The 288,358-nt window shown below is 40.7% G+C and overlaps 1 protein-coding gene across 14 annotated transcripts; it reads left to right on the top strand.

The window, feature by feature from the left end:
• The first annotated feature begins 55,789 nt into the window (after positions 1-55,789).
• Positions 55,790-279,861, top strand: TNS3 (tensin 3). 14 transcript variants are annotated; one of them, XM_054193535.1, is made up of 34 exons: positions 86,137-86,326; positions 104,349-104,393; positions 116,103-116,214; positions 116,448-116,495; positions 129,793-129,830; positions 143,075-143,113; positions 153,829-153,870; positions 164,235-164,287; positions 165,128-165,299; positions 170,845-170,895; positions 172,184-172,306; positions 173,823-173,887; positions 176,829-176,912; positions 179,694-179,806; positions 180,868-180,928; positions 181,065-181,140; positions 183,255-183,384; positions 184,366-184,431; positions 186,876-186,980; positions 210,147-211,406; positions 225,127-225,305; positions 225,657-225,774; positions 225,869-225,952; positions 252,045-252,216; positions 254,572-255,215; positions 255,854-255,940; positions 258,517-258,648; positions 261,092-261,187; positions 263,581-263,658; positions 265,305-265,382; positions 269,991-270,159; positions 271,109-271,177; positions 271,313-271,339; positions 272,330-279,420. In XM_054193535.1, exons 4-34 carry the CDS (start codon positions 116,468-116,470, stop codon positions 272,472-272,474), a joined length of 4,584 nt encoding a protein of 1,527 aa, XP_054049510.1. In that variant the 5' UTR covers positions 86,137-86,326; positions 104,349-104,393; positions 116,103-116,214; positions 116,448-116,467; the 3' UTR covers positions 272,475-279,420. The 14 variants fall into 14 exon arrangements, with proteins under 14 accessions (XP_054049505.1, XP_054049507.1, XP_054049510.1 ...); XM_054193530.1 differs by lacking the exons at positions 86,137-86,326; positions 104,349-104,393 and adding an exon at positions 55,790-55,924; XM_054193533.1 differs by lacking the exon at positions 104,349-104,393.
• Positions 279,862-288,358: the final 8,497 nt, after the last annotated feature.

Raw genomic sequence — 288,358 nt, 5'->3', positions numbered from 1 at the left:
TAAAGTAATGTATATAAAATCCAGATAAAATCTTATGACAGTAATCTCTGTGTGAGGTATGCAATAGAGACAACGGATATTTCTGCGACAGTGACAAGCAAAGACTTTTTTTTTTTAATTAAACAACACACCCCAATATCCCGAATGTCATCACAACGCAGGAATTAAAATATAAATTGTATCAGACAGGTATCTTCCCCTTTTCAAAATATTTGCATTAACACGTTCACAGATGGGGCCTGTGTAGAGACATTTTCACACCTTGACTAACTGCGACTGCTCATCTTAATCGTTTTCCTGCAACACATGAAAAGAGCGGTGACTGCAAAACCCAATCCACCACCCCTTATTGGTTAATTTAATACTCTAGGCTGGTCTTCTTCCTCTTTTGTTCTTTCGGCAGCATGCAGGAGAGAGGCTAATAGCAATGTCTCAACTTCTCAGATGGCAACAATCTTCCACTGCTGTCTGGTTTCCACATCTGGGAAACAAATCCCAAGGGTACTGTAGTCTTGGCAGTGCTATAATTTTACATGACCTTTCATGCCATGATATCATAATTATTTAAGCTATTACTTGCCTGTTATAATCCTGAAGGTTGATCCTGTGTTCCTGCCGTGATAATTAAATCCCCCTGTCCTGGTTTGGGGTAGAACAGAGCCAACTTGCTGTTCAGTGAGAGAGGCTCTTGCTTACACTTGTTTCTGTGGCAAGCAGGGTCAGCTGGGTTGGTCATTTACCCTGTGGAGGGGTCACAGCTATGGACAGTTCAGGTAGCCCAAACTGACCAATAGGATATTCCATCCGACCTGCCATGATCAGTATTAGAAGCTGAGGGACCAAAGAGGTCAGGTTGGCTCCTTTCCAGGGGCTTTTTCCCCCCAAGGGCTTTTCTTCTTTGGATCTCCTGTAGTGGGCTTTTTCTTGATGGACTGCTGCTTCAATGGCTCTCTTTCTTCAATGACTGACATCTGAGGAGGACATCATCAGCTCATCTGCCTTCTGATCCCGGTCAGTGTGTTCCAGTTCCCATTTGTCACGGAGTCCAGTATGGACCTTTTACAGTGCCTGCTAGTGACGCCTTCCTAGGAACTTGATCTGGTTTTGTATATATTTTTTAATATTTTATCTATTTGATTATATCACTTTTTATTATTAATATTTCATTAAAGTAGCTTAGTTTTTTCTAAACTCATAACTCTTCTTCCTCTCCTTGGAGCAAGAGGTGGGGGAGAGCATCTGTTGTCTTGTCCTTGGCCACCACCTTTTTAGGGCTGCAAGGAAAACTGACATTTAAACTGTGATGCTTGCAGCCAAAAAGTTAGATTTGCCTTGTATTTGGAAATGCCCAATGCGCACAGGGGCATGTGAATATAACTGAGACGTTCGGAGACGCTGCTGCACTGTGCAGAATGTCTGGAGGCCTTACCTGGAAAGCATTTGTCTCAAAGCATATGTATTTTCAGAGGCGGTTGAGAAATGCGTTAGATCACAATGCATGAACACCTTGTCTTTCTCATGAAGTATTTGTCTTGACAACAGTGATGCTGTCAAATTTGGCAAACAGTATGGGTGACTTTTTAAAATAAGACTTTGTTACATTGTTTCATTTGTTCCCGGGTACTATTGTTTTTCAGTCAGTCCTACCTTGGAGCAAACAGGTCTGACATCAGCAGAGGGGTTTGGATAGAAAATCAAAGCAGGAGGTCTTCGGGGATACTCGCTCAAGTACAAGCATTCCTATTACTGCGATGCAAAGTCCCTGTTTGACATAATCTGACATTTATTATTGCCACTGTGCAATGGCAGAGCTATGGCAGGCCTAGAGGGCGGCTGAACTGAAACAGAGCAAGTGCTTTTACATTAATACCTGTGGAGGTAAAATTAATAGGCAATAGAGAGTATGTAACAGAACAGTTTTCCCTGAAAAGCTTCGGGGGTTAATGCAAGCACTGCTGGGTTGGCAGTGGATTGTCCCTGGAATAACATCCTTCCCTTTTCACTGAGTGTTTGCTCTAAAAACCCAAACCTTTCTGTTTGCTCTGTGCCTCCAGAAAGGGCTTGCAAATCGCAGTGTTGAGTAGAAGTGACAAAGCAGGATGTTTTCTTTGGGAGAAGGTACACAGCATATCATCACTATTCAACTTTCAAAACACAGATGACAAACTCTGGAAGTTGTCGTCATCATCTGTCCTGGCTCACCATCAGCAGAAGAAAAGCCAGGCAGACGTGACCCTGACCAGATACCCTGGGTGACTGGTGTGGCAGTGAGGTGGCAGGCTTCTCCAGAGCTCCAAGGAGGCTCTAAAGGCAAGTGCAAAGAGCAAGCTGATTCCTACTCAGAAACTTCCCCTCCTTTTAAAATAGAATATTTTGTAATATACAGTAACTTTGTTTTATTCTATTGTATCTCGCACTTTTCTGCATTGCAGCTTCATTCCATTCAATATTACTGACATTGCTGAAATAATTCCAGGTCAATAGGTAAAACCAGGTGCGATTCTGGACCCACAGGTTTAAAAAAGCAAGCTTTGCTTTGAAACAGCTCTAAAGAATAATCTAATTTTTTTACACTGCCGGCTACATGGCATATTTGCAGTTAGCAGCAAAAACATATTATGTGTGTTTTTACCCCTGTGTAGCACATAACCATGGTGGTTGCGGCAAAGCTTGCTGAAGCCTCTTCCATGGCACCCACCAATGATGCAACTATTGTATTTCATTCACAAGGTCAAAGCCTTGCCTAATTTAGATGGGGGCAATTCTATTGAGAAACTCAAACATAAATAAGGGAAATGCTGATCCTTCAGAACTTCTATTCCAAAAGCGTTGCACCACCTTACTTAAGGGGGACAACAAGGCTGACAGTCAAAACAGGTCCTTTTTTTGATGTTTGAGTACGAATCAAGAATCATGAGGAAAAAAAACGTGGAATGCCAACCTACTGCTGGAGCAAAGCTGGCTCCTAAATTGCCTTGGAACAATGACATATACACAATAGAAAGTGTGTTCCACCTACTCCTTTGAAATGTCACAATATCACAACAAAGTGTAACATAAGGGTTGATTTTTGAGACAGATCCAGAATGTAAATTCACTAGTCCTTTTTTTTTTTCATCAGTATTACTGTATGCATTTATCTATTGTAACTGCCACAGTAGACAGTGGAATCCATGCCTGGGTGGTGCAAATAGTAAATCATTTAACCACCTTCTTTTCCTTTCCACATCCTTTACGTAGGATACACGTTTACATATTTGGAGGTGCTAGGCCATGAGTTTAAAAGTATTCTTGTTTGATCCTTTCCATTAACAGATGGAAATGAACATTAATAGAAAATGGTGGCTTATCTAAAGAACACTGGAGTAGAATTATTCACATATTTTACAATATCTGGAATTTAGGATTGGGTGATCTCAGTGGATGCATATTGATACGTTTAGTAGTTTGGCAGATCAGTCTGGGGAAAAGAGACAGGAACATAGCTATTTATCTCCCTGTTGAGATGACCAAAGACAAAAATCTGCAAAACAAAGGCTCGAATTTGAATTCCAGGTCACATACTAACTCCTACGGAATAGCAAAATTAGTCACCTCTCCAGAATTAATCTAAGAGGTACCATGGGTACGGCATGCCAGGAAACATCTCTTATTGAGAAATTTGAATATAGTTTAAGTACTCAATTTTAAAAATATGAATATCAGCCCTCTGTCGCGAGGAGGACGATTATGAAGACATCCTTAAATCTTCTTGCATTTGTACTGGAAAAAAAAATAGCAAGGACTGTGATTAACCTCTTAGAGACTCCACGTTCTGAACCTTTAAAAATACCCCCATAGTTCAGCTGTCTCCACAGTTGTTTGCTTCTTACTTTTTTGGGTTTTTTTGCTTTTTTTTCTGAAATGCTTTTTTTCCCATGGAGGTGGACTGGGGACACAGCAGACAAAAATCTATATTCCTGCTTGCTCCAGCTTGAGTGCAGGGCAGAACCAAAGTAACTTGAGAAGCTGTCAGGGCTGCTCATAGCAGACAGCAGCAGGAGGGAAAAAAGGCTCCGCTTCTGAGGTCTGTTAATTATTAAAGTGCTTGCTAACGGACTAAGCTCCTTCACTGACTGTTGCTATGAGCCACTTGCATAAGCTGTGTTGGTTAGCCTCTGCTGGAAGCGTGTAGAAATTCAATAAGCTTGGATAGAAAATGACCGCCTAAATGCAGAATAATAGTTATTTAGGCCAGCTTCTGTCACATTTCACAGAAGTGACACGATTTTGATGTTAAGGTCCCTGTGCTTTGGTGAACTTGTCACATCTGATGAACTGAAGGCACCCAGGAAGCCTGTCGGTTTCATCAGTTTCAACAGAGGATCTTGCCTTAGTTTAGCGTTTTCAGAATTTGCAAGGGGGCAGGAGGGGGAAGCAGATGACCCAACGGTAGAGAACTTAAGATTTTGAAGTCCAAACTCCGAAACTTCAAATTTCCTCTTTTCATGAGCTACACATTTAACCAGCTATTATTATCATTAAAATAAAACTAGTACAAATACAACTGGAACGTGCATTAGCACGCTAAACTTTATTTGTATTATGAAAGTGATGTAAGAGTCCAGTTATGGACTTGGGCCCCCTGAAATACGTGTGTAGCTGCTGCAGTTTCCCTCCAGTTAATAATGCAGCCAAGAATAATATTTTGTTCTATGAAAGACTTGCTGTGAGAGTTGTTTCTGAAGTGTAATGAAGATTATATTCCAGGTACTAGTAACTATTTGCTTCCAGGTGAGGACATCATACTGTAGATAACCCCATGAAAAAGGGGGCAAAACCAGTCTTGTAATGACTCAGCTACAACAGCCAGTTTGTTTTTCTATTAATGAAAAACATTTTTTTTCACCTTAATTGTATCAACCTGTTCAAGAAAATAACAAACATTTCTTAAAACTATCTGCATCTCATTCCGATAGGGAGCTATTCCTGCAAACCAGCCTGGATTATAACACTATCAAGAGTAAGGATTTTTCTACCTGTAAACTCTTTACCTCTTTCTTTAAGGACTATTTAACATTTTAATGTTGTAATTACCCTCTTCCAAATATAGAAATACCTAGTAATTAATACAAACTATGTGCTTGGAAGATACATAGTGCATCAGTAGGACTCACAAGCTTGGAATCAAGTATATGTGGAAGTATTTCACAGGCTGAGCAAAACAGATCAATTTTTTTGTTTGTTTGGTTTGGGGTTTTTTGTTTTTGTTTTTTTTTGTTTTGTTTTTTTGTTTGGTTTTTTTTTTTTTGCAATATGACAGGACTCTTGAAATAATCTATTTTATTTTGCAGTAGCTTTTCTTTGAAACATGTTTGACATTGCCAGGCAAAGGGAAGAGGGAAACACTAGGTCAGAGCTTAGTCATTACTCCTCTGAGTGTCAGCATGGATCAGAGGAGGCTCCCTGAAGCAAGGACTGGCTCTGATGTGTTTATACAGCGCCTCAAACAAAGGAGCTCTGCTCTCTGGCAGAGGCCCCAAAGAGCCACTTTAGTACAACCAGTAGTAAGTTACCATGGTGTGGTATTTCCATTCTAAAGATAAGAAACATTTCAAATGGCGTGGAGGTTTAACCGAGCGGAACACTGCTCCACAGCTGATTTGCTGGAGGAGAGTAGTGAGTTAGGCTAAATGGTGTGGGAAGTTTCAGAGCTGACTTGCTTTTTGGTGCTACATGGAGCAAAGCAGTGCTGGTGTCAGCGTACCACAGACATATCTGTGTAACTCTGTTTTCCAAATAGCTCGTTGCTAAAGAATCATACTGCATGCATGTATTTATTTTTAGGGGTGAATACTTTTCTAATTTCTTCTACCATTTTCCCTCCACGGTTTTCTTGGCTTCTTTGGTTTTATTTGGCGGCCGGTCCCACAACACTGACCACTCTTGAAACAGTTTGGGAACTTCATGGCACTATGTGACAACATGCATGTCTCTCTTCCCCCTTTAAAATCTCTTTATTTTCTAATGTGTGTTTGTTAATGGAAGGGTCTGGTTTCACATTAAAAAAGACTACAGCTTAATATTCTGCTCCTGCCTGATCTGCCCCTAGAGATGCTCCTGAGCGTTTGGGTGGCTGTGGGAACAGACCAGTGGGCTGATAGAACAGTTACGGGGCTAGCAGAGAAACAGGAAAGCAGAAGAAGCGTTAGAAAGTAGCAGTCGACAGCACAAGAGGTCTGCCGCAGGCTGGCTGTGGGGCAAGTCTCTAAAGCTGGAGATGTGAAGCTGTCCCCAAGACATATTCTCCTTATGACAGGCTGCATAGCAGACATGCATTCCAGACGTGATGGGAAGTGCGCCTCCTCCTTGCTGTTTTCGATGGACGTCTCATGAGCACTCAATCAAGTACTCTCTCTGTGAGAATACTTCATTGTCATGATGCCAGGGAAGTGCAATCTGTGTTTCAAAGCGCAAGTCGCTTTCGCAGGAACCAAGACGAGAGAAGCAAGGAAGGGAACGGAGGGGAAACTTAGTTAATTTCAACCATGCGTTTCCCGACACATGTGTTTTCAATTCACATCAGCATCCCAACATTTGCCCCTTTATTTGAAAGTGCTGCCTTTACATGTAGTCACAGAGGAAAAGAATAGGGGATGCTAAAGAAGGGATTTTATCTTACAAAAATATATTAGCAATGAAATAAAGTAATATTAGGGCTATGTGGTAGTACTGGATCTGCTACAAAACAGAAAGCTGTTACATTGCTAAGGGAGAGCAAGTGAAGTACCTTTACACTATGCTCTGCCTATTACAGGAGCGTAATTCATCTAGGTAGATGAACTCCTGTGTGTAATAGTGATTCCCTTGCTTCCTCTTAATTTTTAATTTATAAAGAGAAAAACGTAAATGTGTCCCATTCACAAACTAATCCTCTCAGCACTAGGGTGCTCCTCATGCTAGACCTGGGCCAAGCCAACCCAGCCCTGTTTTGCCTTTGCCAGTGAAGACAAGGAAAGCTCTTATCACACAGAGATACAGACCAATCTTTGAGCGTTTGCAACCACTAAAATATTTTCTTAAATCACAGCAAATTATTTTTATTCCTAGACAAGTATTGGTACAGTGCTAAAGTGTATTTTCTGTGTCCTAAGAAAAAAAATAATTCTGGCTCAGTAGCAACATTTTTACAATATGCTTTTTCATGGATTCAGCAGTATTCATACTGACTCACAGTGGATGATTGCGTGTAATTCTTTATTTTAATTCCATAATTTTGTAAGTCAAAACATTGGTGTAAAATTGAGCTTGCCAAGCTCTTTCCTGGCAGAAATGCAGATAGTTTAAATACAGTCATTTATCATGGTATAATGATTATAGACAAAATGTTATAGTTATAACCCAGCGAGAGTTATATAACTGCTTTACAGAAATCTGTTTAAATGATGGGGCATTAAAAGGAAGTTTGCAGTCAGCCAAAAGCATCCTGTATCTATTCAAATGGCAGCTGTATCTTTTCTAGCAGCTGCCTTTTTTTTTTTTTTTTTCCCCTTCTCTTGTGAGACCAGGCAGATGTGTGTGGGCAGGGGCCCCAGAATCATTGAGGCTATCTCCTCATCCCTAGCGAGGATCTCTGCAGGCAGCCTTTCCAGAAACTTATCAAAATGATAAAGAATCTGGAAAGATAAATAAGACGGTAACTTTTTAGCTTTGTTTGTTTTATTTTTAAGGCGGAATAAAATGGAATATGCCACTGCTTGGCGATGTTAACAATAGGAGACAAATAACATCTGTATCAATAAAAAAAAGCTGTTATGAACTTATGCATATATGGCAGGGGATGTTTCATCTACTAGAGAATGTAGATTAAATGTACTGCATGTTCACATTTTTGTGTGTGTGATTTTTCCAAACTGCATTCAGGAAAGATAGCAGATCATAGCGTCATAAATACCATGAATACTGGAACAGACTTCCTGGAGAGGCTGTCAGTGCCCCATGCCTGTCAGTGTTTAAGAGGTTTTTGGAAAATTCTCTTAATAACATGCTTTAACTTTTGGCCAACCCCGGAGTGGTCAGGCAGTTGGACTAGATGATCATTATAGGTCCCTTCCAACTGGAATATTCTCCTCTTCTTTAAACTGAAGGACATGGGGGGGTGGGGTCGAGGGTGGCAATGCTCATGCCAACTGGGGAATAAGCCAGGCCAAACACAGCAGTGATAAATGGTCCTTAGCTGACTCCCAAGATGAGATTCAGAAGGCCAAACACCTCAAGGGTGTGAATGGCTTTGGTGGATCCTCTTCCTCCCCTCCAGGGATACCCACATGCTCAACTGCCTCTCTGAAATGCCCGTACACCAACACATGCAGCATGGGGAATAAACAAGAACCAGAGATCCGTGTGCAGTTGCAGGGCCATGATCTCATTGCAATTACAGAGACATGGTGGGATAGCTTGCATGACTGGAATGTTGTCATGGATGGATACGTGCTTTTTAAGTAAGACAGGGCAGCAGGGCATGGTGGTGGAGTTGCTCTCTATATAAGAGAGCAACTGGAGTGTATTGAGCTCTGTCTAGGGTTGGATGAAGAACGTGTTGAGAGCTTATGGGTAAGAATTAAGGGGCAGGCTAATATGGGAGACATTAATGGGTGTTTACTACAAACCACCGGACCAGGAAGAGGAAGTTGATGAGGCCTTCTACAAACAGTTGGAAATAGTCTCACAGTCACAGGCTCCGGTTCTCATGGGGGACTTCAACTACCCTGACATTTGCTAGAAAGACAAACAGCCAGGCACACACAGTCCCCAAGATTTCTGCAGAGCATTGATGAGAAATTCTTAACACTGGTGGTGGAGGAACCAACGAGGTGAAGTGCTTTGCTGGACCTTGTGCTGACAAACAAAGAAGGTTTGGTTGGGGATGTGAAGGTCGGGGGTAGCCTTGGCTGCAGTGACCATGAGATAGTGGAGTTCAGGGTCCTGCATGGAAGACGCAGGGCAAAAAGTAGAGTTTCAACCGGAACTTCAGGAGAGCTGACTTTGGCCTCCTCAAAGACCTACTTCAAGCAATCCTATGGGATTTGGGCTCTAGAAAGAAGGAGGGTGCAAGGGAGCTGGTTAATATTAAAGTACCACTTTCGCCAACCTCAAGATTGGTGCATCCCTAGGAGCAAGCAATCAGGCAAAGGAGGCAGGAAACCTGCATGAATGAGCAGGGAGCTTCTGGAAAAACTCAGATGAAAGAAGGAAGTCTACAGAATGTAGAAAAAAGGACCGGCCACTTGGGAGAAGTATAGGAGTATGTAGAAGTCAGACCTACATATGAGAAGTCAGAGTGTGCAGAGATGCTATGAGGAAAGCTAAGGCCGCCTTGGAATTAAACCTGGCAAGGGATGTCAAGCTCAACAGGAAGGGCTTCTTCAAGCACATCATCAGTAAAAGGAAGACTAGGGAAAATGTGGGCCCGCTGCTGAAGGAGGTAGGTGCCCTGGTGACAGGGGATGCAGAGAAGGCAAAGTTACTGAATACCTTCTTTGCTTCAGTCTTTACTGCTAAGGCTGACCCTCAGGAACCGCAGACCCTGGAGGTAGGAGAAAGTGCCTGGAGTAAGGACGACTCTCCCTCAATCAAGGAGGATTGGGTTAGAGATCATTTAAGCAAACTTGACACCCACAAATCTGTGGGTCCTGATGGGATGCACCTGCGGGTGCTGAGAGGGATGACAGATGTTATTGTGAAGCTACTCTCCATTATCTTTGAAAGGTCATGGAGAACAGTAGAGATGCTTGAGGGCTAGAGGAAAGCTAATGTCATGCCAGTCTTCAAAAAGGGCAAGAAGGAGGATCTGGGAAAGTACAGGCCGGTCTGCTGACCTCCATCCCTGGAAAGGTGATTGAACAGCTCATCCTGGACATCATCTCTAAGCACGTAGAAGAAAAAAAGGTCATTGGGAGTGGTCAGCATGGGTTCACCAAGGGGAAATCATGATTGACCAATCTGACAGCTTTCTACAATGGAATGACTAGCTACGTGGATGAGGGGAGAGCAGTGGGCACTGTCTACCTTAACTTCAGCAGGGCTTTTGACACTGCTTCCCATAATATCCTCATAGATAAGCTTAGGAAATGTGGATTAGATGAGTGGAGAGTGAGATTGAGAACTGGCTGAATGGCAGAGCTCAGAGGGTTGTGATCAGTGGCACAGAGTCCAGTTGGAGGCCTGTAACTAGTGGTGTTCCCCAGGGTTCAGTACTGGGTCCAGTCTTGTTCAATCTATTCATCAACGACCTGGATGAGAGGAGAGAGTGCACCCTCAGCAAGTTTGCTGATGATACAAAACTGGGAGGAGTTGCTGACACACCAGAAGGCTGCGCTGCCATTCAGTGACACCTGGACAGGCTGGAGAGTTGGGCGGAGAGGAACCTTATGAAATTCAAAAAGGACAAGGTCCTGCACCTAGGGAAGAATAACCCCATGTACTTATGAAATTCAAAAAGGGCAAGTGTAGGGTCCTGCACGTAGGGAGGAATAACCCCATGTACCAGTACAGGTTAGGGGCTGACCTGCTGCAAAGCAGCTCTTCAGAGAGAGACCTGAGAGTCCTGGTGGACAACAAGTTGACCATGAGGCAGCAATGTGCCTTTATGGCCAAGAAAGCCAATGATCTCCTGGGGTGCATTAAAAAGAGCATGGCCAGCAGGTCGAGGGACATTGTCCTCCGCCTCTACTCTGCCGTTCCCAGTTCAAGGACAGGGAACTACTGGAGAGGGTACAGCAAAGGGCTACGAAGATGATTAGGGGATTAGAACACCTCTCTTTTGAAGAAAGACTGAGAGACCTGGGCTATCAGATTAGTCAGACATGATTTCCCCTTGGTGAATCCATGTTGAGTATTTCTGATAGCTTTTGTTTCCTCCACATGCCTTGAGATGACACCCAGAACAAGCTGTTCCATCATCTTTCCAGGGATGGAGGTGAGGCTGACCAGCCTGTAGTTCCCTGGGTCCTCCTTCTTGCCCTTTTTGAAGACTGGAGTGACATTGGCTTTCCTCCAGTCCTCAGGCACCTCGCCTGTTCTCCAGGACCTTTCAAAGATGACGGAGAGCGGCCCAGCAATGACTTCTGCCAGCTCCCTCAGCACTCTCGGGTGCATCCCATCGGGACCCGTGGACTTGTGAATATCTAATTGACCACTCACTTGATCCTCCTCAACCAAGGGGAAGTCTTCCTCCATCCAGACTTTCCCTGTTACTTTCTCCAAAGTCTGGGATTCCTGAGGGCTGGGCTGAGCAGTAAAGACCAAAGCAAAGAAGGCATTCAGTAACTCTGCCTTCTCCGCATCCTCCATTGCCATGGCTCCTGTCTCATTCAACAGCGGGCCCACATTTTCTCTAGTTTTCCTTTTGCCTCCAATAGACTTGAAAAAGCCCTTCCTGTTGAGCTTGACATCCATAGCCAGGTTTAATTCCAAGGAGACCTTGGCTTTCCTCATTTCATCCCTGCACGTTCTGGTGGCATTCTTGTAATCTTCCCAAGTTGTCAGTCCCTTTTTCCACTTACTGTAAACTTCCTTCTTCCACTTGAACTTTTCAGAAGCTCCCTGATCAACTATGCAGCTCTCCTGCATCCCTTGCCCGATTTCTTGCTCTTAGGAATGCACCGATCCTGAGCTTGGAGAAAATGGTGTTTGAATACCAACCAGCTCTCTTGAGACCCCCGTCCTTCCAAAGCTCCAGCCCATGGGATCTCCCCAAGCAGTTTCTTGAAGAGGTCAAAGTTAGCCCTCATGAAGTCCAAGGTTGCGATTTTACTTCTTGTTGTTATGTGAATTCCTGACTCCTTTTTTAACCAATAAAATTAACTATGAAAAACAATCTTCTAGCACACGCTTGGTGATTAGTTTGCAAAGCTGATGCAATGAGTGCAGAAAGCAGTCAGACTATGCCTATTCAGTTAAAGAATCTCAACATTTTGATGCAAGCTCAGGATGATGAGACAGGCCCTTGCATGTTTCCAGACGCGGATCTGATGGATCAGCAGGCAGAGTGAAGGTAGAGATGGATTCCCTTGCCATGAGTACCCCCGGTCCAGAGAGCTTTTAGGAAAAAGACAATCTTTAAGGAGGAAGGATTTCGAACGACATGGAGTTTATAAGCTAAACCTGTGTTTTGAATTATGCTTGGGTTTGTCTAATTTGGAGAGAAGGGTGACCTCATTGCTCTCTACAGCTTCCTGAGGAGGGGAAGTGGAGAGCGAGGTGCTGATCTCTTTCGCTGGGATCCAGTGCCAGGATATGTGGGAATGGCTCAAAGCTGTGACCATCAGGGCAGGTTTGGACATGACACGAGGAAACATTTCTTTACTGCAAGGGTGGTCAAATCCTGGAACAGGCTTCCTGGAGAGGTGGTCAATGCTTCATGCCTGTCAGTGTTTAACAGGCATTTGGCAATGCTCTTAATAACATGCTTTAAGTTTTGGTCAGCCCTGAAGTTGTCAGGCAGCTGGAGTAAATGATCGTTGAAGCTCGCTTCCAGCTGAACTATTCTATTCTAGTCTACTCTGCTCTATTCAACACGTACAGCAAAGGCAGATCTACCCTGCTTTGGTTTGACTTATCAAACCTAACTCCAGTTCTCAGGTAGGGTATCATTCTTCATATCTGTTCTCTGCCCCATGCTAGATTCATCACAGTGTTTAGGAATTACTGCCAACCTGAAAACGTTGGTTTTGACAAATGAAATTGAACAGCTTGCCAGGAATAGTTTAAGGTTCCTCTCTCTTCTCAATTCATGTTACAAAAATGCTTGGGAAAACTGCATTCTAATGATTTCTAACCCAGACTCCTTCGGGTGTTAACTGGTGTTCTGAAGCTGAAAACACCAACATAGCACATTCACGATATCCACAAGCTCTCAACCCGCCCCCACCTAACATTGTTTACCCACATATTTAAACAAACACACACATGCAAATAAAATGCATCACCAACACAAACTTTATTGAACTATATGAAGAGCCAGGCAATACAAAATTATAACTGAATAATGTGTAGGAGTATTCATACATAGGCTCAGAGGGGGAAGATTTATAAAAAAAACAGTGAGTCTTTCTGAAGACCTTTTTTTTTTTTTTTTAATTCTTTGGTCTCTACTAATTCTCATTAATGCAGATGTATCTTCTTAAATGACTTGTTTTTCTCCTATGTTCTTTTCTGTAATTGTTCCCTTAAAGACGACCTCGGAAAGCAGCTTCAGCCATTTTGTAAGGGCTTGTTTTTCATTCTTCTTTTCTCTGTAGTAGCTGCTATTTCTCAAAAGGAGGCAGTTTTTACAGTTCCTCATGTAAGATTACTGCTCTACATGTATTTTGATTTTTTTGGCACACAGCCTGGCCACTTCAAAACCATCCTCCTGAGCTGTTTCTCTCCCTGTTGTTCCCGGGGTTTTGAACTTACCATTCTCATGAGATTCTAATTGTAGGGAGACTAAGTTGGGGTTTTTTTGTAGCGTATTTACCCTATGTTCTGCATTTTCTGATCATTGCAGGAAAGGACAGGACATCTTGCAGTTCGAAAGATTCGCTCTATGCAGGCGAAATGCATGTGATTGTTTCTTCTTGCAATTTATACCTACTATAATTGCAGCAGCTGACAGTTTATGTGTCCAGCACCACATGTCTTTATGTGTCTTTAGCGAGCATCTCGCATGCTTCAGTGGAGAAAATACCACAGTGATAGTCTGTCTCCGGCACACAGGCACTAAAAGTCTTCCACCTCAAAACTTCCTGGGGAAAGTGGGAGGCCAAGTTTCTCTCTCCCGTCATAAATCCAAATTACTTAAGATTAGAGCAGGAAATAAAAAAGCCCTTGATCCTTCCACTGTCTGCCAGAAAATAGAAAAGATGGTGTGCTTTCCTTCTGAAGTACCTCTTAAAGTAGTATCAATATATTTTGTGCATTTTATCTCTTCTTTAAATGCCATTCATACAGAGAAGCAATCTGGATTCCCATTTCCTCTTTAGCGCTTTAAAAGTCTTCACGGGTTTTTAAAGTTTAATAGTTTCAGCACAAGAACTAATATAAAAATAATTTGCTTCTAGCCTGTTATGCAATATAAATCCAAAATATGGATTTAGGGGTACTGCAGCTTTGCCACACTACATACTTTCGGGAAAAGGTCTCAAATGTAGCTCCACTGAAATTAAATTTTTCTATTGTTTTCTAGGGAGGATAGATTTTTTTTTTACATACCATAATACATTCTCATTTTCTTTTCTAACAATGCATAAAGAAGCCAGAGTGCATAAATTCTCTAAAAATGCCCTAAACTCTCTGGCAGCACTAGTGTGGTCAACATTCCTTCACAGAGCAAGTTTCTCATCCTAAGCACTTCATTCTATATTTTGCTGTAACAGGAATTTTAAATAATGAGCAGAGACAAAAAAATGCACAGTATGTTTAATTTAGAAGGACAAAATTTTAAAATAACATTTTTTTTTAAAGCTGTGCCATGCTTTTCTTTTATCTGTAACTTTCTGTCCAATTAAAAATGCAAGGTTATTTTTCTCTGACTCTGCTTTTACATATTTTGCCCAATCTTTTCTTTGTAAGAGAAGCCATTTTTATCTTAAGCAGATTCAGAATTAGGGTCTGAAATTAAAAATACAAGAAGTACAGATGCATACAATTTCTAATCTAAGTATTTGTGCCTTGTAAATAATGCCAAGTATGCTCTTTTCAGGAACAGAGTGCACACTGAGGCAAACTATTCGTTCTTAGATCGTATGGTATGTTATTCACATTTGTTTTACTATGCTTCCTGAGCAAGGAACATACCGTTCGGTGTAAAGGCATCACAGGAAAACAAGGACACGTTTGCACCAGGTGACCATATTCATAAAGGTATTTAGGTACCTCTTGGGATTTAAACTAAATAAACTGGGCAGCAAATTCCAACATCTATTCACCTTAGTGCTTTAGACTTGCTGAGCTCGAATTCTGACAGTCTGAGATGCAGCATCTAACTTCCCAAACCTGAGGATTCCTCCGAAGCGCACCCATGGGAACAAGCTCACAGTTCAGCTCTTTGCATTTTCTCTGGTTAGAGCAAATCTATTTAATATCAGTAATCAGCTAGAGCATGAATAATGCTGATTACATGGGTAGCCTCCGACTGACCTCCCTTGTCTGTGACTGCTCTGAATGGAGTCAGTTGATGTCAGCCCAACAAATACCACCTTCAGGTTGCCTGGCGTTAATTTAGAGAACGACGCCACAGCGTTTCACTAATCCATCAAATTTATATGCTCAGGCACCACAAGATCAGAGAATAGGACTCTGAGTTTTGTCATTAAGGCTGCTTGGGAGCCAGATCCTGTGAGGTGGGGTAAGCAATGCATGCTAAGAGCAACTTGGTAAATGTATGCGTGCCTGTCTGTGGCCCTTTTTATAATTGGCAGAGAAGCGCATGCTATGGCACGTATGTAATTGCTTGAGCTGCAAACTTCTCTATGCATTTGGAAACCTCTGAAACTCTTCCGTCCAAGGCACCAATATAATGGTACCACTTTAAAATAAAGGGGAAACGTGTTTAGCTTACTAGTTCGTGTGTGAAAAATACACAAACTATCGCTTGTTTTTTACAAATGAAGTCTCCATAACCTCTTAAGCTTGAACTGGACTTCAAAGTGGTCATTTCTACATAACAGCCTGAGGCAAGAGCTCCTCGGGGAAGTTCTGACATCTGTTCAAACCCCAAGTAGTGGTAAATGGCGATCACATTAGCTATTTGTGTCACCGTTTATAGTAGTCTTCATGGTGCAGTCTCTCACGGTCTGCGAGGCTTTTCACGGTATGTGCTATGATTCCTGTACTCTGAAAACGGCCATGGCATTTATACAGTTCTTCATACGCAGTGGCATAGCCATAATGGAAGCTAGGTGAGCTCTGTTAAGTTCACAGTAAGTTCAAGGATTTTCTGCGAGGCAATGAATAACTGCCAGTCAGAATGCTGCAACCTACACTCCTTCAGAAATGTGAAAGGTAGGAAAAGGTAAAGGAAAAAGTTTCACTGCTGCCATGCTAGCCTCTTTTGAGACGGGACTTTAATGTGATGTTTATGCCGCTCTTGTCTACGCATGCACGCCGTGCATCCTTTAGTGCTTTTCTGTGCTGACAAATGAAGCACTTCTGTGTGCCATGTCGCGTGTACTTGAAACCCATAGAGCAGATGGTGACAATGAAAACCATAAAAATTTGGCAAACCTGTATCGTTTTAAAATTCCCAGTCTGGAAAGCAAGCAGAGACAGTCATTCCCATTTTTTTCTACTATTTTTCAGAAAACAATGAGTACCTATAGGCTTCTTGAAATGTCCTATCACCAGTGGGAAGGTAAACCTTAAATTTTAAGCCCTCCTGCCTCATCTAAATAAACCCACAGAATAACATGGGGTGCTCAGGAGCTCAGGTGGACCCATGGATGGGGGCAAGCCGAAAGCACCTGGCAGGGCAGCTATGGCAAAGGCACATGTGGCATTTCTCTCCACAAGTGGATGCTCGGCGACACATTGGAAATGCATGGTGACATCTGAAATGCCTCAGGGAGCCCCTGGGGTCAGGGAGCCGGCCAGTCCCCGGGCAGGGTAGATTAGGCCAGGGGGATTTGGGAGGGGGCTGACAGCCCTTGGTTAGTTAGCAGAAAGTGAGACCACTGCCTGGCACCACCCAGAACGGACTAGGAGGTTTCACTGGAAGGGTGGGCTTTCCTCAAGCCTCCAGTGTCCCCCACCGCGTGTGAGGTCCCCCCTTAGTTTTCTTTCTTGCGGGAAGAGCAGCAGCAAGCTTCTGCTGGAGCGCTCTCTGCCTTTACTGGAACACAGCCTGAAACAGGTACAGGGGAGAGTGTCCACCATAATTTTGTGCACAGGGCCCTGCCCATCTCTTCCCTTTTGGCAGCAAACGTGACAGCTTGATAATGAAGGTCCAGCCATGTGTTTGTGTTGCACTGTACTTCCCACAAATTCGCATCTCAGCATTTTAAATCATGTTCAATGATCCCCCTTCTCTCCTTGTATATCTCGCACGGTCTGCTCTCAAATGTCTCAAGGGAGTGTTGTAGGGCTGCTGCTGTCTGTAACAACAGAGTAGATGCTGAATGAAAGATTTAACTCAGTGTTTTTCTTCTGCCTGCAGAAGTGTGGGGAGAGAAAAGAGGTTGTGCAGAATAAGAAAGGGGTTCTCGTTTGCTTTCAGCTATTCCCTGTTTTCTCCAAAGGCGATGTGACTTGCCAGTGGGATTTTATTGAGAGAATAATGTTGGAGCAGCCCTTTAAATTAAGATGCTCACCGCAACGGCTGCACTCCAGGCTGTTTTTTGATTTTGCACTAGCCAATAAGCACTATAGTATACCTCGTCTTAGTAACAGTGCTGCTAATTTTATCTCTAGCTGAAGATCTGTGTTCAAGAATGGGGAGAAATTGTGGATCACTTTCTTCTGTAATTTAGAGTACCAGGCTTTACAACTTTTCTTGAAGTTTATTCTTGCTTCAGTTTTACTAGTTCAGGATATTAGCAAGCTAATACTGAAGGAAATGCCTGCAACTGGAGTTACATTACTGGAATACCTTCTGTAGGCATATGAGTGTGTGTATAATATGTATAGTATTTTATAGTATAATATATATAGTACTATAGTACTATATAATATATATAGTATTTATAGAATTTTTTAACGGTAGCTATATTTACGTCTCTTTATGATGATATTTACATGGGCGCATACGCAGTATGTTGTCTTAAACTATTACAGCAGTTTCTGTACAGCTTGCCTCATATTCCATCTGTCGGTCATCCTGTCACAAAATTGTTGTTACACTGCAGGTTTTCTGGGTGTATTTTGGGTATTTTTCTTTGGTCTAAAACCTAAAAGTTATATAAAAACTTATTCTGTACTACATAGATTCTATTTTTCTCTCTCTTTTTTTCTCCTTTCTAAGAGTAAGCATCATTCACACATTTAACAATACAGGATGCTTAGACATTACTATGGTTAAAAACAGCCAGTAACATTTGAAAGATATGTGTCTTGTAGGAATACATAGCTGTACATATAAAGTATGAATATATATGAAATATTCTGATTTTTAGGAACAAATCTTTATATAATGCAATACTTTGTACAGTTTCTGCTCTCCAAGCCTGCCAACTCCACTACTGTTATAATCAATATTATTTGTTATAAGGAAATGACTCATTACAACAAAATACAGAATCCTGTTTGATCTATATATTTTTTATTTTTTTTAAGAATACCTATTTCTGAATTAGAAATTCCCCATAAACATCCATGCCTGCAAGTAAAGCTTTGATTTTGTGCAGCTATTGTTATGATTATTGCTCAACTGAACCACGTGTTGCGATCTCAAAAGGAAAGCTCCTGGCATGAGTGGATTTATATAAGCTATTGAATACTCCACTCAGAAAGCGCACCCTATCCTTAACTGGATGACCCATAACCTAAACCTGTCTCTGCCTGTTCTCACTTTGGGTGGTGATGAGACAACAGGTTTCCATGAGCTGCACCAGCTACACTATGCAACTCCAGGGAATGCTTTGGAGCACCGTACCTGGGACAGTCATTCACAAATTTCTCAACTTCCTTTTTCTGATCTCAAAGATCACAAACATAATGTAAGAGGGCTCTCATGGGCTGTAAGGGTAAAATGCAGGTACATGCCAGATTTGTGAAACGAGCTCTTTGGAAACATTCTACAAAATAACGTACCATCTGAAAAATGCGTTCTGTGAATTAGGAGAGGCATGGCTTTAAGAAAAATCATGGTGTATTTAAAAAAAAAAAAAAAGCTGCATGTTTGGAGCTATCAAAACTTCAAAACTTCAAAAAGTCACTTCGTGTTTTGACTAATATGATTTATGAATGTTTCTTCAATCTTTTTTCTTTGTGCCATTTTAGTTCATAATATAATAGGATCTTTATCCAAGACAGTGATTCCTCTTCTGCACTACTAATTAAAATGAACCCACACTAATGAAAAAAGGAAGTGAAAGCTGTGGAATTAGAGGTGGCTCATGATACATCAACTTAGATTTATTCTAAAAATAAGCATCAGATACCCATGTTCCAGAAAGTGCGCCATATACCTTAAATGAAGCATAGAGCTCTTTGTCAATGAGGTGGAAAAGGTGTGAGCTAAAAGTGTGTATTTAAAGCTCCCAGGACAGCAAGTGGAAAGCAAATCTATTTGTATCTCAACTCAAAAAGCCTATGTTAACAGCAACTCTTTTCTCTCCTGTCTTCTCCAGCTCATACCTTTAAAGATCAGTGGAGTTTGGCCCTTGACCTGAGCAGGATTTCATTCTTGATGCTACTGTGGAAAATAAAGCTGTCCATTCATTTGAGTTTTCTGAGAAATTTTGCTGCTAATACCATATCTGCGAAACATTTTGAAGGTCTAAACAGTGAATTTCACTGTCCACAAGTTTTATTCGAAGGTTTTTCTTCTAAGATCTTCTCACTTGCTATAAATTAAAACAAAACAAAACAAAAAAGATATTAGAAAGAAATTTTACCATTTGGAAAAAAAAAAGTAGCAATGAAAAATTAAATTTCCAGATTGAGATATTTTTATGGACTATATGAAGAATTCTCCTAGGTCTGTTATATCTATTCACTCTTGTGCACACTCTGATAAGCCTAGTTAACACTGGTGTTTGAGATTTGTGAAAATAATCTTCTTTTTTTGCCTTTAAAGTAATCCAGACGTGGTTTATAGCCAATCTCATTCTACTATTGAAATGCATAGGATTCTTCTAGGATACTTACCATGTTGATGTTAAAAGTTAATTAAACACAGTAACAGAAGCTTTTATTTCCTTATCCTTCAGAAAAATAAGCTGTACGTTTCCACCTATTGCTGGGGTGTACCTTGGGGCAAAACTTTAGTGTTTGCAATTACTTGGTTACAATGCAATATCGCTAGCAAAGAGACAGGGCTTAACTAGTACAGATGACCATTCATTGTTACTTGTCTCATTAATCAAATGAACAGTCCTACCAAAGCTAGTTTGTCATGTGAGGTTTGAGGCAAGTTTTTTGTTATATATTATGTGAATGACATAATTTTTAATAATAAAAGGAGCATAAAAAATGGCCCATGGCACCCAAAATACCAAACAATGATTTGTAATAGAGAAGATAGGAAAAAAATCCACATTTTTTTTTGTTGTAGTGAACTGTGCACATCTGTTGTCATTATTTTACAAAGTGACGGTGGATTTCCTGAATCAATATTTTTTTAAAACACAACGACACTAAGCCTTTTGCATGCCATTGTGAAAACATGTTCTGTGATGCTTCACTATTTAATTTAATAAAAGTTAAATTATCTTCCTGCCTTTCTGAGTGCTACTTCATCACAGCACCTTTGAAATAGGTAGGAGAAACCGGTACAATGAAAGATGCTTTCGGGAGCATGATGCCACATGAGCCAAAAAAAATGCAGATTCAAAGGCACATGGGTTGCGTCTCCTCAGAGAAGCTGTGACATTTCTCGGGACCCTTCCCTGAATGTCTGGCTGTTCCCAGTTGACGGCTGGCAAGGCGTTATGGCCACATTCTTGATGAAATATCTATTTAGAAATGGCACCTCCTGACTTCCTTGGTCAAGGCTCTTCATGCCAATAACAACATTTTGTGGCAACTTCTTGACTCCTTTAGTACTAGTTGACCTGTGCACTTAAGAAAGCAGGAGCTGGAGTCCACTATATTCTTTGATACCCTCACTACAATTGCTGTGGCTAGTTACACATGCGTAAATCCAGTGACGGCAACCAAAATGCAGTCTTGCTTTAATGGGACATATTCTGAGAAAGAAAACTCGTTTTACTCAGTGATACATGAGAATGAATGAACACAAATTTTGCTTTCAGCTTCAGGATGAATTTACGAGGCTTGGCACTGATAAAGACAGTTCTTCAGTTACAAGCTATGCACATCCAGATTTTATCAACCTCCATTACAGTCACAAAACATGAAATCCCACAGCATTTTTACTTACTTTTTGAAGCTCAGCTCCACTTTTAAGAAGGAGTCTCAAATTGCAGCATGCGCCATACTGTCTCTGATGTAGCCTCCTGAGGCCTCTGTGCCCTTTTATTTCAGGAAACTAGCATTTTGCGTTGATGCAGCTGTTATCACCTGGGTGGTTTATTTATCCATTGTCTCAGCTTCCACTTGTTTTGGGGACAAAAGAGGTGTTCTTCACATAACTTATATGTAATACTGTACATGTACTTACATGTAATATACTATTATAAATGCATATATTGGATCTGGTGCTTAGATTGCAGGTACCTATGTAGCTGCTTCCTGTTGGGTTTTGTGCTAAGGTTGATGTAGTATCTGAAATTTAACAAGCTTGGTATGAAGCAGGCTAATGGGGATAATTCTTACCTCGCTGTGATGCCTTATTAAAGCCATGAAGAGAGGTCAGCGGGAGGTATGACTTATTTCAAACAAGCCATTCATAAACTGGTCCTTAAGAGTGCAGGTTTTCAAGATGCAATTAAGGAGATTTTAATTCTGGGTTCCTCTCAAGGGCAAACTTCCCTCTTTGCGAACGTGCCTCAGAATAGTGTCTTTATGCAAATCTTAAATGCAACTTGATTAAGGAACTGGCTTTGCATGGCTTCCGCAACAGAACTTGAATTTTCCTGTTTAATTACAGCTGCTCACCCATTAATAAAAATAACGTGATTATGAACAATAAAGTCATTGTCAGAAGTTCAAAAAGGACAAATCTGCTACTAGCAAAACAGCTGATACTGTCAGACACATAATATTCCAGATGGAAGCCCTGTTCTCTCTTAATATTGTGGTGTAAATACAAATAGTAATCCTTTCTTATCATTGTGCCTTTTGTTCTCTAAAATTTTTCCAATCTCCTTCAATTCACAGAACTTGAGTTACCCAGAGAACTCAAGTTTTTCAAGACCCCCCCCTTTTGACTGTGTTGATCCCATCATGTTGATACCATGATTGCTAGTGATTCTCTTAAACTCCTGGTGGGATTTATGTGACCTTTTGCTAACTCTTTGAAGAAAAGTGTGTTTGTGTTCTACAGGACGGTAGGAAAAGCCTTGAGTAACTTGCAAAAAAACAACCTTTCTCATGTAGTGCTAAAGAAAGTGATGATAAGCCAGTGATTTGATATCTTGTGTTTTCCTTGTTTGTTTTTTTTTTCCAAAATTTAAGACGGGTAGTACCGCTTCCCCATATTGACTACCCCTGTTTTCAAAAACAGATTAATGCTCAATCTGTTTCAGAGTTTCCTTCTTCTGTTGTGTCTTGTGTTTGTCTCAGGTGAGTGGATGCCTGAGGGGCCGTACAGCAGAGCTCGTATGAGTAGCACAAGTGCTAGGGGACTGCATGCTCACAAATCTCCAAGCCCCGGTAGCTGGCCTTCCCTGCCTGTACCGGGTTACTTAAGACTCCTACCAGTGCTGACATTTCACGAATCTTCTGCTTTAGGGATGGAACGATTGCAGAAATGAAATTCCCGGACTATGCATGGCATTACCAAGAAAAGGAGCTACCTCCTGCACTTCCTCACCTGCCCTGGCAGCCCAACTCTATTCCCCATGCCTCTGATGTTACCTACAAATTCCTCTCTCTCTGTCTTTTTCCAAAATTACTGGCATCGGCCTCTGTTGTTTTTTTTTTTTTGCTTTTTTCCTTTCCCAGAAGCTTTATACTATACTCCAGGCTTCTGTGTGTAATTGTAAATGAGAGGGGTTACTGTCAGTCTATAATCTCAGTTCTGTACTGTTAGTGCACAATTCATACTCTCCAGTTAAGACATCATTGATTTAAATATTTTCCCATACATTTAATACTAACAAATCATGGTTGTGTGGCTGATGTCCGTTAAAAATGTCCATAAATTCTCGTCTGATTAATATTTTTCAACAATAGTACAATGAGAGTTCAGTAAAATCTTGGTTCTCAGTCACATCAGTTATACATTTTTCTGTGTCTTTATTTTTTGGGATGTTACCGAATCCAGCACAACAAAAGCAAAATATAAATTAAGCCTGGTAATTTTCATTACATTCCTTTTCCAGGCGGATTATGAGAGGTTTTGGAAGACATTAATCCAGAATATGTGGACAAAGCCTACAGAATATAATAGTGATAGAACCAGTACACTTTTATAAACCTAAGGATAAAGTCTGTGTCTTTTGTGTTGGGATTTTTTTGAACCAGCCCCTTGAATTTGAGAGCAGGGATCAAATTTTTTTAACAAATTCTACACATGCTAAACAAAAATCTATTAAAAGACATCACTTTGTATTAAATTCTGAAATTTTTACAGAAAAGAAAATGAGGTACCAGTTATCATGAGATTTATAACAGCAACAAAGGGAAAAAATGAAGTAAAAGTCTTGAGAAAGGTTTCTGTGGAAGGCAGAAAAATATTTTTATGCTGAGTTAATATCTAGGTAACCCTTTTTATTTGCTTATGGAACGAAACCCCAGTAATCATTCATTGTTTGGTGGCTGCTTAATCAAATGTGATGCTGACACGATTTCTTTTCAACGTGACTGGTGGAAAATGTTTGCAACACAGCAGAAATCAACATCTGTCATCCATCTTATCCCATACCTGTCCTTTCAGTAATGTGCTTGCTTGTGCCACTTACTGTGTTGGGCTTTTTTAATCTCCTTCGACTGTACATTGCAAAGAGAAATGTCTGGTTTTCACTTTGTGGATATACAGTGAGTAGCTTAATGGTTCCCTGGCAAATTTAAGATGCTATTGCAATAATAAGCAATAATACTGTTTTGAAATTATTTTTTTTCCTTTTTTTTTTTTTTCTTCACATCTTCTCTTCTTTCAGATATATCCGGTATCTTTAATCCTTTTTAAGTTTCATGGTGCACACAGTGTGCAAAGATACAATATGGTAGGCATTACTATGTTGGGCCACATATGAAGAGATACAAGTGTACATAGAAATCTCTCTGTGTAACCTTTTGCTTACGAGATGGAATACTGTCAGTTCTAAATGCTCTTTTATTGGCTTTATAAATGTGTGTATTTTATTTTGCTTTCTTCCCTGACTTCGGCAAGCAGCAGTCTGGCTAATTTCTATTTAATGTGTTTAAATCTGCTTTGATATCTTATTAGGGTTTCCACCATACATGGGAACAAGTGGGAAGTGGAAGCCACTGTGTGATACCATTTCCAACCTTATGTTCAGAAAGGCTGGGGCTAGATCAAGATGCAGGTGTCAATTACCTCTCTAAGCGCAGGCTAAGATGGAAAGATGCAGCAGGAGGAGGAGGAGGGGTAGGGTAAAGGATAATTCAGTACCCCTGGGGAGATCTCTCAAGGCATCAGGTCCCAACAGAGAAGGAACTGTCTGCAACCCAGCCCCCTGGGCACCTGAACGTACAGTACCTTGCCATTCCCTCAGTCTGGCTTTCTCCTTGGCTTTAAATGCAGAGGCCAGAGAGGTAAAGCAAATGCTTTGCATGGAAACTTTTGGCTACTTCAGGGCATGAAAAGGAGACTCTCAATGAGCCTCCAGCTCTCCCTGCAATATATTGCATTTACTGGATGAAGCTCTACTGAAGCTGCATTTACTGGATGAGAGGGGAGTTCTGTAACAGCGACACGTGGCCGTGCGCATTTAAATATCTGTGTCTTTCTGGGGGATTTTTGCATAAGAATGAATATTTGTTTATTCTGTTGTCTCATCTGAAGCCTTTCCATGGTAAAGTTTAACCATGTTCATGGTGATAGCAGGCCAAAAGGAAAGCATTTGCTTGGTAAGCTGCTAGGAAACACTTCTAGAAGTGCTGTTCTTCATAAGCAATCGAGTCATAATTACTGAGAATGTGTTTCTGTCTTGCCTGAGAAATCAATCTCCGCAGACAAGTGGTATTCACAATGAGCTGAAATTCAAATCCCCTATTTCTCACAATCACCCTAGAGGTGGGTCTGGGGTGCAATGTGACACTGGAGCACCCATTTCACAGTTTTCCAAATGTAGCTCTAGATGCCGAAGTTGAAGTATTCCCTCTGCTCACATCCTTCCACAGCCCAGACTTGATTTCCTCCATGCCCTTTCTCTCATAGAGAACGTCTGTGGTATGGAGGATACTCTTTAGTCAGGTGCCTCACACATTAAAGTCATGATCTTCAGTGAATAGAAAAGAAAATGTGGTAATAAATTGATTACTCTAAAAATAAATCAAGAAAAACTAAACCATGTTAAGCTTGTGCTGTTGATGTTTGGCTTAAATGCCAGTCCTCTTTAGAAAGACGTGATAATTCTCAAGAATTTGGTTTCCATACTTAGTTCAATGTAACGCACTTGAAATAAATTTTAAATGAAAAAGCACAGAATTAATTTCCAAAGACACCTAGGCCTCATTATTCCTTATGCCTTGCACTGCCCAGTATAAATGACCACTGGAGATCCAGGAAAATGGTGAATCAATCCTATTATGCCCTGCAGTAGTTATAACTACTAGTAAATGCTATAAGATGAATGAAGCAACTTGCCTCAAGAAAGACGGGATGAATGCAAAGTGTTTAATACTTTACTTTTGGTATGTATGTACATTTTTAATACTTCCTACTTTTAGTCTCATACAATAATCAGGCCTAGGATGGGACCATGAAGAATGGGCGGGCAGTGGAGGTGTTCCTTCCCCGCTGCCAAGCTGGGGTGTCTTAGGCTGCAGGAGTGCCAGAATATGACAGACTTAGATGCAGCGTTCTTAAGCAGTGTTAGTCTTTGACATTTATAGTTAGCAAAACGCCAAAAGAAGTGTCAACATGACAGCCATGCAGGCCAATGGCCCTGTGCCTGCCTCTGTCACCCTGGTTCACAGTACAGCAAGAGGGTAACACTCTGTGCGCTCTCCTCACTGCAGGTATCTCCATGCTATTATTGTCCTTGGGCTTTGCTGAGAAGGTGCTTGAGGTTGTGGGTTGTTATCTGGTATGGAAGAGAGAACATCATGGGGTCATTGTGTAGTATTGATCATTGCTTTCTCAGAATGGAGACAATCAAGGATTAATCATTAATTTTATTTTTTTTTCTAATTAAATTAGCAATTAGAGTTTAGACCATAGTTACTACCTTTCTATTTACCTATGTCTCCTATTTGATCTAGTCATGCTAAAGGACTACTTTTTCATTTCTCAAATTTAACTGTCCTTGAGCCAGCCTAAGCGAACACTTTGCCCAGGAATTAAAAAGCAATGTCTGTATTATAATTCAGGGTTTTGATTTCAGTGCAGGACAATTAAAGCGAAATTGGACTGGAAAGAGGAGTCAGGAGAGCAGAAATGTATTTTATCATTAGAAAGAGCATTCCAAAAATAATTCCTTGTGTGCTTCCTCCACTGCAAGGCTCTTTCCTTCCAAATTTAGTTATATGTTAAAATTTCCAAAGCTAAGGGGGAAATGGTGGAAGAAATGCATTTCCCAACACTTAAATAGTACCTCTGAGTACAGGTAGCGCAAAGGAATGTTCTCCCACAAAAATTACACCATATTTATCTTTTTTTCATTACCTTCCTTCTCAGCACAGACAAGTATTTAAATCCTTGCCACAGGCTTTAGTTTGCATGGCCAAAGATACACAGGGAAAAATAACAGCAAGAGACTTTTTATAACTTGTAGAAAAACACATGCTTGTTTGCATGACCAAACATTGCACGGAATAGTTTATTTGCTAAGGTGGCCCTAAACAATGTCAGTATAGATGGCAATTGAATAAGAACACTTCAATGCATGGCAACACTTGATCAATAAATGTGTGCAGTGACATTGGGAGAACACCAGCTTTTCAGCTGGCTGCCTCTATAAAGAGGTATAGTTTATGCATTGGAGGTCCTCAAAGGTCACGTGTAATGGCCCAAAGACACAAATGAGAACCTCAGCTAATAAAGAAACTGTTTAGTTAAGGCAGAGGTCCAGTTTTCAGGGTTGAAAAATGCTTCTGGTTTCGTTTACCATGAAAGGAATTTGGAGAGGACAGGGAAGGGCAGTTGATGATGGATAACGATACAGATACACAGAGGAGAAGGCAAAAAATGTTTACATTGTAATAGGAGAATGGATTAAAAGAACAAGTTGTTGTTTTACCTCTGCCTGTTCCAATGTAAGAGGAAGATATAGGTTTTATTAAAGGAGTACTGATCTAATTTTCCTTGCTTAGTAATCAAGTTCAGGAAAATATTGCTGAATATTGCTTCGAGCATGAATATTGGATGAAAAACGAGGAGGACTTGCAGTTGTACAGTCCGGTTAGTCTCTGACTGAGCATCTCACTTTAGATGGAAATTTTGCCGTAGAAGTCTCTGTGGCCACAATTACTTATATAACTGCCCCTCTGAAGCTGTGCAACATTACACGTAACATTTCTGATTTTAGTAATTTGTCGACTGGATGCTTTTACTGCTTATTATCACATAAAAGAAATATAGAAGTTAAATGGAATGCTTATATATAAAAAAAATTCCTCCCTCAATCACTATGTATAACACCTGGGAGGAGAGAAGAGAGAACTTTGTGCTCATTGACTTCCTTTTCAGGGATTCTTTTATATTGAGCTTAAACAAACCGAACAGTTATGCAACCTGAAAAGTATTACATTTCAGGAAGTCTGGAATTCTTGAAGTGTTACCCAGCCATGAGGCACTGCAAAGCTATCTAAACGCTTCTCATGGGTCTCCTTTTATGGAGATCAGGCAGCACAGGCAGAAGTTAAAAAAAACCTCAACAAAAAGCAAACCTCTCCAAAATCAACTCCTTTCCTCCCCCCAGAAAAACTCCAAAAAACCCCAGAAGAGGTATAACAACATGAAGCAGCATTTGATAAATCGGGGACTTTGAAGTAATCAAGCATATTCTTTAAAGCCCTGCAGGCCTATACTCGTGAGCTTCAGACTTTTTTAAACATTTGATTATATGAGGAAGGGATACATGCACATAGACTTAATATAGATACTGCAAATACAGTGAAGGAGTATCAGTATATAATCAGTATGTATATCAGTATCTAATTCAGCTTGTATTAGAAGACTTTATAAAAAATATAGTTCTAGAAAGGATAATAGAAATTGAATCCTAATGCACTAGAGGGAGGAAAACACATTTAAAAAAATCTGATTCCTAAGCTGAATAAACTGAATGTCATTTTTGCTTTGTTGCACACCATGTGAGCAGCATCTTTCGCTCAGATTGAACACATCCGTTCAGACTGCCAAGATCTGTTGTAGAGTCATCTTTCTCAGCTATTTTGAAGCAGGACGCCCCCCTTCCCTACACATGCACACACACATTTGTACATCTGCTGCCTTCCAAGGAAAAACTGCTTCTGCCTCCACATATCAGCCAGGATACGGTATTTTGCACGCGTATCTGTAAGGAAATTGAAAGATCTTCTTGCTTTTCTTTTCTTAACAGGTTCGTCACAGCTCCAGATAGTCAGGACTACAAAACCGTGTTGTTTTTTCCCAGATATCTCTTTCTGAGTGCGTTTGAAAAGTCTTTTAGGGGACTGTGCAAGCCAGGCGCAGAGCAGTGTTAAGGCAATTCGATGAAATTCAATGACATCTCAGTTTAAATAACTCTTTGTAGAGCAAGCACAGAATCAGCTGCCTTAAGGATCTGTACAAGTTCCCTTCAAGGAAGGACTGCCTCATCCAGAACTGTGTATAAACTCAGGAAAAAGAGGACATAGTGGCTATAGCTGCAGGGGTCTCAGCTTTCTCAGTTTTCTTTCCATGATTTAAATATCTACTGAAACAGGTACCTTACAGGGCCTTACATGGGCCTTACAGGAATACATGGCTAAAAGAAGACACAGATTTCCCTGGAATTTAGAATGGTGGTATATATGTAAGGTAATATTTTTAAAGTCTGTTGTTCTAAGCCTTATTACTGTGAGACCTTGTAACTGTTCAGCAACAAGGCTAGAGAAAATACCACAGCTTTAAACAGAGGTGATGGAAGAAAATCAATTTACTGCTATTAGCAAAGCTTCCTAGCCATGAGCAAATATATCACTTCTCTCTCTGTTTTGATTTGGATACAGCAAGATACAAAATCGACTAAGAAATGAGCATTCACAAAGCAGTCAAAGGTTTGGAAACTAAGGTGAAAACAAAGGATTTTACAAAACAAAATAATCAGGTCACCTTTAAACAATCATTGCAGAATTAAGAAAAGATAGTGATTAAGGGGTTCATGAGTCTTAACCATTCTGATTAGTGTAGCTAGTTAGTGTTTCAAGTACTTCCACAATCCTGGAAAGTAAATAAGGCATCAGGTTGGCTCAGACTTGCATTTATCACACTGTCAATTTATTTATTGACAGTGCCAATGAAGGTATTCTCGTTCGTTTCAGTGGCCAGTCTGGCCCAAATCATGACACCCAGTGCACATAATGTCCATGTGCGTGTAAATAGCTGTATTTGGAAAGACGGGACTACAAATAGAGAGTGCCCAGTCTCCTGCTCTTCTCAAATCTTGCTTTTACTAATGGCCCCGTATCTCACTATGCATCCTTGCCCTTTCCAAGTCCGGCATGTTTGATTAATCTTGCCATTCATTAGTTACTACCATTTTACCTCACAGAATAGGATAATCCCCATCATAATTAGCTGCTCCAATGCCTTTCCCTAAATGATCCCCTCGCTGAGTTTTATCATCATTAATTGGTAAAATACTTTGGATCTTCCTCAGAAGAAAAGAAAATGGATGCATGGAGTCTCAGTCTGTCAGCAGAAGGCCAGCCGGGTCAGTCTTCTGCTCTGCGTGATAGGGCATTTTTCCTGTGAGCCTGACACTCAGTGTGAAGAGAAGGCTTTGGACATATTTGCCCTGGCTGTTTTTGCAGATCCTGTTTGCTCGGTAACATCAAGGTTAAGAAAATACAGATATTAAAACAAGTTCTGTCAAAGAAAAATTAATTTCTTTTTCTAGAATACTTGGAATGCAATTATCTTATTTGTAGCTTCTGTAATTATAGTAAAGGAGCCCTTCACTGGTATAAACAAGGCAAAATTACCACAACTTGACTATCCAATAAGTAAAATAGTTAAGAGGCTGGGAGCGTGGTACTTTCGCAGGCAGGGGGATATCAGAAGCGTTAATTTTGCTGCCGCCAATACTGCCAAGCTGTATTTGGAAACAAAGGGGTCCAGGGCCAGCTCTGGCTGAGCAGCAAAGCTTCTTGACAGTGTTGGAGGTGGTATGACACCGCTCACGAAAACCCTAGGGACAGCACAGTCATTTCTATGTATCCCAGAGCCAGGTTTCTGTTCAGTTGTTGCTTGTCCGCAATTGACCTTTTTCTCTACTGTATGTCAACCTTTAATCTTTTCTTGTTTCTTATTTGGTTAAATACCACTTTCGTTCTACAAAGTGTTGTCGTCAAAATGGCAGATATAATTCTTCATCTAATAAACCAACTTTTTCCCCCTTAGCCTTCACCTTGGTCCCTAATATTTTCTCTGCGCTCTTCCCTGCCTGTTCTCATTTCTGTTGCTTGCTGTAGGCTTTTACTATTCAGTCATGCTTCAGCCCTTGTATTTGGCACAGTTCTGTGTTTCTTTACTGCTGAACATCTTCACAGTTCTCTTGCAGAAAATGTCATCCAAATAAATAAAATTTGCTCCTATGAGAAACTTCATTTTCATCTGTACGAACTCCCTTTTCTTCTTGTACCCAGCTATAGTGTCTTTAGGATCAGGAGCATGTGAGAGATGGCTTTATGTACAATTAGTATATGCAACTGGGCCTTGCCAAGCTATACCTGGTGTTTCTGCTTAGGCTAGTCTGCTCTAAGAGATGATTCATCATGGTGTGAGTGATTACCTGAGCAGACACAGATGAGGCTTAGGTTGTCATGAAGATGCTGTCTGTCTTTTCTGGCAGGCTGCGAGCCACCGCCAATATCAGACCCACTGAGAAGGAGGATCCCATGCAAACGGGAACTGCAAAATCTGTTTGCCAAACGGTAGGCTTCTCAATAAAGAGTGGCTGGCATTAGCAAAAAAGCTCTTCTTTTCTTCTACCAGTGAGAGGCCACTGATAATTTGTCATTTGGCAAAACTAATAACTGATAATAAGGGATATCAAGATTTGAGGCAAACTGAGTGAAGATTAAAGAAGCATCCTGGGGAGGACACATGAGTTTTTGCCCTATTATTATATTAAGAGGATCCTTACGGACATCAGTTCACCTATAAAGCATAATGCTAAACAACATTTCTATGTAAGTTCCTTCACTGCACTTGATCAAGCGAAAAAACTCTCTTTTGTAGCATTGGTTTCCCTGGAAACCATGGCACGCTGTCTTTCCCCGAAGGATCTGTAAATCTGGCTCTTATGTTATACATTGACGAACTGCTCAGTACAACTGGGTTACGTGGAAAATACTTTGGATTCATTGTTCAACAGTGGACCTCTGATCTATTTTATCTTTAGAATAAAATGAAAATTATTTCCTATGAAATGCAAATCCAAGAAGCCAAGAACTCTCTCTAACCATGAAGTTTCTTTTTTCTTTTTCCTGTTTTCTTTACATTCCTGCTCACCAAGGCTTTAAGGTCAGGAATAATAACTATACTGTTACCAGGGCAGTAAAATTGTATCACCGCTGTGTATTCCCTTTGAGATGGCGCTCTCTGTTTGAGCGATGTCCTGTGATTCAGTCTGGCTCTCTGTGTGTCAGTTAAACCATCAGTCTGCAGCATGATCCTAACATGTTCTAAAACTTATGATAGGAATCCAAACCAAAGAATAAGCACATGTAAGCCTCTCCAAGGTTACATACTGCCGAAAATGCTTCCGGTATGAGAGATTAAATATGAGATGCATATTCTTTATGCATCCTATATGCATATGAGAAAAGCTTTTCTTTTTAGCTTTTCCTATATAGGATTATTAAAATGCTAAACAATTTCATGAACGAACATTCAGCTGCTCTAAGAAGCAACTTGACTTGGTGTAGGATGCTGAAAAACTTGTTTCTGAGGAGCAAGAGCTCACATACAGGCAGCATCATCCTGGAGCATGTGTCTTTTGTCTCCAAATACACCTTCCAGAGTCATGGGGGGAAAGTGTACCAGCCATTCCGGCTATGATTCAAGCCCACATGATGATAACATGCTGTTGTACACCTCTTGATCAACAGGCCCAATATATCTCTCAGTGAAAGAGGAATAAACATAAAGGCATGTATATTTTATGGAAGATTTGACATAAGATACCATCAGATAGTGCAATCCTATTATATTAATATTTAACAGGAGTAAAATCCTGGCTCTGCTGAAGTCAACTGGGGGCTTTGTCGTTGACTTCAGTGGAGTCATGACTTAATCCTCATGAACGTTGTCCTGTCAAATCATTGCACTGGGTTAAATTTATCCAGTGCAGAAAGTCAGTACTAGATGTAGACACAAGCCCGATTTTTAAAAGAACTATGAAACTGGGTTTTGTGCTCTTTTCAAAACTCCTTTTGAAGAGAACACTAGTTCTTATAAAGACCAGATACAGATCAGACACCTGGTCAGAGGTTTCTGGAGGAAATACCACTAAACGCCCTGAAAGAAGTAAATTATTTCCTAACTTAAAATGCATGAAAAAAAATATGTTAGCATCTGAAGGAAATTAAGAAGTCTTTTAAAAACAACTTGCCCAAATAAATTAATAGAAGGAGTTTATTTGTGGGAAAAAACACCAAACCACAAACCCAAAAATACAATTTATAAGACATTTGAAGAGGCAGTAAAAGCTTTTTTTTTCTCTCAATATATCCATATTTTTCTATCTTTCCATCGTGTTAGCACTTAATGAAAATGTCATTAACATATATTCTTTATCAAAAATTATACTACAAGTCTTGACAAAGCTGATTTTTTTAAATTCAATTTGAAAAAAATTCTTTCAAAGAGAAGAGAAGCCTTTTCCCTCTTCTGAAAGTTTTAAATACAGGGTTTTCCTGATGGAAAAATAAATATTTTTCTGATGAAGCATGAGTTCTTTTGTCTGCCATAGGCCTAAACCTGAGGAAAAGCTTCCTAGCTGAAACAAGGGCAGTTATTCTGGTGCCTGCCATAAAAATGTTCAGAGTTATGGGAAAGGAATGGAAATCCAAGCCATGCTGTTGTATGCCAGTTTATGGCTTAACTGGAGCATATGTAATAGGAACAGCTGAAGTCTTGGGAGAAAAGATTCTTCAATGGTTAAGAATGAGCCTGCGGTTCAAGCTCTGGGAATTACGTGCTGTGGGTTTGTACCCTGGCTCTGCCAGAGACTTTCTGTGTGTTCTTGGAGAAGGTTCTCATCCACATTGGGCTTTAGATCACCTTCTGTGAAATGGGAAAAATGACTATTCTTCTCTGCATCCTTTCCTCTGTTTAATCTAATTATTTTTGAATGCATGCACATAATTTACTTCGTGCACACCCACATTTACATTCGCAATTCACGTTCACAATCCTACTTGCTTCATTCCTTCTCTAATTTAAAGAGTAGTCTGTGGAGAAACTATGGTACTTTCTGTCTATTGACAGAGTCACAGACATGACTAAAGACTTCATATCTTAATTTTTTTCTCCTTAACAGATCCATTTTGATGAAACATGCATGAAGAGATCTGGTTGTATCCCATTATATTTCACTCCTGTTGGTTTTGGTTTAATGCATACATGTCATAACCTCTTTATGAGAGCTTTTACTTATCATTTAAGGTGATAACTATTCACATAGTTCTGTACTTTGCCCAGGTGGAAGATTGCGCTTGGCAGCCTTACAGATGATAAAGGCAGAAGTAAAGGAGGAGCTCTTTTCTGTGCTCTTGGAGAGCATTTCTGAGCAGGTTTAGTGAGAAACAGTCATCATTCCTACTTGCTGCCAGGGAGAACTAGGGGCTCTTTTCTGAGCTTCCTTTTGGCATTTGAAACATGCCTCTTATCTCTTACCCAGGTCATCTTCATATGTTTGGCATTAAAATAATTTTCAATCTGCTGGAAAGGCACTACCTGGTGGGCTGGCAGGTCATTTCAAGTGCTTACTTAGTTGCAACCCTAGGCAGGGTCTTTGAGTGAGTCAGTTTTAAACAAAGGCCTTGCCAGCATGTGGAATTCCAAACAGTGTAACTGCCCTTCCGGGTGCACGGCTAGATTTTCCGAAACCAAGCCAGCATCTACAACTAACATATGACAGGGGTATTTGCTGACAATGAGCATTAAAGGTCCAGCCCCAGCCATATGTACTTTGCTTAGTGCATACCTTTAAGGTTTTGCTTTGAAGCCCTAACACGCTTCAACTTTTTCTCTCGTATACATGTAAGATGACTGGGAAGTAAATATATATTTTGGGTATCAATGCTTTGACTTTTCAGGGTGCTCTTAAATATTTCCTATTCTGTTCGCCTAAAGTATTTACAGACAGCTTTTGGACAGATCATTACAAGTCTAGTCTGTCAAAAGAGTGGCTTATCTGCAAAGACAGAGAGAAGGGGGGTAGAAGTTTTTGAGAGGGCAGTAGTAGCAGGTTATATTGGTGGTATTTAAAAACAAAAGAAAAAAAATCCTAATGCCTGCCTCTTTTCAACATCTCTCAAGCCCAAAGAAAAGCTGATGAAAAGGTAAAATTTCACTTGAATAAAATCCCAGATTCAATCAGGATTGTGCCTTTCAGTGGTTTCAACAGCAGTCTCATTTAATTTTTCTGTTACGATGTTTCAACGTCAAGGAGTTTTTGCTACGTATTTATTTTTAGAATAACTGAATAATACTAATTCTCATGACACATTAGTAATATTTGGATTCAAACAGAGTGGAATTTTCACAACTTTAAAAACAGGGAAAATATTCATTTGTTTTAATGTGCAAGTGGTACCATAGCATACGCTTCTTTAACATGCATATGGAAGGCAACAGCTCTCCAGAAGAGACCTGCCACATTTCATATGATGCATAAACTGCATACAGTATAGGATGAGGCATTGCACCTTGCCCTGCTTTATGAAACATTTTTAATGGTGAGTTCCTTTCACAGAATCACAGAATCTTAGTGGTTGGAAGGGACCTTTGAGATCATCGAGTCCAACCACATTAAAAAAAAAAAAAAAGCACCCACCAACTAAACTCCACACCCACAACCCCACACACAACACCCCACCACCAACCAATAATCTTGGGCACTAGAGCATGCCCTGAAGAGCCATGTCTACACGTTTCTTAAATACCTCTAGGGATGGTGACTCCACCACCTCCCTGGGCAGGCTGTTCCAGTGCCTGACCACTCTTTCAGTAAAGTAATTCTTCCTAATATCTAATCTAAATCTCCCTTGCCGCAACTTCAGACCATTTCCTCTGGTCCTGTTGTTATTCCCTTGGGAGAAGAGGCCAACCCCTGCCTCTCTACAGTTTCCTTTCAGGTAGTTGTAGAGGGCAATGAGGTCTCCCCTCAGCCTCCTCTTCTCCAAACTAAACATGCCCAGTTCCCTCAGCCTCTCCTCATAGGACTTGTTCTCCAGACCCCTCACCAGCTTGGTGGCTCTCCTCTGGACATGCTCCAGCACTTCAATGTCTTTCCTGTAGTGAGGGGCCCAGAACTGAACACAGTACTCGAGGTGAGGCCTCACCAGTGCCAAGTACAGAGGCACGATCACTTCCCTGCTCCTGCTGGCCACACTATTCCTGATACAAGCCAGGATGCTATTGGCCTTCTTGGCCACCTGGGCACACTGCTGGCTCATGTTAAGCCGGCTGTCCACTAACACTCCCACGTCCTTTTCTGCTGGGCAGCTTTCCAGCCACTCAGCCCCAAGCCTGTAGCGTTGCTCGGGGTTGTTGTGACCAAAATGCAGGACCCGGCACTTGGCCTTATTAAACCTCATACAGTTGGCCTTGGCCCATTGATCCAACCTGTCTAGATCCCTCTGTAAAGCCTTCCGACCCTCAGGCAGATCAACACTCCCACCTAGTTTGGTGTCATCTGCAAACTTACTGAGGGTGCATTCAATCCCCTTGTCTAGATCATCAATAAAGATATTGAACAAGACTGGCCCCAAAACTGAGCCCTGGGGGACACCACTGGTGACCGGCCACCAAGAGGATTTCACCCCATTAATCACAACTCTCTGGGCACGGCCACCCAGCCAGTTTTTAACCCAGTGAAGAGTACACTTGTCTATGCCATGATTGTCCAGTTTCTCCAGGAGAATGCCGTGGGGGACGGTGTCGAAGGCCTTACCAAAGTCCAGATAGACAACATCCACAGCCTTCCCCGCATCGAGAAAGCAGGTCACATGGTCATAGAAAGAGATCAAGTTGGTCAGGCAGGACCTCCCTTTCCTAAACCCATGCTGGCTGGCCCTGATCCCTTGGCTGCCCTGCACTTGCCGTGAGAGCTCACTCAGGACGATTCTCTCCATGATCTTTCCTGGTATCGAGGTCAGGCTGTAGTTTCCGGGATCCTCCTTCCGGCCCTTCTTGTAGATGGGCGTCACATTGGCCACCCTCCAGTCATCCGGCACCTCTCCTGTTGACCAGGATTGTTGACAGATAATGGAGAGAGGCTTGGTGAGCTCTCCTGCCAGCTCCCTGAGAACCTTTGGGTGAATCCCATCCGGCACCATAGACTTATGCGTATCCAGGTGCATAAGTAAATCATTAACTACTTCCTCCTGGATTACAGGGGAGTTGTTCTGTTCTCCATTCTTATCTTCCAGCCCCAGAAGCTGAACACCCTGGGGGTAGCTGGTCTGACTATTAAAGACAGAGGCAAAGAAGGCATTAAGTATCTCAGCCTTCTCCTTGTCCTTGGTTGCAAGGTTTCCCCCCGCATCCAGTAAGGGATGGACATTCTCTGTCACTCTCTTTTTGTTGATGTATTTATAGAAACTTTTTTTGTTGTCCCTTATATTAATTGCCAGGTTGAGTTCCAGCTGGGCTTTTGCCTTCCTGATTTTTTCTCTGTATGACCTAACACGATCTCTGTACTCCTCCTGAGTTGCCTGTCCCCTCTTCCAAAGGTGGTAAACCTTCCTTTTTTCCTTAAGTCCCATCAAGAGCTCTTTGTTCATCCAGGACGGCCATTTTCCCCGCCCTTTAATTGTGCGCCTCATGGGGACAGCCTGCTCCTGGGCCTTTAGGATTTCCCTCTTCAAGAGCGTCCAGCCTTCCTGGGCTCCTTTGTCTCTCAGGACTACCTCCCACGGGACTCTCCCTTTGTCCTTCTTAGTCATGAGTTACACAGAAGAGGCCAAGGGATTCATCTGAACCTACCTCTTTGACATCTTAAGCTGTTCTGCTGAGCATTCAGCCATCTCTTTAGTCTACAAGTCTGACTGTCTCCAGTGGAATTTATAAAAAGCTGTAGCATTGGTCAAAAGATTTATTTTTTTCCGTTCCTTTCACTCTAAGTAGGCAAACATGAACTCTAGCAGTGGTGCCTTGTATGGCACTCAAACCTCTCTCCAAGTGAGTATTTATCACTGATGACTAATAAGAAATGCATCTGATTGATAGCCTCAAATAACCATTATACATTATAAGGATGATCTTACTGAATGACCTGTCAGGAACCTGTATAATGCAAATAGATAGAAAAATATATTAATTGTGCAAGGATGCCAAATGGCAAGAACAGGCTGCTCAACAATAAAAGCAAGCTGAAAAACCTTTGGAAAAAGTTGCAGATTGTGATTTCGATTGAAGCAAATTTGCTGAAATCTGTATATCTATACACTATATCAAAGGCTTTTCTTAAATGCCTAGTCTGTACAAAAGCGAGCCTGCTGAATGGCTAAAATACGTGTGAAAGCTGCTGAAGTCCCTTTAAAGATCTTAGCACTATTTCTGCTTTACTGTCTTGCCTTTGGTGCTTTTAAAGATTCTCTCCCTTTCTTGATCACTGTGCCTGCATATTTGCTAAATGCGAAGTAAAGCAGCTTAGAACATAGAGAAACCAAGCGTTGATTCTGCTAAGGGGATTATTCCAAACCCCTTCTCCACTGACAGATGGTTCCATCTTTTTGCTGAGTCGTGCGCTGTCTCCTTTGTCTGGAAAGTGGAAAGTTCAATAGTGATAATTCAAAAAAGGTATTTTAAGACACATGAAAGTTATGCTGCCTCATGGGACCTCTGAAAAGTGCTGGGGAAGCAGGCCTGCCTGCTGGTTTGACAAGGCCCTACATGTTATATCACAATGTGTCTTAATACAGAGGGTCACAGTCTCAACTAGATCTTTAGGAGCTTGTGAAGACCCAGCTGTTACATGCCTTGTACTCCTGTTGTGGCTGGCTGTAGCCAGGATAACTGCTAAGACATTTTTTCTGACTTTCTGTGTACTCATTTTCCTCCGAGCAGTAACTTGGAAAGAGAGAAGACTGGTTTTAACTGGCATTGAAAGGAGAAAATAAAAACAGATGAAATGCTTGAAGCAAACCAGCCCATTTATAAATTTCAATGCTTTCAACTCTTTGTAATCTATAGACACAGATTCTTAAAAATTAATAGCTTATTTTTGTAACAGATGAGTGGTCAAATGTATTCATTGTTCACATAGCTCTGCTGTTGTGGAAATCAGTAGTAAAAACTCCCATTGACTTCATCTGGACCAGAGGTAGAGCAGTAATAAATGCTTGTGGAAAAATTGCCTTGAAACTATTAATAATGAAAAATAGATGAAAGGAGAGAAATTTGAGTACGTATTTTTTATTATAAGAAGTTTATTAGCCTTGCTGCACCAGCAACTAGACAAAATAAGAAAAAAAAAATAGTTGACTGGTTTAAAGAGATATGTATTTGTGATCTTGACTTCTCAGTTGGCTTTGTAGTATACTTTTCCAAACACAAAATCTCAGTGCAGAATTTTGAACAAGACTGGCATGTTGGCTATGACCTTCGGTCTTACAAAAATCCAAGCAGTAAAATTGCCTGGATAAGAGTGAACATACTGCTGAATTCTTGCAGCTCATAGGAGATTCTTACCGGACGCCAGTGCCCAGGCCAAGAGAGGACTGAAGCAGTGGGCAGCTGAAGCACAATCCTCTGTGCCAACACATCATGGTAAAGTAACGCAGTTTTAACACTGAAACACCATGAAATAAAACAGTTGCTACGAAGCGATATTTCACTTTATGCCAAATCAGTCTAAAGCAAAATACTTTATTCCAAGCTACATAGCACTGGATAAAATCAGCAAAGCTAAAATACCCTTTTTCTATGGGGAAATAATCTGGTAGAAAAATTCTGACCTGCCCTCTCTCTTGTATCAGTATTCCTACCCTATATAAAGCCTGTTCTTAATATGTTAGGATACTGAGAACTCAGGAAAAATTTGTAACCACTTGGGAGGAGCCTTTGAAATGTTTTAAAACTCATCCCTGTGCTTTGAAGAAGTTAAAGAAATTCTGTTTGCATCAGACCTCTTGTCCAGCAGCAGTTGCGTTAGACCAGGTCAGCCCCCCTCCAGTTCTAGTTTCCCAGCCATGCACGAGGTGACTCTGACAATCCTCAAGGCAGTTGAGGACACATGGCCACCGAGGCATATTTTCTTCCAGTATGAGACTCCCTGGTTTACCCTGTTTTTCCATAGGCCATTGTTTGTTAACTAAACACAGGAAGCAAGATGTGAAAGCTTAGATTCATCTGACTCCATACAGGTTGGCTAAGTCTTAACCTCTATGTGACATGTTTTTACAAGTTGCTGAAAAAGTTCCTTTTTTACAGTGCAAGAAAAATAAAAATAAGGTAAATATGATGAAATATGTAACTGGAAGCAGACTTTGTTTCTAATTAACATGCAAGAAGGGGAAGCAGGAGATTACGAATTCTGATCAAATTTCTGCTTTATCAGTGGCATTAGTAGAAGTAATCAAATGGGAAAATTGAGCAAGATTTGGAGCACGATCCTGTTTTCAGTGCAGTCACTGGTGGCTTTATCACCCGTTTCTTTGGATAAGATTCCTGGCCCTTAGAGCTTTCAGTTTTGTTGTATAGCAGCTTAGACCTGCTTTTAATCATTTAATTATCCTTTTCTGAATTAGCTTTAATGTTCTTCCTATTTGTACTAAAGAAATTTATTTGTACTAAAGAAATTACAACTATTCTTTCAAGTGCTTAAGTGGTGTCTGGATGGGTGGTCTTATTCTTCTTAAAAGACAAAAGCATTGAAAAAAAAATCAAGTTCTGACATTAATTAGCTATTTATGCCTTCTTATTAAATGTCAGATTGTCATTTAGTGTAACCTATATAGCTTAAAAAACTTTAATTTGGGTTATAAAGTAGACCCTGATTATATGGGACTTACCTTATCCTCCGCAAAATTATTTCTTTCTGCAGACAACTGGATGGAAGACTTTTTAGCTGTAATTTCTAGGCATTTTTTCAGTACTTTCCTATTTGTTTAAGTAAAAGAAGCCAAATAATTCTAGGCAGAAAACTAAATTACTGAAAAGATCATGGCTTACTGCATAGGCCTCCAGTAAGCAAGGAGATACTCTGCTTCAAAAGGCTATAATTAGTAACTAATTAGAGAAATTCAACAAATAAACAGTTTAACATAAATACAAACTTTTGACGTCCAGAATACTGAACACGAAAATGTAAGGGTGAGATTCTGCTGCCATCAATGGCAATCCAGAGTGCACTAAAACCAGTGGAAATTGTTCAGCTTCACAGTTGCGCAGAATCAGTATTATACCCAAAGACCCCATCGCAAATACATAAACTAGACTACTTTGTAATGGTATCTATTAACTTTTTTTTTCTTAGATATTAAGAACACTTAAAGGTTGCAGTGAAAGAACACTGTGCTATGCAATTTATTCATACCTTGTGTTTATACTGCAATAAGGAAATGACAGACCTTTCCTATAAACATGAGGTTCTAAATATATATACACATACAAATACTAAAAATCTTTAAACTAGATTTTAATTTGGTACTTAAATTAAGCAGATGCCTTTGTTCAGCAAAGCAGAATGTGGAAAAGCTTCAGAATAGTGTACTATAACCTGCAGAAACTGCCCACTTTGTGAAATGGCATGTGGAAAAGAGGGCTACAGTCCAGCTCCACAGTGGGGCTTAAGGACTGATATGGGACTGTGACAGCTTCTTGTGACAGCTTCTAGGAAGCAATTCACCTGCCTAAACACAGATGTTCAGTGCAGGTTAAGATACACACTCCCCCCATACACCCAAAACCAAAAGCAGACATTTCATTTGAAAATGAGGTATGGACGTGCCCCTCACCCCTTCTCTCCTTCAGGTAAGAAGAGAAGGATTAGCTCACACCTCCGAGGTGTGGAGGAGCAGTTCAGTTTCCTCAGGGGGGCACAGTAATTCTGGGACCCACAGAATCCGTAGCTGATTGGAGACTCCGGTGCAGATGTATCTTGTGCTGATTTTCTAGGAGTCTTTGCAAGGGCAAAGTTTAACACTTTTTTAACGTGCTTTTTAACACTAATTCTTAAGACTGACATCGAGGCATAACATAAGGTTCTATTTACATCCTTCTCATATAAGTATTTGCATATATTTCCTGTTACAAAGCTATCTTGATCGATCTGGTTCATCTCGTAATTGCCCCTGACCAGTTATGTCAGGCATGGGTGAAAATAAAACTGTATCTTACAGTCCTTTGGTTACTTGACTGGCTCCCAGGCTTGGAGCTTGTTCTGAAGATTTCAGGAGCAATCTGTTTGTTCTTCGCATAAGAAACTCTAGGATGCATTGCCTGGCAGCCTTCATTGCCCAGGACAAGGCCATACCACCTTCTACGTGTTTACATAGGACTGAGGTATACAACTGCAATATGGTGGTTGAAGCAAAGCACTGCCTTTTGACTGAACTGGAATAACTGACTTCACGTGCTTTTTGATCAATGGCAAATGCAAAGCAAACACATTAACCTAAGTCTCAGTGTCTAGAGGGCTAAAAGCTCAGACACAGGTGCAGCATTAATCTGGGATATAATATTAATAAAGATTGAAAACCCAAAGCATTTACTAAAAGCAAGAAACAGGGGCTGATTCATAAAAGTAATGAAGGTAACAAAAACATCTCTATTTTTTTAGGCGTATTTTCACCCGGTAAAAACCTGGCTGGATGGCTGGGTCCAAAGAGTTGCGGTGAATGGAGTTAAATCCAGTTGGTGGCTGACCACAAGTGGTGTTCCCCAGGACTCAATATTGTGGCCAGTTCTGTTTAATATCAATGATCTGGACGAGGGGACAGAGTGTGCCCTCAGTAAGTTTGCAGATGACACCAAGTAGGGTGGGACTGGTGATCTGCTGGAGGGATCTGGACAGGCTGGATTGATGGGCTGAGGCCAATTGTATGCGCCTAGTAGTCTCCTCATCAAAGAGGACTCAATGGGAATCTCTTACCCCCATTCCACCCACCCACCCTCCCCCCCCCCCAAGAAAAAAAAGCACCCAAACAAAACTTCCAGATGTATAAAAGTATGTTCTTTCAACATGACGGGGTCGGGTTTGCTGTGCCAAATTTTGACATGGTCTTTTATTCTAAATGCTCTTCAAATAATATTTTGCAACAATTTTGGATGTATTTATTCAAGTATAGAAAAAAAATATGAATGGATAAATACAGTGGTTAATTAAGTTAGGTATGATAGTGGGAAAATGCACAGTTTCTTATGCAGTCATTTTAATTGAACTTTAATTTACTAACTAAATCCATCTTAAATAATCACGAAAATAAAACAAAAGTTTGCTGCTGTAACCATGCCTTTTTATCCCATCCTTTACCCCACGCCTCCTCTCTTTGTCAATTTGTATTGCAATCTTGTGAGGGCTAGCTACTTTGTAGGGTTTGTCCAGTGCCTAGCACTAGCAGCCTTCATGCTGACTTACTACTCGCACATCATTTTAATGAACAGAATTAATTATGTGTGGTTGTGAGAAAAGCGTCTCCTGAGCAAATTTTGCTATATTTAGATGTATTCTCATTCTATTTAGGTACTTATATATGCTTTGCATTATCTATAACTTAACAATAATAAAGGTATGAATTCCACCTTCATGTTCTTTAATGGTGTTAACCTGATAACATGACTTTTGCGGGCATGAGAGTAGGATTGTACAAATTGAGTCTCTTCCAGCATAATCTATGCTACCAAAAGCATAGCATGTTTTATCAGCTTCTGGTATTTCTTGTGGGAAAATTATGAAAGCATAAATTCCACTTTCACCTTCAGGAGAAAAATGTGCATAACAAGAATCAAAGTAAGCTGTCTTTGGTTGATGCTAAATGCAGCTCTGCATAGTTGGTATGCTAAATCAATGCTCAGGGAGGGATTCTGGATATTGCCTTTTATAAGCCATATAACCTGTGGGAACTTTGTTTCTTTGCTTCTTACCACATAGAAGAAGGAAGCCTCTCAAAGCCATTCCCTATGACCACAACCCCTTGACTTCCATTCAAGCCATAGGATGCTGTATTTTTCCATCTTTAACTTCTATATGTTAAAGTAGGGGAATTATGTCTTCTTCCCCCCTCCCTATTTTGTTCTGTCTAAATTCCAGACCTAATCCCATCTTGAACTGCAGGGGATGCCCAGAAGGATGTTCGGCTCTACCATTCAGAAGGCAATGTGTCAGAGGTTAGTGATCTTGTTCTTCCTGCCAGAGAATCCCATGGATTTTTCATTTAGGATAGAAAAGGTTGATCATAGAATCACAGAATTTGTTGGGTTGGAAGAGATCTTTAATGCTTATATAGTCGAACCCCCTGGCAGTAAGCAGGGACATCTTTAACTAGATCAGATTGCTCAGAGCCTCATCAAGCCTGGCCTTGAATGTCTCCAGGGATGGGGCCTCCACCACCTCTTTGGGCAACCTCTTCCAGTGTCTCACCACCCTCATTGTAAAGAACTTCTTCCTAATGTCTAATCTAAACCTACCCTGCTCTAGTTTAAAACCATTGCCCCTCGTCCTGTTGCTACATGCCCTTGCAAACAGCCCCTCCCCAGCTTTCTTGTAGGCCCCCTTCAGGTACTGGAAGGCCACTATAGGGTCCCCCCAGAGCCTTCTCTTCTCCAGGCTGAACAGCCCTAACTCTCTCAGCCTGTCCTCGTAGGAGAGGTGCTCCAGCCCTCTGATCATCCTCTGGACCCACTCCAACAGGTCCATGTCCCTCTTGTGCTGAGGGATCCAGAGCTGGATACAGTACTCCAGGTGGAGTCTCAGGAGAGCAGAGTAGAGGGGCAGAATCACCTCTCTCAATCTGCTGGCCACGGTTCTTTTGATGCAACCCAGAATGCGATTTGCCTTCTGGGCTGTGAGTGCACATTGTTGGCTCATGTCCAGCTTTTCATCCACCAGTACCCGCAAGTCCTTTTCCACAGGGCTGCTCTCTATCACGTCATCCCCCAGCCGGTATTGATAATGAGGATTGTCCCAATCCAAGTGCAGGACCTTGCACTTGGCCTTGTTGAACTTCATGAGGTTTGCATGGGCCCACCTCTCTAGCTTGTCCAGGTCACTTAGAAAAAATAATATCTACATGTGAGGAGAAAGGCAAGAACAGACATTGCTTTGAGTACTTAAACTCTCACTACTTCTTTTGCTAAGGAGATTAAAAATTGTTTACAGTTTCTTGCAAATTAAGAACAGCTGCTTGTAAGCATAAGGGTCTGTCTGGTCCTGACCTTCCCTCTACAAGTTATTTAAAAGGCAACAATGAATTTTTGCATAGTTTGATGAACATTTGTCTTCTACTGTCTGTTATAGTACATACTCTACTTGCTTCCTTTGAGAATTGACCTTGCAAAGCATTTATACAGATGAACGCAAATATGTCATTTATTATTAAACTTTCTACGGTCAAGACTCAGGCCTTTGGAATATCTGTGCATTTGTGTACTAAAAGGGCAAAAGTGACAGCTTTAGTTTTGCCTGAAGAATGCAACAAAATACCACTGGTTCTTTCATTGGGCTCCAAGATATTCTTGCAAAAGTGCATCATTCCTTTGTGAATTTTTATAATCTCATATATTTTTTCCTCTCTGAAATCATTGCCACATTTACCACATGAATCTTTCATAACTTGTTTTTGCTCATTCTGGTTCTAGGAGCAAGGAGGGGAATCTCTCTGGTGGTACTGCGTGTGTGTGGTCTGGGGCACGTAGCTGTATATCTTAGCTGTTTGTGAAGAAAAAAATGTCTTCAAGTAAATTTTGTTGATGATAGTATTGCAACATAGATCTGGTATGGCCATGCATCTGCAAAATGAGATTCTTCTTGTGACCTACTGGAAATTGCATTCCAACAGAAGACCAGATGGCGTGGTCATTTTTATAAACCAGAAGGTCCCACGTCTTGTGTAGGTGTATCTTGAGTATTGGCAGATGGGTTTCTAAGCCTCTGCTGTCTGCTTTTTATCTTTTCCACTGGAATGAATTTAACCTCAGCCAAAGACACAGCAGGAGAGGGCTTATTATTATGTGTATTATGGTACGGGCAACAGCTAAAATTGCTATCACCTGGGCTCCAATAAAACCTTTATTATTGCACAGATATGGTGGTGGCTTTACGCAGGTGGCCACAGATCCCCCCCTTGCTTCTCCAGCACACACAAGACATAACTAAGAACAAAGCGTAAAGGAAGGAAAGAGAACATCACACAGGTTATTTTCTCTTCCTTTGGGCTGTACTCTTCCTGTGCTCTTCGGTTGCATGTACCATTCTTCCTCTGGGGTGCTGTATCATCCTTTACATAGTTGCCCACAAATGACTAATGTATTGTTCAGTCCTACTATATTTACATACCTTCTGTACCGACGTACCAAAAATCTCTTTTCTGATTCTAAAACTGCCAAGAGAGAAGGGCACAGTGAATGTTAAAGGCTATTTAGACTAGCTTGTAAGAGAGGTACTGAGATGAAAAAATCATCAGTAATTTATTACTTTTCCAGTGGGGAAAAATCCAGGTGTTGGCATGCTCTTATAAGTGCATATTTTGTCTACAGGACATCCACCTTCTGCTTTTTGGTTTAGTGCTTTGGGGTAAGGGTTAAGTGGAACGCTCAGCCAAACACCACCACAAACAATCCTACATAGTGAATGTTGCCCCGTCCATCTTATGATGACTTAACTAATGTTCAGTTAGTCTGAACATTACATCTGCATGTCTCATGCTTGTATTTTATGGAGAACAATACTCTGTCCTTTTATGTCCAGACCTGAAGTTGGAGAACTGGATTATGCTATACTTACAAAGACAAGGATAATTATGTGGGGAGGGAAATACTCCGTATATCTCATCTTCCTAGTACTCCCTAAAAGAGCATTTTATGCAACCTGCAATAGGAGATGATGTGAGAGAGATGGAACTCCTCTCTGTAGGTCAGCCTGTGCCTCCAAGCAGGAATACGTGGGTCCTGCTTCTGGCAGTTGTTGATCTGATGTGTTTCTAAAGACTTCCAGTAGCCTCCCTTTCCCTGACAATCTAGTCCAGTCCAAGGCATCAGTAGAAAATTTGTCCTAATGACTGACATCAATTTATACTGCTGCTGCTTAAATGCATTTCTTCACTGTTGTCATTATCCTCCTCCTTTGTCATTAGATGTAAATGTGCTTAAAAATGCATGTGCCCCCCATAAACTGTAAACTGCACACACAGAAAATAGCATAAGCTACATTTTTTCAGTCACTGAAGGCATGTAACCGTGTGAACTAGATTCCTCTTTACACTGCTGAACCGTACACTAGCTAGCATCCTCTTCTGTCTGATGTGTTCACAGAAGCTTTAGTTCGTAAGTATATATACTAATGTTTACATACACTAATGGTAGGAAGACTGAGGTCTTAAGGAAAAAGAAACTAGCAAAAAATCAAGCCTTTGAACCTCCTTCCCCTCATCCCCTCTTCACCTCTCTTGGGACACACAGTTTTAAAAACTACTTTCAGATCCATAAGGATGCAGGTCTGTGGATATGCAAGAATAACGAATTCCTGTTTTTACAGAGTATTTTTTTCATTTGGAATTTTCAAAGTGTTGATGAAACACCAATTAATTCAACTTAACTGTATTTACTGCGTTGTTAGGCAAACTGTACAAAATAGGAAATAAGACTAGACAGCTTAAACACAAAATTGGGGATGATTAAAACTAGACATCTTAACAAGTGGTCCAATTTTCATAAGGACTAAGCTCTCCTTAGTGGTACAAGTTTTACAAGTATCTACTCATGGCCACTAATAAAACTGAATTGGCCAAGCCTTGAAGCAAAATACTTAAATACTTTTTTCTCATCTTTCACAATTAATCTTTTTGTGTACTATAATTGTTTTACTACCTTCCAAACACATTTTCAGAAGACAGTGTAAGAAGAGATGCAGCAAGGATATTTTCTGCAGACTTAGTGGCTTTATTAACGTCTTTAATTCTTTTTACTTTGTTTAAATACAGGCGTGCAGGAAAAGCATAGTCTGTATTAACCATTGGAATGAATATGTGTCTTAGGTGGTTGACCCCAATCTATCTTTGATGACAGCTGAACAAAGAAATACAAACTCACTTCCATATGTTGCTTTGCTATTTGCACTCAACCAGATATCTAAACATTCTGAGAATCTGGTCATTCAGCATTGCAGGGAAACTTCAATGAGTTTTGGGGAGAACAAGGGATGCAGGATGTGACCCCTAATGTGAAGCTTGCCAGAATAAAATTAGAATAATTAAGGAATTTATACGGACACTTGCAACTAACTCTACTTCTCGGATCACAGTGGCATTCAACAAAATTAGTCTTTATGTCTTAGATCATCTGGGGGAAAAACCTAGATCTTTCAAAATCTTATTTCTTTGGTTTAGATCTAGACACAGCCTGGCTGCAAAACTTTAGTTTCCCCTATAATCAATGATTTATAATCAGGCTTTTTACTCTTAAAATTTTAAGATGATAAAATATTCTGTATGAAGTTAGAAGGTAAAACTTGGACAAAGTCCTGCTGTGTGAGGACAATTGGTTACATTTTAAATTAAATGTTTGATAGAAGTAGGTAATTTTCTTTGGAATTTTGATTTGGGAACTACAGTTCTGACTTTTTTTAGTCCAGCATTTTAACTTTTTATTTTTGGAGAGACTTTTCACTTTCATTGACTTTACCGTTAGGGATCAAAGACTGAAGCCAAAGGACAGTATTTGTTTCTGATGAAGAAAACATACTTTGAGACCCATCCCCAAGATTTATATTAAAAAGTGGTGCTTTTTTTTTCATGGAAATTTTTGAACATGGTAGGGTTAGTAATTTGGAATTCAGACAAATTTATAAATTACGGATAGCCTGCATGAGATAGAAATCCCATTCTTCACATCGCCTGATTCATATACATTTAGCATGTGCAAAAAGCCTAAACATTTTTCTCTTTGACATTGTCCAAATAGAGGAAATAATCACTTAACTTTTATCAAATGGAAATATGAATATGTCCTAGAAATTGCAATGGGATAGTTGGGCATAAAGTAACTAAAGAAATGTTGGCATTGCTGCTCTAGTAGTGCTAAGTGAACACCCCAGGCCGCAGTTACACAGTCAGATCAGTTCTGAGATTTTTGAAGCATTAAGGTTTTGGGGGGGGGTGAGGATGGGGGGCTTGTTTGTATGCCTTTGAAGCATATCCCCATGTGTTTTCCTCATTTTTTTGCGAAACTTGTTTTCTACCATATTAGCCGCACTAGGAATTTATTAAAGTCGAAGAAGCTAAAAGACATAGACTGCCTTCAGCTTGGTGCATCCAACCTTAACCTAGCCTGCTATAGTCTCTCTTGATGCCCTTGTGTCAACCGACTTTGAGTTTTTTGTGTCTGCAATGAGAGTCTTTTGACCTTGCATTTGGCAGGTAAGAGATCTGGGAGAATTCAGGAGCATAGAGTTATAGGAACAGACAATACAGCTGCATTGGTTTGCGTAAGTTGAAGGTTCTTAGATGCAAAACTACAAAGATGGGAAGAGACAAGGGTAAAATTGGAGGGGGCAGAAGTTTTGTCCCTTGAGCCAGCACATGTACATTCACATAAAAACTGGTTAGTTTGCACAGGTAGAATGTTGTGTGGTTCCAGGCTCCAGAACCAGCTGACCGAGGTGATGAGTGTGCACCCTTTGGTCTGGCATGGATCAGGCTCTCTTTCCTCCATCTCTCTTTCCGGGGAAGTAAAAGACAGAGGTGAAGATTTGGCATCAAGCTCAGATTCTCTTGAAGATGGCAAAGTGTGGAGAGGACAACACTCTTCCTGCCCTCTTTAGTTGTCACTCTTGAGAGGGGATTGGTGGCAAGAAAGAGTAACAGAGACAAACTTGCTACTATAGTCCAAGGTGACTGAAAGGAGAGGAATAGTGACTTTCAGAGGCCGCAGCCTTCACAGTTAATCAGACTCCATTGTTTGTGGCTTTTCTGCCTTCCACATCAAGGAGCCTGCCTCACAGCTTTGCAAGACACAGGAATACACACACAAATTAAATTACCAGAATTGCTCACACTGGAACCTACTTAGAACAGCATTACGCACATGTGTAAGTGCGTGCAGTTTGTGGCCTGCAGTATAATGGACATACTTTATCCGTTGAAAGCTACTTTTGTTTTACTTTGAAATCTCACTTTTCTCTCCTTCCTCCTCCTGTATATTTATTCTCTTACATTCTTAAGACTTAATTAGTCGTGCGGCTCTGGACCCGTGTGCCTTATCATCTGTTCGACAACCCTTGGGAGACCTTAAAAGCTAAATACCTTTGAGTAGAACTAAATATTTTTTCTTTAAAAATAACAGCATAAGCATATCAAACACAGCTTTTCTTTTTTCCTTCAGTGTAAGCAAGCAAATGTCTTTGGAAACGGTGTTTTTGATCATATGGTCAGAAGAAAGGGTGGTTTTGATGATACGTTTAGGAGTGGGGGAGACATCCTTGCAAGGGGAAAGCTTATTGGATGCTTTGAGGGAGTAGCTTGCATAAACTGTCCCCAGTCTTGCAGAGACGCTCTTTGCATGTATTGCTTTGGTGGTTCGTTTTATTGTCTGAAGGCAGCCTGCAGAGCCGAGTTTGGCTGCGAGTAACAAAAGCCTGGCAGCGAGCGAGCCCAAGTCACCTGCCTGCTCCTGGAATGCCAAAGGCACCAAAAAGCTAGGGCAGAGGGGCTGGGGAGCCATTCAAGAGCTTGGACAGCAGGCAAAAGAAAACATTACTGCAGCTGAAGACCATTTCCTGGTATTTCACTGCTGGTTTTTAGCAAGTGGAGGTGGGAGGGGGGAAGGGTCTGGAAAATATTAAATTGGCCCCAGAGGGCATTTGAAAAAAAAATCTGGAATTTTGCAGACATTAACTGTCTGTTGAACGGTTGTGTGTTTTGCTTGGAAATCCAGCACAGTTATGTAACATGTTTGGGCTTTTTAAACTTTCCTTTCTTTTAAAGGTACCACCAGAGCTTTTGGCTAATATTTTCATCATTGTAACAAAGTAAGTTTTAAGCATGTGTTCCTACTTTTCATGAATAGCTAAGCCGATATAAGACAAACACAAAACCTGAACAATTCTTACTCAGATCTGCGTTTATGCAGAGGTTTGCCTTTTTCTTTCTGCTGTGTGAGTCCCACTGTAAAGGGGCTTTTGACTAAAGACAATATTCTTAACTTACTCGATTTCAGGGTGAGGCTTTATTTGGGGTGGGAGACTTAAGGACGTAACTATACAGGGAGCAGTTTAAATGCTTTAGCATAACCCCCTTTTCTTTCTAATCTTTCCAGGCACATATAGTGGGATTATAAAACAGACGTCTTTTCATTATGCTTCCCAGACATAGTGAAGTTGTTAAGTCTGCCACATCTGTCTCTCCTTTCTCGACCTCCCACATTTTTGGCTTGGGGTGAAAAAGCAGTGTTTCCCCCACAGTCAGATGGCAGAGAAGGAAAGGGGTGTTTCTGCAGCTGAATAGCAGAGCACGAGGAATGGTATCTTTTCTGAAGGCTTTTAACACTGGCCCCTTTGAGAGGAAAATTCTTTTGGTTAGGGTTTTATTTTTGGGGTAGCAAAAGGAGAGGTTAATGGAGGTTGTGGATAGAGATAAGAGAATGGCCGGAGTGTTTCTTTTTGACATGTGAAGTTTGTTCAATTCTTTCTCCAAAATAATCCATAGGAATTAGTTTATTTGCATATGCTGGTCTCAGGTTGTGACCCGGGGTAGTTACAGGCCTTGGATAAGTGGGTCATGGAGATTCAGTTCTTAGTTCTTGATGGGAACTATGTTCACACAGTTTTTTTCTAAACGAAGCTTTGAACAGTTTTTAAAAGTATCTCAATAATAATGTTACTTATTAGAGAAACAGAGGAATTAGAGGAATTTTGACAACATAAAGAAGCTATGCTTGTCTTGGGCAACTTTCCATTTCTGTTTCTAATGTACAATTCACCTATATGTGTGTCAAGATGAGATTCAGGCTTATTTGATTCCACCTCCCTCATATTCCTGCTGTATTCACATATGGAACCTGATCAGAATAGCCAGGGTACCAGCTCCACCATGGCAAAACTCTTTGCTGCTATTGGCATAAAGTCATGCTGGTACCAGAGACAACCAGTATAATGTAAAGTAACTTTTGTTGAGATAAATCCACAGGCTCTGATGGGAAGCACCTACAAGTGCTGAGGGAGCTGGGAGATATCATTGCAAGGCCACTGTCAATAATCTTTGCTCAATCATGGTGGCTGGGAGAAGTGCCCAAAGACTGGAGGAAAGAAAATATCACTCCTGTCTTGAAGACAGGCAAGAAGGAGGAGCCAGGGAACTACAAGCTGGTCAGTCTCACCTTGATCCCTAGGAAGGTGATGGAGCAGCTCATCCTGGAATCCGTTTCCAGACACATGAAGGACAAGAAACTCCTCAGGAGCAGTCAGCATGGCTTCACCACGGGGCAGTCATGCTTGACCACCCTGATAACCTTCTGCAATGAACTGATGCACCTAGTAGATAAAGGGAGAGCAGTGGCTAGCGTCTAGTGGGCCTTCAGTAAGACCTCTGACACCGTCTCCTGTAACAGCCTAATAGCCCCTTAAGCTGCTGCTGTAGGGGCTGGCTAAGCGGTGAAGTGGATTGAAAACTGGCTGAATGGCTGGGCCCTGAGGGTCCAGTTGGAGGCTGGTAAGTAGCAGCGTACCCCAGGAGTCAATACTGGGTCCAATCCTGTTTAACATCTTTGTTAGTGATCTGCATGGTGGGGCAGAGTGTATGCTCAGTGAGTTTGCCGATGTCACAAAGCTGGGAGGATTGGCTGATATAGGCCAGGGGAGCGTGCTGCCACCCAGCGTGAGCTTGACAGGCTGGAGAAGTGGGCTGACAGAAACCTCATGAAGTTCATCAAGGAGAAATGCAAAGTCCTGCACCTAGTGAGGAACAACCCCACACACCAGTATGTACTGGGTGCCACCCAGATGGAAAACAGCTTGGGAGAAAAGGACCTGGGGATCCTGGTGGACACCAAGTTGAAAACGTGCCAGCAATGTGCGCTTGCAGCAGAGGAGGCCACCAGTATCCTGGGCTGCATTAGGCAAAGTATTGCCAGCGGGCCAAGTGAGGTGATCCTTGCCCTCTACCCAGAACTGGTGAGGCTACACCTGGAGCACTGTGTCCAGTTCTGGGCTCCCCAATACAAGAGAGACATGGACACACTGAGGAGAGTCTAGTGTAGAGCCATGATGATGACTAAGGGACTGGAGCATCTCTCCATTTGAGGAAAGGCTGAGAGAGTTGAGACTGTTCAGTCTGGAAAAGAGAAAGCTCAGAGGGATCTCAGCAAGGTGTATAAATACCTGAAGAGAGGGTACAAAGAGGATGGAACCAGGCTCTTTTCCATGGTGCCCAGTGACAGGACCAGAGGCAATGGGCACAAACTGAAACACAGGAAGTTCCCTCTGAAAATCATGGAACACTTTTTTACTGTGAAGGTGACTGAGCACTGATACAGGTTGTCCAGAGAGGTGATGGAGTCTCTGACCTTGGAGATATTCAAAAGCTGTCTGGATGTGGTCCTGGGCAACTGGTGCTAGGTGACCCTGATTGATAAGGAGTTTGGACGAGATGACCTCCAGAGGTTCTTCCAACCTCAACCAATCTGTGATTCTGTGGTAAGTTAGTATTCAATGTTTATTATACTGAGTCTGGAATTTGCTCTGGAAATATTAATCTTGATAAACCTAATTTTCCCTCAACACTGCATGCTCATGTTCCTTCTCAGGAAAAAAACAGTGTTTTGGAAAAATTATTAACAGCACTGCTGCTCTTGCACAGTTAACAGACTCGGGGCTTGTGACTGACAGCAGTGCATCACCCTGTCATTCCACTGGTGTCAGAGGGTCTAGGTACTGCTCTGCATAGCTGAGTTACCATTTCACCTCCTCCAGAAGAGAGTATTTAGTTTCGTCAGTCTTTAGAACTGGACACTACCTCTAAACTCCTTACCGAAAACCAGTACTGTCTGTGCAGTCTTTGAAAAACGTGAAGTGTTACAGAAGAGCACATTCCCTCTTATTTTTGCTTGGCTTTTTAGATCGTGTCATTAAAGCACTATGCATTAAATGCCATGTATTATTGCTCTCACAAAACACTGTTGATTGAGCTGTGTTCAAAACTGGCATAGATTGATCTATCCTATTTAATACTTATTTTTTGTCAGGACGAGAAGAACGAGCTGGCTGCCATCTTTGTTCTAAAAACATTATTTTTTTTTTGTCCAGATAATCTGAATAATAAGAAACAGCCTGTTAACACATACTGCTAAGGCTAATGGGAGTCTTTTGGCAGTCATAACTAGCAGGAATAACAAAACTGTTCGACTGTTCAGTACAGAGGGAAGCTAAGTATTTGAAGAACAGAAGGCTGAGAATTGCACAACCCTGACAATATGTGCAAAATTTCAGAGCTGCTCCTGTGCCCACTGCAACAATGCTAAAACTTTACCAAGCTTTTGAAAGAATTTCAAATAACTTCTGTGCAATTCATTTTTTTCTCTGTAGATATTCCAACACAGATGCAGGGTCATGAAATTAATATAATTTTTGTGCTGCTCAGTAAAAAAAAAAAAATTGGCACCAAAAGGAAAATGTTCCTCTTGCTGACTAATCCCTCTCCCACCGAGTAACTGGCTATAATTTCATTAAAGACTCCAGTGCATTTCCTGGAGAGTTAATGGCAGACTCGATGCTAATACGCCTAGCTTTGCCTCAGGCTGTGGTCATTGTTTTCTAGGAAGTGCTCTATGTCTTAGACACAGTTAATTTGAAATCACTACATATCTCTGCGTTTTTTGTTATTTCTTTCCCCACACTCCTAGGCCCTCCCCAGCCTCCCTCTGGTTTTGCTGGGGAGAAGGCTGAAATCCATCTTGAAGCCAAGTGCCTGGCATAACGGGGGCAAAGCACACAATTAGAACATCCAAATGGTACAAACAAATAATAACAGTGTTAAAACCAATTTAATTGCTTTTCCTTTTTACCTGTATAAAAGACACATTGTTTTGTCCTAAATCATAATGTGCCAGATGTTGTCACAACACAGATGTTCAGAAATGATTTCCCATCTCTTCTGTTCCTTGAAGAAAAACAAAACTGATCGACCCAGTTCCTCCAAATCTATTTCAAGATGCCACTGGTAGAACACTGAAGTTCAAATACTTGGAAATAGGTAATGAACTCTCTTTGCTGTTCAGTTACAGATATCTTTTACAGCATGACAGTCAAGTAATTGTGTCTTGAACTTCTCAGGACACATCGGAGGCAGGGAAGCACTGATTTATACCGTGTCTTTTTTTGCAGAGGAGGAAATTTGGAAACCCAAAGAGAAGACAGCTGAAATTTTTTGCCTATGATCCCTTAATTATAGTAGCAAGAGTTATCCAGTGTTACACCCTTAGGTCCTGGCGGGATTCTCAGCACTTGGGTAAAGCAGCTAAAGCTGGAGATCTGATAATTAAAACATGAAAAATTACGAACGTTTCTGCAAACTTAAATTGCACAGGATAGCAAACGTCTTTGGCAAAGAGGTAAACACATCCCCTGTCTCTAAGCTTACAGTACCATGCTTCCATCACACCGTCACCCTTCCTGCCCCTTAGCAGTATGCATCCTTTTGCAGGTAGGGAAAATAAGTTCTGTTAAAAACTAAAGGGAATTATTTAATGTACACAGGCACGCAGATTACACAATGAAGCAGGACATTCCTGTAGGTTCTCCCCTTCTGAAATTATTTTCCAAGTCATTCTTGGTGTCAACTTTAAATATCCATTTTTCTTTCTCAAGTTACTTGGGTACTATCATCAGCTTGCTTTAGTGACGGTTTGCTGGAAAGCTCACTTCTGCACAAAAGCAGCACACCCTCGGAAGCAGACTGTTTTGCGAGTTATTAGTTTCGATGTTATTGTATCCATACCACTCAGTGATCCAAAAACCCTCCCACCAGGACAAGGGAAGGCTAAGTTTCCCCAGCTGCAGACAAGAGTTTGCGGCACCGGCTCTCTGATTTGTCGTCCTGGCCCCGGAGGGGGCACGGTGTGGTCAGCTCGGGAGCCCAGTAACAAAAGGGGAAGCGCAGAGGGAAGGCGCTCGCAGGGCGGCCGACAGCCAGAGGAGCTCACACCGGCCAGGGAAGCCCGGCACCGGCCGCACCGGGGCGGGGGGGAGGGGGGGCGGGTCATGGCCGCCGGCGGCGAGTGAGGAGCGGGCAGAGTCCTGGGGCTGCGCTGGAGGCAAAGAGCGGCCGGGCGTGCCCCATGGGCGGCCGGGCGAGTCTGGCGTGCCGCGGGAGGGAGCTGCGTCCCCTGCCCCGTCGCCGCTGGGCGCGAGAAGAGGCTGAGACGATGATTCAGGTACGAGGGACGTGCTCCCCAGCCCCGGCGCGGAAGGGGCGGCGGGGCGGGTTTCGGCGCTGCCGGCCCGCGGCCACCCCCGCCCGGCTCGGCGCCGCCGCCGAAGGGCGGGCCGCGGGGAGGCGCCTGCGTCCGGCGCCGAGAGCATCGCTTCGCCTCGCCTCGCCCCGCCGGGCTCGGCCGCTGGGCGCCGGCGGCAACTCCGCATCGCCTGGGGCGGCGGGGGCCGGGTGGGGGGGGCGGAGGGTGTGCGTGGCAGCGGCCGCGCCCGCCTTTCTCCGCGGCAGCGAGGAAAGCAAAGGCGCGGGTACGCGAGGCGGCGTCTCGGCGCCCTCCGTAACTCCTTGCCAGGGGCTTCCTAGCGCTCCGCTGGCCTCCAGTGCGTAGGCGGCAGCTCTCCCGCTGCGCCGGCTCGGTCAGGGGGGACTGAGCCCACGGAACTCGGTCAGCAGCGCGCTGCTGCCCTGCGACACCGGCAGCAGCTGGCACACGCCACGGTATGCGTTCGCCTTCCTGCTCCTGTAAATATTCTCTTGTTACTTTTGAATATGCACCTGACTCGCATTTTGGGGCAGCTACGGAACAGAAATGTCCAAAAATGAGGGCGGGTTGATAATCCTGAAGCACACATAGGAACTTTTCACGGGTGTGAAAGTTTGATCGACTTTAAATAATTCTGGTTTTAAACCCATTTGATCTCAGTGATGGGTTCCCTTTGCCTTTATGACTGCACAAAAACAGAGAAACTTCCAAAATAGCAGCCTCTCGGCACAACTGCAAATAGGAAGTACCAGAAACCTCTCTAGAGCATTAGCCGAGAGGCTCAGAGCTACGCAGCTCATTCAAGCATCTGGTTTGTTAAGCAAACCTCTGGACCTTTGCAGTTTCATGCGCTTCCTTCGGGGTTACCTCTGACAGCTTTATTCAACAACAGCTTTTAATTAATTTTTAGCATATGTTTAAATGTTTTTGCTGACTCGGTTTGGCATACTATAGCAGTCTTAGCAGTTGCCCTCTCCTATTGCATGCTCAAGTGAGCAGCCTCTTTCATTTCAAATCTGTTCTGAAAGCATACGGTTTCTGTTGAAACCTTTTAGGATTGGTTTCCCAGAAATTAATGAATAATATACCACACAAGTGGTAACTGTGGGTATATGCACTAAATAATCCTTACTGGTTTCAAGCTCCCTTTGACTATCTCATGTGCACTCTGTCTGTGAAACCATCGCCATCGCTTTTGTGTGTCTAACATTTCAAACCAAGTGGTTTCAAATAACCATTTTATTATAAAAAGCTGCCAAGAGAATATCTGAGTCTATGTTTTCCTGCCAAAATTACTTTCCTCTGAGATGTAAGATGTCCAGCATTCAGTTGTAGACAAGTGACTCATTTAAAAGGCTGAAATTTTTGCCTTCTCTCAGAATTAGAAGGAGCTTTATTCCATTTAAAAGCATATACAATGATCTCCAGTGATCTCTTTAAACGGAAAGAAAAATTATTGTAACAAATTGTTTTTTTTCAGAGATTGATAAATATTAATTTTCTAGTAACTCTTAGCTCCAGCACCATGATTCCAATTTTAGAATCTCAATGGAGCATGCTTTACTAGAGGGAAGATTACGACTTGGTCATTGCACAGTGACTCAGTCGGCACCAGGACCCCAATTTTGCTGGATGCTCTTGAAACACATTAAGAAAATGTTCCCCACTATATGACTTTGGGAGCAAAAGCCATGCCTTGTTCTCATTTGCATGCTAGAACTTATATAGCTAGGCTTTAGTTAGGGAAGGGTAACCCTATTGCTTAGAAACAGTGTCACACTGGTGTGGTACCTGTTCATTATGACACTTCTGCCTCACTACACTTAGGTTCCTGTTTTAATTTGTGGCTGCCTGGGGCTGCTAATTGAGAGGCTGGTGCCCAGAGGGCTCTCCAGCTAATTAATGATATTAATACTGCTTAAGAGTAACTCCTTTTAAGCTAGAGTTTACTTTTAAGTTTGTTCTTAATTCTTCCTTTCCTTGTTAAGATATCTTGAAGGGTCAAGTGAACCTGAGCGTTGAACCCAGGAGCAAAAGAACAAGTTAATGATGTTAAACTCCTCTTTCTGTAACTCTTAAAAGGACAGGCAGAGGATAATACCAAGCAACGAGCAATAATGACAAGAAGGACATGGACCTGTTGGAACGGGTTCAAGCGGAGGGCCACAAAGATGATCTGAGGGCTGGAGCACCTCTGCTATGAGGACAGGCTGAGAGAGTTGGGGTTGTTCAGCCTGGAGAAGAGAAGGCTCCAGGGAGACCTTATAGAGGTCTTCCAGTACCTGAAGGGGGCCTACAGGAAAGATGGAGAGGGACTCTTCATCAGGGAGTGTAATGATAGGACACAGGGTAACAGTTTCAAGCTGAAAGAGGGTAGATTTAGATTAGATATCAGGAAAAAGTTCTTTCCTGTGAGGGTGGTGAGGCACTGGAACAGGTTGCCCAGGGAAGTTGTGGATGCCCCATCCCTGGAAGTGTTCAAGGCCAGGCTGGATGAGGCTTTGAGCAGCCTGGTCTAGTGGGAAGTTTCCCTGCCCATGGCAGGGGGGTTGGAACTAGATGGTCTTTAAGGTCCCTTCCAACCCGAACCATTCTGTGAATCTCTGATTCTGTAAAGAAATCTGGTAGTTGCCTTAGCACCAGTCTGCAGGGACTGCTGGGGCTAACTTCACCATCCTCATACCAAGTTCCATGAAATTGATGGTCTACATTTTTCTCTTATTATATATTAGTACAAATCAAGAGTTTCTTCTCTGAAACCACTTGGATTTCATCAGTTTTAAATTAGTATGAGTGATAGGGGAAGCTGGACTGGTAATTCTCAAAATATTGGTTATAAAATGAGTTCAAATGATGGCGTAGGCTCCAATTTGTGCTGCTGTTATGGAACAGAAAATGTGGGCAGGATTTATTAACATCAGTGGCTTTATTTTACATCTGGAACATGAAAAAGGAGGCAACAAGCAACAGCTTAAAATATAAGCTTTCTATATTGCTGAATTGCTATTGATCTTTTTCTTCCAGCAGGAAGATATATAATTATACAATAGGCCATCTGAATTTATACCACTGGGTGGTTCAAATAATTGTAATATTAGACATCCTGCCTCAGAATGTGGCAAAAGGTCTTAACACGAAGTTGAGGGGAAAATAGCATAAATTTGACTCTAGGAAGGTATTTTAAAGAGTGAGGGGGTTTGTTTGGTTTGTATTTTCAAGGGGAAGAATAGTTTTTTCTCGTGTGAATACACTAGACAAGTATGTTTGTCTTGGAATCAATGGAATCAAGCTAACTGAAAAATCGTCACTGATGCAACAGGTCTGCAATTATGGGTTTTGGTTAGGCGTTGTCCTAGGGTGGTTTATCAGTTTTCTGTGGGGGGCTGCTGTGACAGTGACTATTGAATTCCCCATTCAGTTTGGACTGGAGTCAGGCAATGCACACACCAGCCCTGGCTCAGTTTCTGTAGGCAATCCTTCCTGAGCAGATCCCAGTGTTACCTGGAAACTCATTGTCTTAATCTTTACTTTTTAACCATGTATTTAAATTTCTTTTTCTTTGTGTATAATACTGTAAAGGAGGTCAGAGTCCCTGAACAATCTTTAGTGAGTGAGGTCAGATTTCTTACAGGAGCATTTCTTGGGATGGTTTTTTTTTCCTTGGAAATCGAGTGTGGGAGATAGGAACCTGTTTGCATATAGTCTCTGATAATTTCAGTTCAAGGACTGGTGTATTCACAGCTCATAACATTTTATGATAAAAAAACACCTGTGGTTTGCATTGCTGATATTCTCTTGAAAAAGACAAACGGTATATGAGTCCTGCTGTCTTATATCAGCAAGCAAAAACGCAATAGGGAAAACCAAAGTGCAAAGGTAAATAAAATAACTTTTTTCAGAGTTGCTCAGCAAATACATAAAAAACTTCAGGTTTCCTGATCCTCAGTGTAATGCTTTTCCACTGAAGCATATTACTTTTTAAGCAATGAGTTGTCACTTGTGCAAAGCCATCAAAAAGGTCAGTCCAAATGCATCTCTGTACTGTCTTTCTCTGTACAGCAGGCTTCCATGTTATATCGTAGTCTCTCTGACTCTGGGTTAAAACGTGCAAATGTGAGGATGTTACTCTACATCAGAGAGTAGTCACCAATATTACACAGTCCATAATCCCCCTGTAGGAATACTCGGGCTTCTGCTACTAATGACCTATTTGTACAGATGGAAAAAATAGGAAAAAAAGTAATTTTTCCAGGAAGAAAGTTTTTAAAGGGTTTTTGGATTGAATACGAAGCAAATAGCAGCATTGACCCCAAAAGCCCACAAGTTTAGAAGTCTTTATCATCGTTTCCTTGTATGGTGTTATGCAACAGAAAAGTCAGAATAAAAACAAGAATCCTTCCTGAAGTGCAAGTTGTCTATCATATTTTTAATGACCAAAGTAAGGAAAAAGCTTTTCAAAAACCTCAAGCAAGTTTAGCTGCTGTATCACTTAGATTTCCAAGTGGTCTCAGAAAGGTGAAGTACACTGAGACATAATGGCTGTTACTGGAAAGAATTACATCTGCACTTCAGTATCGTGCCTTCTGTCTGACAACTGTGATACATCCTGTGGAAAATGGGCTGGATAGCTTTCAGTTATTTTAATCCGGTTTTATAGCAGTTTTCAGCAAGAGGGAAGTAAAGATTTTTTCAGAAAAATAAATGCAGCTTCAAAACTTAACAAAAATACAATTTCTTAGAGGAACTGATAAGCCAAGGATTTAAACAACTTTTTCCTTCCTGAAGAATATTGAGTGAATAGTAGGGAAGACAAAGTTCCCCAAACAGCTCAGTTACTGCCCTCAAGTGATGTCCCGTAAGATGAGCAACTTTCCCATGAAACTTATAATAGAAAACAATTTTTTTTAGAGTTTGTGGTTTACTTTGAGCATTGCTGTTGCTTTATAATTTCAGAATTGTTTCTTACCATAGACTATGAATGTTAAATTGTATTATTGTAAAAGAAGATTAGTTGTTGGTTCTGTTTGGTTTTTTGTTGTGGTTTTGTGTTTTGTTTTGTTTTTTTTATCTGAATAGGGAAGTTTCCTGGATCTTGGGCAGCCTTGGTTATCCAGAAAACTGATAGACTAAAAGTCTCAGAGAACAATGAGGGCGAAATGCATTGATTGAATACAAGTAGGAACAATCTGCTTCAAATCTAGCTGGTTAAAAGCAAGGAGGTTACATAGTTTCAGTCACCCCACCATTTCATAAAGCTGTTTCTTTGCACAGATGGTTCAGATCACAATTCCGTCACTGACACACATTGTTTAATCATCCAAACCAATGATTAAATTATCATAATTGTTATTCAAAACATGTGAGTCCTTTTATGATACGCGCAATGAGAATCATGCTCCTTTTTCCTATTTGTCCTTCATGCCAGCTGGTCCTTCCTCCTGACCTCAGGGCTGATGCAGATCCCATGGCCCTTCAATGTCAGAGGGAGCTCCTGCTGATTTTAATAAATGCTTGAGTAGCACTGGTGCCTGAGCAGTCCTGGCCTCTCTCCTGAAAAAGTAAAATGTTAGCAGCATTTTCCTTCCTCCTCCACTCTGCTCTACTCATGTAAGAGGTTGAGGAATCATCATGAGTCTGCCGTGGTTGAATGTGTACTTAGCTCCGGTATCAGGGTTCTTCGTTCAACAAAGCACTTGAACATTACGCAATTTTTAAAGCCTTTTCCTATACAATAGAATCCTTACAGGCTTATGTGATCTTGACGTGTCTAGAAATTGAAAAAGGATTTTAAAGATGACATATATTTACAGAATTAAAGCTTAGGAACTTTTAATCCCCTAGTGACTATGTATGGAGCTGGTCACGGTAAATTTCCCCCTCTTCCCCAAACATAACAACCATTATCATTATGCCCTCTTGTATTTTCCTCTGAAGAGATAACTACTTGATATTTCCTTTTGCTTTCTTGCATCCTCTCAGATACTCTTACAAAAACAGCTTTCTTGCCCACTGCCCTCTTTTTTTCTCCTAATGTGAGTGCATAGGTCACAGGATGCTTGGGTGTGAAACTGTATCTGTGATGTATCCTGGTACAGATTTTCACTTGACTAACCCTGATATGTCATAATTTAACATGCTTAGTTGTTTATGTATAACACAGGCCCTGGTTTAAATATCTGCAGTTGCTGAATGGGTGTCTGATTCTATGGCTCTTACAGCAACAAAACTTCCAATGCTGAACCCAGCTCTTTGTGGATTTCTTCCAGCGTTATAAGAGAGGTTTAAGAATCCTAATTCAGTCTCTGAAAGCTGAAAGTTACTGCTTAAAAACTCCAGGCAAATGAAGATACCTCTTACCCAGGAAATAATTTATACAGGATACAGTGCCCTGGCAGTTAAAATACAAATGCCCTGCAGAAAATGAAACTTAGACTTCAGGGGGCTTTTTCATCTTTAGCATGGGTGGTAGTTAACAGTATTCTTCATGTTAACCTTCTTACGTATGCGCTGGGTTGGGGAGGTATATATGGGAGGGACCAAGAGAGGAAAAGGAGATTTAAGTTAGAAGCCAGCTGACAGTTTGCAAGAAACTCTGTAAGCTCATATCCTGTACTCCTGCTTTATTTACGTGAATTCCCACTACCTAGGTTTGACCATTAGAAAAGAGGCTATGGTACACAGTACGTGACAAGACTGAGTCCCAGTGACTGGATGTTGCAGCTACCTTCATGTTGTGAATTCATTTTACATGACCTGCAGCTTTCTGTAATTGATCACTTCTGGGAAAAACCTTTCCCCTCCACATGACGAAAAAAAACTAAACCTCAAATGTGCAGTGACTGTCCCTTAAAAAAAAGATGAAGAGAAAACAGCAGTGCACTAACTTTTTTTTTTTCCTTTTCTCCTTCCAGCCTGCTCTGTTTTTAATACATAAAGAGCTAAAATAAGCGTGTTTAGATTTTCCAGCTAGACGTGATTTTGCCACGCTAACTCAATTTAACACAGTGGGAATGTAAAAGGTAAGCATGTGCCCAGTGCTGAATGTGTGTTAGGTGTTTCTCACTGCGTGCGAGGGGTTGAGATTATTTTTGACTTAGTTTGTGCCCTCTGTAGTTCCTTGCAAGATGGTGGGGAGAGGAGTTTGTGCTTCGTAACAACTGAAGGCATTATGAGGTGCTGTTTGGCAGCTCACCCATTTAGGACTTGAATAACGTTTTTGTCCTTAGAAAAAAAGCATTAAAATAGTCCAGGATTTCTTGCAGTTGTCCAGCATTCTATGCAGTCTTGGCCCTACTATTTCACCAATTTCTGAGTCCGAAATTATTATTCTGTTTAACTGGTAGCTCATTTTTCTTGTGGAATCACTATGGGGTGTTTTTATGAAACTCTTGTTTTCTTGTTCAATGACCTGCCAGTTGTAAGATCAAATGGGAAAGAAAATTTGACCTAGATGGCACAGTGCAAATTTTATCACCATAGAAGCACAGCAAGAATCAGTATGAGAATCACCTCAAATGTATATGTACACCTTTATGCTTTATGTCTGAAACAATTATTTCATTTAAGTTCTGTGTGAAATCTGTTCAGATGATCACTGAAAATACCTCTATGTTCAAAATTAGTAGCACGCGCAAAATAAAACTTGTATGTAAAGTCCCAGAGGTTCTTTTTCAAATTAAGCAGATGTCACTTATAAGAAGTATGGGAATTTTTAGGTTACTACTTTGATTGCAATTTTGCAGATTTTTCCATTGTCTCTGTCACAACACAGCACTTTTTCATTGTGGCTGTAATGAAATAAATGGAATGGTGAAAAGACACTTAACCAAAAAAACTTGGTAGCACAGTCTGTAACAGATCTTCTTTAACAGATCTGTGCTTTAACCATCAGTCAATACAGCTTTCTCCAATAATGGGTTCCTGGGTATTTATTTTTAGAAAATCTTTGCAATTAAAGCCAAATACCACTGCTTTGTGGGTCCTCCCTTTTGGATTAAGGGCATAAATAGCTGTTTCAGCTATCATAAATAGCAGAGATGTGAAATGTTTTAGAGAGTCAACTGCCACTATTGTTTATCAGAGCTGTTCCAGGTCTGGGGAGAAAAAAATTGAATGAAGCCAGAGCTAACTGATGTGAATAGGTGCTCTCATTCGTTTCTGGCCTGTTTCGTTTTATAACACATACATAAAACTACAGGAAGAAGTCTTCAGGCTGATAGGGTAAAGTGAAGTTTATCTCAAAGTCTTTGAGGTTCCTACTTATAATCAGCCATCCAGTACATTTTCTTGTAAGGACTCATCAAACCTCAAGAGCTTGCGAAGGCCAGGATGACCACTTCAGATCACGATGGTCGGGTGGTGGTTCAGTCTGGAATTTCTGAATTGGCTTTTGAAAACAGAATTCATTCCAAAATCCCATGTGATGACCAGCTTTGAGGATGCCTTGCTCCCTGACAATGCTGATGTTAATCCACAGATTTGTCATGCCGCTGCACTTGGTTTATAGATCTTCCCACTGGCCCTGGTCCATCTGGTCATGGAAGTTACTCCCTCTCTGGGGATGGGCCAACCCCTGTTCTATCTTAGTTGTTTCTGGCTTCCAACCTCAGACATCTGGTAATATAAGGAGAGATGATAATACAAGAGTCATCTTGAGGTGATTTACTATTGTCTAAAACCCTTTTGGACGCTGTGGACTTTACGAAAAGTTGGTTTTGTCCCAGATCCCCTTTGAAGTCACCAAAGCTACGACTTCTCTGTCACTTCTTGGACACTTAAGTTATAATGATAATCCTAATTGCACCTTTACTCCCTGGGTATGAATATGAGCAGTTTCTACAGCGTAAGTTTAGGTTTTAAAAAAACCTAATACATATATTTTTACAGAACATAGCACATAATCTGCATGTTTACATGTGAGAGTACATATGTGAACATATTCACGTGCTCACACTGGTTGTTATTCATATCTCAAGTTACTTGTGAACCCCAGAATGTATTTGACCACATGGCTAAACTGGTAATGTATTAATTTTAAGTGATGCAACATAAAGCAATAAATCATGATGATGATGGGTCTAGGGCACAACGCAGAGCTGTTCCTCTCCTTAGGTCATGATTTTTAACAGTTGAGTTATGCCTTTATATACGCTGCCTTACACATGGTGTGAAGTCAGCCATTTTTTCAGGAGCTGTGACACATAGATCAAGACATATCTTTTTGGTTCCGGTACAGATTTCAGGACGGAGGAACCAGGTTGGTTATATTTTGACTGTGGGACTTGCAAAAGCTGTATTAAACTGCTGTTTAATAAACTTGCAAGAGCTCTATTAAATTTCCTGCTCTCACAACTAGCTGGCCGTGGTCCTTTCTTACCTTCTGCCCTGAGAAGACTGTCATCCACAAACCTTCCCAGCTCTGACTTACCCCCAGTGCATCTAACACTGTGGAGGCATTAACCGTCCATTACTCGTCTGGCTGGAAGGTGGAGCACAGCTGATGGAATATAGGCTGTTGCTTTTGGATAACCACTGTTACCAATACTTGCCACAATGTTTGGCCGTGCCACCAGGGCACCAGGGAGAGGGCTGTGTGTGACATTCAGGGAGAAAACATGTGGAGAGAACCGGGACAATATGTGGAAATACTACATATTCTTCTCTTTCTGTTTATTGATGGAGAGCTGCCAGGGATGAATCAGAGCTTGATGTCATAAGCCACTTCTTATTTATCAAAAACAGTTGTAAGAGGGGCAGATGTGCTGTTCAGCATCTTGTTTCTGTTGCTCCTTGTTCTCTGTCATCCAGCTATAGAACACTAACGAAGAGCCTACTCCTAATGCTTTTTTTGTCAGTTATCCAAGCAATCAGAGCCAACAGATGCTTTTTTTAAAGTAATAGACTCTCAGAAACTAATGCAAGTTTGGGACTTGAAAGAGCAAAAGGTTTTCATTATGTTTTTAAAGCAAATGTCAAATATAAACTCTTTTTCATGTCCATATAAGCCCAAAGGGCATGGAACGCCTGCTTCCTGCCAAATCTGGTATTAACTATGGCTATCACTTAGAGGGAAATTAAAACCATTTGGGTCTTTGTCCATGAAGGCTCCCCATGTGATTTATGAAGGCTCTCTGTAGATTTATTGCAACTTCGGTCCACGGGTTTTCAGTGCATGTATTCAGGATGGTGCTTCAGCGACGGGCCGATCACGTGGACTTGAATGCAGTTGTCCAAGGGCCTCATTTAAGTATATGCACAGTGGCACCGGGACCTAGCTGTGGGTGTGTGCCCACACGCATGGTGCGAGAGAGGGATGATACAGGAGATGAGTGAGTTCAACCTGGGGATTTTGACCTGGATTTCATACAGCTGTAATTTTGCTGAGCAGTTAATCAAAGGGTTGTATTTTTATCCTGTCTTTAAGGTATTTGGAACAGTTTTTTCCTTGCCTTTGTGCTTAAGCAGGGGAAAATGCTGCTTTGTGCCTGAGTGTGTTTGATGGGCACCGTAAGAAGAACTATATTCACGTGAAAATAATGATTGTGAGTATAGCACTTCACTCAGCTCTTCCAGCGCCATGGCACCAGTGGCAGTGCTAACCTGAGGAGGGCTGAAGTCATGCAGAAGGAAGTCTGGTGGCCAATCTTTTGCCCCGAGCTCCTGTGGTTGTAACTTGCTTAAGTAGGAGAAAGCTGAGGTTCGCAGTTACTCTTGACACAAAAGCGTGTCTTCTGTTAGCTGCTTACAAGATAATTGATCCATAGCATTTCCCTGAGTCAGTCCTAACTTATCCTGTTGACTTCTGGGTAGTTTTAGTTGCATCAAGTATGTCCCCACCTGGGAAAAGAAGAGAATCTGTTGGCTGAAAGTGAACAAAACCTGCTGGATTTTAGGCTTTGTGGTGTTTAAAACCAGGGATCTGAAGGCAAAAGCTGTAGCGTTCTTCACTGTGGAACCATGCCAGAACACTACGGGGATAGCTTTTCTCTCCTCACCCTTCATTTGGAAGGAATTCCTATTTAGGAACGTGTTTACACACGTAGCATGAAGACTTTCATGATGTGAGGGTCTGTACAAAAGGAACAGTGACAGAACCCTCAAAAATAGTGATGGGGCAGCATCTGTGTCACCAAACCATGACACTGCTGTTTTCCCCACAGAAAAAGGAGTGTGTTTTTAATGTAGCAGCTGGGATCAATGAATGCACTGAACATCCATAAAAGGAGAAGTGGAAGAATACTGTTTTGAAAGCAAAAAGATGTTTTCCTCATTCATCTTATTTCTCACTTGCAGTCCATCTTGAAAGGCCATTGATGCTAAATATTCATTATAAAATGTAGAATTAATTGACCAGAACCAAGTGCTTGGTTTCGTTGTGGATGGCCCCATCTTTAGAGGCAGAGGCTCTTCTAGAAGGGTGGAAGCTGAGCCTTAGGCAGCTCTGACTGAGACAGCAATGCTTGCGTATTCTTAGGTTTTGCAGCTCTGTTGAAGTTGTCAGTGTTAACAGCATTGGAATGTCGTTCAAAAACTTAGCAAACCTGAACTGGTTTCAGTAATGTTGGAGGGCATTAGATGGAAAAATGAATTGCATGGAACTCACCAGAGAACAGTATTTTCAGCTTAAATTGCTTTAAACTCCTTTTAATCCAATTTAGAGCAAGTTAGTTGCAGAGGACTGGCTCACAAGCGTTGAAAATATAATCTTAACCTTTTGCTGAAACATGGTGAGAATGAGAAAATAGGATGAAAATGATTAACCTTGCCACAGGATTGTGCACAACATACTTTAAAGTGGTAGCTGTTATGAAATACACTGTGGATTTAATAATTTCCTTGTAAATATTCATATTCTCCCTGTCGCTTCCACATGCCGTATGAATTTTCATTAAGAAATTTATGTATTATACTTTGTCACAAAAAATAAAAGCAAGGAATAAATAAATAGCAAGAATCCTTCTATACTGCAGTTGCATTTCAGTGCTATCTTCGGTGTTTTGATCAATTATCAGCATAACTTTTTAAAGCTAAAGATGCGCTTAGTTAAATTATTGCCTTCAACACTTTTGTATCTTGGATGTGACTGCAAACTAAAACCTGGCTTATACTTATAAAACGCGGACAGGGCAAATATGAAAAGTGCATTTTCAGTCGATGTTTCCTGAGAAGAAAGATTTGAGTTGGGAGTTTATGGTATGAAGCTGGGATCCTGACTTGAGTAAGCATCGATTCACAGGGATTTGACACAGATGAATGGACTGCTGGCTGCTGGATTCTTGAAAATTCTTTGAACCTCCATTTTTGGCTAATGGTGGGGGGAGAATCACATTTTGCCCTTCCTGTAATAAGTCAGAAAAAAATTGCCACAAGGCATTCCTCCTCTAAAATCCTGTTGGCAGTTTGGGCCATTATACGGAAACTGCGAGCCAGGATTAGAAAGGAAACCTTGCCAAGAAATCCTGAAAATAGAAAGCTGAAAAACATTACTGGTGCTGGAAGACTTACAATTCTAATTACTTTCATATTGTGGCCTTAAACTCTATGAAGATCAGAGTGCATTGAGAGCATTCTTCTGAAATACTTGCTGATTTTTAAAAAACTTGCAAGCTGGACATTGAGCTATGGATCATATTCTCCGAAATGCGAAGAAATCTGACTGCCTCAGTATATAAGGTAAAATTAAGAAAGCCTATTACAGAGGCAGTTTCCCACCCCTGCTCCACCCCTTATACTGTCCTTTTAGCTGAGGGGATAATTGGATTCTGGAATGCAGAGGAATTTATAGTTAAACCTCACTTGATCCAAATATTAATACTGTTTTCTTATTTGAAGGGGATAATTTTGCTGTAAGCTACATCTTAAAAAGAAAACACAATCATGCTGAAAAAAATATTTAATAAATAAATATTTCTAATACTTTTAAAAGGCTGTGTATTTTCACCCTCCACATGACTTTTGCTTGCTCTGTGTAAGCTATTTTTCATGTATGCTCTTGTAGACTAAATATTGATCTAATAGAGTGTAGGGATTATAACCTGTTTTGTTTTTCTTTTAAATAACACGTGAAAATGTTTAACTGGGACATAGCATTGTGAGCTGTGCGATACCTGTGAGCCTAGTTCTCACAGTTGAATCTAATAGAGTGTAGCGTTGCTAGAGCCAGAACATCAACCCCAGATCTTTCATTAGGAAAGGCCTCTCTGTAACTGGTCCTTACCCTTCTGATTGTTGCCACTGTTACTGATCTGGATATCCCTGAATAGCTGTGGTATCCTTTTGCAACGTGCGTTGCTGGTGGTGAAAGTTTTCCAGTGCTGGGAGGGAGGTGTGGCTTGAGAACATTGTGCTTTCCTTATAAAACTAGGAGTTGCGGTGGTAGCAGCAGCCGCCAGTGATTCTGCCCGGCATGGGTCCAGCACTGGGACAGAGTGTGAAGCCCCACAAACAAACAGGGCCACATGGGGCCATTTGGAATTACCGTGCATACCTGCACCTGGGACACTCTTGTAAATGCCATGGCCTCTCGCTATGTGATACAGAATTGATATTTTTAATTTCTTTTCATCCCTTGCCCCCCCCTCAAATTCCAGATAGATGTAGCAGGGTGGGTGGTGGGTTGAGAGACAGTTCAATGGCCATCCATCTAGTTATAATAGAAAGCATCAGCTGAACACAGCAAATGAAGTCTGGCTCCTGGAGAAGTGGATGAAGGCAAATGAATCCTAAGAAGAGTTCAACAACATGTTTTCTAACACTTCAGCTCGTGATTAATCTATCATAATTAGGACTAATTACCAAAAGAAGAAAAGGGAACATCAGAGTTACGCTGGTATAGGGCCACTGAAGTGAAACGTTCCCCAGTGTTTGTATGTGATGTGGTCTGCTCTAACCAAACCCTGTGGCAGTGGTAGGTCAAGGGAAATAGCCGTGGAAACAAATATGAAAGTCTTCCGGATGCTTTAATTAGGTCTAATACCTGGCCATGACAGTTTTGTCAGAGAAAAACAAAGGAAAATGAGTCCCATTGCCGCTGCCTTCCTCCTGTTCAGCCTTTCTCTTCTCTCCACCCCCAGCAATGCACACGGTGTTTGCTATGGGTTTGCTTGTTGTGATGTACAAATGAGTTGCTATGGGAAGTCAGAAGATATCCCTCTGAAACTGATTCTGGAGATCCTGAGAAACGTTTCACTGAAACTGTGACCATTTACCCAAAAGTTGGCTGTTCCTGTTTTAAGAATTTAATTTGCATTGGGGGGGGGGGGGGGGAAGGACCCTGAACTACAATATATTCACAAATTAGAAGGAATAAACAGATTCTGTTCTGTTTCTAATTAATTTCTATTTTTTATTGTACCTTCTTTTTTTCTTTTGCTTTAAAAATACATCCTGCTCCAGCAGACTTGAATTTTCAATGAAAAAAAATATTTAATCATTTCCTTCCTTTTCAGCTGTTGTAACTGTACTCTGTGAGTTACTACAGGAAGGGTATCTTATTCCTGACTTCCTGATCTGCCTGCAAGCTGATATCCGGTGCCCTCCTGAAACATGCAGTTTTGATTGCTCGTCCACCCAGCCATGCCGGATTTATGTAAACAAGGTTTATACATCTAAAGATGCCAGAGAAGCAGACGTTTTATGTTTACTCGGGATCTTTTTGCATCAGGAATTAGAGAACAAACAACACATCCAAAGCCACATGCCTTCTTTAATTGCACCTATATTAGATTTGATGAAGGATCACCGTTTTGTCAAGCAAGAGATTTTACTGATTAAATTACTGGCTGGTGGCTGTGCAAGCAGGCTCAGTCCTAAGTCTCTTTTTGGCTCTCAACAGAAGGAGAAACTGATCTATAACAGATACTACTGTTCCTTTTGCTTTCTTCCTACCCCATCTGTGTAACAAAGCTGCTGCCTGATCGCTCTCTTGACCTTAAGCGTTCTATGACTGGGAGAGCGGAATAAAAAGAGAGGGTAGAGTAGCAGGGACTCTGAAGTAGGAGTGCATGGATTTGTATGTGGAGATTCAAAAAGGAAGGGAGATAGTAAAGGAGATCTTGAACAGGAAGGATGAGATGTTGAATATGAAAGCAAGATCTGCAAAGAAAAGTAGAGAAGTGAAACAGAAAAATAGCTGAGGAAATCAGAGATGGGGTGGGGAAGATACCAGGAGAGGGAGCAAAAGATGAGAAACCGAGACGAGATAACTTACCAGAAGCTGTATAAATTTCTGTAATGTGTATGTATTGGCTTACATTAATATTTATCTAAAAGAATCTAGGCTTCCTACTTAAGTATCCCAGAAGATGATTTATTCAACCCATGTTAAGATTAGCTACTGCTGTTTGCTGACTACAGAGGGAGCCGAGACAGTTTAAACTTGAAGGCCAGCTTTTAGCTGGCAAAAGTTTGGTAAAATGATTTCTGCTTAGTGTATTACAGTTGGATATTTTTGTTTTAAAAATTGTAAAAGATGTGGCTTTCTTAGAGAGAAGAGATGTTGGCATTCTTGTAGGATCAGAATGGAACTGTAGGTCGGCAGCCTTACTGGTGGGAAGGAAAAATTGTTTAGGTCAAAACAATCTAGCTTGACGCTTACACTTTCTTTTCACCTGCGTGTGAAGAATATAACAATGTTTGGTTTGTGTGTGTGCTTTGCATATCAACTCTAATTGCTTTTCGGAGATCTTGCCAAATTGTGAGGGTGTAAATATAGGAAAGGTCTCTGAGCATGAAAAAAAAATAATAATTGTGATTACATATGAAACTTAATTCTGTTAATAAGCTGTCCCAGTCTCCACACTTGCAATTATGATCTCCCAAAACTCTAATTCCCATGACTGAGAATAGAAACCTTAGTTACTCTTACTCAGGGATCTTAATATGTTTCTTTGTCATCTGACTTCTAATTATTTATCTAGCAGCACTGAAAACTATGGGCTTATCTTCCAGTTGAGAAGGGAAATCATTGCTTTGAATTCAGTTGCGCTAACCTGGGATGCTTATGGAAAAAAACATTGCTAGTTGTTTTTCAGGGGAGAAATGAAGAATTTTTCACACGCACGTTTGCTTCTGCCATGTTTAAATGTGTGTCTTCTAGTGTAGGTGTTTCTCAGTCCCTGTTGTTTCGAAGTAAAGTATTAGGAACTTTTCTTTTCAATTCCCTGAAAAAGTCTTGAGCCTCTGAGTAGGGACCCACCAGAAAATGTCTTCTTGCTAAAATGCCGCAAGTAGTCTTAAGCACTCACAAGGTTTAGGTTCAACTGACTCCATTTGTGTACCTTCTTACTTGGAAAGCCAGAAGTATATGATGATGTTTGCCTTGGCTGTGCTGACACAAAAAAAGCAATGTGGTCACTGTGTATGTGAAAAATTAAAACACCAAAAAAGTAGGATATAGAATATTTCCATGGGAAATGAAAGGATTAAGTAGGCAAACAAAATTTTACATAGGACAGAAGAATATTTACTGGAATATATGGTCTCAGGATTAAATGTTTCGTACTCCTCTCTACATCTCTGAAGACTGAACTGCACAAATGAAAATAGCACATTACAGCCTGGCAGCCATCCTGACACAGATTATCTGAAAACCTTTTCCTGTATGATTCCAGGCCTGCGTTTGATGATTTTTATTATGAAGCCTGTAAAAAGTGAAATGCATGAATGTTTGCTGGATCCTCCATATAGCAGCTTTGCATAACCAGTTCTCTGGCCAGTTGTGCAGCACGCTCTCGTAGCCCTTGTCCTGTTTGCCGCGTTCATGCTGCCAGCACCCTCATCCTGACTGAAGCTGCGGTGGTGGTTTTTGTTGCTCAGAACAGCATCACCTTGTTGTATGAGCATCTATCAGGTGCCAGCTCTCTGACCTGATCCTGGGGGGAGTTATGGTTTGAGAAACCCATAACAATTTATTGTTATTTAGACAATTATTCTATCACCCGATGATCCCTCCCCACCCGTGAAGGATAATAGGGGAAAACAAAGAAACACGAGGGTTGAAATATAAATAGATTTAATAGGATAAGACTAAATAATTAACAGTAATACTAAAGAATCCAGTATTGATCCTGATACTAATATAGAGTAGACAAGGGTTTTACTCAACCACTTATATCATCAGGAAGCTGTGTGCTCCCAGCATTGGACAGCAGATGTTGGACACTGCCAGCGCTATGGCTTCAGGAGGACGGGAAGGGCTCAGGGGTCTGGCACCAGGGCAAGAAGTTCTCTGGACCGCTGCCATCAAGGGAGAGAGAGAACTACACAGCAAAGTTTCTAATTTATATTGAATGTGATGTTCATGGTATGAAATAATTGTGTTGGCCAGCTTGGGCCAAGTGCCCAGGTCTCTCTCCTCCTCACCCTGCACCTGGCAAGGCTCGAAGACACTGAGATCTTGAACGCCACGTAGCCTAGCTGGCTATAAAGTAAATATTTTCATGAATTTGGACACCGGAGTCTTCTAAAAGTGCAGTTTCCCCAAGCATGAGAAGAGAAATTAGTCCTGTGTTTTAGTCCTGTGTTGCTCAACCCAGGACAGGAGTAAAAACACTTATATATAGAAGAGAGCAGATGGTTTTTGCAGGGTTAGCGTATCAGCTATCATCTGCTGTTGCGGCAGAGGTGGAAAGAGGAGAGGCTCTGAAAAGCCCAGCCGGCAGCATCCTGCCCGGCCGGCCAGCCTGCGCTGCCGCCACGGGAGGGCGCTGCGCTCATCCCGCGCCACGGGCAATTACCGGGCACGGCCTCATTGCTGGGAAAGACGTTTGAAGTTTCAGGAGGAAGCGCCTCTTCATTTATTTATTTATTTATTTATTTATTTTAAACATCAAAACCGTAGCTCCTCCTCATTCTAGGACTAATTAAAGGGGCTCTCTTTTTAGTTGTAGGCCAGTATCTACGTGTTTATATGGTTTCATAGTGGTTACCATCAACAGCTTGTGACTTGATCTCCTTTCGCTATTACTCTGTCCTTTTCAATCTCCTTAATTAACCATCGCTGCCTCTTGTTTCCCTGTATATGCTTTTACTTTCCTTTTTATCCTTATTTTTCAGGGTGACTGTGTATTGTTTTATTTATCCTGTACCAACCACCTATATTTAAGATAATGGTTATGTAAATCAGGAAATGGCAGTATTAAGGATGCCCATGCAAAGAACCCAAAGGATAGCAAAACCAAAACCCAAACTCACTACCAAGAACAAATGCAAATATCTTAGGCCTATAAATAGCTCTTGATGTCTCGAAGTCAATCTCCTGAGTGGACTCTCTGATGAGCAAGGATGTGCTCACATGATGGTGTTCTTTTGATGGAGGCATGATTATAGTTTGCATCCTCCAGCTAACTACTGTTTTCAAGAAATCTGAAGGAACCATCCAGGATTGAAGTTGCTGAGTTTAAAAACTACTAGAGAAGACGCTAAAGACAGAGATCTAAAGCAAGGTGATTTTTTTGTACTCAGAAGAAATAGTTATGAAACCAAGCTAAAAATAGAAGAAAAAAAGACAAATGCATTGTGCAAGGCCACCACAGCCTGCTTTCTTGCACTTAGACATTTAGGATCTGCTACTTCTGACACTACAGCTTGCTGTGAACTTTCAGCTTGTCATAAGCATTAAACAAGCACATGTTTTATAATAAGCTGGAAGGCTTCTGGGAATAAATGAACTGCTCCAGCAAAAGCTGAGTCAGAAAAATATGGCAAACTTGCATGAGGATGCTCTGTAATAGGCATGTTTAAAAACCTCAGGCAGTTCTACTGCCACTGAGAGGTACTTTTTAAGAGGAGTAAATATAAATACAACACAGTTACATCCTCTTTCATGATAATTAAACCTTTATTGCTGTTAAACATTTTTTATAAAGGATATGCAGGTTACAGGCAAAAATGCTATTGGAATCTTTATCTCCTTGTAAAACTTCAAGTAATTTTGCTTTGATTTTAACTGCTCTAAGCTGATTATTAGAGACAGTAAAAGATTCACCTTTGGAGGCAGCTGACATTTGACCCATCTATCCATCAGTGAGAAGAAAGCTGTTGACTGGCAAGCCTGAGACAGGAGTTGAAAACTCTCTCATCAAAATACTCACTACAGTCTCAGAAATTAGGATGATTTGTTATACATCTGAATGGCCTCACTGGAAGAGAAGGGCCAGAGTCACTCCAATTAATCTTTTCAAGGACATTCTTTTCTCAAGTGTTAGCCATAATTATCTGCATTTCCACTGTACTAAGAAAGTGAACACTTTGACACAATACACTGTTGGTTGTGTCCTTCACATTACAGTCACTGGTATAGTTCCAATGTTTTCCCAGTTTCCCATGTAATCAACTGAGACACACCTAGTCAGGGGCACGGTGTATTCCAGATGTCAGTGGGTAAATCTGTATTGCAAGTATGGTTTTTTTTTATTGCTAGTTGCTACTTCTTTCTTTATTTTGTTATTTATGTCTCCAGGTTTTCTTGGTGAGAAAGATTATTTGTGTGAATAGAATAAGAAAAGTGAATGATGTTTTACCTTTCTGTGTCATTTTAAATTCTTTTCCTTCCTCTCAGTCTTTATTCACGGTGATTTTTTTTTGTCCTATAGCACAGTGAAGGACATTGGTCTTGAATATGTCTTTCCTTGGTGACTGAAATTAAAAGGAACGTGGGGTGTGTCAGGCTATATAGCATGAGCTGAATGGAAGCAGGTGCTTTAAGACATGCAGTGGTGTATCTTAAGATACACAAGTTGTACACATTTCATAGCTGCCTATGGAGCTGCAGAAGAAGGTGTCACAAACTCTCTGTGGAACACCCAGACCCCGCTGGCAGTGTTACAGCTGTCTGTCTGCAGCACTGTAGATGCTGAAGTCCAAAGAGAGGTGGCATAAATACTTCAGCACCAAAATGTGCGCAAATTACTTAAACCATTGTAAAGACCATTGTTCAGGGAAGTTTCTACTCTGTTAGCTAGTTTGTTTCTTTTCCTAGATTCTTTCCTCTAAACACTGGCAAAAAGGTTTGTAAAGTATTATTTATCTAAAAAACACACCAGACTAAACAGGAGTTAGCCTTATTGCTAAAAATCGAGGTTAATCGACGTTTAATATGAATTTAAATAAATCTGAAGTAAATATGAAATCTGATAATCTGGAGAGAGTGCTAAAAACTGAATGAAGATCAAAAAGAAGAGAAGAGCGAGATGAAGAGAAGAAAATTACAAACTTAGCAAGGGGGGGATGATTTAAAATGACTGTGCAGATACAGGCATTTATGCAAATACAAAGGCTTGAGCTAAGTAAAAGGGCAGATGTAAAACAAAAATAAATAGATAGAAACTAATGTAGTTCTGCTTTATGTACTGCCCAGAGTTTATGTGCAAATACTCTAGTGGCAGAAAGGCTCTGAGGAATACTGGCCTTGCAGGGCAGGAGGAAGCTAGGAGTGGATTCCGGGTAAGATGAACTGTGCCGCTCAACTAAAGGATGGGCACATTCGTAATTGGCAAAAAGTTGGACACCAGCAGAAGTAAATCAGGCACCATATACATCAGCTCTAAAAGCAACTACATACATGGCGATCAAAGCTAATAATACATCAAAGATAATAAAAACATGACATAAAGAAAGGAACCATAGTCAATACAGAAGAAATAAGAACCAGTATTGATTCCAAGGAGTACTCATGGTGGAAAAGATAAAAAGCATAACAGGGAATTCCACTAGAAATGAAAGAGTCACTGTTGGGTAAACCTTATTTCAAACCATAGCACTCTTCAAAATTGATCAATTAGTCACTCCAGACTAGTTATTTACATGATTCCCTGATGTCTCTATCCATATCAAGGATGTTCTGGAAAAGGGACAAAAACTCCTATCTCCAAAATTTTGGGAAGTATTTTAATCCTAAAATTAATACATAGAGAAGTTCCTCTTTGTATGGAGAAAGGCAATGGCTGACAGGATGGGGCTTACAAGACCTGGCATGGGTTAATATTATGCTAGAAAAAAATGTATGCAGTTGTAAAGTCAGTCTACTTCACTGTATATCACTTTGAGTGAAAACTCACTGGAAAATGGCATGATGCTTTGGATGTAAGAATAAAGACATGGATTTCATTCTACCTCAAGTCACTGGTATTGTGATTAACTGTAAGCAAATGCTGTGATCTGATCAGTGCTGTTCTGTGATCTATGCAAAATAACCTTAATACAGCTCTTACTGAACAAGTGTCTGGTTTGAGTGGTTATTGAAAACACAAACTGAAATGGTGCTTATTTATTATTTTTGGCATTTCAGCTATTTCATCAAAATGGTCACATGAGGCTGAATGGGCTGAGACTCTGATGTAACCCCTCTATTGAGTAACCTCTGCTGCTGGAAGTATCTGGGCAGAACAGTAGTAGGGTACTTGCACTTACACTGGTGACTAAACCTGGCCCTGGGATCTAAACCAAGGAAAAGACAGTAGCCTTCCCCTGGACAAGGGCATTCCCATTCTTCACTTGAGTTTAGTTTCAGATATATCATTACCAAATGTTGAACATGGAATCCCCTCTGCACTCCTATACATTACAGAGCAGTAGTTAGTAGAATTCCTCAGGGCACAAGAGTTAAGGCTGCATGGTGTGCACACTTGAGGTTTCTGTGGCCACATTTGCAAACAATAAATGTTGTGTTTTTATCTTGTTTCCCTTGGGGAACATTTTTTGTGTAATCTGCTTAAATAGTACAAGGATTATAAGTGTGTGTCTGTGTGTATAAATATATACCCACAATTTATCCCCAGGCAGAAATGTGAATAAATTGTTAAAGGTCAACAGTTGCCGTGTTGCTGAGCCAGTAGTAAGAGGCTGTCTTCTGATGAACCACAGAATTATGCTTTCTTAGCTATGTTCACTCAGATAAGTTATCTGAATGTGACTGAAAAGTCCTCCTGAAGTTTGTTAAGGTGCTAACTAACATCTTAAGACATGTTTGCTGCTCATATTGTAATTTAATCCTAGCATGCATCATGGTGGCCTGATAACTTGGCTTCAGATGTTCTGTGAAGTTATAAACACAACACTGTGATCTCAAAACACAGCTTTTGGTGTGTTTCAAGTTATTTCAGTTTTGTACCTTTTTATGGGGGCTGTTTAAAATAGAACCCTAGAAGCCCACCAACCTGCCTTTTCTAGACCCTCTCTCCTCCACTAAACACATTAAGCATTGCGGCGGTGAGCATTAAAAGGGAAGGGGAAAAGCCTTGGAAAGAGCAGTTACAAAAATCTGAGTCATGCATTTACGCTACCACTGTACATTTGTCTGCTATGGCAGTAGGCATAGGAATGATCCAAAATAGCCATACGCTTGATGAAGTTTAAGAGAGAAATTCCCTTATCGCACAAGAAATTTCAGTGTGAGATAACGTCCCTTATTTTAGGCTTAGTTCTATTCTTCCTACTGTACATAGCTCATTTCAGTGGTGCTGTTTTTGAAATAAAGCGAGATCAGGAAGATCCGGTGGTCTGTAAATTTGACATGCGTCAGCTATTCTGCATGAATTTTGCTGACATAGGCAAACAAGTAGATATGCCTTGTCATAGCAACTTTCTGTAGTTCTAGGCAACGTCTTGTCCTGCCAGCTTTGAGAAAATGGATGTGCTTGGCTGTACTATTCATCACGAGTCTTGCAATAGTTTGGTGTTTTTATAAGGTTTGTGTTCTGAAGGTAAGTAAATAATACATTAATCTCAGTTTTCTTTATTATGAGGAGAGTTCCTGGTTCTGGATAAAAGCTTGAAAATGTGAACTCTCCTGGCTTACAAAACAGACGGCAAAGAAAAGGAAGTAAAATGAAGGTTATTATAGATGAAAGGGGAGTTAGTCTCAGAATTTTGACTTGCTCTACATTGTAAAGTTGGACTGGCACAGCCATGTCAACTGGGAGTCCTTTTAGGGAAAATCTCCTTTTCTAAACTCATGGAGCACTGCTGACAAAGCCTCAGTAGAGATGGAGTCCTCCTTGCAGAAGACTAATTCTCTGTGTGTGGATCATGTTGTTTGAATAGGTGGCTGTAGTGGCAGAAGAGACCCTTTAGGCCAGCACAAACTAAGTCTGTGCTAGGAAGCTGTGCGGGCCAAAACTGTGGGGTAGCACCAACTAGTGGTTCCCAAGCTCTGCCCAAGAAGTTAAGAGGTTTCCCAGGTGCCTGAACAGACCTAGAAACAGCTCATGACAGTGCTTCCTGCCACTTACTATAAGTAACATCTTTGTCTCTACTTGTGTAAGAGTGGCATAATCTAACAGGTAGGCAGAAGGCAACTTTTCAGAAACTATTATTGGGAATGCTGAACTGTAAAAGGGTGGGTATTTTGTCTTCATTGAGTACAATGAGACACTATGAGTACCAAAGATGTAGTGAAATTGTTAAAACATTCTCCATCCCTACGAGAGGTTTCAATGAGAGAATTTTTTGTTTTCTATCCTAAATGTTTCTTGTCTGGTACTACGCTGAGATTTGGTATGCACAAGTAGCTAATGTGATCCCTCCCCTGTGTTTTATAATTGCTGCTGTGGTAAAACTTTTCCTCCTTCTCATTCCACTCTCATAGTTTTGGTTTGTCTTGCAGAGTTGAATGGAAGTCCTGGAAAGATACAACAGGCCTCTTGTGTGTCTTGTTCACACAGAGTAATGCTGTTCCTCTGTTCTATTTCGTTATAGCTAATTGGAGATATTTTCATAATTCATTGGGACTACAGTTACGTTACTGCAACTCTCCTGAAGTCATTGGACCACAGCAGACTTGAAACTGGTCTCTTCCCCTCTCGCCCTATCATTCAAAGAGGGGAGGAAACGAATATTTTGATTTATAAACTGTGGAGCATGGAGGGGAAAGGATACAGGAGTTTGAAACAGGATTTGGTGCCTGGACCCTGGAGGCAGACCTATGTCAACTCATAGGAAGATATTTTATTAAAAATTTGGTCTTGTTACATCTCCCTTTCATAATGTACATTTACAGGTTAGGTTCCACTCTTTGGGGCTTCTTCTTTGAATCATGTCATTGTCAGTTAGAAAGAAGACATCATATTCCCTGAGGAGAGCAACTACCAGCACTATAACCTAAGTAAATGATAGATGAGCCATTCAAATCTTAATGCTTTTGTGCAGCTGACATTATCATGAAAGCTGAGGAAACTTCCTTAAACTGGCGATGGTATGTAGGGCTGAAAAAGGAGAAAGGCAATAGTGGAGTGACTGGACAGAGATTTAGGCTCCCTGGGGCACAGGACACTGGTTTTATGTGTTACAGAAACATAGCATACTATGCTTAAGAAGGGATAATTATAAGGAAGCCCTTGGTTAAATAAATTTCCTGTTTACAGTATTTAAAGAGTGTGGCTCTATCTACCCTTTTCTAAAGAATCTTATTTTTAAATTAATGACTAACCCCCCAATTCTCTGGCTCCATATTCTAGAAAAAAGTGGTGGCTAACCTGCAGTCCATGAAAGGTCTAAATGGACATGTAAACTCGTGGCTACTCGTCTACAAGGCATTATATGGCTTCACTGATAATTGGTAACTGATACTACTGGATTGTAACTGGGAGGTAGGATGCTATGCACAGGCTTGGAGAAAGCTTGCTTTCTTGTTTGGTTTAAGGAAATCCACCCATCTCCACTAATTAGTGCATATACATAGTAATGCTGTTCGTAGGCACACAACACATACAGCAGATTCTGTCTCAGAGCTATTATCTCAAAAATAAAAAGTCCTCTACGCATTGTTCTGAGTTGGGCCCTGTTTCATTGCGTGATGAAGGGACGTGGGGGTGGAGGAGTATATAATTTTGAAGCTCCCATGCCACCAAAAAAACCCATGGCAGTCGCCAGTGCTTAGGTTACACAAGGAGCGATGCACTGAGGTTTGATAAGGTGTGTTACAACATCATGCTCTTGGTTCTGTTTTCTTGAATTTTGCCAGTTGCAGCAATTTTGTGTATGCTCTACACAAAATTTCCAGTCACGTTGCATTGAGTATATGGTACATGGCATTTGATTCATCCTTGCTTTCCCATCACAAGAGCTGAAGAATTATGCAGCTGATCCCTGTGTGTGGAACTTTTGACCAAGGCCTATGAAAGGAACTGATAAAGTTCTGAGAATAAAAAGCAGCAACTGTTTTATTTTTCATTTAGTTCTCTTTCCTACCACTTTTCTCTGTACCAAGTAACACTTGACTTCCCTCACTCAGTACCACCAGACTTGTGTTGAAACCATCTTCTGGAGTTGGCAGTTTTTTCTGGACTATAGTAGTGCTAGTATATGTTATACAAAGCATCCATTATACAATGCATTGGAGGCTTTTCTGCAGCCTTCACAATTTCATTTTTAAACTTGCCAATTGCAGTGTTTCTCCCTAGTTTCTTCTTAATACTTTTTTGTTCTTTCAAGAAAAACAAAATGGAGGAACAGTTCTAGGAAGCTGGAGAATAGCAAAATGCTTATCGGATAATGTTAAGTGACAAGCACCTTTTTATTATATCACAGGGCATTAAGTACTGGATGACATGAATATTTACACATACAAATGCTCATTGTATCATAGTATAAATGAGCCTACCTTAAAACTGCGTAGTCCTACTTTTTATGGTTATTTTCAGCATGCCTATACTATCCTGTAGTGGGCGATGTAGACATGCCGTTACTTCTGCCTTGCAAGCTGATAACCTGCAAAAATGCAATCATTTATTAGGAAAATGTGCTAAATTAGTACAAGGACAAAATGTTGCAAATACTGTGCAAGACTCCTGTTCTTGTCCCTTCTTCATAAAGAATCAGAGTACCAAATGAGAATCAGATTAATGATAGATTTTTCTGCAGCATACTGTGGGTATGGACTGAAGTTATTCATACAGTTTAGAGAGATTTTGTATTTCTCTTTTGGTTTTGTACCAATTGAATGTTTCAGAAGGTTAACGTATCTGCAACACAACCACTGGTGTGTTTGATCCGTCAGCAGATTCAAGATGAGCTTGTTCCGTACCAGTAAGTCAGTGATGGAAAATAGGTTGTGTGGGTTGATTCCTGGAACGTAGAACATGGGGTAAGTATGGTCAGTTGGTGTGGTAGCTTGAAAATATATGAAATTGTGGCTTAGTGCCCAAAGTTGACATATGCAGGGGGCAGTTCTGTAAACAGTGCCTGAATTATATGATTATTACGTGTACAGCACTGCAGCTATAAGGATTAGTTTTACTGAAAATGAAAGAAAACAAAACCTAGTTACCAGAGAGTTCTGCTTTTTTCTTGTTGCAAATAAAAATGTAAGCACTTTTTTTTTTTCTTTTTGGCACTGGCTCCTTATGGAAATAATTTTAAGATCTGAAGTTCAGGCTAAGTTTGAAATTGTTTTTCACTATCTTTTGTTAAGATTAAGCTATCATCTGAGTAAGATAGTTTCCTAGCAATTTTCTCCAAAACAGAGCAGTAGGTTCCGGGAATTGCCTAACTTGCAGATACATAGAGAAGTGCTTCTGAAAGAATACTTGGTAAACTGCGTATGTGGGAAACTAATGCACAGTTTGGCAGTACTCTAAGGTACTGATTATAATTTATTTTTGTATTAGCAGAGTAATCCATGAACCGTTTTCTTTTGTCCTGAGGGCAATGATCGTTTTGCTTTAGATCAGATTTAAGAAAATCAGGGCCGAGCAATTGAATATTCTCTTCTATTACCATCTGTAGGTTTTTTACATTGTTTTTTTTCTATAAAGTACTTCACTTATTTTACAACTCTTTCATTAAAAATACTCTAGCAGAAAAGTAAAACTTTATTGGCTGTCTTTCTTATCCTGGGAAGAGGCCTTACCAGTGAAAGATAAAACCATATCGCAACAAAATAAGCCTTGCATGAAGAACAGTGAGCCTGTAGTACAGGCTGGGATTTGGTGGTTGTTGTTGATGCCAGAATACAGAGCTGCTGGGCAGACACTGTAAATTCTTATGCTACTGTTTATGTTACATAGCTTTAAGTAGTTCCAAAGAAAGTATTATTTTGTGATCTCCGACACTGCAGATAGATTACAAATTTGTATTAAGTGGCTTGCATTGAAAGAGTGCACCAAGTTTCAGGAGCCTTCCTCAAGGAAAACTTGGTATCTCTCAAGTACTCTTGACACAAATGTCATGTGTATCTATATGCCTTATGAATGGTTATACACGTAGCATACACCATCGCTACATATATTTTATGCAGATGAAATAATACTGTTTTGGTTTGGATTTGCATTATTTAAGCAAAATAGCAACAGGTAGATAGTACTGAAAACCATTTTTCTGTGTCCTGATTTCTGCATAACTCGCTCTCAAATTTCTTGGTTGCTGACAGGTGTGGATGGTTAGTTTCAGCTCAGTGACGATCAAATAAGCAGTCCCTCTTCATTTTGATTAAAAAGCTTTATTTGTTTACCTGATACTTTACTCAAATTTGGGTGCTTCTCTAGAAACCAGTAAGAATAAAGCACCACGCAAAATCAGGGGCAAGTGACCCCTAGCGTGTAAAAGGTATGAGTCACTACCATCACTCCCCTTACTCCAATCTTTGGTATTTTTAAAAGTGTTTGTGGTGTCATTAAAGTAGAAAGCAAGACTACTTTGATTAGCAGGTTAGCTTAGCAACTCTTTTCACACAGCAGATTCCTTGATTCAGCAAGTGTGTATCTGAGATGAATGTTTAACTTGACCATTAAGTACACCTCTAGGCAGGTTCAAATACACTTAAAGCTCTTTAAAACACAGGCACAGATTTTCTTTCTCCCTTCCTATTCTTCCCCATTCCTACGAAAAGTGAGGAGGGGAGGAATTCGGCATACAGAGGTGATAATTAGGGATGTAAACATATAAGAAGATATTGTTTGTCAAAGCTACGTGTTATAAAATTTAAAGAATGTGCAGTTAAGCTAACACTGTGGCAGAAACCCTGCCTGCTGAACTTCCTGATGTTGAGTCTTCACATTGTATTGCCGGTGGTATGCAAAAATAAATACTTTTTTCCTTTGTCTAGTATCATTTATGTGTAAAAATACATGCATCTGCGAGTGGATACCTGCATATATATGAAGTATTGCGAAAGCGCAAGCTGAAAATCATGTGTTAGAGCGCTAAATAACACGATAGTTTAAATTTTTAAAAATATAATAATTTCTGCCTTCTTTCCTTGGGGTTCAAGTTTTGAAACTTTTGTTTAAAAGCTAGAAGCTAATTGTAATTCTTTTTTGTTTTGTTAATGAAATTTTCAGGTAATCACGTGACACATGTCACGGGGCTTTAAGAAAAACACCAAATGTTGTGAGGCTTTGAAGGTGCTGATTGTGTGCACCTGTGCACGGATGATTAAGAGCTTGATCCTGTTCCCAAAGTCTCTTGGCTTGATTTAGGGACACATTAAGTATTATTTAAATGTGAGCCATACAGTGGGATTATGCAGATGGTATTGATCCAGGAGGAAGTTTAAGAGAAGTTGTGCCTCAGAGAACAGAGGGATGCACGTGTCTTAAAAGGTTTGTAACACATGTGCTCTTTCTCTGCTTGGCACAAAGGGAGAGAAGAGATTTAAGAAGTGATGATGAGTAAAGGATTTTGATTATGTCTGGCTTCTAAATATGCTGGAGCTTTCCTAGCGATACAATATAGTCTTGTCTAATTGAGACACTAAGCATGTCTGGGATCTACTTTGTCATCTGTTCACTCAGTGTTATATTGCTCTCTCTCTATCTGTATTTGAATGTCTTTTGCCTTCCATGTGGCTGGCTGTCTGCCTATTCTCATAATATGAAGCATTGCAAATAACAGCCTTAGATTTGAATTTTGAAGCCCAGCTCTGGGATCTCTACAGATCTCTGTTTCTTGGGGCTCTTTCCTCCTGAATGCAAAGGATTTACAAATATTAACCAATGTGTTGCCTGAATCAGCCAGGGGGAAATGCCTAGTGCTAGAATGGGCTGGCTGTAAATCTTGCCTGTAAGAGTAATAGCTATTCCTGCTTAGGATTCGCCTTCCACGAGCTTGTTTCTGGATCAAGCTACAAAGAGGTCACACCGTTATGGACATTTACATGGGGCTCCAGTCATAAGAGGGATGTTCAAATCCTTTCCTTTGTCTCCAGTGATATGCATCTACCTCTCAGATGAGGCCCCAGTGTGATCTGGGTTAAGTTTCTCAATCCTATTAATTTAATTCCACTTTGCTTCAGTGATTATTTGATTTTTGTTTTTTTTTTTGATGCAAAGAATGAGCTTCAGGTTATGCCTCGTTCAGCTAAGTTTCAGGGTAACTTTGGGGATGAAATCCTTCACCATAGGAAGGACATGAACTCTCATTTCTTGCATCTGGGGTGTGACCTGTGCTTTCTGAAATGCTGAGCAAAAGGACAGCGGTACCTCTGTTTCCTCACTGCCCTGCTCTTTGGCTGTTTTTGATGTCATGCCTTACCCCATTCTGCAAGCGGCAGCTGCTGTGACCCAGCAGGTACAGAGGACAGTGCCTGGCTGATGGATCCTACAGGAACTCCAGGTGCGGGGCTGCCCTTTCTTGAGCAACCTCAAGGGAGAGGTAATTCTTGGTGTGTAAACAGCATAAATGTCAGCGCGGTAAAGAACTGTACTTGCACAAACACGTGTGTGCAGCGAATCTGCAGCCTTAGGCAGTGGCCGAGCTGTAATTCTGGGGATCATCCTGGCTCCTCAGATGCTGCGCCGTGAAACTTGGGCTGGTGCAGGCCCCGCTGCACCAAACTGCTTACCGTGGCCGCTTGGCACGTGGCTGCCCAGGGCTGTTAGGCTCACTCCTCTGCCGGCAGCCATGGCTGGCCGTCCCGGCGAGAGGTAAGTGTTCGCGTTCCAAGAGTTGCGGTTCCCAGCCGTGCGCTTAAGTTGAAAGCCGCAGGGGCACAGGCCGGGAGAGCCCAGTCTTGCAGGGCCCTACGGCGTGGCGGCGCTTCCGTCGTTCCAGAGACCCCTCCACCCCCAAGCGACAAGCCTCCTAGGCTGGGGGGGGGGGGGGGGGCGCAGGCCTGTCCCGCGGCCACGGGGGGGATCGCGACAGGTCGGGGGTGTCCGTGGCGGGGTGTCGCTGCCGCAGGGTTGAGCACAGGGGCCCGGGGCCTGGCGGGGCTGCCCCGCGCGCCCCCCCCCCCCGGCCGGGAGCTGTGCTACGCGCCTCTTCCCCGCCTCCTCTTCAGCCTTGATCGAGGCGCTGGAGGTTTCTCCCCGGCGGGAGGGACCGTAGGAAATAAAAACAAGTGTTTGCGGCGCTGGGGGAGGGGGAATCGCTGCTCCCGCTCTCCAGCCGCGCCGCCCTGCCCTGCCGCGGAGCCGGGGAAGCGAGGTAAACTTGGGCGGCCGTCGGGAACCACGGGAGGGGGAGCGCGCGCGGGGCCGGTGCGGGGCTTTGTTCCTGGTGGGGCGGAGGAGGTCCGGCGGCGCGGGGGGAGCCCTCGGCGGGCCGCGGCGCCTTCGCGGTGGGGGGCTGAGGAGAGGAGGCGGCTGTGGGGCCAGCCGCTGGCGGGCGGAGGGGCCGTGCGTTCGCCCTCGGGGCCCGTTAGGGTGGGTGGCGGGGGGGCGTTGTTCCCGGCGGCGGGCCGGAGCGCCCCCCTATGCCTGGCTGTCTGCCCCCGGCGGTGCAGGCCAGGCGGGGGCCGGGCCAGCAGGCGAGGGGAACAGGGGAAGCCGTGCGCTGAGGTTCAAGGGTTCGTCTCTACGGGGAGTGCAAAGGTGGCGGAGTGCCGCCACGGGGAGGGCGGGATGGCGGCGGTGGGCCGGGGGGCCGCGCCGTCCGCAGGCAGGGTCCGGCCGAGGGGCCAGGAAGGCGCTCTCGTATCTGGGTAGCTAGGCTGGGTCTCTTCATGCCGAGCAGCTTAGCGGCAGGCAGGCGTTTCACTCCTGGAAAGTTACTTAAACCTGCGCGTTTATCAAGCAGGGGGAACCCTCGGTGTGGGGCTGAGGCGACTCCGGCAGCGCGGAGCCGCCCCCACGCTCGGCTTCTCGCGTCGCCGGCTGCTGCCAGTCCTTGTGGGGGCTGCCCTCAGCCGCTGCCCCGCTTCTGTTTGGTGTCTGTGGTAAACGGTGGTGTCTTTCGTACGCACGTAAATACCTCCTGACGCTCAACTTCTAGCCGATGGCAGTGGCTTGCCATCACTGGCTAAAACTGCCGGCCGTCTTACGAGAAAGAGCAAAATCTCTAGTTGCTTACTGGTGCTTTTCTTGCATAAATTATCCGTATGAAGAATCGAGGTTCAGGATGTTTTTGTGTCTTCTGATAACTGTCTAGGGCATATACAGCTTTTGGCATTGGCACTGAGCAGGAGCGCAGGCCGGATGGCTCAGGCTGCAGCGCTGTGATCCTCCAAGTTGGAATGGTCTCCTGGGCAGTAAGGAGTTGTGCCTCAACGAAGTGTGTCGTTTCCAAGCCTAGGATTAGGTGATAATTACGGTATTTTGTGTAATTTGAAATGCCCTTTTTTTTGGGATGTTGTTTACATGTTGAACGGTGTATTTTTTGCATGTGTGTTGAGGAGTGCCTGGTGATAGTCATTACATTTGTAACAGCAGTGTTTACACTTTACTAGGTATGAAACAGTGGCAAGAGCCACAAGGGCTGTAACTGTACAAATGAGACTTTGGGTCTATTTTATGTGATGTTTGATAGGAGACTTCTGGATACCGTTCAACACCATGACTGATTACAGATGTCTTCAGCTGGCTAATTTTTAAAAGAAACTGCTGCAGTTAGTTAGTTAAGTTCATAGAAGGCCAAGTGGGGCTTTTGCTGAAACTAATGAGGTTCTTGATGACTTTGAAGCTGTGAAATAGAACCTCTGAAGTACTGGAAGTAGTAGCTTTTTCATCCTATGTAGCCAAAAGGGTGCTTTTGTTTGTTGTAATTAAATTGATTACTTCTAATAACTAATGTTTATTGGAAGGCTTAATGAGTTATTTAATTTGTTGGAAGTACAGGTGCTCATGAATCAGTGCTGCATTGTCAAGAGTTTTTCATGAGTTAAATTAAAACAATCCATTTCATTTCAGTGTAGATGTGTATGTACCACGGGGAATGGTTATTTAGAGAAGGCAGTGGCCACAAGTGGTTTAATCAAGTGTTCCTTGCAATCTGTGACTTAATCCAGATTACTTTTCTGCAGTTCACACTTCGTTTTACTGAACAACTGTGATATTTTAGGATACCGTTACCATTGTTGTTACCTTCTTTGGCCTGCTCATGTTTTCTGGTCATGCAGAAAATATTTATAGCTGGAACACAGAAAAAGATCCCTGTTGTGTGTTCTTTCTCTGGCCCTGCTGCTTGCAGGGTGGCATGTGAGTCCATCCCTCAGGCTTATCTCTCTCTTTGACCATAAGATCTACGGCTGGCAGAAGATGTGATATCACTGAGATAGTGATATAATAATGCAGAAGATTAGAAGAATACAGCAATTTCTTTTGCATCTGACAAAGGTGATAGAGAGTTTCTTCATCACTTTTGTGTCTGAATTTCCTTCTCTCAAAACGACAGAGAATGAGGTGGTATTTTGGAGAGATCTGTGAGGCTTATTTGAATAAAACATGATTAGTATAATTACTTGTGTGTCTCCTAAACATGTTTTAACAAAAACAAAGATGGTAACTGACATAGAAAGCAGTGCTAAAATTGCAGAACAAGTGTAACGAAGGAAAACCAAATGTGGTCAGACATTTGCAATACAAGGAAATTGATATAGAAGTCACTAAACATACTAAAAGAAGCGTAGTGGTTGGTTAGGCACTTAATTTTAGGGCTTAGAGTTCTGTTTCATTCCTAGTGAGAATTTCTAGTGTACTTTTTCTGTCTGCCAGTTGAAGAATCAAACTGTTAACTCACATGCCAGAAGAATCTCTTGATCATTACTGAGTACCTATTGAGAATGCACAATGCCTACCATACTAATGAAGGCTGAATGTACCTTGTCCATCAGCTTCACGAAACTTGTCAGAAATTTATAGTGGGGTTGGGTTTTTTTGGGGGGTAGAGGAAAAAAAAAAGTACTAAACCAGCTTGCACACTACTGCTTGTCATTGCGTTCTTGTGATATGAAAAATCCTGTGTATTTCTATAAGTAAAACTTTGCCATACTTTCGCCCTTTTAAGTGCAACCTAAAATATTGCATGGCGCCAGTGCAGCCAAGTCCGCACCGGGGAAGGGCTTCGCGGCAAAAAGGGCCGGCAGGGGGCTCCTTTGGGGGCTTTTTGAAGCTGGGAAAAGCGGCTAGCCTGTGCTGGCAACCGGCAGCTTGTGGGTGGGCTGCTGAGGGGCCGGCGGCAGACCTAAGCAAGGCATACTCGCTGGCGCCAACCGCCCCCCTCGAAAAAAAGCCTTTCAGAAGCGCAGCGGCCAGGTCGCTGGACACTGAGGGAGGAAGCAGCGAGTGGGCGTCACCCAGGGCATCACCTGGGAGCACCACGACAAGGGCAGGCTCCCTGGGTGGGCGAACGGACCCGGCAAATGCAGTGCGACACGACACGAGTCAGGGCAAACAGCACGTGGGTGTCAGCCGGGTGTGGGGAAGGGCACGCAGGAAGGAACTGAAGCTCTGCCAGCTCGGCTGGTGAGTCCTCTTGGTGGTCATCACCCTCTTGGAAGGAGCTTAGCTATGGTCTCCACCTGGCAGAAGGTCATGTTTTCAACCCCAGCCACAATGGATGTGGGAACCCAGACAGAGCTGCCACAGAAACATACAGCCGTCCAGGTCACAGGCTGCAAGGGAGTGCCGGAGCCTTTCACTGGTAACGGGTGGCAGCTGTGAGAAGTGCTGTGGCGTTGTGAACAGGTGAACGATCTGCTCGGCCTAGTGGCAGAGCTGCGGAGAGGAAGCTGAATGGTTAAGGTGCATTAGGGAGGCTGAACATGAAATAGACTGGTGGAGATAGTCTTCTGCTTCTCTTGAAACAGAAATGGGGGCACCTATCAGAAACTAACCAGGATCAAGGGGTCCTGCCCCTGTCAGGCAGAAGCCTAAATGAAAAGAGTGAATGGAGGTAAGTTCATGGTTGGGGCAACAGGTGAACTCCCTGAGATGCTGAGAATAACAAGAAGGGCTTCTACAGGTATGTCAACCAGAAAAGGAAGGTTAAAGAAAGTGTACCCCCTCCACGATGAGCAAGAATGGCAAACTGCTAACAACAGACAAGGAGAAGGCTGAGGTTCTCAACAACTTTTTTGCCTCGATCTTCACTGCCAGCCTCTCTCCTCACGCCTCCTGAGTTGAAGGACTGCAAGTCGGGGTCCTGGAGGACAAAGTCCCTCCCACTGTAAGTGAAGACAAGGTTCGTGACCACCCGAGGAATGTGAATATACACAAGTCCATGGGACCCGATGAGATGCGCCCCAGAGTCCTGAGGGAATTGGCTGATGTAGTTGCCAAGCCACTCTCCATGATATTTCAAAAGGCATGGCAGACAGGTGAAGTCCCTGGCGACTGGAAAAAGGGAAACATCGCACCCATTTTTAAAAAGGGTAGAAAGGAGGACCCTGGGAACTACTGCCCTGTCAGCCTCACCTCTGTGCCTGGGAAGACCATGGAACAGATCCTCCTAGAAGCTATGCTAAGGCACATGGAGGACAGGGAGGTGACTTGAGGCAGCCAGCATGGCTTTACTAAGGACAAGTCCTGCCTGACCAACCTAGTGGCTTTCTACAATGGAGTGACTGCATCAGCAGACAAGGGGAGAGCTACGGATGTCACCTATCTGGACTTCTGCAAGGCCTTTGACACGGTCCCCCACAACATCCTTCTCTCTAAGTTGGAGAGATACAGATTCGATCAGTGGACTGTTTGGTGGATAAGGAACTGGCTGGATGGTCACATCTAGATGGTATAGTCAATGGCTCAATGTCCAGATGGAGAAGGGTGACAAGTGGTGTCCCTCAGGGACCCATACTGGGACCAGTGCTGTTAAACATCTTCATCAATGACATAGACAGTGGGATCAAGTGCACCCTCAGCAAGTTTGCAGATGACACCAAGCTGAGTGGTGTGGTCGACATGCCAGAGGGATGGGATGTCATCCAGAGGAACCTGGACGAGCTAGAGAGGTGGGCCCATGCAAACCTCATGAAGGTCAACAAGGCCAAGTGCAAGGTCCTGCACTTGGGTCAGGACAATCCTCATTATCAATACAGGCTGGGGGATGATGTGATAGAGAGCAGCCCTGTGGAAAAGGACGTGGGGGTACTGGTGGATGAAAAGCTGGATGTGAGCCAACAACGTGCACTCACAGCCCAGAAGGCAAATCGCATCCTGGGTTGCATCAAAAGAACTGTGGCCAGCAGGTTGAGGGAGGTGATTCTGCCCCTCTACTCTGCTCTCCTGAGACCCCACCTGGAGTACTGTATCCAGCTCTGGATCACTCAGCACAAGAGGGACGTGGACCTGTTGGAGTGGGTCCAGAGGAGGGCCACGAGGATGATCCGAGGGCTGGAGCACCTCTCCTATGAGGACAGGCTGAGAAGAGTTGGGGTTGTTCAGCCTGGAGAAGAGAAGCCTCTGGGGAGACCTTATAGTGGCCTTGCAGTACCTGAAGGGGGCCTACAAGAAAGCTGGGGAGGGGCTGTTTGCAAGGGCATGTAGCGACAGGACGAGGGGCAATGGTTTTAAACTAGAGCAGGGTAGGTTTAGGTTAGACATTAGGTGGAAGTTCTTTACAATGAGGGTGGTGAGACACTGGAAGAGGTTGCCCAGAGAGATGTCGGAGGCCCCATCCCTGGAGACATTCAAGGCCAGGCTTGATGAGGCTCTGAGCAACCTGGTGTCCCTGCTTACTGCAGGGGGGTTGGACTAGATGCCCTTTAAATGTCCCTTCCAACCCAACAAATTCTGTGATTCCCCTGAGTGATTCTATTCTATGATTCTATGACTCCCCCCTGATACTGAGTCATTGAGTAAAGTTGGGAAGATAACAGTGGAAACGTTTATTCAGATGCTAAGGTACTTACTCACTTACATATCTCATGTTGATGGTTTAAGAATTAAAATTAATTGCTTAAGTGAAATAGCACTACGGAGCAATTCCTTTTGTTTATTATTCAGAAATATTAGGCCTTTTTATCACTGCCATTGATTGATAGGCTAAGACTGACCAGCAACAAGGAAGTGAAGCCTAGAAAAGAACCACCTTTGCAGGTGAGGTTAAACGCAGCTCATGTGCCTTCCACACAGAGGACTCAAATACAGGACTGAAAGTAACCAGGAGTTACCACATCTTAACAACTACACGCCTGAGCTGTTGCTGAAGAACCTTCTCTTGGAAAATCCCTCTTGATGGAGACTCTCCAACCATGAAAGAAGATGTGTGTGATAGGAGAGGTGGGGGGGCAGGAGTAAGTTAGCGCTTCAGGCTTTTTTTGTTGTTCTTGGGTGGTTTTTTGATGGTGTGGGTTTTTTGGTTTTGTTTTTTTTTTTGCCTTAGTACCTTTGTGGCTGGAAGGCTAGAAGCAAGCCAGGTGACTGTACAGCCTCTCTGATAGTCAGTTAATTGTTTCTTATACTGTAGGCCTATAATAAGGATTTGCATGTAAGTATTTACAGGTGTTTAGCAGCAAATTATTTTAGTGAGAGGTAGAAGATAAGGTTGGGGGAAGCACGCATCCTGGAAATGTCAACGCTATTAAAGTTTTGTCAGGCCAATGTCCCCAAAGTGAGGCCTTGCTGTTTGATGATGAAGGAAAACTGAGTTTCAGAAAAACAGTGTGGAAGATGGTATTTTGCAGCTGGGGATAGAGCAATCTGCTACCCTGCTTCTTGCAACACCCCTAGCACTCTGACAGGAACGTACTTCATTGTATTGCTTTTGGCTTTTAAAATTAATCCTTTAGTGCAGTGCTTGGAATGGCAGAATAAACATAATAAGCTACATCTGATAAATGAGAGAGTGAGGGGGTTTTCTTGCTGTCTTTATGGCAGTGTGTGAGAGTCTGCACTGATAATGGTAATGCACTTCATGCATGTAAGTGCCCCCCGCTCCCTTTTTTCCCCACTTGATTTGGTAGTCTCCTGTATTAATATACTTCACCATGTAATTGTGCTTTTAAAGTTGCCTTTTTTTTTTTGCATAGTTTAAGAATATAACTGGACTTGCACACTCAGGATTTCTTAAATTCAGGAAGGGTGTGTAGCTGTTCTGTGCTTCATGTGTTAAAGGCAGAATTTCCATAGCCTGCAGGGTCTGTTGTAGTGATCTGCCAGTGATAGGAAATTAACATTGCCTTGCTTCACAGGGACTAGGTGTTCACCTTTCTTTCTTTTTTCTTTTTTTTTTTTTTCCTGCCCATGCTACTATCTAATTACCCTGCGGGTACAGACCTGTGTGATAACAGAATTGAGATAATTAATTGCTTGAGGCATAAAGTGACAGGTTGATTTGCAGTAATCTGATGGACAGGTGTGGTGATACAGCCTGCTTCCAGTGCACCTCCATTGGAAAAGACCTGAGGAAATTAAGCAGCCTCAGAGACAGAGGAAGGGAAGCTGCTGTTATGTCTTTGTAGCTCCTTAAGCTATATAGACACTCTCTTAGCTTTGGGGATGCATTTAGGAATGCATATATTTAATTTTGGGGAATGAGAAAGAGAATGGTGGTGTATAGAGAGCGCTCTATTAGGTTTACATGTTCAGGAGGCACTTCTGGAGGTTAGCTTTTTTATTTATCTATCATTCTTGCATTGACTTACTGAATGACAAAAGTGGTGCTGATACCTTTTAAGCCTAAACCACAGAAATTAACAAAAAAAAAATGTAGAGTTGAGGTCATCTTTTTTCTTCACAGTTTGTTGAAAGCTGTATGCCTGTGGACGGAGTGAAAAAGTAAGTGATCATGAATTCAACCTGCAGACTTAAGTTTTTACTTGCAATTAAAATGCTGTTCTTGAAGGAGGTAATTTTAGTTGGGTAAACTGTGTAATCCTGCAATGCAAATGAATTTGTAGTTCTTCCTTGCGTTGAAAAAAATCATTAGACCATATATAAAACTTCAAACATGCCATCCTGCCCTCTTGTCCCTTGCCTACCATTCTCAATCTGTATATTTGGTAAGCTCTTTCCCACTGATCAATAGAAGGAGTGTATTTATAGCTGTCTTTTTAGTTAAATGGGTTGGCTTCCTTTTCCCATAGGTCTTTCTATACTTGCCCTTTTTCTGCAGCTAGTACTACTAAAATTCATTTGAGAAGGTAAGGTGAAAAAAGAAGCCACTAGGGTGTAATTCAGTGAGGGCTGTTTATATTTGTATAATATTGTCTTGTTGGATATGAGGGTCTCTGCAGAAATACTTCCTCTAGCAGTGTTTGTGGTTGTGTTTTTTTTTTTTTGCATAAATAAAAACCTAAATAAAAAAAAACCTAAGCATGTTGCACCTTCTGTCTTTCGCAGACAAAAACTTCAGGTTTTTGCAAGGCTTCTTGGTTGCCAAATTCGGACACTTTTGTGTCCTGATCACCCATGTTCATCCCCATTAATACATTTTGAGGCTTTTTTCTGCTGTCATGTTTCTGTTTTAGTGGTTCAGCAGGTGGCTGCAGTTGAAAGTAGCCCAGGGGACACTTCCATCTGGCTTGCCACCTTTTCTGTGGAGGGGATGAGGAGGGCCCAGACAGCTGTGTGGTACGTTCTGCACCTCCTTCCAGCCTGCTGGTCAGTGTCAGGTTGCCGATACTGCTTCTTGTCCTTGCAGAAGTGTCTGTCTCCTCTTCCTTCTCTCCTCTGGTAGCTACAATGTCAGTAGCTAAGTCCTCTGTGCTGGCTAGCATAAATCCTCCTGTTTCAGGGCAGCAGCTGGATTTGTAGTGGCCAGTGGAGATGAGTTGATGCTGTCAAGTTGGTAGTTGTGGGGGTGGGGGCAATTGAGGGCATCCCACTGGGAAGGAGGGAGAGGGGAAAAGTTGGTTTTCAGATCTGAGGCTGGGCTATTGTAGTAAATAATCCAGTATTCATGGAGCCAAGACAGATACTGTAGCACCGTGTTTGGGGTGCTTATCTGCAATGTGGAAGCAAAGGAGGGCAGGAACTTCAGCCTGAGCCTTCCACGTCACAGGAGAGCGTACTGGCTTAGAGGTCCTATGGTCTTCCCTCTTTGTATGCTGTGAATGCAGACTCTCCCCTTCCCACTTTGGTACTTTAATATGAACTACCAGGAGAGACTGAGAGGTGTTCTGGCCAGGCACAGCTCGAGCATTCCTGGCTGTTGGATACCAACCACAAGCTAATGGATTACTCAATTAGAGGTTTCTTCTGAAGATGGGGTGGTTTGTAACATGTAGCTCTATCAGTGTTAGGCTCTGTACCACATCATGGGCACCCTTTTGCCCTTCCTGGGGCTAGTGAAGAGGGAGACATGATCTGTGTTGTGCAGCCTTACATGATTTTTCCCCAAGTAATAAAGGAATTAGTCGTGGAAACACAACTTGTGTGCATCCAGGGTTTTATTTTTTCTAGCTTTAATGATTAATAGGCGACAGTGGCTTGTTACAAGATACTTTCCTGGAAGTTAGTGTCCTGAAAATAGTAACTATGAGAGCAAAGAATATCTCTGTGGGTATTGTGTGCTTGTGTGTCTGGGAACAGGTTATTTCCTGAACATATGTGTTAGGTTTTGTTTACTTGGTCTGTCTGAGCCTTTCCATAGTGTTTGCAATCCAAATTTAACAAATTGTTGGTGTTGTACTTTTGCCAGGTTATGGCTAATTTGCCTTTTTAAAATTATATTTATACATGAAGAAATTTCAGCTGCCTGAATTTCAGTAACAAACTGTTCCCTTTGGGTTTGATGAAGCAGTTATTGTCTGATTTCTAGTTCATAAACAAACAGCCTGTTGCTATGGTCAAGAAGTGAGAGCCTGGAACCTGACTAGTTCTGTGGTTAAAATCATTGCTGTTGATTTTAGTATGTAATCAATTTAATTTGTGTTTGAAAAAACTCTGAAAACACTTCCTTATGAACACAAGGTATCTCACTTATTTTTAGTAAGCCTTTCCTAAAGTGTGCTGTCTTTTTTTTTTTGCAGTCATTCACTTATTCTTGCAGCTGTCAGCAACTCTCATCCTTCAGAATTATTTTTATTTTCAGTTGAGACAGATTTGATTTGGAAGATGAAAAGTCAAGTACAATTTATAATCTATTATTGCAGCTTTTGGGAAACCTGGCATTGCCAGTGACAGTTTCGATAGGTTAGGGATTTAAGATCAAACTCTGGGGAGGGTGTACATTTTTAGTAGTAGGCTGGATTTTAAGTGATAAATTTTTAGATTAGTAGATTTCAGTCAAAACTCTGGGCTTGTTATTAGTCTGTTTCTTAAATTTCCTCTCTGCTTTCTCCTGTCTAGTCCAAATACTGAATTTTTTTAAGCATCTAAAAAACCTACTATTCTGTTTAAGCTGCTCTTGCTCTTTGGCTATGGTTTGAAAGCAAAATTGTGGTTTTTAACTACCAGCAATAGACCTGTTTTAGAAATGCATCTTCAGTCTGTAAGTAAAATATAATAAGTAAATATTGGCAAGTCTCATAGACTTTCTTTAGAAGTTACTACTCTGGAAAGAAGTGACTGACAATAATTCTGTAGTCGTTTTCAAGAGTTCCATGTTTTGTGCTTTTTGTAATCTTGCAGGTGTTCCATTTCAGCAGATACTGAGCAGTGACCTCGCTGCAGCTTGAATCCAGCTGTCCTGCATTATTTGGAGAGCTCTTCATGTTCTGCAGTATTTTTATGGGTGCCAATATTCCTTTACTTGTCTTGCTTTTTTCTGTCTTATATGCTGTGGTTACTTAAAATATTTTGGAGCTATCCTGTCACTCCTTTGTCTGCTGTACAAAAGCATACTTAAGTGTGTAGTCTTGAGTGTTAAGATTTGTCTGTCTATATTAAATTACGTATGTGTTTCAAGATGCTTAATGATGGGGCGGGGGAAGAAATAGGTTTAAGTCTGGCTGGAAACTCAGTTTTCTTCTGTAGAGTTCTTGCTTTTGAGGCTTAAAAATTTTGCATTTTCTGTTCAATATTGTGCTTTTACTTCTGTGCTGCTTCATGACATTTGGTTCATTTGTGATTTTTCCCCCCCCACCCCTTGGTAAACTCGGACTTGTCTCCAAGTAGTGGCTTTCCTGAAGCACAAGTTTTTTATTGTTAGCATTGATGAAGTGCATCATGGGATTTGTAGTTCTCTTTAAAGAAACTAATCTAGAGGACTCATGCCAGAAGCCAGCTAGAACTCCAGCCCCCAGGAAGCACAAGAGTAGCTTTTGCTGTGAGTATTCTTTTGTCAAATACCTGCTTTCTCTGCTTTGCAAAGGTATTTTGAAGAAAAGAGTAATTTTTTAAAATGCAGTTTTTGACTTTTTATTTCTGTGTAGCTGAAACACTTTAGCTGTTTCCTGTGTGTATGCATGTTGTTACTCTCAGTTTTATTTTGAAATGGATGCCTATTCTGTCCTGACGAGATAATAGCCATTCTTTTTGCATTTTAGGGGCATAAAGTGTGTCAACAAGGAGACCTTTCCTGAAAGCTAGAGACTAGGTTGTGAGGCAGACCAGATTTGATTATGGCCTGCAGGAGATAGTGTGCTAGTCCCCAGGAAACAACATTTGGGAGCTAATTGGGAAAGAGTGGCTGTGTTCAGCTGTGACATCTGGAATCTGCAAGTACAGAACAGTACTTCTGGGGAAAACCTGATTGATAGTCCAGTTTAAGATAATAGTATCAAAATAGTCAGTGATCGTGTGCCTAAAGAAACGTGTTTCCATGTTGCCAGAAGGAACTGATAAATAATCAAAGTATCTTTAAGAATTGTTTTTTTAATGGTTTGGGCTCTTTTGAGGAGGGGAAAGCACTGTGTCATCCCTAGTTGGGGATTTACTTTACATATTTTTTGGACATACACACATACATTACATCCTGGAACAATTTCTTTCTCCTTCAAGTCTTTCAAGGAAATGGATGCTTCTTTTACAGTTTGTTTCTAGAGGGAACGTTGCCTGCATTAACGTTTTTGGGTCGTTCAGTTTACTTGCTTTGGCTTACCCATGTGGGTGCTGTTACAGTTATATGTAGTTATTCCCTAATGAAGACCTGTAAAGCTGAGAAGGGAAAAACATTTCAAAATAGAGTAGGAGTGTTCAAGCAGGCAGAATTTTTCCCTTTGTTGTACTTGAAGTGGTGAGGGAAATGAAGCATGTGTGCAGAGCAAATAAAGGTTTTCCTATGAGTCATTAACTATCTTTTGACAGCTCTCAGAAGAGTGGTGAGCTTGCTCCATTTATTTCTTAATGACATGAAATTGTGCACCAGTTTTATTTATTTACCATGACCATGAAATTTCCTGTATGTGCTAATAGATTTGGGAGTTTCAGTTCAAGTAACTCTGACTTACTGTATTCAGAACTGAAGTTCTGCACTTTCTGAAAGAAAAGTGTTACGCTCACGCGAAGATTGAGTGCAACTTCAGTGTTGTATGGCTGATATAATGAAGTATTTCAGGTGTAGCTGGATACATTAGTTAAGGAAGAAATTTAATTATTTGGAGAAGTGTGAACTCACCTGAGTGAGGTTACAAGAATACAAACTGAGGATTTCACAGATTTAGGGATGTTGCCTAGAGGCACAGGCAATTTCCTAGGTATTGTAATTATTGCTGAGCAGAATTCAGCAAGAGAAAAGGTATTCAGGAGAGACACGGTCAGTGGGAAAGGAGAATAATGAAAATACTCCTGCTTAAAAGTGGTATGAAAAGGCCTGGAGAAAAAAGGAAAGAGCATTTCTGGGGTGGTATTTTTGACCTGCATAGGTCTTTGAATATAGAGTTCCTGGGAAATGCCATAGTTGTGATCACTTTGGGGCCACAGAGCCTACGTATGCTGTTATGCCTTTGTGTTGATCAAGATTAGGAACTGGCAGACCTGAGTTATGTGTTGTTTTACCCAGACTGTTCTGTACTTCAGGAGTAAAAATATCATTTCTTGATTGTGTTTTGGCTCTTTTGGTTATTTGTCTTTTGCTAAGAATCAAGATTTTATTTTTAGGGTGATGTATTTGTAATGAAAAAAATGGGGGGGGGTAATGACAGATGAACTTTACACATACCAACTTCAGCAAGATACTCTGAAGAATAATACATTACTTGGCTATAAGATGTATACCAGGTGGTGAAGTACTTCAAGATGCCTTTTGTATTTCTCTTCATTATTTGTAGCTGAATAATTTTTTTAAGGTGTGCTGTATTCTCTTAGTTACCTGTGTTGTAGCAACGAGATTATTGATTAATCCTGAATAGCTGTATACAAATTTGTTTCCCAACCAAATGACCGAAACTTTCTAAAGGGAAAGAGAAATATGCTAGCTCACTAAAGAAAAACCCAAAGCTTTTCTTTTATGAATTCTGGTATTCATATACGCAGCAGTGCTCCCAAAAATGTGATGTAATTTTAGAAACCAGTCCTCTGAGTACCTCCTCCTTTATTGCTAGTTTACTTTTACAGGTGTAGTGAAACTGGATTGCTGCTGACATTTCAAGTATGTTCATGCACAAATATATTTACCTTCCTTCCTCTCTGTTACATTATATGTTGCTGTGGTATCTGGGCAGTTTGTGATCCTTCTCAAAGTTACTTAGCTGCATGTCATCCCAATCTTAAAAAAAAAAAAAAAAAAAAAGGTATCTAAATTTTAGAGATGGTGCACAGCTGCATGGAAAAACTAAACCATTTGTCCATGTTTCCCAGAGGTCTGTGGTGAGGCAGGGAGCTTTTGACACTTCCAAGATCCAGTTGGTGGGTTGGTACCTGAAATGGTTTGTGTCTTATCTCTCTTTTTATCTAATTTTGTGTATAGCCTCTCTGCAAAAGAGGTGGTGGCAAACTTGTGAGCAGTAATGAAATGAGAGAACTTCAAAGCCCAGGGATGGATTTAACAGGTGGAATTTGAAAGTTAAGCCCCTGTTCCCAGTGCGTCATTTCCTTCCTATTAATGGTGCCTAGCACAGCTCACGTTGTTTCATAAGTTGTTGGAACAACTGATGTTGCTTGTCAGTGAGCCATGTCACTCTGTACGTGGCAGTTTCCCAAATTACCCACTCTTCAGTATAGTGGCGCTGATGGATGTAACATGCGTGATAGCAGGATAGATTTGCTTGTAAACTCCCAGTAGCTTTGTGGCCCAATAGCCAACTCCCATTGCCTCCTTAATCTGGCCAGTATTCTGAGGTGGCAAGAACTCGATGAATTAATGTTACTCTTGTAGCTCTTACTAACGCCATCAGCTACTAGATTTCCTGTTTCTAACACTTTTTATGAAAAATGGGAATTTTGATGCTTCTGTAGGAATAAAACTGGGCTATTTATGTTAACTCTCACTTCTTTAGTTGAACTTTTTTTAACTTCTTTAGGCTTTTTTGGGGAGAATGTAGCTTTTTTTTTTTGTCCATAGTTTAGCAGAACAAGAATCTTTTTTCAGGCCCTCTCCCAATCATGATAGTTTTCAGCTTGCTGAAGAGACGAGTGTAGAAGAGTTTGACATCACAGATGCCGTTTTGACATCTAACTAAGATACTGTGTAAAATACAGTTGAGCAATGGCAGATCAAATGTGAATAACATCTTGGAAATACTAAAAAAACTATCCATCATAATGTGTATATTTGCTTTTCCCAGTATCTTTAGCTTCTCACACTAACTTTTTCCTGTTTATAAAGCAAATTTGCTTCAAAGAATCTGTATAGATGATAAAAACTACTTTTGCTGTTTTAGCATTTGGAAGAGAGTCATATTTCTGTGTGATGCAGGTGCCATTTCCATCCTGAACCTTCAGTGAATATTTTTGATGAAGAATAGTATCACGTTTGATAGACAATGGGGATAAAATTGTCTCTTGGCTATCTGCATGTGCACGTCTGGGGATGAAGGGGGAAGGGTGAAGAACATCTTTCAAAGAGAAAAAGAAGGGTGTGTGTATTCTGGGGAGTATCATATTAATCTAAAAGAGCTAGATACATTCTTTAAGCTTGACTTCTTGCTCTGGGAGGGAGTGGGGGGACGTAGTGTTGGGGGTGGGGGGAAGGTGGTGAACATTCCTGGAGGGGATTAATTTTGAGGTGACTCAAACAGACACTTTGATCCTTTCCATCTGCAGGTTGGCTTGTTTTAGCTTGTTAATATATGGATAGCAAATTCCCTCCTTCCTTTTATGTTTGGAAAATTGCTCATAGCCCACACATGGCTCTGTAATTGGGGAGAGATTGTTCATTCTTGCCTGCAGGAAAACATTTCTCTGTCTGCTGAGCTGGAGCTACAAACTAGATAGAGGGGATGCAAGAAAAATGCAGATGCGTAGAAGGGCTACACAACTCTTATTTAAGCTATGATTTTTGAAGAAATGACCACTAATCCATCTGCGTTTGCATGCCGAACACCATGTATTCTGCAGGATGAGGGAAGTAGAATTGCTCAGTAGTGCTCTTATGCCTCCCTGTATAGTGATGCGGTTGTCTGTAGGACATGGATACTACATAGAAACCTCAGTGAGTTTAGGGAAGTCTTCTTTATTGATAATCTGCAGTAGTTAAACTCTCTCATGAACATCATCAGGTTTTTGTGTTTCTTTCAATTTCAGACATCTTAAATACAAGAGGGAATTATTATATGTATCGAAGTGACCTAAAAGTAGACAAGGGTTTGGTGATATCAAATATTATGCTCTGTTTCTCAACCATGCTTCTTAAAGATTGTTGAACTTGTGTTCTGTTGAAGTTGTATACTCAACTTGCTCTTTTAAGTCAAGATTTTCTAAAAGTATCAGGATTTTATTCACACTGATTTTCTCAGTATTCTGCTTGGGTGCTTATCCTGCAGGTCAGATAGCAGGTTACAGTGTGATTTTATATCCTACCTCTTCCCCCACCCCAGAAGGTGCTTTGGAAATCTTTGTGTGCGTGCATGTGTCATTTCTCTCTGTGAGGGTATATCGTGGCACAAGTGACAATCTTATTTCTTGTTCAAGATACAAAATAGCAGCACATAACAACCAGAGTCCTGGCATAAGCTTATAGTATTTATTTACTGGAATTTTTCCCTGCATTGTTTATACATCTACATTTAAAGATTTTAGGGGCTTGCTTCGGCTTAAGAGTATTGCAGTTCGTTCTTTGGTTATTTTAAGGTTTCACAGAATTTTGTTCATAAACGTGATTGACCGAGGGGCCTGGTTGTGTTCCAGGATGAATAATTGCAGTCTACCCTCAGTTTTGATTAGATGCAACACTATTCCCTTATCTCTCTGCTTTTGCAGTTGGTGGCTCAGTTTGGCTGCTTTGGGGTCCTAAGGAAAGAATACAAGGAGTCTTCTCACCCACCTCACAGAGGCCTTTTTAAAAGAAACTCTGGGGGTGATTTAATCCCCCTAAACTCAAAGTAATTTTTTGTCATGCGCTGGTGGCTGGGCCTCTGCTAGCAGGAGTTTTTGTATTTGAGGTTGAATTTGAGTAAACCAAGTAAAGCATGTTTGGGGTTTTGTGTTTTGGGTTGGTTTTTTTTAAGGTCTGAGAGGTCTTGCATTTTACCTTCATAGGTGATATGTTTGTGTGTTTAAAAAAAAAAAAAAATAATCTACAAATCCCATCATTTTACAGGAGCATTAAGTGGTTCCTAATAATTGAATTCCTTTCTTAACAAATGTCTCTTGAACACAAGAAGCCAATGACTAAAGCAAGTTGAGTGAGTGAAAGAAAATTAACTGTGTAATAGCTGCAGAAATTAGTTTTTTGAGAACTGTGTTAGATATCGAGACTTATTACACAAGGATCTTTGAAGGTCCTTAGAAGATGATTGCATGTTGCTGTCTCTGTGGAAATATTTGCTTCTAGATTTAGATAGATCAGCCAACAATGAAGGGGAAGTCATAGCATAAGGTCGTGGTGTAAGCAAGCACTGCTGTAGGTTACAAGGTACTCATTATAAGAAGGTACTACAACAAGCTCATGTTGTCTGTAATACTTGGAAAATCTGGGTGCCATAAGTAATAGCATGAGTTGGACAACTGTAAATGTAAATCTAAATTCCAGGTAGTCTGATTCTGCTAGAAATTTTCACTTCAATGACCTTGCAGGATCACCTTTCCTGCTTGGGAACTGGGGTCGCTGGAACACTGAGTTGCACGAATCAAATCTCAGTTCAGGGAGCCTTATGTTTGGGGAATACCTCGCATAAACCAAGAAGTCTATAAGTAGTCCTCTCCCTTTTCACGGGGGACGCTCCTGTTAACCACATTCAGTCGCAGGAGACAGTTAAACACAGCCATACTCCAAAGAGGCTGAGTAATTGAAAGATCTTAAATTTTGTGCAAAATGTCACTTTGACAAGACATTTCATTTAGTCTGAAGGCATCTGTCTGTACATGCAGCACATGCAACCAATAAGAGCAAAAAGGGCATCTACATGTTGTTGTACAGGTATTATACAATCGATATCTTGTGTGTGTGTGCATGTTTTGCATATAAAAGATTCATTTGTCATGCTTAAGTTTAGAGAGTACGGTAGTTCAGGTTACTAAATCCCAGGGTTTGGTTTGTCTTAACTTTAAAGGATTTTATTACTTGTTCTAAGAAAAAAATACTAAGCTCCACCCTTTATTGCTTGCAAACTGATTTTTTTTTTTTTTTTTTTTTTTTGTTTAAAAAGATCTGCACTGGTATTGATGTCTTACTACCTGTTCTGTCAGCAGTGGATTTTGATTTTGATTTTCACGGTTCACGTTGTTATCATGTGTAAACACAACATGCTGGGGGCTGCATGGGGAAGGGTTGGAGTCTCATGAATGCGTGGTGGTAGAATAATTGAACAGTTTCTAGAAAGTGAAAAGATGGAAAATTAATCGCAGCGAGGGGAGCGTGACAACTACAGTCAGTATACTAGTAAGCTGTGAATTGAACTTAACCTGAACTGAAAACTGGTTTGAACAGTTATCTGGCATTTTGCTTTCCTTTATGCATTTCCACTCCCTGTTAAACTCAGTGTAGAGCTAGACTGGAAAAACTTTAGTCCTAGTGGGATCCAAAACAGGACTGAAGTGAAATGTTGCCTTGATCCTCTGGTAATAATGCTGGGAAGCCTTTTCAGGTGCTTTGGGAAACATTTTTGTAGCTTGCTTAAGTGTTGTTTGATGTACAGAGGAGAAATGTATATACTTAGAGCACACCCATGTGGCCGTGTAGGGGTTAAAAGCTATTTAAAATTTATTTTAATGGGGGGAAAAAGGTTTCTAATTGTAGTGAAGTATTTTTGGAATTTGCCCTGTCAGTTAGTAACATTTCACTAATTAAAGCAACCCTTTGTTTAAACCAGGCTGACAACAGTTCATCTGGAGAGTTGGCTGGTGGACAAACCGAGGTATGTTCATTCCTCAGCAATTCCACCCATTTTGTATGCTGATGTTTCCGAAGTAATGCTTTTAACTTTTAAGAAAGTAATCGCATCTGTGAATTCCTTGTGGTTTCTCTGCTGCTGAGGGTTGCAGCCTATAAACAATTTTATTGCCTTAAGCCTTGTGTGTAATGAAAATTAGCAAATAAAACAAGCACACAGGCACTAGACTCTTTATGGCTGTAGGCATCAGGTTTGTTTGAATGGCAAAATTAAGGGATTATAAATTTTTTCTGAAAGAATGTTAGTAAGAGGCAGTTCTTTCTTTCTCTTGTTCCGTTTTTCTTGTGTATGCTCTTGCTCAGGAGAACAGTGTATGTTCTGGCTGTGGTTTGGCCAATAAGGTTTTATGTGTTTGTGGAAAAGTGTGTTTTCCTTCGGAAATTGTACATTTGCTGTAAAGGAGAGGGAAAGGGCTACATTGATCTATAGTATCAGGTTGAATAACAAAAACAGACTGAAAACTTTACAGATTTTCCTGCCCTGAACTGCATTATGTGAAAAAAGCCACATAATACTAAAAAGCCTACATACAAATCTTGAATAGCTAACTGTATGCTTGCGGATTGTCTTTGCCTGGTGCTGTGGTATCACTGGTTGCTCATTGTTGCTTGGTTTTGTCAAATGGCTTGTTGCTTGGTTTTGTCAAATGGCTTGCTGCTTGTAAAGAAGCCTACTTAGCCAGATTAAAGATCCTGAAAGAGTAAAACTTCTGATTGTCCTGGCATTTTGAGTGAAATCTGTCGAGTGATGTGTAGCTGCTGACTAATACTTTTGGGCTAGACTGAGACTTGGTAGCTTTCTTTTGAAAGATTACCTCTTCTTGTTTAATAGACGTTCAGAGGTACACCTCAAGTCTTGAAAAAACAGTATTTCTGTTTTCTCTTCATGACACCTACAAAAATATGAACCTGTAGATTTTCCTTGTCAGCAGATATGCAAACATACGTGTCCAGGCAGTGAAGATACTTCAGAGGTTTTATTTGATTTCAGTAGCGATATCGATACACTACATGCTGCGCAACGAAAAACGTAGTGGAACAATTGGATATCAGAACCAGGATGAGCCTTTGAAATGAGTGTTCTCTAGTGTCACTTGTATTTTGTTGTACATTCCTATGAAATTATTTCAGGTTTTGCCAAGTACAACATGGGACTGTTCCTTTTGTAAATTTCTGTGATCTAGAAAATGGCTTTGTTTGAAGAATCTGTTTTCTTTTTTTCTGTGTGGCAGAGGGAGCATAACTGTTGTGATAACGAATTAGATCCTCTGAAAGTGCAAGAAAAGAAATCTAAGCTACAGTAGAATAAAAATTACGAATGCTTTGAAGGAAACTGTCATCATTCTGAGAGAAAGGGGAGAGAATGGAGTGCTCTTCCAGTACACTAATATGAAAGTACCCTTGGTGCAACAGTCAAGAAAATGGAAACTGAAGAATCCTGATGAAGTGATACTGATGAGATTGGGGAGTATTCGGTAAGAGCAGTGAGGGTTTGTGGAGTTTTCTAGTCATTAGAGGAAGAATTCAGGGTTTAAAGTGGATTCTTTGGGCCCTTAAAAAGAATCATGAAAGTCAAGTTTAACATACGTTTTAGTGAGTTTTTCTTTACTCGCTGTGATAAAAGATCCTGATTTGAGTGCCAGTGAAATATCTAGGATAGTTATGTGGAAATTTAAAGCGACTAGTTGAGCTACAAGGAAGGAGCAGGTCAATTGAGTTAAGTAACAGTTGTGTTTTATGTAATTGTTTTTCTCAACGTAATAGTTTAAATATTTGTCCTTGGGTGAGGGAGCAAGTTAATCAGCTACAGAGCAGGCGCTGTATAATAACTTCATAAACGTCTATTGTGTTTGATATCCATTTCCACAAGCCCTTTCGTTCTTGTAGCTGAATGCGATCCTTGTGCTTAAGCTATTTTACATTATCCCGATTGATTCGCATGGCAGAGGAGAGGAACTGAAGTTCCAAGCCTCAGGCCAGTAGCAGCAAATCTTTTCCTGGCTGGGTGGGAGCACACAGGGCTCACAGTTAGTAGCAGCCTGCGCTAGTCAGTGACCACAATTGATGTCATTTGTCAAGGTGGCTGTTTTCTTGTATTCCTACTAGAGGTTAATGTTTGAATGAGAATAGCTAATCGGAAAGGTAGAGACCATTTGGATCGGCAGGCAAGGGTGTTATCCTATTGCCACGCTGTAACTGAAGCAACTTTGAAAATGGTTACAATAATAAGGTGGAGGTAAAGGTAACTTAATTCAAATTTTTCTTAGGTATGAAAATTTGCTGTTCAGCAGAAGTAGGTATAATTGTAATGATTAGCTTGCTACAGACACGTTGTTTTACTGTAACATGGTATGCTTTGCTATTGAATTTTTCTTATTCTCAGAGATCAGCATGTACATGTGAACTGAACATTATATAATTTACTGTGAGTTCCTCTTTCAAATAAAGGCAAAGCGTGAATCTGACATGGCGAGTGCTTTCTCTTTCTGTATGGCAAAATGTGACAGCATTTTGTGCTAGGAATGTCTGCCAGAGCCTGAAGAGCCTGTTTTCCATAGTACTGATTTTGGTACCAGAGTGGGAAGAATGGTTAGAGTTGGAAGCAGTGTGAAGATCAGAAGAGGAGCCTTATTTTGCTGTTTGCCACAGCAAGCAGTGTACCTCTTGTCATCAGCCTAACTCTGATTTCTCCTTAGCGTTTTAAAAATAGTTGTGCATAATGAAAGTGTTGTTGCAGTATGAATGATAGTTTTAACCAGGAAGTTTAGACACTGTTGCTTGGGGTGGTTTTTTTGCTTATTGTGTGCGGTTCATGTTCTTCAGGAAAAATACAAACTTACTTAGTACTAGCCTTTGCTCTCCCTCAGTTTCCTCTGATTTGCCTGTTAGGGCTTAGGTGAGCGCAGACTTTGCACAATATAATCTGTGGTTAGTAGCATTAAGGGAATATGATTGAGACTTTTTGATTTAGTATACTGTTATTGCATGATGAACGCTTAGAGGGATGTGTTCAGAGTGTTTGGTACAACTAATCTTGTAATACAGAGGAAAATAAATAGAGAAGGAGTGCAAAATCTACAGTTGCAAGTAGAGTGTTTTTCATCAGCTTGTGTTCCCATAGGCTCATCTGACAAGACCACACAGAAACACCGGGGAAAAATACAAAATAAATGGCTAACCACAAGTTGTCTGCTGTCTGATTAAGTAATGAAATTACATCCTGGAGCAGGATTGTTGAGTAAACATTTCTGTTTTTTTGGAGTGGCACTTAACATTATCCTATAAAAAATTTTTGTAGAAATCTGTGTAATACTAGTTTGGTTCTGTTTCCTGAAAAAGGTTTGTTATAACTTGATGGTAAAAAAAATGGCAAAGCTTCAGTAAAATAGCAGCAAAATAGTGAAACTAGATGTTACGAAAGAAATGAAGTTCTACCCAAAAATGCACAGTGAAGATTTTCATATTCCACATTGGGTTCTCCCCCACTTCTTAAATTCCTGAATACAAAATTTTGTAAGCCAAATTTTTTGGATCCTCAGGTTTAATAAAGTGCAGAAAATGTGCCTATTTTAAGTTGTTATATGGAAGATACTGTTTTAGGTTACTCATTGGAACAGTCTTGACTATATGAAGTAAGATAACCTCATAAAACGAGGAAATAGTTAAGGACATAATTCCACACATGCAGAGTGCTGTTTTCTAGATGAATTACTATCATTAGTGCAGATGGTAATCTGGATGGGATTGCAAGTTAAGATGGTGCTGTTTACGTACTGAACCAGGAGTGTTTGTAATACCATTGCTTCTAGCCTAGGAGAATAAATTGAAGTATGTACTTTGGGTGGGGAGCATAGGTGTTGAGTGAAGATGTATTGGCCACAGATGCTGGTCTGCACTCTGTTCCCTGCTCAGTGTAACTCTAGCTTTCAAAGTATAGTGGCCAGTTAGACTTCATGCAGTCATTAATACTGTCTGTATCAGTAAGCCCACAGTGTTGTTAGCCTGGGTTGAAATAAAGTAGTTAAATAAGGATGCGTGTGGGGAGAGGAGGAAACTGAGCTGAGGTTGCCATTTTCCCATCCTATTGTGAATGACCTTTCATGAGATTTTACTGCAGACTTGAAAGCGTGTTATTTTTTTACTTCTTGAAGATGTAACATAGTGATGTTACAGAAGGCAGATCCTGATCGACAGTCATGGCTTCAGCTGGGATGGAGTTAACTTTCTTGCTGGCAGTTGTGTGGGGCTATGTTTTGGGTTCAGGATGAGAGCGGTGTTGATAGCACGCTGATGTTTTTGGTTGTTGCTAAGCAGTCAAGGCCTTTTCTGCTCCTCGTACCGTGCCACCAGTGAGTAGACTGGGAGTGCACAAAAAGTTGGGTGGAGACGCAGCCGGGACAGCTGACTCCAGCTGCCCAAAGGGCTATTCCATACTATATGACATATAAAAAGAAGAGGAAGGGGAGGGTGTTCGGAGGGATGGGTGTTTGTCTTCCCAAGTAATCGATATGCATGATGGAGCCCTGCGGAAAGGTGATAGCTGAACACCTGCCTGCTGATGGGAAGTAGTGAATGAATTCCTTTTTTTGCTTTGCTTGCATGCATAGCTTTTGCTCTATCTATTAAACTGTCTTTATCTCAACCCATGAGGTTTTTTTTCTCACTTTTACTCTTCTGATTCTCTCCTCCATCCCAGCTGGGGGCAGTGAGAGAGCAGCTGCGTGGTCCTAGCTGCTGGCTGGAGTTAAACCATGACACCGTGATATATGCGCTTTCAGCTGCTAAATGCACGTTTATGAAGTGTGCAACTATCAACTTGCTTACTTCTGTGTATTTCTAGCCTGGATGTTGGCTTTCTCTGGAGGATGGGGGGGAACAAAAGATATATCTGCGAGGTAGCAGTGCTGACAACAGAATACCTGCATGAACTCAGTGCCACAGTGATTATGTATTAGTGTGGCACACCTGCCTCAAAGCAGGATTGTGAGGGTCAGAGGGAAAGCTCAAGCTGTGTAGTAAAATATTCTATGTGAAACTGCTAACATTTTTCACTGCGTTAATATTAATAATATTTCTTCCATTTCTCAGTGACTGATTTAATGACATGCATCTTCATCCCTCTCAGCTGTTTTTCCTGGTCAGTGTTCTGGCACACTGCTGCTGCTGTCTGTCCTTGTTCTAGCCTGGGTCTGACCTCTTCTTTCACTTCTGCTCTCCCTTTCTCCACTTGCTTTGGAGATTTTTGGTAACTTTCATGGTTGTTTCTTTGGTGCGTGTGTTTGGTGGGGGTTTTTTGTGTATGTGTGTTGTGGTGGGTGTTTTTGTGTGGTGTCTTTTTTTTTTTTTTTGATTACGAGACATAACTCTTGGGGTAGCTCTTTGGTATTTGGCCTTGTACGTAGCTGCGTCATGTCATAGGAGGATTAGGTTGTACGTTGCTGCAGTGGTTTGTGCATTTGCTGCTTTTGTAAACAGGTTCATTAGGGACTATCAAGACAGAGGGAGGAAATCTGCATAGAACCATGTACTTTGCTTGATGTTTTTGTGTACCTGCAAGAATTCATCTGCAGTGGGAAGAGATTTGATGAGAGATTCTAGGTGAAGATGATTTCAAAAAGAAATAAAATTTAACTGTCAGCATTTCAAAGGTAGATACCTGATGTCTCTGAATTTTTACTTTGTTATGCCCTTCAACTTTTTTTCTGTGAGCTGAAGATAAACCAGGTATATTCAGAAATAGCCTTTTTTCACCCTGTTATTTAAAGACGTGAATTCTAATCTTCAGATGTCTAGCTCTGAACGTGTGGGAGTTCCAATCTTCGTGTAATAAAAGCAGTGTTGTAGTCTCAGAGATGTCAAGGCAGTTCATTTAACAAAAAAAAAAAAAAGAAAAAAAAAGCCATTGACAAACACTGAGCTTTCATGATGCACATAGCCCTTTGCTGCTTTCAGGCATTTTCCTTTGTACAGTATTTTCCCACACAGAACAAAGTGTTGGTTTGCCAATGAGATGAGGATGAAAAAGACAAGTTTCCCAGTGTCTGGAGTAATGATTGTCTTAATGGACTTTCCATCTGTCTCCTAATTGCTTTTAGACCAATACAGATTCATGTGCAGTGGAGAAATGAAGGTGTTGAAAAAAAAAAAATAATAATAATAATGCAAAGAACTGATGAAATGGAAAAATGTGAGATCTGCTGCTATTTTACATTACGAATCAGGAGTTAGCACAAGCTCCCCTGTTTGTCCCTGCTGGGAGGAGAGGGGATGAATCACTGCTCTTTACAGGCCACTGATTCCTAGGGATATTGGGACGAAGGAGAGCAGTGAGGATTTGGCCAGAGAAAGGCAGCCTTCTTGCCTTTCTCCAGAAGGTGTGCTGCTGTCCCTGCATCCTGCTGGAAGGAGTGTTGAGCCTGCTGATGGGCGTGCATTCGGACCCCCTTGGGCACTGTTTTTCTTCAGTGACTGTCACCCACCTCCAGGCAGACCCGGACCTATTGTTTCCTGAACTGAAATCTCAGCCAGATTATAAGGGGAAGGACTTGAAACTGTCTGGCAAAACAACAAATATGACAAAGTTCCTGTCTGTTATTTAAAGTTTGAGGTGGCCAACCTCAAACTGTAAAGTGGGGAGAGAGATTTATCTGACGATAAGGTTTTTTGTTCCAATGCTCTACTCTGATGTTACCTCTGCATCCTGTGGAAACCATCTTTCAAAGAAAGCTGATATTGCTGTGTCTCAGATAGGGCTGAAAGGATGTGAATTGCCTGGCATTCCCCTCAGCTAGCTGTGCTGTTTTTTCCTTAGTCATGTGACTTATTTTTGGAGCAATCCTACAGAAATAGATATATGGCTTAATTTTGGAAGGGATTTTTTAGCTGGGGCTTAGACTTTTCATGAAGATTGCTTTCAGTCATCCCTTGTATGAACTTTCTTTTGGACATTCCCTGTGGGCATTTCCCTAGTCCATAAAAGGTGGTGAAATACCTATTCTGCTAATACGCTGCTACCCTCTCCCTCCCATATATTTAAAATAATAGTCAAAACCATTATAACAGCCAGTGGATTTAAAGCTATCTTGGATAGTAGAAGAATGCACAAAGAGAGCCCCAGGAAATTGCAGTATTGTATTTAGAGAGAGGATAGGGAAGAGGGATTATATGTGCATGAACGTGGACGGGAAGTGAACAAAACATCTTTACTTTATATGATTTTGCTGCTGTGCTAAGAGGGTTTCTATGGCCCATGTATAATTCAGCAGGACTAGAGTCTGACATAGAGAAAGTTTATGGGGCCTTTGCACGTGTGTTTATAACTTTCTCTTCTCTGGAATATCTGACATGGATTGTTGCACGTTTCGAAGGTAGAGAAATAATGTACCAACAGGTTTTGGCTTTTTTTCCCCTCCAGATAGGGTAACATCTGGAATTAACTATTTTATTTAAAAAGTCTTAATTATTTTTGTTGAGACTTGTATTTCCTCGTAATTTAGTCACTGCCTGGATGACTTCGTAGAAGCAATAAATAATTGACTAAGTTTGATATTTTTTTTTTAACTGGGCATTTAAGTATGTGAATATAGTTATACACTTTTCTTGAAGATTATATGAACAGGTTTAATTTTACAATATTTGCTTGATTCTTTGATAAAAGATCTAAGCCCTGTGACTGTCTTTTTAAAGAAGAACCATTATCACAATTGCAGTTCACATGTTGGAAACATGGAGTTGAAATAAAAAAAAATGTTGCTTGGTTCTGTTGTTTGTTGAATAATTAACTGTTATGATGTAATATGGTATTTTGGAATAGCATTGTGAATACTTCTTCGGTAGGTGTAATGAACCAGTGTTAAGTCTCTGCCAAGGAGACTTAACTGCTGTTTCAGTGTTGCCAAAAACCAGGTTGCGTATCTTGAGTGCTTTAGTCTGGCTTAATTGAAATCTGGTTGGTTTTTTTTGTGTAAACTGCTTTTCTCTTCTCAAAACGTTATGTGTTGCAAAGGTCTTTGGCAGAGTTGCTGTGAATTTTTTATCTGATGATGAGTGGCATGTTGATACATAATGAAAGTGCTCAGTGATGAAGTAGTATTTGAAATTCATCATAGATGAAGATGCCTATGTAAATCTTTACACAGTCTGCTGTGTCACATTGATGTGAGTCCGGGATAAAGTTTCAGCTTCATTAGATTTCTGTGTGCCTTAGAAAGCAGAGCATGGCCAAAAATATTTCCTTGTGTGGTAAACGAAAGAGAGTTTCATAATGCTAGCAACTGCGACCAGACATAATTACAGCCTCTTCCTCGGGCAAAAAAATCAGTCTGTAACCTGTGGTTCTGCATTGTTTTCTTCCAGTTTTTGTTCCTAACAATTACATGCAGTTTAGATTCCAGTTTTGAGCCTCATGAAAGTAGCATTGCTTGTTGCCTGCCATGGTTGCTTTCCTATTTTTTTTCTGGGTTTTTTTTATTTTTCCTTGGCATCTTCCTTAGTGGAGGACCACAAGAGCTGTACCAGGTGACAACAAAGAAACCTTGGTCTGGGCTCCTCTAGGTTTCACAGTAGATTATGCAGGGTTCTTGTATAAATGGATATGAGTACTGAATCTACTAAACAAACTGTTTAACTGAATTACTTTGGAGAGCCCACAGTGGAATGTACTTAAAATGAACAACAAGGAACAAAAATTGCACATTTTTTAAAATTCAGATGCAAAGGCTGCATTGCAGAATATTTTAAAAATTCCACGGAGGAAAATTACTTTATTTTATGTTTACATTACAAATGAAATGGAAGGTTTGACTCCTTCATTAATTAATGTCAAGACGTACTTACACTAAACTCCAGTGAGTTCTTGGGACAGTTATCTTGCTTTGGAACAGTGCAAGTGTCAAAGCTTGCAGAGAATTGTTTGGGAGGTAGGAAATAAGGAGAAGCAGGCCTAGATACAGAATAAGTTTTCTGTGAAGTTTATCCATGAATTTCTTCAAAACTACAAGCTCCGTGATACTTTACTTTTCAGAGACAGTCACAGATGCGTCCAATAAACTTTACCCAGAAGTAGAACTCCACAGGGAAGAGGAGTGGATAAAATCTAAAATGAGAATTCTGTGTTCTGCCTATGTATCTACAAAGCCGAGAAACCACAGCAACTGATGAAGATGATGGCATTGCTGATTTTTTTTTTTTTATTTTTTTTTTACACAGAAGAGGCTGTGGAGATTAGGGACTCTCAGCTATTTGGGCACGATGCCCGAACCCATTGTGGTGTAGAACCTCCTCACATCAGATTGGTGAATTACCTGGCTGTAATGATGTTTTCCCTCCCTCCTGGACCTCTGTCTCTTCCAAAACATCTCCCATACTTTCAAATGCAAAAAACCCAATCATGACAGAGTTTTTTTTTTTTGAAAGTAATAAATTTGATTCATTTGCCATCAAGTATGATCCTACATAACATTGGAGTTCAGCTGTATTTTTTCTTTTTGCTTTATTTTTAATATGAATCATAATTCTGACAACATCTTTCAATTTAACCTGAAGTAACATGATGCAAATGTCAGCAGTGGGGGATACAGGGGAATCTGTGACTTCAGCTTCTACAGTGAGGGATCAAAGTGTCTAATGAAGCACTGTAGTTACTTGAGAAATAAATGTGGACTGTGTTTCCTTCCCTGCTCCAACCTTTCAAGGACGTGGGCTATTCTACTATTCCTCTCACTAATTTCTCCCGATTAATACACTATACTGGTGGAAAGATTTTCTTGAGAGTCCAGTGTGAGTTTCGTTCCTTCAGTTTAAGTAATTTCTACCACGGTGTTTATGGAAGTGTGTTAATTATCTTGGCTTTACGCTGCGGGTAAGACGAACAATGTTTCCTGAAGCTGTTCTAAGATCAGCCTGCCCGTGCATCCCCACTGGTGAGCATAGCCTCAGGGCAGCCAGGGCTGCTCAGGGTGGTCAGTCGCTGCCCTTCGTGTTCCTTGGGGCTCCTCTGGAGTTTTGAGTAGGCTCATGTAGAAGCAGTACTTGGAAGGTGACATCAACTTTTCATGACCGTTCTTGTGCATGCAAAGCATCTGTGTTGTAGGTGTTTTTGGGGACAGTAAGCATTTTGCCTGGAGCCGCATAGTGAATTGCTCAAAGCCACAAAGAAATCCCGTGTTACCTTATTGCCATAGGCTTGTGCTTTGCACCACGCTGGGAAGCCGTCTCATCAGAGGTATGGGCGGAAGCCTGGTGCTGCGGTGGCCTGGCCTGACTGTGTGTGGAAGCACAGCTTTCTGCCTCTGGACAGCTAAAGCTCTGCACAGGTGTTGAAGCGTTGAATGCAAGCCAGTTTGCAGTACTGAGTTTAAGGGGACAGTGAGGTGAAAACGTGAAATGACAGTGAGGAACATGAAGAATCATTTGGGGATTTCCATGGTCTGGCGAATATGGTCTTTGTTTTTGAATAGGTAACTGATATTTCCAAAAAAGTCTGCCAATAAAACTGAAGGTTGTTTTACCCTTCCAAAGGAGATGCTGACTCTGTCATAGGCTTGTGGTACCTGCTGTGTTTGTTACTCAAATGTTTCCTAAGTTATAGAAGCCATATAGTATCCATCACATATATGGTATTGACTTTTGCAGTTCTGTCCCCAATTAGAAATTTCAAGATTGCATTATATTTTAACATGATATTTCAGTTACTGTGGAAAAAAACGTTACACTGTGGAAAAAACGTTAACCTGGGGTACTGACGCAGGTGTCGTGGTTCAGCCTCCGACGGCAACAAAGAACCACCTGCTGCTCACACACACACACACACACACACACACACCCACACCCACCCACCCACCCACCCACCCCCGGGAAGAATGGGAAGAAAAAAGGCAAAACTCGTGGGTTGAGACAAAGGCAGTTTAGCAGCACAGCAAAGGGCAGAAGAAAACACCACCAACGCCACTGGCAGAGGAAGGTACAAACACGGTGAGGTACCACCGCTCACCGGCCGCAGCCGGGACGCCCCCGCCCGCTCCCAGCGGCGACTTCCCGCCCCCTCCCCCGGCAGCTCCCGGCTCCAGACTGGGCATGGCTCGCACCGCATGGGATACCTTTGCCCCTGCCGGAGCCTGGGGAGCATTAACCCTGTCCCCGCCGGAACCAGGAAAGAAGCAAAAGTGATTTTGAAGTTAGTAATCTGTGCCAAAGTCAGTTTGCATGGATGCTTTTAATTTATTAAATGAAAAGCCCAAGCTGCCTTCTGCACCAGATGAGTTAAACTGGCTACTGAGAGCATTACTTAAGTTATTTTTAACCAGTTTAAGCTGAACCAACACAAGCTTTTATGTAGGTAAGACCTTAGATCAGGAGGTTGTTGATTCGTATCATAGAGATTATTCTCTAGTTCCTCTTAAAAGATAAGTGATGGAGTGGATTCTGAAGTCATGATATAAAATGTCTTGCAGTGTCTGAGAGGTTCCTCGCGCTGTTGCTTCCCACACTTAAGAGTGGAAAACTCGTGTTATTGAATAAGAGTGAGGATGAGGGAGTGAGCAAGAGCACTTTGACTTACTGCTGTTATACTGTTGACACGCTACTGTTACGTTTAATTTAAAATTACCTATATTTCACTTAAAAGGAATGGCTCAAAAGCTGAGGGAAGGTCTGATGTTATTCCCCTTATTTCCAGACTCAAGAAACAGCTTCAAGGTCTCACACCTTCAAATGCAAGTCTTTTAAGAAATCCAAAATTTGTGGAATCTGCAAACAAGTAATTGATAGCCAAGGCATTTCCTGCAGAGGTGAGTGATGTGCTGTTTACTTTCTTGCTGCGTAAAGGAAATAAATTTTATATTAATGTTAAAGTTTCAAGGAATCCGTGTTTCTGGAATTCCCCCTGGACTAAGTATAAATGTTACCTCGGTTTATTTCGTTCCTTTGTGCAATAATTTTCCCTGCTCTTGTTGGGGAGTGGGGTGCTGTAATAGGTAATTGGACTTGTGTAACGATGTGCTTTTATTACTGTGCTATTCAGGCAGGTTCCAGAATAAGGCAATGTCTGTGGAGGCTCTCCGAGGAGCATGTGAGTGATGTGTGCACAGTAGGTGAAAGATGTCTCTGGAATGCAGCCTCTAAATGAGGGAGTCTGTGGCCCTTACTCACTGAGGCATGAAGGTTTTCTCTGCATTAATTTGCAAAAAATCACAAGAGCAGCCATTTCTTTATTTACTTTAACTTTTCCAGTTGCACTATGCTCTATCTAATCCTTAATCCTTCAGTCTAATCACTCACAGAAACAATAGAGATCATCCTCCTGAATGCACAGATTACAGCGACTGAGCTGCCTCTCGACATTGCCGCCTACTCTTTGCTGCTCTTTTCCCTCACTCTTTTCCCTTGCTGTGTAGAATTGAGAGTACTTACCTCTTCTCCATGGGATACCTGTGGTGGAATTAAATCTTGGGAAAGCTCAATAGGTTTTGGTTTGTTTTTTTTTTGCAAGTTGCCCAGGCATAAGGGTTTCAGTCCCCTGTACTGGTTTAGCCTGGTTAATGTTCAACTCCTGTTATTCATGTTAATAAAACAGTCTCTTTACTTGCCGCATGCGTGGTTTACTTCCAAGTAAGAGAATGCTATTTTCTCTTCATCTGAAGTGTAGTTGCTGGTTTTCACTTAGAGGTGTTTGCACCACTTCCCAGTTCTAGATGGATCTCTTTCTCCCTCCTCTTCCCTCTGATATTCTTCAGACACCTTTGGAACCCACTGAAGGTTTAAGAGGGAGGTGAGAGGTTTGGATGTGGAAGGAATGTGGCCATTTCCTGAGCTAAGATGCGGGCTTTGTGGATGAACAGCTAAATGTAAAATACCTCACTCTTTCAGCTATCAACATAGGAACGGTAGTTATGTATGCATTTCTTTAACGTATTTCTTTAACATATTTTTCTGTTTGTCCTTCTGGAGGTTGGTTCCAAAATTCTTAGGATTTAGTTGTTTTCAACTTAGCAGAAATAGTATTTCTGGGAGGACGCCTGATTAGTGAAGGAATTCCCTGAAGACCCTCTTGATCAGGTTCAGTGTAAAAAGCCAGGATCAGAATCAGTACTTTGAAGGGAAAGGCCTTGCGGATGGGAACAGAAAAAATGTTTGCCGGTTTGCTCTGGATTTGAGTTCTCACAGCCCAGAGGTGGAAGTCTCACATTCGCAAAAGCTGTGTCAGTGTGCTTACCTAGGTGCTAAGAGGTTTGCCATATGTCTTGTAAACAGGTCAGATGTTAGTTTGAGTCTGAGCAAGCTTTCCTTTTGCCCAAATGTGTAATAGCTTTGGTTCAAATACAGAAACTAACAGTACATGCCATGTAATTTAATGCCTCTTTGGCTAGTGTTTATATACATGATTCAAAATATCAGGAAGAAAGCGAAATTCACATGTATTCAAACCATCAAGGAAGAAAAGCTTTCAAGAAAAACAAAAAAAACCCGAGGAACTAAAATTCTACAAGCACTCCTATTGGGTTCCCTCCATCGCACTCCCCAAACCAATACATGCGTGGCTATGATGCATCTGTGTCTATATCTAAGTCTGGGAATAATTTTCTCTAGGTTTCTGGGTGCAATTTTCAGAAGAAACCCCTTGATAGGATCACATAGCTCCTTTTGTTGATGTGAGCACCAGGCAGACCCACCATCCTTCTTTGCTGCTGGTACATTTTGATTGTTAGTTGCTTGATACTTACGTGGGTGACGGAAGCAATAAGAGTTGCACAGAGCGAATGACTCCAAGTAGTTTCAATTTAATAAGAACCCATTTGTATTTTAACTTACAGCATGGGCTTTATAAAGCGGAGTTTTGGAAAAGATAGAACTAAAAGTTGTCTGTTCCCTTGCCAACACTGCAGTACTTGAAATGTACCCTGGTACTGTGAAACTCTATTAATACGAAGGAAAATAAACCAGCTGTTTCAGAGCCAAATCCTGGTACTGCTGCTTCTGGTAAATTCTCCCTGATGTTACTATATGAAAGTGAGCAAGTTGTCACTGGGGGCAGGGAGGGAGAAGAAAAGCCTTTCGTTAAGAGGAAATAAAGTTCCCTTGTGTATTAGTGAGAAAATCTTGCTTTTTAGCAGTTTCTCCTCAGAAAATAATAGCTCTTTGTACAGACTGCAGGTTCCTTTCAGACCATAATATTTTATCAGTTAAAGGAAAGTTACATGTCAAGAGAAATGTGGGGAGGGGAGAGGCTCCAGATTGGTCACTGTATAGTATTTGCTGTTTATCTAGCAATGAATCATCTACTTCTTGTCAGAGGGGGGGGAAAAGCCATAACTGGGTGTTGTGTTGGTTAGATAAGTTTTCATTAGTATGTGGCAGTCATTTTGGGGGGAGGATGTTGTTTAGACCTGTCTTGCAAAACATGTCCTTTGCTAGTAGTCAGGTCTGAATGCAGTGCCTGAAAGCTTTCTTTGAAAAATGAATGATTGACTGAAAGGTATGCTTGAATGATGATGTCCCTTTGTCCCTGAACTGTCCCCTGTCCCAGTTCACCTCAGTAAAGCATACTCAGTTACAGTGAATTTATTTTTAACGAGCTCCACAAAAAATAGTGGCAAAAGGGAAAGGCAGATTTGAAGAAGGGGAAGCTCCATTTTAAAATTATGATTTATCTTTATTGTGTTGTTATCAAATGACTGTTAGTGTAGAACAGAGAGCTTTTTAGATGCTCTGAATCTTCCCAATCTCTAGAACCTATTTTTCTGGCAATTTAAAAAACGGAGACCAGATTTGGGAAATTGGAGTAATTTTAAATAATGCGGTATTATTTCCTAGTTACTAGGGCATTGATGGGTGAAATAAGTATGAAGAATTGAAACACATTACACACTTGTGTTGCTGAAACTCCCCTTCCCTCTAGTTGACAGTTAAGTTAACATGTATAGGTGCTGCTAGTGAGGCTTTACATGCAATGCAAAGCATTCCATGAACTAGATTTTGAACTTGAAAGCAATTAATAGTGGTTTGAATGAACTGAGTATCTTTTTGTTAATCTAATTTAGCCATGAATGTGTTGGTTTTGGGAATATGTGTTTGAGCAATCCCAGTAGGAGCGCTTGTAGAATTTTAGTTCCTCATTGTTTTTTTTATTTTTCTGGAAAGCTTTTTTTCCGTGATGGTTTGACTACATATGAGTTTTGAATCATGTGTAAATGCTAGCCAAAGAGGTGTTAAATTACGTTAGCATGTACTAATCATCAGCAGAGAAATGCTTAACATGGTATTGTATGCAAGCTGAATGTAACAAAGAATATACAGTGCACCTTCTTTACTTAAAATTAATCTATATAACAACTTCTGTCTTGTAAGTCATGTTAACACATGGTCTCACAAGTGTTGATTGGCTTACAGTAAGTCCTAGACTGTTTCCTTGAGCATGTAACATGAAGTGATAGTGGAAAGTACATTTCCTCATCAGTTTACATTATCTGTGTTTAATCAAGAGCTTCCAGCTGCTTAGAGATAATTGATCAGGATTTGAAGAAAATTGGAGCTCTCTTTCTTCTTAATGAGGTTTGCTATTTTCCTTTGAAATTCACCAGTTTGGTTGTGATTGTGCTTCTGTTCAGGGCTAGCGATCCACTTAATCTCATTGTGTAGTTAGCTTATACTGAGACTCATTTGGAGCTGACAAACCGTTCTTAAGGCTTGTTTGTGCATACTGTGTATGTAAATATATGCATATGTAATCTTTGATATCAGGTGGTTTTGTATACTCTATCTTTTGGTAAGTGCTAAGTTCAGCAATAACATATTAGTAGCTTAATAATGTGCAAAGCATGTCTGTGGTTACAGTTCTGGCTGACAAACTAGAAAGCTAGGAATGCCAAAGGAATTTGTGTCCTGCTTTGGCCAGTGGCGATACAGTTGACTCTATATGGCAAAGAATGTAGTGTGTATTTGTGGGGTGTGAGTGTTTGTGTCACCCTGGTTTCCATGGAGTGATCCTCATGAAATAAGATCCTCTATTACTAGGCACATATATTGGGTGTATTATGAGATCTATCCATCTATCGATCTTATAATACGTTATATATAAGATATATATTAACGGTTATTTCAACATAACTAAGCATAACCATCTTATGGTTAATTATGGCAATAGGCATAGCCATGTAGTTATGTTAATATTATAATACGGGAGATCTTTCAGAGAATAAAAAAAACTATTATCAGATTAAAAGGGTTTTTCATCATATCACTCTTGCTTTCTGCCTGATGTTTGTACACGTACGTGTTTTCTTGAGCACCAGTCCAGCAAATTGTATTGCCTTCTGTGGGACTGTTTTAAGATGGTTAAGATAATTGCTTCAGTTGACACTTTTAAGACTTATAATGATGTAATGATCCTCTATGTATGGCCCAGGCTTGTCAAGAAACAGCATGAAAAAAACAAGCCAGAAAATATTACTATTTTTTTAAGCAATTAACTGCTAATTACCTCCAAATTTAAAAGATATATGGACTTGTGAGAAAATGAGACCTAGAATTTTTTTGCTAGCACTGTATGTCTTCAGTTATAACCAAGATTTGATAATACGACAGACAGACAGCTGCATGTAAACCAGGCTATGCAGGCTGTAGGACCAAGGACCGTGGTCTGTTGCTGTGCCTAGAGCAGATTAATAGCTTGTAGCTGCTGTGAACTCCGAGGAAGAGGGATCATGGAATGCCCAAGCAATGTTGGGTTAGGTAGGGACCCAGGCTCTTGCTATGAAACCTCATTTGACTGTCGGACTTCTTTGTGAAAGGCATCTGGGAGGATGTCCAAGGGAGGCTGCATGAATCGATCTAGTGGCATTGGAGAAGCCTTTTTAGGAACCCCTTAGAAATGGGTGGATGTTGACATGGACATGAGTGACACAGAGTGTACTACTGTTCTGGGGAGGAGGAGGCTGATGAAAGAAATGTGGACTGTAGCCCATCTGTGACACCAGAAGCCTGGGAAGGTCGGACCCTCTTCTCTAGACAAAAGGTGCACACAGTAAATAGCAACTTCCACCAGATTAGTAAAATGTACTCTAATTAACACAGCTGTACAAGCTACGCATTCATATTTCAGTGCAGAGCTTAGGTAGCCAAACATGGAAGCTATGTGCATAACAACAGCAAAGACGTGAAAGGGAAGGATGAATAAAGGCTTACTGGAGCATACAGAGATACAGAGGAAGACTGTAATTAGTAGGCATTACACAAGTGGTACATAAACATCCTGACTGAACACAGCCCTCTCTGGAGCTGAGAGAAGCTGTAAAATTGACATCCTTTGATGACATGTTGTTACTCCTAGAGGAAACTGGGGGAGAGAGGAGGAATTTTGGCAGAAATCACTAAGGTAAGTTCCTACTAATTTAAAAATAAAAAATACACCAGGCAAAAACCTCTAGTGGAATGTTTAATGTTCATAGCAGCCGAACTGCATCACAGATATCAGAAAGTTGTCTGTAGTGAAAAGATGAGTACCCTATTTATTTCATAAGGGCCAACTTAATCACGGCAGAATTTGATCTGTAGTTACAAAATTTATTTTAAAGTTAAAGTTCCAACAAGTAAGGTTTCTAAAAAGCTACAGGTTCTGTTCATTACAGCTAATAAATTAAAAAAAAAAAAAAAAAGGCACAAAGTCAATGTCATCCCATGTGTCCCCCTCTGCATATTTTTCCAGGAAAACTAATGACTCCTATGTCATCTGGTATACCTGCAATTTTATAAACTTAGCCCACTTGAAGAGAATCCAAAATTCCTGATGGTAAATTGAAGTTAGAATTTTCTTGTCTAACCCAAAAATCTGAAATGAAATGCTACCATCATTAGAGTGTATAATTTGAGTGTGATGAACTCGATATGCCATGTGGGGAAAGGAACATCGAAGTAAATCTTTATGCAGCTGTCTAAAACCTCACACTTCCAATTGGCTTCAAAACAAGGGGGGTGGGGAGGGGGAACTACCGTGGGAGACAGAAAGAATGTATGGAAAGATAAAGTTTAAATAAAGAAGAGAGAGGTGAAGAAATCTGTTGTAAGTAGTGCTGAAGAGTTTGTTCTGGTACATGAAGAAAGGTTGAAGAAACAAAGCTGGGCTACCAACGTAATTCCGTTTAGACGCATTCAGGATCTGAACCCCGTAAATAGCCAAGAGGGGGATTTGTTAGCTGATTTTATGCAGTCCTCATCTATTGTCATTAATCAGATTTAAAAAATACCCTTGGAAAGCATGCCTACAACTGTATAAGTACTTGAAGGATCATGTTGATGACTCCTTTGCGTAGGCTATATTGTTTTCCCTTCTGGTGAAGGTCTTTGTCACTTATGTTTTCTGTAGGAGCTTAAGAACAGCTGTGAATGAAAAGCTACCAGGCCCATTAGGTCTTATCTGCATAATAAACAAGTTTTTAACAACATTGGCTTTCTTATTTTGAAGATCATCCATTTTAAGCCAGTCCCTTATTTTTCTGTGATCCTTGCTCTTAGCATAATTTGTGCAGGGTATGTTTTCAAGATCCATCATAGGCATGCAAGCTTTTGAGATCTTACAGTTCTTGCACTGTTTGCAGCTGTGAGAAAAACCCGGAGACAGTCCAGCAATTTTTTTGGCTTCATGTGGGTTGCTGGCTACAGTAAACCATAGTCTGGTTGAAATGGTTTGGTGGATGGAATGTTGCAGCATTGGCTTGTCTGTACAGCTGGAGGGGGAAGTCTAAAAATAACTTGCGGATTAAGGTTTAATCTTTTCCTACCTGACTTGCAAGTGTAGCTTAAAAAGCTGAGAAAAAGTTTCCGTATAAGTAATTTATTTTTAAAAATGTGAAAACAATTTCGCTGTGCTATTGTTCTGGCCTTGTACCACCATCTCTGGCAAATTAAACAAAAAACAAACAAAACTCACCCAGTTCTCAGGTGCATCTCAGATGCAGCTAAAATGGTAGACTACAAATTCCACAGGGGAAAAAACAAACAAACAGACAAAAAAAAAAACCTACCAAAAATAACCCCCCAAAAACCTTGGTGGTCATGATTCTTCCTCCAAGAGAGAAAGAAGATGGGAGTAAAGGAAAAGAACAGACATACTATTGGAGCAGTAGTGCCAAAATACATTTCTCTTAGTAAAGATTTTCCACTGCTGTTGTCAGCAACAGAAAGTGGAATATTTCATCTGCAGGAAAGCTCATTCACAACACTCTTTATTTGTATAGCCACCCAAATTAAAAAATGCTGAAGCTTTGCACAAGTTTCCCATAACCGTCTTTTAGCCTTCATCTTCAAAAACAATGTCTGCAGTCCCTGTCATGAAGTGCTGGGAGCAATATTCAGATGAAGAGACAATAGTTGGCTGAATATGAAAAAAGAACAATAGAAAATCTAGGAAATTGTTTGAGGCACAGGAAATGCACCAGCAGATGTTGTTGCTGTAGTGTGTCTGTTAGACGTGCTCCATCTTTGGCATGTGACTCTGATAACTTCTTAAAAATAGGAGCGTTTACTTTTGCAGCTAAAGCCCGATATTTCCATCTCTTCCCCCACACTCCACACAAGGGTATCTGCCCAACGCAAAACTGCATGCCATCTTATTTTTAACACAGCAGTTAATAGCTTCCATGTGTTTGTTTTTTCATACTGCTTTCATTTTGAATCTTGAGTTGAATTGTTGCAGAGCTGGTAGTAACAGGTCAGCAGAAAAGTGTGAGTGTGGTGTTGACAGTTTTTTCTAATAATCTGATCACAATTTTATTTAACCCTTGTCAAAATATAAATGGCCAGCAAGTTGCACAGTTCTCTCCATTTGGGACATAGATGCCTTTCTGTACCAAGCTCTGTCTGGAGAAGACGCTGTCGTGGTGGCCTTGCTATGCATTTGTTAAAACACCTTGATTTGGTTTCTGAAAAAAAAAAGGAAAACTTCTTTTCTTTAGAACCAATGATAGACATGGGATTTTGTGCAAAACACTTCCCACAGGCGGGAGTTGTTGTTCAGTAGTGGTAACACTAGCCTAGCTACTAAAATGGGTAGGGTTCACCGGTCCTGCAACACTCTGACACCCATCTTACCACGGTATTGAAAGAGAAGATTGGAATTGGGAACTCTAAAAACTAAGTCTTGATTACACAAATCATTTTATATGCTTGGTTTAGATTACGTTTTGTTGCAGATCACCAAGGAGTCTTCCATTATTGTCAAAATACAGCTGTAATAGCATGTGTCTGTTTTGGGGAAGCTGAGCTGGAGATGCTGGGGAAAAGAAAGAAAGCATCTTTCAAGCAGCTAGGCCTGTGATTCAGTGTCTGAATTTATTATTTGTCACCGGGAATTTAAAAAGGAGTATCAGGAGTTTATATAGTATATGCTTTTGGGGAAAGTGATCTTTCTTAGGCATTAGTGAGGTATTAAACTGAGTTACATCTCTTAGATTCTCTACTTATACACAAGTTTCTGCCCCAAGAGGATTTCTGAGTGATGTTGTTTGTACTCTTGCCATACATAGTTGTTTAAAAACAAACACACAAAAAACCACTGTGGAGAGTCACTTGATAAAAGCTGTGGTTAAGCGTGAGGTTGTTGTTATGAACTAGTCATGTTTTAATATTCGCTGCATGTGTGGTGTGACAGAATATTTGTATGGAATATATTGCCATACTGTATGTCTGTTAAATGCTAAAATGTGACAAGGTGATTAGCCCTTACCACACAGAGAACAACTTAAGCTCTTTGTCCTGGTAACCATAAATCATTCTGCAGTTAGTTTATAGCAGTACTCTCTTACTTTGTAAGTACATTGCTACTGGTTTTCAAAGAGCATCTAAAAATGCATGAATGTAAGAAGCAGAACTTCCATTTCATACAAATTTTGGAGCTCAAGTATGAAAAATACGATTCACAATGCTTATTCTTCAGTCTTTACCCTGTCAGCAGTATTGCTAACTTGCAGGAGTTAGCACATCTTCATTTTGATGCAAAGAAATTATTTTTTCCCCCCTTTCTCCTCCTTTTAAAAAAAATAGATTCTCAGAGCTATTGTTTAGGAACTGTTTTGAAGTGTAGTAAATTGACTAAATATGGCTTGGCCTCCGTTTCATTGCCAGACAGCTTGGGACAGTTGTTCTTGGAACTGATGCCAGAATCCTTAAACACGAATTTGGAAAGTCTGGTATTTGATGAGAGCTGATGTGTGGGATGCAGACATTCAGCTGTTCGGTTGAAGAACTGAAGTAGCCTTGCTGGGTGTGACATTAAGTCCTCCGGACTGTTTGAGGCACAATTAAATTCAAATACACTTGGGCTGTAGTCCTGAAAAGAGCTGAGTGCTATCTTAGTCGTAAGCTTTTCCTGAAGAATGCTAGCATTTGGTCAAAGCTGCTTGTTGAGATCTTTTAACTGTAAGTTGCATGTATGTGAGTATGCTCAATTTTTCATAGGTTTTTGCATTGCATGTTTATTGCGCTGAAAAGACATTGCATGATTGTGGTATCATACTGCTTTTTTTGGCCTTTAAAATTTTCTGAAAGTGCATTTCTCTACTATTCCAGGCTTTCCTTAAAAACAGCTAGCATATAGAAATGTGATTCACTCTCTCTGGCAATCTAATGATTGAGGTAATCCATCTCTTTGCAAGTACTGTAAATGCTTGGGCTGAGACAAAACCAGCCTTGGTACAACCACCCAGGCAGGATAGTCCTGTGTGGTAGTAGCATTAGCCGTGGCAAAATGAATTCTAAGTAAGGAAATATCAAGCAAATTGATTTTTCTGTGTGGGTGAGTGGTTAATTTGATAGTGTTGGTGAAGGGATCTCTCACTGTTCGTGATGTCAGCAGATACAGTGGAGAAAACCATATGAATTGCATTGTAAAAGGATGTCCATTAACTCTGCTACGCTCAGATGCCTAGAGCGTTGTGGCTGCTGCAGCATGGCCCTTATTCCATTCACTCTTTCTCTATGAGCCAGCATGCTTCCTCATATCCAATTTATGGTATTTTCTTGATACCTCCCTTTCTTTCAAATGCTGCTGATGCTTGTACCTCCCTCCCGCTCCATGTGTCTGTGTATATATAGAAATTTTTTTTCAATTTTTTTTTTATCCCTTCCTTCTGGAGAAGGGATGGAGGGTATGGGAAATAGCAGTCAAAAAAATAGAAGGGTGAATTAGTTTAAAAATACTCTGACTTTAACTCTCTCTGTACTTTAAACACAAACTTGAAGTTTATTCTCACGACTCTAACATATAGCAATAAAATTGTTCGTAGGAGTTATCATCTAGAGATTGATAATTGGTTAGGTTAGTGATCCAAGGTATACTTTCTTCCAAGCAGCTGTTAATTCCTAAGCAATGTTCTATGCTAACAGCCTTTTTTTTTTTTTTTTTTTTTTACAACTGGTTTTAGCAAGTCGTTGTATGTTTACTACTAACAAGACTTCTGTGGTTTCTGGAGTGCATGTATATTTGTACATATGCATGTATATATTTGTGTACATATGTTCAAATGTGTATATATATTTGCAAATGTTTATACACACACATATACTTACGTAGATTTTTATATACATAAAAAGATAATGCAAATGAGCAATTGTGACACTTGCTGTACCTCAGTGGGACATACATACATCTTGCAAAATGGTTTGAAAACTCAAGCATTTGGTAAATGCCGAGAACGGTCCATCAAAGTAATTTTAAGTTTTGTTGTTCTGGGCAAAGATTTGGTCTACTAGTGAAATTCCGACCTGTCAAGAAAAGTGAATTGGTGTTTGGATCTGTTATGCTTGCGGATCTGTTCCTGTTGTTGGGATGTATCTGGTGTGCCTTTTAGGAGCAACACATGCAATGAGCAGTTTGACATTCACTCAAGAGGGAAGGGGGAGAATCACCTTTCTGCTTCTGAGCACAAAGGAATGCTTTGTTTGCTCCCAGCTTTTGGACAGTCAGTGATCTCATTTCGGAGTGCTTACTTCTGTCCAGTTTTATTATCATATTCAGCTTTAGTAGGCAGTGAGGGAGAAAAGGTAATGACTTAAGTCTAATACATGAACATGCTGGATTTAGATATGAATAGGGTATTTCTGGATGCTGAGGAGGAGTGAAGCTATGTTTATGAATGAATCCAGTTTCTATCCTCAGAATGTTATAGATTCAAATACCTGAAAAAATACATGATTTGTTTCGGTAAGAGAGCTTTGCCTGATGTGTATATGGCTAATTATCTTTTGAGGCTTTAGTCTTTGTTTCCTTTGAATCTCATAAATAATATAGCAATGTGTTAGTAAATGTGTGTTAGTAAAGTGTTTTCCCTTTAAGTATATATGGAGTTTGTATGCTATATTTCTGTGTTGTTTATGAGTTTGAATAGGATGCTGATGAAAGACTCGGCCTTGTTGTTGCTATTCAGGCTAAACTCACATCGGACTTCGGTGGTTTCTTTCCAGGAAAGACTGTACTGTTGTGTTACACAAGAGCAGCAAACTCTGACTTCTTATGTACATGGAAATTGAAAAAATTCAGTGGCTGCATTTACTGTTACCTATGTCTTCAGTAAAGATTTTGTGTATTGTTGGTGACATTCATGATCTGGTTTTGCATGAGCCAGCAGCAAAATCATGGAAGTTGTCATGGAATCAAATCTGGTTTTGTTTTATGTTTCATCTTGCCCCCCCGCACCCCCCACCCCCCTGAAATTTAGGCTTAAGCATTAGTAAAGATGATGAGAACCTTATCTGTAATATCAGGGCTTCCTGACAGATTTACTGTTTATTCTTTACTTTTTGTGATTGTCTCTCTCTTTTTTTTTTTGTTTGTTTGTTTCACCATTTTGCAGGAGATCTCAAAGTAGCTTATAGAAGAAACAGATAGTATGCATGTATATTTTTAGAGCATCTGTTAGCCTTTTGCAAAGTCAAAGCTAATCGTGCTGACTTAAAATACAGATTCTAATAAATATGCAGTCTCGGTGCATGAAGTCACTTAATGAATTTAGGCATCCCCCAAGCTGTCACGCAAGAAAACAAAGTTTTTCCTCATGGATTAAAAAACATCTTCCATTTGCTTTAAGGTTGATAGCGTTTGTAAGTGGTATGTGATTATTGATCATTACCAATGCTAATAGTTAGAGCAGTGTATTTGTGGGAACACTAATAAATTTTTAGAATCTTGATCCTGTGAAGGACTATGAACAAAGAACTCGTTCCTACCTTATGCCTGGGGAAAATAAGTAAACATAGCACTTATAAGATTGCATAAGAAAATGGGTCAGTAAGCCTTGCTTTTTTTTTTTTTTTTTTTTCTTTCCTGAGAAGTGACTGGAGCATGAGGGTTTTTCATTCAGCAGTCAATGCACTTAAATCTGAAATGGACATGGTTGTGTATCTGCTGACCTTGCATCTTGGTAGTTACATCTTTCCTGTTGGGTCACGCTGTAGAATGTCTTTTTCTTGGTAGAAGCACCGAGAAATGAGCATGGCTTTCAGCTTCAGCGGTCTAAGGTTAGGCCTCAGTTAATCTTCCAGCTAAACCTCTGTGCTATGCTGCGTCTTACTGATTTTGGAGATTGAATAAAGAAATTTTTCCTGAATTTAAAATACAGTTTGGCTCACAGTACCCGAAGGATAGATATTGCATGGAAATAAAGCAAATTTCAGAGTAAAGAAGAAAGTGCATATCAATGGAAAATCTATTAAAACCAGCCTTTGTCATATTCCCGCTGTATTACACTGTTGCATCATAGTTACATTGCTGCTCATCTGGCTACTTTTTAAGTTAAGTGCTGTTTTCTGAATCTAAACTTGCTAGTACGATTCATCCTTTCCTGCTCTTAGGTCAGCAGGAGTTCAAAGGACATCAAGTGCTTACCTCTTGGCAGTAATGTTTGCACCACTGTGTAAACTGTATTTCACAATCAGAAATTAAAATCTGAACAGTCGCGGTTGCTTATGAGTTTGAAGTCACCCTGCTTTTCTTAGGTCTCTGGAACTGACGATATGACCAAGAATCACAGGTTACACTGGGAACCATTTGATCTTACTATATGTGTTATTTAGGTGGTAACGCTTCTGGTGCATGTGAAGCTGTAAAGGTAGGTGTTAGGATAATCAGCCCGGGTTTAACCAGACATATGTTACCATAAGCTGATGGAAAGCACGTGATAACATTGCTGTAATTAAGAGGAATGGGTAAAAACTAAATGCATTTCTTTATAGGGTTTTTCATTTTGTTTTTAAGTATGTAAATGCTTCTATATATACGGACTTGAGTTTGGCCAGATCTCTAGCAGAAAGCTGATCTAAAGAACGGGAGGGGAGAATCCACCCACTCTTTAACTTGTATGTTTTATTTGCTTTTGTTTTAGTTTGCAAATATGCCTGCCACAGGAAATGTGAAGAAAAGGTAAGCATATTTATTTGCCTCCCTTCGTGCTATTGATCCACATGTATTTGAAGTTGAGAATGCAAAAGCTTTATCAACTAATTAAGATGATTATTAAATCAGGTGCCTAGCTGTCAGAAAACAGTAATTTTTTTTGCTAGGGTATTGTTCTTGCCATTATTAAAAACCAGATCCCCATGTAGTTAAAACATCTGCACCCAGTTCAGTTTCATTAGTTGATTTTTGTTAGTTTTTAAAATCAGAGTCCTTTTCATACAAGGTGAGATCAGTACTTCATGGTCTTGGATGACTTAAAATTTCCCCACTCCTAGATTTGTGTAAATCAAAGACTTTCAGAAGGTAATAATGTCAATTGCAAACTTAATTGCTACTGCATGTACTCTATCATCTTATTTCATGAAAAAATAAAATTCTGCATTTATTCATCATACCACGTAACAGAACAATTTTCAAATGCGCAAGTACCGTTTTCACTCAAAATTCCAGTAACGTATTACCTTTTGAAGGTTTCATCAACTATAAACATTCAATAATGATTAATAACAGTACTATAGCAGTGGTGGTCTAGAAGTAGAAGGGAAACAGTTTAGTACAAAGAAGTACTTTTTATTAGACCAGACGGTGTAATTGATCCCTCTTAGCTCAGTAGCTTTGGTTCTCCAAATAGCACTTGCAAGATGGAATTCTACCAGTGTCCGCGGGGAAGAATCTGATTCATTGATAACATTAGTAGATTTGCTTGGATAGGTGCTACAGATACACATGCTCGTGTTTCCTCTCTCGTATGCATTTGTCTGTGTAAGTTGCCTTGTTTGCATATGTGTGTATGTGAGGTACTCCCCCCCCGCCTGCCCCCCCGCCTCTTCCAATCTGGCTTCTGTATAAATAGAGGTCTAATGTAATGCGCTGTAATTCCTTGTAACTGGAATGTCCCCTGAACTTCATCAGAAATTCACCATTATCTGAATTTAACATTAGTGCATCCTGGTCCGTCTTTTAAACAGCTCAATTAACTGTTCAGAATTAAGCAATGGACAATGCATTCTTATTAGTATTTCATTTGTGATTGTGAATTAGTTTCATGTCTTCCTACAACTTGTGTAAATGATGTCCAAATGAAAAAAAGAAAAAAACCCAAAACAAACCAGAACAAAACACCAACCAGCCCCGCAACCCAAATATTTTGCCTTCAGTCCTTTTTTATCTTAAGAATACTGAATCTAATTTTTGTTTTGCAGATTTTCCTCTCTGCTTCTGTTTTTACTTTTATGCCTTCTGTATCAGGAGTTTAGTTTAAATCCTAATCTCAAATGTGCACACTTGGCTTTCTTTCATATTTTTTTTTAAGAAAGATTTGAAAGAAGACTTTCTGTTTAAAAGTTCTTCACTTTTGGCTCCTCTGTATTGCACTGAAGTTACGTGAACAGCAGGGTGGTGACTTCGCACTCTGTGTGCAGTGCACAGTATGTCCTGATTGCAGGACGCTACTTATTGTTCATTGCTAGAGTAAAGTATTTAAAGGAGCACCTCTTGACTTCCATTAGCACTGTAAGAATGAGGTTTGACTTGTAGTTCCAGGCAAGGCGATTGGAAAAACCCCTCTAAAGTTAATTGACTTTAACTTAAGTGCACCCTAGTCCATCTTGTTAGATTACTGGTTCCATTAATTAGGTGAAACCAGGGTAAAGACCTTTCGCAGAAGCGAGTAAGCACTGGGCTGGGCTTTTCACAGTGGTGGTGAGGTACTTTCAGCACGTTTTTTTTTTTGTTGTTTTTTTTTTTCTTAATTTGAAGAGAGGTTTCCAAGGTTACTGTGTTCCTGCTAATGTCTGGTCTCTACTCCTTCTTCCATTACTGCACTGAAATTGGTGTGAAGGTTGGCCTAGTGTGTTCACAGTGATACTTGGTCAGTTTGGAAAGGGAAGCAACTAAATCTTAGATGTTACTGTTTCTCAAACTCTCTTTTTGAGGGTGATAATTATTTCTTTCTTTTTCTATCTGATTTGCATGCTGCATCAGCTTGCTATTGAGGGAGTTCAGCATGTGTATGCAAAAGGGTGGAAAGAATTCCTCTTTGAATGTTTAAAACAATGCAAAATTAGAGCAGAAGCCAGATCTGCTTCTGCAAAGATGTCAAAATGTGTATTTCTTTTTAGAGAGATGGCTGCTACTTTGGTAGTGACAGTTTAAACATAGTGTTTCTCTTGAACTTTCTAACTTTGTTTCATACTTACAGTCAGTTGCATTTCAAGCACTACAGATAATGTGTCAAACTTTCTCAGAAAAATAAAGGCAGCTTTGGAGGAAGAGACACAAACGGAATACCACAAACTTCACCTGAATGCCCAGGGTTTGTCAATCATCACATTGTTATTTTAAAGTTATATTTGAAGTAAAGCTCTTTTATTTTTTAAAATAATTGAGCAACCTGGAAAAGATTTGCTTTGCTGAGATCAGCAGAGTACTGTCAACTTTTACACCTTAGTTAACATGGCACTGTTGAAAGTATAGATTAAAACTATCATGACCAGTAGTGGACCAAGTAGTGGCAACTTTGCTTCTCATATGGGTTCACATGAGTTTGATTTTGTGCTGTGCTGTTTTGTGTGCTTTGTTTTGTTTTTAATTTCAGTATGAGTTGTTCTTAATTCTCTCACGTTTTGGGCAGGGGGAGTCAAGGACTAAAATGAAAACTTGTGTCATGTTGTTTCCAGGAGACAACTGTGTGAACAAACCTCTGTGACTGACACATTTTTGTGGGAATCCGTAAATCCAAACACATTCAATAAGGCTGAAGACTTCAAGGATTTATTTTTTTTTCTTCATAGGCAGCGTTTAGCATGTTGTTATCACCGTGCATGCAGCCCTTTTAGTGCTGCCTGGCATTGGGCTAGAATAAAAATGTTTGCAGTTGAAGTCCAGGGGGTTACTGTGTAAGTCTTGTAACTGACATTTGCAGCTCAATGGGATCTTCAGATTTTTCCTGATTGTACCCAGGAGTGGTATTTTACAGATCCTCCTGTCTGCAAAATATTTTGCCCTCTGTTAGATATAATATCACTGTAATGAAGTGTGTAATGAATAAACCTTCAGTTTCAACCAGAACTGTAAGCTACTGAGGGACGTGATGACTTGAATTTGCTTTTTATGGGCATAAACCTTGCATTGTTTAAGTAGCAGAAGCGCTGTGCTGGAGCGTTGTGTAATTGGCGGTTAATTTGCTGGGGCTTTCCAAAAATGAAAAAGTATTTTAATGTGTGCTAGTGTTTTTAGATAAGAACTCTCATTTAGACTTACTGTTTCAGATAGCTGGCTATGTTGTGCAAGACCCAGCTGGTACGTGTACAAATCCAAGGTTTGTTTGTTTCCTTGCTGACTTTCTTTTAAAAATAAATCTAGCTGTTGGCAAGGGGAAAAGAGGATAAGATGATGTTAGTGAGGGAAGGAAACAAATCAATTTCTGCTTTTCTTTGTTCACCACCAAACTATGTATAGATTACATTTTTGTGACAGATGTGAACTTTTCACTGGAAAATCTTAGAACGTTTTAGGAGAGTTGGGGATGTTTTTGTTTCTTTTTTTCCCTCCCCTGCCCTGGCCTGTTTTGGGTGATTTGGTGAAGGACCTCTTTACTGGTCCAGTTGTTTTCTGGCTAGCTCTGCTCCCTTCCGTATAGATACAGGACATCTCACACAGACTTGCTGTGTAACTTTTTTTTTTTTTTTTTTGAGAGGGGTAGAAAGGCACTTGTCAGCCTTTTAAAGTGGGATGCATTTTACATTGGTGCTGCCGGGAATGCTTTCTTAGGTTGAATTATATAGCCCATGCCACATTTGTCTCTGGAAAATGGGAATCAAGTAGCTTACAAAAATAAACCACTCCATGCTTTGTGAGTTACTGTTATAAAAAGTTGTTTACGCTTACTGTACATGATGCTCTTAGCTTTTACGCAAGAGGCATTGTTTTTGCATCTACTGTTATGTCTAAAGGCAATAGCAACATCTTGAAGGGTACTCTGAACATCAGCAGTGGCTGTAATTGGGTAGCAGGCAAAACGTCCCAATGATGTATAGCATTTTTCACGATTGCCATGTCATACTATATTGCTTTTGATGGAGCTTTTGATGAAGAATGCATGCTCCTAGGAACTGCAATATTGCATCTCAAAGTTGGAGCCACCTCAGCCTTAGATTGCAAGGAGTTGCCTCACTGACTTGATGGAAGAATGGAAACTGTGTTATAGACATCGTCATGAATAACCATAATTTTGTGGAACATAGAATGAAAGAGTGAGTACTATGTGTTTGAAAGCTTATGAGCTCCATCACAGAAGTAGTCTTGACTGTTTTGTATCAGCAAGCTGAAAAGTCTAAGCTTCGTTAGAATTTGCTTTTACTACTTCTGTGTGATAACATGACATTTCATAGTATTTTACTAGTAATCATTTCTAAAAGGCTGCTTCCCTTGTCTTTTTCTGTCTTGCTGAAGAAGACATTTAAAATACCTCCCACAGTTAAAGCAAATTCAGTCATAGTGAAAACCGTCCATTTGGGAGAGCTAGTTTTGATGATTAAAAATATGTATTTAAGCCTGTCATAGGGAGAGCATTCTATAACCTTTTGTTGCATTATCTCTTTTCTAAATAGCTGGAAACTTAAAGGTATATTTGGAGTGTGCACATTCAAGACTTTGTTTTAATATATTTTGAGACGAGGGAAATTTGTTAAAATGACCAGAGGATTATAAAAGTCAGGATTGTGATACAAGAAAGTCAGAAGTACTGTAATAAAATTCAGGCATTTCCAGTGCCTTCCTGTCTGCCTCCAATGAACTGCTCTCAATCTCAAAAATGGGCAAACTAGAGCCTTGTAGAGGGACCCCTTCTTTACAACATGAGAATACGTTTTGGTGGGAAAGTGGAAGATTCCTCCTTGGTTCTCAGTCCTTTGGGTTGCTTTGGCCTCCTTTTGCTTGCTGAACAGTTTTTCCAAAGGATTTCTGGAAACTTCCTGCTGGAGAGGTCACTCTGCCTCTTTGACATGACTCTTGCAGACCTTTATCACTGACTGAAACCGCACCTGGGCTAAATTGCTGTACATATCTTTGGATTGCCTGATTCAAAGAGCTATCTTTCCTTCTTGTCATTTATGCATTAAACTGGTCTTAGTGAGATGGCGAGTCATACTGCAGATGGATGGTTTTCAACTATAGGGAAGTAAAACAAAAAGCAAACAAACCCAAAACTCCTTACTTTACCAACAAGCCTGACGTGTGACTACTGCCTTCATATCTTTCTGTGATGTCAAGTAGAAAAGACTGGCATTGCTGCCTTCTGGAGCACTCCTCCTCTGCCACATCTCCCTCTTCTCTGTAATATGTGTTAAGAACAAAATTCCCTGGCGCCCCCCCCCATATTTTAACCTAAATTTATGGTTTAAATATTGCTTTCGTGTTACCTTCAATACTTTCATTTGATCAAATGGTGTTCCCCAGGGCTCAGTATTGGGGCCACTTCTCTTTAATATCTTTATCAATGATCTGGACGAGGGGATTGAGTGCACCCTCAGTACATTTGCAGACAACACCAAGTTAGGTGGGAGTGTCGATCTGCTTTTGAGGGTAGAAAGGCGTTGCAGAGGGATCGGGACAGGCTGGATCGATGGGCCAAGACCAATGGTACAAGGTTCAACAAGGTCAAGTGCCAGGTCCTCCACTTGGGTCACAACAACCCCATGCAGTGTCACAAGCTTGGGGAAGAGTGGCGAGAGAGCTGGTTGGCAGAAAAGGACCTGGGGGTGTTGGTGGACAGCCAGATGAATGTGAGCTAGCAGTGTGCCCAGGTGGCCAAGGCGGCCAACAGCATCCTGGCCTGTATCAGGAATCATGTGGTAAGTAGGACTACGGAAGTGATCGTCCCCCTGTACTTGGCACTGGTGAGGCTGCACCTCAAGTACTGTGTCCAGTTTTGGGCCCCTCACTACAAAAAAGACACTGAGGTGCTGGAGCGTGTCCAGAGAAGGGCCATGAAGCTGGTGAGGGGTCTGGAGAGCAAGTCTTTTGAGGAACAGCTGAGGGAGCTGGGGTTCTTTAGCCTGGAGAGGAGGAGGCTGAGGGGAGACCTTATTGCTCTCTACAGCTACCTGAAAGGAGGTTGTAGAGAGCTGGGGGTTGGTGTCTTCTTCCAAGTAACAGGTGACAGGACAAGAAGAAATGGCCTCAGGCTGCACCACGGGATGTTTAGATTAAATATTAGGGAAAATTTTTACACTGAAAGGGTTATCAAGCATTGGAACAGGTTACCCAGGGAAGTGGTGGAATCGTCATCCCTGGAGGTATTTAAAAGATAGTGCTTAGCGGTATGGTTTAGTGAAGGTTTTTGTCAGTGTTAGGGTTTATGGTTGGACTCAATGATCTTAATGGTCCTTTCCAACCTAGACAATTCTATGATTGTATGGGCATCTATCAGTCCCACGTGTTACAGGCACACTGAAAGCAGTGAAACCTGTGAGTTTCAGTGACCTCTGCAGTAAGTCTGCAGCTGTCTCCTAAAACTTCTGATATCATTGACTGCGTGGTGCCATTTGTGACCAGGGGAGCCATAATGCGTCTAGTTCTTATCACCATTGCGCAGATGTTGGAAACAGACTGAAACCCTGAGAAATCACACCAACATATGTGTTAAAGGTACAGAATTCTGAGGTACAATAGGCCTGCGTACAGCTTGTTTTCGCTCAAGAAAATACGATCCACGCTGGTAGTTTTTGCTTTTGCGAGAGGAGAACGTCCATGGAACTGTATCCCTGTTGCTTGCTAGGACCCTTCCTGTCTGGTAATGTTGCAAGGTTTGTTTGATTTTGCAAATGAAGCATGTTTTCTCATAGGGATTATACCAAAATAAATAGGCCTGGAATCCTGAAAGGACAGCGTAGTTCCCTGAGGAATGTGTACCTAATTAAGCTTGGACAGGTCAGATCTGATACAAAGAAAGCAGAAGTCAAGTCTTTCAAAGATGTATGCAGTTGTCAGGATTTTTTTTTTTTAAACTGTTCTTTACAGAAGCAGCAAAATGAGACGTTTTGAGTAAAGATGCTATGTGTTTGCACCCATTTAGCATCAAATCATTTCAGCCTGCTGTATAAACCTGAGGTTAAACAGATTAACTCAGGAGGGACAGTAGCTAGCACTCCATTTACAGTTCAGATTGTCAAACTAAACCAGAGTGCAGAGGGCTAGTGCAAAGTCCAGTAAAAATCTAGGTTTAGGATCTTGGCTTCTGCTGGCTGGTTTAACCCCTGTTAGCTACACCCAGCTTCTGACTGAGTTTCTTGTCCTTTGCTTCTGAACTTTTTTTTGGAGCAAATCCAGTGATCTGATAAAGGACTTCATCGGTGGTTACTGGTTTACAGTTATCAGTTACTCATCCGTTTTTTGATTCTAGGAGTATTCTGTTTCATTGGAGTTTTGAAGAGGTTCTTCTGTTTTATCCTTTTTCCAAATGACATATATACCTGTATGTGTTCTTCAAAGAGTTGGAGAACAACTTTCATGGTATAGGTCAGGACTGTGACCTGGCAAGATCAAATGTCACAGTATGGAAGAAAGCCAGATTTTGAGGTGGCAAAGATATGTGAACAATACATTTCTGTATCGTGGGGTAACTGCATTCCTAGTTACTTGTGAAAGCTTACTCTTTTCCTTTGGCGACTTTGAAACAGGTTTGTTGCTTTGTCTTGGGAAACGGGGGTTTGTATGTATGTACGCTAAATTTTAAAATACCTCCTGAAGGTATGTAACTTTCCATTTCAGGTGCTGATTTCAGACTTTGTTTCATAAGGCATAATGCCAAGGGAAAGAAAGAAAGGAATTGTGCATCTGTTAGGACTGTAGGAACACGGCTTAGATGTTACAGTACTCAGTTACTCATGTGTTTTTTCTAAGAAACTCCTGGAGAGTTTCTCAAACTTCAGCTGATTCTCTTTACACCTTGATGAGGTTGGGTACATGTAGTCTTAGCATTATTTTAGCAAATAAAAAGTACTGAAGCTGAGAAATTAATAAAATGGCACTAAAATATCACTGTTGGAATTCGGTTTTGAATTCAGAGAGCTTCTGGCTGTGTGTGTTCTCCCTTTCTCTGTAGCAACTTTATCACAGAACAAGTTGAGAGGAGAAAATGTAATGTGTTAGGAAGCTTTTCTGATGTTACTTGACTTTTGCTTACTGTGTGATAGCATTATATATTAATAAACATATGCATTTTACTGATAATTATGAGCCAAGCCCATTATAAGCTTCTCAACTGTAGTTGTCTTTGCAATTTACAATGCAATTTTTTTTTTGTTTGTTTGTTTCTTCCAAACTTAGCTTCAAAACTTCTTTATGCTAATCAAGTAGGAGGGTTGTTTCCAATGGGCATAATAATTTGTTCTCAAGTGAGAGTGGAAATGGTGTATAGCTGCACCGAATCTCAGTGCTGATTTTACTGTATCTATTCTCTTTTTTTATTTTTGGGAACACAATTATATCTTGTTTATTAAAATATTGTAGCGATTGCAAAGTGCTTGTTCAGTTTCCAAAAATGCTTAATTTGAAGAGGAAAATTCAGTGGGTTTCAGGTACGCTTGAGAGTTGTTCGTGAAGTGCTGAGGATACTTGGTATCTCCAGGACAAAAGGCTGAGTTAGATACTAATACCACACAACTGGAGATGTTCTATTTGGCAAAAAAAAAAAAGTTGCGTATTACTACTGTAGCTTTCTAATCTCAAGTTAATATTGCAATAATGTCCCTTTTTATTCTAGAATTTGGATTTACATTTTAAATTTTGTCATGTTACAAGTTGTATCTTTGAGAGCACAGAGTTATTTGAAGATATACTGAAGATATACTGCAGCTTCAAAGCTGTAGATTTAAATAAATAGATGTGTGTGTGTGTATGTGTATGTAGATATTTATATTTATACATATATACACACATTAAATATTTCTATGAGTTCAGTTACCATTTGGGCTGCTGACAGTTATTTATGCAACAGTCACAAGGTCTCCTAACATTACTGTAACTTCCCAGTGGCTTTCCAGTGGCACTGTAACTTTACAGAGGATATCAGTGACTGCCTTTTGCTGCTCTTTTCACCCTTTCTCATAAATATTGTAACATCATTAGTATTGAACGAGAACGAACAGATTTTTTTAGCTCGTCACGTGTATGTTTGATGAACAATCTTCCACCTACACATCCTGTGTGTTACACATAACCTGTGGCAGGCATGCCAGCATTTATTACATGACAAAACTGTAGCTTGGAAGAAAGCGATTCATTATAGCCAAATGGTTAAATTGCTTTTGCAAAAGCAATATGATAGTGTTTGAGATTTGGACTTTGAAATGCACCTTTGTTAATAACTGGCTCATTCTTTGAAGATGGTTCTTCCTCTGAAAGGTCACCTACTTCTTGCAAAAAGAAAATAAAAAATAAGATAAAACTGAAAGATGCATCTGGGAATGAAAAAAAAAAAAAAAGCATTGAAATACAAATACCGGATATCCCAGCAAATGGCCTGTTGTGCAGCGGTGGGGGGCACTGTTGTCTCTGTTACAGCAGGTGGGGACAGATTTTATTTCTGTAGTGCCAGATATCCTGCCATTTGTTGACATTTTTTCTTGTTTGAGTTAACATTTATCTCATGTTGGTCTGTTACTTATTAACTGATGTGACTGGTGTTACAGTCATATGAAGGAAAATTACCTGCAGATTCACTGGAGTCAGAATTCTTCATCGAAGTAATTATTTTAAATCTTTTTTTCAAACTAAGGCTCGATTCATGAAGTATCACACCAGGAAAGTGTTTCCATATTAGCTGTGTATGTAAGAACAGGTAGTTCCTCTTTCAAATATTTGCTTGGTTATTTGTGAGTAGACTAATGTGTCTATATGCATGTGTGTGTACGCGCGGGGCACGGAAGACATAACTGTTTTTGCAAATCAGGCAGGACATTCCCATATTCTGATATTGCTTGTTAATACGTGAATGTGCAGAAGTACCAAAGCTAAACGCACCTTGGTTGTGTGGAACTGTGAAATGTTACAGTTTCATGTATATCCAGTATATTTCTTACAAAAATAAAGATACTATTAAAAGCTGACAAACCAGGTGATTGCAAATGTCTTTAAGATCAGCCGTAGCTTCAGTTGGGAGATCAGAAAAGCATTTCTGAAGTTTATTGTTTTGTGCAGTTGATACACAGTGTGTGTAACTTCTTAAACTAATGAATGAGACATTTGTAGTCCATTTTCTATCTCTACATTGATACTGGATTGAAGTCCTGCAATCTTGCTTTCCAGCTCTATACTTTTTCTCTAAATGATTTTTTTAGCATGTCTCAGACCTTTGCAAACCAGGGAAGAGTTGGAGCCACTCACATATCCTCAGCTTAAGTTGTCTAGAACTTGGGGTAGCCTTTCTGTTATCTGTGAACATGTCAGTTCTTTTACTTTTAACCTGTGTGTGGATTAGCAGTGAAAGAATTTGCTGCAACTGCTCATGAGAACTGAATTTGGGATACATAGAGACCTTGACTATTTTCCTTTATCTGGAAAGAAATGCATTATATGTGTATATGGAGTCAGAGGAAAAAAAGTCGGTGCCCACTGGTGATTCGGTGAATCTTTCGTTGAATTTTGTAGCTTGAAAACAGTAGCAGTGCATCCAAGTCTTTGGCTGTGCGATGCATTGTGAGCGCTCTGCAGTTTAGTGGCAGCTCAACATAGTGGTAAGTGGCAGCGTGCAAGGGTGAAGGGATTGCTGAATACACCAAAAAGGATATTATGTGACTCTCCGGTAGTCCTAGAACAGTACCATCTAACGTGAGTGTTGATCTTTGTAAAAAGAAGGTGCAAGAGACACACAACCAGGAGAAGATGGAGTCTGTCTGTAAAGTCAGGTTGCTATACGTGGCTGTTGTAGGCACACTGAAGCTCGGAGAAGAAAAAGATCAAGCGTTACCTGTGACGTTAGCTCTCATCTTCCTACAGCCTGAGTAAGATGCCACACCAGGCAAAAAAAGTCTGTAATTCTCTGCTGTGAAGTTCTTTTCCAGTGGATGTCCCAGTGCACTTGTGTCAGAATAAAAGGGATTTTTCTTTTTCTTAGGCAGTGAGTTAGCTGTAATTATTGAGAAGGTTACAACAGAATTGTGTTTTTGTTAGCCGAGGGAAAGGAGATGCTGGATTCCTTGAGGGTTTTTAACAGTGGAGGGAAGGGAGAGAGCAGAGATATTTGTGTGCTCCAGTGATGACAATTGCACAGTGGTTCCAATTATTAATTATGTGAGCATGTAATATTAATTCATCTCTGCTTTTCTGCAGTGCTACTCCTTTGGGGTTTCCATTAATTCTTTCTTTTCTTCCTAGTGTAGGCAAAGAAAAGTAATCGTTGAAATTTCAGTTTTAATCTATTTTTACTTCCCGTGTTGCTAATGAGAACACTTGCAAAAAATGATTTTTAGTGCTTATAATAAGTACTAAGCAATTGCATGGTCAGGACAACTGGTGACAGTCTTTCCTCCATAGATGCAGTGTTTGCTGCTTGTGGCGGTGCAGGGTGCACATGACTTTGTTTCTTCCTGCTACAGACTGCTACGCCTGGTGGTTTGCTGCTTTGGCTTGAAAGGAGAATTGGTGGTTGTAATTGAAGGTGGTGTGTGAAGTTACATGCTGTGTCAGGCAAGAGGTCACAGAGGCAGACGTTGTCTTTGCTTTCAGCAGCAGAAATGCTATAGTGACAGCTTAGTTCAACATCTTCCATTTGTTTAGTATGAGCATTCAGTTGGATAGATGAGTGAATCATGAGTGTCAGTCATGAAATAAGCTGCAGAAGTGCAGCTCATTAAGACATTGGACTTGCAAGCCCACTGAGGAGTCAGAGTGTGTGGTGGACAAACCTCAAGGGTTTGTATCTGTCCTGTTTTCTTCAGGGATAGCGTGAAGATTGTGAGGAGGCTAGGAGTTGAAAATCAATGTGCCACTTTTTTTTCTTTGTTAATCCAGACACAGGTTAAAAGCAAAAGAACTGCCACTTTGTGATTTAAGGAGTGTTGAGAATCAGAGATATATATTTTTTTTTTTCACAAGCAGTTATGGAGGGAAATAACATCCCTTCCATGCTAGGGGTTAAAAGCTGATCCTGAGAGTTAAGACCAGAGTGGGTTGTCCTGGTGTAGCCAGTTCTGTCTCTTTGTCTATGCTGTCTACAGGACTGATAGTTCTTCTTGTTCTTACAGCTTGCTCTGTTGCATGGACTGCATCTTCTTTTTATTATTCTAAGGATTATAAATGACATATCACGCTCCTTCTGCTCAGTAACCCACTCTGTATACCATAACTTGAGAGCCGGTAGGACAGTTCACCGACAGCTCCTGAGAGAACACTCCACCTTTGTAGTCCAGGTGCTGTCATGGAGTTTCTGGTGCTGCTCTGCTGGCCGAGAGGCAAGTCTGTCCTGCAGAACCATAACTAATGTGAACACATTAAATGAAACAGTTTTCACTGGGGTTAACCTCAAGGTGCTTATTAAAGTGAGCAAGCATGATGACTATTACTGAAGCACAGCTGAGTGGCTTAAATCAATGAACATCAGTCTTTTGACTGTATGTGTGAGGTCTGAGGGTGCCTGCTGTATGGGCTGCAGAAAGAAGCTATCATTTGCTTTTCCCTAGGTCATCACGTAATCCGAGTTAGTTGTGCTTTTCCTGGCTTTCTTTGTGTTTTGGTTTTTGAATATTGAAAAAAGGTTGTTTGGGGTTTTTTTTTGCTGTGATACATACAGAACATGTTTTCCATAGGAAGTGTTTTAACTTGGAGCCAAGCCTCTGAAACTATGCGAGTCCACAGAATATGTTTTCTTGCTCTGCTCAGCCTACACCCCATTAAAAAAATCTAAAACAGGGATAAGGTATTGGGAACTGCTGAAGTTCTAGATTACTTGAAAAGCAGAATACGTTTTGATTAACTAAAACTGAGGTGATATTAGAATATCAGATATTATGTTGTAAAGGATGGAGGGGGGGAAGCTGAGGAAAAAGTACTGTGACCGAGAGCAGCTGTGGACACTTAGATTCTGCACCTGGTCTGGTTGGTGCCCCTTTGACTCTGCCTGAATTTCACAGTGTTTGAGGGAGCTCAGCCAACAGGATTGGGTAATCTCCAAAGGAAGTAACTTTTTTATTATTGTTTTTTCATTCCAGGTGGTGACACCCTGCTTTTTTCCAAGCAACTATGAACTGGTAAGTATTTTTGGCACTACTAATATCCATCAGGTTTTATTAGGTTATAGGTTAAGTTATTCCTGTAGCCTCCTGTAATCTCTTATTATTTCAGTACTGTGCCATCACCTTTCCCCTGTGAGGGCTTGGCAAATCAAGGGTCTATTCCTGAAGCTTGTTACTGTGTTCTGTCCCATGCAGTTCTATTGAGCATTTTGGAAGGCTAAGGATTAACTGGGTGAAATGTTTTCTGCTGTTTAGGATTCATATTAAACTGGACTGGATGACCTGCCTGTAATGCAGCAACCATGTGCACTTGTCCATATTACATTATTTGCTTTTGTTTGTGTGCTTTAAATAAAAAATAAAAAAGACATCAGTTGTTTCGACATACCAATGTGTCATGTCAGTTTGAAAGTACAAATTGTCGACAATAACAGGCCTCAGCCTGTTATTTTTTTGTTGATGGTGGAAGAGAGGAAGTTAACCCATGCTTGCTCAGGATAGGAAAATGATAAGCCTTTTCTGGCTTGCGTGACTGGATTTGGTTATTTTAGCTCCAAAGGTAATACGAATGATGCCTAGAGGATGTGGTGTAACAGTTATTGGATCAGCACTGCCACCTGCTAGGGTCATTACTAGGACTAACCAGCCAACAGCTGATGCCCAAGTGTCAGCCAAGAACTCTGTGTATTGTAGGTATGTGATGCAGCCACTGGCAATTAGGAATCCTACATCTTGCTTCTGCCTTGCTATTTGAATTGGCCGAGTCACTTTGCGTATTTCTGTGTCTTGATCTTCCTGCTGGAAAAATACAGTTAATGATACTTACCTAATATGAACGACAGAAGTAAAAAGATGACATAGAAGTATTGGTTCATGCTTTTCTTAATTATTACCCGTTGAAAGAAAGACTAAAACTTAAATCAGTGATTCATGGTATTGTGAGGAATGTGACTCACGGGAGGTCTCTCCTAATTTTGATCCAGCAATTTTATAAATTAACCCACGTCAGAGTCTGAGGATCCTGTATGGCATCACTGCTAAAATTATAAATAGAAAAGAAACCCGTTCTTATGTCTGCAGCTCACAGTATTAGATGTATACTGGCAACCATGGTTGCTTTTCTTTTTTTTGTTGTGCACACAACCTGAATATTGAATTTGACATGGAAAACTTGTCATTTGTGATTCAGCAACAAGTTTAAACATAGAGCAACCTGTGGGATATGTTCCCAGTCATTACCATTAATGGTTGAACTTGGTTTATGTGAACTGTGAATATGGGGCAATGCTGGTGATCGGGGCCCAAGTGACTCTGCGACCTGCTGACAGTTGAACAGTATGGATGGCAAAAGTGGCCTAACCTGTTTTAGTTTACTAACAGAGATGTAGCCAGAGGTATATTCAGCCCCTGATTAAAACATTTACTAGTTTTAGGCAGAAGAAAGGGTGGAATTATATTTAAATTTCTTGCACGGGAGGCTGTAGTGAGGTATTTTCATTACATAGTGGTGTGAAATGTGGTGACATTTTTTAGATTAAGACTCTGCCTTGTGCACAAATAGATTTTACTTGCTTAGTGAAGAGTTCTGTTGTTCTGAAGGAGGATAATCTGTGACCATATTAGCTGTAAGCAATTTCTTTTTACAACTATTTTGAGTGTAAAATATTGAGAACCTCAAGAATAAGTAGTGGAGATCTTTTAGATAATAGGGAGGGCAGTACTCTATCCAAATTAACCAAAACTTTGTTGCTTCGCAATTTGCTGCTGAACCATGGATTTATCCCCATTCATTCCAGCCAAGGAATTCCAACACTGTAGTTCTCACATAAATAAACTATGCGTATGCCTGCTCTAAATTATTGCTACATATATTTAGCCAATGTAATCATTGCCTGTATTGCTCTCCTTAATGTGGCTTATTGCAAGAACTGTAGTTAAACTCTGTGGCATGTTTGTTGGAAGACTGTTGAAGCCTGATGAAACTCACAGATGCTCTTTTTCTTGAGAATGTAGGTTTCATTGATTCTTTTCAGCTTGGATGTCTGTTTCCAAATAGGCCCTTTCTTCCAATTTCTCATAAGCCATGTATTTTAAAGCTTTGTAATAACATCAGGACCCTCATATATCAACCCAGTGCAGCTGTCAGGAGTTGCAGGTGCTAAAATATAAACCAGCTGCTGTTAAGTGTTCGGATACTACTTACTTCATGTTGTCGTGCACATTCCTCTGACCGGAGAAAGGGGCACGATGTTAGTCCAGCTCTGTTAATTCAAGTCAAATGTTTGGTGCGCTTCATTTTTATTTCATGAAGAGGCAATGGCTTGTTTGTGGCAATGGGCTTTCATTGCAGAGATGTACAGCATGACTCAAAGATTTTTAAAAAGGGGAAAAAGGTGCCGTGGTCACTGTTTGTTTGGGTTTTTTTTAATCTAAGAGCTGATTTAGCGTATATAACAGTTTTCCTAAAATTTGGTAAAAGTCAAACGTGGCAAGTCTGTTTAAATAGTGTTTTCTGGAATTGTTGAATCTTAGTTTGAAAGATTGACAATTACTTAGTTGATCTTTTTAAAGTTAACATTTTTAATTAAAACAAATTTCTAACAAGTGCACACATTTTTCTTAAGTCTCTTTCTCTAGTGCTGCAAAAAGAGGAGACGGTTTAGGCCCTAATCTTAAAGCTCCATATACTTTTCACTTCATCTATTACTTCAAAAAGATAAAAATAGAAGGAAAGTTGAGGGAAGGATATTATTTTTGAGGTGTTTTTTAGATTCTAGGGCATATTCTAGGACAGTTTAAGATGCTTCAAGAGGGCAGTAAGTTTGTCTCCACTGAATTTTTTTTCTGTCCTTCATGATGGTGTATCTCTGAGAAGAATAAAGGAAACGAAATCGTAGTTTCTCAGACGCCCCTCACATGTATCCAGCCAAATGTCTTGAGGTAATGAAATGCGGCACAAAGGCACAAACCTCTTGGCATACATGGATTCTTATCTTAAAATTACTCTATTGGTTGAATGGTCCTTACCACTACATGACTTGTCAGTTTTAAGGCATGGTTAAGTAGTGATCTTTACCAGAGAGATTTCTGATTTAACCTTTATAACCCTTCTTCTCCCCCCGCCCCCCCCCTTTTTTTTCTTTTTTTTCCCAAGTGGTTACCAAGGAATTCTGCATACCTGTAGTGCTGCCATTTAAACATCAGATTTCATAAACAGCTGTTATAATGCAGAAAGATTAAGTGGACGCTTACCCAGATACTTATGCTTTATTGTAACATCACTTCAAACTGAAGTTTGTTAAGCTGTTTTGCTAAGTCTCAGGTAGAAGTTTAATCATTTTTATAGAAATTGGGGAGGGGTGGCAGTGGTGGTCTGGGTTTTTTTGTTGTTTTTTTGGTTGTTTTTTTGTTGTTTTTTTTTTTTTGCTTAACTCTGTTTTCTTTAAGCATTCAAGCCTCTCTTCTGCTGTGAAGAAAAAAATCAAAGACTTTGACATTCAGGGCCCCTCTTAACAAACCAAAACCACAATTTTGAACAGTGAGTCAGAATGTGCTCTGGCTTGTCTCAAAAGAGGAGGGGAACAGAACAAAACTAATTGTGGGAGAAAAAGGGTTTTTTTTGTGTAGGTCAGATTTTTGGGGGTTTTTGGGGATGCGTGTGTTTTCATTTGTTTTTTTTTTAAAGCAGTGGAAGAATACATTGAAAAAATTGCGGGAGAAGGGAGTGGTGGAGTCACAAAAGCCACATCCTAATTGCATCTTATTTTTACTTGAAATCTATGGTAGTTAAGACATACCTTCATGTATCCAACCTAGTGACAGCATTTTCTCAAAAGAAACTAAAAGTGAATTTTTGTGAAAATATATTATGATTAAAAAAAAAAAAGCAAACCCCCAAGTAAATATGGGGAAGGAGAGGAAGAGAACAGAAAAACGTAAAAAACGTAAGAAGACTCAGTACTCTAACAGTGTTTGAAAGAAAATGAGTCCTTTTTAGCAAAAGAAACCCTCTCATTCCTTTTTTCTGTGGTGCCTGGTGACCGCAATCCTCCCCAGATGCTTTGCCTGCGAAAGATCAGTAGATACAACAATGCGTATTTTTATCCTTACTGCATTCATTAACTTTTTAAACACATCTTCCCAGGAAAAAAAAAGTGAAGGGGTCTGTTGTTCCCATGGAGCACAGTCCATCTGTTTCTAATGTGAGCCTGCAAGAGATTTCTTTGGGAAATCTGAGGCTGAATTACTGTTTGTACTGTTGGGAAGGCCTGAGCATGTAGATGAAGGATTGCATTCTCCAGTTTCATTTTAAATGGGGCCTCAGATTGTTAACTTGGGTCAATCAGGTATTACCTCCAAATACCCTGGAGTACGGTGACAGTGACTAAGCTGAATTAGGAACTGACATATGCTACGATTTACATCTGATACAATTTTGGTTTCCGGCTTAAATCTGTAAAAGCTTTCCTGGAAAATTGCTTCAAGTGGGCTTGATTTGTAATAAATTTCTGTGACTCACGGCTAATTCATTTCTGTGTTTTCCTTTTTCTTCCTTCTTTCAAGCAATAGCATGAAAATCTTACGGAAACCTAGGAAAACACCAACTCTGTTATTTGCAGGGACTTATTTTTTCCTTATTGCTACATCCAAACCGTAGCTGACGGGAGCTATGAAATGCATAAAAAGCAAGTATTATACACACATAGAAAGCATGATTTGGTGGAGGTAAAGTCTACCAGGGCTTCCCATTGCTCTGATCTTGCTGTCTCCTTTCCTCAGTCTCACCAGAGCAGTTCTGGCAGGGAGCGCTGCAGTCTGCAGCTGCCTGTGTCGTGAACGTGACCGCTCATCACGGGAAGGGAAACCCAGCAGGGCTGTGCTGTCACTGGTTTGTTTGCAAAGGGTGGGAGTATCCAGCAGCAGTTTATATTTGCCTGTTCGGTTCCTGCTTTGTCACCATCCAGAACCATAGGTCCTGTGTCTCCATGTGAAGAAATCTTTGGGCTTTGGAGAAAGCTCTATGGAGATGATGTTTATCCACTTTCCTGAATAGGTGAGGAAGCAGAGGTGCCTTGAATCGCCCCACCCCACCCTTGGTTTTTTTTTGTTTGTTGTTTTTTTTTTAGCTGGCTCTTTCTTGCTATTTAGTTTTGCTTCTTTAAACTTTGAGCTGTGCTTTTTTTCTTCCTTTCCTTTCTTTCCAGCTTCATCAACTAATAATATTTTTACTTTTCTTGATTTCTTCATTTGTTAGTGCCACGTTCCCCCAGTGCCATAGATAGCAGAAGCACGGACTGATGAGACACGTTCTTGGCAAAACCTGTGAGCTGCTGCCTGAATTGAAACACTTGACACGATTATTTTTGAAACCTTTTTGGATTTGCGGATCCCCAGAAGGGGCTTGATGTGGGCCTCTATATAATGCATTACTATGGAGTTTGGTTTTTATTTTTATGTTCCAAGTGCTGACCAGAGTAAGGCCATGGACCCCACAGGTGTCCAGAGCAGAGGCTCAAAAATGCTATTTTAAAGTGCAGTCAGTGCCTCGTTCATAAATATCTCTGATTTAGCCATAATAGAGAACAGAGAATTAAACTGCGTGAATATGGACACCCCACTCCCCTAAATTAATGAAACGTAGTGATCCTGATTTGAGCTGTGCAGCGTATACTAAATTCAAAAGCCAGTCACTATATTTGCCAGGGAGGAGGACTCATTTTTTTTCTAGGAAAATTAGAGAATTACAAGATTTAATGAAAGTTGAAATATGAAGTTTTATTATAATGCGCTGTGTTCAGTCCCTGGTGTTCATCCAAAATGAAATGAAAATCAGGCTTTCTTTGAACAAAACCAATCTGCAGAAATAGGGGAGCAATGGGAGGGAAAGGTTTGGTAGTTTCCAGAGCTAGGTTTGCCTGCTTGTTTGTTTATTTTCTCCAAATTGACTCCTAACCTTTCCACTGAGTGTGGTACTGTTGTGGGGCAGAAGCCTCGGCTTTTCAGAAATGTGACACTATTTACTATAGCAGCTAAATCCGGCAGCGTGATGTTCTTGCAAGGTATAGCACGCTTCTTTCTGCCTTCCCAGCTTTCTTTTAGCTGAAGGGAAATTATCCATGTTTCAGACTCCTCAGTATCATTAGTTTTCAGTTGGCATAGAAACTTCTAATGTGTGTTTGACTTTACTAACCAGCAAATAGCTTGCACAGATTCTGCTTGACAGCTTACACTGGAAAAAGGAAATACACACTCCAGGGTAGGTTTCTTCTGCTTTTCTGCATAACTTTCTGTTCTTTCATAGCTTGTCCCAAGAGTGACAGATCTTAGGTCCCTTGCAAACATGCTTTTAGTTTGTTGAGAAAGAATTTTCATAGACTGTGGAATGTGTAAAAGCAAAGAACAGTACCTATCCCGTCTCTATATAAAGTGTCCGCTAGCCAAGCATTAACAAAAAAAAACCCCAAAATTACTGTAGTACTAAGTATTACAGTGTCGTGAAGGACTGCTGCCTGCCTTTCAAAAAGAAAAGATCAATCCTTTAGTGTTAATTTTAAAATCACCTTTTCTTATAGTCAGTATCCATGGTAATAAGCACAGGTATCCATGTTGACAATTTTTTTGAATGATTTTTCCTCACTCAATAATAAAGTGGTTTTTATTTCTAACCATGTGAATCTAATTTCCTTTGAACTGGCTTTATGGGAGGGTGCAGACAAGAAAGTTTTGCTATGTTTGACATTCTTGAAATACGGTGATTGGCGAGGTGCACAAGTATTGCACATTAGCTATTATACACTGTGCTGTGACCTAATATGGCGTACTGTATAATGGGCGCACCTGGTGCTAATGAGATGGGAGAGGCATCTAATCTCCTATTGTCTCTAATTCCTAGTTTTACACTGGGAAATATAGATCTATATTGAGATTCTCTCAATATAGATCAGTTTCCCCATGGAGAATAGTAGTGTTTCTCTTCCTTTTACAGGTAGTATTAGTAAAAAACACCCCGAAAATGAGATGTGATGAGATACTGTAATGTTCAGTGATGTCTTCAATGTGAGGTAGCAGGTCTTTTGCCTACGGCAGTGTGTCTTCCGACTGGGAGAGAGTAGTGGGAGAGAGCTCAAGAACTGGAAACAGTGGCCATGGAGCGAATAGGATTGATGTCCCCGTAGAAGTAGGAAGGAGGGAGGGGAGGGTTTTCACAGTTTTGTTATGGAGTTTGTAAGATCAGTAAATTTAACTGTTCTGGTTAGAATTTTTTGTTTGCTTTTGTTTGCTTTACTTTTTTCACCTGGATGTCCCATAGGCTTATGTCAGCCTGGCTTCTTTGCCATCTCTTTTCCTTTTTCTCTTTTAGCAATTAAAGACAGGAGGAATTATAATTGGCACAGCTATGTCTTAGAGCGGTCTCCCCATGCTAATGTAGAAAGCAACAGTGAAGTTTCAGGAGAAATGTCAAGCTTCCACTAAAACCTTTAGAAATTTGAGATGTAGCGCTTCCATTATAATGTGGCTGAGAGTCTTGGTTAAGATCTTTAGCTTGGATATTAGAATATACTTTCAAAGCCCCTCTTCATTTATCTGGTCGGAGACTTGAAGTTGGGTCTTCCACATCTCAAATAACTGTTCCACAGTAGTTAGCCACTGAAGAGTTTTATTTGTAATTTTAATCGTGGAGTTGATGAATAGGCAGCAGGAGTAGCAGTATTTGGCTTGGGGGCAACCGTTTTAAAGCCATGCAGGGAGTGTATGGAGACTAGAGCGTATGTCCTTAGGTGGACCAGTTTTGAAAGAAAGGGGTTAGATGCTGGGCATCTGCTTACTGTGTGTATCTGTGTGTGTATATGTATTATGTGTGTGTGTGCATGCGCATGTATATATAAACACATATATTTATGTGAGACTTTTTTTTTTTGCCACAACTTACTTCAGCACCCTTCCCCTTAAGTCAGAAGAAAAAGGGAACAGCGTGGTCCTGCTAGTTGAGACAGTTATGTCAAGCCCTTTGCTTCTAGCACTGTGTGTTCCCTCTTTGTAGTACGGTGGAAAGAGCTGTCGCTTCTAGCAGAGTGAGAGAACGTGAGGCATTTCAGTAGGGGCTTGACAAGCTGGAGAGCAAATTCAAACCATTAAAAAAGAATGATGAGAAGAGGATGTTCTTGCTGCTTATTCCATGTTCCATCTACTAGTTATCCTGGAAGGCTTTCAGACTACATGAATCCATTGCTAAACTGAGCAATACAAGGAAAAAAATCCTTTTGAACTGGCAAACATTAGGTGTAAACCTCATTTACGTCTCTGTTTTATACGCAGTAACACAAATAGGCTGCTTAGTTGTTCTGGTAGGGTAAGCGCTGAGTTCAGCTTGTGTATGAACTTTCTGGTGAAAAGCAAAACAGGCAGCACGTTTTCCAAAGCACTCTGCTTATGGAGCCCACGAAGTCTCTCTGTACAGAGACCCCCAAGTGAATGAAAAAACTGTGTTTTATGTGTTTTGCCTTGTTCTATATGGGTCTGTTTATTTCTGCAAAGTAGCAGTGAGTGTCCTAAGACTCTGGAAATAATAGTTATAGCGATACATGTGTTTGTCCTATATATCACCTTTAATCTGCTGACAAGAACTTTGAAGTTTCAATCAATTTAGGATTTCTAGGTTGAATTAATAGCACTGGTCAGCCTATATGTCAGCACTGGAGATTTTATAGCTGACAAGCTACGTCAAACTTGGAAGCAAAAAATAAAACCACCTCAAAGCCTGTCCTCAAGGGTTAACCGTGAGCCAGTTTCGCGTCATAAGGGTTATGGTTAGTGCAGGATGTATGCCGTGGCAAATTGTGGGGGAGCTCATTGAAATTAAGCAAGGTGTTGCTACTATAATTTACACTCTGAAAATCTATAACTGCGTTTCTGGTTGAGGTTTACAACTACAGTGTATCTGAACTTCAGTGACCTACTGAAAAAAGAGTTGACAGTTACAAAGCTGCATCTCTAGCAAAGCATCTTTCCCACAGCAGGCTTTGGAGTCAGAGTTTCAGTCATACCACTACTGATGTCTGTGTGGTGGAGTTGTGCGGCCATGCAAGTATGCTGGGGTACCCATAATCTGTCCTGGACAGAGGTTGGTATTCTTAGTTTAGGCTGTAAGTTACTGCACAGTATATTGAAGTTGCAGGAGAATCCAGTTGTGGTCAACAAAGTGAATTCAACAGGAAGAACTGAATTGGGTTTTCATTTTATTGTCGGTGCTATTTTAAGATGGTCTGGTTGTTCACCCAGAATCAGAAAGCAATTTCCTGAGACTTTTTTCCTCCTTTGGATGTGCTCTCCAAATAAGTAAGGTTCAATACCAGTTAATCTCTTACCTGTCGCTTACTCTGTGTGCGGTAGCATGCCAGTGAAAATTATGAAAAGCATGTTTCATCGTGCATTTTCACATGTTCCTTTCCTGCCTCTTTTAGTTTATGCTTTAAACGTACAAGATTAAGTTTGATTTGCATAAGGTTTGCACTTCTTATCCTAAACTCTTGTGAAGTGTTGCAGAGTACTGTTTTAATGGCTGTTTTCTTCCCGAAGTGGTGTCCACATTCAGTGGTGTCTATATTTCAGTGATTCTTGTTCTGTGGAAAACTTGCATGCAAGATTTTCCAGATTGTGACATGATTTTGCATTCTGCAGGGTAAAGATGCAGATGGGGTGTTAGCTGTAATGGTAACGCTGTTGCTACAGTAGTAATGTAGCACGCTACAATCTAGCTTTAATGTCTTCTGGGCAAAACCTTGTTGATTTTTGCACAGGATTTGAAATTGTCATTTGAGGCATTATTTTTATGCTGTTGAACATTAGGTATTGCTCTGTGAACAATGGATTCTTTGCGGACTTGCAAAGCGGGGGAACGCTGAAGTCTGATGCAGTCTTACCTAGTTTACAGCACTGACTTAATTCTAATGTTACTTAGTTTTCTCATTTTGACTGTTTTTCAAGGTGAAACGCTTCTGTTATTCTCCTGTAATAATTTCAAATGGTAAAATCCTTAATCTAGGGTATCTTTTGTGAAGAGCCAAATCTTGACTTCGTTGAAGCCTTAAGCAAACATTTTGAGGTTTGTTTTTTTTTTTTTACCCAGTTTTACCACTGTACTTCCCCATTACATTACCTCGATTCATGCTGATTGTAGTCATTGATAACAAAGCATGTACTGATGGAAGGTTGTGCTTCTACTGATTCGTGTTAGATTTTTGTAGTAATGGATTGGCTCATTTATTTTAAAAGGCTTATTTTAAACCTCCACAGATAAAATTTAGCATGTTTTAAAGCCTTGAGCAGAGATTTTTACACAGTGCTTAAAGAAAATCCTAGACAGTTCGCTTTATCAATACCCATGCCAGTGTGTGTTTTAATGGAAAAGCATAAAATGAGAGATTGGGGAATGACGCAAAAGGGAATACATGGTTAAAAGCATACATCTCCATATATATTGTAACTTGGATTAAGCACCCTCAGTAGCTGAATGCTGGCTTACAAAACCTGAATATGCAGGATGATGATGTAAAATCAATTTGTTTTCTGTATCTCTTTGAAAGATAGTTTGGTTATTAGTACCGCAGAACATATGCGTACTGCTGAATGATTTATTTGTTGCGTGTATGTGTTAGGAGGGGATTTCTTAGAATATAGTTAAACTATCTGGAAAATTAAAGTCAGTTTTGTTAACTTTTCTCCTTTTGCAGGCTAATAACTCTGAGGCCATTAAAAATCATGTAACCAGAACGGTAAGTAATTACACTTTATTTCTTTTTCCTTTACTTGTCCTGATTTATTTTCCTGTCTGTGGCACTTATTTTTATTACATCTTCACAAAGCGTTTGTTGCTAGCCATTTTCAAAGCATGCACTTCGCTTTCTATCCTGTGTGACCTTAGCCTTTGATTTGGATAATTAGTGGTGTCCCCCCCAAGTTTATCCAGAAACAATGAACTGAACTTTGTGTTCCTTATTTCTAAATCAACCAGGGGAGAAATGAAGAGAAATATTAAAATCTTCACAGATTGGTTATATTCAGAGGGGTTCAGAAATTCAAGAGATACTTTTTCAGCAGGAAGAATATTAGTTCTTGTGTTATGGTCAATATGCAATTGATCTTTTAGCCTTTATTTGTTCAAGTTACCGTGCCATGTTATTTACAAAACAAATTAAATGTCCCTTCCCAACCCTTTATTATTATTGCTGCTGTAGTACTACTGGTACAAATAGTATTAAATGCATTATACCTTTATTGAAGTGCAATAGAACCCAGTCTTCTAAGAGATGTAGAAATTTCTGCAAAATGGGAAGTATTGCACACTTCAATACTGAAAGCATGTAAGAGTATACTTTTAGAACAATTTCTGTGAAATAAGTAAGATGAAAAGACTTTTTGAAGTCCTTTGCAGTTGCCTTTTATCAGAGATACCAAGTTTCTTTGATTTCTAAACAAATCTTGGGAGATGCCTATAGTTAACTATCTATTAGTAGGCAACTGTGATGCACATATTTGATTCGCCACCGTAAAGATGAAGTTAACTTTTAGAAACGGGCAGAAGGAAGGACTTGGAAGATGCATACGGTCTTCACCGATTCATTGTTCAACTCAAGAGAAGCTTTCTATTGCAATAAAGGAGCATCACAGCATTAGTCTTGTGTGTTTTGCGTTTGTTTTGTGATGTCTGTGGTTCAGTGCCGTGTGCTTCTGCTGGTGCCACTCTGTGCAGGGTGTGAACAGTTCTGACACTTGACTACATGTATAGGCAGGAGACCTTCACGGAGGTTGCATTTGCATTAGCAGTATAGTTTGTTTACTTGGGGTGGCAATAAATGTTTTTGCACAGCTGAGGTCAGCTCTGTGGTTGGACCCATGCTATTATCCACACCATTCCAGTAAAATTATAATTATTTCTGAATTGCTAGAATATATTTGATACTGAAACCAGCTAAAATGTCTGGTGAAAAGATTGTTTCTCCCTTCACTCTTCTCTTCCTTAACAAGACAAATTAACTAAAATTAAAAAATGAGAACAGAGGAGACTTCTTAGTTATCTGCATGTGAATAATTGGTTTTGACAGCTGCTTCTAGTGTAACAAATGTGAAGCAAAATAACAAGATACATTGTGAGGAAAATACTTGCAGATAATTTTCTATTGTCAGTTGGAAGTTTTTAGCTTCATTGTGTTACATCTGAATACTTCAGAGGGTTTTCTGTTTATACTGGTGGCTTATTACACCAGCTGAGGTCATATGTTTTGGGTTTTTTCCTGTACGTGTAATAATTCATGCACGGCCATTTTGAAGGCAGCTTTAATGGCAAGCGATGCTTTTTCAGCTGTTTCTTTTGTCCTATTATATTTTGCATTGGTTATTAATTCACCATTAGCAAGTTTCCTGAAATTTTTGCTAGTTACTTTCCACGGACCAGTATACCTGAGGAGCAAAGGGTGGCATGGATGAGGGGCAAGGGGCCATTGGGAAATAGAAGAAAGTTCCGAACTGAAACACAGTGGTTGGAATACCTGTTCCTATTTGAAAAAGAGAGGAGGTGTAAAGCTGCAAGGCTGGGAGAGTCATAAGAAAGCGTTGTCACCAGAGAGTGGGGCTAGATGCAGCCGTTGCCTGGATGAGGCTTTTGCAGCTCTGGTTCTGTGACCCAGAACCAGGTTGTGTTACGGTAGCGCACAACCCGTCTGTGTAGTGCTAATAGGAGATGCATTCCTTGTCTTCCTGCCTTCTTTCTTCTAGATTTGTGACACACTTGTTCTCCTTTTGGTTTATTAACTAAATTGGAAGAGACTGCTTTAACCTGCCTGACTCTCTTGGCTCTCCATTCCTCTCCCTCCTTTACATCTTGTTCCATGGCCACTGGCCCAGGAGAGAAAAGGTCTCTTGCTTTTTCTTAGCAATGTGACTGTTAATGGAGTATTTCTAGTGTCAGCCCTTACTGCTTTATAGGAAAGCTGTGTAAACATCAACAAAGAGAGTTTGGCTTGAATTCTAGGTAGTGTCAGAACCAAAATTTTGTTAGCTTAATTCTAATGTTTGGGATAGCTCTGAGGCGTGGATAACGCTTTCTTACTCAGGAAGTCAGAAATGCTTTTTCTTACATACCCCTGTGAACTGGAATCTTATTTTATTCTTAATATTAGCATATTAAAAACAAATGAATGAGGCTTCTTGTTTCAACTAAAAGCTGGCAGAAGTGATTGTCACTTTCTATCCAAAATTGCATGTACATAACTTTCTGTTAGTTAATAGGGTGCTAAATTCGCGATGAAAGTTTGCTTCAGTTTTGATGTCTTGCATCTTTAGGTCAGAGAGAAACTTGGGAGACCTACTTCTGAAGCCTTTCCTTCTGCCACCATGTTTTGGTTTTTTTTCCACTGTGGACATCACTGTATCTTTTTACGGAGTTAGGAGGTAGAGCACATACATACAGGAACTTTGCATTAGGTGCTACTGAGTCATGGTGTACAGGACTTCTACAGAGCCTCATAATGTGGTAGGTGTGAATTAATACAGAAACCTTTACACTCTGCTGGGTCTGTTGTGTTTAATTGTGTTGCTTGTGGGTAGTATTCATTCAGGAAGCAGTTTCAAAGCTGTGGAGCAATTACGAAACTATCCTACAACCAGAGCTGGAGCACATGTATTATTTTAGTACAGGAACTTTCAGGCTGTGAACAGGGCCACTTTTCTGAATCTAAGTGAATTGGAAGATGATCTTGGTAGTTTCTTGTTTCCCTGACAGATTGGTAGTTGGAACTCCGGATCCAAGTGCCCCACAAACTTGATAAAGATGAGCTGGATGAAAATCCCTACGGTTAACTTGTTGAGGGGAGGCTGACCTGTCTTGGCTGAAGTGTTATAGGGAAGAATCGTGGGAGCAGCTTTGCCAGCAGCTAAGAGTCGTTCTTGGCAGGGAGACAGCAAGCTGGGATTTATAACTTCTGCAGACATTGCTACTTGCAAGGGGCATGTCTGTCTGGACTCTTGCTGTTAACACCACACAGGGGAACAGATTTTTACGGAACACAGTATACAGGGTGTGGGGGGGAAACGTACATCCAAACAAATAGCTGTTTGCAGTAGAAATAATGATAAATCTCTTCTGCAGAGTCAACTCCAAAAAAGATTTTTTTTAATTAATTTTTTTAATACTTACTGGAATAGACACTAACATAGAGACATTTGTATTCACAAGGCATGAATATTTGTTTTCCACATTTGGCATCATTCTAAAGCCAGAGGCCAAAAATTATGCAAATTTTGGTTCTCATCCAAGACATCCAAACATGTGTTTCACTGTAGCTTCTAAAAGCAACTACTGAGTCAGTAGGAATTATCATGGTGGAGCAGTCCAACGATCAGTGTAGCTCATTGGTCCTGTCTTTTCTGCAGTACCCCAGAGTGTATAGAACTGTTATGCTGTGCTTTAGAATAGAATTTCTTCTGATTCCTATCCATGACTTGAGGAATGAAAATACCATCACAAATTTGGCTAAAATGCATTCAGGTCTCCCGCTGATCAGTCTCTCTGTTCATATTTTTATTTGTGGCTGTTTCAATGGAGAACAATTTTGTGAAAAAAAGTTTCATGAGCTAATTAAAAGCTGTGTAAAATACATGTAATTTTATGACAGGTTAACTAATCAAGTCTTCTGATGCTTGTAGCAACATTAAAAATAGGCACAAATAAAATATTTATATCCTATATAGATCCATGTCATTCTTTCAAAATATGTCCCAATACCTTTAAGTCACAGATTACTCATTGATTTACATTTCTGATAGTTGTAAATTCTACTCATTGATCCTTACTCTTCTTAATGCTCCCATTCAAAAAGCAGCCCCGGAAAGAAATAGATGAGCTGTGTGAATGCATTTCAGAGCCGGAGCTGCAAGTTTTCGGTAGTGCTGTTCCTCGGAGGAGCGTATAGTTGATGTACAGCTGTCTCAGCTGTTTAAAACAACCAGGTCCTTGAAATCAATAGTTCTTATATTCCGCTGAGATCGCTTTTAAGCAGGTATCGTATTATATAATTATAGTTCAGTGCCAAAAACAGGTACTTGGGAAAGGCTGCTGAATGATTTCTATGGGTTTTTTTATTTGGCTTCGTTAGCCTTCCTTTGATTCTAGTCTCAAAAGGGGTAAGTTGTTATCCCACTTGGTATTTCTAAGCCCACGTGTGGCCTGCATGACTAGTTTTACTTTGGTATTGGAAACTAGCAGTTTACATACTATGTTTTTGATTTTTTTTTTTCCAGAGGTGTCATATAAAACATAGTAAATCAGTGTACTGACAAAATGTAAATGAATTTATTTGGGGCAAAACTATTTCCCTTCACTCTGTCCATTCTGTGGTATTTCTGGTCTCTGAAGCTCTACTACAGAGGACGTCAGGCTACAAAGTGTGTAATCCTGCTAGCTGTAACCCCAGTTGCCTTTTTCAGTTCTTGGAAAGGTTGAGGATGATCATCTTCCCGAGACACATGTCATTTTTTTTTTTACAGATATGATTTATTTTTATTTTTTTTCACAGGCATTATTTTTTACTTCATCATCCCCATTTCTTTCTTTGAGAGTCAACCTTTTGTTAATAGGCGAGAGGATGCAGCCTTAGCAGAGAGGTTACTTCTTATTCCTTCTGTTTCTGGACTAGTGCAGAAGGTGTCATAATGCTACCGCAGTGTCACATTGTGCGAGATGGCCCGTACTATACTTATGTCATGTTTTTGCTCTGAAGTTGTGGAGAGACCAGAAAAGAGATTGTAAAGGTATGAGATGCGGCCTGCTGCCTGGGACAGCACAAGCTTGCTATCTGAGGCAGACCATAAGCAGGTTCATCTTCTTTGGTGTGAGAGGAAGATGAATAAACAGGACTGATCTCAAAAGCCTCTTTTGTCCAAGCTGTGCTGTAATTGCTGTCTTGACCACTTCCTATACTTCCACTGGCAGCAGGCTGTGCTGGGAAACTTACCTTCTTGTGATTGTTGCGACCTGGTGAAAATGATGTAAAATTAAATGTGGGCCTGTTTCTTAGCTTCTGTATCACACCTAGGCTGTACTGGAATCTGAGATGGTCTCCTCTTGAGGACTATATTTTTGAGAAAGTCGGGCTAGCAAGCTCTGCAATGTGCCCAGGATTAGATGCAGGAGCCAAAGATGGCAAAAAGAAGCAGTAAAGAGGAGGTCAAAGCAAAGAGTTGCATGGCTTGAGTTTTCACTGGAAAAGGGCAACGATGCAGTATCTTGGATACAATGAATTTGCTCATTAATATTATTCTGTGGCTGGAGAGAAGACTTTTTAGAAGCAATTGCTTCCCCCTGCTGGTTTTCCTACAACAACTGCAGCAAAGTTTGTCTGACCAAAAGGCTCTCTGCACTTGTTTACAGGGATAAGTTTTATGTGTTATTGTTTGGGATTGATCTGTTTGTTTGGGATATAAAAAGTCCTTAAAACTGAATGAATAGGTAAATGGGAGGTGTTTTCTTTCTTCAAAACTCTGCTTCTCAAATGACTGGTTATACTGTCTGCATTGCTAGGCAGTCCCAGGGAAGGAGGGGAACAAGAAATGTGGGGAGAAGCTCAAGGAAGAATAATCTCAGGGTGGTCTGTCCCACTGGCAACAAATCAAGTGCTAATTCCACTGGATCTCTCCTAATTACAATTCTAAATTTTTAGCCAGGTGTGGTTATATACCCCATTTCAAGCCATTATTTTTTGTTCCCCTTCATCTTCACTGCTGCAGTTGGTTGACAGGAAACAAAAATCATATCTTGTTTTGAAAGATTTTCTATGTAATTGTCCATCCTGGGAGATGACAAGATGGCATTTGCTGTCTTGGAAGATTACCCAAAAGTTTTGCCATTATCCTTCCAGTGTGCAACAAGGCAGAAAGTAGTGTTTTGGGTTTTTTTACTTGGATGGAGATGACTTACCTGTATGGATAGTCTGCCCTGTGCTGTTGAATCCTGTGCTTGGTGAAACTCGTATTCTGCTGGTATGTGTGTATGACTTGGTCTAGAAGAAGAATCCCTTTTTTTTTATCAGTGAAATGACCCTTTTAAACCACACAGAGATGTTAAAACAAAGAAAGGCAGTCACAGAAGTTCAAGATTGGTTTTAATTGGCTGTCAAATCTGAATTCAGTCAGAAGCGTGGCTCATGTTTACAGATTGCCTGTTGTGAGAAATGCTGTAACAGCTTCTTCTTGTGTGTGAAAACACATTGTAGGTGTGTGTGTGTGCATGGTATGTGTTTCATCAAACCTTTAAAAAGCTTTTTCAATAACCATTTTGCATCTGTAGTAAGTCATGTATTATATCTGTTGGATTTTGTTAAATATTTTAGCCGTGAGGGGAAAAGTTAGTGGTGTAGTCATTGATAATTAGTAGACAAAACAAATAATAAAAAGAAGAACTGAAGAAAAAAGAAAGCACTGCTAGCTACAAGATAATTAAGCCATGGAGGAGAGGAGGAAGTTACTCTAACCTTGTGTTAGATGTGCGGAGAAAAGGAGGTGGGTCATTGACTTTGTCCATTTGCCAACAAGTCATTGACTGTAGTCATAATATAATGTACAAGGTGATCTTGACGTTATGAAGGGTTAAGTAAAATTATAGTAGTTTGGTGCACTATAACTAAGCAGTGGGAAGTTGCATGGTCTGAATCAAAGAATTTTTTGAAGATGGCAGGATTCTGTTGATTTTGGGAGCTGGCCAGAATTTGTATAAAATCATGCCTGCAATGAGAGACTGAGGATTATTGCAGCTATACGAGACCATGCAATGCAACGTGATACCCAGATGAGATTTCAGAAGCGTCCTTTTAAACCGATATATTTATATTTTTATATGTGCAACCAATCAGCTAGAGTTTTTAACTGTGATATAGGTACTTGAAGGAAATCTCTTTCCAAACAGAACTGGTAATTTAAGTTGTACCAGCTGTTGAATTTTGGAAGTTGTCAGGATTATCTATTTTTATGCACAGAGCAGGAAAGCTTATATAGTACTGTGCATCTCAGTAGGTGGACTTGGCATGCATACAGTAAATACACATCTCGCTAACAGGGTTTTTTCTGCTAGTGGTCTGCATTATGTTGTTGCTCATATGCTTATACGCTGCATGCTACTAGATTATATGCTAGTTTATATGCTAAAACAGGGTGCAGTAGAGAATGATACCAGGAAAGATCATGGAGAGGATCATCTTGAGCGAGCTCTCACGGCAAGTGCAGGGCAGCCAAGGGATCAGGGCCAGCCAGCATGGGTTTAGGAAAGGGAGTCCTGCTTAACCAACCTGATCTCTTTCTGTGACCACGTGACCCGCCTTCTGGATGCGGGGAAGGCTGTGGACGTTGTCTATCTGGACTTTGGTAAGACCTCTGACACCGTCCCCCACAGCGTTCTCCTGGAGTAGCTGACGAATCATGGCATAGACAAGTGTACTCTTTGCTGGGTTAAAAACTGTCTGGATGGCCATGCCCAGAGAGTTGTGATTAATGGGGTGAGATCCTCTTGGCAGCCGGTCACCAGTGGTGTCCCTCAGGGCTCAGTTTTGGGGCGGTTTTGTTTAATATCTTAATCCCCTCATCCAGATCATTGATAGAGTGCACCCTCAGTAAGTTTGCAGATGACACCAAACTAGGTGGGAGTGCTGATCTGCTTGAGGGTAGGAAGGCGCTACAGAGGGACCTGGACAGGCTGGATTGATGGGCCAAGGCCAACTGTATGAGGTTTAATAAGGCCAAGTGCCGGGTCCTGCATTTTGGTCACGACAACCCCGAGCAGTGCTACAGGCTTGGGGCTGAGTGGCTGGAAAGCTGCCCGGCAGAAAAGGACCTGGGGGTGCTGGTGGACGGCCAGCTTAACATGAGCCAGCAGTGTGCCCAGGTGGCCAAGAAGGCCAATAGCATTCTGGCTTGTATCAGGAATAGCGTGGCCAGCAGGAGCAGGGAAGTGATTGTGCCTCTGTACTTGGCACTGGTGAGGCCTCACCTCGAGTACTGTGTTCAGTTCTGGGCCCCTCACTACAGGAAAGACATAGAAGTGCTGGAGCATGTCCAGAGGAGAGCTACCAGGCTGGTGAGGGGTCTGGAGACCAGGTCATATGAGGAGAGGCTGAGGGAGCTGGGCATGTTTAGCTTGGAGAAGAGGAGGCTGAGGGGAGACCTCATTGCCCTCTACAACTACCTGAAAGGAGGTTGTAGAGAGGTGGGTGTTGGCCTCTTCTCCCAGATGAATAATGACAGGACCAGAGGAAATGGTCTGAAGTTGCGGCAGGGGAGGTTTAGATTAGATATTAGGAAGAATTACTTTACTGAAAGAGTGGTCAGGCACTGGAACAGCCTGCCCAGGGAGGTGGTTGAGTCACCATCCCTAGAGGTGTTTAAGAAATGTCTAGATTTGGCACTTCAGGGCATGCTCTAGTGGCAGAGATTGTAGGTTGTTTGTTTGTGGGTTCTTGTGGGGTTTTTTTTGGTTTTGTTTTTTTTTGTTGTTGTTTTGGTTTGGTTTTTGGTGGGTTTTTTTTTTGGTGTGCGTATGGTTGGACTCGATGATCTCAAAGGTCCCTTCTAACCGTGAAGATTCTATGATTTTATCACTTATTTTCTTACCAGAGGAAGCCGCTAAATGACTGATTATTCAGGTTACATGGAGGTTTAGCCATAAAATTTATTTTTAAATGGCAGAAGTACTCCTTAAGCAATGGATACATCTGTGCAACTAACAGAGATCAAGGAAGTGGAGTGAAGGCATGTTTAGCTGGTTGCTTTCTAGTTATCAAAACAAAACATGCTAAAAGCTTTTTCTTGAATTTCAGTTTATTAGTTATTTACTTGTTTTGGCACCCATAGTGTATTGCCTACAGCCTTTAAAATCACAAGAAAGGATTGAGTAAAAAAGAAGCCGAAAATCCCATGGTTTCCTCACTTTCTATTGCCTAAGTAAAGATAGGAACCAGTGGAACTGAGACCAAGCACTTAGGTGAGGTGCACCTTATGCCATCGGGTGTGCTTTAAAATTTGCCAGAACAGCTCATTTCCAGAAATTTTGCAAGGAAAAAAGCCACTTGCATGCTTGTATGTGTCCTAGCTGTTCCCAGATTTTGATATACGGTGTCACTGTATGGAAAGTTCTAAGGCCTCTTCCATTTGAACACAGTTTATTTGGTTTGGGAATATTTGCCATGTGTGCACCTGAAATAGATAGGGTTTACCAGCTTTCCAGCTCTTACCCTTCATCTAAATAAGCTTTTCTGTGCATTTTTCTGTTTAGTAAGTATGAATTCAGGGCAGGAAGACGAGTGAATACTCTTATGGAGTTACTGATGCATGATATTAAATTGAACTTCTGATTTTCCGTATAAAAAGATATACCTAAATGTAAAGTAAATACTTTTTTTTTATTTAATATTAGTATAGCAATAACTGCCTTTTTTCTAAAAGACTATCCTGGAAAGAAAGGATACTGCCCCCTCTAGATGTCTCTGTTTCTCAAGTGATTATCACACTGGGGCTTAATTCTAAGACAGCTAAAATTAGGTGAGAAAAATACTATTACTAAGCTTTATGGGGGAGAAAATTTGCACAATTTTTAAGGCATACTTACTGAACAAATAGAACCACAAAAGACACACACTAAATTCTCATAAAGCAAAACCATTGAAGCTCAGGCTTCTCTTCAAACTCCCAGAAGTCTGATACTGGAATAAATTGAGTATATTTTTCAGTGCTGTCATGAGAGAATCACTTGAGAGGAAGTTACTTTTTCAGGTTTATACAGAGATTCAGGCTTCATCTTCTTAGAAGTCCATTGAATGTTTGTTAATGCGGTTACCAAGAAGAGCACAAAAGACAACTAGTCCTCTTCTGGTGATAGTGTGTTGGAAGAGGTAGTAGTGAGTCTGTATGAAGAGTTGGACATAACCTGGCGATAATCACAGTGTTTGCGGTCAAAACGTAAGGCAATGGTACTCTTATCCTATTGTTGCTGTAGTTTTCCACGATATGGACATAATAGATGAGGAAAAAGGGCAGGAACATTGACATCAGTGGCAGCAAGGAAGGTGCCAATTTGACTGTTCTGCTTTCTTTGTTCCAGAATTCCAGCAGTGCTTTGAAGAACTCCACTTTCAGTTGTGACAAAGGATCACGGCAAGTATTTATTTCATATTTTGTGTAGTAGTGTTACATAATGCTGTGGTGGTTTAGGTTTTGTTATTTGTGGTTGTAATTTCATGAGTTCAGTCTTCTGCAAAAGATGTCTTGCTACTCAAGTACCATTTTTGCAATCCCTGTCTTAAAAAACAACTGGGCCTATTTGCTGAGCTTACTTTTAACTTAAGAGCTTATTTTTAACTTAATGACTGTAATCTTCTGATTATTCTATTAAAAAGGACATGGTAAAGTGCCTGGTTGTGCCCTCAACCTGGAGACAAAGAAGAAGTTAGAGTATATGTCAGTATATGGAGACTAACCTGTGAGATTAATTGGTTTACATTGGTGTCTGTTGCAGTTTGGGGACTGGTTTTGGCTTCACTTCAGTGTTACTCAGAGTAGATTTCAAGATGGTATCTATCTGCAAGTGTTTTACAGCTCACTGGTGAATCTACCAATTTGTAGAATTCTACATAAAAAGTAATCTGCGAGGACATAAATACTATTAATAAATAAATTCTATTTATCACCCAATTTTTTTGCAGTGGTGTTTGTCGAAGTTGTTTCATTTTACTGCTTTTCTACATTATGAGTTGCAGAGATTTTTTCACTATAGTTTTGATGTGAAGAACTGTGATGTTTGGCTAACTCCATTTGCGTACTCAATTGAATAGTTTGAGCTCTATAGGCATTTAAGAAGTTGTAACTGTAATAACGATATTGGAAACATCAGATGCTTTGACTGTATGAGTCCCAAGTTGCAGTTTCTTCACAGTAATACATGATGTTTGTTCTTATCTGCTCTGCTCTGAACTGCCACATCTGATTTCTTCACAGAAGTGCAGACTTTGATCACATTATGGAGGAAGGCTATGAACTTGACCTCACTTACATCACAGAGCGGATCATCGCTGTATCCTTCCCTGCTAGCTGTTCTGAGGAAACTTACCTCCACAATCTACAAGATGTAACCCGAATGCTCAAATCCAAACATGGGGATAATTACTTGGTATGTGTAGGATCAGTCTTTTGTGATACCTCATCTTCTGTCCTGCAAGAAGATCACTTTTAGGTCCACATACACCATTCTAAACTAAAAGTCACTCATCTAAAGCCTCTTTGGTCTACCTTTACAGCTTTGCAAGCAGGAACAAGATTTTCAGTAGTGTTTTAAGCTGTTGTAAACAAATCTATAATGAGCTCTGTGTGCAGAATTTATATTTTTTTTCAAATGATGACCCAAGCTATTAATCTCCTGTGCTGTTTTCTGGCTAGTGCGTCTAAACCTTATGGTATGTATTGTCTCAGCTTGTTCTACAAAAGTGAATTTAAAACAGGGCCAATGTTTTGTTTGTTTTTTCTTCTACTGTCTTTTTAATTAGTGTGTGTAAACTATTAGAATCAAATCCACAGCTTCAGGAGCACGAACTTGACTCCTGATGGAAATCGGTTTCTGGAGAGATTCCACCTAATGATTTAAATACATTATTTTTCACTCACAAACCAAGGTGTCATAGATACATTATGAACCAGCTACTGTCCTCAAGATGCATTTATAATACTTCTGATGTGGTCTGATGTCCTCAGCATGCCGCCTTCTCTCCCTTGGCTTTCCCTTCCATCAGGAGCTGGTAGCTTGTAAGGCACAAGATAGTAATATTTTGAAGGTGACCTGTATGTAAGGCTTTACTGGTTCAAATTCACCTGTTCTTAGTGGCTTTTCCCATGCAACACCAGTGTGTTGGTATTTGTGAAATAAGCTTGTAATCTCAGTCCAGTTAAATCTCACTAAATACCTGTTTGTATTACAAAAAAATCTGATATGTGTGATATACCTGATATAAGTCTTGTTAGGGTGCCCTCTCTCTAAGTGCGATTGCAGTCAATTTCTCTTGCAAAATTTGGATCTACGGGTTTTTTTGGTTTTGTTTTAATTTTGTTCTATTTATTTATTTATATTCTAATGAGTCCTTTGGAAATCTGCTGACTTGGTCAAAAGAAAGTTTGATACGGTCTGTTCCAAGTATGTTTCTGCAAATTTGCAAGATAACCTGGCAAACCGCGGCCAGGTTGTAGATCCAGAGAGATCATTTTTAAACTATCTTTTGTTTCTCATGTTTCAAAGACTCCTTCAGTCTGCTAAAGAAGATCATGTATAGCAGCAACTCTCCCCCACCTCCCAGTGAGCAGTTCTGCTGAAGTTGATGAGAACAGTCTTACTCTTTCATTGGGTCAGGATCTCAGCTAGCGGAACATATACTACAAATCAGCATTTGTCACTTCTTATCTAGCTGTTCTCCCTCCATATGTTTATATATGTTAAACTGTTGCCACTACAGTTGTTGTGAGGACGGAGGAGGGGAATGATGCACCCAAAGAACTGGGCGAGTGCATTGTTTCCTGCTTGAGTAAGTCTGTTACGAAGAGTGTGACAAAAAATCATAGGTATCTCATTTGCTCTAATAGTAGAGGTTTATACTTTGGCAGTCTAAGACCCAGAGTCCTTTATGGAGAGATGGAAGCCTGTCCAGAGCTTACAGTAGACTTTTCGCTGCTTTTTGTCCTAAAAAAAAAAATAAAAAGCTTCCCAGAAGGCTTTGGTTCCTAGAAGAAATGTGACTTTTCTCTAACAGAGAAAAACTTCAAAACTGAATTTTTGTAGCATCTGTGTAGTACATCCATCAGTTTATTCTGATCGTATGCGTGTGGCCTTGGTCAGCAAGAGGGAAGTCATATTATGTTGAAAAGAATCCGGTGCTATGTCAAAATTCATGTAGAGTTGTAAAAGCCTGTTCTTTAAATGTTGGTAGCCTTTAGAAACTGGCTGTTATAACAAGCAAGCTTTTATGTCAAAAATAGCAAAAGACTTTTTCAGTCATTGAATCATAGAATCATTTAGGTTGGAAAAGACTGTTAAGATCATCGAGTCCAACTGTTAACCTAACACTACCAGCTCCACTACTAAACCATGTCCCTAAGCACCATGTCTATACATCTTTTAAATACCTCCAGGGATGGTAACTCAACAGCTTCCCTGGGCAGCCTGTTCGGCTTGACAACCCTTTCAGTGATGAAAATTTTCCTGATACCCAATCTAAACCTCCCCTGGTGCAACTTGAGGCCATTCCCTCTCATCCTTAAGTTGTTGTTATTTTATATTAATCATGAATTAGGAATCTCTGGATTAGACGGAAAAAGAAAGAGGAGAGAGTTAAAATATTCCATAGTGTGTTTGTTAAAAAATAGGTTTTTAAAGTCTCCAAGAAACAGTAGTGCATTGATATGTTTGCTTTCATGCAGTGTATTTTAATTGACAGATTCTTTCTGCAACAAATTTTTATTTAAAAACTTAAACCTTTCACATTAAGGAGGTTTTACAGGATAGAATGAAGCATCCTTTTATTCCCTAAGAAAAATTCTCTTGTGGTTACAAAGGAATGCATATGTTATTGCAAGATTCATCCAGGTGAATGCTACTTTACACCAGTACTTTCAAAATACACAGTGTAAACATCTGTCAGAAAGCTAAATACAGTTTAAATGACACAATTGCTGTGTCAACTGAAAAACTCAGTTTGCAAAAATAAATTCACTATTATGTTACCATTTTGATCAGCTTCATCAGTAATGTATTTGTCATGCTAATTAACTAGAAGTTTGCCATGCATTGCAGTTGTAGGAGAGGAGTAATGCTCAATTGTTCAGATATTTTGAGCTTTTAACAAAAAAAAAATCCATTGTAAGTTTGTCTGTATATTTTTCTGATTTTATGCTCATTTCCTAAACCTGAATGTTTCGGTGTTTAAAATGGATAAATATGTATTTTTTTTTTCAGTGTCTCTAACAGGTTTTATAGCAGTGTTTATTACTTACGGTTGTCAAAGCAGTTCTCTTGATGTTGATTTAAAGCAGTGATAAATGAACAAGTCACCTTATTCTTGTATGCTGCTGTGTTAGTGTGATCCGCTTACATATTTGTGTCCACAGTGACTGAATGGTAATCAAGTTTTTTTGAGTAAACTGTTCTAAATTAGCTCTCTAGTTAGTAGTGTGCTCCAGTTACAAATTTGTGTCCACAGTGACTGAATGGTAATCGAGGTTTTTTTGAGTAAGCTATTCTAAATTGTCTCACTAGTTAGAGCATACAGATCAGCTGATGAACAGTAACTCATTTATATCTAAGGCATTAGGAATCTGACAGTAAATCCTATTGCCTAAATTCATGGTCAGTTCTTTTTTAAAAGTGAAAGAAGCCCCAAACCCACTGCTAGAAATTTGTAAAAAAAATTTCAGTGGTTACAGTGCAGTCTTAGCATATACATATTTGTACTAGGTTAGACTAATATAACCGATGCACAATTTCTTAGTCATACATAGGTAAATTACATGGTAATGCTTGTGTGTTACTGTTGCTTTATTAGTTGGGACTGCTTGTTAATTTTAGCTTATGTCGTGTTTTGGCTACCTTCCTTCTTGCCCTGCTCTTTACTCAACACACTGTTTTCAGCAAGCAAGTCTGGTCCCACCTGGTAGAAGGGTTTTGCCTGCCTGCTCTCCCAGTGTCTTCTCCTTAATGGAATGGGCTGTAGGCTGGTGGATTGTTCCCCAGCCAGTACTTTGTGTCGTATGACCACAGTATATCTTTTGCTTTCCAAAATTGCCAGCTACATGATATTTGTTTCTGTTCTTTGGCATGAGATTTTGTTTTTCTGGTCATCTGATTAAGGAGTAGACCAAATTCAAGACCCTTTAGTACCTTCATAAAGGTCTCTTCTCTAGCTAAAAGATCTCCTTATTTTTGTTCTATGGTGTTCCTGAGCATTCAGCAGAGTGAGAGAATTAATATTATCTTAATAGTATAAGTTACTTACCAGTTCAGGATTAAGTCATATGGGAAGGGGGATGTTTCCTCTCAGCTGTGTGTAAGGAGGAAGGGCTTCGTTTTCCCCATTATCTTTCTTCATTTCTATTCTTTAGATGAGGTCCTAAATTTTAGGGCAAAGTCATTTAAGTTTCATAGAACGAAAGACTAACGTTCCTCTTTCTTGTACAAAAATACAAGTAAGTAGACGTAGGATATGCCAAAAAGGGCGCAATTAATCTTCCACTGACATCTGCTTACAACATATGCTTCTCTTCCAAGACTTCTGTGACATCTTGTTTTGTTGTTGTATGTGAAATGTTGGTTCCTGTACCTTATGGTCTCTATTCTGCGCTGACAGGACTCCTGGAGTATCTCAGTTTGATCTCTCTATATAGCTTGACAGGGACCTAGGGTACAACAGCATCTTTGAGTTTGGCATCTGATCCAGCCGTGACAAATAACCGTCATGAACAGGGCAGTATCCTGACATACAGGAATTTTAAACTGATCTCACATATAAATAAAACAAGAAAGATGAATAAAAAAAGTCCTCAGCAAACAGCACTGTTTTTTTCTGTGGAAAATTTTAGGTAACTGGTCTCTTAACATAGCTTTAACACTAGTTTTAAGAATTCTGTACTGAGAAATGCAACTCTCCGCTAAATTGTTTTGCAAATGTTAAGAATGATAGAGAATTACAGACTTTTTTGTGAGTCATTTGTATAAGACTCTTCTGACTTCAATCCTGTTGAATTACAGTTGGTATTTCTGGAAGGATAACTGTAGTCTTAATTGTAAATGTTGATACATCTTCCTGAGCCAAAATAATATGAACAGTGCACATACGAATTTTTGATTGCCATTTAGCTCTTCAGCAGTAATCTGTTTAAAATGCAAACAATATACTGGAATAAAGACCACGTTCCACATCATATAAAGATGCGTTATGCTTTCTTTTGGAGTTTGAGGTCAATGAAAGTGGTGTATACCCTTTATGGTCAATATCATGGGTGATTCCAGAACCTTATGCGGCTTGAAATAGAAGGTGTTTTCCTGGGTATTTTGTTAATTTGGGGGTTTCTTCTTTCTCTGGGTGAATTTCTTGTTCAAAAAGTGTACTTTTTCCTAAAGATGGTATAATATCTTCCTGCTTCCACTGTGTCCATGATGACTTTGCACATTTTAAGTACCGCATCAGCTTCTAGAAGCAAAATGATGTAGTTTCTTTAGCCTAGTTCTAAAGAAACTAGCCAAGTTCTTGGCTTCTTTACTGAGACTGCTGATGAGAGTGCTGGTTAATGCCAGATGGGATGATACAATTTAGAAAAGGGGTTCTTAAATTGTCCTTGTGCAGTAGTAAACTGTATAATGGACTTATTTCTCATATTTACTATTTCTCATCTCTCTCTATTCCATTCTGGTAGTGTAATGAGTCTTCTAAAATGATTATGAATGTCATTTATACTTGACTCATTGTAATGTGAAATAGCCACACCATGAAAGAGAATCTGCCTCAGTAGCATTGTTTCAATTGTTTTATTATTGATTGATACTGATTTAAAGTAATTCCTAATGAAAGTCATATATACTTGTCTACACTGCTTTGTTTTTATTTATGTTCATTTATTTTTATTTATGTTCATTTATGAAGTCTTGGTGGTTGATATTTTCTTCCTTTCTTTCTGAACAGGTGTTAAACCTCTCTGAAAAGAGATATGACCTTGCCAAGCTTAACCCAAAGGTATTGTCTTCCATAACATGCCTCTCTTTCTAGTGTTAAATACTACTTAAATGGCCTGGTAAACCCTGAAGCTATGCAAGTGTCATACACAGAGTAAGAGAACAACTTCTGGAAGATGATAAAAACACCTCCACACGCATCCCTTTAAAAAGGGATTTTTTTTTCCCAAACTTTTTTCCCCAAGTTTTCTGTCTGTTAGGTTTGTGCTTTACATAGCTGTTCCTGTTGTCTTCTTAGCCTTTGCACACAGGACCTGAAGTCTGTTGTGACTACTGAAAAATTTCTATTGAGTGATGCAATTCCTATTAAGAGATACAAATTTTCCTTGAAGTGTACTTTCTTTCTGCGGTCGTAGGTTAGTAGGGATTGTATACTGCAATGTACAGTCTGATAGCTGGAGCTAGTGAACTCACTTCAGATATAGACTTCCCTTTTGTGACTACCTTTTCACAGTTCCTTAAGTCTGTATTGTGCAGAGAAGCAGGGGAGCTGTTGATGTCTGTCTTCCGTTCCTCCTCACCAGTTGTTGTATTTGTTTGTTGTAAAAAATGATATATGCATGTTCTCTTCAGCAGGTGTTACACAGCCAGAGTAGCACAGATGTGTATTTACAGCAGCAGATTTGCAGGGATGTACGCTACCTGAGAAAAATATTAAAACAACTCTTAATTCTGACCTTTTGAATGCTTTATTGATCACAAAGGATTTAAGTTGTTCATGGTTACTGGTTTTGTTAGGGTTAAAAAATACGCATATAATAATAATAGGTTAGGTAAATAGTATTATATAATGACTAAAATTGAACAGAAACTATGAACAAAATTTTGAGATGTTAGATCTGTTGCACATGAAGGAAATAAATTGCAAATTAAATAAAAACAATCATAAAATACTGGACCAGGCCAGTAAACATCTTTGTTCTAATTTTGGCCTTCTAAATATTTTACAGTTATAAAAAGACCTGAATTTCTAGCTGAAAATTCTTTAAGAAATCAAGATCTTCAGAAGTGTTGTCACTTGTGAGTGGTTGGTAGGTTTTGGGGAGAGTTTTTTTGTTTGTTTGTTTGTTTTTATAAAAGTACTAGTATCTTTAAAAAGCCCTACAAAACCACAAACAAAACAAATCCCCTTCTTCCCCTTGAGAGATCTGCAAGCGTGTTTTAGTTACATCACGGCATTTGAATGACATGATTATCTGCACTTGGAAAAAATGTGGAGACTCTTCACGATCACAGTTATTCGAAGCCAAGGGTCGAGTGTCTTGTGAATGTTACTTTTTTAACTGCAGATTATGGATGTGGGGTGGCCTGATCTCCATGCTCCGCCTCTCGATAAGGTGTGCACCATCTGCAAGGCTATGGAGTCATGGCTGAACAATGATCCTCAACATGTGGTGGTGATCCATTGCAGAGTAAGTGAGCTTTGTGTCTACACATCACCTATCAGTTTGTATTAGTTTTCAAAAACCTTGTCCTTTCTGTTTTCGATGTTGGAAACAGTGTGCCAAATCTTCAGTTGATTTAAGGAAGCTTAAATCCACTGACCTTGAATGCTTGTTATATGTTGCTTTTTATGATAAATAAGGTTCTAGCCTCTGCTGTGGGTATTGCATACAGTGATGTTAGTTTGCTTCCTTCAGAGGTCAGTGCTACTTCCTTGAGTGTATTTAGAAGCTTAAGGTTTTTCCAGCTCAATAGCAAACTCTTTAGAAGCTCTTCACATTCGGTGACTTTCATGGATTTTGTTGCAGGATAAGGATAGGCAACGTATCATCTCTTTAGACTGTCATGTGATTGTAGGAAATGAGGGCGTTAAGTACCTCCTGGGTACTTCTGACAGGTTCCTACTGCCAGAATCATTGCAGTGCCTTATAGCAAAGCTACCATTGTGCAGTGTTACTTCTTCTCCTTGCTTGTTCACAATGAAGAGAAATAAAGAGAAGACTTAAATACAGATAAAATGAATTCAGAACTAAGCTGATAGCTGTGCTGGTGACACTCAAGGCAAATCTGTCTCTGTATCACTGGGATATGTTACTCGAAACAGAATGAGGGTGGTAACGGAACCAAAACTCTTCAAGTCAGGTTATATAGTCCCCAGTCCTGAATGGCTTGGAGGCGGAATGCTGTGATTGTATGGAACACTATTGAATTCCTACTAGTTGCAGGACTGCAGCCAGGGCAATGGCCCATACATGGGACAAAAGACAAGGGGGCAAAGTATTCCTAGTATTTTATATATAAATTAGTAATACGTGTTGTTGATTAATGCCTTTCAGTAATGACTTCAAAGTTACCAACCACAAAGACACATACAGCTACTTGTATCAGCTGAGAGACTGAAACTGTTTTGAAACCTGTGAGAATTACCGCTTGGTAAATGGTACTGAATTTATGTAATGTGAATTATTTAATAAGTTTTTGCAACATTTTTTAAATTATCCGTAGAAAAACAAGCAGTAGTTGTTATAAATCTCAGGTGCTGGGGAGGTAAAAATGCCTAAACCTGTCTGAAACTCATATGCTTTCCAAAATAGGTATGGTGTAGCATTTCATGCCAAAAATTGCAACTTTGTCTAGAGTTGTCTTGAATGATCTCTGAAAAAAGTAATATAAAATTAGAATAGTTGATACGCTGTTTCTACTACTGGTCAAGATATATATTTTTTTTAAAATCATTTCCTCTTAGTCAGTAAGACTTGACAGATGAACACGTAGAAATCCTACTTAGTTTTTTTGATTGTCACTTGTCAGACAGCTTGCATAGACAGACAAGCTTCTGCTTCGTTACCATCTTTCCAACAACACAGGAGATGCATGAGCAAAAGGATTTTCTGAATCTCCCGTGTTAGTTTTGTCTAGTATGGGTCTTAAATAAAATAATACCCAATAATGTAATAAATTATCATTCCCTTTTTCCTAATACAGGGAGGAAAAGGAAGGATAGGCGTAGTCATATCATCATATATGCACTTCACCAATGTTTCTGCAAGGTAAGCTGTGAATAATGCATGTTGTGTGGTTTTTACAATTAAGGAAACATCAGAAAAAAAAGAAGCCTTTTAATTGTAGTACTGTTTGTCAGCTTGCTGTTTGTCAGTTCAGGTTTGTCAGGTTTTCTTCTCAAAGGGTCTTGGAACATGTCTTAAAGCCTGCTTCCGTGAGAGAGTTTTCTTATGGTCCTTCTTTCAGCAGCAGGTTGGACTAGGTGATGCTCTAAGGTCCCTTCTAATCTGAGATAGTCAATGATTCTGTGGGAAAATTCTCTAAAGGGTCTTTTGAGATGAATGAAGAAATGTGCAAGAAACCATTTTAATATAATGGTACCATCTTCATTCTATTAAACCTATCTATTTGCTACATCCATCAAGTTGCCTCTTTTGAATCACTGAAACTATTCCTAAAGTAATTAAGGAAAACCATTATTAGAATCAGTATTTGAATACGGAATTCCTAGATGTTGATCAAAGTGCAGAATGAAGTTTAAGAAATAATCTAGACTTTATCTTGCAGTCAGTTCAAACGGCAGGTGTCTGATTACTTGGTTCTAATTGTTTCTTTTAGAGTGCTCAAATTCTGAAATGACAATTGACAATTTATGTCAACAATGATAAAATTTGATAAAAAGCATGGAACATGGGTTTTTTGGTTTGGTTTTTAATCAAATTGTTTTCCCTTGGTCTCTTTATTAAAATAAAAATGCACTCTAAAGTCCATAGTAAAATCAAATTTGGTTCTAAATTCACACCAGTCTGTCAGTAGTATATTTGTAGTGAATAAAGTCCTGAATCCCTATGGGCTGATGGCAAATTGCTCACGGATTTCACTAAAACCAGCATCTGTGTTCACTCTGGTAAGCCTGATTGATTGACAGGTAGACTAAGAAATTTAGTGTATTATACACACCAGTATGTGCTGAAAAAATAAATACAAATATCTTCAAGTAGTAATTGGGACAACGATCACCACAATTTTATAATATTTTGTTGAGAATTATCGTGAACGACAGAATCTGTCGAGTATAGTACAGTACTGTGTTGTGATTTCAGTGTTGCAATATTGTGTCATCCTGAAGGGTGGTACCTGACTATAAATACATTCTAGTAATGCTATAACAGAACAACACCTGCATGTGATTGTAAAGCCTAGCGATGAAAGGTGTCATCTTTTACTCCCAAACAAATTCAGGAGTTCTCCAGTGAGGTTGCAGGGGAGGAGTGAGTTTGGAAGCCCTCCGTTAAATTTCTGTTTGTCTGTCAGCTCCTATCCAAAACTTAACTTTTCTGTGTAAGAGTGAGGTTGGGGAAGTTTCCCGGCTAGGATTTTGTATGTCCCTAGCATTATCAAGACTCTTCAAATTGGTACACAGCAACCTCACAGAAGCAGACATTCCTCCTGGTGCTGTTGTTGAGGGTGCCAGCTGCTGTGTTAAAAACGACGCTCAGAAGACTTCGTGGCTGTTCACACTAAATGAAGGTCCGAATTGTCCTCATGCACCTGCCAAAAAATCCAAGCTTAGTAATGAGGCCTTATAATGCAAACCCATTTTGGTTATATGTTATAAATATCTGTTTTTCTAAACTTTCCTGGTTTTAGGAAGGAATACTGTGCCATCAAATATAACAAGACTAAACAGAATTCTTTGTAATAGTTGGTAAATTCTGTTTTAACAAGTACTAACAGTCTTTGGCCAGTTGCAAGTGAGTTGCCTAAAATTCTTGGGTGGTAGTATAGGTGAAGATGTATGATGGGTTGGATGAAGAGGAAAATTTTGGGGTCAAGGATATTGTAAGTACACACTATGCAATCTTTAACATCCATGAAGAAAAGGCATGACTTAACAGCCTGATCCAGCACCTTGTCAAGACAATTGGTAACTTCTGATTAATTTTTGGAAAAAGTATAAATTCCATTTTTAGCCTGATATGCATATGCATACTTTTGCACAGTTTTCTTCCTTGGAACTCATGTGCATTGAACAAGATGTGGAATTTAAAATTTGAGATTCCAGAGTCTAATTATTTTGAAACTTCTGCTTTTTTTTTTATGTCCTGACGTTAATTATCACTGTCAACTACATCTGTTAAAAGACACGCTGATTTTATCTGGTATAGATACAACAGAATCAGGAGAGCATGTTACCTGGCATATGTGATTAACAGCATTCCTACTGATTTTTGACACTTCTGTTTTCTATACCCTCTTACCTTCCTCCACACGGATGCAGAAGACCCACATAAGAGCCATTCTAGACAGAGAACACAAGGAAATGTATTTTTCTGAATATATTGCTCTGTAATTGTGCATTTGAAGAGTTTGTGTTTGTCTGATGCAAAACATTTATTTTTCAAACATCGACGCATTTATTTTAAACATTTCTAGCCTTGGTGGCTCAGGGCACAAGAAACAAAGACTGAATGAATTATTTGACTGCTTAAACAATCCTCTAGCACCTCATGTACTGTAGTACAGTTAGAGCCAGGCAGTGGTTTTCATCTACATGATGTTGTTGCTTTTTTTCTGAAAAGAGAATAAATTTGTATTTCACAGAGAACACTCCCCAGTGGCACTCTCGGGAAATTATGGCAAGTATCCTTCTTTTGCAGCCTGAGCTGCTTGGCTTTGCTGAAGTTTATTGCGTTATGACTTTAACATATTCATGCTGGAAATATGCAATCCAGTTAACTGAATAAGGGAGTAGGTGCATTGCCTCAGGAAGGAAACTGCCTTAAGGTGTGGAATGGGAAAGTGTCAGTGGAAAAAACATTCTTGTCTGACCTGTAAGTGCCAGAGGTGCTAGTAAGATGCTTCTTTCTTTTCTTTTTCTTTCCTTTCCCTTCCAAATATTTTGGTGTATTTCAAGCAGTAATCTGCTGAATTTCCGAGATAACCCCAAACTGGAATAACGTGGTATCTGTGTCTCTGTTTTGACAGTGCTGATCAGGCTCTAGACAGATTTGCTATGAAGAAATTCTTTGATGATAAAGTTTCAGCTTTAATGCAGCCATCCCAAAGAAGGTATTTAATTTGTTTCTAATTCATACCAATAAGAAACGTCATTGTTATCTTCTGCCTCCATCCCTTACTCTCTCCCCTGCTATGTGAAGGCTATTTCCACAAGATCCTCCAGTGATTCCTGAACTCTGAACACTTTATCTTGTATTAATATTCCTTGGTTGATGAGATACCTCCTTCAGTTCCTGCATGTAGCCCAAGATAGAGAAGACCTTTTGTACCACACTGTTATCTACATGTGTTCTAAATGCATTGCTTGTTAATAAAAAGAGATGTCACAATCTATTTCTTAATTCCTTAAAGATAATCATAAACTCATTTTTCTGTGGCATAAATTATGTGTATGGAATGTGTGTTGGTTGGTGTGCAATAAAGATCTTATAACCACTTGTTTGGAGTTGCTGCAGATTATGCATCTACTCCGTGTCCATGCTAGTAAATGTTTGTCAAAGCAGGCATTATTCATTCTCTCTGTCTGGATGTCTTACCTTTTCAGTCTGGCCGCATGAATAAGGTGGAGTGAGGACTCAAAGTAAGCACTTTGGAAAGTGAATAGTTCTGGGGTTTGCTCTTTACCTCATTTTGACGAGAGGTAATGAAGGATTCAGTACCAAAAGAGATTGATATCCATCAGACAAGTAATTGTGATATAGGTGAATCTTCTTTTAAAAACATAAAATATCAACTGCATTTGATTTAATAATTCTGTTTGGTTTTGGTCTTAATCAGCATGTATACAATAGTTTTTTTTGGAGTTGTTTTCAAGGATAAGGCTTTGCTAGTAATTGAAATAGAAAATTAAGTAGTAACAGTAACATAAGGCATTTGGTTTTGTTAATCTTTAAATAAGAAAAACTTTTCTCTTGCTTCTTGAACCCATTTGGTGACCTGCATAGCTCTCTTCCACTTGAAAAATAGTAATACAGCATTCCATTAGCCTTGAAATCAACTTTTCATAACCAGAAGTTTATTGGCCTCTTTGGGTTTTTTTTTTTTCCAGTTTTATGCCTGCGTATATGTGATTGCATTTTAATAATAAGGGTCCGAGAGTGGTGCCTACCATAGATGTTCTTAATCTTCCCATCAAGAATCCTTTTGCAGCAGGCCTATTTCCATAACAGCCAGGGACCGTCACCGCAGCCTTCGTGAATGGTGTGTCAGGGCAGTGTTTACAACCATATTGACGGAAAGCTTCAGTAGCTACTAACTTAGGTGATCTCTAGGCGAGCCCTATAGTTAGAGACAACGTTGGTGTAAATGGTGGTATCTAGCTGTCCTACCCTTTTCAAGGACGCTTGCTTATTTCTTCTGGGGGGGCAGTGGGAGGGAATTAACATGAAATTAACAGCTTTGCTTACTGGTACTGATAATTGTGTCCATTAAGTGCATCAGTCCTGAAAATACCACTTAGCTCTTCCCCACCGCTAGTTGGATGCTGTAACAGAGGCAGGAAAAGCAGCTTATAGATCAGATCTCCTATTCCGAATCCATTCGGACAGTACGTAAAGTGGATACTTATTCTCAGATAAGCACTTGAAGGTTTGCCTGAGTAAGAAGTGCAGAAACAGACCCTTCATATTTAAAAATTTCTCATAAACCTTTAGGATAAATCTTTGAACGTGCTTCTCAAAAATAAGCAAAATGCCTATAAGCCTACTAAATGCACTGCATTGAGAAACGTGTTCAAAAATTCAGTCAAATTTTGGGAATAATTAGAACCAGGTCATGGTAGAGAAAAAACATTCAAACTGAGAGGTCACTGACAAAATGTTGTACCACACTGGTTTTTTTTGTCATGTAGATGTGGCAATTTGTAAATTTGTGCTTTTCATGTACCAAATATTTTCAGAAAGAGTGAAGGAAAGCAAAAAGCTTTCAAAATAAAGTGGGCTTTGCTAGCTGTCTATAAGATGAAACTTATTTTAAACCACTACAACCCCCATTCTGGGGTAGTAAAGCTGTTGTTGGGCAGGGTATCTTTAGTTGTGGTGTTACCAGGAGCGTGCAGTAAGGGATTGGTTAATGTGATATGTGCATAAAGGGGGAAAAAGAGGTGATTTTCTTTTTTTCTGTACATTCCTGAGAGAAGTTAAATGAAGGTCATATAATGAGCATGGAAGAAAAGGGGACTCAAAGCCAGCAGAAAAATTAAAGGAGACAGACTTCCCTTGGTCCTTTAAGGAGATAAGAGGCATTTGTTTAACACGCACTGCACTGATGTTCACTTGCATAGACTTGCCAGGTATTAAATAGCAGAAATACGATGATGTTCAAGTTGCTATTGTAGTTTTCCTCTGTTTGGTGCTGAATGAGCTCACTTACCATTATGAAGATGCTATTTGTCTGCATTGGCCTTAACGCTAAGATTTCTGGCGAGGATGCTTCTTGCTCTTGTTTTAATGAGGTGCGTTTTTCTGTAAATGGAGTGGGACACGTGTCATGCTGCTGGGAAAATCAATTGGGACCTTCAGTTGCAACTAGAAATGTATACCAAAATGATTGACTTTGCTGCCTCTGCTAGTTACTTTCTTACTTAGAGTAGTGATAAAATAAATAAAATGAAGACATCAACAATAGTGATGTAATAGCTGTGGATTTAATAAAGTGGTAAATTAAAGTGTCTCTTCATGCTATTTTGGAAAGATTATTCTCTTGGAGTTATGTGTAATGTCACAATGCTATTCACTACCCACGGCTTAGAAATATTCATGTGTAAAGAATGTATGTCCCTGATATGGTTGCATTACTGGCTTTATTTAATTCAAATAAATTTTGTATTTTTAGATACGTGCAATTCTTAAGTGGCCTTTTATCTGGATCTGTGAAAATGAATGCAACTCCTCTTTTCCTGCACTATGTTATCCTTCATGGCATCCCGAGCTTCGATGCTGGGGGAGGTAAATTACCTAACTTTTCCTATCCAAATGTAGGCTGAAAGTCTCGTTTTATTTGGGAGCTTTCTAGAAAGCCTGCATGAATCTCAAAGTAGAGTTGATGCTCCTTGGTATCAGTCCAAATACTCCCAATAAAAGAACCAGAAGAGGAATATCCTAAGAGTAAAAAGTACAGCAGGGGAAATAAACTTCTTGTCCTTTGTTAAATGAAGAGTTGATGCTATTCATGTCTGCCTGGTTTCTGAACATTTGTGATCCTATTCCCTGCAAAAGAGCTGAGAACCTATAATCTATTTTCTGTTTTGCGATTGGATTTTCTGTGGAAAAGCCATTTGAATATGGTGTGCTTCTAAGGTGGCCTGCTATAATAAGTGGCTTTAAAATGAAAATGCTAAACCAAGATATTGTGCTAGAGCATAGTCAAGGAGTATAACTATTTTTATTGTCTGAGAGTTAAATAGCACGTCTTTTGAAATGTCATCAGCATGAATTTGCAGTGCTCCATTGTCATTGTTGTTTAGTCTGCTTTTATTTCTAAAATAACTATTTCAATAAAGACAACGTTTTTTTTTTTTTTGTAAGAAACATAAGGGACTTTCTAGTTTTGAAACAAAATTCTAGATCAAACACTTGTTTAATTTTGAAAACACTTTTTATTTTGTTTGGGTGTTGGTTTTGGTTTTCTGTTTTGTTTTGGCCATTCTCTTTCTTCCCTTAATAATTTTCTTTTTCTGCAGAAAAAGTGGGAAGGAAGGAAGACAGGCATCTAATAAGGAGCGAAATGTTCCCTCTTTCGTTCCTTGCTGTAATCCTTTAAAATCCGCTTCTCCGTAATTCAGAACTAGTCTGAAGATCAGGGAAAAGCAACTTTTTTCATAAAATATAATGAAATACTTTTCTGGGGGAAAATGAACCTGTCAAAGCCAATTTTGCTTTGGAGGACATTTTGACGGTCAGCATTGTGCCGCTTTGCTCAGTATGGATGTGCATGAGGCTTCCTAGTTGTAATATTCAGATAAAGGAAAATAATTACAAAACAGTCTTTTCTGTTGACTTCTTTTCAGCTTGCCGGCCTTTTCTGAAGTTATACCAGGCTATGCAACCAGTTTATACATCTGGAATATAGTAAGTCGTAAGCATTTTCCTGTAGGTTTGGATCCAGGTATTAATTCTCATAGTAGCAGAATTACATAGTCTTTTTTTTCCGTTGTTTTTGTTTCTTTAATGCATAAATTTTATTTTTCTTTTCTCTCCTGTAAAGTAGCCTAGGGCCAGAAAGTCAAAGCCGAATCTGTATTGCTTTAGACCCTGCCCAGCTTTTGAAGGGAGATATTATGGTAAGTTATTTGTGTGGAATGAAAATCCACTAAACTGTGCCATTTAGTTTACGGTCTCTGACCTGTTTTGCATTCTTGTAAAAAAATAAATTGAGCAAATGGTTGCGGACATACTACAAAATAGGTTAAGTTAATTTAGTCATCATCCTTGAGTCCTATAGGAATCAAAATGCCTATAGAACTCAAACTAGAAGGTTTTTAGGAGCCAAGACAATCGCTCTCAGCATTCCCATTTCATAGCATCACCAAGTACAGTAAGGCCTGTATCACTGTTTTCTTCATAAAAATTGCTTTGGGGAGTATTTGTAACTTGGCATTAAAATACCTTTATCCCATAACTTGGCAGGCAACATGCTCAATTGTAAAATTATATGCTGTAAAGAAAATACCTAACTAATTCTAAATTGTTTTGGGACTCAAAAAGATGCGATACCAAATAAAAGCTTTCTGATTCTATAAGCACATGGCAGTATTTTAAAAGGAATTTATGTGCACTACTATAGTGGGTGTAATTCACTGTGTGCAAAGCATAACTATGGTTGAATCCAGCACTATCATTTTAAAACTTTCTGCTTTCTCTCTTGCTTGTCATACACAGTTACGCACAGAGAAAGTAAAGATAGTTTCTGCGCCTTTCAGTGTGTTAAACTAAAAGGACAGAAGAACATGTGAAATGAATGGTGGGGGGAAGTACTGTCAGAAAGCATTCCTGGTCTATTGCTAGTATGAATGTTGTGTTGGACTAAAAGAAAATAGATCCCTTCAATAGGCAGGGATTCATACACTATGCTAATTTTAGTGGGTGTAAAACACTGTTTAAAATAAGCAAATACTTTTTTACCTGGTGCTACCACTATGCTGTATGGGATTCTCTTAAAAAACCAAACAAACAACTCTAAATCCTCACTTTCTGATAATGTAATGCTTACTCGCATAGAGGATCTCCCAGCCATTTTACAGGGTTAGGAATATGTGATTTGCATAGAGAATACCTGAAAAAACCCTTCTCTTGTACATGGGCTGAAATATTTCAGAAGTTATCTTATGTGCCATGTATATGGTCAACACTGATTAACTTCTGGAATTTAAGTTATCATGGTGTTACTGTAAAGAAGGGTAGAGAGCAACGGCTTATGTTAGATTTTTCAAATCCTCCAGTGAGAAGAATTTCATAACTATGCTTTAATCCCAGCTTTCAGAAGCATCCCCCTTAAGCCCCTCGTCTTTCTTGTGTTACTTCAGTTTGAACAACTGCTCTTCAGTTATTCAGTATTTTCTGTCTAGGGTGCTTTTTTCAGTCTGCCTTAAAAAAAAAAAAAAAGGTGATTTTTGTTGTTACTGGAATACATTAAAAAGACATCTGCTTTATCATAAAATCCTGATATCATCAGGATAATACTGTAAAATTTTCAGTCCTGTGACTAAGGTTACCAAAATTTTCATGTGTTCCTGTAAGAAGGCTGAGTGGCTCTGTATTACAGTTGGCTCAGAGAATTAGTGGGTAAATATCCATAGTTCTAGTCTAGGGAAGGTGTTAGAGAGTAAGTGTATTGTGTTCACCTTTAGATGTTGGAATTCATACTAGGTGTTATTTTTAGAGTTCCGTGTTTTTCTAGCCAAGGTGTCAGAACTACTACCAACTTCCCACAGTAACATAAAACAAGATCCTGTCATCACTAGAGTAGGTTTTTAAAAAGTCCTAAAATAGATGTAATCGGCTTGCTTCTAAAAACTCTGCATATTATTCAGTTATTTTGAAATGAGTGTGCTATAATTCAGTTTTACGTTAATTTGTGACAGTGAAGAAGTATGGATACAAGTCATCATTCCAACATTGTACTGACATGTGCCGTGATTTTTGAATTGTAATCTACTGATTAGTGACTGATAGTGATGAAAACAGTAATTATTATTTTTACATATCTAGAGCTATCTTGCCTTGGGCTTGTATAATTTGAAGCAATTGAATAATGCATACCCTGCTTGTTACAACATCGGAGGTGTCTGCAGTAAATTGCGCTGTGGCTGCTTTACTTAGCAACTAATGCATATGCACACAGTTGTTTAGATTTGTAAGAAATTACTTCCTGACATGTTTCTCTCTCTCTTTCTAGCTGAAGTGTTATCACAAAAAATACCGGTCAGCTACTCGTGATGTGATTTTTCGCCTTCAGTTTCACACTGGAGCTATTCAAGGACACAGCCTAGTGTTTGGCAAAGAGGATTTGGACAATGCCAGCAAAGGTACTTGCCTTCTGTGGTTGGTTAGCTGCATATGTGTGCGGGCGTGCATGTGTGTGCCTGTGCATGTGATCATCTCCAAGACCTGTTTTCAAAAGGATTCTTGGTTTTTTCATCCCTGTTTTTAGGGAAAGGGAAGCTGCTTTGTGTTAGTTAACTCATAGCATGTAACATAGGGAAACTCCTAATGAGGAGAAAAGCTCTTCAAGTGACTTATCAAAATAATTCAGATACTCCTACATAGTTCTTATTGCCTCCTCTCACATTTGTAAAAACAACAGACACGTGTGTAAAATGGTGACTCTGTTAGTTACCATTACAGAAAATAAGATGAACTAAGCTGATCCCTTTTTTGGCTGATGAAAACAGTCACAAAGTCTGATACTGTGTTTGTGACCTAGTCTGCTTGAGTATGGAGGTCTTTTAAGATGCTTCAGAATATCCAAAAATGGAGGTAAAGTTTTCAGACATATTCGAAAACGTGTTGTGCCAGTCTTCGTATTTTCCAAATTATTATTACTTCAGTTTTATTTTGTATGCGGGATTATAACTCCCTCACCCTATGCTACTGGCAAACTAAAATCAAATATTTTCCTGCAACGTAGGGCTACACAGAAGTGCTGTGGTGAAGTACTGCAGTTTAGCCAATATAGAGAACAATTTTAGTTTTCTCCTGGGTGTGTTTTTCTTTAAAACCAAAGCCAACCATGTCTGTCTAGAGAGGTTTGTGAACTGTACCTATATTCCACTTTTGACTGTTCTTGGAAGTAAACAAAACCCCAGCTGACACTTACGTGATCTTTTCTGGAGAACGTGTGGGGCAAAGAATGTGGCTTTTCAAGAAGCAAATCTCTAAACTGCAAGTGAGAAGGGGAGAGTGATGAGGGTACGTATATTAATAGCTATGGAGAATCCTGATTTCTGAGGGCCTTGGGACTGCTTTGCTGGGAGGTAGCTTGCTGAAATACTATCCTTTGTTTTCAGATGACCGTTTCCCTGATTATGGCAAAGTGGAGTTAGTGTTTTCAGGATCTCCAGAGAAAATTCAAGGTGAGTGCATCTGTGTAAAACATGCATGGTTTAGGTAGCTTGGCTCAGCATAAGTGACAGCAGTGGCCTGTCCCATAACCTTTTTTGGATGTTGTCATAACTGATAATATTTGCAGTGGTGAAGTTTGGACTGTCTTCAGTTTAGCATAAAGAGGTACAGCTGTAGTTTAGTTGGAAATGCTTCTGCTCTGAAGTTGGCTTGTAGGATATATCCTGTATGCCTCCAGAATTCTATTGTAATATGTCTAAGGTCGTAGATAATTATGATCTGCAATAAGAACTTAAGATCATGCTTTATATTGCAGTTTAATTGTGTTAACGGATGCGTTCTTCCTCATTTTATGGTGTCCCGAAAAGTATGGATTTTGCCTAAGACTGAATGAAACCCAAATATTCTTAACTGTCTGCCTCTACATATTCACGCTCAGTGTCCTGTGAATTGCATGTTTTCCTTTTTTCCTTTTTTTTTTTTTTCCCCACCAGTTTGATCACTTAGAAACTTGTAGTAGCAGCCAGTAAGAAGCTGGATTCTATCCAGATGAACACAAAGATCTCACTTAGCTTGTTGGAAAGCCATATAAGAAAAACAGTTTTATAAATAAATGTTTCCAGCTTGTTCTAAAAATTTCTGGATAGTAAATGCTTGAAGAGGGGCCAGTTGACATGTCTGAAAAAGGATGAAAATTTTTTCAAGTCTCCTTGCCTTAGATGGCAAATCAGAGGTGTGTTTTTTACCAGGCTCCAAGTTGTTGGAAAGTAAGGTTCTAAGTAATTGGAAATTTGTATTCAATTGCTATCGAAGGGATTAACTGGCTAGGAAGAAGAGTTCACCTTGAAACATTTATTTACAATTTCTGGAAAATTACTTTTCCACATCTGAAAATCTTATAGAATCATAGAATAACTGCAGGGTATCTCTAGTCCATTCTCCTGCTGAAAGTAGGGTCCTCTGTGAGATCGGACCGGGTTGCCCAGAGCTTTGTCCAATCAAATCTTGAAAACCTCCAAGGATGGAGACCTCAATGGGCAGACTGTTCCAATGTCCGACTGTTCTCACAGTGGATTTATTTTCTCTTATGTTGACTCTAAACTTCTCTAGATTCAATTTATGCCAGTTCCGTGTAGTCCTTCCACCTTGCTCCCACCTGTCTCTGTCTCCTCCGCAGCCTTTGGGGGGCTGCTGTCAGGTAGCCCTCAGGACCATCTCATCTCTGGACTGAAGAAGCCCTGGTCCCTCAGCCTTTCCTCACAGGGCAAGTCCTTCAGTCCTGACCACCCTGGTTGCTCTCCCCTGAACTTGCTTCACTGTATTTATATCTCTCTTGTATTGTGTACCTTGAAACTGGACACAGTATTCTAAAAAATAACTGACTGTGATACAGTTTTTAAGAAAGAATGCGCTTGCCAAGAAGATGAGACACCTAAATATTGAAGTAACAAACTTCATAAATCTGCCTTGTGACAAATGTCATCACAGAAACTCTCTACAGATGGCTTTTTTTCTGCCTGCATATAAAGGTACAAGACCATAGCATTCTTGTCCTTCTAATTTTAACTACCCTTGTTTTGAAAGCCACAGCATGCGCGTAACACTCTGCTGCTTTAGAACAATCTACAATAGGGCTTGCTTCTCCAGACATAGCCAAAAAGTTGATAACTGAGGATTTCTTTGTTCCCTAATCTAGATAGAGGAGCAAAGGCAGAAAGCCGATTTGATTTGTATTGGTGTCAAAGCCAAGTCCAAGGTCATGACTTCTTGATGTCTGTGCTATGCTTTTGAATCACTGGACCACACCTAAATTCCTCATGGTATACATTTAAAAGCTGAATATTATCTTATGCCTTGTTAAGGGCACAAAAACGTGGGTTACTGCTGAAAATTCCAGGTATGTTTGGCAGAGCCTACTTAGGTGCAGCAAAACACATTTAAGGCAAGCCACCCAATCTCAGGTTCTGCCAGGAGGCTGGAGAATGGATGAAACAGTATAGTTGGCGCCTTGGGGGAACTGGGAGGGACACAGAGTGGCAGTTTTCAACTCTCTCTATTCATATTTAGTGATAAGTTGCTGTGGTATCAGAATGATAATCTGTAACAGAGTTGTATGTTATCATTCCTTTAGTACCAGCTCATTACAGGTGCTTGTGGTTTTATTCTGATCCAAGTTATCACAGGGGCTGATCAAAGTTATCACAGCTATATCATTATCAAGAAGCTCGAGATAAAATTCTCTGCTTGTATCTTCTGTAATGAAACATAAATTAAGGGTTTTCTTAGCTGGTTTATATAACCTTTCTTCCCTTATTGCTGCTTCTTATGTTTCACAATATGGTACTGCAGTTTAGGGAGCAAACTTGTGTCAGAAGGCCACATGCATATGTGCTTGTATATCACTACAAACATGGCTGTGATAATTTTTGGTCTCAAACAGATTTTTATTTTTCAGGATATGAAGACCTTCAGAATGACTATGGAGTGATAGTTGATTACAATACCTCAGACCCACTAATACGCTGGGATTCCTACGAAAATATGAGCCCTGATGGGGAAGGTGAGTAATTCAGTCACGTGAGACCAAGGCAAAACCTTTTGCAACTGTGCCAGAGCTTTTGAAAGGGAGGAAGGAAAGCTCATTTGCTGGAACCTAATGCCACTTCACTGATGGTATTAAGTAGCTATTTATCCTTCCTTATTTAGCTTCAGTGGTTGTTGTGGAAAGAAAGCTGTAGTAGTTGTTCAAGAGAAATTTTGCTGATGCACTGAATTGGACTGAGACACACCTGATTGATACGAGTTACTTTATTATTTGTAAATTTGCCTAATTTTTTTTTTCTTCTAAAGCTTCTAGCTGGAATCCCAATATAGAATTTTAAGAACAATGAAATGATGTGGTGAGTTTGCAGCCTTCAGTACTTAGTATGTTATCTGGAGTGTTGCAGGAGGTACACTAGGCTGTAAAGTTATGCATAAACAAACAGCAAAGGTTGTGCATATTTGCATATTTCCCCTCATAAATTCACCTGTTTCCGAATTGCCCTTTTATTTCTCAGATTTTTCTTCTGTAATCTGCTGATACATGCAGAGGATGAAAGCCTCCAGTAGCGACCTCCAGATCGTGACTCCAGTGTGGGTGCTTTCCTGGTGTTTTGCTTGAGTAAATGTTGTGCTTTTAGTGGATATAGTTTTCCTGTAAGGACTCTGGATGTCACACCTGTCCCTCCACACCTCAGTGCGCATGCAAGCCTGACATTGTTGCAAGTAAAAACGTGAGAGAAGGTATTGAATGGATGCCAAAGGTCTTGTTTTTACAACTCTCCTGTTACGAAATGAGAGCGAGATAGAGCTAGGATAGTTAATTAGCTGCTCTCTAGGCTCTGTTTCTGTTGATTTTTTACAACCTGAACTCAGCATTGACCATCTAATGACTACATCAGTGAGGGTCTTAGGGGCAGAGGCGTACTGGGAACTTGACTTCTTTCCACTGCATCACTCCTGTACAGGAGTACTTCCTCATCTACAGCAGACCCCGATCTGCCCAAAACTAGGGGAAAACAGAGGCTAGGAAGAGAACAATCATTTGGCACTGTTATGTGGGGCAGATAGAGTGCTCCATAGGGATTCATCAGAAGTTTTATAGTTGAATAAGACTCTGCAGTGTCTTTTAGGAGAGTGACATCAGAGAGACTGAATCTTGACTAAAAAAAGATGTCTCAATTTCTACTCAATTCAGGTTCCATATCATTTGCTTTTTTCTCTGCATCCTTTTCCCCCCCCTTTGTATATACGTAGCTCTCAGCAAGCAATGCATTGATGTCAAATATCTTTTAATTGCTAAGATTGATTGGATAGATGGATTTGACCTTCCTATCCTCGTGCCTTGCATTGTAGGTAACTACAGCAGTACAGGAAATTGAAAACAGAGATAAATGTGTAGTCAGCACACCGTTGGAAGATACAGAACTGTATGCTGCTCATGTCTTGTAGAAGACTTTATCATAGACCATTCACAAGTACAAGCACAAGCTTGTTTTCCTGATGTTCAGAAGTTGTATGTGCCACTTAATAGGCTTTTATGTGTAATTCGTGTGCATGATGTATGAATTACCTGAGATACAACATAAGTATGATGTGTTAGCATCGATATTGAGAAGTTTATTGTGCATCTGCAGAGAAGTCACTAGAGTTGAAGCTAGAGAATATACCATGAGAACATGAGATGTGTCCAGATACTTCCGCCCCCAAGCAAGCATTTAGGAGGCAGGGTGTTATCCTGCGATGCTCAACAACAGAATTGCAGGCAGAGCATTTGTCTCTTCATAGGTTGGGCAAAAGATTAGGAGGGGCTGAAGCACATACGCAGGGGACAGCTAGATTTTTTTCTTAAGGGTGAGATTTGTACTCAGCACAAAGGTAAGCTTAGTCTGCTGCTGGAGGTGAACGTAGTTTGCTTAGTTCTTCTTTTACGTAGGATATATAAACACCAGGACAGACTTTTCTTATGGTTAGTTATAACGATTAAATATTGTGCTTTTGCATTAAAAAGATGTACTGATCCTAGTTTTCAGCACAGATGAGAGACCACTAAGAGGAGGTGTTCATTTCACATCCAGAAAGTGAGCAAAGTCAAAAACCTTAGTGTCTGAAGCCCTTAGCTACAATCCTGAGGCAGAGAGTGAATCTTCTCTGTACCTCAAAAAAGATGTGGTTCATTTGAAAATCTGCATAACAGTGGTGGTATGTTTAAGATTCAGGGAAGTCACATATAGATTGCCTGTTTCAGATCTGCTCCGTGTTAAGTTAAACTCCTAGCCTTATGTAGGAACTGGTCTTCAGGCTTTTACTTGTACCTGGTTTCCCACAGGAATTTAAATAGGAATAACATGAGATAGGAGTGTGACAGATGATTTCCGTATTACAGTTATACACCTTTTCGTTAATTTCAAAAATGTGTGCCTGTGAAATTCCAGATCAAGGTGGCCAGGAAGAGCAGCAGAGCTTTGTGAAATGAACAGGGTTTGCTTTGTAGGTATATGTGTGTCTGGAATTGCTATTTCCGAGCGGATATGTTAAAATGGAGAATGAGAAGTGAACAAGAAAGCAGTATGTCTCTTTTGAAATCCTATACCTATTTGGCCTTGTTACCAAAAGAACAATTGATTAAAGGACAAGGTAAAAGAAGAATGTACCCAAAGTGTCTTGGTTTGTGGGCATGATACAGTATGGCAGACAGAAACAATTGTCTTTTAAATGATCTTGAACCCTTTTATGGTAATAAGGTTGTGTATATTTGTCTTGAATATAGCCAGGCTTTGGGCAGTTTACTCTCTGGATTTAGTTCCTTGTCCCTCATTCTTAATAGTATAGGAATTTTGACAATTAGACAGCAATAAATGGTTTGGATTTCTTTTCATAAATACTGTTTCTCTTCAGATCCCTTGGGAAGTGTCTCTTGTATTAATGGTCCTCCATAATAGACTGAAGATTTTATTAAGTTTCTTGAGCAGTATGTTAGCACGAGAGACTTCTGTTAAGCTGATTTAAAAGTATGCAGTCAAACTTAGGATTTGGAACCACAAGAATCAGGTGGTCTTCCTGCTGCCATGTAGAAGTCTGAGATAATTGCCATTGGCATTCTTGTGGTTTTAAAGTCATGGTACTCATGAAGTCTTGCGTGTGTTTTGTTGGCAGGAAGGAACAGAAATGACTTTTGATCTTGCTGACTGCCTTTTTTTTTTTTTTCCTTTGCCTTAAGGCATTGCTTAGCATACAATAGATGTGTATGGATTTACAGAAGTTGCTCATTTGCTGCAAAATAGCAAGTTGACCACAAAGATATACCACCTGTAGCCACAAATGAATAGTATCTTCTGTTATGTCAAGAGATTTAAATGTGTCCTAATATCGCTTGATAATCATGTTTTTCATTTTATAATTTGGATGTTGTAGCTCACATACTTCCAGCCACACTTCAGTGTTTCTCTTCCTTTTGATTGCTAAGGTCATATGTGACTCTTTTATATTTAGACTGATTTGGGGATTGGGATTGTTCATGATAATATTTTGGGAGTAGTTTGAAGTGAAGTGGTGGACTAAACTCGGGGGCTTAGGAGCTATTGTTATCATTAAAAACTAGAAAAAAGCAATTACTGCTTGTAATTATGGCATTTGGGGCAGGGAGAGGGGGAGTAGTGATAAATGAAGATGAAGTATTTTCTATGGGAACAGAAAGTTGAAAGAAACAAGTAATCCCTTATTCCTTCCCCCTCCCTGAAAAACCTTTCGTATGCTTTGCACTTACTAATATTTCTCTTGCTCTCTTAAATACCAAATGACAAGTAGTTTTGAAAAAAGCTCTCCCTCCGACCAGAGGGAAGAGGTAAATGGAAAGGATTTGACTTGTCTTTTGTTGAGTGGGTTTTTTTGTGGTGTGGGTTTTTTTGTTTTTTTAGTTCTCAATGGTGATTTTCGTGATTATTACTTGTCATAGTAAGAAATACTGAAGAGATACTTGCTGAAAATGCAAGTCTCCTTTTGGATAGGAACCATCAGTTAACCCACTGGTGGATCCTGGTACAAGGCTGGGCTCTGAGGTGTTCTGAAAATAAAATCAGAGATATTAAAAATAAATATCAAATGCATTGCCAAAGAGCAGAAAATCATTTTGATAGAGAAGATGAATAATTGGAAGAAAAGATGACTGTTGTTGTTCCTTTTACACTGCTTTATCTCAGGTTTATTCTAAGTATCCTGATAGCACACTAAGATTATTCTAGAGAGAGAATGACTCTACCATGAAGGAACAACTCTGTCTTAAGATGGTCACTGTTTGATGTGTGTGACTGGGATGCTATACTGCCATTTGTGTGTGCGGCATTCAGTTAGTCAAGATACAGGATTTTATTTTGGTTTGGTTTGTTTGTTGGTTTTTTGGGTTTTTTTTCATAAAGAAAACTGGTAAGCATCAACAGTTATATTTGGCCAGAACAATATTTGATTTAGTTTCACCAAATTCAATGGATTGGGAACAGAAATGCACCTGGTTCTTGTTCGGTGTTCCATTTTACAACATTTCACTTATTTTAACAACCAGGAAATCCTTCTGTACTCTCTTGTCTGCCAGCTGTACAATCTGTGGAAAGAAGAGAACATTCGCACATGTTAGAAATTGTGTAAAATTGACAAGAGAAAGACTTTCAGCCAGTCTTTACAAGGCAGGAACTTCAGTATCCTTCTCAACAGAACCTCGCTGTTTCTTAGCAAAGTGGGTTTGCTTGCTTAACAGTGTTTGATAATTAAAGAAGAAACAACCTTGGAAACAAATGGATGTTTCTAATTCAAGCCAAATAGGGTATGGCTGAGTGAATCCAAATTCCTACATCTTGAGAGTGTTGCTTTACAGATTTTTCTAGCCTTTTGTAACTGTAATCAACACCAATTAGTCAAAAATTGCTAAATATTTATAAACTGGTTTGTCCTTCTCTTTTTCTTTTTATAAAGGAAAGTATCTGAGAAGTGTCTCCAGGCAGGCAGTAACCAACATTCTGGTATGCACCCGTGTCATATGATTAGATGGGATGTTTAACTTTTATTGAAATTTTTTCTCCTCTTCAACCCAAAGTAAATAGCTATTCAATAGAGAGGTGCCCTCTCATGTAGTTAAACACTTGTTTTCCAAGAAGGCCCCTACAGTATTGCAAAACTCAAGGGCTGAGGCAAAATTGCTTGGCCTTGGTACCTCAACAGGAATACAGATGCCTACCAAAGAAAACAGCAGATTTGATACCATTTCAGGTGAGTGAAACTGAAAGATATATTGATAGTGAATAAATGGTAATTCCAGCTTTTAGTCACCAGCTGGGTACAGTATTCTTTCAGACAAAGAGAGATTTGTTAGAAGGTAGGGATGAAAAGGTGTCCTGCAACCATTTCCCCTCTTTCTATTTGACAGTGAAAATAGAAACATAGAATCATAGAATCCATAGAATGGTTTGGGTTGGAAGGGACCTTAGAGATCATCTAGTTCCAACCCCCCTGCCATTGGCAGGGACACTTCCTACTAGACTATATTGCTCAAAGCCTCATCCAGCCTGGCCTTGAACACCTTCAGGGATGGGGCATCCACAGCTTCTCTGGGCAACCTGTTCCAGTGTCTCACCAGCCTCACAGTAAAGAATTTCTTCCTGATATCCAGTCTAAATCTACCCTCTTTCAGTTTGAAACCGTTATCCCGCGTCCTATCATTGCACTCCCTGATCAAGAGTCCCTCCCCATCCTTCCTGTAGGCCCCCTTTAGGTACTGGAAGGCAGCTATAAGGTCTCCCTGGAGCCTTCTCTTCTCCAGGCTGAACAACCCCAACTCTCTCAGCCTGTCCTCATAGCAGAGGTGCTCCAGCCCTCGGATCATCTTTGTGGCCCTCCGCTGGACCCGTTCCAACAGGTCCATGTCCTTCTTGTGCTGAGGACTCCACCGCTGGATGCAGTACTCCAGGTGGGGTCTCAGGAGAGGAGAGGAGGGGCAGAATCACCTCCCTTGACCTGCTGACCGTGCTTCTTTTGATGCAGCCCAGGATGTGGTTGGCTTTCTGGGCTGCAAGTGCACATTGCCTGCTCATGTTGAGCTTCTCGTCTGTCAGCACACCCAAGTCCTTCTCCTCAGGGCTGCTCTCAAGCCATTCTCTGCCCAATCTGTATTTGTGTCTGGGATTGCCGTGACCCAGGTGCAGGACCTTGCACCTGGCCTGGTTGAGCTTCATGAGGTTTGCACAGGCCCACCTCTCAAGCCTGTCAAGGTCCCTCTGCATGGCATCCCTTCCCTCCAGCGTGTCGACCGTGCCACACAGCTTGCTGTCATCAACAAACTTGCTGAGGGTGCACTCAATCCCGTTGTCCACGTCACCAACAAAGATGTTAAACAGCACTGGTCCCAGTAATGACCCCTGAGGAACGTTACTCATCACCGGTTTCCATGTGGACATTGAGCCATTGACTGCAACCCTCTGAGTGTGGCCGTCTAACCAGTTCTTTATCCACCGAGTGGTCCATCCATCAAATCTATGCTTTTCCAATTTAGAGACCAGGATGTCATGTGGGACAGTGTCAAATGCTTTGCATAAGTCCAGGTAGATGACGTCGGTTGTTCTCCCCTTGTCTACCAGTGCTGTGGCAACATCATAGAAGGCCACCAAATTTGTCAGGAATGATTTGCCTTTAGTGAAGCCATGTTGGCTGTCACCAATCGCCTCCTTGTTTTCCATGTGCCTTAGCAGAGATTCCAGGAGGATCTGCTCCATGATCTTGCCAGGCACAGAGGTGAGACTGACCAGTCTGTAGTTCCCTGGGTCCTCCTTTTTTCCCTTTTTGAAAATGGGGGTTATGTTTCCCCTTTTCCAATCAGCGTGAGCTTCACCAGACTGACACAACTTTTCAAATATAATGGAAAGCGGCTTGGTGACTTCATCTGCCAGCTCCCTCAGGACCCATGGATGGCTTTCATCCGGTCCCATGGGCTTGTGTACCTTCAGGTTCCTTAGATGGTCCCGAACCTGATCTGCTCCTACAGTGGGTGGTTCTTCATTCTCATAGACCCTGCCTTTGCCTTCTGCAACTTGGGCTGTGTGGTTGGAGCCCTTGCTGGTGAAGAACGAGTGGAAAAAGTCATTCAGCACCTCAGCCTTCTGCATATCCTGGGTGACCAGGTCTCCTGTCTCCCTCCTGAGAGGGCCCTCATCTTCCCTAATCTTGCCTTTATCTCTGATGTACTTCTATAGAAAATAGAAAAAATTACCTTATAAAATGCTGCCAGCTTGAAGCCGTATCTGAAATGCTTTGGAGTGTCTGCCTTTTAATTAATGTTCTGTGAGGAAACTTGTGTCTTCTATTTGTTCAAGTTTTGTATGTTAATTTTTTGAATATATATAATTTAAATCTGGTTACTCTTCTTAATCATGAGGCTCGCAATGAGTTGGAGATAAATTGATATAAAATGTTTTCTTGTCTATGTCAGTAATATTGAATGCGAACAGAGGTTTACAAGGTTTCATTTCTACTTGTGCAGCAATAGGTAATTGTCTCTCCTCCTTTAATACAGCATTGATTGTAACAGTCCTGTGGCTTAAATATTTTTTTAAACTCAATATGTTAGGGTCTAAATGTAAGTTCACGCAGGTGTTTTCAAGACTGTGCTTGATTAGCTAAGATTGCTCTGGGCTGTAATACCTTATTTTCATGTTTTGGGGTTTGGGGGGGTTTGTTAACCAAGAAAACCCTCAGTATTAGAGTATTTTGGATAGGTCAGTTAGGAGATGACAGTTAAGTTGCACTCAGGGGCCAGACTTTCAAAGCATTTACTGATTCAAAGTGACTTTTTTTGGCTCATTTTTAAAGAGTATCTCTTAAGATACACTGAACACCTTTTTGAAAGTCTTGAGTGTTTACTTAGTGCTAAGCTGAACTCCAGAACTTGGCCTGTCAAGTTCTATTGAAAAATATTTTTTTCCTTTTACCCAAACGTGTGAACATGCCAATAAGGCAGTATCTGAAGTGAGGAATTATATGCATTTTACTTAGTGCACTGGGACGTTGATTTTGCTAGGTACTATGTGTCAGTTCTGCTGAGTTTAAATTTATCTCAAATGAAACTAGAAAACCCCTCGAAATGCTAAGTGCCAGACAGGGACTGTTACACTTGAGATAAATATTGAAAGTCTTATGTTTGAAACCAAAGCCAGATTAGAAGTAGGGTTGCCTAGGCATTTAACCTAGGCCCCTGCTTTTTTCCATTAGCCTCCTGCCTCTGACTGCCTGTACTTCTTTCTCTTTCCTATGAATTCCTTTGCCCTTAATTTGTTAGCTCCTACTTACATATTCTCCTGTAGCTTCTCTGCCTTTCATCTGTGAAGGTTGTTTTGGCACACTTGCATCCTCACCCCTGGTATCAATGTCTTTAACAGCGCACAGGTTTATTTAACAGGTTGCGCATTCAAATACTTTCAAAGCTACTGCAGAACCAATTAATTTGCTTTGAAAAAAAAAAAATGCATTTTTTAATGTCCTCCAACTGATTGTGTACTGTCTCAGTAATAGGCAGTGGTGTTATCCCAAGGATGTTAGTCACTAGCCCTTTGCCAAAGGCTTTCATAACACTTTTAGACCCAAAGACCACGGGGTGAAATTTGAGTGGTTTAACAGACGCTTATGGTACGTTCAGATGTCTTTTGCAGTTACATTTTTATAAGACTGTGCAAAAGACCTCTCTCTTCAGCACAGGAGGATTCAGACAGTAGAATCTCAGAGGAAGGTAACATGTGACTGGCTAGCGTTATCTCTTCTCCTTCCTGTATTCTTTACATATTGCCCAAAGGCCATTATCTTGGGGCCATGTAATGCTGCTTTTTCAAGCAAGTCTGTCTTCACCCAGCTTATTTGGGTTCCTGAGCAGGCTTGCATTTACCTTTTAGCATGTGCCTGTTTCGTAGTCATGTCAACTATGGTCTGTGGCTGTTAATATTGTTAATTTAAACACTGATGTCCAAATCAGTATCTCCTTCCATGTACAGATACCACAGGAGAAGCCTCTTCACCCAATCTTACAATCTGCTTAATGGCCCAGGCTGAATAGAGAGTCCTGAAAGGCAAACCTCTGCCACAGGTGTGTGTTCCTTCCCTGCACCTGCTTCCTGAACAACTCTTCTCTCTTGTGAAGGCAATAAGGCATCACAGCTGTTTAGCTTCATTAGACAAGGAAACCTTCATGATGGTGTAGGTATTGGATATCTTTTTTTTTTTTCCTGTAACACCTTACTTGCTTGGGAGTAAAATTAGCATGGCAGCATCAGAGATTGAAAGTGTAACTAGGAAAAACAAACTAAAATGCCTTAGTACAAATTAGGTGCTTGTTTGTTTGTTCTGTGACTTTCCTAAGACGAGAAAGGAGCAATTAAGTCCCCTCTCTGTGCCTGCACCCAAGCACGCATACACCAGATTTACCTTGTGCATCTTGCTTTCTGTATGAGTGTTCGGTCCAGTAACCAATGAAAATGTGAATAGAGGGCATCATCACTCATGATGCCATTTGCACATGACGTAAGAGGTCATGCTGTCTCTGGAATGAATGCACGTGCATGAATGAACTCGTGATTCATTATACCAAATTCATGATAATCCCTAAACATCAATCTCTGGGAAGACCTACAAAACAAAAGACAGACTTCAGCATGAAAGGCGTTGGAGTTTCTTGGGTATTTTAGGCCATCATGAAGCAATAGCCGTCCTTTTTCTGGTAAATCCTGAAAGTAATCAGATTGTTCTGAGGGACTATTCCTGGGTTTTGATATAATTACTACCCATTTTGCTGGTCCTTTAACATCACACACCTTGTCTTTTTTGGCTAGGTTCATTTTCAATGACACTGTCCTTGCAATCCTGCTTCAGGTTTTCAGCTAGCCACTACACCACTCCCTTCATAAGAAGACTAATGATTTTGTGGTGCAGTGTTCACCCTTTTCTCCCCATCAGCAAGCATGTTTTGTTGATTAAAAAGGCCTGATGAGTTTCTGCTTACAGCTTGTGCAAAATGTTTTGTTATGGAGGTGCTTTGGTCAGGAACGCTTGGTTCTATGATAAGCGTTGGTTTTTGAAGGAGGGCTCTTCCAGCAAATTGGGCATGCATTGCTTTTGGTATTATCCTTGAACTGTCTGTTTTGTTTTGAGTCTAGCATGCTGGTTAATGAAACATATGTGTTGGTTTCTGCCATTGAATACATACAGCAGGTACTGAAGAACTGAGGACTCTTCCTGGAAAGGTTTCTGCAGCAAGCATCTTCTGCAAACAACAGTTCTCTTTAGTGAACCATAGAAAGATATAGAGAGAATTTTTTTTACCCCTTGCATGTGTTTCCAAAGTGGGGTTAATGCTTGCACAACCACTTCATGTATGTGCTGGTGTGTTGGTTTTTTTTCTCAACTTTGGAGAAGAGCAGAATGAAGGACTAGCCCTCCTGAGTCTCACAATATTTGATTTCAGTGTCTCATTTTTAAGAGCTACCTGTTATGTTCAATAGTCTCTACAGAATGAAGTATGTCACTCTGTATGTGTCATTTTAGCACTATAAACCATAGGCACTTCTGCTAGTAAAATGTGGTTAAATAAATTCCTCCAAAACATGAGAAAATAGATTTTTTTTTTTTTAAGTGACCAACAGCAGAATTTTGTCTGTATCAATAACAGTAGCAGCTTTTAGTGCAGTCAGCTGTTTGCTAGTTCTTCAGCAGTACCTGGTAGTTGTAAGTGAAGCTTTGCTAAAGATAGTACACTTGTTATTCATGGTTTGATCCCAGAAAGCTGTCCTGGGAATCTCTACCCCTGTCCCAGCAGTTTCACTTGTTAAATGATTATCTGGAATCTCTTCTATTTAAGACTTAAGTTCTTTGCAAAGATTTCAATAAACATCAGGGAGCTTTGGGTCAGACTGCTAAGCAATAAGGGGAAATTGAGAGATGGGGCAGACTTCAGGTCATGTCTGCCTGCGTATTGATGATACCTCCTCTAGATTCTGCTTTCAAACGTGGGCAGTATCTGAATGCTGAGGGAGAGCAGCGAGTTCAAACTCCTTCCAGACTGAACAGAAGGAAGCAACTTCCAGTAAGCAGAGGGAACGATTTTTTTTGTCACAACCCAGGCTGCCTACTTATTGTAGACATCTTCTGTCCAACTGTTGCATTACTAGAGCTCTTTCATATTGTTCTCTCTGTGTCTGGAGTCTACCAATATATAAACATCTTACCTGCTGAATGGGCAGGCCTTTTTTTTTTTATTACTGCCACCACAAGATCTCCCCAGAGCCTTCTCTTCTCCAGGCTGAACAACCCCAACTCTCTCAGCCTGTCCTCATAGGAGAGGTGCTCCAGCCCTCGGATCATCTTTATGGCACTCCTCTGGACCCGCTCCAACAGGTCCATGTCCTTGTGCTGAGGGCTACAGAGCTGGACAGAGTATTCTAGGTGGGGTCTCACTCTGGTGACAAAGATGTTGAACAACACCGGTCCCAGGTGAAAACCTTATGGCAGCCTTCCAGTATCTGAAGCGGACCTACAAGAAAGCTGGAGAGGGACTTTTTACAAGGGCATGTAGTGATAAGACTAGGGGTAATAGCTTCAAACTGAAAGAGGGTAGATTTGGATTAGATATCAGAAAGAAATTCTTTGCTGTGAGGGTGGTGAGGCACTGGAAGAGGTAGCCCAGAGAAGTTGTGGCTGCCCTATCCCTGGAAGTGTTCAAGGCCAGGCTGGATGGGGCCTTGAGCAACCTGGTCTCATGGGAGGTGTCCCTGCCCATGGCAGGGAGATTGGAACTAGATGATCTTTAAGGTCCCTTCCAACCTAAAACATTCTGTGATTCTATGTAGTCATCAGTGTTTTTCTGCTACTTTACATTTAATGACCATAACTATTTTTTTCTCGAATCTTAACAGGATAGTAAAAGAAAAGCCATGACTTAGATGAATGTGCTGTTCCAGCTGTAAGGAAGAATAATTGTGACTTCTGAACCTCAGCGTTTGGAGTACACACTTGCAAATTAATGGAGTGTTCCTGAGGATGGGCTTTGGTTTTGGAATGAATGAAAGGAAATAGTTTTACGCAGTTCAGTGTCTTTGTAATGCCCTTAAACTTTACTTAGTGTTTTGTACTTGTGGCAATGTTTCTGTACCATGACATTTTGTTATTCTTTTGCTAGTTATCCAAGCACGAAATACTTCAAGTTAAGTCTTAAATGACTGAGAAACATTTTCAGAAGTAGAATCGAAATGACACAATAGGTGCTAGCGTCTGTATATGGGGTAGCAGTAATAAATATATCAGTCTATTGTTTGTTCTTTGGATCACGACACAAGTGTTGTTTTCTTTTGATCCCAGGTGGGCAAAAGTGGGACCATATAGTAGTGTTCTACGGGTGAGTCCGTGCTGGCCGGCTCTTCTTGTGTTTCATGGTGGCTGGACTAGAAGCTTCTGGTCTAGCAGCTGTGCTTTGTGAAGCAGTTTTTTCTTACTCCAGAGTCCTTGTGAAATCATTAAAGTACAAAATGTAATTCTTTTGAATGGCTGGGAAATACACATTAGTATTTGCACAGCATAAAGATTCTGTGTGGTCTCTCCTTTGCTTCTCAAAGAGTCAAGGTTTAAGGACCTCAGGTGAGCCTGAGGGTCATGCTTGTTAGCTTTTTGCTAGCAGCAACCCACTCAGTTGGTTTCCTTTTGGAGTGTTTGTTCACTTTTTGCTTTATTGAGTTACATGCTTTGTTTTCTTCAGCTTCCTTTACTTTTCTATTAAGAGTCAGGGACTTGAGAAGCATAGCAAACCAAACAGCTTCCTGATGAGTTAGCTACTGCTATTTCATGTCGGAAAACTACTTCTTTAAAATGGAATGCATATATTAACATCAGAGAACTTTGTAGAGTGGAGTTGATGGGTGGACTCGATGATCCCAAGGGTCTTTTCCAACCTAAATGATTCTATGATTCTGTCAGTATTTGGTTGGATGTCTTGGATAAGAAGGGGAAGGAAAAGAGGAAAAGCAGTGGTAGAAGATGACTTCTGAACATTTTCCTTTCTTTCCAGTCCATTTTGTTATCCTCAAATAGTAATTTTCTAAAAACTCTCTAAAAATGTATTAAAGGATTGCCAGATGAATGTTCATGAACCAGAAATTGATCTTGCAGCTTTGGGCGAATTTACCAAATCAGGACCTACTTTTTACATCACAGTTTGAAAGTTGCACTAAATGCAGTTTTAGGTCTCCAAATTGTAGTAAGTACCATGACTGGGCAATGCAAAGGTCTAAGATGATATGGATTCACAATGCTGATCCGTATCTTTTTCACGTAACTTTTGATCAGTTCATTTGCTTTGCTCTGAGCCAGACTGGGTATCATCTGTACTCACAACAGTCATCATAAAAGCTTTGAAGAGGTCTATATTGTAGCCTAGTTTACAGAATTTAAATGTTCCATACCTGAACTGGACCAGACTGGCACGCCCAGTAATCCAGTAGTCCCCAGATGTGGGAACGTGCACACAACCAGAGGTACCCGGTGTACTGCAAAGGGTGATGTGTTCCAGAAAGCCTGGAACTGATAACAGAGGAAGCATCAGCAAAACTGGTTGAGTGATACGGTTTGAGAACAGCTTTCTAAACACATCCATGGATAGATTTAACCTATAGTTATACAGGGCTTGCTTGAGTTCCCAAAGCATTGCTGCCATGATTGTGTGGAGGACCACTAAGGCTTTCTAGAACAATAACATTTCTGCAGCATGGTGATCTGTCTGAATCAGTCTGTTACAGGTAAGCTATCCTAGGATTAGTTAATTTATGCAGAGTTGCAATTAGCTTGTCCAGGTTTCTTCTGGTAATCTAGCTAGTGCAGGCGCTGGTGTTTAGACTCGACCTGTGTTCAAGCACGCTGAGTGCTAATGGTCCAACCTCACCAGGATGTGCGTGCAGTGCAGCCTTATGAAGGAGGAGAAGAGGGATGTAACAGAAGCAAGAGATACAGTTGGGGTTTTTTCTACAGAGAGAATCAAAATGCAGTGAGACCAAAACTAAATTTCCATCTTAAATGAGATTCATCAGTTTGCATCCAGAGTTTTGAATATACCTTTTTGTTTCTTTTTGTATCTTTGAGGCAGGTGCTGGAAGTTTCCAGCTTGCAAGCGATGCTGCATTGTCCCAGAGGAGACAGCCACTTCTCTGGTTCTGAGCAAGTTCTGCCAGCATGGCTTGCGTTCTGTGGTTTGTGTCTTTTATCAGAGTCTTAACTGGTTTCATGTGCAGCCATTTACTGATTTGCAGGAACAGCAACATTTGAACAGATAAGTCTGCGCTTTCTGCTTAGGTTTCAACTTAACTTCTGACTCTTTCATAAGCAATGAACAGGTAGATGTATTCTGTGGTTGCAACAACCACATTTATCCTTTGCTCAACTGAGAAGTTGTTAAAGTGTGGACAGTCCCTGAAATAGAAAATGAATGTTGTCTAAGGGCATGGCTGGCTGGTGGTGATGCATATGTACATTTGTAATAATGTTTAGAGCAAAAGTTTGTGGGCTGCTGTGTGGTGAGATACAGCTGTTATTAAAGGAGAAACTAAGAGGCTCACTCCCCCCCTAGTTTGAGCTGATTCATTCCAGAGACAGAGTCAAAACCTGCTGGGGTTTGGGAGCTTGAGAGCAGCAGCTGCTACGTGAAAATAAGTGTTAACACTGCAGGACTTCTCAGGCAAGAAAAACTTTCTGGAACTCCAGTAATATGCAAATTCATGAAGATGTGGATGAGAGTGTCTGACCTCATTGTTCGGCGCAGAAGAACAACATTTTCTAAAAGCTGTTTATTTTAGGAAAAAGACGTCAAAAGGAAGCAATCACAAGCGTGTGGCTAAATGATCTGGGGAGCTGAAACTCGCTCGGTTTCATTTGGATATTGAAACAGTCTGAGAAAAGAACAGCTGTAAGGAAACAGCTTGTAGACTGAATTACCTTTTCAGCCAACGCATTTCCACTCCTCCTTGACTCCAGGAGTTCAGATTTCATTGAACCTGAGTGTCCCCTCAGGCTCCTCCCTAGTGTTTACATTTTCATTGGCTTTTTCTGGCTGATACAAGTCTCACGCTTCTTTAGCGAGACCATTTACCTCCAGGAGCAGGAACAGCAGCTGCGGCTCAAACAGCAGGAGTAGAGACATTTCTTGCCTTTTCAAGCTGGGGATTTTGCCCGAACTCTGGCTTTCCTCTGTGCAGTGTTTTTCTTAGAGAATATTAGTTGGTTTAAATGAGCCAAAGACTGACTATTGCAGAAAGTTCCTCATCGTGCCTAGTAAAAAGGTAAGAAGCTTTGTTGTGGTTCAAGAGCTGGAAATACAAACCACGTGTATTTCTGTATGTATTTTATAGGAATTACATGGGAAGCGTTTGCAAGGAATGAGGGCCTGTGTGTGTTAGGGAGGGAGAAAGAAAAAGACAAGCACACGTAAAAAGATTTAACTTTGAAGGAATGCAGCTCTGGACTTGTCCAGGTTTGCCTGAAGGTAGAAATATTTATTTATGAGGTTGAAAAAAATAATCCAGATCTCCTGTAATGTTTCCTGCTGCAACATGAACAAGGGCACGGTGTGCAAAGGTTTGTGTATTTGCAACTGTCGTCTTTTTGTTCAGGTGGACTGAATGGCTCTTGCTGAATTTGTGGTATATGTGTTTACCTAGCTGGCTTGCATTTATATGTGTTTTCACAAGTGGTGAATGGACAGGGGATGGCTGTGGGGACAAGTCAAAAGACTGAAAGACTGAAAACTTTTTAACTCACAAGCCTGCCTTTGGGTATTTGGATTTCAAGGAGGGAAGTGCCAGGAAACACAGGCTTGGAAGGAAGCCACTGAAGTTGGTATGTGTTGGTATTTCAGCCCTTAATTTTTCTATAAGTTGCTCTTTGTGTATTAGGTATGAGAGCTAAAACACACACATACGCTTTGCTCTGAGTCTTTCATTTTTAAGAGAGTTCCCGATACTGGTATGTATGTGTAATTCAGATTCAATGTGGGAATTTTGTCAGGCTTCAGCCCGGGCAGTTCAGGGAGTTGGAACAGCTCCTGAGAAGAGAGGTCAGGCTGAAAGAAAGTGGGGCCCCTTCAGTTTGGTTAACTGAATTCCAGCATTACTTAGGTCTCCACCATTGTGAACTTCCCTTGTTTTTTGACAGCTGTGTTACCTCCTGCGTTTTAGAGAATCTTGCTTCCTCGGAAAAAAAGAGAGTGGGGACTGAGTTGTGCATTGAGATGAGGTGTCGAATGCATGAGGCCTCTGCAGTACCATTAACTTAGCAAGGTGTGCAGAATAAAATTTTGCATTGCTATTATATTTTGCTCACTTGCCTTGGTCAAAAGTGTTCTCTGCGTATATGAATAGCTTCAGTTTTGCGGTTAAGTTGCTTATCACTTTTTGGTGGAAAACGTGGATGCAGACGGGAGGTATTCCAAAATTATGATTTAGAAAAAGGTAGAATATGAAATGAAGGTGTTACGTAATACACGGAGAACTTCAAAATGTTGTATTTGGAAGGTTTATAGTATTTGAATAATGCATTTATTCTGGTTTTATGAACAAATAAACCACACGTATGCAGTTCTTATATATAGTTTATATAGAGCGCTTATATATATATAAAGTGGTGTACATATACGTATATTATATGTATGTACACACATAACTAAAAATCTAAATCTTGTCTTTCTTTTGACTATTTGCATGTTCTCTACTATGATATCATTGAACCTTTGCAGATGGATTTGTGGTGGTTGTTTCCATTTAAAATAATTCATATCTAAATATTCTCTGGGTTACTCTAGTTCAGAAACATATCTCGGGCTACCCAATATAAAATTTGTGTAAAACCACTGATGTATACGTGTGTTCTATAAATGCAGCGTCTGTCAACAGAGTGTGATACTGTATATTTAATTCCTCCCTGGCAGAAAATAAAATAAAATTATGATTTTTGCCTCATACAGCATTTTATATTCCTTTAAACCAAGTTAGGAGGGAAAAAATTCTAGGCAGAGTTGATTTTTTTCTTATTATTATTATTTTTTTTTTTTTACCTCAACTAAGTTATATTATTTCCACTGAACTTGCAGTGACAAATCTTACACAAGTCTGAGGTAAAACTAAATTCCTAATGCTGTTCAGCATTCCATACCTGATTTTTATTTTAATCATTACTGGATAATTACATGTAAATGCTTGTCATATTTACAAAAAAAAAAACAAAAAAAAACTCCCAAAAAACAACAACACAACAACAAACAACCCACCAAAATTTAATCTAAGAATGTTTTCCTATACCTGTGCAAATTTGAAAATAATTTAAATTTGTTATGTGCAGTAACCATTGTGTTTTCATGATCAGGAGCTGCAAGTTTGAATGTCCAGACTCCTTAGAAGCAGCTCGGTTTTTGTTTAGCTGTGAGTCTCATTCTTTCCCATCTGTTTATAAAGCAGATTGATAATTTTTTGGTGACTGTTTGAGGTTTCTAAAAAGGCACCTGCCTACTAGAGCAAAACAGTCTAGTTGCAAATAAATTGTTTTATCCCCCACAATTGCAGGTGTTTCCTTGTGAAGCCTAACCATATTGTGTTAATTTTTAAGTTCACAACCAAAAGTAAAGTTTCCAAACATACGTGTGTCTCGCTTTGCTTGTAGATGGATAACATAATATGACTCCTCGAGTCCTAGCATAATTATCAAAAGTAGTGTCTGTTAGGCTTGCAATCCTGCTTGGGCCTGGTGCGCCCTCTGGGGAGCCACTGCTTTGAGAAATTGCCTTGAGGATTTTTGAAGCTTGGCAGTGGACCAGACTTTCAGATTTGGATACTTCAGGAGGACATCTAGCTCCCACGCTTTACTGATTACGTTTTCATGTGCATCTTAAACGCCTCTTCTATATAGCTGGGCGCTCGCTTTAAGTGGTTCATGCAGGACTGGGAATCCTGGTAAATTGTTTGCTTGTTTAGTCAAGTGGAGTTCTTGCCTCTCCTCCCATGTATATGCAGTTCCTACCAATTTAGGTGATGTACATTTCTCAGACAATAATGCAGGGCATATAAAATATTTCAAGCTGTTGGCTTCTTTCATTGTGAAGTTCTTCTTAGTAAGTATAGCTAGACTTGTTATCTTCGTTATGAACACACTTAGGCTGATGCTGAATAAGATAGGACTCGGGTCCACAGCTGTTCAGGCTTTTTAATCTGCTGGCGTTCCACATACCGGCAGTCTTGAGGTATGAATGCCACAAAACCTAGTTGCCAGTTTTATGGTGCCGAAATACTTCACTGAGGTGCTAGTGTGCGGACATCACCCCTTCTGCCATGGTGTTCAGTTCTGACGGGACTGTGTGATTCATTAGCACATGTAGTAATTGGGAAGCCCAGGCAGTTTACAGTCGTCAGTTACTTACACAAAGTGGTTGCAGTCATCTTCAGAGAATCTCAAATTTCAGGGATTTTATTTTTAACAGGGAACATACTGTACCAAAAACATGTTACAACTGCTGAAGTTTAAGGTGAGATTTACTGAGATTCCCCATAAAAATGAGATGTTTCCATATACAGGCTCGTGAACGTATACAGATTCATGTGTGCAAGTTTTCCTCTCCTGGCCATGAACCTTTCACTCTCTGAAGTATACAGCCTCTGTTCTAACCAACTTTTGTGTTGGGCCATCCTGAGCCCAACCTTATGAGAAGTCCCAGAAAGACTCTAGTTGTTCTCAGTAGTATCTCTCTATGAGTCCAGCTGCTAATGAGTGCGGATGGCATTCTTCAGTGTAGTAAACATCTCTACTTCTAAGTATTTTTGCAGAAGAGACATTTTCATTCATCTACATGACAGGTTAGGGGAGGGAGAAATTCCTGTGGCAAAATTTTTCTTCCTTTCATCTGATTTACTTGTCATTCCTGCACCCTTCCTTGACGCTTACCAGTTAATGCTATTTTCTTAGTGTTCATTATGAACTACAGCTCAGATTAAAACTGGGATTTGTGTAGTAATTAAATAAATGCCTTAGCCAGAAATGGGATTACTCGAGAGTTCAATGATAGCCGTTTAACTTCCACATTTATTAGAAAAAGATGCTTTTAAATTTATTTAAATGACATCTTAGAATCCTGAAGTAGTTTAAGTTCGAGTTTTGTACTGACACATAAATGTAGTATGCAAAGGAACGGTCTCTAGGAAGTGTAAATTATTCAGAATTGGAAAAACCAAAAACTCCTGAATATTGTAAAGCTGGTGTATCCCGTCCAAAGTCCAAAAGAAGTGTTCCAGTTTGCACACTTAATAGGTAAAGAGCAAACAAAGATCATAAGCAATTAAAAGCCCATCGTCTGCTGAAAGCTATTCTACTAATTCTTAACACCATTAAAAATATATTGAGGAATTATATTTGCACATTTCCACATTTGTGTATAGAGATACTGTACAGATGTTTAAAAAAAAAAAAAAAAAACTTTCTAACAAAGTTTTCTTTATTTCAAATGGAAACATAAAGAGGGCAGATGAACAATTCCTGAGACTTACAATCCACTTATGTGTAAGTTTGTTGTTTGTATTTCATTTGGGGGGGTGTTCCAAATGAAATAGTGTAATTTTGAGTAGAGATCCTACTGGTAAGCTGAATTCTCGTCTCCCCTTTAGAACGGGAGCTGTATGGTTCACAGTTGGGAGACCCCCAAATGGTTTGTGGTTGCTCAGCATTCCGGGCAACATGCAGAATAAATTTGATAATTTTGTATTAGTGGAAGAAGTACTGGGCAGAGTTATCTCCGAACCTTACAGAGTGTACACGTACGAGACCCCTGGGTCAGAAGCCCACGGGCGCTCTGTCCGTCTCCTTGTCTGTACTCCTGTTGCTATGCTGGTGCGACACTGTGTGATGGTACAAGGAGGGCTAATGGAGGGAAATGCAGAGAGGTTTTGCATTGCTTCCATGGCCGTACTTGAGAATTTGACAGATTTTGTACTTAACATTTCTGTACGGTGAACCAAATCTGCATGTGAGAATGTTCCGTCTGGTATGAGTTATTTACGGCTGACTAGCACGTTTGAAGGATTTACAGCACTATGCCTAGTCTTGGGTAACAGAAAAGTCAGACAGGAAGACTTCTTAATGGTTCAAGTGTACTAGTCCTGTATTTACCTAATTGCGTTCCAGTTCAGACCTGTAACCTCTTCAAGCCTATTCTGTGTCAGGATATTCAACTATTTAAAACGAAGCAGTTTTGTATTGTTTTCTAGTTTTTAAACTCAAAACTAAGCACACAGGAAAAAAAAAAGCACCCAATCACCTAATAGTTACTCAGTGTTATTTTTTGGTTTTTTTGTTTTTGTTTTTTTTTTTAATTTTTGCAATTTATTGTGGTAACTGTATTAAATAATTCCACGTGAAGCACCGCGTGCTTCATTGTCCTAGCAGTAGTGAGAGCTTACGAGAAATCACAGCATAAAAGAGGTTGAGAAACTGTCAGTTGGCTGTATTTTGCTTAGATATGGTATTTTTTTCATAAATATTGTTTTTAAATATCTGTACACAGACATTCAACCTCATGCATAGGAGCTCTTTTTTCAACATGGGATTTACACATTATAAACTTCATCAGACTTCTAACAGTTTGCCTATAGAGAAATTCTACAACAGTTTCCCCGCGCTGACGACTTGTTCTGAAAAGGAGTATTTTGGTCTTTTGTATGTGCTGTTTTTAAAATCAACATCAGAAAAGTAGTAGTGCCTAGTCCTTAAAAAGTAAAAAGTTGTTCTTTAATTATTAGTTTAAAATCTATCAAATCTGTCATAACTTGGCAGTGTGTCCCATAATGAAGGATCTTTCCAACCAGACCACTTTTCTTGCCATTATAAACTGACGAATTCATTGCCGTTGTGGGTACAATTTCTGACTACTGCTTTTTCTAAAATGGTATTGCCTAGCAAAGCTTCATAGTTCAGAAGCTTCATGAAATTTTATTTTGAAAACGCATGGTGAATTTGATGTTGAAATGCATTGGGTTCTCTGTGGCTCTTGGATTCTGGAACTGCCACAGATGTAGACTAAGCTGTTGGTTACCTTTGACAAAAATCTGCCTGTTACTAAATTGTAACGGTCTGATTTTCTTATCATCAAACAATTCTCAAACTATGGGTAGGAAAAGTTACTCAGACTTATATTTACTATAAATGTTTTAGTAAATGAGCATTAAATCCATTGAAAGTAGAACCACTCACTTTACTTTTACCTTCTTGGCTTGGCAGACAGTAGAAATATTTACTCCTGAAGTTTTCGCAAGAAACAGAATTAATTGTGTTCATTTTCGGCACTGGTTAAGAGCCCAGTAGCCATAATCTACCTCAGATTGGTCTGACCTGTGTGATGTGTGTGGGAGCTGGACAAACCAGTCCAATAAAAGATTATAAGAATGTGCCTCCCATGGCTTCGTTTCTTCTCCTTGGTCTATAATGTCAAGGAGAACTTTAAAAAGCCCTGACAAGCAGAGGTAGGAAAAAGTGGTTTGGATAAAATAAGCTGGATTCAAATAAACTCTTGAGTTTTTAAAATGTTGCAGGAGGAAATCACTGTAGTCAGTGTTCTGTGGTTTTATCCATTGCCAGTGTTGGTAGTTCTGAAATAACATGGAAGAGATTATTCTCACAGTAGTATTTTTAACTGAAATGGATTTTTTTACTTCCTTATCATATATAAAAATCTGCTATAGTTTGTGGGTTTTTTTTCTGGGAAGGAAAAGGTTTTTTTCTACGACTTTAATTACCCATTTTGTATTAATTTCATACTTGTTATTCTTGAGTATATACTTTATGTGATTCCCGTTAGCAGTGAGGTATAGCATCTAAAATATTACATATGTGATAAAACACGTAGAGGTGTGTGCATAGTAGGCAATTCTAAGGCTGAGATTTTAGTCTAACTTGTGATTCTCTTGACTTTCCACTGTATGTTTTGCATTGATTTATTATTTTTTTGTTGATTATTGAAAAGAAGTAATTCAGATGGGGCGGTGGCTGCAGCATGAAAGACAAATCAATATATCAGATTAAAAAACTCGAGATACGTGCCTCGAGATTGCAGGAAGCAGCAGGGTTCATGGATGTCAGTAACAGTTCTGGGATCAAAAGCAATGGTAGTCACTTCAACGAAGCCCTCCGTTAGAGTTCATTAGCCCTGTAAGAGGGTAAAATTTGGCTTACCCAGTTCTGTGCATAGCTGATGTCAGTGAAGCGTGCTAAGTTGTGCTCATGCAACTGGAAGCAGGAATTTGTCTGTTTTCAGCACCTAGCCTTAGTAAAATGAGTAGATGCATTTTCTTGCAAAATTGTTGTATTTTCTAAAGGTGTTCTAAACAGACAGGAAAGTTCTAGCCCTTATTTATTACAAATGGTTATTCGTGAACTTTAGTTGAGTGAGTACCTCAGAGATCAGAAATAAAGTTAGGTTCTCCCCATCATTTATATTTTGACTTTTATGGGATTATGGCCTTGCTTATTAAAATTGAAATGTGAAATGCATACCAGATCCCTGACACGTGTAGAAATTTCCTGGTCTGACATTTTGTCATGCATGCGTTTGTGAAGAGGCCCTACCTATATTCCAAGGACCGCAGCTCTGATTGAAAGTCTGTTTTTACCTTGCACCACCAAGAAAAGGAGTAAATGATTGTTTGTAGTGTAGTAGAAATGGATAAACTGGTAATTGCATGATATGTTACAAGTATTGCTGGTAGCTTCCTGCCATTCTTGCTCTGAATGAAATGCATGTTAGCTGTCTCTCAAATTTCTAGCACTGTAATAGTATAGTTCTTCAAATTAACATGAAGAGTTTGTGGAGCCATAAACATGCATTCAAAACAGCATAAAAAAAGAGAACTGTATTTCATCTTGAGCTGTGAATGGCATGTTATATTTCCATCAAGAAAACTGTTATAAGTTGAAACGTAAAACGAGGGAAGATAATGCCGTTGGTTGATACTGTATTTTAGAGCCGGTTTAGTTTTGGAGAAACAATACCATTAGTATTAGCAGGACTTCTGTGGCGTGATACACCACCAGTCAAAGCCCTTATATAATGCCTTGTCCTTTTCTCTCCCTTTCCCTGTTACTTATCTCTCCGCAGTGCTGCATACCCAAGGTCCCATTGATGGCAGCCTGTATGCGAAAGTGAGGAAGAAGAGCTCTTCAGACAGCAGCATCCCTGGTGTTGCTCAGGGTGTTCCTGTGACTGTCAGTCCTGATCACAGTGATCATACCCTGTCTGTCAGCAGTGATTCAGGACACTCAACAGCTTCCATCAGGACAGACAAGACTGAGGAGCGCCTTGTGCCAGGAGTCAAACGAGGTCTGAGCCCACAAGAGAAGGCCGAACTGGACCAGCTACTTAGTGGCTTTGGTCTGGAGGATTCTGTCAACACCACCAAGGATATGACTGATGCTCAAAGCAAGTACAGTGGGACTCGCCACATAGTGCCAGCTCAAGTTCACGTTAATGGAGACACCAAACTGAAGGACAGGGAGACTGATATTCTGGATGACGAAATGCCTAATCATGACCTTCACAGCGTGGACAGCATTGGGACTTTGTCTTCCTCAGAAGGGCAGCACTCCACCCACCTAGGGAACTTTAGTTGCCACAAGAGCAGTCAGAACTCGCTTCTTTCAGATGGCTTTGGAAGTAACACTGGGGAAGAGCATCACAATGCTTTTGCCCCAGACCTGGGAATTGGGGTGGATCCCCTCTATGAGAGATCTTTTGGAAGCACTGAGTCAAAGTCAGCTCAGCAATTGCAACGGAATCCTTCTGTCTCACCCCGGCCTCAAGCCTATGGCCCAAGTAACTATTCTACTCAGACCTGGGTACGCCAGCAGCAGATGGTCACTGCTCACCAATATGCTTTTGTCCCAGAGAATGAAATGAGGGTTGGCATTCATAACACTGTGGAGAATTTGGGCAGCGTCCAGAGCCAGTCCCGAATCCCAGACACCCCAACGCGTGGCTCCAGCAGCAGAGATGCTGTGCAGAGGGGACTAGAAAGCATGCCAGGTGCTGCTGAAGCTGCAGAACATGCCAGTGCTGAGAGTTTTAAGTCAAGGCCAGTGCCTCAGAGGGACACAAATGGCCTGGATCTAGGACGGAACGCTGGGGGCTTGCCAGCTTCTCCAACTTTGGATATTGATCAGTCCATTGAACAACTGAACAGGCTGATCTTGGAGTTAGACCCTACTTTTGAACCTATCCCGACACGCATTAACACTGTCACCAGGGACAAAAATCAAGTAAATGGCTTCACCAGCCTTGATGTAGATGTGGAAGGGCTTGCCATGAGTCCTGGCTCCCATGACAAGTTAGAGGTCACAAACAGGAATCCCTCCCAGCATGGTAAGCTGTTGCAATACTTTCCGAGTATAATGCTTTTCATAGCACTTGTGTGTTCATGATGTGGTACCTCAAGACCTCAGGTCATGATGTACAACTTTAAGGATGATTATCAAGGGATTATTTCTGATACCCTCTTTACATAACCATCCAACAAATTATGGAAGCAAACTGATGTGAGATGAGCTTTGCAGGTACTTGTTTTTGCTTGAAAAAAATGCTATTCTGCAAATTCTTACCTGTTATAGATCATCAGTTGGGATTTTTTGCTGCTGTAAGTTTAAGTGATAAGGAAGCAGAATTCCTCTAATTCCTACATTGAGACGTTTTTAGAAGGCGTTTGTACTGAAACGGTTTATGATTTAGGGCCCAAAATAAATGAATGAACTGTGTCTAGAGTTCAAGCACTGCAGAAAGCCTAAAATGTGTGGAATTCAGGATACAGGATGCAAGACTGGAGGCCTCTGCTCTTGGCTTATGTCATCGAGATTTATGGACCTCATTCTAGTCATATTTGTAGTGACTTAGGATATTTATGTTTAGGGAAATTTCCTTTAAAGGTTTAACCCTTAGAGTGCGTTCTGTTAATTTTTCCTTCTGTTTTTCAGGCCATTATGCTGCCAGTGTTGTTTAGGTTTATTAGCACCTTCTAGCCTTAGTAGTCTCTTTGAAACAGGGTACTAGTATAAAACCTTGTTTGATATTCTCAGCTAAAATCTGTTTGTGGTTGTCCTTGTTGAGAGGTTATAGTTCACTTCATCAAAGGTGGCAAAACTGAATGGGTGCTCCAGCTCTTAATTTGATGGGGTGTGGGGAGACGTTATTAGCTTACGTTTCTGGGGGGTGTAAGATAAAGTGCCATCATTTTCTCTCCCTTTCAGAGGACGTTATTTCAGAGGATGGCATCTTCTGGTAGAAGAGGCAGAGAGTAGGAATAGTAAGGATTTAGATGTTTTCATTGAGTCAGGGCCTTTAGGCAGTTGAGTGCATTTGAGTGCCCTGAAGTTTAAAGCCCTCTGCCTGTGGTTAATGTAGGTAGTCTTGAGGAGTTTCCCTTGTGTAACGATGACATGCCTTGCTCTTGAGTGATAAGCAGCAATTCTAGATGTGTGTTGAGTCCCTTGTCAGCCCTTTAAACCCTTTGAGTATATTCATCGCAATTAGCAGTGCCATTTTATGTTGTGTCTAATGCCACTGAAATGCAGCAGACTGTTCCCAAGAGAGGCAGCCTTACACTGCCTCGAGGATGTCTGCCCAAACCACAACACAGGATCCTTGGACATGAGTTAGCCCATTCATCTCAGCATCAGATCTGGTGACTCTGCAGTGGTGAGGTTTGTTGGATTAGCTTGTTTATTTAATGGTTTGAAGGTTTTCTTATGGGTTAGCTCTCTGTCAGATCAAAGAGTTAGACTTGCAACGTGGACAGGTAATCGCTGAATGCCGTGTGCAAAAGGAGTGGTAAGGGCCCATGGCTGGAGGTGGGGGGCAGGTAGAACGGCCATTTTAGCAGCCTTTAAAGCAGATAGAACAGGTTTGTTCCGAAACTGCATACCTATGTCTTCGTGATAGGACTTGATCTGTAGGAACTTTACTGTGAGGAACACAGTTATTCCACCGTGTTACCAAACACCCTTAGGAAATTATGATTAATACTTAGGGCAGAGCTATGAGAAAGGTAACTTCGGTATTTTAGGGCATTAGCTCCAACTCTAAGGTGGGAAACGTCAGGATTCACCTGTCATTTTCTGCATATGCTTCAGCATGTGATACTGGAGTAAGTAACATAAGAATAGCGTTCAATTAAACAAAAGGTTTTTTGAAGGAAATATTCCTGCATATAGCTTTAGCACCATAGTTATGAATCTTTAAGTTTGCCTTTGTGTCAAGTGCTAAAATTTTCTGTTTCTGACTTTTGCAAGTATAATTCAGTTTATACTAGTAAGAGCTTGCTTTTGAAACTATCTTTTGTTACAAAGGTAAAACAATATGTAGATGTGTGCTGCCTCCTCTGCTTGAGACTAGAAAGGTCACCAGCACATACTGATTTTCCAGATGCTGTAGGATTTATTTATTTACATATCTGGACTTGCCCCGCTGCTGTATACAGAGTCATTTATGCATGGTGTGCACAAAACAAGTGGAAAAAGCAGTTTGACCAATTAAGAATGAGGAAGACTTGGAATGTTTTTCCCTGGATACATCATGTGATGGAAAGGGAGCATTCTAGCTGCAAGGAGAAATTGCAAATTGGTGTGGTCAGATGGAAGCAACAGGACTATAATTTCATGTCTCATCTGAATGCAGATGATGGTCATAGTTCTGAGCATAAAACACAGATGTTCTGATACGTTCTTTCAAACTCTGCACAGCACTTCAGAGTAGTAAATCCAGAAGTGTAGTCCAAACATCACGATACACCACTAGGCAGATAACTGAACACTGGAAAAGTAATCTACTCTTTGCAGAATCCCCTACCACCTCCCAAGCCTCAGCTGTATAAGAAAACAGGTAGATAAATTGAAACAGCAAAATTAGTCTGTTTTGACTGTGGGTGGGAAAAGGAACAGCAAGCCTAAAGTTTGAGAAACAAGGAAATACTCTTTATTAGCTCCCGTCCTTTTTCAAACATGCTTGGCAGTTCAGTTGTCTTTGAGTTTATAGGTAGAGAGGTGGGTGTTGGCCTCTTCTCCCAGGTGAATAATGACAGGACCAGAGGAAACGGTCTGAAGCTGCGGCAGGGGAGGTTTAGATTAGATATTAGGAAGAATTACTTTACTGAAAGAGTGGTCAGGCACTGGAACAGCCTGCCCAGGGAGGTGGTTGAGTCACCATCCCTAGAGATGTTTAAGAAACATCTAGATGTGGCACTTCAGGGCATGCTCTAGTGGCAGAGATTGTAGGTTGTTTGGTTCTGGTTTGGTTTTCTTGGTTTGTTTTTTTTTGTATGTGTGTGTGTATGGTTGGACTCGATGATCTCAAAGGTCCTTTCCAACCATGAAGATTCTATGATTCTATGCAATATCTGTGTGAGGAGAGGTAGTGAAGGCGGCATTAAGGTATGCAGGTCTGTCAAATGCTCTAGAGTTCCAGTGTACAAACTCAAGCCCTTAAAAAGTCGGTTGTCTTCATACTCTACTGAGGATTAGTGCTTCTGTGCAAGGATTAATAAATAACAAGAAATACCCTCTGTACTCACTGGGATAAATGGCAACTGTTAAATAGTTTTTTAAAAAAATATCAGATAACCGAGCACAATGAGTTATGTTTTTATTCCTGCATGTGTGTGAACAAGCTAATGTATAATGTCATGGAAAGCTCCTCTTCAGACTTTTAATGTTGCTTTCCCTCCTCAGTGCACAGCGGTAGCATCAGTTTAGCCTGCCTCTGTTCCCCTGTGTACGCACATACATGCAGTAAGGCTGAAGTACTCAGCATACCTGCAGTGAAAGGCTGTAAACATGTGCTATTCTAGCAAGAAAAGAAAATCTTACAATATAAATGAAATAATCCCTTAAAATAACAATAATACATTCTTGTTCTTTGCCAGTTTGTGGTAACGGAGCACAGGCCTGTTGGACATAGTTTACCTTACCTTGGACTAGACTCATAGAATTAGGATAACGAGGGGATCCACTAAGGCAATTAATTAGCTGTTGAAACTACTGCAGCACAGGAGGTGTAACTGATAGCACAAGAAAACGCTGGCTGCCATGGGGATGAGGAAATAGCCATGAATAAAGGATAACCAAAACAGCAGTTGTTCACTGGTGAGTAATGGTTGGTTTTACCTAGTAAGGTTTTAGGGAGAGCTCTGTACCCTGTGACTTAAACAGTCTTTGACTGTTTATCGAGAATGGATTGGCCTGTGATGGAAGGAGTTGGCAGATGAGGGCTGAATGGCTCTGAGTGAGGTTGAATGGGCGAGTGAGCGGGAGCAAACAGTGCTGGGTATGAATGGGATTGATGTAATACATTGTGTGTGTGTCTAATTTGAGGGTTGAATTATGAAAGGGTGATGGGTTTATCTGTTTTCCTGCATGAGCGTGCAGAAAATACATGCCTTAAGAAGGTATGCCTATGTTTCCAGTGCCCTCCAAAGCTCGAAGAATGAATTTAAGAATGAAAGCTCTATGCGTCAGCCAGGGTGTACGTTACGGTGCATTCTTACCTCTCTTTGCTTGTATGTTTCTGCACTGATTGACAAACAGGCAGTTACCTCTCCTTTCGCATTTCTTCCTAGAGGTTTTTATACATGTATACCCTTAGCCTAGGTTAACATGGCACAAAGTACTGACTGCCCATGGCGCAGAGTTCTAGGTTCTGTCTGAAATAATGTCTTGGGTCAAGTGCTCGGTGTTCTTGAGAACAGGAATAAAGCCAACAGCGATCCTTGAATTTCTTTTTGCTAGGATGTGTCTTTGTGAACCATGTAGCACAGTGGCTGATAACCTCTTTTCTCCTTCAGTGCTATGTTCATCGCTTATCAGAGATGAATTAGTGCACTATACATTAAGATTTTTCCAGTTTTTTGCTTTTACATGAGCTGAGTTACATGGGGGTGAGTTTCTGGTAGTAAATGAAGCTGCCATTTACTAGTAACAGTGCTGCAGTAGTTCTTAATTTTAAATAACAGGAAGGTTTGTAGCCTGAGAAAATGTTGATGCGTATGTAAGCTTGTCTTTGCAGCCTTATGTTCCCCCTTTACTTCGGTCTATGTGTATTCTTTCATGCATAATAACACATGACTTCAGTCTACTGTTAAAGATCATTTGTAAGACTTATTTCCTCAAACCAGCCTTCTTTTATCAAAAAGCTTAGGCTTATGGGGTAGAGAGGGAAAGCTAAAACAATGTTTTGCTTCTACCTAGAAAACTGTAAAAGCAAGAATCTGTTAATAAATTTAGAGAACAGAAAGGTTTTTACCCATTTTCAGTAAAACCTACCATTACTCACCCGTGTCTCATCCCCACTCCCCACCTTTTCACTCTTAAAATGTTACAATTTGTGTCTTCAGAAAAATGTTATAAAGCAGTTGAATTATGTGATCCAACTAAGGCAAAGCACACGAACACACGCACTCGACATTTGAGGGCAGCCTGTTTCCATTGCTGTGACCAAGAGATGCATGTCTATCTAAATCCGCCAGCATGAGGAAGAGGGGGACTGTATTTTCCATAAAGTTGAAATTATATTGTTGCTCTCTGCTCATTCTGATTCTTCTTCATGCATTAGTGACTGTGTTTGAAAATACCATCTTAAAACATCCTTAGGTCACCTGATGTGGTGAGGACAACACAGGTATCCGGTTCACACAGTCTTACATTTTGTGTGGAGTTTATGTAGTTTATCAGCTGAGTAAAGAATTGAGCATTAAACAAAGCCATCTTCCCTCCCTCCCTCAAAAACATCCCAACGTGCAAAATGAATAAAAACGAGGAGGCTAAACATCTGATTACAAGTGTCTGGAATATCTTCAGAGATTTTTCCTCTATCAAAAATAAATCTTTGAAGATGGTCCAAATTACGGTATCATAAATCATGCTACAGTATATTTGCAGACAAAGAAGCGGAGAAGAAATCCTTTTTGCATACTTGGTTTAATAATAATTTTTAAAAGCATTGAACTGTTCCAGATGTTCCCATTCACTCTGATATTTTGTGGGAGAGCAAACCCAGTCCGTCTGAAATAAGGTGTAAGGTGACAGGAGAACAAAGCTTGTTCAAATCCTCACGTGCCTTATTTGCATGTACTAATAATACACTACAAAACCTGTTGTAGTTTACATCGCCCAGGAATATTTTGGTACCTGACTTTGGAGTTAATTCTGCAGTGGTTAACAGTAAATTTAAATGGAGTTTTCAGCTAAACTGAAGTTAAAAATGGAGTTTTAAAGTTATAACTGGAGTTTTAACTGAATTCAATTTTTTAAACTACACCAAATTTAGTTAATTTTTAAGCTAAAGTTAAAGATGGAACTTCAGTTACATTTAGCAGCACAGTAACTTTTCATTTAAGTTATGTCGTGTACTTGTTCCACAAATTTTTAGCTATGCTATAACTTTCAGGATGTGGCCACCTGAGTCGTGATGTCATGATTATGACATCTTTGTACAGGTTTGGAGATACCAGTTTGGATTTTGCAACAGGCTTGCTGCCCATGCTTGGCACGGTGTACAAGAGCTAAGAAACTAAAGTGGCCAGACCTGTGAAGCTGCTGTGTTCTACACGAACAGGTTTAATGGCCTACTTGGATTTAGGGTAGAGTTTAGACTTATTCACTTGCTTGTTAGAGTAATGGGATATGAGGAGTTTAGAATCCTAGTCTACTACTCATTCTAGATAGGGGAAAATAGACGTGCTGGAACATGTCCAGAGAAGGGCCACGAGGATGATCAGAGGGCTGGAGCACCTCTCCTATGAGGACAGACTGAGAGAGTTGGGGTTGATCAGTCTGGAGAAAAGAAGACTCCGAGGAGACCTTACAGTGGCCTTCCAGTATCTTAAGGGGGCCTACAAGAAAGCTGGAGAGGGACTTTTTGGGATGTCGGGTAATGGTAGGACTAGAGGGAATGGATCAAAACTAGAGATGGGATGATTCAGATTGAACGTTAGGAAGAAGCTCTTCACCATGAGGGTGGTGAGACACTGGCACAGGTTGCCCAGAGACGTGGTGAAAGCCCCATCCCTGGTAGTTTGTAAGGCCAGGCTGGATGGGGCTTTGAGTAACCTGATCTAGTGGGAGGTGTCCCTGCCCATGGCAGGGAGGTTGGAACTAGCTGATCTTTAAGGTCCCTTCCAACCCTAACAATTCTATGAAAAGAGAAGAGTTTGCTTGTGAATCATTGCTAAACATGGGATATTTTTTCAAGAACAAAGAGATTTTTGTGGTTGCAATACCAGTTCCTACTAATTTTAGAAATATTAAGGCACTGAAGATATCACAGACACAGCTCAGTTGGCTTCTGTTCTGATTAATCGCTTTGAAACAGTGTTCCTATAGAGCTGTGAATCTGAAAATTTGAGCTTAACAAGATACTCTGTTAGGACTTGCATCAGAAATCCATTATTTTGTTTCAACTGGGTCCTTCTTCCACCACAACCATGTTTGGCTCAAGTTTTGTCTTGCTACCTTTGAAGATGTTATTTTTCCTTTAAATTTATAACAGTGATTGTAAAGCTGAAAGAATTGCTTTGGTGTAAGCATAAAGCTATCTTGAAAGCTTGATCATTAAATGCCTTCTGCAAAAATCTTAAACTTTGTAGAAGATAAATGGTGCCAGAGGAGGAAATCACTTCTGATTTGGATAGTATGGTAACATTTTTTAGTATGTGGGGCAGTCCCTGAAGGCTCTGCTGTCAGAAATTAACTTCTGGACTTTTTTTTTCTTCATGAATTGTTAAGCCTCCCGTTGGGTTGAATCCCCGTGTTTCACCATAATGGGTAGTCGGAGTTATGAAGATCTTTTTTTAACTACTGTATAGGCAGTGGCGTCTGGAATTTCTGCAATGCTAACATAATTCTCCCCAGAGTCTTATTTCAGCCTTCAGGACTATGCTGAGGTCTGCGAAAGGGGCACTGGAAAAACAGCCTAGTGGGAGTTTTCACTGTTAATTTCTCGAGAGAACCTTGAGTTTTATTGATCTGTGGGTTGAACTGGTGGAGCCTCTTTTATGTCATGCTAACTTTTCGCACAGGTTGAAGCTATGGTGAGAAGCTCACTTTAAGTGCATCGCTTTGTCTGGTCCTCTCTATACTCCTCTGTGTGTGACGTGCCTGTACGCAGCAATAATTTCCATGTCTGTCTGCAGAGTCTGTTATTTGTTGTGTGTATTATTTTTTTAATTATGGTTGATTTGTGTTGGTTGGTTGATTAAACATACATCCTAGTAATTTTTCCTTTTGTTTCTTCAAACCACATGTGGTTTTCTTGACCATGTGTACATGGTTGTCATATTTTCTTAAATGTATAAATGTTACCTTTTGTCTCTTGTGAAAGGGATAGTGTTGAAATTAATTCATTATACATCTATACACAAGCTTTGATCACCCATTTAGCTATAAAATTACAAATAAAATTGAACAATCTAACACGTTTTCATTAAGCATTGAAGCCGATAGAGATCTTTGCTAATTTCCCAAAGATACTCTAAATGAAAATGTGTTTGGCCTTATGTTTAAATGTGAAAAATTTACAATTAATGGTTCCAGTATGAAGTTAATTCTTAGTGATTTGACAACATCTGGCATTTCCTAAACTGTTCTGCAGTTGATTGAAAGCAGTGTTGTCAAATAAAACTGCTTTGTAAGGTCATTATCCTGCTGTATTTAGTGCTAGTGCGGCCTCCCCTTGAGTATTGTGTGCAGTTCTGGGCCCCACAATTTAAGAAGGATGTTAAAGTACTTGAATGTGTCCAGAGGAGGGCACCAAAGGTGGTGAAGGGGCTGCAAGGCATGTCCTCTGAGGGGTGGCTAAGGACTTTGGGTTGTCTAGGTTCGAGAGAAAGAGGCCGAGGGGCGACCTCATTGCTCTCTACAGCTTCCTGAGGAGGGGAAGGGGAGAGGGAGGTCCTGATCTCTTCTCCCTGGGATCCAGTGCGTTAGAGAATCAGAGTGTGATTCAGGTTGAAAGGAACCTCAGGAAGTCATTGGGTCCAACCTCCTGCTCAGAGCAGGTTCAGTTAGATCACATTGCCCACGGTTGTGTCCAGTCAAGTCTTTAAAACCTCCAGGGTTGTAGATTTCATAGCGTTTTCAGACACCTGCTCCAGCGATTGACCCCTCTCCCTGTGCAGCTCTTTTTCCTTGTATCTAGTCAGAATTTTCCTTGCTGCAACTTGTCTGTTGCCTCTTGTCCTACCACTTTGCATCCCTGAGAAGAGTCTGGCCGCATCTCTGTAATGCCTCCTGCAGGCAGTTAGGCATTAGGCAGTGAGGGCCTGTTCTGTTATTGGGAGCGAGCAAGCCAGTTTTCCCAGCCTCTTCTCATGTTGTGTACTCCAGTCCTTGACTGTTTTGGTAACCCTTTGCTGGATTCAGTCCAATTTTTTGTACTTTCGATGCAGCACTGCAGATGTGGCCTCACAAATACTGAATAGGGGTGAGTAATCACTTTTCTTGACCTGGTGGCTACTGTCTTGCTATTACAGTTCAGCGTGCAGTTGGATTTTTGCCACAAGGGCAACAGCCAAGATCTCCCAGTCATCTTCTGCATAGCTGCTTTTCTATTCAGTTCCATTCGTAGCTGCTGTATATTCTGCCAAGCCTGTATGTTTTCATGAGATTACTCCATCCCAGTGCTAGAAATTAAGAAAAAGCAGTGTGTCTCACAGATATAATGAAGTGCATGTAATCTTAATTGAATTTAATCACAATTTAAAGTTTAAAATGCTTAGCTTTTTCTAGCAGCTGATTATTACAAGACATATGGAGACAGAAATCTATTGTGGGGTTAAAAGATATATTAGAAAATATGATCTGAAATTCCAAACTGGAGCTATTAAATCAAAGAATGGTCTGATTTAAAGCATTTTTGTCCCCTTGCCAAGCCTTTTATGCACCCTTGTGTCACCTGTGTATGAGCAGAACCAACTTGTTAAGCAAGTTAAGAAAAGCACTAGGAAGGCTTTTCAGACTGGCTGTCTGAAATTATACCATATCTAGAAGCATTTCCAGACACCAAGGAAAGTCTTTGTTGGGCCCTTTGAAAGTTGAGGATTATTTTGTGTCATGGAATGGTGAGATTGGAAGGGACCTCCGGAGGTCATCTGATCAACACCTTCCCTTCACCCACTCAAACAGGGTCTCCTACAGTTGCCCAGTACCACTTCTAGATGGCTTTTGACTGTCTTCAAGGAGGGTGACTCCACAACCTCCCTGGGCAACTTGTGCCCCTGGGCAACAATGCCCTGAATAACATGCTTTAGCTTTTGGTCATCCCTGAAGTGGTCAGGCAGTTAGACTACATGATCATTGTAGGACCCTTCCGACTGGAATGTTCTGTTCTCTTCTGTTCTGAATCCTTAATACTAAAGGATGGCAATTATTATTTTGATAATTTGAAGTACATTATGGAGCCTGCAGGTTATTTAGAGCCCCTTATAGAGGGGTGAACAAGATGATGCTGAAAGTTCTTATGAACTTTGTTTTATAATCATCTCTTGTAAGGGGTTTCCAGTTTGACTGTAATTTGCACAGTTGGCTGTGATAGGTGGAAGTTAAGTGACGGTCTTAGATGGACTATGATGGCTTTTGGAAAAGACTGATAGTTCTGTTTCACACATGATAGGGACTTCCAAAATGGGCAGAAGGGCTGTCAGTCCAGCTTGTTTTTCCACCTCCACAAGAAAAGGTCTCACAGAGTTGTACCACATATGCTGTGCTTGCCACACTCTCACATAAAGGTAGTTTTGAGGGTGGCCCACAAGCCTGATGAATCATGTGGAAGCACATAAGCATCATCTCACTAGTTGTGACAATTGAAAGTAAAAGTGGACCTTTTTAATGGTGTGTCTCATGCAGTTGGTAAATACAAACATGTGTAACACTTGAAGAGTTAACGTAGCAGTTTTTGAAGTTTAGGTGGGACAACTGCTAATATACGCGATAGAGCGCCTGTTGACATGCCACTGCAGACGAGATTTTGAGCTTAGTGTTGTTTTCTTTCTACCAGTTATAAATACTTCTCAGTAGTACTCCAGGAAAGGTAAGCAGCTAAAGAAACCAGACAAAGACTAACCTTTAACCACTGACAGTGCTCTGTTAGCTGTAGCGTTGGCGTGGTGATAACCATCTGACAAGATAAATGCCTGACGCAGTTCTGATGCCAGTCTGTTGGAATGTTATTATTTGTTCTTCAGGGAAAACAAAATTATTTTTGTCGTTCACAAGGGAAAAGAGAGAAATGAGAGTATACAAAATGCTTTCAAAGAAATAAATATGTCTTCATGGGATATTTGTGAAGCTCTGCCAAAACTTTAAACTAAACTACAAGAACAAAAACATATGATGTGACTTCCAGGAAGTCTTGGCTCCTGACACTTTACACTGCAAAAGATGCCTTTTAAATTAATAACTCTCAACGTGTTACATTGTGAGGCAGCTCTGAAGTACATTCGAGAAACTAATCAACTGTGTAAAAGTCAGGTTTTGCTGACAGCTTTGCTTAATTTTCATCCCTTAGATTCAAGTTACTTGCTTTAAGCTTTCTTGCAATATAACAGCTCAACTTCTCCTCTCCTTTATCCACCATCTGCTGGGAATTTTATATGTAAAGCACTTCCACTCTATTTAAGGAAAATATCCAGTTTTCCTGAGATACCTCTTTGCAGCTTTCTGCGGACCATATTAACTTCGTAGAAATTACAAGCTTCACGAGTGTGTGAATACTAATGACATGAGTGTATGAATATCATTGACAATGAAGCCCTCGTTAGCATGTCAAGTCAAATCTGTGCTAAATTTTGAGGTCTGTTTTGACCCATTGAAAAGGTAGACGTTCTCTCTCATCATCTACATGGCTGTGTTAAGTAGGAGAGGCACATTCAGAAAGAAACGGCCTGTACCTTAATAACTGGGTTACAAATGGAGTGAAACTCTCATGTGTTGTTCCTGGCTTCCGTTGCTTCCTGGGGAGGAGTGGTGGGACTGGGAGTGCCTGGTCTCAGATGATTTCTTCAAATTCTGAGATTCTGCACAGTGATTCCCACTCATTTTTCTTTACAGAAATTACAAATAAAAAAAGAATTCCAATGCAAAAAGTTGGCAAATTCTAGATTAGTGTGAAGTCTGTCTACATTGCTAAGCATCTTCAATTTCAGTACAAATCTTCATGATTTTTTAGCATCACTTAAGAAGTTTGGGAGATACTTGTGATTTTGTATCCTTTTCTGGCTTCAAAGATCTTGTTCGATGCATCTAGCTTGCTCACAGTGTCTTTAGAAGATACTCTTTCCACCTGAAAGACCGCACATAAGTTTCTAGTCAAGCAACAAAGGGTTAAATAAGTGTTTAAAATATGGGTGCTTAAAAAAATATTTTAGTTTTCAAAGTTGTACCATAAAAACAGAATCTCAGCTGTGTCCTTTCCAAGATGCTCTAGGTATATTTATATTGACTTGATAAGATAAATAACTGACTAAATTTAGACCCTGAAATTTAACCCTATTGGTGGAATTTTCAAAAGTGACTAACAGGATTTTATTTATTGGCTTAAGTAGTCATTACTGTCACACTGGCTTTGGTAGCAGAGCTGGATTTTTCAAAGCATCTAATTCTGTAGCTTACAAGAGATTTATTAATATTTTTAGAATAAGCCACTACTTGCCAACAAGTTATTCAGGTTGATGCATATGTATCTCAGTGCAGAATCACTTAAGTACCATGGGTTTTAGTCTGAAATCCCTGTCTGTATTTTAATCTTAAATAAAAGGTGTTCTTCTATACAGAAACCTATTTGTGCATTGATGCTCTATAATTGTGCTATGTAATCAAGGTGAAATGTCTATAATACAGGCACTTCTGCTGCATGTCAAATTTTACAACCTGGCTTCTGTCAGCTACTTCAGATTAGGAAATGGACGTGTGTGGGAGGTGTACACTCGTCATCTTTCTCTTACCCAAGTGGCTGGTCAGCCCTCCTGCTGATTTAGATGGAGAACGCGCTCTGGACTCCTGCTGTTAACAGCTCTGTGATCAGGGTCTGTAGGAGATGTGCTTAATCAACACATACTTACAGTTGGAAATGATTGTAAGAGTTTAAATGACACTGACCAATGAAAATAAATTCTTGTATTAATCCTCAGCTTCTTTTAAGAGAAATAGCTAATTCTCAAAGATCTTTTTGCACATATATAGACAATAAAAACTCTCAGAAGATTATCTGAAAAGTTGCTGCGCAACTTTGTATTGTCCCATGACTACGCAGAAAGGACTACTCTGGCGTCCTTATTGTTGACTTACGAAGAAGGGTAGGAAAAGCAATTGCTGCAGGAATTTTCTGAAAGTGCCTGCTGGTGGGAGTAGATGACTAAAGTATACAGTCCTGCTAATCATAAAGCTCTAGCTAATGACACTGTCTTAACAGTGACTTTGGAAACAAATGCTGCTTTAGGCCCTTGAATATTCTGGATTGTTCTGCTGCCTCGGCCTACTCTTGTGCTCAGTTCCTCAGACTCCAAAACGTTACAGGTCCTCTGTGTATCTAATACCTAATTTTTATGATGAAGTGTGATTGCAGTGTGTGTCAGAAAAAGTGAGCTGGGTTTATAAGGGCCAGGGTCTGTGTTAGCTAAGAAGCAGCTGGTTTTTTTCGGGGAAGATGCAGTCCTGGAAAGCAGCAGTGGTTTTGGTGCTGAGAGCTGTTACGTGTTAGGGGTGGACACAGAGGTTTCACATTTGGCTACCCGTAGCGGTCCCTGCTGGCAGGCTCTATTGGTGGCACTGGGAGTAACCTCTTCCAAAAATAAGCATCAGCTGAAGCGTGCTGCTTCACTCCTCTGGAACCGGGCGTGCTGCAAGTATGTTCCAACTTGTGTCAGCAAGGCTAAATACAATTGGTTTTATCCTTCCCCTCCATGTGTTTTGTAAAGAAATTATGAAATGTCTTTCATGAGCCTTCTTGAACAGAATCAGTGAAGGCGCAATAGTGAAGTTCGTTTTAACAGCTCTAACTGAGAGGGAAAAAAAAAAGTTTATTAATCAGTTTATCTATTTGTTTTCAGCAACAGGTACGCAAGATAGTGATGCAGCAGGGGGAAGGATCAGAAAGTTAAGTGTTGGGCAGTATGACAATAATGTCCCTGGGCAGCCCTTGTATAACAGGTGTGGATGGATGAAGTCTCCTACTGCTGACCAGGCTGTAAATCCAGGATCACCGGTTCCTGTAGGGGAGACCAAGGAGGTAAACAATGAAGAATTTTTCAAGACATATTTATTGAAGTGAATGGCCAGTAGGGAGTCCTGTGTTCATGTTCGGTGTCCAAAATCAAAGTGAAGCAATTGGGCAGTTGCATTGTGGCAATAAGAACAACGAATGACTGTAGTTATCTCAGAAATGCAATTCTTGTTTAATGATGTCCTGCTCTTGTACTCTCTGTTTGCATGTTTTCAGTGTTCCAAGATCTCTCTGCTGGAACAGTGGATCCGATTATATGAAACTTTCTATAATCTTAACGAAAAATGCCTCACTGTGTTGTAGGATTAAGTAGGAATTTTCATACTGTAATTTTTGCTTTTTTTGTGCCCTTTCTAGATGGCTGTTGCATTTTACCAAGATGAAATAGATGGGGGAATCATCTCCCCAACAAAAAATGGAAATGAAGCTGTCCCATCCACACCAGCTTTTCCCCTGTCACCAGACACATCATATGGTAAGGAAATGTCTGTCTCTTTTTATTTATTTTAATAGCACTATTAATATTTTACTGTTACTGAAGAGGAATTGTACTTTTCCTTCTCTCCTAGTGAAAACACCTCCACTATACCATCAGCGCATTCCCTCCTGCCAAAAGGTCAGCAGCCCATCTGAGCTGTACAGAACCAGTCCTGGTAAGATAGATACACCTACTTCTTAAATAATTTGAAACCGAAGTGCGTATGAAGGCAAATAACACAACAGTGTTTATTCCTTTATAAACAGGACATACACCTGGTGATTTTTGATATGTGCAAGTCAGAGAAATACAATTTAGCAGTACTATTTGAATCATATCAAAAAGAAGTAAACAATGAAGAATTATGCAAGAAAATTTTAATGCCAATACCCTTAATTGCCAAGAGGGAGTCCTGTGTTCGTGTTCAGTGTCCAAAATCAGTGAGGAGCACTTAGGCAGTTGCGTCCTGGCAGTAAGAGAAAATGCAATTCGGCGTTTGAGGCTATTCTGCTTTTGTTCTCTGTATATGTTCCATGATCTCTCTGATGATATTTGATAGTATCAAAAGAGTACTGTCAGGAGACTTGAGTTCCTTGTGATTTTTAGTAGTTTTTTGTCTCCAGCTGAGGAAACAGGGATGTTGACATCTTGCCAGGAAAGTGAAGCTGGCAGTAGAGCTTGGCAGTAGCTATGCTCAAGTCAAGGAGGATCCTTAATCAAAGGAATGAATGTTCTGGTGGGGTTTTGCCAGAATAAAGTTTGTAAATGCGCAATCGTGGAAAAGTAGTTGATAATTACATGGTTAAAGATTTAATGTGATCTAGCTATGAGTTTTATTAATAAAGGCCTTAACGCTTTCCTGCTAAAAATAGCTGTCACCCTGAGGAAGGGGCTGGAGAAATTAAAAAGAAGCAAAACACCCTGTTTGGAACATTTCATGTGGGTCACAGCTCATCTCTAGATGATATTGATCACAAAATCTTAACTGCAAATTAGATTTTGTTACCTGTCACCTGTCCTGTGCGAAATTCTTAAAAAAAAAAAAAAAAGATAAGTTTAAAAAAAACCCCAAGTATTTCACCTGACTGCATGAGAAAGTGCTGGACATAGAAGGAAGCCAACATAATTTATTTGAAACCAGAATAAAAATCACAGACCTCAATTTAAATTGTATGCATTAGAAGATGTTCAGATGTTAATTCATGTGTGTATATATAGTTTTATTGCTTAGGCTCTGACTGTCTTCTCAGGCAGGTTCTTGATAGTAGAGTTTCCAATAAATTCGAGGGTGGATTTTGCTGCAATAATAGTTACAGTATTGTGTTTTTAACTTTGGAAAAAAACACCTTCCTGTTTTATTTGCCTCATTTAACAGTTATCAAAAGCAAATAATATCAAACATCAACACAGAATAAAATTATCTTTAGTAATAAAGCAGTTTTCTACCCAGTTCAAGACATCTCTTTATGCTTCAGTTGCTTTTCCTTTTATTCTCTCAACTTAAACAATTAGTGGTAGATGCCCTCCTTAGGGCAGCTTCAGCAAATCAATTACAGGTTACTTACGTTGGGTTATTGTACTGAACACTTGGTTGTTAAATGGTCGCCATCGCTGTTGCTAAGGGTTAGGACTGGCACTCGAAAATTTTGTGGCTTTCAGTGTGTTTCTCTGTTTTGTTGGTGATTGTCCTGCTTAATTCCAAACGCCGTCATCTCCCAAATGCTGGGGTTAGATGCTCAGTTAATGGGACATTAAAAATAATTACTCTAATTTAGACCACAGCAGGTAATTGTCCCTTTGAATGCCCCTTTAAAAATGGTGCTCAAGGTGTACTGAATGCTACAGGTTAAGTGCTCAGCTCCCTATGGCTTTGCTTTTAGCCGCAAACATAATGTCCTTTGATAAAGGTTAAAGGTGGCTGAGGCGGGTCAGCTAGAATGCATGCAATACACCATTAGCAAGCACCACTAAGAAATCTTAGTTAGTTCCCACCAGAGCACAGAAACTTCTGTTGCCAGAGGCAATATTAGAATCCCACTTTAAATATTTTTTCTTTTTTTCCTCATTTCCCTTTACTGTTCTACTTTATTTATTGCCTATATCTACAGTAAGTATCTATTTATTGCACTTACTTGCTTCTGCATCTTCTGACTTTGGCAAGAAGTGAAGAAGATGTCTTCTCATTATTTTTGCTAACAATCCCTAATTCATGGCCAGAGCAAGAGAGTTGTGTTTTGTGTGTTGAATGAGGCCAAGAGTCTGAAGGGAACATAAGTAGCTATTCTGGTGGTTGATACTGCGCTAATGCACATGCAACAAAGATGACTCAGTATGCAATTTGTAAGAATTCTTACAGCCACAATTTTTAGTACTTTCCTTTGCAGCCTTGCTCTTCTTTTAAATGCTTTCATGGTTTTTATTTTAGTACAAGTTGGGAAACATACTGACTTCTCCAGAGATTTCAACAGATTCAGGTCTTTGGAGTCATGGACTCTGGAGTCTTAATTTCTGCTGTTGAGATACTGCCCTTTTTGTCTCAGTTCAGATCACCCTTGAATTCAAAATTGTTTTGTTTTGCATCTCAGCTTTCCTGCTTATCTGCATTCTAAGTTAGTAGTGAGAATGCTGTAACATCTGGCCACCAATTATCTAGATATGTTACTGTCTTATTTCCTCCCCACTTCCTTGTAGAGAATAGCTTTCAGTGTAGTTAGCACTTATGATACCAAGGCAGAACTACTGTGGCTTTAGAAAAGTATAAAAGTATACATGATTTTGTGTATTCTGTATTCAAGAATTACAGTAACATCCAATCTTTCTGCATACAAAATGAAAAATGATCTGTTCTTTTGCAAGTTATTCTTGTTGTAAACTGTGTACCTTATCTTGAATGCATCTAATTGTGATTCTTGAACTATTTATTGAAGAGGAGGGCACAGTCTTCACTGAAGCCTGACAAAACCCTGTAGAAAATGGTGCTCTATTAGCCCTAGAAATCTCAATTTTCTTTCCAGGTGAAACCACTTTGTTAGGGAAAGTCAGTCCAGTGGTCAGTCCAGTATCTGTCCCTCTCATCAGCTATGCCCTACCCCTTCTTCCTCCCTATTCATTTATTTAGAGATGCAGTGCCTGGGCCAGCTAGAAAGAGCAGGATTCCTTTCCAGAGCCTTGTTCTTTCTCAGATGGGAGCAAGTTTAACCTCCCTCAGTCCGTGTTCAGGGATGAAGTCCTTTCGTGTCAACATTGCTGCTTCAGCGATCACTTGCTGCCATGGTTTCATGACCCTTTTACTGACTTTACATAGCTTGCAAGTAATACAGCACCCACAGAGTTCATTCGGAATTAGCTTTTGAAAGACACCATGTTTCTTAAGGCAAACTTGAGCAGCCTGTAAATTGGCTAGCTTTATAAATACCCCATGAAAAAGTAGGCTCCAGATAGAACCCAAATACAGTGCTCTCAGTAACACAATAGCCATTGTATATCCCATGGGAGAGTCCCAGACATCAGTGGAGGAACAGAAGCGCTATTTCTAAGCCATTTCGAAGCTTATAAAGGCTGTCTTGTCTCAGACAGCATACAGCTAATTGGAGTCCCTTTGTATATAGAAGTAACAAATGAAAACGCAGCAAGCTCTTTGCCAGAGGACTGAACTCTGGCTGACCACCCCTGCCACTCCACCCCTCGGGCTGGACGTGAGGAGCTGCCCCTTCTTCAGCCCTGGCTAAAGCATAGACAGAGCTTTGCAGAAAATCTGTATTCACAAACGGGCACTATCTTGCAGCAGAAGGCAGGGATCTGTGGACAAGGGAAGATTGTCTATAATCCTTTATCCATGTACTGAGAAAGAGAAGACACGATGTCCTGTTTTTCCGTCTTTTCTGAAGAGCCTAGGTAAACTCGGGTGGTTCAAGCAGTGCGTATGGTGGAATGATAGCACTGCTGCTAGTATGAGGAATCTCAGAGCCTTCAGGCATTGCGTAAGGCCTTGCCTTTTCATACCTGCCACGGAGGTTAGCATAGGTACTGTACTCAAAGCTTGTGTTATGCATACAAGCTGCATCTTTTCTAAAAATTATCAAAAGGTCATCGCTTGTGCTGTCACGGAACTCTTCAAGACCAGACACTGGTGTATCTCCACAATTTCTTCTCATACAGACTGTTTTCATCTGACAGAGACATTGTAATCCTAAATTCCCACCACTAACTAACATAGGCTTACTCTGTTACACCACCCAGTAGAATGGTGAGTGTTTCATAAATCTCTTGGGAGACAAACTCACAACCTAACAGATATCCTCGTTACTGCATAATTCTATTACTGATTATGATTTTATACTGTTGTAATTTAATACTGTTATTCCAGGATTGTAATTTCTTCCAGGCACTGAGTTGCAAGGGGAGTGAAACGTACTGCTTAATTGTTCAATAAAAAAAGTCAAGGTTCTGAACCGAAAACCTTTGCTGTGTGTCGGGACGGTTAGTAGCATGGGGAATAAAAGCAATACTAATTTGTGAGAAGGAAAAATTCCCAGTTTATATTGTGCAAAAATCTTTCTCCACAATAGGAAAAGGTTTCATATCATATTTTTTTTTATAAGTGCCTTCCTCTCGTTCTCTTAACTGTTTATGTAAGGTATACACGTCCAAAGCAAGAGATAGGTATGGAACTTTTCCAGACTTCTGTGTTTATTTGCCTAGAACATCAGTCCATCCACTTCAGTGGATGGTTATCATAAGCTCTGTCCTCCTGGAAACAGAGGTTCATCTTGGTTTATGCTGCTGTTGTGATTTGGGGTTGGGGTTTTTCGGAGTTGTTTTCTTTTGATACTTTTGGGTTGGTTTGTTTGTTTGTTTTAAACATTGAGGCTATTAACAAGCAATAAAAAATACAAGTAGAGACAAGAAATTTATGATATTTACTACAAGGCAGATAGACAAGGTCTGTGTTATGTTTTTCATTGTCCTGCAATTGACCTTGACCATGTTTATTTCGTGGCTAAATCTAGTGCTCATCTCCATAATATTTTTATAATGAAACAGCTAATGTTTCTTAGTTATGATAGAATTTACCGTTTACTAGTGCATATGAAGCCTCTATAGGCTTCAGGAGCAAGTAGGAAAGGACTTGGTTTTCCTGTTTGGATTCTACCGACATGAACTTAATCAGGTCTTCCAGAAAGAGCATGTGGAATACTGTAAAGCGTAGTCAGAAACGTTCAGAGGCCACTTCTTGGCTGTTGTGAACACTGAAGCCAACACAACGTGCTATGATCTGTGTGACACTTTTTCCTCCCTGGATTACTTTCATTGACACATTCAGCTCAGTAAAACTAACCTCTGTACAAACTTTCTGTTGCACAAAGTTTGGAGATGACGATGTATTTTCGAGTCTTTATTGTCATAGACCTCCTTCTCTTTGCAACACGTATTATAATACATTTCTTAACATATCTTTCAAATACAAACATGGAAATTTTGTATCCTCTGTGGCCTGCGGAGAAAGAAGCAATACTTATTATCAGCAACTTCAGTCTGGTAATGCAAATTCGCAGCAAAGGTGTGTTCTGTTTCGTGTGCTGAATAGATTAATGATTTTATTTAATTTGCGTCAGTTTGAATGGTGGAAAATATGTTGTAACAGAAGAACCAAATTGAAACTGGAAATAACTTGAAAATACTGGTAGTCTATGCCATACTGGTAGTGAGCCATATTAACCAAAATGGTTATCGTTTTAAGTGCCACAACTGAGCTGTTTGGTCATCAGCTTTAATTGAGCTTTCCCCCGCCCCCCTCAGTTTGGCTGAGATTTTTGTGGGAGATATTCTCCCAGTGCACACTGATTAACTTACCAAAGCTTTATTCTCTGGTTTAGAGATGTGAAATTATTTGGAGATTAATCCATTTAGCTAACTAAATATGGACTGGTTTTATTTATAGCCATGTTACGTGTTCCTATGTAAAACTTTACAAAATCTGTACTTATTTCAGGCACTCACTAAAAATTCTAACATGTCATTGATTCAGAGGAGTAAGGAATACATACCTGAATATAAAAGGCTGGGGAGTGCCAAGTCTATGGAAGATAATGTGTGTTGAAGAAACGGTGGGATAATATAAATGTATTTTTTTTTGGCTGATGAGTTAAAGCTGAGGAAAGATGCCATTCTTGTTAGTCAGTTTTCGTAAGAAAGCTTATTGTCTAAAGCATACTCTGTCTTGGTTGGTTTTTGGATACTGCAGTTTGATAAAATACTCTGGAATCTGAATATATTTTTTGTTTGTAGCCAATGTTGTATCTTATCACAGAATCAAAAATTCTTTAAATCTGATGCTTATGTCAAGACAAAGGTGTTTCATGGTAAAATGTTCTCACAGTCTTGCGAGCTGAACTTCTGCAAGGGGCAGGGTTTGGTGTGACTTACAGGTCGAACATCACGTTGAACATGAGATAAATTCACGTGCTACAGATAGCCATGGAAAATACATTGAGTGCAAGCAGAATGCATAATCTAGTACACATGTATGTAATTCCTTGTGCAGCTCCTCTACAATCCTGCAGAATTTAAAAAAAAAAAAAAATACACCAACCAACCAAAGAAAACCAAACCACAGAGACGATGCTTAGGTGCTTCAGCCGTTACACTGAAGAGATGATTGGTGAAGCTAGTCAATGCCTCCTCTTCCTCCTACTCTCATTTTTGTAGCAGAATTTTCATTTGGACACAACACTGTGTTTGCAGATCAGAACAAGCTTTAAGCCGTATCCTGCCCTGTTAAAATTGCTTTGGAGAACAAATTTGAGTATATAGTGATTTGGAAAGACTTTCTGGTTTATACTGTGTGTCTCACCTTCTGAGAAAGTTTTTTTTTTTTTTTTTTTTTTTTCTTGGTTTTACTGGGTGACTCTTCATTCCGTGCAGGGAAAGCACTGATGGATAAGCAAACACAAGAACCGAGACTGTCCCTCTAAAAAGGGAAAGTCAACAACAGGTTGGCCCTGTCTGCATTATCCATTTGAACCAAGACACTGCTGAAAAGTTACGTGGAGTCTTCCACCTCAAATAGCAAATGTGAATTAGCTTTTCTCACAGGGAAATGAGTATCCAAGTGACAGGGACCCTAAACGTAGAAAGAAGCTCCCCACTTTCTTACACACTCATTTTGTCCGCAAGTCAAATGTTGAACTGTGTTGAAGAAATGGTGGATCTTGTGACAAAAATGCTGTCCAACAGGAACTCATACGTACTAAAGTTTTTAGCTCGGGACATCTTTAAGTCTTTTACAGGTTATAAGTCTTCCATCAATGGTAGCTTAACATGTCTTACTGGTCCTTGGTCCCATGCTAATACCATTAAAACAAATAACTGCTGATAGGTTCTCCTTCAAGACCCACTCTGTAGACTTCATTCCTTGTTTGGGGCACCTCACTTTAGTCCAGTTAGTCTGCTATTTGTTTGGTCTTGGCTCACTTTTTTATAATACTGTGAATCTAAAATGAAGCAACTGCCTTTTTTTCAAAAGGAGTTATTAACTGAGGAAAAAGCTGGAACCAGAGGAAACGGCACCTGCAGGCTTAGCAATACAGTCCACTAGAAACCCTCTTCACTGCATATCCTGGCAGTTGACAGCCACACAATATTAAGGCTTTGATTCTTTCTCTAAAGCCTGCGTTTCAGATGCTCCCAAGCTTTTCAAAGACTGCCTTGAGTGGCCCAAAGACTGCCTTCAGTGGCCTTGAGTGCCCCATATGGCTGCACGGTGCTGCTTTCATATCTGGTCATCAGAGAGTACGTCATTAGTACTCTTCACTCAGTGCTTTTGAAGGGTGCCTGTTGGTTGTAATTCTGTGCAAACTGATTTGATGCCCAGCTGGGAGATGACACAAAGAGTTGATAAAATTGCCTAGAACTAAAGGATGCATAAACTGTGCATTTCATTGAAAGCTGAGACCTATGTAAGAAAGAGGCAACTTGTACAGCGCTCATATCCCTTGAAATTCTAAGATCAAGCTCAAACGCTACGTGAAATAGCTAAGTATGTTAATGAAAATGTTCCTGCTGTGCTTAAATTTTGTTTCTTCTATCTTACCATTTCTTTCTATGTTTGAGTGGCAGCCTAGCAATTTGCAACTCTGCCTGCCTGTGTTCAACTGCCACAAATATTTTGGCGCTGAATTCATTATAAAGGATGTTTGAAAAAGAACGCAAAGTTTAAGAAAACGTTAGAAAAAAATATTGGGAATGTTGAATATGTTCAAAATACATGATCTGCGTGCAATATTTGTTCTAGAAATTTCATTCCAACTTGTATTTACTCTGTCAGGGAGCATACTGTATAACCAGTCTATTTAGATCATTGCTGAGCCCCAGAGTTAGCTTACCAAGTAGATGCACTAAGAAACTCTTAAATACCTGCGTGTCAAAGAACTATTTTCAGACATCATTCAGGAAACTGGTGCGTTTTGGAACCTTCAGGTTGAGTTACTCTGAGAAGAAAAGCAGGTCAGAAAACACCTATAGAGTTGCCAGGAGAGAATACCAAAGCAAGGGAGCGTTAGCACTGACAGTCGCAGCTCTGGCACTTCACAGTCTGAGAAATCCCCCTACAGCTCCGTCTGCCCAGTGCTGAGGGATGTGAGTTCAGAGTTCAGCGTGTATCAGCATTGCAACCAGCGAAGTAACTATGGGAATTTCAATGCAGTGACATTCTTTGTTATCCCTCGGGTCTCGACAGGTCTGTACAGTTGTGCTATTAAAGCCAGTGGCATTTACAAGTGTGATTGTCTTCTCCATTTTCCACCAGCTGAACCTAACTCTTTGACATTTTCTAAATCCCATTTAGAAGGAGGAGGAGCTTTTTCCATGCAAATCTAATAGCCAGTTTGAGTATTCATGTGTCACAGGAGACATGTGCATGATTATCAGCAAGGACGTCAACCAGGTGTTCCTGTGGAAGTCTGAAAACTATGATGCTTTTCAGCCAGATTTTTCTGGCTTGGTTCATTCACGTTACTATTTAATACAGGTTAGAATAATGGTAGCGCAGGCTTCTTGCAGGAGGAAAACTTGAATTCAAATCCGTGGCTTGATTTAGAGGAAGTCCTCTGAATAGGACTGAGGATAAAGGGCTAACTCTACTAGACTACTTAAAGTCTTTAAGTGTGAAACTCGTGTAAAAATACTCCTTTGGTCTGGAATTGTCAGCTTCCAACAATAGCATAAAACCTCCCTTGTGCAATGTTTATTACCTAGCCTTAGGTGACCAAATGAACATGATTCTTCCAAAGCTCTCGTTTCCCATCAATTAGATGGCAAATGCAGGCTTGTGCCCAGGGGCTCTGAATTCTGGTCAGCAGCAATACATCTGAAAGCTTAATTGTGCAGCGTGCAGCTTAACGTCCTTCCTGTAGCTCTAGTCCAAAGGCATTTTCTCTTGAGAGAAAGCAGTATCATTATCTGGTATTTATTTATTTATGTAAGTTTTTTTTAATCTTTGCTGTCCAAGATAACCGACTGTACTTGGAATACGCACCTATTAGCTGAAAAAACGGTGGCATTTCCAAAGGTGCTGAACGCAGTTTTTCATTATGTTCACTGGTAGCTATGAGAGTTCATAATTTCTAAAATTCACGCGATAAAATAAACTGTAATTCTGAAGTTGTAAATGCCAAAAAAATGCTGTTTACATAATCAAATTATTACACAGGAAAAACTGTGTTTATACAACATTTCAGTGTTGTAACTTTTGATCATGGTCTCAAAGCAGATGTGCCTATTTAGTTAAACTTGATCATACACTGATGGGGGGGGGGTGGGGTAGTTTTTTCTTTTTTTTTTTTTTTTTTTCCTTTATAAGAACCAGTGAAAAATTGACTGTGAGAGGTTTCTGAAGCACTAAGTTTTAGAGAGTTTAGTTTCCATTTTTCCCTTTCAGTGGGAAAAAGTGATGCATTTCCCCACATAATTCTGTCATTTGACCAATAACTATCTATGTATCTATTCATTGAAGTATATATGAGTAAAATCTTACATGTATATAAAAAAGAGAAGAATCCGAAGCTGAGAAGTCCATTGCTATTTTTGGCTTGTTCTGAAGATGCGAGGGATAAGCCATTGGCAAAAATTCATCAGCAGTTTAACAGAAATACAGGATTGGACGAGCAGGCAGTCTGGCAGATGTGGATTGTTTTTACATGTACCTGTTGATGCTAGTTAGCAGTGCACAGAGGTAGCATGCATTTTTGAGATGTTACTAGTCCTTTTGTCTGGAAAAGCTTAAATTAACAAAAATCCATGGGAACAATTACTTACCTTGCTATGATTACGTGAAACAAGTTTTTGCAAATCTTCCAGGGTGAGGCCTCCTACTATATGATGTGGCAGTCGATGGCTGTGATGTGCCAGAGTGTGACCCATGTAGTTTGAGGGAAGGCTGAAGGAGAAGAAAGTTCCAAAAACTGAAGTACAGCTGTGAGCACACCTTTTCAAAACAATTAAAGTCTCGAAACAATCCTGTGTTTGAGTGCCTGGGAAAGTCTGGTCTGCTGCATTCAGAAGTCAAAGATGTTCTTTAATTTCAGAATTACAGACTTGCCAGTGTTGAGTGAGGACAGAGAGGAAATAACACGTTCAGTCCCACTTAAGTGTTTACAGTCCAAAGGTCATATTGCTCTATGTTTTTTAAGATGCTATTCTCCCCTATGTTAATTCTTTCTGTTTATTCCCTCTTGCAGAAGAGGACAAAAATAAAATTAGTCTGTGTTTTTCTACACCTGAGTTAGTCCTGCTGTTTTGTGAAGCCATTCATATTCAGACACCTAGCAGACAAAATCTGAAATGCACTATTGCTTGAGATTGACTCCCACATTTCTGTCAATCGTGGGAGCAGTGGGGAAACGTATGTGATTCCTGTACAAATTGTAGAGTTTGCTGAATTTGCGTCTGAGAGCCATGGCATAGCCACCCTCACTGCAGGTTGTCCTGTTAGAGAAAGGTCCGTGTTACAATTCAAGCCCTGCATTTTAAGCTCCTTTGGATGGATCTTGCAGTGTGATGGTTCTGATGAAACTGGGAATCTTGTGCACTTTACCTAGGAGAACTGTACACAGGCCTTGCTCTATGAGTAAACACCACCACCTACCTGGCAGAGGATGGAGGACCTGATCTGTGAAGGACTCTGTGCTGTGCAATTCTCCTTGCCAAGTAACAGACCTTCTCCTTTTGGGGTGCCATTATCTTACAAACTGCGCTCACCTAAACCCAACTAGTTCCTCACCCGAGACATCCAACACTCCCCTCCCTTTCATGTCAAAGAGGTTTCATTTATGAATGGCCCCCTAAATATAACCAGGTCTGATTCAGTTAGAAAGCAAAAAAAAAAAAAAAAAAAACCAAAAACTTAATAAAGGATAAATTTGGTAAAATGTTGACAAAACTCAAGTATATTACTGCTTTTCATTACCTCGTGTCTACTTACGTTACATTGATATGTTACTTTGAACAGTTTCTCGCTTAACCCAGCCTTCGTGTGGTATCTCAGACCACTCTTATCTTCTTGGTTCTCTTCTAATTCATCAAGTGTAAATAGCTGAACAAGCAAATCTTCCAAGACTTGCAGATCAGGAAGGAAATGGGACATCCAAAGGTTTCCTGTGATTACAGTGCTTTTTATGCAGAGCCAGGAATGCTTTTTATGGAGAGCAATTTTCTCTAATAATTATTGTTTATAGGAGTTTGAAGATTGTGTTCAACTGCATTTGTCTCTGCCAGCAAGCATCCAACATATAGAGGAAGTGTAGTTGCATAATAAATTAATCAAAGGAACTGATGGCAGTTGTGGACTGCTGCATTAATAACCTGGTCTGTCTCTGTGGCAAGGATTGTTCCTCGTTTTTTACCTGATGGTGTGATGTGTATCACAACTAATCCTTGCTATTGAGGTGGTTTGGGTGCAACCATTACGAAGCTGTTTAATAGGAGCAGTTGCTATGCTATTCCTTCGTATAAAGGAATTTGATTTAGTTTACCTTTTGGTCTGTGGAAGAAAGCAAAATTCTAATTAGTTTACCAGTACTCATCTCTATAATCAAGTCAATTTATATATTTTAAAGCTATCAAAATGGTTTAGTACACACGTTCAAAAATATGTTTCCATTAGAAATTTGAAAGCAATCAAGTAATTCATTGCAGGAAAGCTTTAAATGGTCATATTTGTCCATATCAAGTAATTTCCTATAGTCATCCTTTCAGAAAATCCGGTGCCCTGGGACCCTGAAGAACAATCTGGGGCGGAAACGTGCTGCCCATTGTGGTGCTGCAGTGTTTCCATTCATCTTTCTGACCCGTAAATAAACCTGCTCTGAACAATGCTGGGTGCTGTTGAATGCAACACAGTAGCATTGTACGTGGTGTTTGGGTAAAGAAGTCTGGGGAAGTGAGTCAAACTTTATTGAGAGCTCTGGATGCTAAATTTATCCAAGAGTGTTGAGCCAGTTTGGCATTCTAGAGCAGCTGGGGTTTGGTCCACATTTAAAAAGCACTTATCTGTCGTTTCTCGGTTCCGCGTCCTGCGTCTCTCGGAAAGAAACAAATCTGTAGGGTCAAATTAAGCGGCGGGGAACTGGGCATCTGCTTAAAAAAAAACAACCAACCAACTAAACAAACAGCAACAACAACAAAAACCCACACACACACAAAAAAAAAAAGGCAAAAACCCCCACCCCAAGCCCAAAGGTCGTGCTTGTGTCCTCGGAGTCAGAGAAGGGCAGTGAGCTTTTAATCCCCGAGATGCCCCCGCGGCTCCCGAGGCGCTGCGTGGCGCCGAGCGGAAGATGCGCTGGGGGCAGCGCTGTGCGTGCGAGAGGCGGTGTCAGCCCCTGCCAGAACCGGGCGGGGGGAGGGAAAGGGAAAGGGGGAAAAAAAAAAAAAAAAAAAAGTCAGATGCAAATGAGGTGGAGTCAGCAGAGCAGGGGTGCACTGAATGGGTAGCCTGCCTGAAGAGCGAGCGGCAAAGCTTAGCCCAGCAACAATCGTGGAATTATTTCCGCCCGGATGGGTTGAACTCCGGCCGTCTTCAGCCGAACGGCTGTATTGAGAGCGGGAGCCCGGTTTTCTTTCGCTGTACGCACTGGAATCCTCTTTGCCGTGAATCTGTAACGCGTGGGGGAGAGCGGATGGTATTAAAGGTGGCAAATGGGGGAAGTGGCTTTTCCCAAGCCCCTGCGTGGCGGAGCGGCCCGCCTGGCTGCTGTGCTGCACTGAGCCGCACACGGCATGCGGCGCGACCGGCCCAGCGGGAGGGGACGAGGATTTCGCGCAGCCTGGGCTCTGCGAGGGAGCTTCTGTCATGATGGCTTCCATAGGTAGGTCCTCGGTTTCCTACTCTTGCCTCTTTTTTTGTGTGTTTTCTCAGTCTGAAGACTCGTTCTGCGGGGCTTGCGTTTCACCGGCCGCGTTCCTAGCGACGCGCGGCGGCGAAACGCCATCCGCGCCCCGGCGGGTGCGCGTTGGTGCGGGGTGCGGGAGGTGGCGGGGGGAGGCGGGGGTTAAATAAAGCCAACAACGAGCCGCTTCGGCGGCGCCCCGTCGGAGCGGAGCGGAGCAGAGCGGGGCAGGGGGAGGGGGATGTTCGTAGATCATGCGCTGTGCTTCCGTGGTGTTTGCAAACCCTTGAAGAAGGGAGGGGGACGAACTGTGCCTTGCGTGCTGATGTAGCGACGGTGGGGGTCCACAGAGAAACGGAAGGGCTTCGCGGACGAGGGGTTTTGTCGGTGTGAGCTTTTTCCCTGTGGCCGTTAGCGGAGCGACAGGGGGTACGAGGCAGGGTTCATGAGCTTCGTGAAGTTATTTTTCCGCCGAGGAAGACTTCTCATTTTTTTTGTGTGTGGTTAATTAAGACACGGGGGCTGCCTGGAACGTATATAATTGCTGACTACGTACAGAAACTTTGTCCAGGCTGATTCCATTTTCCTCCACCAAGGAGTAATAATAATCATTAATGTTATAGCAGCATTAAATTTCCTTTCAAAAGCATGAAAAGTGAACTGACTCTGTAAATGTAAGCCTTTCCTGAACGAGGAATATCCCATAGTTTTCCTGCTTTCTTGCTTAATGAGTAAAACAGGGAATTATGCCATGAGCACTGGCAGAGTAATTCTTCTAATTCAGGCAGTGCATGTATAATGTTCTCACTTTCCTACTGCAGATCTGAATTTTCCATCAAAATATAGTGCGGTCCTAGAGCAGTCAGCTATTACATGCTATGATGTGCAGGATGCACCAGAATACTTTACAAGAGCCTGATTCTTACGGCCTTATTGCAAACAGTTTTGCTATTCAGTCACTAACAGCAGATGCTTGTGTAAGGACTGCAACTCTAAAAGGAAAGTTACTGAATTACAATTCCTGACAGACAGACCAACACCTAATAGCTTCACTTCTCAGTCCTTTCGCTGAACGGCACTGAAGGTCAACTGAACTGAGTTTGGTTTTACCTGTTTCAGTTCCAGATTATTAAAAGCAGATTCTGAAAAATCAGTTCCTTTTCTGGTTCTAAAATGAAAACGGTTTAGATATACTACTACAAAACTAAAAAGCAGCGCCCGCTTTTGGTATTTGGCTTCAGTGAGCTGGGTTCAGCCATTTGTTAACAGGCGAGTGGCTCCAGAAAAGTGAACAGGTTGAAGAGGGTCATGTTTAGGCAGAATTTTTCCGACAGTAGAAGAGCAGGACCAAAGTGAGACTTCTGGTAGAAGGTCTGAACATCAGTTTGATTGTGCCCATTTGTACTGAGACATCAAAAGCTTCATCTACCTCTCTGGTGCCTGTTTGGCACCAGGGAACTGGACTGAGGCAGAAAAAGGGAAGTTCAGACTCTCTCTTGGTGGTGTCTTTCCAAGCACCATGTCTCGGTGCTTGCTTTCCAGGAATGCCAGAAAGTCAGCCCCACGCAAGCTCAGTCCCTACTTCCTTCACTCAGTATTTGCTACAGTTTGTTCCCCCTACGCCCACCTTTGCCCCCTTTGCATTGGCTTCGCAGGGACGTCTGTCAGTAGACATGAGTTGCGTTTTTCCATTCAGCACAGGCAACCCCAGGCCACCGTGTCCCACACCTTAAGCAATTTTAACAGGTAATGAACTTTGGAGCACAGGGCAGATATTTCACTCTTTTCTCGAAAGGCGCTTGGTCTTTCAGGGCATTCTGCCTGAAAAAGTATTACTGTTCATTTCGAAGGTACCAGTTTGTACGCTTCTGATTCCTACTGTGGTTTTTTTTCCCCTCTGAGATTATTGCAATTTAAATTTACAATTTGGTTACAATTGTCATATTCAGCAATGTGAACATCTGAAATTGCATTATGAGATAAACCTCAATAAGAACGGAACTGGCTGTCTCTAAAGCTACTTACTTGATTTGCTGTGAAAACTTAGTGTGGGCATGCTAATAATTATATTCTAATTGTTTTGGTGGATTTGTTTTTGTTTATCACTGAATGATCTGCTGTACTTAAAGGCAGAATAGTAGTGCCCTTGTTTATGCATTGTGGACTGACAGTGGCTCTCTCCTAAAGAATGTTTTAATGAATGTCACATTTTATGTTTGCACGTGACCCAGATGGCTTGAGGAGATGCCTCCGCAGCTGATGTGCATTCCTAAGACAGCAAAGCTATGCTTAAAGTCAGTAGCAGTGCATCTGCAAGATCTTTTAAAATACATGAGAAGACATGTGCAACTGATTGCTTTAGTCCCTGGGGAAGTTTATTCTTTTTCTTTTTTTTTTTTGTTTCTGGTATTATTTGGGAAAATAAGTCAGTGTAAGAAAGTCCTTCAGAAAGACACGATAAGAATTTTACCGCTTTGAAGATGCCGTATTACAAATTCTATTCAGCAAATATGAGTTATTCGTATTTTGGTATTTTTGAATGAACGTATGATACCAAGCGTCTGTAAAACGATATAAGGGTCTATCAATGGAATAGTACGATCCTCAGGGCAGGGACTGTGAGTGGGGGAAAGTGGTGTCTGGTAAATCATCCTTTTGATGCTTATCCCTGTGCAGACAGGGACAGAGGGTAAGTGCAATTAATTCCCTGATCCTAGGGTTGCCTGGAGATAAGCTAACGCCTGGCACAGCTTCAGAGGCTGCATTTGTTTGTTACCGGCGGGAGCCCCTGCGGGCCCTTGTGGGAGCTAGAAGTTGCCGCAACACAGGAGTGCCCCACTGTGCACCCGCTCTTGTCATGCCTCTTGCCGGCAGGCCAGAATCTCCCGTGGAGGTGGCAAAGCGCCAGCCTCGCTCACCCGGTGCTTGGTGGGGCGAGCTGCTGTGCCAAGGAGAGGGCAGCATGGCCCCTCAAGGGACAACACGGATGATTCGCAGCCCTCTTTAGGCATAAGGCAAGAACAGATTTTTTTTTATTCTAAATACATTTTATGAAATGTTCCCAAAAACACAACGAACGCTTCTAAATGCACACTAAATAATCGTATGAAATTAGAAGGCTTCAGTGCTGCACTGTAGCTTAGCTTTGATTACTAGCAGTTTGGGTTCTAGCTGTTGAATGCGTTATTTCTTCCACCAAATAAACGTCTCTAAGATGTCTGAGGCGGTGTTTACCACCTTGTCAGATACGCTGGGTTTATTCGCAGGTTGTCAGCCACCGCATTGTTGTGTTTTATGTGAGAGCCAAGCACGTAATACCCGGAGATCTTTCTCAGTAGTGTTTAATGAAGCAGTTGAAGCTGACCTTTCTAGTGCAGAGAGGTTCGTATGTGGGTGCTAGAGCCACCATCTTCATAGCTTCTCCAGGTTCAGCCCAACTGATTTGGTTACTTGCAAAGAGAGTTCATCCTCTCAAACAGGCATGAGCAGAATCTCCAAGCAATAGTAACTTTGTCTTTTCTTTCATAAGCATGAAGAAAACCCTGTTACGTTATATCTGTTTGCTATTGGTCGGTTTTTTAAAGGTGGGCGAACTGCAGGTGCCTCTCTGGTGGTATATGATTTTGGCTCATAACATGTTCTTCTGAAAGGACGCAGGCAATTGTTAACAGGAGTTTATGGATGTGCATAAAGCACAGCAGATTCCAGGCCAACAGAGAAACTGCCCCTGTTCCATGCCTTAAAAAAAAAAAAAAAAGAAAAAAAAAAACCAAACACAAAAAAACCTAAAACCCCCTCTTTTTATCCCTTAATGGCATGCCCTTTTTTTTCTGTCAGTGTGTTAGACCAGTGGTCTCCACAGTGGGGTGTGTGCACCCCAGGTGATTAATAGGACAATCCGTTGGCATGTGGGAAGAAAATATTAGAACTTCAGTAGTACGTGCATATGACTAATAATTAAATACATATATTTAATATTTGATATGTTAAATATATGCATATATTTTTTATTAATTCATTTACTTATTATATTCAATTTGTATACTGGCGATGCATGTTCAAAATTTCTTATTGATGGGTTATGCAACTAAAATTTTGGAAATGACTGTGTTAGACTCTTCTGCATGAGGAAATTAGCGTTACTGTAGAAAGATAGAAATGATGTTTAGGAAGCCCCTCTAGGGGTGCATAGTCCAACCTGTGACTCAGAACAGGACCATCACAAGTACTAGATCCTGCTTTGTCTGAGTCAGGAAAACCTGTCCTGACGGAGGTTCCACCACAACCCCGGTTAACCTCTTCCAGTGTTGCACTGACCATAATGACAAAGCTCTTTGATTTCTAGTGAAAATTTCCCAAGACCTTTTTGTCTGTCACTACTGAGAAGAATTTGGCTCTGTTCTCTCTTCCGGTAGAGAAGAGACCCTCTTGTAGTAGTTTCAGGCTGCTTTTAGATCCCACACGTGGTTCCTTTTCTTCTCCAGACTAAACAATCCCGGCTACATCATCCTGTCATCGTGGGTTGTGTGAGCAAGGCCCCTGGTCATCTTGGTTGCCTTCAGCTGGATCACTTCCAGCTTCTCATCTTCCTGAACTGGTGGCCTCAAATTGAGTTTAGTAGTCCAGGTGAAGCTTTTCCAGCATCAAATACAGAGGGTAGTAATCAGTTTCCTTTGATCTGCTGGCCGTGTTCCTCCTGCTGTAGCTCAGTGTGCCTTATTTGGGGTGACAGCAAAGTGAAGAGACTCTTTCCGCCTGATACCCACTGCAACTCCTGATCCTTTTCAGCAGGGCTACTAATTACCAGTTGCATCCCAGACTGTATTGTTGCAAAGTCTTGTTCTGTCCTAGGTACAGATTTTTTTTTATTTCATGTTGGTCGTAAATAAGATTTCTGTTGGTCCAGTCCTCCAGTTCACCAAGTTACCAATACTCATTATTGCCATTCTTAAAGATGGGCTTAATATTATCCTTTTTGTAGTTATCAGTGTGGTTCATTGAAGTGGAATCATTGGCATGGACATTAACCCTTCTTTCAAGTTCTCAGATTTTCTTAAGAAAATTAAAAAGGTGGATTTCCAAATTTCTTGTGAATTGATAATAGTCAGTTGTGGGAGGGCAAGTTAATCTGAGCAACACAGGGTCTTTATACTCTTAGTTGGTATGTCTTTGTTTTTGCTGTCTAAGGTGAAGTAAAAATCAAAAAACAGGAAAAGAAGATAAAAACTGCTAGTATTCTAGGATTATTTATTTTTTCTAAAAAAAATTAGTTTTGAAGAAGTACTGGGAAAAGCAGGGGTTCTGTTGCTATAGTCAAAGTCAGTAACATAGCTGAATATTCTTACAGTATAAAATCCAGTTTATTTATAAAATATTCTTGTAGAAAATGTTGCAGACTTTCGTGCTTCCTCAGAGCTCCTTGGTAGGTGACTACAGTGGGCCAAATGACAAGGTGCTGATTCAGCATTTGGTTGCTGCAGGGTCTGGGGGGACATTGCCAGAACTGGGAAGTAAGCAGACAATGACAATCATTATCTAAGTCTGCAAGTTGTTATTTGGAAAGTTTCTTAACAGGTATCTGTTTTCTAAAGATAAACTTTCTAATTCTATCCTGTCAGAAATGCGAAGAGCATAAAGCTCCTCTTTTTTGAGTACGATGAACAGGAAGGTGTTCTGTTGCCACTTGGGCTTGTTCAGATTTTGCTTTCAGCTTGTATGACTTAGGTCAGCTTACTTGTGTCTTAACTCTTCTCAACCAAAAGAAACAGTAATACAGTAAATCAGCTGTTGTTCTCAGAGCTCTTTGTTTGAAACGCTTAAGAAATAATGGTGGAAGCTCACTAGCAGCAACAGCTTGGGGGAATTTAGCCCTGAATGAGAGGTGGAACAACTTGTGTTGGAAATGATCGCATATACTTTGCAAAAGAGGTAATAAAGTTATTACCTTCCCTGGCAGCTGAAATTATAAAAGACAAGATCTTAAGTATCTTTCATTGTTTTCCACATATTCTATGGAAAGGAAGGAACAGCAGGACCAAAGTTGATGGGTTTCATGGAAGTGACTAATTTGGTTCGCTGTATTTTGGTGACATCAAAATCAGAATATAGCAAGTGTAAAAGGTCAAAGTTTCAGTAAAGTCAATAGTTTGCAGACTGACTGAAAGCAAGAGAGGTTTCAGCGTTATTTCAGTCTCTCTTACCGATTTTGGCACCTTAGCATTTGGAAAAGCAGGAGAGAGAGTGAAAGAGAAGATGGATACCCCATAAGAACCTTACAGTGCTAATTGACTTGGAAAGGTATTAGTTTGTAAACTGGTTCAAGTGGACCATCTTGCTGTCTCCTTTCTCCATCTGCAGAGGTTTTAATTTTGGCCTTCCGTGTGAGCTCTCTAGAGGTTGCTAAGGAGCTCCTTAGCTTCGCTGGTGCCAGTTCTGTTCTTAGCACTCTGTCAGCTGGTGGAGGGACTCTTTTTTCCAGGGAGCCAAATCCTTTTGTCATGAATTCACTGTTTTCGGGGTTTCTGGTTTTACATAGTAGCGTAAGCCTCTGCTGCTCAACGCACTGTACAGTTGGAATTGTGCATTCCTTTTCACTTCATCCAGTCCAGTTAGCTATCGCTGGATGTTGCATGTCAGCACCTCCCTTCCACTGAAGCTCTCTTCCTTGCTCCAATTTTTTCCAGTTTTTCATACTGTGATTTTCCAACTAATCTTTCTGTCAACATTTTCTTTGCTGAAATATTGTCAACATGTCATAGAAGAACTAAAATTGTGCCTACTCAGTACCATTAACTCTGTACTTTGCTTGGTGGTGGTTTTGCTTTTGTTGATTGTTTCCCTGGTAAAGCTTTCTCCACTTTTTTCCTTTTGTAGATGTTGAGGTTTGCAAAGAAAACATATCTAAACGAACCTCTTTCATAACATGTGCTTAAGATCTTCATCCGTTACTTTTTGCCTTACTGATATACTTCAAGGCATGGAACTATCCACTGTGTCTGTAGATAGGGCGTTCCGATGCTTAATACTGAAGGCTAGGGTTTTCTTCGATCCTTGCTCTGCCTTTCCTTGTACGTGTAGTATCTCAGCTCTGAGCTGGTGAATGGTGGTATAACTTGCTTTATGAGTAATAAAATTTAGAACTGGAAAAGGGAAGTGACCATCTCTTGTCCCTTGGTCTCCTGGATAAAATAAAGTTGTATCAGCAGAGACTATTATCATAGAAACGGTCACAGTTCCCTAGATGTGGGAAGGAGAGATCAACAGCTCAGCACTGCAGTGGAGTCTACACTGGCAGTCACGTAAACTCCAAATGGTAGTTGGAGCCAGCTGGATCCCAAGCTGCAAAGGAGTTTTTGGTGAATGCCGGGGAGTACTGTGTGCTTTTTTTTTCAGAGATGTTCCAAAGGGAAGAAGATCTTGAGAATTCTTGTTTGGTAGGACCAATCCAAAGCGAATCCTGGCAGAATGAGAAATATCAAGTGCTTAGTGGGATGCAAGCATCCGAAACCAAAAAATAGTACTTCTACTGTGTAGAGAAGAGACAGAACACTCTTCCATTACATTCCTAGATGCCTTTAGTTCTGTCTTCGTAGATGAGTTTGTCAGAAAATCTTCTTAAGGGAATGGGCTTATCAGCTGTTCGTACAAACAGTGAGAGGTGGAAGTGGAGGGACCTTGGAATCAGAGTGTTGATACTAGGAATGTTTCACAGCCACACCTGATGTAGCTTCTTGCAAGTCTTTCGTTAGGCTGGATTTTTTTCATCGTTGCTAAGGTCATCAAAACATGGATCAAGAAATAGACTGTGTAATTTAAAAGTATTGCACAAAGCTTCTTACCCTTTTGCTGCTTTAGAGCAAAATGCTTTTATGTGTCCATTCAGCTTTTAGGCTGGCCTGAGATAATTTGGGGGTGGTCAGCTCAGGGTTTTGGGAGCAGAACAGTGACTTAGAGCTCTCTTTCCCCAAAAGATGTAACTGGAGATCTTGACTGGAGTTTTCGAGCTAATGCAATGCGGTTAGCTATCACCTCCTCCCAAAAAGAACTACAAAGATGGAAATGAATGAGAAGCTGCTACAGGGTGTGAAGTGGAATTACTGTTCCTTACACTTCCCTGCCATTGTTGGACCATTGTCTCCAAAGCTGTGAGGTGATTTTGCCCTTCAGCTGTTACAACAAAGAGGAAAAGGAACATTTTTACGTATCTTTTATCCGGACCATGGTATGGGTTAAGCCACTGGGGATTTTTTCTGGATTTTTTCTGGGGGTTCTTTTTCTTTTCTGTTTTAACAGATTTAGTAGATTAAAATACAGATTAATCTATAACATCTTACTTTATATGGCTGTGTCCTAGGCACATCCAGGAATTTCTACTTGTAACTGAAAGAAGCATGCAACTTTTACAAGTATTTGCCCTTTGCTGTGAAGGGGGACAGCAGAAGAGTGAGCTGAATGTTTTTCTGTATTGCACATGGGCACTATAGTATTTGTTTTCTTCCTGAATGTCACTTTTCAGCAGTGTATGATGCAAAGAGTCTAGTACTTTCTGCCTGTAAAGCTGGTGATCAGTGATAGTGAGTCTCAGGTCTCACCTGGGTGCATGAAGAGACATGAACATGAATGAGCCTGGTTTTGTCACATCACTTCCTTACGTAGGGAGCTGCACGTTTACATTGTCAGGGTTCTCACAGATATAACAGTGTAGATTTAGTAGGGGCCTGCAGCGAGAAGTGCTGCCGCTTTGCAGCAAACGTGCCAGAGGGAGTTCGTACCATGCATACAGAAATCCTGCAGAAGCTATGGCATTGCACTGAGTTAATGATTCCATGGGTTGACAGCTGACTGGTGAGTGTGGATTCTGCATCAGACAATAGAGAGGACATTGCTGAAATATTCAGCAAGCTGGTTTTTCATTGAAATGTAAACAAAGCTGCTTTCATGGGAAGTGCCTTTCAGATACACTTGTTTCTAGCCTGGGAAGAGCTGTACAGAGTTTTCCTTCTTACTGCACATTACATGCCTGACTGCCAGTGGCTTTTCACTCTTAGTTTCGTGTTTCACACCTGTGAAAATTGGGTATCAAAAGAAATGCTGCATCTGTGAATGGGACAGCGATCCTTCCCTCGGGCAGCTTTCGGTGCTTTAAAGGTAATAGCAGCAGTTCAAGGCCTGAAACAGGGAAGAATGAAGTCTTGGTCCATTTCTGCAATCACATGCTGTTATTATGGGAAAAGGAGAGGACCTTACTGTGTAAATGCTTTAGATTAACTTTTATGTGCATAGCTGAGATAGCATTAGAGTGGGAGAAGATTTTAAGCTATTTCAGAAGGCGTCCACTCCCCTTCCTGCCCCCAGGATCTTGGTCACAGGCGTCCGGTGACTCCTCTATATAGTCTACTATCAGGGGAACAGATGCAGAAGCATGAAAACAAGCAAGCATATGGAGTTAAGCTTGTTATCATAATTCCCCTGCAGGGGATGCATCAACCTCTCCCACACAGTAGCAGAGTCATTGTAACCTGCAGTATAATGGGGAAGCATCTGCAGTTTCATGTGCAGAGATGAGATGTCTGTTGCACTTAATGAGATTTTGTGTTACAGATGCTGCTCCGGTAGATCCTGCTGCTTGGGTAGATTCATCTGCTTTTAGCCTGTGTTTCTGGGGAGACTGTAGTAGTCTTCAGATGTACAATATTAGTTTGACCAATCCACCTTCAGCTAATCATCTCTTTCTCAGATAACAGTTACGACAAAGTAATATTACTTTATTGGAATAATTGTTCAAGGCTTAACATCGGTCTTTATAATACTTGGCTAAACAGTCAATCTTTGTCATACCTGCATAAACAAGCACCACTGATATCAGTAGGAATATGGCCTAAATCATGGGTTTATGCAGCCAGCTCTTTCTGACTGTGTTTGCACTAGCACGAGAATGACTGTAATATATCTGACCTATTAGATAGATAGAAATTCAGATTTCTCTAGGTTTTCCACACCACACGCATTTCAGCAGTATTTCTTTAAAGTTCACTTTTATGGCTGGCGTGGATATAGTTAAAGTAATGGGTATAGTTGAAAGGCAGCGTTGCAGTTTTCTAATGTTTCCCTCATCCAATTAAATGTTTGCTCTGTACAGTATGTGTGCTATGTGAGGAATTCAAATGTTTTTCAGTCACGGCACTGATTTGCAGATTTTCTTATCTCAGGCATTTTTTTTTAAGTACCTTACACCCTCCTCATTCAAATAATGGCAGAGCCAGGCTCTGCCGTGAATTGAAGGGAAAAGATTTATTTAGACTTGTTTCAGTGGCGCTTATAGAAATAGTGAGATCCTTCCTCCTTTTTACATTAGAAAGATTTCATTACGGAGGAGATGCATTAACAGGATCTTAATTTTTTGTAGGACTGGAATTGTTCTGTAATTTGCTTGTATATTTTTTTCTCCCTCAATCTTTTGAAGTGTACTTACTCAAGAGACAGTAGTTAGACATTGTTTCATCTGTAATCATTTTACTGGGTTCCAGTCCTGCAAGTGTTAAGGTCAGTGGAACTATCCAGGTATATGAAGCTATTCAGATGTGCAGGCACTTGCAGAATCTTAGTGCATGGCCTTTTCTGTGGTAGAAGATAGTGCTGTTGAACCTGGGCTTATGTGAATAGGTGTTGGATTGCTTTAGATGATACCAGAATAATTAAATGTTATCCTCATTAGAGCTTGACTGGTTATATAAAGCTGTATAAGGCTCTTCAGTAATAGCATCCACATTATTCCTCATGCAAATGCATCCATTTTAGCTGTATCCCATAGTATTCATGTCAAGTATAATTAAGTTGAACATAATTCAGACTTGAATCCAAAACCAATTGCTCCCATGCTGTTTGCAAGCTACTAGGAAAGTAGCTTTTTTGTCTGCATGGTGTGAACAAAGTCATACCTGGAATCTGCAGCTGTACTGGTAATTAAACTTGGTGCTGCTCTGTGCTGCTCAACTGCCTTTCAGCACCTTTTCTCCTCATGTGGGCAGAAGAGTGAGAGAAGACCACCTCCCTCATCTTCATTCCTTCCCTTCAGGTTTTTATACGCAGTGACGATATACCCGTGAACCTTGTCTTCTCCAGGCTGAAAAATACCAGCTCTCTCAGACCCTGCTCCTGTCCCAGTGATGCTCCAGGCATCTTTGTGGCCTTGCGCTGGACTTGCTTAAGCAAGTTCGTGTCTCTCTCCTACTGCTGAGCCCAGAAATGGGTACAGAGCTCTGGATGTGGCCTCGCTAGTGTGAAGCAGGGAGAAAAGATCATCTCCCTTGACCTTCTGGCAGCTCTTTCTGATACAGCCCAGGATACTGTTGACTGCCTTTGCCATGAGGTTGCATTGCTGGCTCATGGGCAGCTGCAGGTCTTTCTCTGCAGAGCAGTCTTCCAGCCACTTGGCCCCCAGCATGTACTGGTGCTGGGGATTATTGCTTCCCAGGTGCAGGAGTTTGCATTTCCCCTTGTTTGAACTTCTTGAGTCTCCTCTTGGCCCATTTCTTCCACTTCTAAATGGCAGCACAACCATCTGGTTTATCAATCACTCCTCACAGTTTTCTATTGTCTGCAAACTTGCTGATGAAATTTTATCCCATCATCCAGGTTATTAATGAAAGTGTCAGTATCAACCCCTGGGATGTAATGCTAGTGACTTGCCTCCCAGTGGACTTGGTGCAGCTGATCACAAGCCACCAGGCCCAGCCGTTCAGCCAATTTTCAGTCCACCTCACTGTCCACTTACCTAACCCATGCTTTGTCAGCTTGTTTATGAGGATGTTATGAGAGACCGTGTTAAAAGCCTTACTGAAGTCAAGATAATCAACACCCACTGTTCTTCCCTTAGCCACTAAGCTAGTCAGTTCACTGAAGAAGGCTATCAGGGTGGATAAGCGTGATTTCCCCTTCATAAATCCATGTTGACAGCTCTCAATCGTCTTCTTTTCCTTCATGTGTTTGGAAATGGTTCTCAGGGTTAGTTGCTCCATCACCTTTCCAGAGACTGAGGTTAGTCTAGCCAAGCTTGCAGTTCCTTGGATCATCCTTCATGTCCTTCTTGAAGATAGGAGTGATGCTTGTTCCCTTCCAATCTTCAGGAGTCTCTCCCAATCATTGTGACATTTTAAAGATTACTGAGAGTGGCCTTGCAGTGGTGTCAGCCAGCTCGCTCAGCTCTTGTGGATGCAACCTGTCGGGCCCCAGTGGACTTACATAGGTCCAGTTTCTTTAAGTGCGCCTTTGCTTGGGCCTCCTCCACCGAGAGTTAAGTCTTCCTTGACCCAGATTTTCCCTGTGATCTCAGGGGCTTGAGATTCCCAATGGCCTGTCTTAGTGGTAAAGACTGAGGTGAGGAAGGTTTTGAATACCTCAGCATTTTCTGTGTCATTTTCCATCAGGTTCCCTGCCCCATTCTGCAATGGGCGGAATTAATACTCCAGTTCCATATCACTTTGGAGTTTTAAGTGCACACTGGTGGTGTGTGTAGTCACATGGGACACTTGACTAGACACATTTGATTAACACAGTGGACTGTGGAATGCAAAACAACTTGGAACAGGCAGGTCTGTTCTCATCTTTGGGGCTAGAGAAGGTACCCTGGAGAATTAATCAAATAGTTTGAGTGGTGTAATTCTGTAATCTTTATTTCCTCTGCCATTTGTCCTGCTGGATGTTTTCAGCAATCAGCGTAATGTTGTGAAATAAAACGTTACTGCTCAAACAAATAAAACCTCTTCTTTGTAGTTCTAATAAGAGAAAACCAGATTGTTTTATAAACGCTTCTTTTAAGTACAAGGTCCATAAAAACGTGAGTTGTTTTTTAACTTGCCTTTTACTTTGTTTCCTTTGCTGCAGAATCTCAAAGTTACACAGAAGCCATTAACCACTCTATGGTGATGTCTGACAGCACTGTGGGCACTAACCCTGCTTTGCTGAGGGCCAGCATGCAGACGGATCCCTCCTTTCAGCGCTGTTTTGCATCTTCATGTACTGTTTCAAGTAACAGTCCTATCCCAGGGGGAGAAAGGTAGGAACAGATTCTCCTACCTTACTGTTTAGTTCTCATTAATACAGTTTCTGGCCAAGATGTTACACTTGCATCTTCATGGCAGAGCATTTGTCCAAGGACGTCAAGTTTGGTTATGACATTTAATGATGATGTTGTTCAGCAGCTGGAATTCACCAGATGCACAGATGTTATTTATATGCCAGGGACACAATTAGCTTTGAAGATAAATAGGAGTTCAAAAATAAATAGGAATTTATAGCTCAGTTACTTTACTATGTGCTAGCACAAGCTCTTACATATTTTCCTGTGTGCTTAACCAGCTTCTGTAATGCTTTACTGAAAAGCATTTCATGAAATTTCATGTTGGAATAAGTTGTACGTGAGAGGGAGCATTCTTTTCACTGCAGTACATGCTTTTCTAGTCAGTAAAATGTCAGAGGATTTGTTTTTGGTAGCGAATAGCAGACTCCCTTTCAACTGCTCAGCAGGCTGAGAGATTTTATTATTTCATATTTGTATTGTGGTAAACATGTAGGGCTCTGGACCAGAGCTTGAGTAGTATAAATTTACAAAATAGTCCTTGTCCCAAAGAATTTACAGCAATAAGATGAGAAATAGCAGGAAACACAGCAAACAAACAAGGAGCCCCAGGTTACTGTTAGAAGGTTCAGAAGACCGTGAGGACGAATGATCAGTCGTTAGCTGTGCCCTATATTTCCTTAATAGATGAGGTGTTACATTAGAGCTGATTAGGTTTCCTTCTCTGTCACTCCGCAACAACATTCCTTTGTGGCTAATTAGCCTATTCTTGTTCTTGGATAATTGGCTCCTTTTTCAGAGTAAGTATTTGGAATGCTGTTGGTTGGTCTGTCAGACTCTCAGTGAGGACTTCAAGTATGTTGATTCCTATTTATCTTTTATTTATCTTCCCATCTAATTAATTTCATTTTCAGTCGGTACTTGGACTGTGAAAGAATGTTTTCGTTTTGTGATTGTGAATATGAATCATAAGACTGAACAAAGTATGTTAGTATTTTCTGAGGAGGAAGCAATGTAACATTTCATTATAAGTGGGTATGAATTAAAAGCTTATCAGGCAATGCATTCATTACCAAGTTTACATTCCTACTTCAAACTTTATCTAGAAAATTTTGTTCCCTTCTTTCTAAATGTTTTTTCCGGCATTTTTCATTTCATCTAGCAGATACCTACAGCTGTGGTGGTTTTTTCCTTGCAATTCCATCTTCTTCCATTTGCTTCCCTTCCATTTCTTTGTGGCCCTTCTACTTTGAGCTATTCAAATCTATTGATACCCACTTATTTCCATAGTTCCCTTTTAATTAAAAATCCTTTCTTTTTTTTTATATATCTTAACGTCAGCTCTTTTTCCTTTGCATCTCACACTGAGTTTGTTCTCTCTATATTTGTTCGTGCTGGTAATGGTTTCCAGCTGCAGTCTGAGACCATTTCACTTTTAGAAGCAAAGAGACAATTTAAACTTTTATCAGGTGGTTTCATCATTAGCTTAGTTTGTCTTGTTTATAAGGATATTTGTTATTCTTTACTTGAGCAGATGGAATTGCTACCCAGTAGAAAATGTAATGTTTACTGTTGAAATATTCAATGCTATCAATTAAAATGATTCTATCGTCAAATAAATTAACCACTGGACATGCCTCCCTTCCTTTTTTAATATAAATTCTATTAAAAGGGACCTGCACCTTGTGAAATGTGTTCTTATCATCATAGTTAGTCATTTGTTGTGTGATGGTGCACAACTGCCTCCTTAGCCCATTTTTCCTTTTTTTTTTTTTTTGCACGTAAGAATTGTTCTGGCAGTGTCAGTTTTCTTCCATAAACTTCTGCCTTTGATGGCAGACTTGGCTTAAGAAATTCTTGCCTCCTACTGCACTTTTCCAGATAGCGCTTCAGTTCACCATGTAGACATCTCCAGGACCACTGTATGTGAAGCAATGCTGTGAACAGCCTCACTGAATTGATTCAGATTAAAAGTAACCCTCTCAAACAGGGGGAAGAAGGAGTATTTTCAGCTGTGATTAATTTGATGGCCTGGTTTACAGTGCAAACTCAGAAGCTGTCCCATCAGCATGACTAGGTGGAGGGTGAGATGAGGCAGAAAGTAATGACCTACACTGAAGAAATGAGTGATCAGGGTGGGGCTGTAATCCCTTGATCCGGCTGCATCACCAGCTCCAGCACGTTGTCAAAAAGAGCACTCTCAGATATTGTCCTGGGTGAAGTGACTCATTGCTTTCAATGATCGCTGCAGTATGGGTTATACAGGGTCGTTTCAAGGGAATGACTTGGCCGTTGTTTTATTTTTGTGTTCAGTTTTGGGGTTTTTTTTGACAGCTCTTCTGCAACAGAACGTCCTTGGCTTGAAAGCAGCCCTACAGCTTCCCCGTCGCTCCAGCTTTCAATGGGAAACAGCAGGCCACCAGGAGGTTACCTCGTGCCCTCTGAATTTTCAGACGCCATGCAAGATGTCTCTCTCTTGTCTCATTTCCAAACTCCAGGACTGCAAATCGTCACCTTGAGCGGCCTGGAGAACTCACCAGCAGAGCCACAGCAAGAACCTGCTGCCAGCAGCAGCGCCCGGGCCTACCTGACCTACGGCAGGGCCCACAGGGGCAGTAGCTCCCCCAGAGAGGAGACACAAGCTACTTTCGTAGGGAATAGTAGCATCTCTCCTAAAACCGTGAGCTCATCAGTGACAAGTGCTGAGGACGATGGCTTTTTGACACAAAACTTTCTGACAGTGGCCTCTGGACACAACAGCCAGAACAGTGCTGCTCAGCAGCACCATGGAGGGAACCTACATGCTCAACCACCTCTTCCAGAGAAAAAGAGGTCCTCTGAAGGAGACCGTTCCTTTGCTTCCGTGTCACCTTCTTCAAGTGGCTTCTCTAGCCCCCACAGTGGAAGCACAATCAGCATCCCCTTCCCAAACGTCCTCCCAGATTTCTCGAAAATGTTAAGCACTTCCCCAGTGGCAGGTAGGTTCTGCATCAGAGAAATGCAAAACACGTTGTGTGTTATATGAGTTTATAAAAAGCATTTAGGGGATTTTAAAAGTGGGGGGAAAAAAAAAAAAAGCAATGGAATGAAAATGTCGCAGAGAACTGCAATGTTTGCAGTAAGTGGTGCCAGTTCACTGGCTTTGGATGAGAAGGCGGCTGCAAGATTCTTCCTGTGCCTCTTCTCTGCTTCTGTCAGCCAAGGGCAGCCTGCCTTTTGAACTGCCAAACCACATGCAAGCGCTTTGGAGTCCAGCTTCTTTTAATAAGGGCTGGTTTCTCTCTGCACCTTTGTAGACTTGCGTCAAGAATAGTTAAAAATGCAGATGTATAGTCACTGGACCCCAGTGAGAAGCTTTGTATTTCATACAGCTTTATAAATGTAAGAGGTTTTTGTATTTCGTGGGTTTTGCAAAATGAAACTTCAAAAATGCTTTCAGAATCTTAGTGTACATTATTGCATTTTCTGGTTCTAAAACAAGTCAGAGTTTCTCTAAATTGTCCTTCTAATCATGACTTTTTTGAATAATTAAGGTGATCAGAAGTTGAAAAGAAAAGTAAAAAATGCTTTTGTATTTAAAAAAATTCTTGACATTTTTTTCCCTTTTATTTCACAGAAAACACAACCGATAAACATGTGACCGTAAAATTTGTCCAGGACACATCCAAGTTCTGGTATAAGCCAGATATTTCAAGAGAACAAGGTATATCAGCTGATACGTATTCTGACATACCCATTCCCAGAAAGGCTAGTTGGTGAATTCCCCTTAAATTTTTTTGATGCATACCTGATGTCTAAAAGAAATACAAGAAGAAATGTAAAATCTAGAAGGGACACAGACAACCTCACTTAATTTCTTTTGTCCAAAGGCTGAATTTGAGAGTGGAAGGCAGTCAAGCAGTCCTTGAAAACTATGCAGTTGATCAGACAAATTATTAGCCTAACTGAACTAACTGCGATGAAATTTAAATCTGCCTGTGGTAGCTGATGCAAATGCACTTTACTGAAAAACTCCAGGTTTTGGAATGGCAGACATGCGTGATGCAATAGCAAACAACTGTCTGCTCTCAGAAACCGTTTGAGTACAAGTGTGCTGCTCTGGCATGATCTCAGCCACGTGTGTTTCCCTGCACAGATAATAGGCTGAGAGATGCTAAACATCAGAGAATAATTCACTAGCTGGAAGTCATCGTAAAAACATCCTTATTTACCAGTTGTTCTGTAGCCTGAATTTTATTGTCAGCCGCAAGTGACACAGATTATTTCTTAAAGGTCAAAAAATAACACTCCCATGGACCGACACCTGTATGATGTACAATACAGATACAGTACATCTGTACGTAGATGTATTACTGAATGAGATGGAGAAAGCTTTTATTATGGATGTGAATACGTATACATACAATCTTGTACCTTGTCCCTGCAACAATGCATAAATAAAGCGTGCTGGGTGCTTTCTGTATGCAATTGGTCTGCACCGTATTGTAATATTCAGCTATACTGAATTGTATTTAATGAGTTATGCCAGGATTTTAAACTGGGATTCTTAAAATGCAGTTGTCAAAAAGGAAAAATTACAAATTAGTTCTGCGTGGGGAAGGCAGTTCACAGTAAATAGCCAAAATAGCCTTCAGCCATTGGCAAATGATGAATTGCTATGTCTGTCTAGTTCATAGTTTCTCAAATGGTGAAATGCCTCTTATAGCATAGTGGTAAATATGAGCCCAAGGGAATAAGGATCATAGAAAATGGATCATTAATTCATCTTGGGATGATGTTTTACTGGTCCTTTCACTCCAGTCCCCTTCCCCTTGTCTGCTCCCCGCCCATAATGAGAACTGAGTCTTTAAATGTGCAAAAAATACTTTCTGAGTTGATGGAAGTCCAGAGCGGGGAACAGATCATAAAGGAAGTTTAAACCTAGCTGCTTGAACAAATGCAAAGAAAATCTTCCCAACCTTTTAGTATGCCTCTTTTCACCCTACCAAGTGAAATTCCTTTTAAAAAGTGTTTTAAGATACTGTTGCCGAGGAGGGGGAGCGCTTGTTCTTTTTTCCTGTGCTTAATGGACTGCTCCTGTGACAAATGATTACTGTCCCCCTCCGGATTTACAAGTGTTATGCAAGTACTGCTGAATTGCAGGGTTTTATATATTTATCCTCCTCCTCTCAACATATGACAGGTTATTGTGAAAATAGTTGTTTTCTTCACCATCTGACAGATCAATAGAGCAGAATATATACTCATTTGCTTTACTCAGTTAAAGAGGAGAGACAATTATATCTGCATTTTCCTGATTTTCTGTTACTACTCTTTTTTCACGTAATCATAGCTCAGGCCTTGCAAAATATTGCTTCATGCCCCATATGTGTTATTTCCATGTTCTGTGTATACAGATAGTTAAGGACTCCGGGGTCAAATTTGGGTTTTTTCCAGGGTTTCTTTGAAGGCTTGCTGATCGTTAGACATTCTGGAAACAAACACAAGTATTTCAAAAAAGTTTAAGGGAAAAAAAAGCTAAGTACTAAGGTTTTATTAAGATCAAATTAAGATCAATGATTAGATGAACCTTTTGTCTTCTTTCAAAGTGAGTTTAAGATTTTAGCTACTAGATTTCAAAGTCTGCAGTAGACTCATGCAAAGCAAGAGCAGTTCCCCTGCAAATGGCTCCTTGTGGGGAGCACTTCAGATCACACTTCCAGCAGAGGTTACAGAATACGTATCTAAAATATTTCAATGCTTGCACAGTCAAAGAACAAATATTCACTGACATGCCTTCCTTTGCTTTAAAACTAGTAAGGGAGTGAGACTGCTTTGCAGGGACAGGAATTTGGTGGTGGATGAAAACAGATCTGCTCCGCCTGTTGAAGCTGCGTAGGAAAAGAAAAACAGTGCTGCGTAGTCAGCCTGGGAATTACAGGCTGCGCTCTCTGTCATGTTTCTAACAAGTTGACAAAGTATAAGCAGGAATCAGCTTGATCTTGCACTGGTTGTAGGAATGATGGTGGGACCTGCATGTCCTTCTTGGTTTAAAAATCAGTAGGGATCTGTAGTTCAGGCTTCTCTTGAAATAAGTACCTGTGAGATTTGCACAAGATGTTTCCACTCAGATGCCCTAAATATGCATGATTGTATTCTGTTCTACAGCAATAAAGACAGAGAAAAGAATCTTATTTCCTTTAGTCTCCTATTAATTATAGATTTGCACTTCGGTACCTTTTTGGATGTGTGCGTTGTTCCGGAACTATTTTTCTCTCTCTTTCCTGGAATCCCTTGCAGCCATTGCTGTTCTCAAGGACAAGGAACCTGGGTCATTCATTGTTCGAGACAGTCATTCTTTCCGGGGAGCCTATGGGCTTGCAATGAAAGTTGCTACACCACCTCCTTCTGTGCTGCAGTTAAACAAGAAAGGTACTGTATGCCTTCTATCTATTATTCAACAAGCCATACATAGTAGGAAGTCCTTCTAATTGGGTAACAATCTGGAGGAATCTCCCCTCTTCTACTAAGTGCAACTTGAATTACAGGCTCCATTTAGTACATTTTTAAATGAGACTGAATATGATGTCTGTTGTACTTTACAGTTTCGCCATGTTTTGTAAATGTGTGTTCATGGTGCTGTACATATATCGTAGCTTATGAACCTAATAGGAAACCAGCATCATATCGGTAATGGGTCCTCCCTAGCAATCCGAAGTCTGCATTTGATCCATATACCACTATGTAAAGGTTTTGCTTGGCTGGAAGATTGAATATTTTTGACCCCAGGATTTTGGTTTGAGACAGGGCTACATTAGATATAGATCTGAGGGGGTTCCCTAAGGAAAGATGATGGTTGTTTAAAAGAAGTGATGAAATACACCTACTCTACCAGCTCCAGTGCCTCCATGTGTAACTTGTGTCTGATAGTTGTGAAAGGTAAAATGAGAAGAACATCCAGAAAGCATTGATCAATGTATGGAAACTCAGCAGCCAGTATCTGTAGTGTTCTTGGCTTCATTTGTGTTAACTGCAAGGGTAGTGGGGTGGTTTTCATTGCTGCTGTTCTCCTTTTACAAAGCTTATTATGTTTCATTAGTACGTGCTGCCTGGTGAGGTAAGCAACTGAGGTCACAGGAACGCAGGGGTTCTTAGTGTCATATTTATGGAAGTGTGGTTTTGTATGGTGTTGGTTGGTTGGCTGTTGGTTGGCTGGGGGGTTTTTAAGATTTCATGCTTACTCTGGGGCAAGGTTAGCAATCCATCTCTATTACAGTAACACTTATAAATTCTGTACACTTAATCTGGTATCTTGAGCCAGTACTTTATAAAAATTTGCCACGTAATCCTTTGTTTTATTGCCAAGCAACATCAGCAGAACCACTGCAATGTCTTACTTGATGAAGACACGCAGGGTGCACTGGGGTGGTGATAGCAAAAACAAGGAGGCAAATGGGAAGCAGCTGTGTAGGCGTTTTTAGTAATCTTTTTTTATCATCAGACCAACGAAGACTAGGAAGACGTGAAAGTTCAAACTCTACTAACCTTTAAGAGCCAGTTTATGTTAGTTGTACCACAGGCAAGTGGTAGTAAGAGAACATTTTAGTTGAGACTGTAGCGTTCTTCCGCTTCTTGCTCTGTGATATTTAGCTTTTTTCGTTCCCACTGTTTCATCCCAGAAGGCACAAATTTGTTCAGTCTCCTACAGGGTTTCTTGTTCCGCGCTTCCCCTTCCCGCATAACCCTTGTAGTCATTTATTTTTAATATTGTGAGAGCATAACGGCAAACAGTAAGCTGTTTGAAAAGGTGATCGTTGCAATATTTACTTGCATGGAAGTTTCTGCTGTCCAAAAGAATGTGTTCATCTGTATTAGCCTGAAAGTTAACCCTTGATGTCATGTGTTTCCTGGACACATAGATCAGAATCAAATAGATAGATCAGAATCAAAGGGAGCATTTGTGTTTGTGTCTCTTTTGTTTGAGTTTGAGTGGTTGGGTAGCTTTGTCCCGTTGCTATGAAATAACCCTCTAATTACTTGGAGAGAGATTGAGTTTGTAGTCAGGTGTGAAATACTGTGAATCAAGTCTTTCAAGAAATGAAGTTGTCTTAGTTATATGTGTACATATGTAAGTATAAGTTTAAAAGAATGCTAAATCTCAAGGGAATTTTTATATGCCTCTTGGATTTTGAATTTCCTCATTACCTCCAACTTAACAATTTTGACTTGTCCTAGATTCCTGAGAGATAAAATCTAAAAAAAAAGAATAATCTAGTGATCTAAAATCTCTAGCGAAGCCTGAGTGTTTCATGTAATTGTGTGTTTTCAGGAGCAAAGACTTAGCGTAAATCTGCAAACATTTCAAAACTTAAAAGTTCACTGAGAGATTTGGCATCATTACCTTTGTGTAGCTAAATCGTCTTACTGTTTTAATCTGCAAAAGCTCCGCTCACAGAACTATTACTAGAAATCTGAGTATTCCCTTGTCACATTGGATGCAAGTTCTTCTAATGGGCAAGCGCATTAGAATTTCTAACCCTTTATTTTCAAAATTTCTGCTCCTGTCTGTAGTTGGGACCATGCTTGGACGTTTTGGACACCAGTGTGTATTTGGATGTCAGTCACTTACAATTATAAAACCTTTTCCTCTGGTTGTCTAAAGTGAGGTATTTGCTTGTTTGTTTTTTTGCAAAATGGCCTTTTTACTACAGGTCGTAACCTTGCAGCAGAGCAGATCTAATGTATTCTTTGTATGCTGTATATAAAACATTTGGTGGTAATGTGGAAAACTGCTTCATAAAGACCTGATAATTTGCGGGACTGTTGTCTGTTCATTGCTTCTCTTCATGAGCTTTCTTTTTCTTTTCCCACGCAGTTGGAGATATGTCAAATGAACTTGTAAGGCATTTTCTGATTGAATGCACTCACAAGGGGGTGCGCTTGAAAGGATGCCCGAATGAACCGTATTTTGGTAAGTACTGTGCATCACAGGGACACAGAAGATGGAAACAGTTTGCATTTGCCAGAGCTGTTTTATAGACTTGGATGGAGTGCAAATGAGAGAATACTTTGCTCATGTCCTGATGATTTCTGTAGGAAATTTTAAGGTTATAGGAGCCTTGTACACATTTACCTTAAATATATGTGCAGGGCGCTCTAGCACAGATACACTCGAGCAAGCTTCAAGTGGTCAAGCTTGTCTACCACAACCAATGCTGCTGCAGACAGCTGTGCCAGGTGACTTTTACAGGCTTTATTGGTTCAGGACTTTTGCCTTATTTTGTCCTGTGCTGTATTTATACTGTATACTGTCTGGCTAAAATGACAGCAGAGTGGGACAGTCACAAAGTACATTATGCTGCGTCAGCCTACCTGATGTAATATGATGAAAGCACATTATGTGTTGTGGCCAACAGCCAAACACCTACTTAGCTGCTCGCTCATTCGCCCTCCTCGGTGGGGCAGGAGGTAAAATAGGATGAGAAAAGCTCATGGGTCGAGATAAAGACAAGGAGGTTGCTAACCAGTTACTACCGTGGGCCAAAGAGACACAACTTGGGGAAAATTAATTTAATATTTCGCCAATCAAAATCAATATTCAGGTAGTGAGAAACAAAGACAAATGTTAAAATAGCACTTTTCCTTCCCCTTTTCCCAAGCTCAGTTTCACTGCTTCTCCCCAGCCTCCTCACCCCCACTGCAAGCAGTGCAAGAGGGGATGGGGTATGTATGGTCCTTACAGAACAGTTCCTCTCTGCTGCTCCATCCCTCTCCCGCTTTTTCCCTGCTGAGGTGTGGGCTTTCCCCATGGGCTGCCATTCTTCAGGAAAAAATCTGCTCCAGCATGCATTCTCTGTGGGCCACAGTTCCTTCAGGAAATGTCCATCTGGTTCAATGAGGGGTCCTCCACGGGCTGCAGGTGGGGGATGTCAGCTTGGGTGCCTGGAGCACCTCCTTCTCCTCCTCCTCTGACCATGCTGTTCCCTCTGCTGTGTCTCACCCTTTTTGTTCCCTTGTCTCTGTCCCTTTTCTGCCTGTTCTTAGATGCATCCTGCCCGTGGCTCAGTGGTCCCGCAGTGGGTCTGCTGGAGCCAGCTGTATCCGGCATGGGGCAGCCCCTGGCCTCTTCCCACAGAGGTCACCCTGCAGCCCTCCCACCCCCTGCTACCAGCCTTTTCACATGCACCCAATACACACATGAAAGGGTCATCTACCATAAAATGAACAAGTGTAAAATGACAAATCTTACTTGAAGTAAAGGTGGACTGAATTTTGTCAGTGTTCAGCATGAGACTTATTTCAAGTCAGAATTTTTAGCCCAGTCCTACCTTGATCGTGAAGTACCTGTTTATGGCACATGGTAGCCTTACTAATCATTTAGTCTGAGTATCTCCTAATCCTTCAATGTGTACAGCCTCAAAACTACTTTGCAAAGTAGTTGTATGGATAAGACAATGAAGGACGAATAGTATCAACTGGTCATTGTGTTTCTGTAAGACCCTTGCAGACTAGGGTCATCTTGCCATTTCAAAGAAATTTCTGATGGGCTCTAAAAATGAGGCGGGTTTTGGTTGAACTGTGATTTTTCTCAAGTGCATGATCATAATGTTCAATGTTTGTTAGTAAATGGGATCGAAGGATGGCTTTTTGTACAAACAGATTACACGTTCCACTCACTCCTTATATTCTCACACGCTAATGTTTAATTATTTTAATTAAGTCAAGTCCAAATGACAGAAGTGTGTTTGAATAGAAAAGAAGAATAATTTAATAGAGGATGCAACGTGCATCACTGCCACATTGAATGGAGGTTTTATCTAGACCATCTTTTATACTTTTAGAAGCAGAAAACAGAGGTATGTGTAGACAAAGCACTAGACAGAGGAGACTAGATGGCTAAGAGGCAGAACTCCTCACTCTTTCTCTACCTCAACACATAACATTGACCCCTTGTGCTCTTACTGTCTTTGTAAGATTTCACTACATTTAATGTAGCAGAAGTTGAGAGCATTGAAAGGAATTTACTGATTTCCACATCTTGATGTTTTTGGCATTTTTGCGCTTTCTCCATTTGAAGCAAAGCCATTTAGGTTAGGATTTAAGCAGCGTGTTTAAGCAGGGAAAGGGAGTGTATGATTGTGATTAGTGAGTTCAGGTACATCGAACTGATACCGTGCTGGGAAACATGAACACACTAAAGTTGACCAAAGAAAGTCTTGGCTTAGGTGCTAGGAGAATTTATTTTAAAGGGTAGGGCAAGGAGGCCTCCTGGTCTATAAAATACTTGAGAGCCAACATAACTGTTCAGCATTCTTGTCGTTCACCAAATTAACTGTGCATGTCTTGTTACTCTTCTGACCACAGGGAGTTTGACAGCGCTGGTGTATCAGCATTCCATCACTCCGCTGGCATTGCCCTGCAAGCTCCTCATCCCAGACAGAGGTATGCTTCTTAAAGTACAGAAGAGATACACCCAGCCAAGCTTTGTTTCAGAGTGCCAGTGTCTGAAGACAGGTGAACATGTCACAAGTCGATATCTAAGCAAGAACGCACAGGGGAAGGAAGCTCTGTTTTAAAAGTGATTCTTCAGTATTGCTGACAGCAGTTATCCGAGCCGTAGTTGTGAGCAGACTAGTACTGTGATGTTCCAGTCGTAAACATATATGCGTCATGGAAGCCCGCACAGTAATCTAGCATGTAGGAAGACAAATGTACTTTTCAGACGTGAAATTATGCCCATGTATGGTTAGATGTAACCACTCACCAGGTCTCTGTGGCAAAAGGGCTTTAGGGAAGGCAAGTAGGTAAAGAACAGAAGGTGCCCGAGTGTGGCACTGGCATGAAGGAAGTGGCAACTTAAACAGGTCCAAATACTGTTTAAGAAAATGATCAAAAAGCCTGTGTTGCGTCATGGGACTGTAATTCTAATTTTGGTTATGGTGATTTCATAAACCACTCTAAGACAACAGCAAAATGTAGCTATGTTTGCCCCATAATTCAGTCGTCTGTTACTCTCCCACATGAAGTTAACACCAGATGTGTTATTGAAATGTTAAACATTCTTGTGGTTTTCTACTGAACTCTTTAAACTTTTGTTAAAGGCCATATGTCAGTGTTCAAACATAGCATTTGAATTATGCAAATACATGAATGAAACCATTTTAGCACAAAAACATGCTATGGTAGATGCGACCAGAGATCTCTTTATATGGCAAACCAGTGTGGTAGGTGGGGTTGTTCTCCTTATCCTCCTCACCTAAAATGGAAAGCTACTCCTGTTCTGGCAGAGGTGCAGGACTGAAACATTTGCTTTGTCCTGAAGAAACATACCACAGTGCAATTTTATTTTGGATTTAATTTTGAATCCGATATGATCACACATTTTAAGATGATCATCTGTGGTTAATGGTTCTAGACACAGTGCATGGACTATTTAAAGCGTATGGGTAACTCTGAACATGTGAATAGTGTTACACACCGTATCACTGCTCTCTTCCTCATTTGAACGTATTCAAAGACAGAATGCATCATGTTACATACAGCAGCGAGATCTTTTTACATGCATTTATGCAACGGAAATAACATACTGATGTACAGTTTCTCACTAATTTTAGCAGAATATGGGGAAGCTAAGATTCCTCTGCTGTCTTAATAATTCAGATGTTTGTTTTCTACGTAAGTACGAAGAAGGAAGGATTGTGTTGAATCAAAATACAATTAATTGATTTCATTGTAGAAACACAAAGTCTTTGTGCCTAAATTAGTGTAAATTATAAAAAATTAAATGAGATAATTAAAAGTGCGCTATTTAAAAAATCTTGAGGTTGTAGTGAGGGAATATTGCTATTGGTATTCTTTTAATGTGACATCACGTGTGTCCCTGCAGTGCTGGAGGCAAAAAAACTTATGCAGCACAAAAACCCCATGAATTATTATAGTTGCAGATACAAAGTTGTTTCATGTTTTTGGCCAAAAGTTGTTCTGTAGATGAGATCACAATTACAAAAGCTAAACTCATACTTGACCACATGCATTGATTTGTCGATTCAAGTCCAGACAAGATACGGACAGTTGTTTTCTGTTTGCAGATCCCTTGGAGGAGATCGCAGAGACTTCTCCACAAACAGCTGCGAACTCAGCAGCGGAGCTTCTCAAACAGGGCGCAGGTCTGTTAAACTTTTTCCTTGCATTTGACTGTCACCAAATTTTGTACCTTACAGGCTGGAAGAAGCTGAAGCTTAGACTGGACTGAAGGATGCCTAAAGGGAGCAGTTAAATTTAGGGTGCTGTGTAGAAGGGTAAAAGGCACTGTGAGGATATGTACCAAGTTCTTTCTGTTTTCTGCAACCAGCTCTTAAGTTCTACAACTCCGTGTTTGCTTTCCAGCTGTGTCTCCCCTGAGAATATGAGGTACACATAGCTTGGTTCAAGCACAGCAATTTTTAAGAGGTGACGTTGCTTTCATAACTGATGAACTTAGAGAAGATATTTTCAGTCTGTGGTTGCAGAGGTTCATGAATTATGTCTGAGGTCTGCAAAAGGCAACTAAGGCAAGTGTTCAGTAGGGTTAAATTTTCAGCATAGGGGTCAACAATACCACTGGGAAATGTTTCCTGTCCCGTCAATCTGAAAAAAAAAATTTAAAAAAATATTGCCTTGTTGTTTCACTTGATGGTGCATGTTGTTAGAAAATGTCCAGTGTCTTTTCCATTGGATGCTGTTTCATGGATTCTCATGCATACTGCAGCACCCATTCTGGCAAGTTAAGTTGTGTTACCATCAACTCATTGATGTGACAGAAGAACCCTGACAAGATTATCTCCAAATGATGTGATACTACGCGTTGGTACTGTCTGTATCACCCTCAAACAGGGGTATTTGCAGCAGCTGCGTAGAGATATGCTCTGCTTCTCATCTGCTTTGTTTGTGTGCAGCTGACACAGAGACAGGTAGTGAAATAGCCTGTCTGAAAAAGTGTGGTGGTGTCCTAACCCACCATTATTGGACACGGTGCCCTGAGTACTCCTTCATAATTTGATGGCTGTCCTCACTAGAAATGCAGCCACTGGGTTATGCCCCTGTACAGTGAGCATGCCCAGGGGATCCTGTCCATGCCCTCCTGTGGTCCCTGGTGTTCAGGCTGCTATGAATTCTCCCCAGGTCCTATATCTGTCCCCCGGATTAGTCCCATTAGAAAAGGAGAATACACTACATTTGCCACTCTCCTTTGAGTTTAGCCTACCACTGGAGTCACAAGCAAAAGTGTTGTGGCCAAGCATGCCTTTATTCTTATAATGCTGCGTCATTGCCCTTACCCATTTTAGGGCGCTTCTGAAGGGGGCACTTGCCAAGCTGAGCAGCTCTGGAGAGAGAGTGTTACTCCCTGCTTGTTCAGCAAGCAAGTCTGCTTTGACTTAAAAATTTTAAGTACCACTTGGAGTGCTGTAATCAAGCAGGAATGTGTGACTGAAGCAATGGCAAGTCTATGTGAGGTTGTGCCAGGAGTGAGCACGTGTTGGCCTTTCTGTCTGCAAGCGCTGGCGGTGTTTGTTGTGTCCAACAGGGGAAAAAAACAAGGAGAATGAATTTTTGTAGAACTTTCCTTCTTGAAAGAGAACTTTCCCTCGCCCCAGCAAAGGAGGCATGTGTGGTCCTGTGAGAAATTTTGGGTTCTTCTTGCTTAGGCAATACTTTTCAAAGGAAAAGAAATAATTCTTACTTCAGTTGGGGCAGTAGTCAGATAACTCCTTATGGGGGCTGTCACATCATGGATCATTTGGGGAGCTTAGTACATTTGGTTTTTCCTGGTTTTATTGTTGTTGGTTTTGTTGTTAAACAAGGGTTTGGAACCTGAATAGATAAATTAGCTAGGAGAGATTCTCAGAGGTTTTTTTTTTCCTTGATACATCATTTCTCACTGATTTTCCGTGTTTCCAGTCATAGACATTCATTCAAGTTGGGGAGTATAATACTGAAGTGCAGACCCAAAACATGTAAATTGTTTCTTTCCCAGCTATCCGAGCTTGTGTAAGCACCTGCAGTTCAGTTAAAGCAGATGCACTTTTTCCCTACTCTGCCTTTACCCCACCGTTCTCCCGCTCCTCAAGCAAAATAGTGAAGATGTGTCTTCTTAGAATGATCATTTTTGTAGCTGTCTGAAAAACCTAATGAGCATTTACAGTCATTATCTAAATGCAGAAGCTGGCCGGAAATCCTTTGCTTCCTAGAGAGTGACAATTGAAGACTAGGAACTATACAAAGAAGTGGCTTTTCCCTAGAACAGACCTTGCTTTATTAACCTTCCTGTTTGGCAGCAAAATTTTCTGCCCCAAATAAATCTCAGTTTTTCATGTCTGTTTCCACTAATACAGTCAAGGAACTAAGCATTCTGAACAAAGCACGCTCGCAGGCTAAAAGCAGTAGAGGTTACTCTTACCGGCCCATAACAATGTATAGCTGTTGATGATGGCATGGACGTGACTACAAAATGCCACCTGTGGAAGATGAGAGCGGCAACATTGCAGGGCAGCTGCATTGCAGGAAAGACACAGATGTCTTCCTTTTATTCTACCTTGAGTATGGTTTCTGTAGAACTGCCGTGATTCCATACCCCATCAGACCACGCGTGATGTTCTTAAATGAGAAATCTTTCAGCCTTTCTCATTACCTTTCTTTTCCTGCAATCTCCTTTTCAAGCTGCCATTTTTGCACTTTGCAACACTTTTGAAAAAGGTTCATTCCGTGTATTATTTTTTGGGATACAGAAGTAAAGGAATCTGCTGTGTTTGGTGACTGCTTTTGAACTATCACGTTGAGGGCAATCTAGACAAAATGCCTGGCTGTTTCATTTAGAAACAAAACCTGAACCCAGTCTGTTGACAGTCATTGGTGTCATTGGCCACACTGCAGTGTGGCCGAAGAGGAAGAGAAACCCTTCATCTGGGTCTCAGAAGTGGTGAGGAGTGTGACTGTGAAACAAGGCAAGCTTCCTGTGGTGGGAAAGGCTCACAGGATAATGAAGAGCTTTAGATCTGTACGAAATATACGCAGTAATGATGTGAGAAGAGGAGAGCTTATGGTTTGGAATGTTACTTACAATTTTGGATAGACATGACAGAAAGCTGTTCAGCAAGGAAGGCCTCATTGAACTTGCCACTCATCATCTTAAATCCCTCTCTGCAGTTCTATAGTAATTGATTCAATAGCCTTGAATGGTTATTGAACCTATCACAGCAATGCTCAAATACACTTGGGAAATTTTGCACTTACAAACCAAACAAATCAAATCTCTGGATCCCTTCTTTCACCGACAGACTCCAGAGCTTGGAGTTACAGGGCTGATCATCATGCTGGAATCAAACTTACACTTACGCAGGCTTTAACTACAGTTGCTTGGTTGGTTTGAAAGTGCCAGTGTCTAGCTGTGTATTTTATGTAGATAGTCACGGGAGAAAGCTTTAGTCAGATTACAGAAAAAACATACGAAAAGAGAGTAAATAAAAAATCATAAATGAATTAGATTCATCTTTGCTTTCATAGTAAGTTTATCAAGCCAAGCTGAACTGCTAAACACATGAAATATTAGCATGGTGATTTGCATGCGTCAGTTGCCAGAGTTGTAAATTCTGTCCTGGATACCTACACAAATATTTTTGCCAAAACACAAAGTCTGTTGGTACAAGTGTTTCGCTACAGATGTGTTTAATCATTCTTGCTTGCGCTGTAGAATAAGGCTAAGAGGGCTTTTCAGTTTCAAAAATGTTCTTAAATCTGCTTGTAAATTTGACTTTATACCACAATTCCAAAGCATTTAAGCATGTGAATAATTCTATTAGTACTACTTAATAATAATTAATACTGTGTAATGTTATATGGCACTGCTACCATGTAGTACAATGTAGTATTATACAGTACTAGAGTACTACTACATAATGCTATGTAATATTAATACTTCTTTTTCTAGTGCTTGCTGCAGATTTTATATGAGACCAGGTAAAAAAATTAACTGTTCAGTAGCCTTAGAAACCAATGAGCTTCTATTTTATAGAGATACTTCAGAAGTTACTAATTTTTCTAGGAGAGGAATAGGGCTTTTAAAAGCAAGTGCATGCCGAGGTAAAGAACAGACCTAAAAAGTCAGTAATTTTTCTCAGGGTGGAAGTTTTGTTTGCCCTAAAATTGCTAAACATACAAACCACTGCGGAATTAATGAGAAGTGAGCTTTGCAGCAACCCGCAGTTCTTTATGGGTTGAAAATGTTCTTGTCTTGCCAAATGAGTGAATGGTTTCCTTTGAATATAGTTTAAATAACATTTGAAAGTGTAAAACGTGTGAACGTATTCTGAAAAAATGTCTGTTTTCTTATTGGCTGCTGTAATTGTACCTAAAAGCAAAATATCCTCATTCTTTCCCCTCAGGAATACCTTTGCTGTAGTATTACCTACGACTGGCCTGCCTCTCTGCTGCTGTCTTGTATTTATTTAAATTTCAGTGTCTTTGGTAGTAGATAGATACATCATTGGCTTAAATATAAAGGTATTAAAAACAAAGGGACAGCAGAAGGCCTACGACCTCCAAAATTACAGGGTTAAACTATGAAACAACAGTGGGAGAAGGTGAGGCGTACATAGAACGTTTGGCAGTTTGCTGCCAGTCTTCCCTGTTTGCTTTACAAAGGTGGAAAATATACATTTTGTTTAGTTTTGTTCAGAAGATAGCCGTTTGCTTGCTGTTGGGTAATGACCTCTCAAAGTCTTTTCCCTCTTTCATTACAGCGTGTAACGTTTGGTACCTGAATTCAGTGGAGATGGAGTCGCTTACGGGCTACCAGGCGGTACAGAAAGCCTTGAGCCTAACGCTGATGCAAGATCCTTCTCCCATCTCAACCGTTGTCCATTTCAAGGTGTCTGCGCAGGGAATCACGTTGACAGATAATCAAAGAAAGTAAGCAACAGAGGGGTGGGAAGAGAAGGAGATGCAGCCTCTGTCTCAGAGGATAATAGGATTGTCTAAAGAATTACAGTGGTGGTGTCAGCTGTCTGCAGTACTGGAGAATGAACATTTTAAGCAATGGACATCACTTCCCCATGGCAGCTTTTACCTCTGGAAGGTCACTTCGCCATGGCAATTTTTCATTGTTGTTACTTCTTATAAAAAGGGAAAGTAATGGCTTTACCAGCATTTGGTATTCAACCTATTTAGTGAAATAATTTATCTTCACGATATCTTTCACCAGTATCACTGAGTAGAGTTGGTCTAAGCAGACATTGTGTATCTCCAATATTTGAAATAGTGCTTTGGATAGTCTGTAAAATACTATGTTAAAAAGTTAGCTTATATTTACTTTGTACTGAATGCTGTTAACTATACCACAGAGTTTTTAGATTTGAAAACTGACAATAACAAAGGAGGGACAACAGGAATTCATTATAGGTTAAAAAAGAAAAACGAGTGCCAGACTTCTTAATTCCATGGGCTCTGCAACTGTTTATAGTAGATCCAGGACAAAACCTTAAATTATAATGCCTAGGAGGGCTTATGTTTTGAAACTTGATATAATCAAATTATTCACAAGTTCCGAGAAGTTGCATTTCCCACTGACATAGTATCTAAATGGCCAGTTTTTAGAAAAAATACATTTTGTTCTTCTAGTCCTTTTTCTTACCTTGAGGGTCAGTTTTCTTTTGGTTCAAAAACTTGATGTTACTCTTCTAAATATGTATTTATTTGCTTGGAGCAGTTCAGGTGGCTTTTAGAGTCACTCAGATGGCAAAAAACATACAGTCATCATTAAATTTAGATGAAATAAGATTTATTTTTCAGATCTGTTCATTGTTTAAAATTTTACGGGTCTTAACTATTCCTAAAACTTGTTTTATTTCTTCTTATCCAGACTCTTTTTTCGACGACATTATCCAGTCAACACGGTTATTTTCTGTGCTTTGGATCCACAAGACAGAAAGTAAGGAAGACAAGCCATATTTCTAATAGGTTGTTTGTATTGTTGATCTACCAAAAAAACTAACATAGGTTTCATTTTTATCTCTTCATTCCTTTTTTTTTTTTTTTTTTTCCTGCTTTCTTAATGGACAACAAGATGGATGAAAGATGGCCTTTCTGCAAAGTAAGTGGACACCTGTCTGAGTCTCTTTTAACTGGCTGCTTTAGGAATATCACTACAGTGATGAGTTTCTCAGTGTTCTAAATTATCTTCGTCAGAGATGTAGAAGGGAAGACAGCTGTCCAGAGACAAAAATCTTTTTGCCCACTGTAATTAGACTTCAGTTACTTCACCTGTGCCTCTGAAAGTCGGGGCCTAATTATGTGATGGTGGGATGTCTGGAGCCAGAGCTAACTTGGTTTATTTAGGTTGCAAATCTGTAGTTTGACTGAAGTTTCAGAAATGAAAACAGAGCCATTTGCTACTCAATTTTGTTTCCACTTGTCCATCAACACTAACACAAGCTTACTTGTCTCACTTAGACCGATGGCTTTAAAAAAAATAATGCCCCACACGGCACATAGTTGAAAACCCACCACACTCTAGTGCGTGGTGTAGATATATAATTACCAGTAGACTGCGAAGTGTTTTCTGTTGAAGGCAAATGTCATTGTCCCCCTTTTACCGAAAGAAAAATCCTAAACAGAGAGAGCTCAGGGACTGGTTTCTGGAAAAGAACAGAAATAGATGGCTTAAGTCCCATTTCCAGTACTCTGTCCACTGAGATGTGTGGCGCTCAAAACCTTTCTTGAAGCAATTGCTGACACACCACACCACACACACCCCAAGGTAGGTAAGAGAACAGCAGTACTGAATCAGATTAAATATATGCCCAGGGTCAGCCGCATGTCTCTGACAGCAAACAGTACAGGATTCAATATAGAGAGAGCAGAAGAAAGGGGAAAGTCTCCTTTCTCAATTCTGGCCATCCAGAGCCACTCAGGAGCTCCCAAGTTGGCTGATGCATCTGGACCACTGTTTACCAGTCACACAGGACCTTGTCCATCAGAAAAGAAGCAGCCTTTTGGTTTCTGCAGTATCTTTTCTGCTTTATGAAATGAGGCAATGCCTGTCTGTCTTTTCTCTGATGTGCTGTGATTGTTGCCCTTGCAGAGTATTTGGGTTCATTGCCAGGAAGCAAGGCAGTGCCACAGACAACATATGCCACCTATTTGCAGAGCACGATCCAGAGCAACCTGCCAGCGCCATTGTGAACTTTGTATCAAAGGTCATGATCGGATCCCAGAAGAAGATCTGATGCCTTTCCATCCTTGACTCAGAGCGCTTCACTGAAGGAAAGCACTGTGAGAGGGAGAAAGCCTATTCAGCAGCAACGTCTGAACCACGTAATTCCGAAGAAGGAAAGCAGAGGACAGTCTATCTGCATTGTGTTTGCTAGAGTTCAGCTTTTTAACTGAAGATGCCTGTGACTTAACAAAGCATTATTTGTTTTTATATCGAAGGACAAAAAAAAAAAAGCAGCTGGGTGCCACCCAAACCTATGTAGCCCATACCTGAATGAAGCATAAATGAAAAGCTTTTCTCCTGAAGGGTTTCTAATATATTTTCACATGCTGTTTCTCATCATTTATTGGAGCAGAAATACTTACTAGGCTGTGCTACTTTTTTGTGCAGAAAATTTTTTCATAACCTCCACAAAGACACTTGCCGTAGTTGCATCAATGGTAGCTATAGGCCTTGCAAACATGCTCTTAAGAGAATGATGGTCTGAGGAAGACTATTTGCTCTTCCCTTCATCTTTACGTGATCAGTGATAGCAACTGAATGGAGAAAGGGGAAGACGTATGTGAAGAGAAGGTTTGTGCAAGTTGATTTCTGATAAAAAAGCAGCAGCAGCAGCGACATGGAATATTCAGGGAGATTGCTCAGTATTTAGTGTTAAGAAGGCTGGGCTGTTCTACTTGAAACATTTTAAATAGGGCAGAGGTGGCAGAACAAAAAAAGATTGCATGGAAATCTATTCTGTAACTGGGGTTTTTTGTATTACTATTTTTTTATACAGAGAACTGAGCAGGGAATATTCTGTATTTTAATAATTACAGGAAAAAAGTGAGGGAAAAGCAAAGAAGAAAATTTTATAAGTTATATATTTTTACCTATGCCTGATTATTTATAGTGGATCTCAGATCTTGATATGTCATATGGATATTCTTAAACCGGACCATTGTTGAGCTTTGCCTCTTTAGCACTATTTTGCATAAGTAAATTTGTATGTAGCCTGTGCCTTGCTATAGACAATAGACTCCCATATTTTGACTTTTGTCTTACAGTGACAAGATACTTCCCATTTCCTGTCTCTGCAATACTGTTTTGGTAGTAACATGTGTTCCCCTACCTAATACATAATTATATTTGTGGATTCTTTTGGCCCCCGTTTTATTGGAGTTTTGGAGATTTTTTTGGCTTTTTTTTATCTGTAGGAACTATTTGTGGTTTATAATGTGGGGTTTTTAATAATTCCTCGAGTCAGGAAATCCAAAAGGGAATGGAATTTATTTTGTTTCTCTGTCCCATTTCTTGTGAGCATTTATGTCATGATTTTTACAACCGTTAGCTTGTACAAGTCCCGGTGTCTTTCTAAACACATCATTATTTTAAATGTGTAACAAAGTGCGAGTTAGCTTTACAGAAAATCGATGCAGATTGTTGCAGTGGAAACCTTCACGAGGAGAGGAAGCTGCTGAGGTCTACTGTGCAGTTCCCATTCACTCCAAAAAGAACAGTACTAGACCCCCCCGTATCAGAACAGCTGGTAATAAAGCAGCTTCAGTGTGACGGTGCTGAAAATTTTCATTGCCTCTATTTGTTTGATGTGTTGCTGTCAACATTATATTGATTATCTGAGGAATAAAATAACGTGCTGAATTTGGCGTGCTGATGCATGGATTAACCAGTAACTGTACCCACTTGGAGGATTTAATGGTTTTACCCCCTTTTACTAAATAATGGTTAAATGGAATAGGAAACTCTGTTTGGGCTATATGGTAAGAAGGTTCCACCAATTTGAACTACGTTTGTCCTGTATAAATTATGATCTGGTTTTTATTAACAGCTCTCTTCCCATTTCCTGAAGTATTAGGACCATTGAAACTTTATTCAGTGACTGTAGCCAAAGTGTTACCAAATCAGTTGTGTAACTGTGAATTTTGTATAAATAACTCTATACTTTTTAAAAGGAAGGGGGGGTGGGGAAGAGAGAGAGAGAGAGAAGAAAGATTTGAAGTTTAATGTATTTGGACCAGGACGTGGTGTATTACTAGGAGTGGGCATTGGATGTGTGTGGAAGGGTGAAGCATTCCAAAGCATAGTAGCTACCATTGAAGCAACAAAGACAAGTGCCTCTGATTTGTACCAAATAATTCTGTTCTTCTGACACAGAGGTATACTACTTAAAATGGTGTTTATGTACCATCCAAAAAAGAATGCAGTTCTTACTTTTCGGAGCGTTGATCTTTTTGAAACATGTGAGGACAGGTTTCCTTTTAATTCTTTTGATGCACCAAGAACCCAGTTGCCCAATCTAGTCATCCAGTTGGAGCCCAGTGAATTTCTTCAGCTGACATCTGAATTAGATTTAAGTCTCAATTAGACTTAAATCTGATGTGTTGTGAGGATTGAAATGAGGAAGAATTTTTTACTGTATCTTTTCACTTCTGTAGATGATACTTAAATTTTAGCGTGTCTTGTTAAGACACCAAGTGTTGGCCTTTGGGCTGAAAATAAAGTCTCTTTTTTTTCCCCCCATGTATTATCATTTCCATTCAGGGCCTTATTTTTCTATTCCATTTGCTTCCTTAAGCCCTGCTGAAGTCAAGATCTTAAGGAATTGAATCCTGACGCTCCTGGTGGTGTTTCCTGAGAGTTTAGCTCTACTTGATAAGTGGGGAAAAAAGAAGTTGCCCTAAGGGATTGCATTCCTTTGGATGGTATATTGCCACAAGCTTTTGCTTTTTAATTAATTAAAAAATGCACAAAGCAAAATAGTTCAGTATGTACCATTGTGTAGTGTATGTAGAAAGATATTCACGAAACTTATGTTCACGGCAAATACAAGACTAAATAGTTAATACAGCACTTTCTTTCAAGGTTTTTGGTAGATGTATATATGCAGTTTCATAACTAATGGCAGCAAGTTGACACATGTATTTAGCCAGACTCCTATTAACCTGCTTAGTAAATTTACTACTATAATCATACAGTGTTAAACTACAAAAATGCTAAAAGCCATGTTTTTAATTAAATGGTTTCCGTGTATCCGACAGTATCATTAAAAATTTAATATTTCCTTCTTGGATTTACCTACTAGCAAAAATTTTTGCCTTTTTCTTGAAACTGTAAAGAAGCATCAAAAGGTCTCCGCTATGTAAATGAATGTTCTACAAATTCTTTGTATAGTCATTTTCTCTGCTCTCCAGATACTGCCTCTATTCAAATTATAATAAAATTATGAATGTGAAATTTCACCACATAATGTTACAGGGCAGTCTTTTCTGAAAGCAAGTTACCTTCTGGCATTCAAAACCAGCTGATGAACAAAACCTTGGTGAAGTAAGAATAGGTTGCCTGCTGAAACGGGTTTAGTTTTGTTTTTTAAAGGTTTCTTTCAAGGACTTGACTTCAGATGAGTCTGTGTTAGTGGTTCAAGTATAGTTAAAGCATATCATTTTCCTGGTTCATTTGTGGTTATAATGGTATAAAAGTACCTTTTGCCTGCATTGCATATTTCAGTGTAAGAAGGAAGAATATATGACATCACCTTCTGAGATGTCTGTACCCATATAACTGTGCCTCCACAGTGACTACATGGAAAAAACTTCCAGAGGAGCATAAGGGGGGTGAGAAATCTAAGCCCTAGCTCTCCGAATACAAAATCTGTGCGTCAGCCATATGTGGCTGAGTAATATACATGCTTTATCACTATTATTTCTGAGACTGATAAATTCTGATATGTCATGCTGATACCTTTTCTATGAGACGAAGGCTGGCAGGAGTTTTTCAGTCTGTGTGCTTGACATTCATCAGTACAGGCCATTGTGAGGTTTATGTGTGGGTGTAACGGGTGAGAGAGGTGTGTGAAAAGTATTCATCTGTTATCAGAATTAATTATAATGTGGAACAGATGATGAGGATGCAACAGTAAAATGGATCTTCTGTGTTAGAGTCCAGTCTCCTGTTAAACTCTTCAACTCAGATGCCATTGGGCTCCTGTGTGCTGCTATTGCTCCTCTTCGAAGGCTGGTTTGAGGTCACCTCGCTCCAGTGGATAAAAATCTGCTTTCAGTATTCATCCTAAATGTATTCACAGCTAGTTTATATGCAGTTGTTCTCCTGCCAGCATTGTCTCTTAGCACGAATAACTTGTTTTCTCCCTGAGGTATTTATAGCAAAAAATCTGACCCCCCTTGTGTCCCTCACTTTTCCTTTGGCAAGGCTAAACAAGTCAGCACTCAGGCCTTACATTTTTGTCTTTGAAAGGGTGCCGAGGCCTGTTCTTTTTTACTCTGTCAGCTAAATCATTTCTTTGGAGGGACCCTGAAGTGAACAGCCAGACTATTCAAAAGGGTCACAAGCTTCTGCCTTGTGATTTTTTAAAATATTTATATTAGAAGACTCTTGGAACAAGAAAACTTGTCCCACCAGCTAGGCAGAGTAAACCCCTACTCAGCTTCTGCTGCTGATACCTAGTCCACGGGTTACAATAGCATAAACTACATCAGGCAGTGTGCACAAAGGCATTAAGAGGGCAGATGGCTAAAGACGTTCTCAAAAGCGTTAAGTCAGAAACAGGAAGCTTGCAGGGGACTTAGCAACTCTGACAGACTACCAAGAGGGCAAAGGGGAGCTATTAGGGAATTCAAGGATGTTGCTGAATAACTGAGAAGGGATTCGCATTACATGTCACTGCAAGGGATATCAAACCAGGACTGTTCCCTTCCTTTGAAGACATTTAGTGTCTTGCATAAAGCACAAACGTTTGTACAATTTGAATATTTTAATATTTGCAGAATCACAGAGTGGTTGCAGTTGGAAGGTCAGGTAGTCCAACTGCCCTGTTCTAACGGGGCCATTTAAAGCCAGTTGCCCAGGACCATGTCTAGATGGCTTTTGAGTACCTCCCAGGACGGAGACTCAACAATCTCCCTGGACAACCTATGCCAGTACTCGATCACCCTCACAGTAAAAAAATGTTTCGTGATGTTCAGAGGGAACCTCTTGTGTTTCAGTTTGTGCCCATTGCCTCTGATCTTGTCACTGGGCACCATGGAAGAGAGCCTGGCTCTGTCCTCTTTGCACCCTCCCTTCGTATATTTGTACTCATTGATAAGATTCTCCCTCCAAGCCTTCTCTTCTCCAGGCTGAACAGTCCCAGCTCTCTCAGCCTTTCCTCAACGGAGAGATGCTCCAGTCCCTTAATCATCTTCAAGACCCTTCACTGGACTCTCTGCAGTATGTCCATGTCTCTCTTGTACTGGAGAGCTCAGAACTGGACACAGTGCTCCAGGTTGGGCCTCACCAGTGCTGAGTAGAAGGCAAGGATCACGTCCCTTGGCCCGCTGGCAATACTTTGCCTAATGCAGCCAAGGATACTGGTAGCCTCCTCTGCTGCAAGCGCACATTGCTGGCACATTTTCAGCTTGGTGTCCACCAGGATCCCCAGGTCCTTTTCTACCAAGCTGCTTTCCCGCTGGGTGGCCCCCAGCACATACTGGTGCATGGGGTTGTTCCTCACCAGGTTCAGGACTTTGCATTTCTCCTTGCTGAACTTCATTTCTCCGGCCTGTTGAGGTCATGCTGGATGCCAGCATGCTCCTCTGGCCTATCAGCCACTCCTCCCAGTTTTGTGTCATCAGCCGACTTGCTGAGGTACACTCTGCCCCATCATCCAGGTTATTGATTAAGATGTTAAACAGGACTGGACCCAGTATGGGCCTCTGGGGTACACCAGCCTCCAACTAGACCTTGCACTGCTGATCAGCATTCTCAGGGCCCAGCTATTCCACCAGTTTTCAGTCCACCTCACTGTCTGCTCATCTAGCCCCTACCTCACCAGCTTGTCTATGAGGGTGTTATGGGAGACAGTGTCAAAGGCCATACTGAAGCCCAGGAAAACAATATCCACTGCTTTCCCCTCATCTACCAAGCCGGTCATTTCATCACAGAAGGTTATCGGGTTGATTAAGGGTGACGTCCCCTTCATGAAGCCATGCCAACTTTACGAAGATGATCAGAGGGCTGGAGCACCTTCCCTATGAGGACAGACGGGGGCTGTTCAGCCTGGAGAAGAGAAGGCTCCAGGGAGACCTTATAGTAGCCTTCCAGTACCTAAAGGGGACCCACAGCAAAAATCAGGAGGGACTCTTGATCAGGGAGTGTAATGATAGGATGAGGGGTGACAGTTTTAAACTGAAAGAGGGTAGATTTAGATTAGATATTAAGAAGAAATTCTTTCCTGTGAGGGTAGTGAGACACTGGAACAGGTTGCCCAGGGAAGTTGTGGATGCCCCATCCTCAAAGTGTTCAAGGACAGGTTGGATGGGTCTCTGAGCAACGTAGTCTAGTGGAAGGCGTCCCTGCCCAGGGCAGGGATTTGGAACTAGATGATCTTTAAGGTCCCTTCCAACCCAAACCATTCTATGATCCACAAACAGCTGGTGCTTTGCCCCAGAAGGATTTCTTCTTAGATACGCTATTTTGGCAGTTAAAAGGAAAATGTTCAAGGTTGTAACCAACTGCTTGTGCCCTCCCAGTAATCTAAGCAGTCTTAAAAGATGTATTCACCTCAAATTCCTGCATGACCTTTTAAAAACTAAGCCTTTAAAATCACTCAAGTACATTCTCATCATTGTGAAGCTCTTTGTCAAAGAGTTACTTCAAGAGTTCTTGAAAAAAGAACTAGAATTAGCTTACTATACAATGACTTTTTTTTTCAGGTATTGTATACATACTGTCCTCAAACATTTTTTTCTAATCTACAGCTATTTATATCCTGCCTAATTAAATCTGACTTTTGAGCTTTCTCATGTTACCACCTGTATTATACACAAGTTCTGATTTGACTTTAAAGCAGATGGCAGGTGTGAGAGAAAATACGGGAAAACAAACTTAGATGAAATGCACTATGGCTGGGGAATGTGGTTTGGAATTGGTCCAGGAAATTTGCTTGCTTATGTTTACTGCAGTAGAATAATCCAGCTGTAAAAATAAACAGAACTATTTTGATTTGTATGTTGAAGTACTTGTTTCCAGCCTTTTCGTTCACAAGCTAATGTGAAACTCCGATTGAAGTGGACAATAGCTGTTTAAACCTAGGACATAAAAGTTATGAGAGAAGGCCCTCAGACCTCAGCAGGAAGCTCCCCAGTACACAAACTACTCTCTGCATATATATGAAAATAGTTAAAATGGATTCATATAACTGAGTGCTATACCAAACTCACAGCCATATTTTCAAATATAAGCCTGTTTTGCTCCAAGTGACAAAGAAAGGCAACAACCCCCTAAAGTAACCGCTAGATGAAATCATTGTCCTTGTGGGAACACTCAGACAACTTTTGACCACTTTGGTCTCTTTCCACAGCAAGTGCCAGGCGTTTGAAATAGCGCTTAGAAGCCTGTGAAGGATTTTTATGAGGAAATCAGGCTTAACATGTGCAAGTCTGTTTCCTCAGAAGGCAGTTACCTAAAAAATCCCAAAAGGTGGTAATGATTGTGTAGTGACAAACCAACAGTATATGGTGTATACATGCACTGAGACTTTTGAATATGCATTTATTCCTGTCAAATATATATTTCATCTCACATTGTCTAGTTAACTGGAGAACATCCAGATTTGATATTTGATTTTATTTGTTCTTGGTTATTTCTTGGAACCACCGATATCTGTTCCTCAGAAGTGGAACAAACATGGTATGTGTCTCTGTAATGGTAATATTTAAGTCGCATTTCACAATAACTAAGGACTCCTATGACTCATTTTGTTAGAAGAACTTGAAAAGCTTAGAATTTTGTTTGCTGTTACCTCCGATAAATTTGTTAGATTTGGGATACCTTTACATTCACACCTGAACCTCAGTCCAGTTAAGCAAATGATACACAGCCTATGTGTACATTTTCCTGTGTGCATAGTCACACAAAGGCCTTTTGTAAGGACTGCATTCTCAGTAAGGTTATCTAAATGTGTATGAAATTTCAGACTAAAGCAATATGTTGCTGAGATGTAATAGGTAAGATTTTTAGCAAACGCTGGCAATATAGAAATCCCAAGTGAGTTTGAAATGGCTGAAATTGCTGTAAAAGTGAAACAATGTAAAGTGTCTCACAAGACTTTGGCTATGTTTTTTTCTGTTTAGGGGAGATGATTAATCACGTATAAAATTGTAGATACCTGCATGGAAAAATCCAATCTCAAGTTCACGTCCATAAACTAGACATGCTAGATGTTGTTGACAAATGCCTTGAGTAGCAGGCCTGTAAACTATGTTAAATTTATGACTTGTCTTGTGATTTCTGAGGTGCTAGTAAAGCTATAGGGGTGTGCAAGTACAAAAATCGTGACTTTGGCCTATCTTTACCCATTCCTCCTCTGTTTAATGGCAGTAGCTGAGGTTGACTTAGTATCTCTGGAGCTGTTTGTACATGTTGGGTAGGTTACAGAGCTGTTTAAAGATGATGGGATTTAACCGTTTTTTAAGCAGTCATGGATTTAACACTCTCCAGTTTCACTCATCCAGTCCGAGTGAATGTGCATGTGTATGCTACTTGGCTCAGGGATACGAGAAATAGTTTATCAAAACTTTCTCAAAAATCCAGCTTGCCCAATATTTCCAGACACGTTTCCAGGATATGCCCCAGAAAGATGGATTTACCATTTTTTTGCCCTTTCTGAAGACTGTATGAGTGGTGCTTTGAGCTGGCTAAGAAGGGCTGTGCTGCAATGGGTGTTGGGCAGGAATACATGGGCTCCCTGACCCAGTGCAGGAGGGCACTAAAATAAAGGCTCTTTCATTAAAAAAAAAAAAAGGAAAAAGAGAAAAGAGGAGGAACTTGGGCTTCCTGCTGCATTTGTGTCAGACCAGAGGAAACGGGGCATTAGGAAGGTTGTAGCCCACACCACTAGCACTTCTGCATTGCGTCCCTGATCAACACACCCTCCACATACATCTGCTCCCTCCGTTGAGGTCCAGGCTCCTCCCAAGACCAGGCTCTGCATCAATATCGGATGCCCTGGCTGACTGCCCATCCCAGACAAAAGGTACAGAAACAGGAGAATCTGGGTACCATCAACAGCTCAAAGCTTCACCTGGGCTAGACAGTATCAGGGGAGAGAGTACTGCTTGGTCTGCCCAAGGCGTGCCCAAGTCCTGAGCATGGTGCTTTTAAACGAAGCTGCAACCCACCACGTTAAGTGTGTGGGCTTATGGGGCTTTATGCCCTTAAACCCATGTAGAAACACGGCCACTATCCACAAGGCCCTTTTGGCTGTGCTGAGGGAGAAAGAGCAACATGCCTAGAGAAGGAGCTTGCAGTACAGTATGCTGTGGACAAACACATAAACTTGAGCCTCGGAAAGAAGGCGGCTACAGAACTAGGCATGAGGCTTTTGGAAAGCAGGCTGTGGTGAAAAGGGAGAATATGTGGGGATTTAACGTTTTTTTTTTTAATACCATCAACATTGTCAGTTCTTATTTCTAATCTAGTAAAGGTATGGGTGGTTTAAGACTTGCATTTGCCTTATGTTTAGGTTGACATATTAGCAGTAATAAGGAAAAAATTGAAAATATTTTTGAAAATACAGTGGAATATCTAGACATAAACAGGTCATTATGAAAAACAGAAACTACTTTCATTGTTTACAAAAAATGCTGACCTTGAAAACTGCAAAATTGTGAAGCCTCAAGAAATCAGGACGATGTCCCAAAAGTTGCTTTGTGGTGTTTGGGTTTTTTGGCTTTAGATCTTCAGAAGTTCTCTACAGGGTTAGAAACACCCTTATTTTTGAAAACGATAGCACAGTTTCTCATGTAATTAGCCAACTCCAGGACCTTTATGGGAACACAAGGCAAAGTGCCATGAGACTTTTGATAACACTGTGAGGGTCAGTAGCATTGTTTATAGGATTGTTTACAGGATGCCTACGTTATATAATGGAACTGGGCTTGTATTTCCGCTTTATATCTTTGTAAATTCTGCCCTCGACCCGGATGTGCCTGAAGAGAGTTCTGGGGAATGGCTCTGACTTTCAAGGTAGCCCTGGGGTTTCTGGTGATGTGAACAAGGCATTCCCTTTTTGCATGCTCTTGTGTCAAATATTTACAATCAAAAAAACTCAATAGAAGCAGCGTTGATTTTTGTCAACTGGTGGGGTGATACAGCAGCTCACAGTAGCACGGCCCCACGGAGGAGGATGCCTGAGCAGGTCCTAGGGAGCTGTTATTCTGTATTCTGTTTTCTCAGTGCATCTCCCACACCGATGGTGCCGGGAGGCGCTTTCTCTGGGAACTGCTTTCATCTCCCCACAAACCTTGGGGTTCCAAGTTTTTTTGACTGCACAATCTGCAAAAACACATTTTTCACTCTCAGCAGGCCCAGACTCAAAAATTCCAAACAACTGGACACTGCTCCCAACCAAAGGTGCCAGGAGGGAAAACTGTTGCTTGTTCTCACTCTCTCTGGGAACCCCTTTCATGGCCTCACAAACCTTGGGGCTCTGCCCTTTCTGGTGACTTCATCTTCAAAACCACTTTTTTCCATTCTCCTCAGAGCTGGACTCAAAAATAGCAGACATCGGTAGATTGGTCCCACATCAGCATGGAAAACTGTTGCTTGTTCTCACTCTCTGAGAACCACTTTCACGGCCCCACAAACCTTGGGGCGCCAAGCTTTCCTGGCAAGGTCACTCTCAGAAATCACTTTTCACTCTCTTCAGGGCCAAGCTCAAAAAGAAGAAACAGGCGGAGACTGCTCCCACACTGAAGGTGCCAGGAGGGAAAACTGTTGCTTGTTCCCACTCTCTCTGGGAACCACTTTCACGGCCCCAGAAACCTTGGGGGGGTCATACTCTCCCCAGGGCCGGGCATCTCTGGTTTACAGTGTCTGCATGCACATGCATGTGCCCTGAGCCCTCACACATGCCTGCATGCACACACCTGTATCGTTAGCCCTCACATATGTCTGCATGCACATGCATGTGCCCTGAGCCCTGACCCATTTCTGAACGCAAACATGTGTTCTTTTAGCTTTCACTCATGTCTGCATGCACAGGCACGTGCCGTGACCCCTAACATGTGTCTGCATGCACTTGAGTGTGCCCTGAGCCCTCACACATGTCTGCATGCACACGTGTGTGCCCAGAGCCCTGTCACATATCTGCATGAACACGCCTGTGCCGTCAGCCCTCACGCGTGTGCCCTGAGCCTTCAAACATGTCTGCGTGCATATGCGTGTGCCCTGATGGCTGGCGGTATCCGAGGTTCTCCGGCAGCCTCTGATGGTCTCCAGTGTGAGACCATGTCCTCGTTCCGGCGGGGACAGGGTTAATTCTCCCCAGGCTCCGGCAGGGGCAAAGGTATCCCATGCGGTGCGAGCCATGCCCAGTCTGGAGCCGGGAGCTGCCGGGGGAGGGGGCGGGAAGTCGCCGCTGGGAGCGGGCGGGGGCGTCCCGGCTGCGGCCGGTGAGCGGTGGTACCTCACCGTGTTTGTACCTTCCTCTGCCAGTGGCGTTGGTGGTGTTTTCTTCTGCCCTTTGCTGTGCTGCTAAACTGCCTTTGTCTCAACCCACGAGTTTTGCCTTTTCCTGCCGCTACTCCCGCACGACCGTCGGGGGTTGAGAGAGTGGCCGCGCGGTTCTTTGAGCCGCCTTCTGACGCTCAGTCACGAGAAGCCGCCGGAGGCCATAAAGGAACGCCAGCGTGTGGCGGTCTTCGATGGCCTCTGGCAGTTTCCAGCGGACTCCAATGGTCTCCAGTGTGAGGTCACCGGAGACCTCCGGGCACTACCGACTACCATCGGAGACCGCCAGTGTCCGGTGGTCTCTGGCAGTCTCTGGTGGTCTCCAACGGTCTCCGTCGGTCTCCAGCTATCTCCAACGGACTGCTCTTGGTACTATGGGGCTGCCGGCCAAAAGATGGCAGCCACTCTCCTTGCCTCTTCCCCACGACTCTGAAATAGAAATCATAGAATCGTTCAGGTTGGAAAAGAGAGGGGTAGAGGGGAGGAGAGGGCCTGGCCTCCTCCGGGCTGCTGCGCAGCAGTGATGAGAGGAGTCCATCGCAGCGCCCCCGAGGTCCCTTGGGCCTGCGTGAGGATGGGAGGGCCTCTGGGGGGATTGCTGGCCCTGGCTGCTTCTTGCCACAGCTACCGAATGGGTGGGTGAAGATGAAGCCAGACCCTCCCTGGCATTGCACAAAGAACAGCTGCAGATTGGTCGTGGTTGTCTGTGTCTGAAAAGAGACCTTAAGTCCTCAGGCACAGAGCGCGTTGCCTTAGTGCTGTTTTAAGACTTGGGTCCTAAGATGCTGTTGCAGTGGGACTTGTCAGATGATGCCCAGGTCTGAAGTGATTCTGAGTGCATCCTCTAGGTTTGCTCTGCCTGTTCCCAAGTGCTTTTGACTGATTTTTTTTCTGTCATTTGCACTCTGTCCTTGTGGAGAGTGGCAGAGCATGGTTGTGGAATTGCAATCCAAATCTAGACGTGTAGCCTGGAAAGCCTAGTTCCCTTTTTTCCCCCCATTGCAGTTGCCAGAAGTTGTTGCCTGAAAGCTGAAATCAAGTTCTTCATCAGCTGTAAAGCAATCCTTCTTCACAAGTCACACTTGGAAAGAGAAACATCCCAGATTTTTCCACCACCAGTGCTGTCCATTCCTGGCCTGGACCAATTGTGTAGAAAGGAGGAAATAGTTTCATTTCTGTGTCTGCTCATTTCTTGAGCTCTTCATCCTCCTCTCTCTCTCAAAAAAGCAAGGGCTACCTTGATTATGGTCCGTGGCATTGTGCAAAATGTCTGGCCAATGTTTTCAAAGCACACCTTGAGTGTAAGGAGCTCTTGAATGTACTTGCTTCCTCCTTCTGTGGTGCTGCAGAGCTGTCTGTGAAAGGCAGGAGGAGAGGTGGGCAGGTGGGTGTGTGCAGAGGCCCATGTTTAGCTGTGCTTCCTTGGCACATGGTTACCAGACCAGTGGTGGCCCCTGAGCTATAGTAGATGTCTAGAATAGATGTATAGAACCCTACTGCCTTTACTGGACTTTCAATTCAAAGGCAGTTTGTACAAGAACATCTGTGAAAACATTTGCAGATTGACACTGAACTGTTACAAAACTATTTGACAACTGCTAAGGTAAAGGTTTCCTCTAAATGTAATACATTTAAGCATTTCATACACAAATATTTATAGCATCTACAGTCTCCAGAGCCTTTGCCTTCGATGCACTTGATGTTAACAGCACTCCTTGTGTGCTGCCAGTGTAAAACCAGGCATAAAATGATTCATTGACTCAGAGGTAAATTATTCAAGGCATCTGAGTCATTGAGAGATCTAAATCAAAAGTGACCTAAACTTTGAAAAATAACACTTCCACTAGGCAATTAGAAAAAAAAAAACAAAAACCAAACAACTCAGGGCTTTCTCAAAGATTTCTGTAAATGACAAATAAGTAACAAGACGTACATCTTGTGAGGTTGTGTTCCCTGTTCTCCTCATGATTTGGTGATAGATGAAGACTTCTGGTTACTGGAAATTAGTGATATTCTCCTGTATTTGAGGCTTTGCTGCCCAGATCAACTGAGCTGAAAATACATACCCTAGTGGTATGTGCATACCTTTCCCTTCCCTTCCCTTCCCTTCCCTTCCCTTCCCTTCCCTTCCCTTCCCTTCCCTTCCCTTCCCTTCCCTTCCCTTCCCTTCCCTTCCCCTTTCAGAAAAAAGTTGCAACAAAATCATGTAAACTCAGCCAAACAATATGCATTAACCATGCTTACAGGGGGCTTTGTGTGTACAAATACTTAAAAGTGAATGGTAACAGATGATAACATGGCCAAAACCAAGAGGTTCTGTCAACTGCAAACTCGAATACGTAACAAGTCTTAAGATTGCGTTGAAGGAATCAAGAGTTGCAACATGGGGTCCTTCTCCTGCTCCCAGTTGAGAGGCAGCTTTCCTCCTGGCAATAAAAAGGAGATTTAGCTAGTGTGTACTTCTGCTGCCTTTTTTTTTTTTCCTGGTACCTGCCCAGGAATAACTAAAAGAATAGCACAAGGAAATCCATTTTGGTAACACTAGTACAGCTAAAATAACCTTGCCAATACCTTCCCTTCCCTATCCTTCCCCTTCCCCTTTCGTACCCCTTCCCTTTCCCCTTCCCCTCCCAATGAGTCACGTGCCCTGAGCCCTCATGCGTGTGTGCATGAACACAGCTGCGCTGGGAGCCCTAACACGTATCTGCATGCACACGTGTGCCGCAAGCCCTCACATCTGTCTGGATGCACCTGCACGTGCCCTGAGTCCTCACACGTGCCTGCATGCATACATGCGCCCGAGTTCTCACACATGTTTGCATGCACACGTGTGTACTGTGAGCCCTCCCACATGTCTGCATGCACTCGCACGTGCCCTGAGCCCTTGCCCGTGTCTGCACGCAGACATACGTCCCGTGAGCCTTTACACATGCTTGCATGCACACACATGTGCCCTGACCCCTCACCCATGTCTGCATGCACACAGACGCGTGCCCTGAGCTCTCATCCATGCCTGCACGCACACACCCTCATACACATCTGAATGCACGCAAGACAGCTCTTGTTTGGGTTTCTGTTCCATTCTGCCTTCTGTATTTTCTTCTGCCTAAGACGTTTCCCTTTGATAGGCAGCCGCTCTCAGTGCTTTTGCTGGGTTTTGTCACAAGTCCACTGAGAACTTTTGTTTTGGAGCCTTCCGTCAGGCAACCTGGGCATGAGGATCGCAGGTTTCCAACTTGCCAGCTGCGCTTACTTGGGATGAGCCCAGAACATAACCCTTGGGTGCCTTGGCTTTGTTTCCAATATTTCTTTGTTCCCTTAGCACGTGTTTACAAATTTTCTGTAACCTTTTGTGGTTTCTCCATTTGCATAAAAATGTCTGTAACAGTTCTTGTTGCTTCTCAAACACAAAAAGCAAAATTGCTGGCACAGGGCATATGAGGAGAGATGAAGAGTTTTGGGACTGGTTGTTGTAGCTGTTTTAAGAGTGCAGTTTCTTGCTTGTGTGCAGTGTCTTAGGGCAAAGTGAGGCTTCTCAAAGGGGCAGGTGTCTGTTTTTCCAAAAGACTTGCTGTGCGTAAGCGAAAATCTGAGGATTCCCTGCGCAGGCTGCTCTGCCCCAACTGCCTGTCTCATTAGGCTACATTCCATCCATCCCTCCAGATGTTAAAATATCTTCACATAGTCATCTGTTAATGTGCATGAGCATTTTAAAGGTGAAAGTGCCAGGGAAATGCTGCTTTTCAAAGGTCTTTGTGTGATGGGAAGTGGCAGTCCCTGTGCAGGTTAAGCTGCCCCGTGCTCCCTTTGGAACTCCCTGTCCTAATCTCTCTCCCTCTCAGCACCATTACTGATGGTTCTATTTGCTCAGTTTGTGTGCGTCTGGAGGAGAAACATTTCCTTTTTGAGGCCAGGTCCGTGATCTGAAGAGGCTGATCATTTCTGACTGTGCCTAAGGATTGAGTTTGTCGATGAACAAAGCGAGAGGCTTGCTGTGATTGTTGCTCTGCATGTCTTTCTTGCTACTCGTGCTCACAAACCCAGGAGAGTAGATTTTGTCTCCGAGGACTGAAGTTTAGAATTGCAGCTGCTCCTGTTTCTTCGGACAGCTGCTGCAGAGGAGTTCCTGTGCTCTTGTGCCGTAAGAAAATGCTGCTGTTGTTATAGATTGTGGCCCAATAATTGACAGGAACCAGTCCAATTAATCGAATTAGTTTATTAAGCAAGCGGCAGCAAGCAAAACAGCGCTGGGCAGCCGGGGAGTCTTTGCTCCGCCAACGGCGCACACCCACTTCCCGAAAGTAGTTGATTATATACTCTTCTGGTTCCCGTATATGTGTCAATCCTGGTATATTCTGTGTCTGAGCGACGTGTTGCTAGGGGGTCGGTCTT

This window comes from Rissa tridactyla, chromosome 2 (assembly GCF_028500815.1).
Source record: "Rissa tridactyla isolate bRisTri1 chromosome 2, bRisTri1.patW.cur.20221130, whole genome shotgun sequence".
Classification (NCBI taxonomy): domain Eukaryota; kingdom Metazoa; phylum Chordata; class Aves; order Charadriiformes; family Laridae; genus Rissa; species Rissa tridactyla.
The sequence above is the reverse complement of the archived record's forward strand: the minus strand, read 5'-3'. Positions and strand labels throughout refer to the sequence as shown.

Coding starts and splice junctions, on each gene's coding strand:
- TNS3 (XM_054193530.1), top strand. CDS start 55,829: ATGGGCGGCCGGGCGAGTCTGGCGTGCCGCGGGAGGGAGCTGCGTCCC. Junction 129,831..143,074: donor ACAGGAAATGTGAAGAAAAG/GTAAGCATATTT, acceptor TTTTCATTCCAG/GTGGTGACACCCTGCTTTTT. Junction 181,141..183,254: donor TTTTGAAGGGAGATATTATG/GTAAGTTATTTG, acceptor CTCTCTTTCTAG/CTGAAGTGTTATCACAAAAA.